General features: G+C 42.0%; 6 protein-coding genes and 1 long non-coding RNA gene across 15 annotated transcripts in view; 5 read left to right on the forward strand and 2 right to left on the reverse strand.

The window, feature by feature from the left end:
• The first annotated feature begins 27946 nt into the window (after nucleotides 1-27946).
• On the forward strand, nucleotides 27947-29592 carry LOC127530578 (uncharacterized). Its single transcript, XR_007937153.1, has 3 exons — nucleotides 27947-28310; nucleotides 28520-28740; nucleotides 28960-29592. It is a non-coding gene; the product is annotated as an uncharacterized LOC127530578 (long non-coding RNA).
• Nucleotides 29593-33676: 4084 nt separating this feature from the next.
• On the forward strand, nucleotides 33677-88370 carry tiprl (TIP41, TOR signaling pathway regulator-like (S. cerevisiae)). 5 transcript variants are annotated; one of them, XM_051937700.1, is made up of 13 exons: nucleotides 33677-33793; nucleotides 35104-35231; nucleotides 38831-39010; nucleotides 42408-42507; nucleotides 42635-42766; nucleotides 43250-43345; nucleotides 52010-52072; nucleotides 65947-66036; nucleotides 68940-69182; nucleotides 73772-73846; nucleotides 75124-75166; nucleotides 85973-86102; nucleotides 87827-88370. In XM_051937700.1, exons 2-13 carry the CDS (start codon nucleotides 35107-35109, stop codon nucleotides 87948-87950), a joined length of 1401 nt encoding a protein of 466 aa, XP_051793660.1. In that variant the 5' UTR covers nucleotides 33677-33793; nucleotides 35104-35106; the 3' UTR covers nucleotides 87951-88370. The 5 variants fall into 5 exon arrangements, 4 of the variants coding, with proteins under 4 accessions (XP_051793660.1, XP_022075111.1, XP_022075113.1 ...); XR_007937140.1 differs by lacking the exons at nucleotides 65947-66036; nucleotides 68940-69182; nucleotides 73772-73846; ... (1 more) ...; nucleotides 85973-86102; nucleotides 87827-88370 and adding exons at nucleotides 58401-58634; nucleotides 59120-59138; XM_022219419.2 differs by lacking the exons at nucleotides 65947-66036; nucleotides 68940-69182; nucleotides 73772-73846; ... (1 more) ...; nucleotides 85973-86102; nucleotides 87827-88370 and adding exons at nucleotides 58537-58634; nucleotides 59120-59266.
• An 8972-nt stretch (nucleotides 88371-97342) lies between these two features.
• Nucleotides 97343-99484, reverse strand: LOC127530564 (uncharacterized). Its single transcript, XM_051937690.1, has 3 exons — nucleotides 98256-99484; nucleotides 97512-97598; nucleotides 97343-97419 (listed from the first exon to the last, which is right to left on the reverse strand). Exon 1 carries the CDS (start codon nucleotides 99334-99336, stop codon nucleotides 98407-98409), a length of 930 nt encoding a protein of 309 aa, XP_051793650.1. The 5' UTR covers nucleotides 99337-99484; the 3' UTR covers nucleotides 97343-97419; nucleotides 97512-97598; nucleotides 98256-98406.
• Nucleotides 99485-101718: 2234 nt separating this feature from the next.
• amot (angiomotin) lies at nucleotides 101719-203159 on the forward strand. Of its 5 annotated transcripts, none has more exons than XM_051937661.1 (11): nucleotides 101719-102050; nucleotides 140111-140301; nucleotides 149319-149379; nucleotides 154768-155794; nucleotides 159185-159764; nucleotides 162085-162229; nucleotides 165948-166040; nucleotides 166511-166656; nucleotides 198589-198738; nucleotides 202089-202285; nucleotides 202905-203159. In XM_051937661.1, the coding sequence occupies exons 3-11, from the start codon at nucleotides 149319-149321 to the stop codon at nucleotides 203035-203037; spliced, it is 2532 nt and encodes an 843-aa protein (XP_051793621.1). In that variant the 5' UTR covers nucleotides 101719-102050; nucleotides 140111-140301; the 3' UTR covers nucleotides 203038-203159. The 5 variants fall into 5 exon arrangements, with proteins under 5 accessions (XP_051793621.1, XP_051793623.1, XP_051793625.1 ...); XM_051937663.1 differs by having other exon boundaries at nucleotides 140111-140212; XM_051937665.1 differs by lacking the exon at nucleotides 149319-149379 and having other exon boundaries at nucleotides 202905-203157.
• A 31323-nt stretch (nucleotides 203160-234482) lies between these two features.
• Nucleotides 234483-242108, forward strand: LOC110967646 (lathosterol oxidase). Its single transcript, XM_022217323.2, has 5 exons — nucleotides 234483-234567; nucleotides 236221-236437; nucleotides 237079-237211; nucleotides 237314-237414; nucleotides 239255-242108. Exons 2-5 carry the CDS (start codon nucleotides 236228-236230, stop codon nucleotides 239705-239707), a joined length of 897 nt encoding a protein of 298 aa, XP_022073015.2. The 5' UTR covers nucleotides 234483-234567; nucleotides 236221-236227; the 3' UTR covers nucleotides 239708-242108.
• A 10-nt stretch (nucleotides 242109-242118) lies between these two features.
• Nucleotides 242119-253899, reverse strand: plekhb1 (pleckstrin homology domain containing B1). The gene is made up of 6 exons (XM_022217324.2): nucleotides 253415-253899; nucleotides 248478-248630; nucleotides 247380-247482; nucleotides 247261-247300; nucleotides 247087-247177; nucleotides 242119-243002 (listed from the first exon to the last, which is right to left on the reverse strand). Exons 1-6 carry the CDS (start codon nucleotides 253458-253460, stop codon nucleotides 242869-242871), a joined length of 567 nt encoding a protein of 188 aa, XP_022073016.2. The 5' UTR covers nucleotides 253461-253899; the 3' UTR covers nucleotides 242119-242868.
• A 25120-nt stretch (nucleotides 253900-279019) lies between these two features.
• The window catches only part of tecta (tectorin alpha), a 117858-nt gene continuing 108519 nt past the window's right edge, over nucleotides 279020-288358 (forward strand). Inside the window, exon 1 of the mRNA XM_051938059.1 lies at nucleotides 279020-280625. Within this exon, the coding sequence (XP_051794019.1) occupies nucleotides 280624-280625 (2 nt within the window). The 5' untranslated portion in view covers nucleotides 279020-280623. The remainder of the gene's footprint in view (nucleotides 280626-288358) is intronic.

A 288358-nucleotide genomic window follows, 5' to 3' on the forward strand; every position in this document is an offset into this window, starting at 1 on the left:
CTCCTTAAGGCTGCAGATGGAGCTTTTAGCTCTTTAAAGACTGCAGGGGGAGCCTGTTGCTCCTGAGACGCTGCAGGGGGAGCCTGTTGCTCCTTAGACGCTGCAGGGGGAGCCTGTTGCTCCTTAGGCGCTGCAGGGGGAGCCTGTTGCTCCTTCAGAGCTGCAGCGGTAGCGTCGAGCTCCTCTAAGACCACGGGGGGAGCGTTGAGCTCCTCTAAGACCACGGGGGGAGCGTTGAGCTCCTCTAAGACCGTGGGGGGGAGCGTTGAGCTCGTCTAAGACCGCGGGGTTCGTAAGGACTGGAGATGGGGCGATGGCCCCCACAAGGACAGAGGATGGGGCGATGGCCCCCACAAGGACAGAAGATGGGGCGATGGCCCCCACAAGGACAGAAGACGGGGCAATGGCCCCCACAAGGACCGAAGACGGGGCAGTGGGCCCCACAGGAACCGAAGACAGCGCAGTGGGCCCCACAGGAACCGAAGACGGGGGTGAGGCGGCTCGGGGCCTCTCCTCAGCTGGAGGGAGTGAGACGGCACGGGGCCTCTCCTCAGCCGGAGGGAGTGAGGCGGCACGGGGCCTCTCCTCAGCTGGAGGGAGTGAGGTGGCGTTGAGCCCCTCTAGGACAGCAGAGGAATTGTTTAGAGCCTCCAGGAAAGAAGCAACCACCCTGGGATCTACACGGGTGGCTAAAGACTCCCCGTGGATCGCATAGGCAGCCTTGAACCTCTCCACTCCCGCGATGGCGATGTTAAACGCCTCATGGGCGGGGAAGACGGCCTCGGACCCCCCCAAGCCAGGGTACAGCGGCCGCTAGCCTCTCTGCTATTGCAGAGGCCGCTCTCAGTGCCACAGGCAGTGGGGAGACGACACTAGGTCCTCTTAACACGGGGGTGGCCTTGGTGTCGCCCTGCTCAGGATCTGAGGAGGCACAGGGCTCCTCCAGAGTGGGAACCGGAGCACCACGGCGCCTCTGGACATTTCGTCTACGGCAGGCTGGTTTCTTTGTAGGTGGTGCTGCAGCTGGTGGGGAAACAGGCTCTTATTGACTGCTGGGTGGTGTGCTAGCACCTGAAGGTTCAGCTAGCCCAGAGACAGGGAGACTGGTGGGTTCAGAACCGGGATGGCGAAATATGTAGCTAGGGACGGTCAGGTAGGGTAAAGGAGTCTCCAGAAACTCCTTAATTTCTACCGGTAGATGGCTCATTAACCAGGGACGCTGGGCTGCTACTCTGCAACCCAAGGTGACCGTAATATTTTTTTGGTCCTTCCTCCATTTCTGCCATAAGTCACTGATGGTCTTAAAGTAAATGCAGTTCTCCAAGCTGGAGGAAAAAATCTCCAGGGGAGAGCTCAGGGTGCTGGACGGGGCGCCTGCTGGGTTCTGGGGCGGCTGCATCATTCTGTCATGAATGCGGGTGGTGTGAACTGATGCAGCAGGCTACAGACAGGTAGGATGATATAATAAGAATTTATTAAACAAAATAACAAACAAAGAAGCACTCCATAAGGGAGGCACAGGGGAATTAAGAGGCAGAGGGAAAACGAAACTAAGTTAAACTAAGGGCGACGGTGCGGGACCGTGATGTGGGCTTAATTAAACTAAAAAAAACGGGGAGAGGCAACTCACAAATGCCCAGGGGGGTCGGGAGACTGGGCAAAGGCAGACCAGATGATCCTGTGGTGGAGATGTGATGTGAATAGCGGGGTAGACAGACTGGGAATAGATGTCGGAGATTACTGAGCAGAGAAGGAGAGGTGAACAGGCGAAGTAGTCCGTAAAACCGGTGAGCAGAGTGCTCGCAGCAGATTGTAGCAGGTGGCGTGCAGGGTGTAGAGCAGTGGTCGGCAACTGGCGGCCCGCGGGCCAAAACTGGCCCGTCAGGAATAATATCTGGCCCTCCAGATGATTTTGAAAATCTGATTTGGCACGGAGCCAAGCCAGTCGACTGCTGTCGGGCATTTCCGCGTTTGCGCTACTGGTAGGACACCGGACACGATTGTACCAGCCAGATGTCACTGAGCAACAGTGTGTGCAAAACATGTGTGTGTCTCGGGAGTCATTTTTAATACATCTGTGATCAGAATTGAGACGTGTCTCCCAAGCAGCGGCGATCAGCTGTATCCCCCCCTCCTACGCTCACGGAATCGGAGCGCACCCCCCCCGCAGGTTGGCCTGCTGTTCGATTGTTTACAAACATTTTGGCCCGAAGCCACATCTACTTGCCGACCCCTGGTGTAGAGTGTCTCTGGCAGGAACATGATGCAGGAGGTGTGTGGCAGGTAGGGCTGCACCTAACGACGCGTCGACAAGTCGTCTGAGCACGATACGTCATCAAAAGCGGAAGTGAGCGCACAATGCAACAAAAATGCCCTTCCGACCGCAGCGCGGAACACGGACGGACGTTGGCGCTGCATCGTGCATGTATTATGTATGCATGATGCAGCGCGGACATCCGCGTTTAGATACAGCTGTATAGTAAGCGCTGACATCCATGTTTACTATAGAACACAGACATCTGCGCTGCAGCGTGCATAAATAATACATGTACGATGCAGCGCCGACGTTCGTCCGTGTTCCGCACTCCGGTCGGAAGGTGATTTCTGTTGCATTGCAAGCTCACTTCCGCTTTTGAAGACGTATCGTGCTCAGACGACTTGTCGACACGTCGTTAGTTGCAGCCCTAGTGGCAGGTATGTGGCAATGATGCAGCGCTGGAGCTGAGGAGCGAGCCAGGCTTTGTACTGCACTGATTGTCTATTGCACTCAGCTGTGCTTCTCCCCAGCTGCTCCTAATCAGCTGAGTCAGCGCACTGGCACAGGAGAGGGTGTGACAGATATAACAGTTGAACATACTTGTGGTATTCTTTCCCCAATGGAAATCAAATACGCTTCAGAAACTTCTTCCCAAATCTGTTGCAGAAGTTCCCATAAATGTGTGGCACTTATAGATTGCTTTGCTTTCACTCTTCTATCCAGTTCATCCCAGACCAGCTCAATGTTTAAGTCTGGAGACTGTTCCACTCCATGTTTTCAAGCTTACCATCTTGTTCTTTTTTCCTAAGTTAGTTCTGGCATAGCTTGGACTTATGTTTCGGGTCATTTTCTTGCTGTAGGATGAACTCCTGACCAACTACATGCAAACCATGGTGCTGTAGAATGCTGTGGTCGCCGTTTTGGTTCAGGGTGGCTCTCAATCTGTGCCCTTACACTGTACAAGTCACCGACCCTCAATCCAGCTGAACATCCCCAGACCATCATGCTTCCTTCTCGTTGTTTGACAGTTGATGTCAATTGAATTGAATAGAACTGAATGGAAATAAACAGGTTTCTTTTTGTATAAATAAAAAAAGTATTTCTTTTTTCAATTATATTATATTTCTTTCTGTAAAGCTGTTGAGCAGAGGCTAATCCATTAGTCTTTGAATGACACTGATGATTAGAAGTCTCTTTTAAATATGATTCCAGGAACCTTCAGAACATGTTCACACAATGGACTTGTGAACTTACTTTTCTAGATGGTACAACTCTCATTTTTGCAATTGCAACTGATGTTTGTTATGACTTGCAGTGCTTACCCTGAATCACTCAGGTATGGATGGCTGAAAGCGCATTTTCGCTGTATGATTATACATCACACCATCTATGCTGCATGTGTCAGTGTATTTCTCTGAATAAACTTCTACTATAGAACACGTGGGATGTCTCATGATACGGTGAGCGTATTGCATCATTTCCTGTGCTTTGCTGTGTTCTCTGTCTTCGCTTATTCACTTTATCTAATTTGATATTCATCAAATCTCTCTATATAACTCTATTATTTTGAATTTTAACATACACTTGTTCTCTTCGAGCACCTAATACTCAAAGTCTTGTACTTAATTTTAACTTAATTGGTTATTGCTGGTCTGCTAGCTTAGCAGTTAGCATGGCTTCTCTCTCTCCCTCTTCCTCTCCTTCTTTCTCCTCGGTGTGTCACATGTTCAGTTATTCCTCTGCTTCCTTTAACGATAATGGTACATGTAATTAATGTAGTCTTTTGTAGCTCTGGTGGCGAGGCTCTCTGAAATTGAAGCACAGCTCCGCACCATGGAAAGTAACCTTGCAGCTAGCCAGGCCCCCACAGCCAACTTGGGCCACAATAGCTTAGCTGCTAGTGTAGCCTCTGCTGTCCCCTGGCAGCTTCAAAGCAGCCAGGAAGCCAGGGTGGCTGAGTTCATGTGAAACACTGTCCTAAACTCAAACCCTCTGTCCTGGTTCACCACCAGCTGCTTCATGATTCTAATCGTTTTTCTCCACTCAGCGACATATCCACTGAAAAACCAACTCTGATCATTGGCAGCTCTATAGTCGGAAACATGAAGTTAGCGGCACCAGTAACCATAGTCAAATGCCTCCCAGGGGCCAGAGAGGGCAACACTGAATCAAATTTAAAACTGCTGGCTAAGGATAATCGTAAATGCAGTAAGACTGTTATTCACATTGGCAGTAATGACACCCAGTTATGCCAACTGGAGGTCACCAAAGTTAGTGTGGCATCAGTGAGCAACTTTGACAAAGCCATGTTGGACTCCATAGTTTTCTTTGGACCCCTGCGTGATCTGACCAGTGACGATGTGTTTAGATGTCGACTCACCACTGGCTGTCGAGGTGGTGTCCGACAAACGATGTGGACTTTATAGACAATTGGAGCTCTTTCTGGGATAAACCTGGTCTGATTAGTAGAGACGGCATCCATCCCATTTTGGCTGGTGCAGCTCTAATTTCTAGAAATATGGCTTATTTCATGAGAACTCCTACAGCATGATGACCCAGTTAAGACCAGGATGCAGAGTTGTAGTCTTACACACCCCTCTGCAATCTCCTTACAGCTGTCACCCGCCAGTAACTCAGTTAACTTCATTGATACTGTCTCTCCCCCGACCACCAAAATTCAATAAATTCAACAAATCAAAAATAAACAAAAGAAAAAGCAACCATAAAAATCTAATAAAAATGTATAACTATGTCAACAGAGTGAAGAAGCAGGACAATTAAATGAAGTCTGTTAAATATTAGCTGTCTCTCGTCTAAATCTCTGTTAGCTCATGATCTGATCAGTGATCACCAGATTGATTTGTTCTGCAACCAGGTTTCACTGAAACCTGGTTGCAACAGAAAAAATATGTCAGTCTGAACGAATCAATTTCTCCCAGTCATACTATCATATTCCTCGAGTCACAGGCCGAGGAGGAGAAGTGGCAGCAATCTACCACTCTATTTTAATAATGAACCAGAGACCTAAACCTGGTTATAGCTCATTTGAAAGTCTTACTTGTAGTCTCTCCACCTAGACTGGAAAACTGAGAAAACAGTTTTGTTTGTTGTTGTATATCGTCCGCTTGCTCAGTTTTTAACTCAATTCTCAGACTTTTTTATCTGACTTAGTGCCCAGTTCAAATAAAGTCATTACAGTGGGTGACTTTAACATTCATGTTGACATTGACAGTGACAGCCTTACAACTGCATTTAAGTCTTTATTGGACCCAGTTGGCTTTTCTCAAGGTGTGAATAAGCTGTGAATAAAGTTTTAATCACGCCTTTGATCTTGTCCTGACAAATCTCATCGAAACTGAACATTTCATAGTATTTCCCCAGAACCCTCTTCTGTCGGACCATTTTCTGAAAACATTTCAAATTACAACAATGGATTGTGGAGTGGTTGGCAATAAATATCATCACAGTAGATATCTGTCTGAAAATGCTGTAACCAAATTTAAGGAAGTAATGCCATCACTATTTACCTCAGCACCCTTTACTGATAAAATTTGACTAGTTTAGAGGAAGTTTCGTAGCTTGGAAAAATAGTCTGATAATTGATAATAAAGCTCTTCATAATGTCAGGATTCCTCCCACAGTCCAAAAAATATGCTGAGGTTAACTGATAACTCTAAATTGCCCGTAGGTGTGAATGTGAGTGTGATTGTCTGTCTGTATATGTAGCCCTGTGACAGACTGGCGACCTATCCAGAGTGTCCCCTGCCTTCGCCCGAGTCAGCTGGGATAGGCTCCAGCACCCCTGTGACCCCAGTGAGGATAAAGCGGTGTACAGAGAATGGATGATGGATTGATATTTTCAGACTGTGAATCAGACTGTGGTCTCTAATTTTATCTCTGGATTCCTCCATCGTTTCCGTTCAACGTTCATTAAAATATGTGTTTTTTATTTCGCCAGCACATTTCTTTTTACTGTCTGGAGGTGATATTTATATGGATATAGATTTTATTAAGAAGTGATACCAACGTTTTCCAGCGAGATCTTCTTTATCTAGTATTTTTATTTCACACACAGCCAGGTCTGGTCTGGACGAATCTGCGACGAAACATCTGGAGACGAAACATCTGAAGACGAAACATCAAGAGTTAACCTGATCACCATTTAAACTGGAACAACGGCACCAATAGATGATCAGTATCCCATCATAAGCTTAAGTCTGTATATCAGACCTGTCTATAAAACACGCAAAAGTGAAACGTAACATTGTACAGTTAATAAAATATGGCACTGAAAATAACATCTGTGGTTAACAGAAGAAATTACAGCTCTCTCCAAATCAGCATCGGACACATGATTGTGTCTTCTTAAACTGTTCTCCATGCAGAACCTCCTGACTCTCATTATAGAGTAATGCGTGGGTTTTCCACTCTCAAAGAGAATGAAAATGGAAAAGCGCTCGAGTACAGCAATTGTTGATGTGTTCACGGTCCAGACCAGCTGTTAGTGTGAAACAAACGGACAGGAGGCAACGTGTGAGTCTGTAACTACATGTATTGAGTACGAGCGGCAGATGATAAAAACAACATCACTTCCTGTTTCCTGCTTTGCTCTACCAAATACATTCAACCACTAGAGGGGGGGCTAACTCTATAGAACAGTCCCGTAACATCTCCCCTTTTTTTGATAGCACCATAGCCTACTTGAACACAATCTGTAGTGCAAATAATTATTAATTCCAACAAGTGCTTACATTCAAGTGAAAACAACTTCTTGCTTGTTACCTCATTACCTTCCCTTTATTTTTTTTGTCTTTTCTTTTTGTGTGTGTGTGTGTGTGTGTGTGTGTGTGTGTGTGTGTGTGTGTGTGTCCCATCGTAACAAAAACAAAACTTGTCTCCCAATATAAGTCCCATTTAAAGGTTCAGTCTGTTTGGCACCCTTACCAGTCTGCCACTGCCTGTCCTGTGCTCCTGTGTGGGTGGCGGGTCAGCCTGGCCTGGTGGCCTGGCTTCCTGGGCACTGATGTCACAGTCCACTACCTTATCCACTGCACTGCGAGGTGGACTTCCGGGTTGCTCCGAAACAGGGTCACTGTGCTGCTCCCTGTGTTGCTCGGGGTGGCACTCAGTTGCTCCCACCTCCGCTGGCCGCAGGTCCACCCTGTTCCGCCGATAGTTTGTCCCTTCGACATCCACCAGGTATGATCTGGGGCCCACCTGCTGCAGGTAGACTCCTCTTTTCCACCTGCCCGTCCTGTCTCCAGGCAATGGCTTCATTCTAATGCCCTGGCCAACGCACAGCTGAGGCAGTTCTCTGGCTGACCTGTCATATCAGAGCTTGGCAGTTTGGTGCTTCACTCGCAGTTTTTCTGGGACCCCGGTGATCACGCTTGGCTCCAGGAGCGTGTCAGTGACTGGAAGTGAGGTCCTCAGTCTACGAGACATCAGTCTCTGTACTACTAAGCATGCCCTCTGTAGGCGTGTTCCTCCACTGCAGAATAGCCAGCCACGGGTCATTGCCAGCATAGGTCGCCTTCTTACACAGGTTCTTCACTATTTTCACAGCCGACTCAGCTTTTCCATTAGCTTGTGGATGCCTGGGTGAGGATTTCACATGCTCAAAATCCCAATTCTATTTCCCAGAAATCTGAGTAATGATCAACGAGGAGTAGAAAGTCTTTGCTCACCTGTCTGAATAGGTCCGTGCTGACGATTTGCCATGGCCGGGTTGGTAGCACATGCGACATCATTGTTTCGCGCTGCTGTTGATGTGAGTATTCATTACATGCTGAGCACTGACTCACAGTCCTTCACTTCGCCACGCATGTTCGGCCAGTAGAGTATGTCTCTAGCCTGCCTATAGCAAGCATCTCCACCTACATGGCTAGCATGAATGCATTTCAACATGTCAGCATGCAGTGATTTTGGCACTATGGCTCGCTGACTTTTGAAAAGCACTCCATCTTGTGCACTGATCTCATCCCTGATTGACCAGTATTCCCTGATGGCCAGCGGTGTCCTCCCGGTGATCTGGCCATCCCTGTAGCACGGCCAGCTTCAGCAGCTGAAGTGCTCCATCTTCCTCAGTGTGTCTCCTGATCTGACTCAGCTGCTGGCTGATGACATTAAGGTAGTCAGTCTGGTTTATCTGTTCAGTGTCCTCCTGCGCCCTCTGCAGGCTACAGATGCTGTGTTTTGTGTATCTGGCGTCAGTCCTCTGTGGCGGGACCGTGGCTCCGCCCAATGCGTCACTGATGTGCATGTCCTGGCCTTGCTTGTATGTTACCTTGAGGTTGTAATTCTGGAGCGTGAGCAGCATGCTCTGAAGACGTTTAGGGGATGTGAGGAGGAGCTTTCCGCAGATCGAGATGAGTGGCTTATGGTCCGTTTCTGCTGTGATTTCCTCCCTCCCATACAGATAATGATGGAACTGTTGGCATGCGAACACAATACTCAAACATTCCTTTTAAATTTGAGCATAGTTTTGTTCGGTCGGGGTAAGGGCTCGTGATGCATAACATATCGGCTGATCCTCCTGTAACAAACAGCAGCCCAGTCCCTTCTGACTTGCATCACTCTGTATAGCGACAGGCTTGGTCACGTCATAATATTTCAGGATCGGAGCCACTATGACCAGACGCTTGATTTCCGCAACTGCAGCATCATGTTTTGGGAGCCAGTGCCATGGAACATCCTTGTCCAGGAGCCTGCGTAGTGGCTCGCATACTTCTGAGAGGTGTGGCATGAACCTCGCAAAGTAAGTCACAAACTCTATCAGTCTTTGCACAGCTTTTGCATCCGTGGGGAGAGGCATGTCCTGGACAGCTCTGACTTTCTCTGGATCTGCTCTGAGCCCCTCTGCTGGCAGAATGTGCCCATGAAATCTGACCTCTTTGACCTTAAACTGCAGTTTCTTTAGACTTAGTCTCAGCTTGACTTCTCTGCACCTGTCCATGAGTGCTGTCAGTTTTCTGTAATGGTCTTTTACGGCTTCTTCGTCAGTATTCCCACACCCCACCACAAGTATATCATCTGCAATGGGTTCCACCCCACTGAGCCCTGCCAGCAGCTCATGTTGCTTTCGCTGGTATATTTCCGGGGCCACAGACACCCCAAAAGGCAGCTTCAACCAGCGCTTCCTACCCCAGGGTGTCCAAAATGTGGTCGTGAAACTGCTTTCCTCATCCAGCTTACACTGCAAAAAGGCATCACGCGCATCTACAAGGGTGCAGCACATCCTCAAGTGTTGGCATTATGTAGTGAGATCTCCTCAGGGCCAGATTTAGTGCCTTGGGGTCCATGCAAATCCTCAGTTTCTCTGACTACTTGACGATAACCATGTTGCTAATCCACTCAGTTGGTTCAGATGCTGAGGCTAAGTGTCCATCTCTTTCATATTTGTCCAGCTGACCCCTGACTGCATCCCTGAGAGCCACTGGAATGTTGCTGTGGCAACGGGCGTGGGAGAGCTCAGCTGCAGGAGAGAGAGGTGTGGAGGGGTGCGTGGAGGCAGCGTCAAGGTAATTGACACAGGTGGTGGTAATCGGCTGACCTGATTATCTCCGCAGTAGCAGCCGGAGCGGAGGATAAAAAGTCGGGCGGACAGAGAAGAGGAGAGATGAGAGGAGCAGCAGAGAGACAGGGGAAGCTGCATGAACTAAGAGACAGCGGAGACTGCGTAAACTGAGAGACAGCGGAGGCAGCGGAGGCTGCGTACCGGACTGTGGCGAACATTAAGTAGTGGAGTAATAAACAATATTCCCTCGACAACCAAGGCGTGTGTGTGTATTGAGTGGACCCACGGACAGCGAACCTGTCACATTGGCGCCCAACCGGCACTTGATACACGGGGATGTCTGCGCCTCCGGCGCAGCCGGTGCAGCCCGTGGCTGCGCTGGCCTAGATGCTCCGGGACTTGGCGGCGATGCACGCCGACCAGGCGGCGGCGAATCGGCAGCACCTGGAGGCGCTGCACCAACAGACGGAGAGGCAGACCCGCGTCTTGGAGCAGCTGTTGTCTCGACCGGGGGGATCGCCGGGCTCCTCCTCCTCCTCCTCCATCTCCGGGCTGTCTCTGCAAAGGATGACGGCGGAGGATGACCCGCAGTCGTTTTTGGACATGTTCCAGGCCACGGCAGTGGCGTGTGCGTGGCCGCAGGCAGAGTGGGCGGTGCGGCTGCTTCCCCTACTGATGGGGGAGGCCCAGACGGCAGCGATCAGCCTGCCGGCGGCGGCCCGGAGGAATTTCGCTGATGTCAGGAAGGCGGTGCTGGACAGGACGGGCCTCTCGCCTGAGGACCACCGGCGCCGTTTCCGGGGCGCTCGGCTGGGGGCGGGCGACCGCCCGTTTGTGTTTGCCCAGCAGGTGAAGGACGCAGCAACCAGGTGGCTGCTGCCGGGGGAGACCGCGGAGGAGAGTCGGCTTCTGGAGAAGATTGTGGTGGAGCAGTTCATCGAGGGGTTGCCAGGGGAGATGAGCAACTGGGTGAGGTATCATCGCCCGGCCGATCTGAGGGCAGCAGTGACGCTGGCTGAGGATCACCTGGCGGTCCAGTCGGGAGGCCAAGGACGGGCACCTCCCGGAATGCGACCGACACCAGCGCCACGCAGGAAAACCCTGGCTGCGCTGACATCGGCGCCACGTTCACCGACGCCTCCGGTTCCGGCGCCCCGTACTAACCTCTCTTTTGCTTCTCCTCCACACCAGGCTCCGGCTGCTGCTGACGCTGTTTCCAACCCACCGGGGGCTCCTCAAACGTCAGGACAGGAGTGCTGGCGGTGTGGGCAGCCTGGCCACTTCCGACGGGAGTGTCCGCTCATGGAGGTCGGCCAGGTGGTTCGGGTTGCCGGCACGCCAGCACCTTCTCCCGGTCCGGGAGGGACATACAGCGTTCCGGTAAGGATCCAGGGGGGTGTACATCGGGCTATGGTGGATTCGGGCTGTGGACAGTTCCTGATTCACCAAAACCTGGTTCAACCCGGGGCATTGGTGGAGGCATCCTGGGTGAGGATAAGGTGTGTACATGGGGATGTTCACAAATATCCTGTTGTGCCAGTGGAAGTTAGATTCAAGGGAAAAAAGCATATCATCAAGGCCGCGGTTAGCTCCCGCCTTATTTTGGGTACGGATTGGCCTGGGTTCCAGGGGGCAGTGGGGAAATGTGTGGGAGTGCGTTCACGAGCGGTAGGGACGTGTGATATGTGTGCTGTGCTCAGTGGTGATGCGAGGTTGTCCGACACTGCAGACGGGGAGGGGGATCCTGAGGGGCCTCGTCAGGAGGCTCCGCGGGTTCCTGTCATACACCCCATGGAAGATTTTCCTCTGGAACAGTCTCGGGATGACACACTGCGCTCAGCTTTCGACCAAGTGATAAAGATTGATGGTCAGTTGGTGCACCCGGGCACAGCACCTGCATATCCACACTTTTCATTAATCAGAGACAGATTATACAGAGTGACTCGTGACACTCAGACGCAGAATATAGCCACCCAATTGTTGGTGCCAAGGGGCCGCCGGGAAACAGTTTTCCAGGCGGCACATTTCAACCCAATGGCTGGTCACATGGGGTATGAAAAAACACTCGACCGGGTCATGGCCCGATTCTATTGGCCTGGCATTCGGGAAGACGTACGCCGGTGGTGTGCGTCTTGTCCTGAATGCCAGTTGGTTAACCAACCGGCCATCCCACGGGCGCCTTTACACCCATTACCATTGATAGAGGTTCCATTTGAAAGAATTGGTATGGACCTCATCGGGCCATTTCACCGGAGCGCACGAGGATATCGGTTTGTGTTAGTCCTAGTGGATTACGCAACACGATATCCCGAAGCAGTGCCGTTGCGCACCATCTCTGCAAAGAGTGTTGCACAAGCACTGTTTCAGGTCATCTCCCGAGTTGGAATCCCCAAAGAGATTCTGACTGACCAGGGCACCTCGTTTATGTCACGAACACTTCGGGAACTTTACGAATTATTGGGCATCAAGTCTATTCGGACAAGTGTGTACCACCCACAGACCGATGGTCTGGTGGAGCGTCTGAATAAGACCTTGAAGAACATGATTCGTAAGTTCATTCACGAGGAGAGCAGCAATTGGGATAAATGGCTGGACCCTCTGTTGTTTGCAGTGCGGGAGGTGCCCCAGGCCTCCACGGGATTTTCTCCCTTTGAACTGCTGTTTGGCAGGAAGCCACGTGGGGTTTTGGACCTGGTTAAAGAAAACTGGGAGGAAGGTCCAAGCCCAAGTAAGAATGAAATACAGTACGTCCTGGACCTTAGAGCAAAACTCCAATCACTGGGACAGCTTTCACGTGAGAATTTGCTCAAGGCCCAGGAACGACAACAACGCCTGTACAACAGAGGGGCAAAGCTCAGACAATTTTCACCGGGAGACAAAGTACTTGTATTACTCCCATCTTCTAGCTCGAAATTACTCGCCAAGTGGCAAGGGCCCTTCGTGGTCACACGACGAGTAGGGGAGGTGGATTATGAGGTGGCACGCTCTGACAGGGGAGAAGCAACACAGGTTTACCACCTCAACCTCCTAAAAGCATGGAGAGAGGCGGAGTCGGCTTCTTTGGTGACTGTAGTTGAAGAGAGAGACGAGTTAGGGCCTGAGGTTCCAAAGTCGGGCAATTCCACCTCACTCCCCGTTGAAAACCACTTCTCGCAGTCCCAAAAAGCCGACATTGCCATGTTGCAGGAGCGGTTTGCTGACGTGTTTTCCCCCCTGCCAGGGCGTACAGACCTCATACAGCACCACATCGAGACCCCCCGAGGCGTGAGGGTTTTTTCACGACCTTACAGACTGCCTGAACATAAGAGAAAATTAGTTCAGAAGGAATTGAAAGCAATGCTAGAGATGGGAGTGATAGAAGAGTCAAACAGTGCCTGGTGTAGCCCCATTGTTCTTGTCGTCACGAAGGATGGGTCTATACGGTTCTGTGTGGACTACCGCAGGGTGAATGACGTGACACGATTTGATGCCTATCCCATGCCCAGGGTCGACGAGCTCCTGGATCGGCTGGGCACTGCGCGTTTCTTCACCACACTGGATTTGACCAAGGGCCACTGGCAGATTCCCCTGTCACTGGAGTCCAAGGAAAAAACGGCCTTCTCCACTCCGTACGGTTTGTACCAATTCGTGACGCTTCCGTTCGGGTTGTTCGGAGCCCCAGCCACGTTCCAGCGTCTCATGGACAAGGTGCTGCGGCCACACGCAGCATATGCGGCCGCCTGCCTGGATGATGTTATCATCCATAGTAACAGCTGGGCGGCGCATGTGCGGCAGGTGGCCACGGTGCTGGAGTCCTTGAGACAGGCGGGGCTGACGGCCAACCCGAAGAAGTGCGCGGTTGGACGGAGGGAGGTACGGTATCTGGGTCACCACTTGGGCGGCGGGCAGGTGCGCCCACAGGTGGATAAGACAGCAGCGATCGCAGCCTGTCCGCAGCCCAAGTCCAAAAAAGAGGTACGGCGGTTCCTGGGGCTGGCGGGCTACTATCAGCGGTTCATACCTAAATTCTCGGACCTGGCCAGCCCCTTGACCGACCTGACCCGGAAGAGTGCCTCAGATCCGGTCCAGTGGACGGAGCAGTGCCAGCGGGCGTTTGAGAGAATAAAGCAGGCCCTCTGTGGGGAGCCACTCCTCTACACACCTAACTTCTCTCTCCCTTTTTTCCTGCAGACTGATGCGTCGAACAGAGGGCTGGGGGCCGTTTTGTCCCAGCAGGTGCAGGGCGTCGACCGCCCTGTAGTTTACATCAGCCGCAAGTTGTCTGAGAGGGAGGCTCGCTACAGCACGGTAGAGAAAGAGTGCCTGGCAATCAGGTGGGCGGTCGGGGCCCTGCGCTACTACCTCCTGGGACGCCCATTCACCCTCTGTTCGGACCACGCCCCTCTCCAATGGCTCCATCGCATGAAGGATACCAACGCCCGAATCACACGGTGGTATCTAGCTCTACAGCCTTTTAAGTTCACAGTGATTCATAGGCCGGGGGCGCAGATGGCCGTGGCTGACTTCCTCTCCCGCTCCTTGGAGCCAGTGGGGGGAGTTGGTTAGGCCGGATGGCTCCCCGGCCTAAGTCGGGCAGTGGGGATATGTGGCGACGGGCGTGGGAGAGCTCAGCTGCAGGAGAGAGAGGTGTGGAGGGGTGCGTGGAGGCAGCGTCAAGGTAATTGACACAGGTGGTGGTAATCGGCTGACCTGATTATCTCCGCAGTAGCAGCCGGAGCGGAGGATAAAAAGTCGGGCGGACAGAGAAGAGGAGAGATGAGAGGAGCAGCGGAGAGACAGGGGAAGCTGCATGAACTAAGAGACAGCGGAGACTGCGTAAACTGAGAGACAGCGGAGGCAGCGGAGGCTGCGTACCGGACTGTGGCGAACATTAAGTAGTGGAGTAATAAACAATATTCCCTCGACAACCAAGGCGTGTGTGTGTATTGAGTGGACCCACGGACAGCGAACCTGTCACAGTTGCGTGGAGAGGCCTGCACTGGGGGAACACCCTTATCCAGTCCAAAGTGAACCTCCCCTGGGAGTGACTCAACTGGGGCATTGAAAACATCCTCATAGGTACGGACAAGGTGCTTTCTGGTTATGGACTCTGAGCTGCTGTGCCCCACCATAAGTAGCTCTTTAGGTATAGTGAAGTGCATCAAACCTAGACGTTCGCTGGTTTGGCCTGACAACAGGGGTCTCTGTCCGCACCTCACTATCTCAAAGCTCAGCTTGTGTGTTTTTTTTCTCACTACACACTCTGTCTTCAATAAGCCAATGGATCCCATTGACTGGTCTGAATACAGTACCAGTCTGGTTTGGCTTGGTAATAACTTTGCCTGGGGTGCAAGTTTCCTCACATCTTTTATGCTCATTACATCACAGGTTGCCCCTGAGTCTAACTGGCACCTCTGGAGACCCCCGTTCATTTTGATATGAGCAAACCACTTCTTCCCGCTTCCCTGCACTGTTCCTATGCTCTCAGCCGTGTATATGTGTGCCTCAGAGTCAGATGTGTCCATATCCTCTGGGGCCTCAGTGTCTGCTGCATTCAGCTGCCTCGTGGCATGGCCCCTCTTCATGCACATTTTTGCAAAGTGGTTTGCAGTCCCACAATAGCGACAGTTCTTACCATATGCTGGGCAAAATTCACGTCCGCGCCTGTGCGTGTTGCCACAAAATTTGCATATGGCGCCTTTTTGTGTGTATGACATCTGATTCTGAGACCCTTCATGGCGACCCTGCCTGGGTGCAGCCCGTGGCCGATGGCTGTCTGTTGCATGCACTGTCTCTGGTGTTCTGTCTTGTATCATTGCTTTTAAGCCCATGTCTGTCATTTCCGCAGCCCGACATATTTCAATGGCCGATGTAAGAGTGAGCTGTTTTTCTCTGAGCAGGTGCCGACGTACGGCCTCCCTCACACACACCTAGCACCAGTCTGTCTCTTATCAGGTCTGCTTTAAGTTCACTGTACTCACAAGATGCAGCCTTCTCCCTCAGCCGTGTTACAAACGCGTCGATGGGCTCCCCCTCGTCTTGCTTGCAGTTGCCGAAGACATACCTCTCAAATATCACATTCCTGGCCGGCTTGAAATGTGCCCCCAAAGTGTCAAGAATTGCCGTGGGGTCCTTCGCCTGTTCGTCCGAGAGGCCCAAATTGTGCTTGTATATGTGATGACATTCACTGCCCATCACTCTCCGCAGGGTGGCTGCCTGTATCGCCTTCCCCTTTTCTGCTAGCCCCAACGCTAGCATGTAATCCTCGAATTCCGACCTGAATTCATCCCAGTTGCGAGCGAGGTCGCCAGTCAGTTTCATCTCACTTGGTGGAGGTACCGCAGAAGCCATTGTGATGCAGACGCCTGTCTTTCCGGTACTTAAACTCAGATACTTGAATAGTTCACTTCTAACACCATTTTAGTGTGAAACAAACGGACAGGAGGCAAAGCGTGAGTCTGTAACTACATGTATTGAGTACGAGCGGCAGATGATAAAAACATCGCTTCCTGTTTCCTGCTTTGCTCTACCAAATACATTCAACCACTAGAGGGGGGGGGCTAACTCTATAGAACAGTCCTGTAACACCAGCTCTAAACTGTTCTTTCTCGTTGACTTCTGGTGTTGCAACAAATTAAAACAACAACTGTATTTTGTATTTCAGGTTAAAAAGCAAGAGCAAAAATCCAACACTGTGGTTTTTTCATTAGTTAAATAATACATTTCTACATTTAAGTTTTAAAACTAAAAAACTAAAAAACAAAAAAACAACGCAGTTTATTGGTTTTTCAGATTTTATTTTGAAATGGAAAAACAAATGAGCAAACCATACAGAGATTTAATCAGCAACCCATTTTCTTGTTTATGCAAATTCTTTATTTCATTTCTCATTCTTTGTGTATTTATTTAAAGGAACTAGTGAACACTGACTTCAGTAACCTCAGTATGATCACCATTACACCATACACTCTCCTCATATCTTGTATCATACTTGTTTATATTTGAAATTAGAAATTTAATATGTCTAATGCCATATACTGTGAGCGTAGTTAGTCTTATTTTGATTATCTCTCCACGAGGAACATCAATATTTCAAAGATGTGTCACAATACTACACTATTTGGATAATATATACAGCAGAAACACATCTGAAAGTGTAACTCTTTAAGGGACATCTGGACACCAGCTGTACCTGATGGCAAATGCATCAGACCCCCTTGTCAGTTAATGATTTGCAAAAGTCTCTTTTAAAGGACCACACCTGAAAGCACCACTTTGAGTCCTCCTTTCTAAGAGTCCTCCTCCCCCAGACTCATCTTTCCTCTGATCTAAATCCTATGTAAATTCTTCAAGACCCACTTGGAGACCTATCTGACACACATCCAGAGGCCAATGGCAGAAGCACCGTGCCAGCATCACTACGTGCATACAAGTAAGTTTCAGTCATTGAAATATGCTGCAACCTTCTAAATTCTCTTTAATCACAAAGACAAATTCTTGTTTCCAAATTACGCTTCCATTAAATTTGCAACTGCTTTCAGGTGTGGTCTATTGATCCTTTCTTCTTAGAGCCCTATATTTCACTGTAATATCAATCCTGTGTTCTTTTCCTTTCCTTTTTATTCACTCGTAATCACTGCATTGTTTGTCTTGTGTAGTTGGTTGTCTTCATATATGTCATTGTTGTGTCATAGTAGTTATTGTGTTGTTAGTTTGATAGAGGTTGTTTGTTTAATAAATGTACATGAATATAAGTTAAGTGCCTCCACTATCCATGAGCAAGATAATAGATGGAGAACAGACAAACAAATACAAACAGAACAATGAGCATTTTGGAGGTCGGCAAGGCAGATCTGCAGATCTGATAGGTGTAGCTCCAGATGCAAAGTCCCCCAGCAACCTCAACCTATAGCAGCATAACAAAGGGACACCTCAAATGATCATGAGCAGCTCTAGCTATAAGCTTTATCAAAGATGAACATTTCAAGCCTAATCTTAAAAGTAGAGAGGGTGTCTGCCCTCCAAACTCAAACTGGGAGCTAATTCCACAGCAGAGGAGCTGATAACTGTAGGCTGTGGTTCCCATTCTACATCTGGAAACTCTAGGAACCACAAGTAAGCCAGCAGTCTGAGAGGGAAGGGCTCTGTTAGGATGATATCGTACAATAACGTCTTTAAGATACAATGGAGCTGGTCATTAAGAATTTTATATGTAAGAGACTGGATTTTAAATTCTATCCAGGATTTTATAGGGAGCCGATGAAAAGATGCTAATATGGGAGAAATATGATCTCTTTTACTGGTTCCTGTCAGAACTGTGGCTGCAACATTTTAATCAGCTGGAAGTCTTTAAGATAATTATTGGTGCATCCTGATATTAAGGAATTATAATTGTGTAGCCTAAAAGTTACAAATGAGGGGGAGAGACATCTGGAAGGACCTGCTTCATCTGCTGCCACCGTGAGCCGACCCCAGACAAGCTGAAGAAGATGGATGGATGGATGGATGGATGGATGGATGGATGGATGGACTCTTTACAATGGGTCTTTATTATCCCTGACAAAGAAAGAAATGCTTTGTCTCCCACTAAGCATTTGATTGTGATAAAGAACTTCCTGAAAATACATGTCTTGCAGACAAAACTGAGCCCCGTTGGAGCCTATCCCAGCTGACTTAGGGCAAAGGCAGGGGACACCCTAGACAGACAGACAATCAAGCACACTCAGAGTCACACCTATGGACAATTTAGAATCACCAAATCGAATATTAGGCAACTTCTGCTGATTGCAATTTGTCACTGGAGTCCATAGTAATTGAAAAATTCTTATAAACATGCACCATATGTGAAAGTTTATACTCTGTCAGCAAAGCCTAACAAGAGACTGCACCCAGACTATAATAACATAAAATATCATATATTTGCACCAGGAAAACAAACAAACAAAAAAATCTTAAGTCTGAAAATGTTTACTTAGGTAAATAATGTACTTATGCTAAACGGATTCATGCATTCAAAAACTTCTGCAGTCAGGAAATGTCAACATTTAGAAATTATCTTGATTACAAAGATTGTGAATGGAAAAGTCCAGTCTTTTGAACAAAGGCTGTTAATCTGAAATGCAACCCCAAGTCCTTTGTTCCTTCTGCTGTCCGGCTGTTGAACATGCCCACAACATCGCAATACCATATTTTTTCGACAACAGTTTTTTTTTGTTTTCACAGCCTTTCTGGTGCAACAGTCTGCATCATGTGTGACACCGTTTTTCTTTAAAACTCTTTATAGCTCTTGCAGTATTACATTTATACCACTTTATTTTGTTTTAGCTCTTCCAGTTCAATTTCTTTTTTAACACTGTTTTTATGCAATAGCTCTTCCAGTGACACTACATTTTAACATTGTTTTTCGTCACATAGCTCCTCCAGTGCCAGTTCATGTCAACAACATCACTTAACACTGTTTTCCCCCACAGCTCTGCATCAAGCTGCTGGAATATGTAAATTTTCCCAGTGAGAAATTAATAAAGTTACATCTTATATTAAAGTATTTTAACTGCAAAAATAACACAAAGCCCAATCCTCATCTAGGTTGCAAACCAAACCAAACTGAGCAGAAAAATATCCTTGGGATAGAAAGTAACAGCAAAGCTATTTTAAAATTAAACAAACCTAATCAGAAATTATGATGCCGAGGGCAATCAAAAACCTCCTCCGTCCAATTTAACAAAAAATAATCTTGATCAGAAATGTCATCTGATGTTTGGGACAAATCATGGAATTATTAACCAAGACTACCCAGCCCCATCCTGCATATCCAGCCCCAGGTGCATGTCAGCATCTGCATGTACTCAATGTTTGATGTCAAATCAAATAAAGTCAGTACAGTTCAAAAACTATTTGACAGCATTTATTAATAAATAACTTGGAAAAAATTGTACATCTTAGTGCAGAACTTGAAAATATAATGACTGAACAACCTGAACCAACTTTTATACACCTTTAACCAGGGCCGGATTGGGAGTGAAATTCGGCCTGGGACTTTTTGGACCAGACAAGCCCACCTGTGCAATTGAGCCCCTCCTTAATGTTTTTTGACGTTCTTCTCCATCTCCAACTGCCTGGCTGGGCTTTACTGCATACACCACGACATCAAGTCTAAACTCTACTCAGCCCAGAGCTCAGCACCACCTGAGGGTGGGGCTGAGCGTGCATGTAGGGTGATGCATGTGGGCCTGCGTGCCTGTACAGGGCTGATGAATGGTTGGACGCTCATCCCATTCGGCCGCATATGGATAAATAAACAAGATTATTTAATAATTACCAGTGCACCGTCCTCGAATGAAATAACGTTCAATCTTCCCCTGCCTTTAGCAATACCTAAATCTAAAAATAAATCAAACAATTGAACACTTTTACATTTTTTTCTTGTCTTATATCACTACCCTAATATCCCATGTTGCATAATGGGGAACTGAGCTGCAGCTTGCCCTGCCAGTATTTTGAATCGTGGCCTGAATGCTGTCAGAGACATTTTCAAACACATTTGGAGCTCATTGGTGAGTACATTGTCAGCATGTGCAGGGTGTCGATTTATTTATTTTCCTTTTCCGTCCCTCCTCCTCTCCTGTCCCTCGCTTCTCAACAGTGATGTGTAGCCCAGGCGTGAACTAACCGTGACGTCACCCGTTGGTTTCAACGCCGAGAAAATGAAGCCCGGGTTTTGCTACTTCCTGGTTGCTGTTTTGGATTTTTTGGAGCCAGTGACGTAAAAAGCATCATCAAACAGGCTGGACCGGAGAGCAACTAGGGGCAGGATTGGCTGAAGACTCTCTTATCCCACCCACATTTTACCGCAGAGGCTTCTGTTGCTGTCTATCAAGTATAGCCATGCCCCCTGGGTCCGCCAACTTTAACGATTTATTTAAAATTCAGTATTGATTTATTTTAAGATCTGCCACCTGATCTCTCATTTTGACCATGAAAACTAACGGGAAAAATCCTGAGCTGTAGAAAATCAGTCTATCAAATTTTATTTTTTCCAAAAATGAATTGGGGTCTATGGAGCAAAAGCTTTTTGGAGCCAACCCTAGTGGACGACGTGATATTGCAAGTTTTTGACACTTCCGGGTGGGCTTCAAATTTGGAGCCAGATGCTACGTCCATCTTTATATACAGTCTATGGTGTAGCCATAGATATATACAAACATTTCATCATGTTTGTATATATCTATGGGTGTAGCCCCATAGTACCCTCTTGCAATGCAGAGACTTCATTGGTTGAGTACCATCACGCGGGATGGCTGACCTCATACGTAATTAGTCTGTGTGTTCCTGAGCTGAAAACCAATGCCGTAAGCAGCGTGTTTTTGTTGCTACTGGGGACTGTTGTGTTGTAAAGGGGGGCGTTCCAAGATTGCCGAGTGAGTAAATGCTTACTGTCGAGCTCTGCATGTGATAGTTTGAAAAACGGTAAACCTACGATATCAACTCAGGTATTTCTAAAGGTTTTTCAGTGCTTGATTGGAAGATAGTCTGGATCTGACGGGTCAAGTGGCGATATGTCGAACCGTGACAATAAGAGACCAGGCAGCTCCAGGATGAAGCTACCGCTAGCAGCTAATGCTAACCACGTGGCTGCATTGGTAAACCCGCTCGTCGACAACTGCCACGATTTTACGGCTGTTTCACTAACTCTCCCGACTATGGAGGATTCGATGGAGGAATTTCCGCTTCTACCCGTCTCACCCAGCCAGTCTCCGGTGCCGAAAAAAGCGATGCACTCCAAGGCGGAAAACGTGGATGTTGTTGATACTCTGTCACAGCTAATAAATAAGAGAATGGATGACCTCACTCTACAGATTGCAGGTATCAAAAAAACTGTGGACTTTGCTTACGAAGAGATAAAACATGTGAAAGGCAGAGTGAGCACTTTGGAACAGAAAATCTCCAAAGCAGAAGAGCGCATGGACACAAACCAGCAAAGGATCGTTGACCTCGAACGATATTCCTGACGGTGGAACCTCAGGCTCTTTGGGGTTAAAGAGGCGGTTAATGAGGATATACGGAAGGTAACAGTTGAGATCTGCCAGGCTGTGCTGCCTGAGTTCAAGAATCGTCTTCGTGATACTATTGACACCGTGCACCGTGTAGGTCCAAAGCGCCCCAACCTCTCCAGACCGAGACCTGTTCTCATCCAGTTCATCTCCCGTATGTCCAGAGACACCCTGTGGAAAGCAGCGAAGATATCTTCTTACCTAAAGGAGAACCGTGACCTGAAGTTTGCAGAGGATCTCTCCAAAGAAGACAAAGAACTCAGGAACAAACTGTGGCCTATCATCGAGAATGGTCGCAACGACAATGAAAAGGTTGGATGCAGACGATTTGTTGAAGGGGTAGAAGTTTTTCCGTGATCTGGACGAAGAGAACTGAAATATACTTGTGTTTTACAGCCGGGTTTGTTTGGCCAATTTTTCACGTTGGATTTCTGTTCTACTATTGTTGGAAAAATAAGGTTTATACTTTACCAAAAAGAAAAAACGCTGTACTTCATACTATGATGGTGTTCTCCTTATGTTTTTCTATCTGCACCTTATTTTTATACTCAAGCACCTGAGTTGTACTCAATTACTGTGTGTGTGTGTATATATATATATATTTATTTATTTTATTTTATTTTTTTTACCGATTTATATTTGAAAACAAATGCTATGCTCAGTCCCTTACTGAGGTTTGTTACTGGTTAAGCAATTAATACAATTTACTTCTAATTGTTCAACTTTGTTTTTTGCTTATACTGTCGTTCTCTATTATTTCCCTTAATGCCAGGGGGTTAAGACAAAATTGTAAATGTAAAGCCTTATTTTTGTTTGCTAAAAAATTTAAAAGTGATTTTTCTTTTTTTCAAGAAAGCCATTCTGTATCTGCTGATGTGAACTTCTAGAAGTCCCAGTGGGGTAACGATGCATGGTATTCGCATGGTTCAGAGAGGTCTGCTGGGGTCACAACCCTCAAAGGTAATTTTGGTGGCACAGTCTTACATTCAGATTGCGACTCTTTAGGACATTATATTTGTCTCGTCATTGAATATAATCACTCCATCCTTGTAATTGTGAATTTATACGGGTATAATACCAAGCCTGAAAATGATAATTTAATTGATTCTTTAGACGCTAGGATTACTTTTTGGCTTTCTAAATACCCCAATTCAATTTTGCTAATAGGAGGAGATTTTAATATTGTGTTAAATGGCACCGTGGATAGATGGCCCCCGACACAAAATCTTAGGTCTAATTTGACAATGGAAGCATTTATGGATAAATTTAATGTGACAGATATTTGGAGAGAGAAGTTCCCTGATGAAATTTCATTTATCTGGAGTAACCGTTCCGGTTCGATAAAATCACGTATTGATCACTGGTTGATTTCAACCTGCCTGTCCAAGTATAGTATTGCGGTCAATATCCGTACGACACCTCTTACTGACCATAAAGCAATATACATTAATTTGCAACTTTTTCCAACTGATAAAATTAATAGATCGTCGTATTGGAAATTAAATAGCTCACTTTTGAAACATACTGCTGTAAAACACGAAATTATGCGACTAATAGAGCATTTTAAAGACAAGGCAAATAATGAGAAGTCCTATAGTGCGAATTGGGAACTTTTTAAATTTGAGACGGGTAAATTTTTGAGACAGTACGGAGCTAAAATAACTAAGTTAAAGGCAGCAGAAGAAGAAAAACTAATGATGCAAATCTCTGCAATATATCAATTACCATCAAATACAATCTCGGAGGAGGATAAATTACAAATTAGATCCTTCCAACTTCAACTTGATGAGATGTACCGCCAAAAGGCTAAAGGAGCCTTTGTTCATTCAAGGAAAAAATGGATAGAGGAAGGAGTGTCATACAACGGGGCGGATGAACCCAAGCAGCAGGCAAGAGACAGGCAGGTAGATAAATGAATAAGGTTTTAATAAAGGAACGAAACACAAAAGCTCTCCATACGGGAGGCACAGGCACTAAACAAAACAGGGGGCTAAACTAAACAAACTACACTAACTAAGGGCGGGCCAGATGGCCGAAACAAGGACTAAATGAAACTAAATTAACAGGGGAGAGGAAACACATGTGTCCATGGGAGGAAGGCGGAAGCGGGCAGAATGGAGGGAGCAGAGGGAGAGACATGACGAGGGCAGGGAAACAGATAAGTCCAACGAGAAGCTTGTGTCCAGGAAGCAGCGTGCAAGAGGTAGTGACCGGAGTGCAGGGGACAGCTGAGTGTGTCATAGCATGGATGGTGGGATACGGAGCAATGAACCGGCAGAGTGTAGTGCAGAGAGGCCAGCTCAAATGCTGCAGTGATTGTACATAGAGTTCAGGTGTGCTTCCTCAGCTGAGCTTCTCCTCAGCTGAGCACAATTAGAGGGCTGGCACCGGAGGAGTCTGACAGTACCCCCCATAAGGTGCACCTCCTGGAGAAGTGGTTGGGGTGTCAGTGGGTGACTGCGGGACTGGCAGGAATCCAACAGGAGGGGCCGCTCTGGGGGCGGCCCGAGGGACGGGCGGGCTGGGATCGGGAGGGTGGGCGGGAAAACATCCGGGGATCGTCCAGGGGCTGAACGAGCAGGAGCTAGATAGGTTGGTTTCTTCAGGAGGCCAGGCTGGGAACCGACAGCAGGCCCTCCGGGGCCCCTCCGGGGGCCGGGCTGGGAACAGGCAGCAGGCCTGACGGGGCCCCTCCGGGGGCCGGGCTGGGAACCGGCAGCAGGCCAGACGGGGCCCCTCCGGGGGCCGGGCTGGGAACCGGCAGCTGGACCGACGGGGCCCTTCCGGGGGCCGACCTGGGAAACCTGCGATGGCGGGGGCCGGGCCAGTGGTTGACCTGAGAACCGGCGACGGTGGGGGCCGTGCAGGTGGCCGACCTGGGAACCGGTGACAGCGGGGGCCGGGCCGGTGGCCGACCTGGGAACCGGCAACGGCGGGACCCCCTCAGGGACTGAACTGGAATCAGAGCAGGAGACCCCTCCGGAGGCAGGGCTGGAACCGAAGGCCCCTCCGGGGGCAGGGCTGGAACCAAAGGCCCCTCTGGGGGCAGAGCGGGGGCCTGGACTGGGCTTGAGCTGGACTGGATAATGGCTGACCTGAACTAGACTGGACTTGAGTTGAATTGAACAACTGTTGGGCAGAATTGGAGCTGGGCGGAACTGGATTGGACCTGAACTGGACTGGTCTAGAACTGGACTGGACAAAAACTGCACTGGACTTGAGTCGGACTGGACGAACAGGAGAGACTGACTGAACTGGAGGGACAGGAGGGACTGACTGAATTGGAGGGACTGACTGAACTGGAGGGACAGAAGGGACTAAAAAGACTGGAGGGACCGGATGGACTGAAAGAACCGGAGGGACTGGAGGGACAGAAGGGACAGGAGGAACTAAAAGGACTGAAGGAACTGAAAGGATAGGAGGGATAAAAAAGGACTGGAGGGACAGGACAGGGGAGACCACTCCTGCAGGGGAACCACAGGGTGTCGAAGTGGCCACAGCAGGAGGACCACTCGATGTTGAAGTGGCACAAAGTCTCAGCAGGTGTTGGGGAGAAGCGCTACGCCTCCTCAAGGCTGCCGGAGAGGAGCTATGCTCCCACACGGCTGCTGAGGAGATGTAGCGCCTCCTCGGCAGCTTCGAGGGGGCATAGCCCCCCTCAGCCACCTTGAGGAGGCGCTACGCCTCTTCAAGGGTTTAGGAGAGGCAGGGCGCCTCACCAAGGCCGCGGGGAAGGCAGGATGCCTCACCAAGGCCGCGGGGAAGCCGGGACGCCTCCTTGAGGCTGCCAGGGAGGCGGGTCGCCTCCTTAGAGCAGCAGAGGGGGCGGAACGCGTCCTTAAGACTGCAGAGGGAGCAGAACGCCTCCTAAAGGCTGCAGGCGGAGCTTTTTGCTCCTGAGGCGTCACGGGGGAAGCTCTTGGCTTCTCCAAGACCGCGGGGGGAGTGTTAAGCTCCTCTAAGGACGCCAGGGAGGCTCGACAAGGACGCGGAGGAGGCGGAGTGCCTCGACAAGGACGCGGAGGAGGCGGAGTGTCTCAACAAGGACGTGGTGGAGGCGGGACGCCTCGACAAGGACACGGGGGAAGACTTAAACCTTCTTCAAGGCTGTCGAGGAGGCTTTACGTCTCATCAAGGATTCGGGAGAGGCGGAGCGCCTCAGAAAGGCTGCAGGAGAAGCTCTTAGCTTCTTTAACACTGCAGGGGGAGTTTCTTGCTCCTTAAGCTCTGCAGGGGGAGCTTCTTGCTCCTTAAGCGCTGCCAGGGGAGCTCTTGGCTCCTTAGACGCCGCTGAGGGAGCCTGTTGCTCCTCCAGAGCCGCGGCGGGAGCCTGTTGCTCCTCCAGAGCCGCGGCGGGAGCCTGTAGCTTCTTTAGCACAGCACCAAGAGCCTTTAGCTTCTCTGGCGCGGCAGTGAGAGAAGCGTTGAGCTCCTCTAAGACCGCAGAGGGGGCTTTGGGCCCCACAGGAACCGAAGACGGGGCAATGGGCCCCACAGGAACCGAAGACGGGGCAATGGGTCCCAAAGGAACAGGAGAGATGGAGGTGGTTCGGAGCCTCTCCACAGCCAGGAGTGAGGCGGCACGGGGCCTCTCCACAGCCAGGAGTGAGGCGGCACGGGACCTCTCCACAGCAGGGAGTGAGGCGGCACGGAGCCTCTCCACAGCAGGGAGTGAGGCGGCACGGGGCCTCTCCACAGCAGGGAGTGAGGCGGCACGGGTCCTCTCCTAGGTGGGAGATGAGACGGCGTCGACCTGCTCGGAAATAGTGGCAGCGTCGACCCGCTCAATCGGTGAGGTTGCATCAGGCCCTTCTAACGCTGCAGGCGAGGTGGCACGAGGCCCCTCCAGCACCGCAAGTGAGGTGGCACAGAGCTCCTCAGGGACAGGAGTAGGGGAGCTTCGTTGTCTTCTATGGCCGTGCCTACGGTAACCAGTCTTCAAGGCGGCAGGCTCTATGGCTAACGGGGAACCAGAAGCAGGTGGACTGTCAGATCGGGAATGAGTGTGGTGAGAGGAGGGAACTGGAAGGGTGACGGCATGGGAGTTTTTAAAAATTCTTTAATGTAATCAGGAAGGTGGCCGATGAGCCCGGGTTTCTGGGCAGCTAATCTTCGGCCCTGGATCATCAGAATTTCTCTAGGGTTCCCCCACCAGTCCCAGTACAGGTAGCTATGGTCACAGAAAAACCTCTCATTTCCCTCACAAGAAAAAAATATCTCCAGGGAGGCACTTGGAGACCTCCCTGGAGATTTTGGCTGGGAACCCCTCCCTAGGGAACCATGTCGCCCCCTGGATGGCAATTTTATGGCCAGCCGGGTCCCCCAAAAGGGAGAGTTCTGGTCGTGGCCAAACATGTTGTCAGAACAGGGAAAAAAGAGAGGAAAGGAACAAAAAAAAAACTCTGGGGTGCCTGCTGGGTTCAAGGTTGGCCGGTTCATTCTGTCATACAACGGGGCGGGTGAACCCAAGCAGCAGGCAATAGACAGGCAGGTAGATAAATGAATAAGGTTTTAATAAAGGAACGAAACACAAAAGCTCTCCATACGGGAGGCACAGGCACTAAACAGAACAGGGGTCTAAACTAAACAAACTACACTAACTAAGGGCAGGCCAGATGGCCAAAACAAGGACTAAATGAAACTAAACTAACAGGGGAGAGGAAACTCACATGTGTCCATGGGAGGAAGGCAGAAGCGGGCAGAATGGAGGGAGCAGAGGGAGAGACGTGACAAGGGCAGGGAAACAGATAAGTCCAACGGGAAGCTTGTGTCTAGGAAGCAGCGTTGCAAGAGGTGGTGACCCAATGACGTATATATAGAGCTAGCCACTGGCCGCTGAGAGACGGCAAATAGGAGCCGACTTCCGGTAGTGGCAAGATGTGGTTTCAGAATGGAACGTCAGCACGGTATGTGACTTTGTGTTTCGTGATTTACCAAGGTACAGTAAACTTTTGTGTTGGAATCAAGTCACAATGCTTGAAATACGTTGAGAACATCAGGCCAGGAGGCCCTAGACCAGCACTGGCAGGGTTTTTCAGTGACTGCAGCTGAGCAGACTCTCCTCAGGAGAGCGCCCAGTTCGCTGCCATGCATTCCCATTCCCCCTGTGCCTGTGGTCTCACTCTGACCTGTGATGGGTGATAAGGCTATTTTTGTCATCAGAAAATATGTGTTAATAAACTAGAAATCTGTTTGAGAAGGTGAACAGCACGGCATGATCATATCTGATACTGACAAGTGCATACGTCACTGCATAGCACTTACCAGTTACCACTTCTGCTAGCTCCTTCAATGCCACCAGTTTTGTGATTCCTTCTCTGGAATGTAAGTGAAAGGAAACGTGCTGACACTCACCTTGCAATCATCATCATCATGAACCTGTTAATTTAAGTGTCTCTGTTGTTATGGTTTCAGGTGGATGTGGCTAATATCTGACCATGGTAAAATCGTGTGCTGCCATCTCCTGCACCAATCGATTTGTGCGTGGCTGTAATATATCCTTTCATAAGTAAGTGGCTCTTTTATTTGGGACATTCTGCCTCAAATTTGCTCGGCTTCTTTGTTTGCAAACAGAAACTCCTTCTGACCTTGGCTTGAGTACCCCAGTTTAGCTGAATCACTAACTGTACAGTGTAAGCTGGTGTGACTATCAGTATTCAATGACAGTCACAGTGCATCATTGTCTATGGATGTATTATAATATGCCACAAATTTCAGGTTTCCCAAGCAGTCCAAGGACAGCACACTGAGATCAATGGATACAGGCCATCAGTAGAGAAGCGGTGGGGACCAAGAGGAGATGGATCCCGGGGGATCATAATTACGTATGCAGCAACCATTTCAGGGAGGAGGACTTCATCCTCTCAAAACATGCAAAACACAAGCTTCACAGGCCAGGGACTGTACCATCCCTCAATTTGGGGAAACCAGAGAAAAAGGTTATGTTCTTTAATTGTTAATGGTTGCTCATTATTTCAATTTAGTACTTTTCTTTTCTTGTCAATTTGTGTGGCTATGAAAATGTTTCAGGATCGGTTTTTGGCTTTTATAGTGATTTGCAGCCATTCATTGTGATAATGTTTTCTTTCAGGTATTGGTGAAACAAAAACAAATCTTTTGGGAATTTGCCATGTTAATTCTTTTATCAAATGTTTTAGATCGCAGTGAGGACAACCCAAACCAGCCAGGAAGCAGTGGCATTCGACCAGCACATCGACATGGAGTCCTTTACTAAAACAGTTCTATTTAGAAATCAGTGACTTCCCAATATCCTTATTATTTCCAGCAATGCCTATAAATTCCTGTATTTTGTGCAAAAACTCCTGTATATTTTGAAGCCTTTTGACGCACTGAAAATTAGTAATTTGTTCACTTTGTGAAAATTTTGTAGAAAAGTACACTTATGGTGAGATTTTTAAAAAGCCATGCATTTCATATCATCAAATTGCTTTTCTCGAAACAATTTTGGCACGCTATTTCTGGGAAAATAGGCTACTTCATAAGTTTCAAACTGAAACATTTTGTTTTTGCCCTAAAGCTGGCGTTTAATAGCAAATTGTTCATGGAATTTTATTGTGAAATATATATTTCCTACAATACTCCTATATTTTCTCAAAGAAGACTTTTATATTGTCGTATTTCTCTCTGTCAAGTGCACTTGATACCCTGTAAATATTTTATTGGAACATGGATATTTGCAACTGAACCTACAAGTGGTGTAGCTATTGTAATGCAATTTAGCAACACAAACCTTTGTCTAGGTGGTGTATTTTATATTTTTTGGTAACAAGTTGGAGGAGTATTCCATTGTAAAAATAAATAAATACTTTCAATGGTTTCCTTCGTTATATAGTGCCTGTTTGTAACGCTTTTTTGCTGTATCTATGGAAGTATTTGGTCTAGAAATTCATGGCTGGGCTAAGACTACTCAAAAATCTCCAGACTGACTGCAACTTCAACCTCTATTTGCAGTACTCAAGGCTGTCAGGCCTGTGAATTTTCCATCCCTCTTTACACTAAAACATAATTTGGAATTTTTGACTACTGCATGTGCTGCTTTTCAAAGTCCAACTGAATAATTTGAATTGGAGAAAAATTGTTTAAAACACTAATTTTCTTATTTGGCATTGGTTCGAATATTTTTTAGAGCCCATGTAAGTGAAACACTAATGCTTCAGAAAGTCTGAAATATTTTTTTATTGACACAATCACTGCATCAGCATTCAGCAATCATTATCATTGTGTGGTGGTCTCTGTCTCTGTCTGTGAGGGCTAAACAACGCTGTGATTGTCGTGAAAACGTGCCAAGGACAGAGATTTTATTGTCTGCTAACAGTAAAAGCCATAACATAACACATATTGTCCCATCAGTGATGACAAGCCTTGAAGTTGGTGTATTCACACAGGATCAAATAGTGTGCCACAGCTTCTTGCCACTACCAGAAGTCAGCGCCGATTTGCCATGGCGCCACTGTTGTCCGCCGAGCAGTGAGCGGTCTAGCTCTATATATACGTCATTGTGGTGACCGGAAATATGATCCATCAGCTGAATGTAAATGGTACCATCACCGATGATGCCAAAATTATTTCTCAATTTTGCTGTAAGTTCTACTCAAAACTATATGAATCAAATTATAATATGAATGTTGCTACACAATTAATTAATTCTGTGGACAATACAAAAATAATAAAAAATTCAGACAAACTTTATTGTGACAGCCCATTTACTGAAGCCGAGGTATTGAAATCTATTGATCTCCTTAAAAACAACAAGTCTCCAGGCTCAGATGGTTTAGTGGCAGAATTCTGTAAATCATTTGCTTCCCAGTTGGCTCCTTTTTTGCTACAGGTTTATAATGAAAGTATTGAAAGGGAAACTCTTCCTTCAAGCCTTACTCAAGGGATTATTACCTTAATTCCCAAGCTTAAAAAGGACTTACTCGCCATAGATAACTGGAGACCGATAAGCCTCTTAAATAATGATTATAAAATAATAGCTTTGTTGCTAGCTAGAAGACTTAAAGATGTTTTGGTAGATATTACTGATGAGACACAGTCAGGATTTATGGCAGACACATCTCCAATAACATTAGGCTGGCCTTAGATATTTTAGACTACTAAGACCTAATAGCTGATGACTCATTTATCCTTTTCCTGGACTTCTACAAAGCCTTTGACTCGATTGAACACAAATTTATATTTCTTTCTCTCAAAAAATTTGGTTTTGGTGACATTTTTTGCAACGCTATCAAGGCTCTGTACTCCAACGCGAATATTTCTATTAGGATGAAAACTGGCACGACATCTAGATTTTATCTTCATCGAGGAGTACGCCAGGGCTGTCCAATAAGCCCATATCTGTTTTTACTTTGCACGCAGATTTTTGCTTCTTATATTTCTGACAGCCCTTTGAAGGAAATTACTGTAGTAGACAGAGAAATTGTCATCAGTCAATTGGCAGATGACACCACTATATTTCTTAAAGATGCCAGTCAGGTGCCAATCGCATTACAAGCTATTGATAAATTTTCTAAAGCTTCTGGGTTAGTTTTAAATTTAAACAAATGTCAATTATTGCCTATCAAAAATTGTAATGAACAAAGTATTTGTAATATAACTGTCCACCGTGAAGTCACTTATTTAGGTGTGGTTATTTGTAAAGATCAGAAACATAGAATTATCTCAAACTTTCCTCCAGTTATCAAAAAAACACAGTCCAAGTTGAATCAGTGGTTGCAAAGGGATTTGAGTCTCAGGGGAAGAGTGCTGCTTTCAAAAGCAGAAGGCTTATCTCAATTAACCTATGCAGCAACTTCTCTTACATGTGGACAACAAAACTTGTAAGGATATTGATCGGATGCTTTTTAACTTTCTGTGGAAAAATAAGACACACTATATTAAGAAAAGTGTAGTGATGAACGATTATGAACATGGAGGACTTAATGTCCTGGATTTCACTACTCTAAATAATACATTCAAAATTAATTGGGCTAAACATTTCCTTAAAACCCTGTCTCCATTTGGAACTTTATTCCTCATTATATTTTTTCCAGGTTTGGTGGGTTGGATTTTATTTTGGGTTGTGACTACGACATAGATAAACTTCCTGAAAAGCTCTCATTATTTCACAAACAGGTTCTTTTAGAATGGTCCCTTATATACAAGCATAACTTCTCACCTCATACATATTTAATCTGGAATAATAAGAATATATTATATAAAAATAAATCTTTATTTTTTTCCCAATTGGGTAGAGAAACAAATATTTTCAGTTATTCAGTTATTTAACAATAAGGGTCAACTTATGTCGTACTCTGAGTTTTTACAAACATATAAATTTCCAGTGACACCCAAAGAATACGCCACACTATTTGATGCAATACCTTCAGGCGTAATAATGCTATTCAAAGGTGTTCAATCAAATGCATCTCTTTCGGATTCTGTTTATCTTCCTGTTCCATTGGATACACATGTAGGGAAAATTTGCTTGACAGATTATAGAAATAGGAATAAGAATATTCGTACATTATTTCAAAAAGAAACTGTGTCTGTTCCTCATGTGGTATCTTACTGGAATTCTTTTATTAACGATATCAGTTGGAAAGAAGTGTGGACAATCCCAAACAAATTTTTTGTAACGAATAAGGTTAAAGAAGTTTCATATAAAATCCTTCACAAATATTATCCTGCAAGCCATTGCATGACAAAATTCAAAAAGGACATTACTGTGGACTGTTGTTTCTGTGGGAGCCATCCCGAGACTGTGCAGCACCTCTTCTGGACCTGCTCACACTCTATGAGGTTCTGGAAGGACTTTTGTAGATTTGTCACTGGGAAACTCTACAAGGATTTCACTTTAAAGTGGGAAAATATTGTATTTCTTTTTTTTAGGCAACAAAGAAAAAGAGATGTATATTTTATTTTGAATTTGTTGCTCATTCTAGCAAAATTTTATTTTCATAAATGCAAGTTTAGTAATTGTAAACCAAATTTTAGTTGTTTTTATACTGATATTCTCCATTACTTTAAGATGATCAGTGGCTCTAGAAACAAAAAGGCTTTAAAAACTGTTTTAGTATGTACAAGGTATACTTTTTGAATGTATGTGACCTGAATTTTGTAGTCCCTGGACGTGTGTTTTTTGAAGTCGATATTGTTTGGATACCCCCTGGCATATTGTAATGCTTGTACTTGAGTCTTTATTTTACTTTATTTTGTTTTTTTTATTTATTTTAATTTATTTTATTATTATTATTTTATTTTATTTATTTATTTTATTTTCTCTGTTATTGTTCAGGTACTTAGGCTTAATTATTGCTATTGATTATACGGTATTTTAAAAATGTACCTTTGTATTATTGATGTTATTGTTCGCTCTGAATAAAGGGAAAAAAATAAACAAACAAAAAAACAATGCCGTAAACACTGGAAAAGCTGCGCCGGTAAAATAGAAGCGACCATCAAATTAAAAATCCCGTTGCAATTTACTGATTACAGGTCCGGGTCCACATAAGATCCATCGGGTCCATCTGGGTCCGGATCCGGACGGTGACCCGTTCATTAAGTGACCCCTGCCATAGGCAGCCACAACTATGTGGCTGGCACATTTCAGAGTTATAACACATTTCATTTTTACTTTGACGGTTTGATACTTTCAGGTTACACATTTACCTTCGTGTTTTTTACTTCATGAGGTAAAATTGTCAAATAGAAATTAGACTCAACGAAAAACGAGCAATTTCTTGACTTTGCTCCGCTTGATTTTTTTAATATTAATGGGCAGTGGAAAATGTCAATTTTTTCATTTTATAATAGTTGGGGGGAAATGATTATGTTTGAATACCGTTTGTACAAGAATTCCCTGTAAACAAAGCTCTTGTAAGAAGAAAAAATAATGAAGCGGAACTACAGCATAACAGTCGAAAACATGACCGGACAGTTTTTACCGACGCTCCGAAATATCCTCCATGACAGGTTGAGCATAACACTAAAGTAAGTGTCTTTTTTTCCTTGTGTTAAGTTGTTACACGCAGTTATAGTGACTCACAGGTTTTCTCATCGTGAATGGCTGTTTATAATGTTCAACCAGTATCCAGAAGACTATGAGACAGAGCAAAGCCAAACACTGTTCACTGAAATGTTAGATGAGAGGAGCGAACCGGGCTACTGCCGCTGTGAGCTATAACACATACGCCTTTTACGAAAACAACGAAATTCATTTTCAGATTACCTTTAAGAGGATGAGTGTATCAACGCAATTAAGCAAAATTATCGGTATTTCAAAAGATATATGTGATAATGGGTGATTCAAAAAATAACTACGAGCTAAATATAAGGCATCGCGGTTTAAAATCCTAATGTTAAAATTTTTAGAGCGCTAAAATAACAGTTTTTTTTTTTTTTTTTTGCATTATTGCGTGTCCAGGTGACACACAAAAATAATGTGTTAATTTTGCATCCAAGGCTACACATATGCACCAGTGGAAAACAGCAGAAATCACAACCGGGCAAGTTAACGAATCATACAGATAACGAGCAGTTTAATCCAGTGTTGAATAGCAAAGGTATTTATGTGCAGTAAAAGATGGCACAGGCGAATCTGAGTTGGTGTTTGAACTTTTGTGACTAAATTTCTCTTCTATTTTTTCTTCCAGTCATTTTATGCCAGTATTGAGAAATGCCTGTGTTTTTGTGGATGCCAGCGATAAACACAAATCCTAAACCACAAAACTTTTTGGTTATTTTCTTTGTGTTCTGAAATTTGCGTACAGCTTATGCAAATTTAACCCCTCTTTGTTCCAGTGTACCAATGCCTTTGTGCACAAAACTAGCTCCTTAGAGAAATAGTTTTTCTAGTTTGGTGTGGAGGAACTTGGCTGGCCTGACCACAAGTGAGTCAGTGTTTCTTTAAAACAGTATAAAAGCAGCTGATAGTAATGGCAGACTCATAACAGACAGCCCCATGTATTCTCAAAGTTAAACATGTCTTTGAGAGGAAAAAACAGAACAACAAGATAATGTTCACCACTGAGAGGTTTTTTCTTCCCTTTTTTTCTTTTCTTTTCTTTTCTTTTTTTTTTCTTACAACACAACGTCAAAAAACATTTATACCTAATTTAGACTTCTATTCAGCTAGACCTAAAATGTCAAATCTGGCTGGGTCCTTTCAAAAGTCATAACTATGTGCGGAGTCACAACAAAGTAGCATCCTGGTGAAATTGATGTCACACAATGTCCATATGCCCTTTTTGTCAGCATCTGTCTGTCTAGTCTGGAAAACATTCTGATAATATGTCTTGTAGTTGATGTTGGCCTCTCTGTCCATGATGATGTCACATGGTTTCAAGAGCAGTAAGCAGGACTTCACTTTTGGACCATGGAAAGTGACTGCTGCCAAAAACCACATCATGAAGTCCAAAGACATTGAACGGTGAGATTTTTTTCTGTCTTTTACCTGTTAAATTCTGCTTTCCTCTTTGGTGGATGAGGTTGTAGTCATACTAAATAAAGTTGATCTAGGAAAGGGTAATATGTATGTACGTATATATGTGTAGATGTGTGTTTGTGTGTGTATGTATCAATTTGTGGAATTTCTTACCTACTTAATGGAGTTGGGACCATCATTTTTGTTGTGCAGATGTCAGGTTGGTACACAGTTGACAGCCCTATTTGACAACTGTTACAATCCATATTATGGCAAGAACCAAGCCGCTAAGTAAAGAGAAACAACAGTCCATCATTACTTAAAGTACTGAAGTCCACAAAATTGCAAAATCTTTGAATGTATCCCCAAGTGCTACAACAAAACTGGCTCACATGAGGACCGCCCCAAGAAAGGAAGTACAAGAGTCACCTGCTGAGAATAAGTCATCGGAGTCACCGGCCTCAGGAATCGCAATTAACAGCACCTCAGATTAGAGCTAAGATAAACAATACACGGAGCAGACACATTTCTACATCAGCTTTTCAGAGGAGACTTCTCAAATCAGGCCTTTATGGTCAAATAGATGCTAAGAAACCACTACTACGGAAAAACAACAAACCGAAGAGATTTGTTTTGGCCAAAAAACACAAGGAATGGACATTGGAATGGACAGTGGAAATCTGTGCTTTGGTCTGATGAGTTCAAATTTGAGATCTTCCACCTGCCATGTCTTTGTGCGACACAGAAAAGGTGAACGGATGGTCTCTACATGCATGATTCCCATCGTGAAGCATGGAGGAGGAGGTGTGATGGTGTGGAGGTGCTTTTGGTGACAGTTGGGGATTTATTCAAATTTGAAGGCACACTGAACCAGCATGGGTACCACAGCATCCTGCAGCGACATCCATTGAGTTTGCATTTAGTTGGGCCATCATTTATTTTTCAACAGGACAGTGACAGCAAACACACTTCCAGGCTGTGTACGGGCTATTTGACCAAGAAGGAGAGTGATGGAGTGCTGCATCTGATGACCTCGCCTCCACAGTCACCTGATCTAAATCCAATGGAGATGGTTTGGGATGAGATGGACCGCACAGTGAAGGCAAAAGAGCCAACAAGTGCTCAGCATCTCTGGTAACTCCTTCAAGACTGTTGGAAAACCATTTCAAGTGACTACCTCATGAAGCACATCCAGAGAATGCCATGAGTGCAAAGTAGTAATCAAAGCTAAATGGTGGCTGTTTTGAAGAATCTGAAATATAGAACTGTTATTGTTTACTACATATTAACTACATATCCAAATGTGTTCATTCATAGCTTTGATGCCTTCAGATATAATCTACAATGTTTATAGTTATTACAATACAGAAAAAAAATTTAAATGAGAAGGTGTGTCCAAACTTTTGACTGATAGTGTACAGTACATACCTATACAGTACTGTGTAAAAATTTCAGGCAATTGTGAAAATAATGCTGTAAACTTGGAATACTTTCAAAATATAAATCATAATTGTTTATTTTTAACGGTTTAAAAAATACTAAGTGAGCGAACAAAAGAAAAATCTAAATCGAATTCATATTTGGTATTACTACCTTTTGCCTTCAAATCAGCATCAATTCTTTTTGGTGCACTTGCACAAAGTCAGGGATTTTGTAAGGATTATAGTCATGTCATAAATTAGTTATACTAAGCAGGTGCTAATGATCATCAACTTGACATGTAGGTTGAAACACAGTCATGAACTGAAGCAGAGCAGCTGTGTTGGAGGCTTGAAACTGGGTGAGTAACAGCCAAACTCTGCTACCAGGTGAAATTGTGGAAAACAGTTTCATGTCACAGGTCATACACCAGGACAAGACTAGGCATAGCAACAAGACACAAGGTAGTTATACTGCATCAGCAAGGTCTCTCTCAGGCAAAGATTTCAAAGCAGTCTGGTGTTCAAGATGTGCTATTAAAGCTTTTGAAAAAGCACAAGGAAACGGACAACGTTGACGTTCCTAGATGCAGTGGTTGGCCAAGAAAACTTAGTGCAGCAGATGAAAAACACATCAAGCTTATTTCCCTTTTGAAATTGAAAGATGTCCTGCAGTGCCATCAGCTCAGAACTGGCAGAAAGCAGCAGGACCCAGGTACACCCATATACTGTCTGGAGAATGGTCTTCATGAAAGAGTTGCAGCCAAAAAGCCATACCTCTGACATGGAAACAAGGCCAAGAGATTCAACCATACCCAAAACATAGGAGTAGGGTTGCAGAAGAATAGCAAGTTTGTTCGCTGAAGGGCTGCAGAGCGGTAAAATAATGAATGTCTGCAGGCAATAGTGAAGCGAGGTGGAGGTTTCTTGCAAGTTTCGAGCTGCATTTCTGCAAATGGAGTTGGAGATTTGGTCAGGATCCATGGTGTCCGCAGTGCTGAGAAATATAGGCAGATACTTACCCATCATGATTTATTTATATATTATCTGTCAGGGAGGCATATGATTGTCCCAAATTGATTTTGCAGTAAGACAATGACCCGAAACATACAGGCAGTGTCATTAAGAACTGTCTTCAGTGTAAAGAACAAGAAGTCGTTGAAGTGATGGGGCTACAAAGTCCTGACCTCAACATCATTGAGTCTGTCTGGGATTACATGAAGAGACAGAAGGATTTGAGGAAGCCTACATCCACAGAAGAGCTGTGGTTAGTTGTCCAAGATGTTTTTAACAACCAGCTAGTTGAATTCCTTCAAAAACAGTGTACATATGTACCTAGAAAAATTGATGCTGTTTTGAAGGCAAAGGGTCGTCACACCAAATATTGATTTGATTTAGATTTTGCATCTGTTCCTTTACTGCATTTTGTCAATTGATAAAAATGAACTATTCACGCTTCGATTTTTGAAAGCATTCTTGGTTTATAGCATTTCTTTGCACCCGACAAAAGCTTTTTCACAATACTACTTCAAAAGAAACAAAAAACTACCCTCACCAACATAACAGCTGCACAGTGCAGTAGTGGTTAGCACTTTCGCCTTGCAGCAAGAAGATCCCCGGTTCAAATCCCGGGGTGGGCCTGGGATCTTTCTTCATGGAGTTTGCATGTTCTCCCTGTGCATGCGTGGGTTTTCTTCGAGCACTCCGGCTTCCTCCCACAGTCCAAAAATATGCTGAGGTTAATTGCTGACTCTAAATTGTCCTTAGGTGTGAATGTGAGTGTGATTGTTTGTCTGTATATGTAGCCCTGCGACAGACTGGCAACCTGTCCAGGGTGCCCCCTGCCTTCGCCCGAGTCAGCTGGGATAGGCTCCAGCCCCCCTGCGACCCTAGTGAGGATAAAGTGGTGTATAGAGAATGGATGGATAGAGAATATTCTATTCTATCTGTTATGCCATCTAAATTATGCGGGCATAATTAATTTATGTTTATTTATGCTATACATATATAATAGTATATGACTGTGGATGCTGAATATTTGAAACTTGAAGTATTGGCTGAGCTTTCTTTGCAAAACTGTAAAGCACAACAACAGTTGTGCTTTACAGTTCTGCAAAGCACAACTGTTGTTTTTATTGTTTTCTAGAAAGATGTGCTGTAAGTGTTACCAGCTGTTTGCCTTTTCAGGTTAGCAGAGGAGATGAACATGCCCTCTCTTCCAGAGATGATGTTTGGGGACAATGTTCTGCGCATCCAGCACACAGATGGCTATGGCATTGAATTCAATGCTATTGATGCCCTTAAGAGAGTCAACAACATGGAGGATGCTGTTAAGGTGGCCTGTGCTCAAGAATGGCAGGAGAGCAGGCAAGATAATCACTATAATGTGTTACCACACTGAAATGTTGTGCTTACTTTTGTCACTACTACAAACAGGTGCAGCAATTTAGACACTGCTTTGTGCTTGGTTTTCATGTTCCAGACAGTAAATATACATATTGGAACAGTGAGGCTAATTCCTTCATTTTTTGCTGTTAACTGAAAATGTTTGGGTTTGACATCAAATGATGAATATGAGAATAGAGATCTACCTTACAGGTTTTATTTCCAGGTATTTACATCTGGATCTGATACACAACTTAGAAGATAACACTTTTTGTTTGAATCCACCCATTTTTTATGTGAACAAAAGTATTGCAAGGCTCTAGCATTAAATATACTACATATGTAACTGGTAGTAACAATGTGTTGATGAGCATATCATGTATAGTAAGGGCGATACAGAGTAGACTGGTGGAAATGGGCAGCTGGGAACAGTGGGCATAAGGAAAGATAGCAGCAGCATCCCACAGTGGACATGATGGAGACTAGACCAGTTGGTGGGACAGCAACCATAGATGAGAAGCATCCATCTCGAGGACCAGGGACACTGCAAAATTGGTATTTATAGTAAATACATAGGTAAAGAAGATAGTGATTAGATAAGGGGACAGTGCAAGGAGACAGGTCCCCCAGCAACCTAGGCTTACAGCAGCATAACTAGGGGCATAACTAAGGGATGTCAAAGAAGAAGTAAATTGTGCCCCCTACATGCGGACTCTAACTGACCGACTCAGGGTCACCCGAATCAGCCCTAACTATAAGCTTTGTCAAAAAGTAACTTTTTAAGCCTGGTCTTAAAAAACAAGGAGGGTGTCCACCTCCCGAACCCAAACTAGGAGCTGGTCCTGCAGTAGAGGCGTCTGATAAGTGAAGGCTCTGCCTCCCATTCTACTTTTAGAAATTGTGGGAACTACAAGTAAGCCTGCAGTCTGAGAGCAAAGAGTTCTGCTCGGATAATATGGTACTGTAAAGTCTTTTAGATATGTGGGAGATTGGTCATTAAGAGCTTTGTATGTCAATAGAAGGATTTTAAATTCTATTCAAGATTTCACAGGAAGCCAGTGAAGTGAAGCCAGTATAGGAGAAATATGATCTCGCTTGCTAAATCCTGCCAGTACTGTCACAACAGTGTTTTGGATCAACTGTAGGTTTTTAAAAGAGCTATTGGGACATCCTGACAGTAAGGAATTGCAATGAAGCCTGGAAGTAACAAGTGCATGGACTAGTTTTTCCGCATCACTGTGAGACAGGATGTTCCTGATTTTTACAATATTTCTCAAGTGAAAGATGGAAATCCTATAGACTTGTTTTATGTCCTGGTCAAAAATAACTCCCAGGTTCCTCACAGTAGTACTGGAGGCCAAAGTAAAGCCATCCACAGTAACTACAGGTAAAAGCCAGAAAATTAGAATATTTTCATAAACTTGATTTATTTCCGTAATTGCGAACAAAAGGTATAACTTTTACATTATATGTAATCATTGCACGCAGACTGATGCACTTCAAATGTTTATTTATTTAATTTTGATGATCATAGGTGGCAACAAATGAAAATCCGACATTCCGTGGGTCAGAAAATTAGAATATTGTGAAATGGGTCAAGTTTGAAGACACCTGGTGCCACCCACTAACCAGCTGATTAACTCAAAACACCTGCAAAGGGCTTTAAATGGTCTCTCAGTCCAGTTCTGAAGCTTACACAAACATGGGGAAGACTTCAGATTTGACAGCTGTCCAAAAGGCAACCATTGACACATTGCACAAGGAGGGCAAGACTCAAAAGGTTATTGCTGAAAAGGTTGGCTGTTCTCAAAGCTCTGTGTCCAAACACATTAATGGAGAGGCAAAGGGTAGGAAAAACTGTGGTAGGAAAAAGTGTACAAGTGACAGGGATCACCGCGCCCTGGTGAAGATTGTGAAAAAAAACCCATTCAAAAATGTGGGGGAGATTCACAAGGACTGGACTGCTGCAGGAGTCAGTGCTTCAAAATCCACCACCAAGAGACGCATGAAAGACATGGGTTTCAACTGCCGCATACCTCGTGTCAAGCCTCTTTTGAACAAGAAACAGCGCGCAAAGCGTCTCACCTGGGCTAAGGAAAAAAAGAGCTGGACTGCAGCTGAGTGGTCCAAAGTTATGTTTTCTGATGAAAGCAAATTTTGCATTGCCTTTGGAAATCGAGGTCCCAGAGTCTGGAGGAGGACAGGAGAGGCACAGGATCCACGTTGCCTGAAGTCTAGTGTGAAGTTTCCACCATCAGTGATGGTTTGGGGTGCCATGTCATCTGCTGGTGTCGGTCCACTCTGTTTCCTGAGATCCAAGGTCAACGCAGCCGTCTACCAGCAAGTTTTAGAGCACTTCATGCTTCCTGCTGCTGACCTGCTTTATGGAGGTGGGGATTTTATGTTCCAACAGGACTTGGCGCCTGCACACAGTGCCAAATCTACCAGTGCCTGGTTTAAGGACCATGATATTTCTGTACTCAATTGGCCAGCCAACTCGCCCGACCTTAGCCCCATCGAAAATCTGTGGGGTATTGTTAAGAGGAAGATGCAGAATGCCAGACCCAAAAATGCAGAAGAGCTGAAGGCCACTATCAAAGCAACCTGGGCTCTCATAACACCTGAGCAGTGCCAGAAACTGATCGACTCCATGCCACGCCGCATTAATGCAGTCATTGAGGCAAAAGGAGCTCCAACCAAGTATTGAGTACTGTACATGCTCATATTTTTCACGTTCATACTTTTCAGTTGGCCAACATTTCTACAAATCCTGTTTTTGTATTGGCCTCAGGTAATATTCTAATTTTCTGACCCACGGAATGTCGGATTTTCATTTGTTGCCACCTATGATCATCAAAATTAAATAAATAAACATTTGAAGTGCATCAGTCTGCGTGCAATGATTACATATAATGTAAAAGTTATACCTTTTGTTCGCAATTACGGAAATAAATCAAGTTTATGAAAATATTCTAATTTTCTGGCTTTTACCTGTATATGCTTTGAAAGCGAGTTTCTGAGATGTTTGGGGCCAAATACAATGACTTCAGTCTGGTCTGAATTTAGTAATAGGAAATTGCAGGTCATCCAGTTCTTTATGGGTAGACAATGAGGGCATCAGCAGAGTGGCCGTCTTGTAACTGGAAGGTTGCCGGTTCGATCCTCGGCCCGTCGAGCTCATGTCGAGGTGTCCCTGAGCAAGACAACTGAACCTCTAATTGCTCCTGGTGGGTCGTGGTTAGCGCCTTGCATGGCAGCTTCCACCATCAGTGTGTGAATGTGTGTGTGAATGTAAAGCGCTTTGGATAAAAGCGGTATATAAATACAACCATTTACCATTTAAATTGTACTTTCCACTAACAATTTAATCTCTTTCTAGAGCGGATACGGAGCACTCCAAAGAGGTGTTGAGACCTTATGACTGGACTTACACCACAGACTATAGAGGCACCTTGATAGGAGACAGTATGCAGATAAAGGTGAGTAATTTCCAGTGATGGAAATGGAGGACGCTATCAACACCTTTTCTAAGTGTGCTGTCATAAATCTAAAAGAAGAGGGATGTTGTATCTTGTGTTTAATTTCTGCCTGTTTGTTCATATGAAGGTTACTGAGACAACAGAACGTATTAATATGGAGAAATTGAAAGCTCGGGAACACATCATGTTTTTTGACGAAGTACTGCTGTTTGAAGATGAACTGCATGACCATGGAGTCTCCATGATCAGTGTCAAAATTGTGAGTGCTGTCTTTCTGGTGAATCGGTTGTATTGTTCCATTGAAGACCAGATTTATAACTGAAGAGACATACTTTTTTTCCCCACATTATATATGTAATTAGTACCTCATTTCTTGAAGCAACAAATCATTTTAGAAATGCCATTTGTCAAGCAAAGTTTCAGCAAAAGCCTAGGTGTCTAGCAGGAAGCATGTTCACATAGTTTAGCATATTGTGAAGCTTTCCATAATGCAGTCATCGTGCAATCTGTACCTCTATTGTGTTGTGGAAGTGGGTGAGAGCTCAGACAAAATTCAGTGGTGGGAGGGTTAATTTAAGTTGACAAGGCTCAGAGAAATATAAATGATAATTTTGTGATCCAAGCTGATTTGAAAACTCACTACTTGCAACATGCACTTTCTATGACAACATAATATTGCATTCAGACTGTCTGTTTCCAAAGGTTCTGAGAGAGTAATGAGCTGTGTTTTTTGATTATACAGAGGGTCATGCCCACCAGTTTCTTCTTGTTGCTTCGTTTCTTCCTGCGAGTGGATGGAGTGCTGATTAGAATCAATGACACTCGACTGTATTATGAGGCAAGTTACTTTGCATCAGTTATAGAATTTAAATATTGTTGAGGTTAATCCCCATGTTTTGAGAGTTACTTTAGTAATGTATTTCACAACTGTTTACAGAATGCATGTCCTCAGATGTAATTTTTAACACATTTTGTTAGATTGCTCAGAGAATTTGGAGTATTTTGATTTACCTTAACATCGTCTCAGTTTTTTTTTTCATGTAATAGTGTGAATGAATGTGATGTTTACAAGGCCTGGACCATAGTTTATTGTGTATTTTTATGATGGTATATGGTACCAGTGATGAAAACTTCATAAATAGCTACAAAAAATATGATAAAATGTTTGATAGTTCAACTTAAATACATTACATTTAAGCCACTTTAAACCTCAACCTTTCTCCACAGCAGCACCTTAGACCTGGTTGTCCATTGCGTGCCTTGCTTTCTTTATTTTATTTGTATGAAAGTGAGATCATTCTTTTATATTTATACACTAATCAGGCATAACATTTTGACCACCTCCCTAATATTGTGTTGGTCCCCCTTTTGCTGCCAAAACAGCCCTGGGGCCTCATGTATAAAGCTTGCGTACAAAACAGGGCTAGAAAGTGGCCACTTTCTACGCAAAGGTTGTGATTTATAAAAAAACAAACTTGGCGTGAGAATATGCGCACCGGTGCGCCAACTTTGATGCTTGCTTACGCACATTTTGGAGACAGAGGGAACGGCAGTGCCGGAGGGTGAAGTGGTGAATTGAAACCAGATTGATCTCAAACCTTTATTGTCATCACATATTAGACTTGTAGAGCCGGATAATCATAAACCCTCATTGTTGTAGATGTTCCTATAGTGCGCCATTCGGCCTACGACTGTATTTGCAGAACTATGTTCATATATCAAACTTCCATCTTCAAATGATATAGAGCGGTGAGTTGCACTGATTGATTACTAATTTGGAAAAGGCATGTGACAATCAGTCCAATCGCTGATCAAGCGGTTAAATAGTGGGTGACAGCCGTGCATAATGTGGCACAATGGATGTGCTGGCATTGCTGGAAGATCACGTTAATGGTAGGCTTTGAATGGAGAGAGTTTTTATGGACCACGGAGATTTCCTGGCCCATGATGATGACTGGCTAATAAGCCGATTCAGATTCCCAAAGCAGTGCCCTTGGATCTATATGCTGAACTGGGCCCTGTCTTAGACCGACCCACCCGCCGAAACTACACCATCCTGGTACAGACACAGGTGCTGACCACTCTGCGGTTTCTGGCGACCGGCTCCTTCCAGCGGGAATTGGCCGACAGGTACACACGTGGACAAAATTGTTGGTACCTCTCAGTTAAAGAAGGAAAAACCCACAATTCTCACTGAAATCACTTGAAACTCACAAAAGTAACAATAAATAAAAATTTATTGAAAATTAAATAATCAAAATCAGCCATCACTTTTGAATTGTTGATTAACATAATTATTTAAAAAAACAAACTAATGAAATGGGGCTGGACAAAAATGATGGTACCCATAACTTAATATTTTGTTGCACAACCTTTTGAGGCAATCACTGCAATTAAACGATTTCTGTATTTGTCAATGAGCGTTCTGCAGCTGTCAACAGGTATTTTGGCCCACTCCTCACGAGCAAACAGCTCCAGTTGTCTCAGGTTTGATGGGTGTCTTCTCCAAATGGCATGTTTCAGCTCCTTCCACATATGTTCAATGGGATTCAGATCTGGGCTCATAGAAGGCCACTTTAGAATAGTCCAACGCTTTTCTCTCAGCCATTCTTGGGTGTTTTTGGCTGTGTGTTTTGGATCGTTGTCCTGTTGGAAGACCCATGACCTGCGACTGAGACCAAGCTTTCTGACACTAGGCAGCACATTTCTCTCCAGAATGCCTTGATAGTCTTCAGATTTCATCGTACCTTGCACACTTTCAAGACACCCTGTGCCAGATGCAGCAAAGCAGCCCCAAAACATTACTGAGCCTCCTCCATGTTTCACCGTAGGGACAGTGTTCTTTTCTTCGTATGCTTGGTTTTTGAGTCTATGAACATAGAGTTGATGTGCCTTACCAAAAAGCTCCAGTTTGGTCTCATCTGTCCAAAGGACATTCTCCCAGAAGCTTTGTGGCTTGTCAACATGCATTTTTGCAAATTCCAGTCTGGCTTTTTTATGAGTTTTTTTCAGCAGTGGTGTCCTCCTTGGTCGTCTCCCATGAAGTCCACTTTGGCTCAAACAACGACGAATGGTGCGATCTGACACTGATGTACCTTGGCCTTGGAGTTCACCTTTAATTTCTTTGGAGGTTGCTCTGGGCTCTTTGGATACAATTCCAACGATCCGTCTCTTCAATTTGTCATCAATTTTCCTGTTGCGGCCACGTCCAGGGAGGTTGGCTACTGTCCCGTGGGTCTTGAACTTCTGAATAATATGAGCCACTGTTGTCACAGGAACTTCAAGCTGTTTAGAGATGGTCTTATAGCCTTTACCTTTAAGATGTTTGTCTATCATTTTTTTTCGGATGTCCTGGGACAATTCTCTCCTTCGCTTTCTGTTGTCCATGTTCAGTGTGGTACACACCTTTTCACCAAACAGCAGGGTGACTACTTGTCTCCCTTTAAATAGGCAGACTGACTGATTATGAGTTTGGAAACACCTGTGATGTCAATTAAATGACACACCTGAGTTAATCATGTCACTCTGGTCAAATAGTTTTCAATCTTTTATAGAGGTACCATCATTTTTGTCCAGGCCTGTTTCATTAGTTTGTTTTTTTAAATAATTATGTTAATCAACAATTCAAAAGTAATGGCTGTTTTTGATTATTTAATTTTCAATAAATTTTTATTTATTGTTACTTTTGTGAGTTTCAAGTGATTTCAGTGAGAATTGTGGGTTTTTCCTTCTTTAACTGAGAGGTACCAACAATTTTGTCCACGTGTGTATGTGTTTTATATGAAGAATATATGAGGTTTTGTTGTCTAAATCCCGTTTGGGTCTGATATACAGTTAAATGATGTCCTTTAAGTCTGGGATATCACAGTCATCCCTCAGCGCAATAACGCCAGCTGTTTTGGATGGCATTATAAACATGACCAGTCAATACATCAGGCTTCCTTACACTGTGGGTTAACAGGCCAACATTAAACGGCAATTCGCAGCAATGTCCAGTTTCCCAAATGTAATCGGCGTAACTGACTGCACTCATGTTGCTGTAAGGGCTCCGAGTAAAAATGAATTTGTCTATGTGAACTGAAAAAATGTACATTCAATCAGTGTACAAATTATTTGTACATCGGACATGATCATAACAAATTTAGGGTCAACACATGACTCATTCATCCTGACACACAGCAGTGAAAAGACTGCAGGCTGGCGCTGCGTAAAATGCCGTGGATCAGCGGATTATTTATATGCAGATACATTCTTGAGTTACTTTGCATTGACCATGGTACAATGTGGGTGTGTTGTGGGTGGGATGTGAGGTGGATCTACCTGCACAATCTTCCAGCTGGTGTGTGAGTTATAAAGAAATTGCGTGCAGCTGTGCGTACGCAGAGTTTTATAAATCAGGAGCGAAGGGCGTACGCCCTTTTTAGATTTTCGGCGTACACAAACTTTTAGTATGAATCCTACGCAATGTTTTATAAATGAGGCCCCTGATTTGTTGAGGCGTGGACTTCACTAAACCCCTGAAGGTGTGCTGTGGTATCTGGCACGAAGATGTTCGCAGCAGATCCTTTAATTCCTGTAAGTTGTGAGGTGGGGCCTCCATGGATCTGACTTGTTTGTCCAGCACATCCCACAGATGCTCAATTGGATTGAGATCGGGGGAATTTGGAGGTCAAGTCAACACCTCAAACTCATTGTTGTGCTCCTCAAACCATTCCTAAAGCACTTTTGCTTTGTGGCATGGCGCATTGTCCTACTGAAAGAGGTCACAGCCTTCAAGTAATAGTGTTTGATGAAAGGGTGTACATGGTCTGTAGCAGTGCTTAGGTAGGTGGTACATGTCAAAGCAACATCCACGTGGATGGCAGGAGCCAAGGTTTCTCAGCAGAACATTGGCCAAAGCATTACACTGCCTCCGCCGGCTTGCCTTCTTCCCGTAGTGCTACCTGATGCCATGTGTTCCCCAGGTCAGCGCACCCCATCCACGTGATGTTAAAGAAAACGTGATTCATCAGACCACACCACCTTCTTCCTTTGCTCAGTGGTTCAGTTCTGATGTTCATGTGCCCATTGTTGGTGCATTCGGCAGTGCACAGGGGTCAACATGTGCACCCTGACTTGTCTGCAGATATGCAGCCCCATACCCAACAAACTGCGATGCACTGTGTATTCTGACATCTTTCTATCAGAACTAGCAGTGCCTTCTTCAGCAATTTGAAAAACAGCAGCTTGTCTGTTGGATCGGACCACACAGGCCACCCTTCGCTCCCTACATGCATCAGTGAGCCTTGGCCACCTGTGACCCTGTTGCCAGTTCACCACTGTTCCTTATTTGGACCCCTTCTTGATAGATACTGACCACAGCAGACTGGGAACACCCCACAAGAGCTGCAGCTTTGGAGATGCTCCAACCCAGTTATCTAGCCAATTTGGCCCTTATCAAACTGGCTCAAATCCTTATCCTTGCCCATTTTTCCTGCTTCTAACACATTTTTAAGGACAGAATGCTCACTTGCTACCAATTATATCCAACCCACTAACAGGTGTTATGATGAAGAGATAATCAATGTTAGTCACTTCACTTGTCAGTGATCGTAATGTTATGCCTGATCTGTCTATATTTTTAATACGCATTTTTTAAATTGTTGTGTTAAAATTTAAATTATTACCAGCTTAATATGTAGCCAAAGTGGATACATTCAATGTAAAACTTTTTCTCCTGGCGTTTATTTAAAATAGATAATTTAAAAAATTGTCTGTGATAGATTTCTCTTATTGCACTGCCTTGTGTCCGCACAGTACTGCTACCGAAAGTATACTGAATCTAAAAATTTGCTCTAAATGTACAAAAATTTACATACACTTGTAATAACCATGTTTGTCATGGCAGTTCTGAGTCATCAGTGAATCTTATGTCTCATAATTTTCTGTTTTGGAATCATTAAAACCCATGTGTGTTTTTAACAAAAAGAAGTTGTGCATTTTAGTTGCTTTATAGATTTAATTTAGGTCTTCTAGAAATATGAAAGAATCTGCTGGTTCAAAAATACACATGCATCACTGTTATGTTAATATTTCTGATTTGTCTTTGACCACTCCTCTTGACAGAATTAGTGTTTGTTTCTTCATTACACTCCACAGATTCTTCTAAAACCTGAATTCAAACCTGATATAACCATTTCTTTCCCTCCTTTGATGTGTGTTGGTGTCATTGCCTTCTGGAACACCCATCCTTGTCCAAGACCCAGTCTTCTGGCTGATGATTTTAGGTTTTCCTGAAGAATGTGGAGGTAATCCTCCTCCTTAATTTTTCCATTTAATTTCTGTAAAACATCAGTTCCACTGTGTATGTGATCAGTAGAAAACTTCAGTCAAGCCTTAAGGTGTCACTTCTAGAGGAAGCGCGTCCTCCTTGCATGGGAGCTTGCCAGCCCATTGTGATGTAAAACACCCTTGAATATGGGTACTGACACCTGTGTTCTACAGCTTGTAATTTATTGCAGACCTGCTTTTTGGTGATTCTTGGTTGACTCTTGACCATCCTAATAAATAGTTTCCCAGCAGCATATGCTATGTTTTTCAAATCTTCACTGAGCTCCTCAGGTTCTCTCTGTCAGGTTTGTGGCTGAATCTGAGTGTATCAAATGGTCCCTATTTATATTTGCTCAGATAAGTATGTAGCTATTAAGAGGCCATGCCACTAAGAAATTTGATTCACAAAACTTCCTACATCACCAAAAGTCATCAAAATTGTTGTATTTATAATTTTGATCCAGCAGATTTTGACATAATTCAGAAGACCTTTTATTAAATCTGACATAACTAAAATGCAAGGTTGTTTTTGTGATTAAGATGTGTTTAATGATTACATCATAGAAAATGAAACATCATAGGGGTCAATGGAAATGGAAGACTGCCATCTCTCAGGTGGTAGAGGTAATTGCAAGGTTGACAGGTTGATTCCCAGTCCCTCCATGTGCACATGGGTTTTAATGATTCCAAAACAGAAAATACGTGGGAAAGACACTGAACCCCAAGTTGCACGGATGCTCCACAGTTGGTGTATGTGTGTGAGTGGGTAAATGACAAATTAATTGTAAAGCGTTTTGAAGAACCTACATAGGGTTACAAGGTGCTGCATAATGACAGACCATTTACCATATACACACGTGGACAAAATTGTTGGTACCCCTCAGTTAAAGAAGGAAAAACCCACAATTCTCACTGAAATCACTTGAAACTCACAAAAGTAACAATAAATAAAAATTTATTGAAAATTAAATAATCAAAATCAGCCATCACTTTTGAATTGTTGATTAACATAATTATTTAAAAAAACAAACTAATGAAATGGGGCTGGACAAAAATGATGGTACCCATAATTTAATATTTTGTTGCACAACCTTTTGAGGCAATCACTGCAATTAAACGATTTCTGTATTTGTCAATGAGCGTTCTGCAGCTGTCAACAGGTATTTTGGCCCACTCCTCACGAGCAAACAGCTCCAGTTGTCTCAGGTTTGATGGGTGTCTTCTCCAAATGGCATGTTTCAGCTCCTTCCACATATGTTCAATGGGATTCAGATCTGGGCTCATAGAAGGCCACTTTAGAATAGTCCAACGCTTTTCTCTCAGCCATTCTTGGGTGTTTTTGGCTGTGTGTTTTGGATCGTTGTCCTGTTGGAAGACCCATGACCTGCGACTGAGACCAAGCTTTCTGACACTAGGCAGCACATTTCTCTCCAGAATGCCTTGATAGTCTTCAGATTTCATCGTACCTTGCACACTTTCAAGACACCCTGTGCCAGATGCAGCAAAGCAGCCCCAAAACATTACTGAGCCTCCTCCATGTTTCACCGTAGGGACAGTGTTCTTTTCTTCGTATGCTTGGTTTTTGAGTCTATGAACATAGAGTTGATGTGCCTTACCAAAAAGCTCCAGTTTGGTCTCATCTGTCCAAAGGACATTCTCCCAGAAGCTTTGTGGCTTGTCAACATGCATTTTTGCAAATTCCAGTCTGGCTTTTTTATGAGTTTTTTTCAGCAGTGGTGTCCTCCTTGGTCGTCTCCCATGAAGTCCACTTTGGCTCAAACAACGACGAATGGTGCGATCTGACACTGATGTACCTTGGCCTTGGAGTTCACCTTTAATTTCTTTGGAGGTTGCTCTGGGCTCTTTGGATACAATTCCAACGATCCGTCTCTTCAATTTGTCATCAATTTTCCTGTTGCGGCCACGTCCAGGGAGGTTGGCTACTGTCCCGTGGGTCTTGAACTTCTGAATAATATGAGCCACTGTTGTCACAGGAACTTCAAGCTGTTTAGAGATGGTCTTATAGCCTTTACCTTTAAGATGTTTGTCTATCATTTTTTTTCGGATGTCCTGGGACAATTCTCTCCTTCGCTTTCTGTTGTCCATGTTCAGTGTGGTACACACCTTTTCACCAAACAGCAGGGTGACTACTTGTCTCCCTTTAAATAGGCAGACTGACTGATTATGAGTTTGGAAACACCTGTGATGTCAATTAAATGACACACCTGAGTTAATCATGTCACTCTGGTCAAATAGTTTTCAATCTTTTATAGAGGTACCATCATTTTTGTCCAGGCCTGTTTCATTAGTTTGTTTTTTTAAATAATTATGTTAATCAACAATTCAAAAGTAATGGCTGTTTTTGATTATTTAATTTTCAATAAATTTTTATTTATTGTTACTTTTGTGAGTTTCAAGTGATTTCAGTGAGAATTGTGGGTTTTTCCTTCTTTAACTGAGGGGTACCAACAATTTTGTCCACGTGTGTACCATATGCATGGTCTTTACAAGAGTATTTTAACTTATGTTCACAACTGCACATTAACACTTGCTGTAGAGATGCAAGGTATGCATATATGTAAACACAAAACAGTGTGATGTTTTTCTTCTGGCAAAAAGGATAAAGAACCATGTTTTCCTCAGTTTCTCCAGCAAGCGTTTCATTTTAGCCCTACAGAAAAATTGCCTCATAGTATTTCCTTGAATTTCCAGGACAAACATGCAGTAAATATGCTGACTGCTCATGTGCCAGCAAAACAATAGTGCTCACAGCTGATGCTTGTTTGGGGATGGTTGCATGAAGAGATTCACCATTATACAGTGGAAAGTTACGAACTCTCCAGAGATCTTGTGTTGTGCCCGTTCATTGTATTTGGAATAGGAAGGCAACAAACTCCAGCAACAGGCTATTCCGTAGTGCTTGGCTTAGGTTGTCTTTCAAAAGCAAATTCTGTGTTTTTCAAGTCCAAGTGTTTTTCTGTGATGGTCGGCAAAACAACCGTCTGCATAGCACCCTATATACCTTATATTTTAGTATGAATTGAACTGTGTCCAGGTCTGCTGTTTTTTTTTGTTTTTTTTTTATAACATCCACAGTGGTTATAAATGGGGATCTGCAGAAACCAGGAATCACCCTTTACTCTGGTAAAGGCCCTAACAAGTAATGAAAGATCATGCTACCTTTTGATTCCAGGCTGGAAAGGATTACATGCTACGAGAATTCAGCACAAGGGAAAGCAAAGTAGCAGAACTGAAGGTGAGCTATGACACATCACATAACAAGCTACTAGTCACAGACACAGAGCAGCAGTCTGCAGAAATATGATGACTCCAAATTTTTTTATTCACTGCTGGACTGCTAACATATTTGCTTTCAAAACTGGAGTGTTATGCTTTTAAAAGTTTACTGGGGAAGAAAATGAAGTGTTTGCTTTTCGAGATTTTTTTGGTCTGGTGTTTTAGAAACAGTCTTGGTTGAGTAATTTATTGTAGTTGAAGGAACACATCGGAAACTGTCTGCATATCAATCACAGCTACTCTTTACTAGTCATGGTACTGTACTTGGTATTGTTTTCACTTTATGAGTCTGTCTGTGTGCATGCACATGTGTCATCATGGGAAAATGTTGTACAGAAAAAGACTATCAACAACATTGATCATCTCGTTACAATGCAATGTTTTGCTAGGAAACCATGGATTTTGACCTTCATATGAATGTTACTTTGATACATATAAGGTACCTATAAACCAGACCAAGCACCAATACTGTAACTCAGCCTCCAAACTCTGGATATCTGGATCTAAATTATTAAGTACCGTTCTGATACATAAATGTTACCTTGAATATTTTTTCAAAATTAATTTCATCTAAGATGACATCACACACTGCAGCACCACACACACATACACACACACACAATGTAGATGACAGCTTAGCAGAGTTAATGTTCAAAGGCATGGTTATCCTTTTACTTGAGTCAGTACTGACAATGCAGCTTGCCACAAATGCAACAAGTCTTTTGCATATAATAGTATGTTCATATACAGCTTTCCATTGTCTAAGTTTTTGTTCATCTTTCCTTGTCCCAGCTCCAGTGGATATAAAAAGTCTACACACTCCTGTTCAAATGCCAGGTTTTTGTGAATAATGATACCAAGATGAATAATTTCAAAAACTTTTTCTACCTTTAATGTGACCTATAACCTGTACAATGCAACTGAAAAGCAAACTGAAACCTTTAAAAGGGGAAAAATCAAAACCTTAAAATAGCCTGATTGCACAAATATGCATACCCTTAAACTAGTACTTTGTTGCAGCACCTTTGGCTTTTATTACAGCATTCAGTCTTTTTGGGTAGGAGTCTATCAGCGTGGCACATCTTGATGTGACAATATTTTCCCACTCTTCTTTGCAAAACCACTCCAAATCTGGCAGACTGCGAGGGCATCTCCTGTGCACAGCCCTCTTCAGCTCACCCCACAGATGTTCGATTGGATTCAGGTCTGGACTCTGGCTGAGCCATTCCAAAATCTCAATCTTATCCTGGTGAAGTCTTTTGTTCATTCTTTTGTTCATTTGGATGTGTGCTTTGCATCATTGTCATGCTGAAAGATGGAAGTTCCTCTTCATCTTCAGCTTTCTAACAGAAGCCCGAAGGTTTCGTGCCAACACTGACTGGTATTTGGAACTTTTCATAATTCCCTCCACCATGACTAAGACCCCAGTTCCAGCTGAAGAAAAACAGCCCCAAAGCATGATGCTGCCACCACCATGCTTCACTGTAGGCATGGTGTTCTTGTGGTGATGAGCAGTGCTGTTTTGCCCCAAATATACCTTTTGGAATCATGGCCATAAATTTCAACCTTGGTGTCATCAGACCATAAAACGTTTTCCCACACGCGTTTGGGAGATTTCAAATGTGTTTTTGTGAAATGAAGCTGGCTTGGATGTTTTTCTTGATAAGATAAGGCTTCCATGTTGCCACCCTGCCCCATAGCCCAGACATATAAAGAAGACCGGAGATTGTTGCCACATGTACTACACTGCCAGTACTTGCCAGAAATTAATGCAGCTCCTTAAATGTTGCTGTCGGCCTCTTAACAGCCTCCCTGACCAGTTTTCTTCTCGTCTTATCATCAATTTTGGACAGACGTTCTGTTCTTGGTAATGTCACTGTGTGCCATACAACAACGAGATCCCTCTGATGCTTTGGAAGCTCTCTGCGGACCATTGCTTGTGCTGGAAGATGTAGCTACAAAAATGTCAGGAAAAGCCTACTAGAACAGCTAAACTTTATTTGAGGTTAATCAGAGGCACTTTAAATGGTGACAGGTGTGTGCTGACACCAATTTAACATTAGTTTGAATGTAATTGGTTAAATCTGAAAACAGTCGCATTCCCTGTTATAAGAGGGTGTGCACACTCGTGCAACCTCATTTTCTCAGTTATTTTTACTTCACCTCCCTGAAAGGTTTCAGTTTGTTTTTCAATTGCGTTGTACAGGTTATAGGTCACATTAAAGGTAAGTAAGAGTATAAAAGTATTTGGTGAAAAGACTACTCAAGTACTGAGTAACTGTTTGATTGTAATGTCCAATTTATTTTTTAGAAATGATGTGATCAGACAGACAAAAATGGAAAATAATGTGCAAATTCTGGTATTTCCAAATAATAAAATAAAAAAATAGCAAAAATAAACAACATCTTTACAAAATTACAAGTTAAGGCACAGAAATGCACAAATTTCCAAATCTCAGTTTTTCACAACATAAAGCTTTTGAAACAAATACCTGTAGTAAGGTAACGTTTATATGTTTGAACAGTCCAAACAACTTCCAGTGACAAGATATACTGCATGGTCATAGAGTCTATGACATAGACTGTATGTGAATGCTCTATTCCCGCTGTATCACATCGACCTATCAAGCCTGACGTCACGCTTCGCTTCGCCCGTGTTAGTAAACAGAAGACAAAAGACAGAGATATCCATGCTAATGCTATGCAAATGTTTTTGGACTCCGAAGCAAGATCAAATTTCTTGAAAATGCCTCTGTTTTTTTATTCCCTGTCTGCTACATGTAAAGAGTTTGTGCTGCTATGCCGCTAATGTGACCGCAGTGCGACGTCTTGTGAAACAGAGTCACGTGATTATTGTTGCTTCATCTGATTGGTGAAACACAGTCATGTGGTAGATCCACTGGGGGCATCTCTTCGGCAAAATGAAGCAGATCTAATGTGGTAAAAAAAGGAACGAGTGGTATGCAGCCCAGTGTAACACAGTAAGAGTAGCGTTTCTTCATCATAAATCTACTCAAGTGAAAATACAAAGTATGGCAGAGAAAAACTACTCTCAGAAGTACTTTTTTTTTCAAAAAGTTACTTAAGTAAATGTAACGCAGTAACGAGCCCATATAAATATATGGGCTGACTGATCTCATAGCAGAGGGTGTTGGAAAATATACAGGTATGAGATCCCAGAATCAGCCACAAGGATGAGACTCTGGCAGAATACCAGCTAAATAAGGGAACATTGTGATATTATAACCTGTGATTTATGATCAAATTATGCTATAACCTAATGAATGTGTTTGAACTAACCAAATGCCTATTTTTTGTATTCTTTAATTTTGAAACAGTGTAATAATCAGAAGAGTACCTCACTCTGAAGAGTGATGAGTTGATTATTTTTTTGAAGGGTTGTCTTGATAATTTTTGTTTAAGAAGTAACCAAGTCAGAACAGCAACTCACTGTGAAAAGTGATGTTTTTGGTTACCATAAGAAACTGATGTTTTTGATAGATTTGGCTAAAAAGGGAACTCTTGCTTTATGAAATGGAAATGCTTTTACAAGTTTTGATTACTATGAAATTGAGATGTTTTGGAAAGAGTTTTGACTACTTTAAAACTAAGAGGTTTTTAACCTGGTAATGAAGTAAGAAGTCAAGAGCTAAGGTGAGCTAGGGTCAAGTGTTACCGGTAAAGGTTATTAATGTCAAAATAGACTGTGGGGATTTTCTTTAAGGCTGTACTTATTGTCCAAAAGATTGCACAATGGGAGGCCAGCAACAGTTAGAGGCTGACATCTGTTTCTCCATTTCCAGATAGTTTTAGTTCCTTAAAAATGGAGGGATCTTAGGATCAGTTGGAGACGGGTTGTTTGGACAGTCCAAAATAGATAGTTTTACTTCCTCAAACATGGGACAAGTGTGCAAGATGAGGACATGGAAAGAATGAAGTCATTGCTCAGGTTAATTTAGTATGAAGTCACTGCTATGTTAATTAAGTGTGCTGTCATTGCATATGCAAAAGGTTATCCACAATAAATTACAGCTGATCGAGACGCAAGCTGGGAGTCGTTGGGTGGTAGTCACTTGATGCAAATCAGGGTAGAAATGCTCTGAGCAAAGGGGATTTTATCACGCAACTCTGGACGGGAGCTCCAACATGATCTGCAACGGAATAACTGTTCTATCTGAATTATGGATGAAAGTACTGCTTTTTCTGCACTGTTTGAGGATTACAGAAGACTGTGATCTAAAAATAACGCTGACTGAATGAACATTACTGAACTCTATTTTCCCCTTGAGGAACAACACTAGAATGGATTAACAAAGTTTTTACTGGCCCAAACAACAAAAATGGATACATGTAGATCTAAATCTCTGGACCGAACCCCCGTTCACTTCCCCCTGAACCGATGAGCCTTTGAGGCTCATCGGTGAGTCGCGCTGTGTGCGACTCACCGATTATCAGAGGAAGCAGGATAGGCGTTTGGATAAAGGCAGTGAGAAGCTAGGCGAATTTTCCTTGAATACCAGCTTGAACGTTCTTCAGAACCCACCTAGGTTAGATCTCACTGGGCTAAAGGACTGGACCTGTTAGATGGAGAGCTGGTCCAGTGCTTCTCTGACAATCAAATAATTTATTTAGTTGGTGTTGGAGGATTTACTGGCCCTAGGGTTTCGTCAACTCATCCATCCTGGCACTGCCAAACTTTTATCTGCTTCCTAAACTAAAATCCCACTTGCATTTTCACCATTTTCGAAGTGATGATGAAGTCATCCATGCTGTTAAGGGAGTATCTGGAGGCTCAACATGTGACCTTCTAAAAGGTATAGTGGAACTTAAACGTTTGGTTGACCAAGTTCATTGGAGGAGACTTATGTTGAAAATAATGCAAGAGCATTATTTCTCCTGTGACGTTTTCTGGTGAGCCCAAGAACTTTTTGAAGTACACTGTTAGTACACTGGCACCCTAGAGCCCGCACGTGGACTTGACTTATACATACTAGCATGAATTCATAATCAAAAGTACTAGTCAGCTCATTGTTTAGTTGTGTGTGCTTATAAATTAAATCTGAAATGGTCAGAGCATCAACTGAATTGTTTGTCAGACCTTCAGTTTCAGTGTCAGCAGGATCAATTTAGGGATTTGGATGCTACAGACAAATTTGTCTGGCTATATTTTCACACTTTCTTGAACTGAAATTTGGTGTTATGAATAGTAGAAATACGAGCATAAGAAATAAAAATAAGAAAAATAAGAATATTGTGCAGTAAAAATACTGTCAAACAAAGTCTTTGTTTTCTTTTACCAGTCAGTCAGTTGTATCCGACAGAAGTCAGTTGTATCCGACAGAATTGGTGACATGAAGAAAGTTCTTCTTATACCTCATTCTGTCCAGCATTGCAGTCAAAAGTTCTTTGTCTTCCAGACCGGTGTCTTCTTCGAGAACCATCCTTAATGTGCTTGGCCTGCCAACCCTTTTGACAGCATCAGGTTTCCATAACAGTACTCGACCAGCTGCTTCATTGTGTCTCACCGCATGTCCAGCCAGGGCTAGCATACGTTGCCTGATGATGGTTGAGTGGTTGGTGGTGTGGAGATGACAACAGGGTTAGCTGTTAATAGCAGTCCCGGACCAAATCGCAGGCTGCCCTTTGGCAAGACATAGCACCTGCCAGCCACCTGTTGCAGGGTTATGCGTAGATCCATTCAGAAAGCATTGGTGGGTGAACAGTGATAGACAGTTGTTTCTGTCACTGATGCCTGTTTGTTAAGCGGAGGAACTGTAAAGACTCAACGGTTAGGAAACTCTGCCCCCTTCAGTGGGGAACTGCTCCTGTGCTAGTTTTTACAAGTTGTCACAGTATTTCTGCTACTAGAAACTCATGATTAATTCTTTTAGCAGTACCAGGTAAAAAAGCAGTATAAATAAGATTAGTGCTGCTGTTGATGTCGTACAAATACCCTTCCCTGCACAGGACAACACCAGAAGTTCTTTGTACATGGCACATTTTATCAGATTTTATCAACACAATATCATCACAATGGCAGCACAAATTGTTTACCCTTTGTCAACCAAAATAGACTCCAGTGTCCCTGCTGCCTGTACAGGATGGATGACATCAAAACCATACAAGATGCAGGCACACAACTTTACAGGTGTAGAGCTGATATAAAAAATTAAGGTGAAGTTTATAGATATATATGCATGCGTCTGCATATACTCATGGCTTTTTTGGTCTTGAAAATCTGAACTCCCATGTCTCAAAGTATTAATTTTTTTATCCGTTCCAAATAGGATTTCCAGATGAAAATGTCCAACTTCAAGTGTGTTAATTTAAACACTCAGTACTTGGTCAGACTGCATGAATTACCCTATCAGTGCTGTGTGCCATGGAGGCAATCAGCACTGCTGAGGTGCTACTGACTCCAAGGTATCTTTTGTATGTTTTGGGCACTCGGGTGGAGAGAAGAGCACAACAATCAACTGATGATTGGATCTGATGGCGAAGAAGGCTACCAAACAGATCTGGTAAATCTAAATATGTAGTGAGGATGAATTGGGAACATCTGGCAGAGGTTCCTGTCTGTGGGCTTTTCAATACCCACATTGGGAAGAGTTTCTCCTGAATTCCAGGGGAGGTTTAGGAGATGGAATCAAACATGTTCAAAGCCTCTATTGTAGAAGTGGCTGTCAGAAACTGCAGCCAGAAGGTCACTGGTGCTTGTGGACACCAGCGTTGAAGGAGGCTATCAGGCAATGAGAGAATACAAATGTACCTATGATGCAGATATTGCACAAAAAATGAATACCACTATATATTTATCTGAAACTGCCATTTTGTTTAGTTATAGAAATGGTATTTTTAAACTAAAGCTATACATACGTATATGTAAAAAAAAAAAAAAGAAGTGTAAAGAATGTGAATTTAAATTACAAACAGATAAGATTATGAAGTATCCTGTGATATGCTGTGTTAATTGTGATTATTATACAGATGTTCCTCTCTTCTTCAGAATGTTCCAGCTGCACTGTACACTGATCCTAACGACATCGCCCAGCACCTGACACTGAGGTTGACTGAATGTGAGAAGCTGGAACTTCCTATAATGCCGCCTCAGGCAGCTGTTAATGAAGGCGTTCAGTGACCAGTGTACTATAAGGTCCACATTTATGTGTTGCATGATGATTAACAGAAATATTCATCTTACACCCCATCCTTAATCTTACAGTAACATTAAAAAATGTTTGCTACACCTTCATATATCTGTACAGGAATAGTTTTTATATGTGACGACTGTGATTATGTGCTTAGAACTCTGCAGCCTGACTTTTGACGAATTCAGTGTTTTCACAGTTCAATTAGAAGCACTATAATATAATTGAAAGTTTAACCTTTGTTATATAAATACTTTTATGTAATTCTGGCTTTTTTTTTCATATTTGACCAGATTTTGTTTTATGAAGCTTGAATGGTATTGATCTGGTTAAAAAAAAAGTTACACAAAGTAGCACTGCATTTTCTAAAGACAGGCTCAAGCTTTCATGTAAATATGCTTGGTGTATCCCTGCGATATGCTGGTGACCTGTCCAGGATGAACCTTAGATGGGTGTTAAGTGTATTTTTTACGGTAACGACAGGCAAAAACGTCTTTTTGCATTTGCAGTTCAATCACTTCTAGAATGTATGTTAAATGCCTGCCATATGGCCAAATCAATTTAGTGTAATTATAACTAGTATGCAACTTGTGTTTATTGTGTTGGATTCTTGTTTTCTTTTGAGGAATGTTAAGGATATTTTTCTAGCTGTACAAAATACTACCATTAAAACAACATAGTGCAGAATACTACCATCAACAATTATTTAAATGAATCCAACATTTAACCCAAATCCACAAATCAAATTTAGTCTTTGTTTTTTTATTTGCTAATCACCCTGTGATCTGTTTGTTTCACAACATCATTAATGAGCTCAAAGAATATATGATGGATTGAAGTAACAACAGGGACTTGCAATCTGCTTAATTTGTTTATAAGAAGGGGGGATTATGCATAAATGCACTGATTTAATCATTCAGCAGGATTCCCCTCAGTGTATGTAAAACCACAAAGAAAGAATAAAAGTTGCTACTATTGCACAGGGTGATTTGTTCCCTTTTCACTATGACCACACACTATTTTTTTTGACCAAGTCTCACAGAAAGTAATTTTGCTGTTTGTATGAAATTTACTCAAAGCTATCATTTTACTGCGGCAAATGACTGAGACACTTAAAAACTTCAACTTGAAAATGCAGTTATTTTGTGAGATGTTATGTAAGACTTTTGTCTTCAGTAAGTGCACTTACTGCTGAGAGTTAGACATGGAAGTCAGGGGATTGAGAGACAGACTAGGCTTATGGTGGTTTAGGTCTTGTCTTTCAATCTTGTGATTGTAAAAACAACTGTTGAAGACTGCTGACTCTAGGCTTGGTTGTTGTGTAGCCAAACCACATTTTGTGATGTATTTTAGTTAAGGATGCGGTCATCCTTGCAAATTAGCCTGAGTCCTTTTAAAGCACGCAATTATAAAGTTGAGTCTTGTGTTTAATTAAGGGAGAAACCATTCAGGTGTATAAAGGGAATGTGAACAATGATACCACCCTCATTTTTGCCTTGTCAGAGACTGCCAGTGGATTCGAAAGGAGACTTAAGGGCAGACACTTCCCCCTTTCCCTTTTTTTCATTTACAACCAGAAAGGTTGTGTTCACAGAAAACAACAATAAAACTATAGTCCTGTTTTTCTTCACCATCACTGATCATGCACAAAACTAGGCTATTATTTATGTGTGATTCATACGTGAGAGCGATTCATCACGAATTCACTGTAATAAAAGACAGCAATATATAATTAATCTCATTCCCTTTAACTCAAAGTTAAGATAAAAAGCTTTCTTTATACCAGTTGTAAAACAAAACAAAAAAAACCCTAACCCTCCATGGTGCTAAAGTTTAATAAATATTCATATACCATTCAACATTATTTATTTAATAATAATATTATTAATAGGAACAGTGATTAAGAAAACTAAAAAACAAGAGCTTATTTTTGACAAGGTGTTTAAAGTGAGCTCTTTCAAAAGTCATAGTAAATTTGTATATTGGAAAGAGTGGTCGAAAAATTCCGGAAATGTCTTCTTTTTTTACCAGCGGAATTTTACATCTCTTGATACTTTGAATAATCCTAATAAAATCTCTTGTTTTTGTCGTGTTAAAGTACATCACCTTTACCTGTACACACTACTCCAAATGTCAAAAAACACTTTCCATTTTTTGCATGACTATGTTTCATCTGTCCTAGGAATACATCAGGTTCATCATGGAGGAGCTGGGATATGGGAGAGGAATATCAGCCAAGACGGAGGGAGACCTACTGTCTTTTGACTCATTTTTATTGCCTTAGTGAACCAGTACATGCATACAAAAGTGTGGGAGGTGGCGACGCTTTGATACTGAAAATGGCGCTGGGGTCCAACAGGGTGCACAAAGGATCTTAGGAGGTGGAAATCAACTCCAATGGACTCCAACTTAACGTAACACATTCTAAACATAATGGTTTACTGAGGCTACCTATCACTGGAACTGGAAAAACTGAAGATGGCAGGATGAAACTGGCACTTGATAAGTAAACACACAATGTAGTATACAATATTTAGAAAGTACTTTAGACATTGTCTAAATTAGATGATATATTAAGCTATATTGTAGCTTATTTACTTTGAAAAGAAACTGGCTGAGATTAGATTGCCAAATCGGCAACATTTGAAAGTCAAACCAAAGAAAAATTTTTTGTTCAAGTCTGGCGGCGCTTCACCTGGGGAAATCCTACGTCTTATGATGTCTGTGGATAATAGGCTTGTATTTTTATGATATTTTTATTGCAGTGTGATCTGGAAATGTAGCTGGAGATAAACTGTATTTGCACGGTCACATTTGGCAATGTGTGCAAGGATATGTAAATACCCTAAACATTAAATATAAGAACTTAAGTTTACTGGAACTGTCGTCCACTAAACCTGCACAAATGAACAATTCTTTAATTTTTGGCTTTATATTTTTAATAGATTATGATTTAGGCTTTTTGTCCATATTTTGCGTGCTCAGCAATCAAAAGTATAGACAACTATCTTAAAATTGTGAAACACTGAAGTTTCATTTATTTGTTTATCGATAGAAAATTGAAGATTAAAATTAGAGGGAGACATTGGCGAACTGTATTAAGTGTTTTCTTTCTATTTTCTTTTTCTTTTTTGGCCATTGACCAAAAATGCTGAGTGTTGAATGCCAGATTAAGATCATTGTTTTTTATTATACAGTGGATACGGAAAGTATTCAGACCCCTTGAAATGTTTCACTCTCTGTGTCATTGCAGCCATTTGCCAAAATCGAAAAAGTTCATTTTATTTCTCATTAATGTACACTCAGCACCCCATCTTGACAGAAAAAAACAGAAATGTAGAAATTTTTGCAAATTTATTAAAAAAGAAAAACTGAAATATCACATGGTCATAAGTATTCAGACCCTGTGCTCAGTATTGAGTAGAAGCACCCTTTTCAGCTAGTACAGCCATGATTCTTCTTTGCAATGACGCAACAAGTTTTTCACACCTGGATTTAGGGATCCTCTGCCATTCTTCCTTGCAGATCCTCTCCAGTTCTGTCAGGTTGGATGGTGAATGTTGGTGGACAGCCATTTTGAGGTCTCTCCAGAGATGCTCAGTTGGGTTTAGGTCAGGGGTCTGGCTGGGCCAGTCAAGAACTTAGGGCTGTGCTTAGGGTCATTGTCCTGTTGAAAGGTGAACCTTCGGCCCAGTCTGAGGTCCTGAGCACTCGCCCTGTGCTGCTGCAATACCTGAATTTCCCCTCTGGGGATCAATAAAATCTTATCTTATCTTATTATGGAGGCCACTGTGCTCTGAGGAACCTTGAGTGCTGCAGAAATTCTTTTGTAACCTTGGCCAGATCTGTACCTTGCCACAATTCTGTCTCTGAGCTCCTTTGGCAGTTCCTTTGACCTCATGATTCTCATTTGCTCTGACATGTACTGTGAGCTGTAAGGTCTTATATAGACAGTTGTGTGCCTTTCCTAATCAAGTCCAATCAGTTTAATTAAACATAGCTGGACACCAGTAAAGAAGCAGAAACATCTCGAGGAGGATCAGAAGAAATGGACAGCATGTGAGTTAAATATGAATGTCGCTGCAAAGGGTCTGAATACTATGACCATGTGATATTTCAGTTTTTCTTTTTTAATAAATTTGCAAAAATTTCTACATTTCAGTTTTTTTCTGTCAAGATGGGGTGCTGAGTGTACATTAATGAGAAATAAAATGAACTTTTTTGATTTTGGCAAATGGCTGCAATGACACAGAGAGTGAAAAATTTCAAGGGGTCAGTAACAGGTTGTTTTTAATCATTTTCAGCTGCTTTGGTGTTTATGAAATTATTCTACAAAGTGAAATTAATCTACAAAAAGAGTCAGAGCCAGCTGTTTTGCCTCAGAAAACTTCAGTCATTAGACATGTGCAGTAAGATGTTGCAGATGTTTTATCAGTCTGTGGTAGCAGGTGTCCTGTTTTATGCTGCAGTCTGCTGGGGAGGCAGTATAAAACACAAGGATGCAAGGCGTCTGAACAAACTGATTAAAAAACTGACTCTGTGGTCGAATCAGATTGAACACATTGGAGGATGAGGTGGAGAGATGGACACTGAGCAAGATGGAACCCATTCTGACAAACATGGATCATCCACTTCACATCTGCTTCAGTGAACAACGAAGCATCGGTGGTGGACGGCTCCTATCCCTGCGCTGCAGGACAGAAAGATTCTGAAAAGCTTTCTTACCATCAGCAATTAGATTATTTAATTCTAAAGTAAACAGATGATACCCCAGACATTTGAATTTCCCTTTGGGGATTAATAAAGTTATTGTATTGTAAATTGTGCACTAGAGCGGTAACAATGACACAACTTCCAAAACAGAAATGAGTTTACAGGTGAAGGACACTGGCAGTTTTTCCCTCCTAATGTTTTCTGACTGTTTTTCACTAGTTTTACATTTGGCTAGGGTCAGTATCACTGCTGCTTGCATGAGGGGATACCTGGACTCTACAAAGGTTGCACAGGCAGTCCAACTTCTCCAGGATGGCACATCAATATGTGTCATTGCCAGAAGGTTTGCTCTGTCTCCCAGCACAGTTTCAAGAGCATAGAGGAGATTCCAGGAGACAGGCAGACAGTCTAGGAGAGCTGGACAGGACCTTAGAAATTCCTCAACCCATCAGAAGAACAAGTATCTGCTCCTTTGTGCAAGGAGGAACAGGATGAGCACTGCCAGACCCCTACAAAATTACATCCAACAAGCCACTGGTGTGAATGTCTCTGACTAAACAATCAGAAACAGTTGTAATAAGGGTGGTCTGAGGTAATGCATCAGTGACACATAAAGTTTTTCAATTCTTTTTTTCTGTATCCTCTCGGATAAAAGACGGGGTGCAATATGTCGCCCACACAACCAATCGGCTTCCTCTATTTCTGACAGCTGCCCAATCACAGAGCGGCATCAGGCTGAAAACTATTCAACATGGAGACAACAGTTGAAAAGCTCGAGGCGATGGTAAGCTCGGCGTTGAACGGTTTTATTTTCTGTAGTATTGTTTATCTGAAACTGATGTCATCTTCACTGAACGATTGCAGATAAAGTCAGCAGCTGATTAATTATCGATGCGTTTCACAAAAGGGCTGCCACTCACGGCAGGCTTATTCTGTTTGTAGAAAAAAAAAAACAATTCAAACACTTTTGCGCCATTTAGCAGGCCTGTGTGGCTCCTGTACAGCACCAAATAATGCAGGCTTGTTGTTACCCCTAACTAGAACTAGAACAAGAACGTGTGCAGCCTCAGGATATTTCGCGCATATTTTTCTTCCTACTGTCCGCTGTTTTTAGGAACATGATCCCGTTAAAACGTGCAGAGCTTTACGGTTCAACAGAGTCGTCCCATAAAGCTAGCCGTCAAGTCTGCATACATCAGGGTACATCCGTCATTGCCATTATTGATTTTATTATTATTACCGTTAATTTAAATGACAGTTTTATTACCGAGACTGTTATGTTATACTATTTTTGTAGTAACGCGGGTACTCTCACAGTAATGAATTTATGGAACATAGAGCGCTTTAGTCTTAGCTCCAAGCTGTCTTTCTGGAGCGTTAAACAGCATCCTTTTCACCATATCCCGAATCCATACATACTAATATTATTACATTTAGTCGTTATTATTTCTGTAAATCTGACTAAATTAAGTGTACTCAAAACAGAGATGGTAATTATGGTCAAGTTTTGGATGTACTTTATTCTTCTACAGTCCAGTCTTCAGTTAAGCTAAAACAGTCTGTCTTGTGCCCATTTTACATTGTACTTGTGGTGACCCTGCTTTAAATCCTAAAAAAAAAAAAAAAAAAACAGCAATTGGCCAGGAAGAGGTGCGAGTATGGGGAAGGTTTCCAACCTTCAAATGTTCGGCTGTTAGCAGATGCTCTGACTTCATTGCACTACTGTATCAGACAGCTAGTAGTGCAATAGTATTGTCAAAGCATCTGAAAGCTGCAAGAAACAGCTACACCAACTACTTTTAGAGTTCTAACCTTTTACATGTGCTTGCACCAACATTCATAGCTTATGAGTACTAGCATCACTTAAGAGATTGTGTTGTAACAGTACGGAAAACCCAGCCCTTCTTTGCAGAATGAAGCATGATACATTTGCCAATTTACTGCTAAAATGTAATGCTGAGTGTCTTTACAGTTCCTGAAGTCGGAGGCAGACCTGGATTACATTGAGAAGTGGCTGAAGTTGGACTTCATGAACGCTGGAGAGAATGGATGTCCAGTTGAGGTGGTAACTAATTTAACACCTGTTCTTTCTGCTAACAGCAAAAGATGTGAGCAATTAAATGCCATCTGCAGCCTATGGAATCTTAAGTAGCCGCTAATCACTGTAAGTGTAAACAGTGTAAACATAAGTCATTGAAGACATGCTGGCAAGTCCCACCATTTCTGTTTTGAAACACATATCAATTTATAACACAGAGTTATTTGGATATTTGTACTGATATTAAAGGGGAGCTTGTCCAATCAGGCGTGGTCCCTCTTTGTTTAAGCTCAGAACATGGAACTTTTAACAGATTCTCTTATCTAAAGGGTCTAGGCACAGAATCAGGGGTTCATATTTTGGAGACGTAAACCAGAGCATTATTAAGATTCTGTTTTTAAGTCTCTACATAATCTTTATCAGATTACAATGGCAAATGAGTTAGGGTTAAGGTAGCTCTAGAGTAATGTGTCATTGTTTCCTGTGTCAAGTGTTCGTTAGGATTCTTGTTGGTGTGTTTTGGACCAACTGTAAATAAGCAACCCCTTTATCATTTAGCAGTTCTGTTCAACAAAGTTATCCCGTAAAGCATCATATCCACGAGGTAGCAGTCAATCTTCACTGCTGGTCACAGACTATACATGTTCACGGTACAACAGTCATTGTTAAGTATTATTGTTCTGTATACTGCCTTTCCAGAAAAAAAAGTTGCCAACTGGATTTCGCTAAACTAATAGGTAAGAACCTTCCATTGGATTATTACCACAGTGATGAATATGTTTCAGCTGGCAACAACATATTTAATCCTAGCTGATGCAGTGAGTAGCTTCTCATTTCCTAAAACAACCATGTTGGAAGACATATCCTGTGGTCATGGAAAGGATGTTAATCTCTCTCAGAAGGGTCAAATTATTGGCCTGCATCAAGCAAAGAAAACCACAAAGTAGATTTCTGAAACTACTACAATCAGGTTAAGAACTGTCCAACGCATTAATAAAACCTGGTAGGATAGCGGTAAACCATCATCTTCCAGGAACAAATGTGGTTTGAACAAACTCTTGGATGGTTGTGATCACTTAAATGTTTGGTGAAATCAACAGTAGAACTCATGGCTATGTTTAATAGTTAAAGTAAGAGCATTTCGACACACAATGCAAAGGGAACTCAAGGGATTGGGACTAAACAGCTGTAAAGCCCTAAGAAAACCACTAATCAGTGAGGCTAATTAGAAAAAATGAATTCAATTTGCTATAGAGCATAAAAATTGGACTCTGGAGCAATGGAAGGTCATGTGATCTAATGAATCCAGATTTATCATATTCCAAAGTGATGGGGTCATCAAGGTAAGAAGAGAGGTGGATGAAGAGATGCATTCATCATGCCTAGTGCCTTCCGTACAAGCTTGTGGTGGCAGTGTTATGATCTGGGGTCACTGCAGTTGGTCAGGTCTAGGTTCAGCAACATCATATGCCCAAATAATGAGGTCAGCTGACTAACTGAATACACTGAATGACCAGGTCTTTCCATCAGTGGAGTTTTTCTTCCCTGATGGCACGGGCATATTCCAAGATGACAATGCCAGGATTAATCGGGCTCACACTTGAGAATGAGCAGCTCAGGGAGCATAAGACATTATTTTCACACATGGATTGACCTCCACAGAATCCAGACCTTATATAATTGAGAATCTTTGGGATGCTCTGGAGAAGAGCGTTCCGACTCTCCCGTCATCAGTACCTGGCAGAAAATTAATCAAACAGAACAGAAATAAATGCTGTGACATTGCAGAAGCTTATCAAAATGATGCCACAGTGAATGTGTACCATACTCAAGGCTAAAGGCAGTCCAACAAAATTTTAGAGCGTGCAACTTTTTTTTTAAGATGGCCAGTGTATGTTATGTATAAGTATTGTTTTTTTTAAACTGGTAATTTTATATTAGTTATGTTATGGAGACTATGATTTTGTTACATGTTTACAGTACTGCTGCTGGTACTCTTTCATAATAATGACTTCACCGGAAACAGTACTACATTAACATGAATTGTGTCTGACTCCACATTGTTTTTCTGGAACTTTCAACATTGCTTAACTTACCTTTTCACAAAGTCATGCATATTGATTCTAGTACTGCACAAATCTTTGTAACTTTATTAAGAATGAGTGCTATTTCAGTAAATTCTATCATCATTATTATTTAAAATCTGACAAAATGAAGCATTCTCAGAAAAGACATAGAAAATGCAGTTAGCTGCTGCATCATTTAAGCAAGGCAGTGGTGAGTGGGAGGAAATGAGAGTATGGATAAGTTGTTCAACTGGCATTGGACTAGCATTAGTTTGACTCTGCATTTTATTCACATAAATGCACTTTTAAAATAAAAGTGCGGAATACACTGCTCTTAAATTCGTTATTTAATTTTATGCATAACAATGTGATTAATTGCAATTTATCACAGAAAATCATGTGAATAATCACGATTAAAGTTTAATCGTTGCCCAGCACAAAAAAAATCACATGTTCGTGACATAAATAATTCTTGGTTTTTAGGAACAATATTAATAATACAGAACACAAGGATATCAAGCTTGATTTTTTTTTTAAACATCTGTACTCCAAAACCTGGAGGTTTCTCCACTGAGATAAGGGCACAGCTCAGATATTTGTTATAGGCAACTTAAGATTTACCTAATCTATCACTAAGCCCAGGTGAGTCGAAGAATGTATATTGGGGATAAATAACGAACCAGATAAACAAACCAGAAAATGGGTTCTGTAAAACATCTTCAGACAATTTAAAGTGTAATTGGCGCTATACAAATGAAATTGAATTGAACTGAATAGAAAATCAGAAACACAAAATTAGCAAGTGAAGCTAGATGCTTGAAAATGAAGTCTATAGGCTGATGATTGACACTGTGCCTACAGGAGAACCCGGTGATGATGCTGGAGAACTTGAAGGTTATCAAGGCCAAACACTCTGCACTGTGCACTCAGGTCAAGGACATTGCAGCTGCACAGAAAGAATCCATGGACTCAATCAGAAACAACCTCAACAGTGCCATGGAGCTGATCCAACACTTCCAACAGACTACTGATGTGAAGGTTCCCACACAAACTGTATACAGGGGGTTCCCGACTTACGTCAAAGTTTCGTTCCTATTGATCTATGTACGTCAATTTTCGCCATAAGTTGAAACTCTGAAGAAAATGTGAACTAAGCCATTACATGCATCGCGTTATGGCAAAAATGTAAACAAAACCATTATATGCATTGCTATATCGAGCAGATCTTAAGAACAGTGAAAAGCAATGGCTTTCATGCATGTATGAGTCATTTTTATAGAAGAAGAAGATAGCACAATATTGTAACGGACTGATGATGTTGATGCTAAGGTTTCAAGGTCTGCAGTTCAGTTTGAGATGTACCCAATGTCAGTGTACATGCCGTGTGTGTGTGTATCAAGCCAGTGAGAGCTGGGAATAGCGGCTAATTTTTAAGCTTAGTTATAGGGTTTTGGTAGTTATTTTGGCATTAGCTACGGCCCACAGTAGCCTGGGTGAAGGTTCAATAAATGAGCAGAGAACGAGATAAAGTCTCACTCATTCATCACAGAGGGTCGCTAAATATGTTGCACTCTTTATACCACTTGGCCGATGTCGGTCAGTGTTTTGCCCTGTTCAGAGCATTGTATTATATCTAATTTCACTTCCATGGAAATGGCTTTCCTTTTTTTAGAAGCACTGCCATCAGAAAAGGTTGACTTACACTCAGGAGCCATAATGAACCGCAAAACATTAATGAATGTAGCGAAATCCAAGGTGGCATATAACTGGCAAATGTAAACAGAGCTGTCTTATAACGCTGCGTGACAAGTTATTCATCCGCTTCACTTGTCAACTAGTTTGACGTAGGAGATCCGACAATGGCGAAACGCTGTAGGTCGATGATGTGGTAAATCGAGGACCCCCTGTACCTACACCTTTAACACCACCTCATGAATACATACAGTATACAAGGAGAGTGTTGCAGGAGGTACATTATATTCCAAAGCTACTGTTGATGTTAGATAATTATTTTATAGTCTTTCATTGTGCTTATGGTGCCATTGTGGATCTTTGTCACACTCCTGTCAGAACTAATAAGTGGACATAAGAAACCACATTTTATTTTAAATCACAAACAATAGGTGGAGCTTGTCAAAATAGGGGCAAGAACGTGACTTGTTGATTAACAATGTCAATTTCTGGCACATGACTGAAAAATCGGATAAGTCACTTTAATGCAATGTTCGCAGTGTCTTACCTGGACTGAGGAGAAAAAGAACTAGACTGTTGCTAAGTAGTCCAAAGTCCTCTTTTTAGATGAAAATAAATTTTCAATTTCTTTTTGTAATCAAGGTCACATTGTCCGGAGGAGAGGTACAGGATCAAAGACCCTTTGAATCCAGTGTGAAATCTATACTGTCAGTGATAATTTAGGCCATTTCGTGTGTTGGTATTGGTCCACCTGCATAATCAAGTCCAAAATCAACACAGCCATTTACCAGATGATTTTGGAGCAGTAGATGCTGCCATTCACAAAGTAACGCTTTTTGGAGATGCAGATTTTGTTTTCCAGCAGGTAGGACTTGGCCTCTCCACACAGCCGAAATCACTCAAAAATGATTCACGGATCGTGGCCAGCCAAATTTGAACCCCATAGAAAATCTGTGGTCTATTGTCAAAAGGAGGATGGGACAAACCGGACCCAACAACAAAGAAGAGCAGAAGGAAGCTATCAAGTCAATCTGTACATCCATTACACCTCAGCAGTGCCACAGTCTGCTGGCCTTCATGCCACACCAGATCGCTGCAGTAATTCAAGCAAAAGGAGCCCTGACCAAGTTTTGACAGAGCAGATGTGAACTTTGAGTATTTCTGAATTATAAATCCTTTTTTCAGTTGGTCTTTGTTGATCTTTTGAAAATAGTTTTGAGATTGATTTTGGGTTCAAACATAGGGTCAAAGTTAAAGTAAAGGCTTTACATATTTCATTTTATATATAATTAGCCCAAAAAAATGTATATTGAACAATGTCTGATGAAAAATATGAAACTTTTTTCACAATGCTGTAATCATATGAGATGCACCTGTAGATCATAGTTTCCAAGCAGCAAAATTCTATAGACTCTCTGCAAAATACTAACAATGATAAATGATGACGTGATGGCTAAATTGTACGAGAAGAAGCATGTGAGAGTCTCTTTCACTTTGTAGTCATTCAAATATTCAGCAGTAAAGTAAATTTAAATTTTCGGGATGTAGCCTGAGACCATTCTTCAAATCCTTCCTGATTTTAATCCCTCCTTCTTGTAGGGCCTGTTTCGCAAAAACCATTTGCATGCACTACTCACATAAAAAAGTGAGTGGAATCATATTCAAGATTTCTCAAAGGATTGTCATAAATATCGGATACTGATCGGACATTGCCCTTGAAGGTTTTTATATGCATTTATGTACATAAGACATAAGTGCGGTGTTTGTTTTCATTTCGGACATGTCTCATTAATGTAGTTGACAGGAAATTACTGTCACTGCAACATGCAAGTTGCCATTTGCATGTTGCAGTGACCTCTAGGTACCAGATATTGCACAGCCATTGCAGATATATAGTGCAGACCTGCCAACCTGTACGCATTTTGCGTAGCAGGTACGCAATTTGACATCAAAATACGCTGGTACGCTCCGCCTCATTCAACTACTCAAAAAGCTGCAGACATCTGTGAGTGCTGTTAGAAATGTGGACGTGCAATACTCATGCTTGACAACACGATGCAGCAGTGTAGTGGTGCAATTTCAACCAATCATCATAGAGTAGCGGAGAATAACGAGTCTCCCGAACCCTTGTTGGCCCGCTCTCTCCCGTCCTCTGACTCCCTCCCATAGACTGTATATATAGTGGACGTAGCATCTGGCTCCAGGATTGAAGCCAACCCGGAAGTGTCAAAAACTTGCAATATCACGCCGTCCGCTAGGGTTGGCTCCAAAAAGCTTTTTCTCCATAGACCCCAATTCATTTTTGGAAAAAATAAAATTTGATAGACTGATTTTCTACAGCTCAGGATTTTTTTCCCATTAGTTTTCATGGTCAAAATGAGAGATCAGGTGGCCGATCTTAAAATAAATGAATACTGAATTTTAAATAAATCGTTAAAGTTGGTGGAGCCAGGGGGCGTGGCTATACTTGATAGACAGCAACAGAAGCCTCTGCGATAAAATGTGGGCGGGATAAGAGAATCCTCAGCCAATCCTGCCCCTAGTTGCTCTCCGGTCCAGTCTGTTTGATGACACTTTTTACGTCACTGGCTCCAAAAAATCCAAAACGGCGACCAGGAACTAGCAAAATCCGGGCTTCATTTTCTCGGCGTTGAAACCAACGGGTGACGTTACGGTTAGTTTACGCCTGCTCCCTCCACCTCTCTCCCTGTTCCCTGTACCCCCACCCGCAGCAGCTGGCGTTTAAAATGGTAAAATGGTGTGTGTGTGTGTGTACGCGTGTGTGTACGTGTGTGTCTTTTGGCAAATATGTACTGTTAATAACGTTACTTTCACGTTGAAAATACGATGTCATATCGGGGAAATAAGCACCGAGAGTTTTTTTTCCTGTCGACATGAGCGCGAGCTGTGTGCGTGCATGCGTGCGTGTTTGCACGTGCGTGTGTGAGATTAAGTGGTACTCAAAATATTTCGCCAAGGTTGGCAGGTCTGATAGTGCTGCATCTCAAACAATTGGAATATGTTCTTTTTTTTCAAAATTTTACTTAAATGGGTACATTTTCGTGTATTCTATATTCATACATGTGAAGTGAAAAACTTTAAATCTTTTTTTTTAAATTTGATGATTATGGCTAAGCAAATGAAAATCAGAAATCTAGAATCTCAGATTATTAGAATATTTCCTAAGATCAAACAAAAAAGGATTTACATTACAGATGTCAATGTCAAAAGTTATAAACATTTATACACTCAGTACTTGGTTGAGGCTCCTTAACCAGAAATAACTGCATCAATTCACAGTGTTTTGGAGGTGATCAGCCTGTGGCCCTTTTGACAGCGGTTAATGCTTTGATAGCAGCCTTCTAGTAGTCTGTATTTTTAGATGGTGTTTCTTATCTTATTGGGTGTTTTTTTTTCTCCTTAGCCCACATGAGTTGCTACTGGCATTGTCTCTGACTCAGTAACAGCTTGATATTAGGAATGCGACAGTTGTAGCCTCTTTATTGAAGACATCTGTACTTGGTGACTCTTGGTACACTGACACCAGCCTCAGTCCAGGGATTGTCTTCTGGACAACTTTGAAGTCCCCCCCCCCCCCCCCCCCCCCCCCCCCCCCACCACCACCACCACACACACACACACACACGATTTTGTTATGTATATTGTGTAAATAGTAGTTTACTCAAACTTGAAGTGAACTATTCTAATATTTTTAGATATGTCTTTACTTTCTTGAGAACTTCTTTAAATAGAAAATGCTTAAAAACGTTTTACTGGGTGCATAATGAGTAGAATATGTTAGATTTTAGGTTTCTTGACCATTGAACTCTCATTTCACATATGAAAATGGCTAAAAAAAAATGTAAATTGTATAAATTGACTATGAGGCTTGAAAAAGAGATACCACAGAAACGAGTTGCTCTGGTATGTCATGACACAGCAGCAGCTTATTGCAGCTCTGGTTTCCATTTTTTAAATATGTCTTTATTTTCCTGCTACAGGTTGAGGCCCTGACCATGTCAGAGACTAATTCAGCAGCACTACTGGATTCAGCTGTCTGTCAGAACACATCAGAGGTAAGACACTGTCTCTTAATCAATGATCATTTAATTAGTAGTCAGTCTTAGCAATGTTTGGTCCCCCACCACTCCACGTTACAGTGTCCTTGGGCAAGACACTGAACCCAAAGTTGCTTCTGATGGCAGGCAAGCAAGCACTTATTCCAGTGTGCATGTTAGTACTTGTGCAGAAGTACATGGGGAGGAGGAGGGGAGATGGGGGACTGGAGTGGGAGCGAGTGAGCCTGCAAATCTGCCACAATGTGACAAATAACACTAATGCATTTTTCATCTTTCTGCTGTGGATGGTCTGCTTACAAATGAATTTCATTTACATGATACATCCTGGCAGGCAAAACAACAGTTTTTGTTTAAAGTGACCACTGTTTGAGGTCATACATCTGTCAGCCCCAGCATTAAAACCATGTGCCTAATATGTGCAAGTCCATTTTGTGTTGTTAAAACAGCCCTGACCTGCCAGGGCATGGACATTGGACCTCTGGGGGAATCCTGTGGGATTTGACACCTGGACTTTGGAAGTGCATTTTTTGGGTTTTGTTGGTTGCACAGCAGGTCCTCTTTGGATCCCACTTGTTCCTGTGCTTCTTTTGGATGCTTGATCTGATTTGGATCTGAACAGTTTAGACACAGAGTTCACGTCTGGAGCTCTTAGTAGTGTCCCTCGAGCCACTACAAAAAAAAACGTTTTTCTTGTAAGTATCATCCACATTAATGCCAGTGCCCAGGGGTTCCCAGTAGAACATTGCATTGCAGTAGACTGCACTTTACCTGTCGGAGGTTATAAAGTTGTGGCTATGTGTTAGTTACTTGTCATAGGCGTGTGTTACACTAATGTTTCCAGTAGGGCTGCACCTAACGACGCGTCGACGCGTCGTCTGAGCACGATACATCATCAAAAGCGGAAGTGAGCGCGCAATGCAACAGAAATTCCCTTCCGACTGGAGCGCGGAACACGGATAAACGTCGGCGCGGCATCGTGCATGTATTATGTATGCACGCTGCAGCGCGGATGTCCGCGTTCTATTGTAAACATGGATTTCAGCGTTTACTATACAGCTGTATCTAAACGCGGACATCCGCGCTGCAGCGTGCATACATAATACATGCACGATGCCGCGCCGACGTTTGTCCGTGTTCCGCGCTCCAGTCGGAAGGGAATTTCTGTTGCATTGCGCGCTCACTTCCGCTTTTGATGACGCATCGTGCTCAGACGACGCGTCGTTGGGTGCAGCCCTAGTTTCCAGACACCTCACTTCCTAAATGTTTTCTTGCAGGAGTCCTCCGGTGTAGCAGCTTCTCATAAACAGCAGTCACACAGTAAGTCTGTTTCATTCAGGACTCCTACTCTCCTCATAATATCCCAGAAATTGCAATGTGTTTTCGTCTGTTAACTGCCTGGTGGTCTGCCTGTTTTGTAGTCATCACTGTCGTCCGGACTGAAATATTTCATCAGTTGCTGAACATATTGCCATGAAACCTTTAGAAGCTGTCCCTTTCAGGATGAACTGCAGTACATTTTCAGGTTTTTCTAACATGTAAGCATTTGACCTAATTTACATCAGCATGATAGCATTATTATGTTGAGCTCTATTGTGTCTGCAATACATCCTCACAGAGTTGCTAGTATGCCTGTCTTAGTCTTTTAAACACATAATTTAAAATCATCTTGGTATATACTTTTTTTCCCCCAGGTGTCTTCTTCATCTAGCATAAACAGACTAGTAGCCAGTAGAGTAGTAGTATAGTAGTACAGGGTGGGGAAGCAAAAACGTCCCGTCAGGTAAAAACAACTATAAATGGGTATGACTTTTTTTATTCTTTGGAATTTTGAACTGATTTCTTGAAGAACACAAATTTAAAGTTTTCAGAACATGTTTATTCAATATGTCCTCCATCAGCCATGATGAAGGCCTCAATACAGCCTCTGAAAGAGGCACAGGCCCTCCTGATATCCTCCTTGGGGTAGGCCTCCCATTCCCTGGAGAATGCAGCCTTAAGTAAATCCATATTGGCATGAGGAGTGGCATTAGTCGTCAACTCAGTGGCGCCCAACCAGAAAAAATCCAGGGGGTTTAGATCAGGTGAGCTCAGGAGCCAAATGCCTTTGGGCCAGAAGTTCGCCATATTCTACTCACAGAACTTTTGGACCTTGTTTGATGTGTGAGCAGGAGCCCCATCTTGCTGCCACACATAGTTGTTGTCAGGGTAGGTGGTCTTCAGCCAGGACAAAACGGTGTATCTCAGAACTTTGTAGTACACGTCAGCCCCAATTTTCTGATCTGGCTTGAAGAAGTAGGGGGGCATCTTATTGCCATCTGAACCCAAGACTCCCAGGACCTCTTGGTGCCCAAACTGGATTATCTGGCATGCTGGATGCGGCGAATGGTCCTCTCACTGATGCCAACAATCTTGGCAATGTCCTCCTGAGGGATTTGGGCATCCAGGAGATCACAAACCCTATTGCGTTTTGCTTGTTGCTTGCTCGTTTCACAATGCACCAAGGTCTGACAAATACTAAAAAGATTGGTTAAAGGTAAGGAAATTTGATTTTAATTATTGTTTTGATTACCCTCACCGTTTGGCAGGACATTCAAATTTGTCAATAGCACATTTTTGCTTCCCCACCCTGTAGTCTGTAAGTTTCAAATTTTGTAGTTTAAAGTGTATAGTCAAATATTTACAGGTCAATAACAATAATTATAATAACAATAATTCCATTTATTAGAATTAAAAGGCATTCCCTCCACTTCCCTCTGGCATGTGCCATACTGGTACTTTGGTTTATTTGTCTGGATTTACAAGTATTTGTCTCGCAAGATGTCTATGTAGGTTCTCGTTCATCCAGGTCATGGTTATCCAATCCAACGTTGTTTAAATCAATCCACTGGACTTTAAGAAAGTTCCTTGAAGACATTTCACCTCTCATCCAAGAGGCTTCTTCAGTTGTGATGGTCGTTGGTGTTGCCTAACGGTGGTCATTAGCATGAATCTGCTGAGTCATCTGCAAACTCATGCTAATGACCACCATTAGCACACGAGGGCTCAGTGACATCTGTGCATTTCAACGACCCCCAACAATACAACAACCATCGTTGAGAAGTCAGATGAATTTTGGTATTGGTCATTGGAATAATAGCCCTGAACACACCTCACAGAGGTTTAAAAGCTGAGGCAACACCAACCACCACCAGAACTGAAGAAGCCTCTTGGATGAGAGGTGAAATGTCTTCAAGAAACTTTCTTAAAGTCCAGTGGATTGATTTAAACAGCTTTGGATAAGTATTTGTCTCTTTAGACTGTTCCGAGTCTGTGACTACTGCGTCTGGAAAATTTGTAACTGTTGAGTTTTTTAAAAAAAAATTGCTTACCTCCATACAGCAAAGAACCAACAAACAAGATACTTCAAAACCTGGACAAATATTAGTAAAACGGAAGGGAATGTGAGGCATGTACAGCAGAAGTGAGTATGTCCCACTGGAATATTACCTAAATCTAAAATGTTTAGGGCTCGAGTGATCCAGAGCCTTCTTCAAATTTGGTCAGTGTTATCTAACAAAGTTTGTGATAGAAAAGTTTTACTTATTTCAGTGTTTCATCATGAAAGCAGACATTGTTGTAATTCAAATACAATTTTCCAGTCTGGCTCAAGCTGGCCTGAACATATCTACATGTCAATATTGAGGTATAATTGTGGTGACACTGACTGGACACAAGAAGTCAAACCTATGTGACAAACATTTTTGATTTAGGCTAAATTTATATGCTGTGTTCTACTCTAAGAAACAGGAACTTTATGCATGTTTGATGTGTTCTTGTTCTGATCGCCATATGGTGGACACTAGAAGTGAAAAATGCGCTGAATTTCTATGTCCACCTCCAAGGGTTTTTTTCTTAAGCGCAGTCCATAGAAGTTAACGTTATGCACTCTTCATGCTGTTAGAAACTCTGATTAACACCAATGGTGTTTCACCATTGGTGGTAATCAGCCATGTCTGAAGCAATTGCCTATCTATTTTTTTTTTATATTTCTATCATTTTTTAAAGAAATATTTACAGAACAAGGAACAGGGGAAGCATATTCCCAACATCAACAAGAAGAATAATGAAAAAAAGAGAATTCAATAAATAAATAATAATACACTTACATACACACATGTACAGTGGGTATGGAAAGTATTCAGACCCCTTGGAATTTGTCACTCTCTGTGTCATTGCAGCCATTTGCCAAAATCAAAAAAGTTCTTTTTATTTCTCATTAATGTACACTCAGCACCCCATCTTGACAGAAAAAAATAGAAATGTAGAAATTTTTGGAAATGTATTAAAGAAAAACTGAAATATCACATGGTCATAAGTATTCAGACCCTGTGCTCAGTACTGAGTAGAAGCACCCTTTTCAGCTAGTACAGCCATGAGTCTTCTTGGGAATGACGCAACAAGTTTTTCACACCTGGATTTAGGGATCCTCTGCCATTCTTCCTTGCAGATCCTCTCCAGTTCTGTCAGGTTGGATGGTGAACGTTGGTGGACAGCCATTTTGAGGTCTCTCCAGAGATGCTCAGTTGGGGTTAGGTCAGGGCTCTGGCTGGGCCAGTCAAGAACACAGAGTTGTTCTGAAGCCACTCCTTTGTTGTTTTAGCTGTGTGCTTAGGGTCATTGTCCTTTTGGAAAGGTGAACCTTCGGCCCAGTCTGAGGTCCTGAGCACTCTGGAAGAGGTTTTCCTCCAGGATATCTCTGTACTTGGCCGCATTCATCCTTGCTTCGATTGCAACCAGTCATCCTGTCCCTGCAGCTGAAAAACACCCCCACAACATGATGCTCCCACCACCATGTTTCACTGTAGGGATTGTATTGAGCAGGTGATGAGCAGTGCCTGGTTTTCTCCACACATACCACTTAGAATTAACACCAGAAAGTTCAATCTTGCTCTCATCAGACCAGAGAATCTTATTTCTCATAGTCTGGGAGTCCTTCATGTGTTTTTTGGCAAACTTTATGCGGGCTTTCATGTGTCTTGCACTGAGGAGAGGCTTCCGTCGGGCCACTCTGCCATAAAGCCCCGACTGGTGGAGGGCTGCAGTGATAGTTGACTTTGTGGAACTTTCTTCTATCTCCTGACTGCATCTCTGGAGCTCAGCCACAGTGGTCTTGGGGTTCTTCTTTACCTCTCTCACCAAGGGTCTTCTCCCACGATTGCTCAGTTTGGCTGGACGGCCAGGTCTAGGAAAAGTTGTAGTCATCCCAAACTTCTTCCATTTGAGGCAGCCTGTTGCAGCAGCTCTGACTCAACTTTCTCCTTTTTGTGTATTTTTCCCCTCTTGTTTTTTTTTGGACTCATCTGACTTTAATCCTGCAACGTTTTAGTTGTGGTACTTCTGGTGGAATTTTGTTGATCATAGCGGAACTTTTCTTTGTTTACAATGCTCACGTACACACGCGAGGAACTTCTCCAGCACCGTAATGGAGCCAGTTGTCCCTCTGCACGCATACCTGAGGAGATCTGGAGGGCTACGCGCAGAGGGAAGAAAGCCGGCTCCAAAGTCAGAGAGAGGATTGAGAGGGACAGGAAGATTTAAACCTTTTCTCCCATCCATCATTATGGGGAACTTGAGGTCACTCGCCAACAGATTGCGCTAGTGAACAGCCAACGAGTCTACAAGGAGAACAGCCTGCTTTTCTTCACAGAGACATGGCTGCAGGGGACAACGCCAGACAGCGTGATCGACCTGGGCGGCTTCACGCTGGTCAGAGCAGACTGGGGGACACAGAGCGGTAAGAGGAGAGGAGGGGGACTTGCTGTCTATGTGAACTGCAAATGGTGTTGTCCCGGACATATGACTGTGAAGGAGAGTGTCTGCACCCCTGATGTGGAACTTTTAGCGGTGGGATTACGTCCGTATTACCTACCACGGGAGTTTTCACACACCATCACTATGGCTGTTTATATTCCGCCGTCAGCTGCAGCGGCCAGCGCCTGTGATGTTATCCACGCTGTGATCGCGGGACTCCAAACCCAACATCCCAGCGCCCTCATACTGATCAGTGGCGACTTCAATCATGTCTCTCTCTCTCTCCTGTCCTGACGACCTTCACACAATACGTGGACTGTGCTACGAGAGGGAATAAAATCCTGGACCTCCTGTTTGCCAGAGCTCTAAAGATAGTAAGAGTTGCGACACTCATGCTCTCGCAGCGGGGCGGTCACGTGGTTCATGTAAGCCTGAATAGTTCCAAACAGGCAGCGTTGTCATTTCCTTCTATGGGACTGAGAGTGGCGATTTCACGGTTAAAAAGGAATAAATTCACACCTCCAAGTACTTGTTTGATTATTAATTCATTGGAGTATGTATGTAAATGTCAGTTTTACATTTTGAGCCGTAAGGTGACATATTAAAGACACTTTTGGGGTTTTGGAGGGAATGTTTCACTTTCGTGTTGGCATGGAAAATCGACTTTTACACAGAAATGTAAGGTGATTGAAGATGTTAATTTTTGCCCAGCTGGATTATTGTATTTCCAGACAATGTCTATATTTCTCTGATTCACTTACCCGTAGTCTGGGAGTTATTGAAAAGCAGAGTAACAACATTCAGCAGACAGTGTCCAGCCACTTCTGATGAGGCAGGAGTTGACTCACTATGACCATTTTAAGACATACACAAAATATATATTCAAGAATAACAACTCATTATGCTTTGATGAATGAAATAGTATGTTTTATTGACAATGGGAGAAACAATGAGGGTCTTCGTGTCTTCAGTGAGGGCTCTCGGGGATACTGGCGGATAGATAGGTACGATAGATATTAATAAATATATTTGTTAAATACTTACAAGTATAAGTTTATGCATTATAAAGGGTCTCATATAAAGGACGTAGTCTTGACAATTAAAAAGAGGTAGCGATGTAGCTAGGCAGCTTTTAAAGAAGAGCTAACAAGCACATGGCAATGCCTGAAAGTCGGTCATCTGCCAATATTCACAAATACAGATAAATGTATGCACCACAAAGGGCTTCTGATATAATATAAAGACGTTAAAATTAAAAAGAGGTAGCGACTTATCAACAATTAATCCGTCAATATATCCCTGGAGATAACTTCACAACTAACAGCAGAGTCGAGCTGAAAAAAAGTAGCAGAAATTCGGTCGTCTACCATGATAAAAAATATATATAATTACGCTGCGCAAATACAAATAAAGCTCAGCATATGCATCATAAAGAGCCTCTGATAAAATATAGGCAGTTGACAATTCAAAAGAGGTAGGCATTTCATCAACTTAACTCCACATATACACAACGACCTGCAGTGCAAATGAACGGTGGCTACACTGTCGAAGCAGTGCTTGGAACTAAACAAGCCTCCACAACCCGGAAGTAGACTGCAAAGCGTACAACGGCACCCTATGGGAGTGTCGCAACTCTTAGGCTGAATCCCAAACCGCCCCCTACACACTATCCCTACACACTACCCCTCCGTTTGCGCGTTCCCGCGGAGGGTCCTCCATATTAAGGGCCGTCCCAAACCGCGTAGTGCGGAGGGAGAGTGGACTGTTCAGCCCTTAAATAGCGAGTCTGCATCGATGCTCACTCTGGACAACTTTTTCAGGAAGTGCAACGTCAAAAAGGAGGATGAAACAAACATATTGATGTGAGCTCCACATGCGTCCTTTATTTCTCCCACGCCTTTCTCACACTGACAGAACATCACAAAAAGAGTGGTGAAAAAAGATAAAACAAAAGAAACAAATCTTCTTCTCTGCTGACGTTTGATTTAATTGTGCACCCCCTGACACCTTAAAATTTGAACACAACTGACAGAATTCATTTATTCATTTGTTGGATTTGAAATGCCAGATAATAGGATTGGAAAACATGTGAGTGAAAAAAAAGTGGGACGCTTTCGTCTTCTGGAAGCAGCAGCGATCCTTGTTAGTTGCAACCTGTGCCACAGCGCTACAGCCATGTACAGTAGGCGTCTTTGTGTTACCATGGCGATGACGTCTTCCGTTTTCCGGTGAGGCGACAGGGCATCCCATTCCTGACGATCGTATTTATACCCTTCACCTTCAATAATAGGTGCCCTCTACAGCTGCGAGTGTGACTTCTTTTGGAGTGACACTCGGTAGTGTAGGGGGTGTGTGTAGGGGGCGGTTTGGGATTCAGCCTTACTATCTCTAGAGCTCTGCTGTTTGCTAACGTGAAGCTCTTCTTCTCTCCCTCCTCTGGGGGAGTCAGTCCTCATGGTGGCCGCTTGCTGTTCTACCAGCGGCCTGTAGGTGGTATCGAGGTGAATCAACCTGAGTCACCTCGATACCATCTACAGGCCGCTGGTGGAACAGCAAGCGGCCACCATGAGGACTGTAAAGGTTTGGACTAAGGACACAGCGGAGGCGCTTTAGGAGTGCTTTAGTGTGCTTTAGTGTGCTTTAGTGTTCTTTAGTGTTCTTTAGCTTCTAATTAATTCATTTTTTTGTAATTAATATAGGACCACAATGGAAAAAAGAAGAAAATCCAACCCTTAATTGAAGTGCATTTATTCAGTGGGGAAAAAAATCATACATTAAAAAATAATTATTTTACATCAAATCATATGTGCCAAAATTATTAGCACCCTTGATGTTCACACTTTGTACAACCCCCTTTTGCCAACAAAACAGCACCTAATCTTCTCCTATAATACACTTTTCAACAACTTTCAGTTTGAGAGTATGCTTCTGCAAAAAAAGTTTAATTTATTTTTGTGTGTGTGTATATATATATATATATATATATATATATATATATATACACACTTAAAAATAAATGAAAATTTAAAAAAGGAATAATAAAGTAAATTAGGAAAATAAAGACAGAGGGGAGGGTCTTGGAATGAATTGCAAGCTTTTGCATCACAATAATAGGGTATCACAATGACAATAGTAGTTAATGTTTATCTATTTCAATGGCTAAATACACACACACCATTTTCTCTACCGTTTTTCTGCTTAATCTTTTTGGAGTCTTATAGAGTAGGTCATTTGCTCTAGAGTATGCAGCTGCTTAACAATGCTGAAAAAAGGGGCTGTGGTAGGGCAAGTTATCTGGAGCCAATGTTTTGTGATAGTTTTTTTACTTGCTACCAGCAACATTTCGAGGAGGTAAGCATCATTTGCATTCATACCATCAGGGATGATCCCAAAATAGAGAATTATAAATGTCATGCTTATACTAAAACCTAGGACCTTTGATATAGTTCTTGACACCTTACTCCAATCGACCTTGATAACGGGGCAAGACTATAATACTAGTGTGATCAGCCATGACCTCTCCACATTCCCTCCAGCAGTTGTGTTGGGTGTCAGTTTGTTTTGATTTCTGTTTAGGGGTGATAAAGAATCGGATTAGGTTCTTCCAACAGAAGTCTTCAAGTCTTTGAATTGGTGGAGGATACCTGTGTTTTCCAGGCACTCAGCCACATGTTCTGTGTTATTTCTATATTCAGCTCTCTCTTTCATCTTTGTTTCACATATTCTGTAGAGTCCATCTTCAGAGAGGTGAGGCCGTGGTATAGCTTGCTTAAAAGTCCTTTATTGTTGCCAAAGTTATAAGCGTCCATGAATATTTGAGTGACTGCAGATGGACTGCATTCTTTTATTGCTTTACAAAAATAATCTTGTAGCTGCAAGTACCTAAAGAGATCCTGTGTCCCCAAGCCATACATCTCACATAAGTTGCTGAAGCAAGGAAATGGGGCATAGATATTAAATAAAGTTACTTCTTTTCCATCTAATTTTCCTTTACAATGAATCTATCCTCCTTGTGACCAATTTCAGTTTCAAACTGAGTTGCATTTGTTAATAATATTGCCACTCCCCTATTTTTCCCATTTGTGTATGAAGAGAAGATGTTTTTGAAACCCATTTTTTTTTAAGTTTTTCATGTTCAGATCCTATAAGGTGTTTTTTTTTCCAGAAAGCAATGTCTGTCTTCTCTCCTTTTATTTTAGTGATCATTTTGCTTCTTTTGATAGGGTTATTTAACCCGTTCACATTCAGGGAGAGTATATGATAGTGTTTATGCTGCATTTAGTTTTTTAATAACTGTACTTGTGATACCCCAGACTCTCGAACTAACTGAAAAGACAGCATAAAACAAATAAATAAAACAAAGTAAATAACTAAAGTACATACAAGAGCTGTACTTCAAACAACAAAGCTGTTATGTCGCTTTGGCCAGTAAGGAGAGTGGCCACTAGGTGGGGCCCCTTGGATGAAAAAAGAGAAGGAAAAAAATTTGTGGGTCTTAGTCTTTAGTCTGCAGGCACCAGCCTTGCCAATTATTAAAGAAAATGAAGGAGGGATTTGACCCAGTTCTGTGAAATTACCTTATTCCAGTCTGCTGAGTGGTGTATTCCGTGTCCATGTTGTGAAAGAAAAACCAAGTCTCCATGTTGTTACTTAGAGAATATAGAATAGGCCCATGCTTCTCATGCTTAGCCCGCCACTGGTCCTGGCTCGCTCTCCGGTACCCCTTCAGCCTGTCTCGAATCTGGTTCTGGAACTGGTGCCGTCTTCCGTGGTGTCTGGTCCTGGTTGTCTCCCATAGCAGCAGCTCCGCCAGCGTCTCTTCAGTTATGCCCTTACTCCTGGTCCTGCGGGCGTCTCACCCACTGTGAATCCCCATTTCCTCAGGTCATCTGCTGCTTGTGCAGCACTGTTAAACATGATGGTGCCAGATTCAAAAAACTCTGTCATCCGCGTTAGTAGTGTCTGGAAGCGTGTGCTGTTCTCCATCAGTACTTTTTTTAATTGGTACACATTCCTTCCTCTTATTCTGCACAACTGTGGCATAATCATGGTCAAGGTACACCCGTCGGTTTTGGATGTGAAGCTCCTTTTTCCAGGCAGCATGGAGAATTTTCTCTTTAACTGAGAACCAGAGAAAATGTACTACCATTGAACATGGTGGGGCATCTGCCGGTGGTTTCGGTGCCAGGTCAGGTCCAGACTCTACCCCCAACTCTGATTTGACAAAGTTCTCAATGAATGCTGCCGCCGAGATGCCCTCTGCACCCTCCGAGACGCCATAAATCCTGATGTTACGTCGCGCCTGGCCCTCCATGTCGGTCACCTTCTCTTGTAGGGCCTGCTGGTTAGTGAGCAGCTGAATGAGGGCCTCCTTCACATTGATATCCCATCTCTCCATGTCGACCATGTGTCCTTCCAGCTCGCCTATATTTTCCACTGCTCCTTCAGTCTGGCTTTGTATCCTGTATTTTACGGTTCATGTCTGTCGTTAACGCGCCAAGTTTTTTTTTTTTTTTTTTATCAATGTCCTCCAGGAAACAAGTACAGAATTCTGAGAGGTCTCTCTTTAATTTGACTTGGAGTGTTGCCATCCCTACAATCAAAACTTCACTCACTGTCTTTCTAATTAAGTCTAAGGTTTCGTTTTCTTTGCGGATGCCATTTTCCTTGGCTGGGTCCTCCCCTGCTGTAGCTTCTTTCTTGGTTTCCCGTTCATTATTGTTTCATCGTCCGTATCCTCCTTTCTTAACCTTGTCCCCACTCGTTGAATTGTTTTTTACTTGTTTCGAGACCTGTTGTCAGCTGAATTAAGGTAAGCTGGTGCCTGGAGCCTCAAGGTTCTAAGCTGCCATGCTGTTCACCGCGCCACCGGAAGTCCCCACTTGCCTATCTGTTTTTGAGAGGAAATAGGACACTGTCCATGGCTTTATTCTTGGCGGGTAGCTCCTGTGGCTTTGAGGACTAGTGCTATAGCTCTTTCTTTGATTGTTGCTGCATAGTATACTCTCTCTTTTTTTTTTTTTTTAACTATTAATAGATTTTCTAACTTGTGTGATCATGGTTGTATTCACTTTTGTTGCTCTGACTTTTTGTTTTGGCACTTCTATTTTCAATAGTCGCTGAAAAATATGTCTTTGTCATCTTAAAATGAATACAATTTATATAAGATGATATAGTTGTGCATCATTTTGTAAGCTCTCACCCTTAAGTACAGCATATTTTGTTGCCTTTCAGATCAGTTCCAGTTTCAGACCACATACTTCTTCAGTTCCTGCATTTTGTCATCAGGGAAATGAATTGAACTGTGACCCTGACATGTCTGTGTGTCCCCAGGCTGTGGCTATGAGGAGCTGAGTGTATCCATGTTAGACACGGTTCCCCTCAGCATACGCTCCAACATTGAGCTGACTGACCTCAATGCATTCTACAAACAGCTTCAGGAGCATCTTAGCAGAAGTGACAGGTTTGGACAGTGTGCCTGCGTCTGTAATCAGAAAGATTACTGAAGAGTGAATCCAGTGAACATGATTACACTAAACTACATAATGTTCAGAAATAATCTTTTTAAGTGAAGAGTCTGAGTAATTATGACAGTGGATTCACAGAGTTACAGTCAGGTCCATAAATATTTGAACATCGATAACATTTTCAGCATTTCATCTCTGTACACCACTACAATGGATTTGAAATGAAACAATGAAGATGTGCTTTAAGTGCAGACTTTCAGCTTTAAGTTGAGCATATTTACATCCAAATCAGGAGAACAGTGTAGGAATTACAACACATTTTATGTGTGCTTCCCACCTTTTTAAGGGACCAAAATAATTAGACAAACTAACATAATGATAAGTCAAATTGTCACTTTTACTCTTTGGTTGGGGGCTGCAGAGTGGCTTGGTGGTTAGCACGATTGCCTTGCTCTTTACTTGCTTTCACAGTATGCTTGGGGTCATTGTCCATCTGCACCATGAAGCGCCGTCCAAAGAGTTCTGAAGTATTTGGCTGAATATGTGTACATAATATTGCACACTTCAGAATTCCATCCTGCTGCTTTTGTCAACAGTCACATGATCAAAAAATATATGAGAACTAGTTCTATTGGCAGCCATACATGCCCACGCCATTACACTATCACCACCATGCTTCACTGATGAGATGATAGGCTTTGGAGCTTAAGCAGTTCCTTCCGTTCTCCATACTCTTGCCTTCCCATCATTTTGGCTGTTTTTGCTATCTCTCTGATGGGTTTGTTTTGATTTTTCAGCCTAATGATGGCTTGCTCCACTGATAGTGACAGCTCTTTGGACTTCATATTGAGAGTTGACCTCAACAGATTCCAAACGTAAATACCACATTTATCTGCTCTGTGTAAATGAAATAAGGAGGTAATTACGTGTACCTGGCCATGAAACAGCTGAGCAGCCACCTGTTCAATTACTTTTGCTCCCTTGAAAAGGTGGATGGCATTTCTAAAATGTGTTGTAATTCCTCCTCTGTTCACATGATTTGGATGTAAATACCCTCAAATTAAAGCCGAAAGTCTTTCATTTCAAATCCATTGTGGTGGTATACAATGCTGAGTGCTAAGAACTGTGTCAATGTCCAAACATTTATAGACCTGACTACGTTGCTCTGAAAGTAGCATATTTATAGAACTTCCTGTTGTATTGAACATTTCTCCCAAAATACTCTGGACTCCTATGTTCATCAAGATCAAAACCCATGTAACCAAATAAAGAGTAACAAGCCTGATCCACTGCCAATGTGCTAATGCCAGGCACCAGAGAACAACCCCGGAGAGCCCATGTGCATACAAGAATGTTTCAAAGCTATCTGGATAAAAGAGTGACCTACACAAAATTAGCCAAGTGGTTTTAATGTTGTGGTTTATTAGTGTATTTGCTTGTATTGTACACCTGTACTCCCAACAGTTTTTTTTTTTTTTGAGAAAGTGTGTCTTTAAAGGAATTACCTTTTACTAAGTGATGTTCCCCAATTTTAGAAACCAGATGATCCACTGAAATTGTTTAAGTTTTTGCCACTTGAGCATAGAAATCAAGACCCGTGCTACAGTATAGTAGTTCTTTCTGAAAAATGCTTATCAACTTGCGTAGACTATTGTCGGCACGTAATGTGATACTGTGTAGCATCACTGACTGCCTCTCTGTTTCTTCTTGTCCCCTGGAGTGGATCGCTCAGTTTGCAGAAGATGAAGCAGTTGAAAATGAAACCAAGTGATGCCAAGCTGAAGATCCTGCAGCACCTCTCTTTAGTCGAGCTGGACAGGAAAGGCCTCCTTCGACTTATTTGAGGAAGAGCAACAGCTGTAAACTGCTTACAGAATGAGTGCTTTTCTGTGGCTATCTGATTTGGCTGCTTCTAGATCTCTTGCAGAAGCCCTGAGGGCACGAACTGATCAGATGCATCCAGATCAGATGTTTCTAAACATATCAGTCAGCAACTGATGTAAATGGGACCACTATTTCTGTCCTCTTCCAGGTCATAGTTCTATTTTAGCTTTGTGTTCTTTGCCTCCTGCCTGTGTTTCCATAGCTCTCCTCATTATTGATCGCTTTCAACTGCAGCTACACTGTGAAAAATATGGCTTTATGGCTGGTCGAAACTGCATGTCAGATGGCCAAATGGCTTAAAAAAGCCCCACCATCTGTCGGGTAGTGGGTAACTGTATTGTACATTGTAACTTCAAACTATTAAACCATTTCTTACTGCAGCCATTCTGAATGGTGTTTGACTGTATGACTGCTTTTCCCTGTAATGACACACATTTAGCAACTCTACTGCAAAGTTAATAAGACTGAGTTATGACACACACATGGCACCTGGTGACTCTCTGCAGAACCTTCCTGTCTGTGGCGAAGCAGGCTGCAAACCAGACAGTTGCACAGTATGTAAGCACCAACATAGTGGCCCAATAGGACACCTTCAGTCTTTCCTCCAGGTGGTTCCTCCTCAGCACTGGAAGGAATTAAAGTCTCTGCTGTGCCTTTTTAACCAGTGCTGCTGTGTTGGCTGTCCAGGGGAGGTCCTCAGATAAGTGAGTCCCCAGGAACTTGAAGAAAGCCACTCTCCACAGAAACCCCTTTGATTCTTTGATGGATAGTGGAGCATGGTCCCCCGTATGCCTCCTGAAATCAATAATAGGATAATAGCTTAGGTTTTACTCGATTACATTAATGTTAAAGTTGATATTTACAAGAAATATGTTAACTGCTACTGTGTAAAGGGAAGACTGCTGTTAAAAAAAATAAATACAAAAACTTTTTGTTTCAAGTGTTTGCAAACCAAATGTTTCTGTTGCTATCAGCCGAAGGCTGAGACTCATGTGCAGGGCAATGGAACACAGCAGGCAGGCATACAAAGCAATAATATTTATTGTATTTGTCGGAATCTTACAAAGGAACTACAAGTATGGCTCTCACACACCTGATATTTCATTCTCCAGAGACCATCTGGTGATGGCGTGGCTGGCGTCAGATGACGCTCCGAGGAAGACCACAGACACAGTCGAAGCATGTCAGCAAGGCAAAAACTCTCTTTTCCTTACATAGTTGTCAGTTTAACAAGTAACGCTATTCTATAGTAAGAAACGACAAAATTAACATAATCCATCAAGTCCAGGGACCTACATGAGGACTCTGTGGACTTCAGATTGGCGTTCAAAATGATCATCCGAGATCTCTTCCTGCCCAAACCCAACTGTCGGTGGCAGCCTCCACCTGTCAGTGGATCTCCAGCTTCCTGACAGACAGCAGCTTGTGAGGTTGTGCATCTTCACATCCAGCACCCGCATCATCAGGGATGTGTGCTCTCCCCACTGCTCTTCTCCCTGTACACAAATGACTGCACCTCTTCACACCCCAATGTAAAGCTCCTATATCTATATCTATATATATCTATATAGATAGATAGATATCACTGTATCTCTGGAGTATAGATATATACTATCTACCTATCTATCTATCTATTAATTACTGCTGTGAAGCGATTCAAATTTTTAATCAGATTAATCACAGAGTTGCTGTGGATTTGTTAATATTATCATCTGTATTAATCACATTTCATTTTGCATGTGCAAACAGACTCAAGAAAGAAGATATATATATATAGATATCTCTTATCTATATATATATATATATATATATATATGTACTGCCAAAAGTATTCACTCACCCATCCAAATAATCACAATAAGGTGTTCCAATCACTTCCATGGCAACAGGTACATGAAATCAAGAACCTGGGCATGCAGACTGCTTTTACAAGCATTAGTGAAAGAATGTGTCGCTCTCAGGAGCTCAGTGAATTCCAGCGTGGAACTGTCAGAGGATGCCACCTGTGCAACAAATCCAGTAGTGACATTTCTTTGCACTCCATATATAGCTAGCAGTAAAATTCAAACAGTATGTAGATTAGCATAACAAGTATACTGAGGGCGATGCAGAGTTGACTGGAGGAAAAGGGGAGTTGGAAGTGGAGGGCTGGAGGGAGGTCAGCAGCAGCATCCCACAGTGGACATGGTGGAGACTGGACCAGTTGGTGGAACATCAACTGCAGATCGGAAGCATCCAGCTCTGGGACCAGGGACACTCTGAGAAATAACACAGGGGCAAACAGAGTGAATGTAATGCAATAACGGTATACATATTAAATGTAAAGGTAGATAGAGAAGGGCTCAGTGCATCCAGAGAAGTCCCCCAGCAGCCTATAGGCCTATAGCAGCATGACTAGGGGCAGAACGAAGGGACGTCCAAGAGGGAGTCAGCTGTGCATTGAAGACACAAGCAGAACCCCTCAATCAATCTTTATTTGTATAGCACTTTTCCTCCGATGAAATCGCACCACAAAGTGCTTCACAACATTAAAACATTGAAAAACATTAAAATAAAAACAAGAAAATCTTTCCCTCCCACCCTGGGTATGTACATATATATCTGCACACACACACACACACACACACACACACACACACACACACGTGTGTGTGTGTGTGTGTGTGTGCCCATGTTTTTGCTATAGTGTGGGGACCAAATGTTCCCACAACTGTAGGAAAACCGAAAACTATGTCACTTGTGGGGACCTCATTTCGGTCCCCACAAGTTTAAACAGTGTTTTCTTGGCCATGTTGTTGTTACTGAAAAAAATAAAAGTGCAAAAACGTTTCTTTAGGGTTAGCCATTGTTTTGGTTAGGATGAGGGTTAGGGTTTGGTTAAGGTTAGGGTAAGGGTTAGGGGTAAGGGTTAGGGGTTAGATATGAATGGGAGTCAATGGTATGTCCCCACAATGATAGCAAGACACACACACACACACACACACACACATTCTCACTACGACTGTATGGAGACATGGCATGGCACCCAGGGTCATGGAAAACGTCACACACTCGTCGTCCACACTGGGAGGAGCTGCAGGCCATGACCGCCGGGGGTACTGGTATGTGGGCCCTCCAAACCCCAACAGACAGGGGGACCCCCACACCGAGGTGGGAAACCCCCCATCCAACCAGAGCGAAGGGACCCGTGGACAGAACCCCCAGCAGCAGACCAGATGCTGCAGCCAGTGAGGAGGATCCCCCAGAGGAAAGACTGGAATTAAAAAAAACAGCAAAACTTTAACATATAAAATAAAGGAGCTGTATGATAAGATGAATAAAATGAACAGTTAAAGTAATAAAAATAAATAAGATAATGGATAAGTAATGATAAGAACATAAGAAGGAATTAAAAGGTCAGTTAAAAGCCTGATTAAAAAGATGTGTTTTTAACCTTCTGTTAAAAACATCAACAGTCTCTGCAGTCCTGAGGTTCTCCGGCAGGCTGTTCCACAGGCGTCACTGTGGGTTTTAGTTCTGGCTTGTGGTATAATTAAAAGGCCCCTGCCAGAGGACCTCAGGGTCCGCGAGGGTCGATATGGTAAAAGAAGATCAGATGAATAAGAAGGCGCAAGATGGGGCCCAATCTTCTTGCCCCCCCCCGCACACGCGAAAATGACGTAAAAAGGAGGCCAGTTTTCACCGAAAAGTGAATGGAGGATGCTCCAGCAACATTTGAGCATACTATGGTTCAGAGATTAAAAACAACGTGTATACAACAGAATAAGGAAATTATGGCGGAGATAACAGCAGAAGAACTGAATAAAGCTATTTCAAGATTGAAAACTAATAAGGCTCCGGGATCAGATGGATACCCGTCTGAATGGTATAAAACATTTAAACTCCAAATAATACCTGTGCTGCTTAATTGTTTTAACCATACATTGAGAACAGGGGAAGCCCCCCAATCATGGAAGGAAGCGGTTATCTCTATCATCCCGAAAGAAGGTAAAGATAAAAAGGAATGCAGCTCATACAGACCAATTTCAGTTTTGAATATAGATTATAAATTATTTGCTTCAATCCTATCTAAGAGATTGGAATCTATTGTACCGGAGCTGATAGATTTAGACCAAACAGGCTTTGTACTAAATAGACAGACACAGGATAATTTAAGGAGAACGCTACAAGTGATGAGTCATATTATATCAGAAAACACCAGTGCAATGCTGGTTAGTCTGGATGCCGAAAAGGCTTTTGACTCAGTGGGTTGGGAATATCTGTACAAGGTACTTACAAGATTTGGCTTCAAAGATGATTTTATTAAATGTATTAGAGCGTTATACTTATCACCAACAGCCAGGATTAAGGTTAATGGACACTTGTCGCAAACCATCTATTTGGAAAGAGGGACTCGCCAAGGCTGTCCCCTTAGCCCGACTTTATTTGCGTTTTTTATTGAACCCCTGGCCCAAGCAATTAGAGAGGACTCTGAGATAAAAGGGATTACGATCAGAGGAGAGGAACATAAGACTTGCATGTTTGCAGACGACGTCCTGCTTTTTATTACAAGGCCTGACTCAAGCATTGCTAAATTGATGTCCCTCCTAAACAAATATAACTCATATTCTGGGTATAAGCTAAACATTCAAAAAACACAAACCCTCACATATAATTATACCCCCCACCCAGAAACAAAAAGGAAATATGATTTCAAATGGGATTCGCCCAAAATAAAATACTTAGGAATAAACCTAACTAAAGACATGTCAAAACTTTTTGAAAGCAACTATGGCCCCATCAATAAAGATATCAAATCTGACATTTCTAGCTGGACCCTCCTCCCACTAGATATGAGCAATAGAATAGAAATAATTAAAATGAATGTGTTGCCAGGGCTTCTTTATCTCTTTCAGTCTCTCTCTTTGGAGGTACCTCAAAAACAATTTGATGAGTGGAACGCCTGGATCTCAAGGTTCATTTGGAACAATAGAAAACCTAGGGTTCAATTTAAGATATTACATTTGAAAAAAGAGAAGGGAGGAAGAGCCTTACCATGCTTACAGGATTACTATTATGCCGCACAATTGAAGCCCGTAATATACTGGTGCGCTCCAAATTATGAATCTAAATGGAAATTTCTAGAAATCTCACAGCTAAAAATTCCAATACAATCTATAATAGGAAATAAAAGCCAAGCCGAAAAACATTATAACAGCTTAAATAAGTGGACTTTGTTCACCCTCAAGCTTTGGTTTAAGGTCTTGAGGAAGTTACAAATAGAGAAGCAGGTTGGGGTCTTGAATTGGGTAGCATATGATCCAGAATTTGAACCTGCTAGATTAGACAGGGGCTTTAAACAGTGGGTTAAGAGAGGTATCACATCATTTTGTTCCCTCACCTCAAACAACAAATTTCAGAGTTATGAGTCAATTTCAGACAAATATGGATTGGAAAAACAGGACTTCTATAGATACCTGCAAGTCAGAGACTATTATAATAAAAAACTACAGACCAAAGAGGAGGGGGAATATAATCTGATTTCCATATTTCATGATGTGTATCAAAAAGAAGACAACAAAAAGTTGGTCTCAAGGATATACGGAAGTATACAAGCTTCTAAAAATCATTCTACGACATACATTAAACAAAAATGGGAGAGGGAGCCAGAAACACAAATATCAGAAGAGACTTGGATGGAAATATGTGAAACACAAGTGACCACTGCAAACTCAAGATCGTTGAGAGAGTTTGACTGGAAGAATGTAGTGAGATTTTTTATAACTCCTAAAATAACAGCACGGCAAACAGGCGTACAGAGCCGAGGTGTTTGTTGGAGGCAATGTGGTAACTCTATGGCTAATCACTTTCATGTGTTTTGGGCCTGGCCGAAAGTCCAACCATACTGGAGGGAGGTGGCAGCTGAGATAAATAAAATAATAGGGGTGGATTTAGATTACTCTTTTGTTACTTTATATCTTGGTAAAATACCAGATACAGTTCTACATAGGGACAAATATTTATTGAAAATACTTCTGGCAAGTAGTAGGAAAGCTATAACCCGGAAATGGTTGCAGTCGGACCCTCCAACATTGGACCAGTGGCATGGGATCATTAAAGAAATTTATTGCATGGAGAGACTTACTTTTGTTTTGAGACTCAAACTGGAGAAAGGTATCAAACGCTGGAAAAGATGGATTGTGTATGCACCTTGAATGATGTGACATTATAATGTGATGTATGTGTAAAAGAATCTTTGATGTAATTGTGACACCCATGATGATCTCATGTTCTGTTTGTATATGTAAATGAATAAAAATTAAAAAAAAGTAAAAAAAAACAAAAAAACAACGTGTATACCAGAGTCTGTTGCGATCTCACGATCCTTGTTTTAAGCAGACACTAGTGCCATTCGTCCATGACATTGTGCCCATTATATAGCCCCACCCAATAGAGCAGATTCTTTCATCCATAACATCAAAGCTATGCCAGATATATTTGCTTCCTGGATTGTTTAACAATGTTACACTGTTTTGACAAACTCTGTTTCCAAACCTTTATTTATTTGTCAATCAATATAATGTTTATTTGGCAATAAAGTCTATATAATGTGTACTAGGCCTACAGAAGTGACTGTGCACAATGCAAATAGTGTAAAATGAGATACAATTACTGTTTAGCCAACTTGAAGCATACATATTTTTATTATAAATTATTTATTTGAGCCTACTATTTGTTATTAAAGCTGCTGTCCGGAGTTTGAATCGCAGTGTCTCCCAAAACACTGGTGGTCCCACCCTCCCTCCCTCTGATTTCGCCCCTTTATTTGTGCACGCGCGCAGTACATGAGAGAAGTGCCCGGAGTGCTGCAGCATCTCGCCTGTTTTGCTGTTTTCCCCTCTTCTACATTTAGTAAATAATAAAGGAATTACGTTAGAATGCTGTATTGAGTCTAACTTGTCCTAATACCAAAATAACATGAATCTGCTAGGACGAACGAGTAAAGTTTCAATATGTGATTACACTCGTGTATCCCTCTCGATGACGTTGTTTATCAAACTTAGTGCATTTACGCGTGTATATGTGTTACATTGTTTATTTATTTCTATCTAGAGTTCAGAATTGCATGACTCCTCTGACGAAGAGTATGTCCCAGACGCCCCAACATCTTCCTCCAGAGGTCGGGCATCTAAACGAAGCCGTCAGGCGGGCTATGGAGACCGTGGTCGGGGAGCGAGGCGAGCACCCTGACCACGGCATCTAAACGAAGGCGTCAGCTGGGCTATGGAGGCCGTGGTCGGGGAGCGACGCGAGCACCCTGAGCCAAAAAACGTCCTGCAGTCTCTTGGCCTGACAAGCCGTGCGATTGGTAACTTTTCTGGAAGTTGCTGAGCCCTGATGCTCTCTCCTCCACAAGCAAAACAAATGTGCGCGCGGTTGCGTAGTGCGTAGCTCGCCCACCTCAACATGGGCTTGCTTGCTGTGCGCGTAACCGTTGATTGACAGCATGACAAAGCTGAAGCTCGAACTTGATTGGTCGGCAGCAACCGGCGCTTTTTGGAATAACATGGGGGTCTATGAGAGGAAGGCGGAGCTCAGGAATAAATTTTCATATCGCGTTATGCTAACTTTATATTATAGTATGGAACTAGACTAACACATTTAAGCTTTGTTAAAAAATGATACATAAATTGAAAACAAACAGAAACTCCGGACAGCAGCTTTAATGTAACAATAGTGTAACTGTATTTGTAATAGCCTCTGAATGAACCTGAGTCAGAGTTCATATGAGGAGCAGGCACCTGCCCTGACCTTCCTCTGACCCCCAGGAGCCTAGTGTTCAAAGACAAGCTGCTGTGATTTACAGTGCCCCTGACCTCAGTTAAGTAAACACTGCACACTCCAGTCTTCAGGCAATTAAAAGCAAAGCGATGAATAGGAATCTTTGAGCAGCATTTATTTACAAAAACAAAGTAAAGACATAACACACTTCCACTGATAAACAACAATAAACAATGTGGAAATATAATACAGTATACTGAGTAATATAAATGAAATAAAGACAACATCATACAAACTATATACAAATAAAAAATATCAACAGTATTTACACATAGATATGGTATTTATAATAGATTTCTTTTGGCATAGATTAGTTACTGTAGCACTGATGTAAGTATAAAGGTGTACTTGCATGTTTATTATTAACACTGATGGCTATACGGGTCTAGGGTAAGTAAAATGGTATTTACATTTCATTGGCATAGATTGGTTAGTGTAGCAGCTGAGGTAAGTATAAAGATGTATTTACATATTTACACAGTCTAATATACAGTATTTACAAGTGTGTGTCCACCTCCAGATTAGGGGGGTGGGTTTCCCGGTTTCTTCTGCTGGCGCTGTTCTGCCAGCCACTTCTCTAAAGATTTGCCACCTGAGAAACTGGGGCAAAAAGTGGCACTCCTGAAGCAACTATGGCCAAACTCTTTTGTTTTGGGCTGCCCACACTTGGTGCACTTGTTGAATGCCACTTTATGCGCATACTTTCTTTTGTGGGCTCCACTGGCCCACAAAATGTCCAGGACCTTGCGCACAGTGCAGTAGAGCCCAGCAGCTGTCAACTTGTGGTTATTGCAGGCTGGCTGGACACAGACAAGTGGGATGGGCCACATCTTCAGGGGCATCCAGAGGAACAGAGGGCGGCAGAAGAAGAGGTCAGGAGAGGCAGGAGGCTGAGTGAAGATGGGGAGGGTAACACCAGAACTTGGGATGTGGTATCAGCTCTCTGTTTTAGTGTTGGCCCTGAACAGAGTCTTCCTGATCCAGTCTTGCTGGAATGATGGGAGGTGCTCATTCCAGTGGACAGGAAGCTCTGCAGGGGGATGGACCACCGGGCCAGGAGTCCACACAGCTGGAGGAGCAGGGGCCGGGGCCAGGGCAGGAACAGGAGCGCGAGCAGGCCCTCTTGAGGCAGCGGTGGCTGCGCAAAAAGAGACAAAACAATTAGTTTATTGTTGTTATGTAAAGATTTTCACTGCATGTCTTTCTCAGCGCTGCTGGACAACCACTACGACTACAACAATTAGTAGAAAGCATGTATGATTAGTAGCAAGGCGACATGATGATGAAATCCTGGAGTTATGGAAGGAAGCTGTGAAAATCATCCTGTTTTTCACCCAAGCACCATTAGGTCAAATACAAAAAGAAAAGTGGGATGGGATCAGCCAAGTATGAAGCAAAGCAGCTCTAACACATACTGTGAGCACCTCTAAACTACAACATTCTGCAACCACACTTAGGGGAGGTGTGAGATGAGGAATGAGCTTTGGTCAGTGATTACGACAAAAATGAAAGAAATACAGTTTACATACACCTTTAAGTTCCCTTTTTGCTTTGATGAAGTGCACTCAAAGAGTAAATGTAGCTTGACACTTGATAAGCGCCATTTCTCTGTATTGTAAAAGAAAAGAACATTTAATGTAATTAAAAAAATATTTTTATTTTATTAAATTGTTTGTAAAACATTGTTTGGGATTAGATACCTCGAGGAAGTTGTTCCTCAGCCTGTGAGGCCACCATCACCATCTCCTGGTCGTCTTCCTCCTCAAAAAAATCCCCAGCAGCAGTGTCTGTAAAATAATATAGAAAACTAAGCACATGTCACCAGCACACCTGTATACATAAACTGATAACTTTGTTAATTGTTAAAACAATAACACTTGTTGGTATACTCTTGTTGGTGTAATACCATGTACAAATCGTCATTTTATGGCAGGTGATCCCATAATTATACTGGGGTGCACACAATAAGAGGTCTTAGGTGGGCATTTATGATATTTCATAAAATTACGATCATAAAACGGCTCTAAAACGTAATATACAGTATTCAGCTGGCCAGAACCTCCACAGAGCACACATTTTTGTAGAAGTATTATTACGTGATTATGATGGCAAGAGTCGCCAGATTACTTTACGATAACAAGCATTATTATGACGAGATCATTATAAACTTACGTTAGCTACTCCCCGAGCGCTATATACTCTGAACCAACTAGTGAAAGGGAGATGTACATCACAGAAAAGTCGGTAATATGTGCTGTCTTTGTTGTGTACCCAATATTTCTAATAAACAAGTTCACTGAAGTATAATAGGGAGCATCAACGTCACACTACGCATTACAAAAGTGCTGTTTTTTGCAATAAACATGTCACACTAACAACAACAGGATACAGTTAATGTCTAAGACACATTTAGCTGTTGAAAAAGAGAATATGTTTAAACTTACCACTTGCTAAAAGATAGTCCTGACAGCTGTGGATGACTGTTTATCATTTTCCCACTGTTGCCAACTCCTCAGTAAGGAAAGTCGCTATTCTTCTTCTTTTCCTTTCAGCTTTTCCCTTCAGGGGTCGCCACAGTGAATCAGTTGCCTCCATCTAAACCTGTCTGCTGCATCTCACACCAACTACCTTCATGTCCTCTTTAACCACATCCATAAACTTCCTCTTTGGTTTTCCTCTAGGCCTCCTGCCTGGCAGTGGGAAACTCAGCATCCTTCTACCAATATATTCACTCTCTCTCCTCTGGACATGTCCGAACCATCTCAGTCTGGCCTCTCTGATTTTATCTCCAAAACCTCTAACATGTGCTGTCCCTCTGATGTACTCATTCCTGATCCTATCCATCCTGGTCACTCCCAAAGAGAACCTCAGCATCTTCAGTTCTGCTACCTCCAGCTCTGCCTCTTGTCTTTTCCTCAGGGACACTGTCTCCAGACCAAACAACATGGCTGGTCTCACCACAGTTTTGTAAACCTTTCCTTTCATTTTAGCTGAAACTCTTCTATCACACATCACACCTGACACTTTTCTCCAGCCGTTCCAGCCTGCCTGTACACGCTTCTTCACCTCTTTTCCACACTCTCCATTGCTCTGGACTGTTGACCCTAAGTACTTAAAATCCTCTACCTTCTTGATCTCTTCTCCCTGTAACCTCACTCTTCCACTTGGGTCCCTCTCATTCACACACAGATACTCTGTCTTGCTGCGGCTAACCTTCATCCCTCTCCTTTCCAGGGCAAACCTCCATGCCTCTAGCTTCTCCTCCACCTGTTCCCTGCTCTCACTACAGATCACAATGTCATCTCCAAACATCATAGTCCATAGAGACTCCTGTCTAACCTCACCTGTCATTCTGTCCATCACCATAGCAAACAAGAAGGGGCTCAGAGCTGATCCCTGATGTAGTCCCACCTCCACCTTGAACTCCTCTGTCACACCTACAGCACACCTCACCACTGTCTTACAGTCCTCATACATGTCCTGTGCTACTCTAACATACTTCTCTGCCACTCCAGAATTCCTCATACAGAACCACAGTTCCTCTCTGGGCACCCTGTCATAAGCTTTCTCCAGATCTACAGACACAATGCAGGTCCTTCTGACCTCTGTAATTTTCTATCAACATCCTCAAAGCAAATATTGCATCTGTTGTACTCTTTCTTGGCATGAAACCATACTGCTGCTCACAGATGTTCACCTCTGCCCTTAGTCTAGCTTCAACTACTCTTTCCCATAGCTTCATCGTGTGGCTCATCAGCCTTATTCCTCTGTACTTGCCACAACTCTGCACATCTCCATTGTTCTTGAAGATGGGCACCAGCACACTTCTCCTCCATTCCTCAGGCATCTTCTCACTATCTAAGATCCTATTGAACAACCCAGTCAGAAACTCTACTGCTACCTCTCCAAGACACTTCCATACCTCCACAGGTATATCATCAGGACCAAGTGCCTTTCCACTCTTCATCCTCTTCAATGCCCTCCTCACTTCATCCTTACTAATCTTTGCTACTTCCTGGTCCACAACAGTCACCTCTTCTACTCTTCGTTCTGTCTCATTTTCCTCATTCATCAACTCTTCAAAGTACTCTTTCCATCTTCCCATCACACTATTGGCACCTGTCAACACACTTCCATCCTTATCCTTTATCACCCTAACCTGCTGCACGTCCTTCCCATTCCGATCCGGTATGGAAGTCATACATTTGATTCGCATGTTTGATTTGGCCAAAATTTTACGTCGGATGCCCTTCCTGCCACAACCCTCTGTTTTTATCCGGGCTTGGGACCGGCACAATAAGACACTGGCTTGTGTCCCCTTGCGGCTACATTAAGGAAAGTCGCTATTGGCTGTCCTAAAAGTCGCTAGAAGTCGCTAAATGACATCATCGCCTTCATCGTGCGCTGATTGGCTGGCTTGGGCTTACTTTCAGGGCTTACTTTGGGCGACTCCAGAGCGGTTCGTCCTGTGTAGCTGTCGACGGAAACATTACGCTCAAAACTCAGCAGCATCTCATCAGACTTAACCGTAAAAACTACTCACGGAACGAACTGTGGACCGCTGTCGGTCGCCGTGAGTGAATACTTTTGGCAATATAGTGTATTTGAATATCTACAGAAGCTATGCTTGAAAAGAAAATGCCTCCACCAAATGCACAGCACAGAAATAAGCCTATACCAAGGTGCAAACAACTATATTTCTAGACATCACTTTTTTGCCGACAGGCTAAGTCAGGATCTAATAGTGAGATCCTGTGGATACCTCTACACTTGAGACAGGTGAACGTTCACACAAATAATTATTGTTTATCAGTTACAGTTAAATTGTTTGTTGCACAGCTGGGTCCTGAGCTTAATGTGATTTCATTGTAAAAGTTTAGTCTATTACAAAACTCTAAATATTTTTCAGTTATGTTTTTTCTTGTATAAAGCAGCTTCTTTTGTTTTGAATTCTCAGTATTGAAATCTTAAGAAAACTGTACATCTGTCTTTCATGATTTGGCTAATTTCCTAGGTTTATGATGTTTATGAGATTAATTTTCCTATAAATTAATTGCAGCATCTTGAGAATGGACAGTAGTCACAGATGTGGTAATAATGTTAACTGCACTAGTATTAGTCTAGGCACATCACAGATAATAGTAACATTATCTGTAAAATATGACACCAAAGTAAGTCAGCATTAGATTTCATAACTCTCATATTGATGAAGTTTGCAAGTAGCCTATACAGGCTACATGAAGAGCTCAACTTCAAGCTCTGATGAAAAACGTTTCTACATTTCTGTGGCGTAATTACTGGTTAGTCACCACTGGCTAACAAAAACTGCAGCTGTCTCATCTCCACATACTTTCGACAATAAAGTGCAATTACCGACCAACAATCAGTTCGCACGTGCATGGTCCCTCGAAATTCCAATATTTCCGACGGCACACAAAGGCAGCAGAAGGGCCGACAGTCACTGCTCAAACTCACAAAGCTTCTTTGTTTTGTTTTCCTTCAGATTCCGTTCTACTTTTTCTTTCTCTCAGTTCATGATTGTGACATGGACGTCAGGACTGACAGAATAGCCCAATAAAGAGGATAAACGGAAAAAAACCTAAAGCTTCATTCTTAGAAGGTGCTGTGTTTCAAAGAGCACCTTCCAAGAACAAAGCTTTAGTTGTCATCTTAAGCATAAAAATTTAATTTGAGAATGTAGCCGACTAAAATTTGACCTCGGAACACATTATTTTATTTATTGATAATTCTGTCTTTTACCCAGTATAGTCTTAGTTATTTGTCTCTTGGCCGCTCCGTGCCTCTTTTAAAGGATGTGAATCATGATTCGATGAGAAAACAAGCTGCAGAAGAAGGAAGGAGGAGGGATTTCCTTACTCCGAAAAAAACTTTTTTGATCCAGTTTCCATGAGCTGGAGGAGGTCTGGGGTGGGGGGCTGGACATTCCTCTCATTCTGCAGGTCAGGCGGACAGACAGGGGGGTTGGAGGGCTTCCTGCCACTTCTTTTGGACGCCACCGCGTCTTTCTGTACAGTTAAAAATGACATTTATGGAGGACGACAAAGACTCTCCCGGAGAAAGGATTAAAACACCGGGCTACACCCACGACTGAGCGGCCAAGTTTTTCATTAGAGGCGAGTTTGTGGTGGAGCTGCTTGAGTCCCGAAGATAAAAGAAGAAAAATATGTTGGACGAAATTCAGGGACCGGAAAAGTAAACGGAAGAAACTGTCTAGAAAGGTAAATCTGTTTCATTTAAATATAGTCAAAAAGCTTGGTCATACGTCTCCAGTTTCCTGTTGTAAAAAAAAAATCCCAAATGTCTCAGTCGTCTTATCTGTATTAGGTACCAGAACTAAACATGGTTTACTAGTCCACAAAATGATTGTCATTTTTTTTAGCTTGTTGTATTCACATCTATTGTTGCTGATTTTCTACTCCATGCAATGGTGGGTGCAGTGAATTATTGAATGACTTAACTATTGTCTACAGATACTGGTAACTGAAGCTTGAACAATATGTGGTGTAGATGGGTGAAAACTTCACTGGATTCTGGCCTAGCTCCTGTTAGCTGCTTCTTTAGCTTCAGATATGCATTGGGAAACACAAGGAGGCACAGGAGGTCCTTGAAATGGTTTCAGGTGGTCTGAAATTGTTCTGTCATTGGCTTTTCGTACACAAAACTTTACTGACAACCTTCACATGCTCACTACTTAATTGACATTTCTACCTCAGTCGATGACTCAGAGTAACCTGATTTTATGTTACTGTCTGATTAACAGATTTTTTGTTTGCAAGCACAAATATCTGCACACAGGTTTGTTCGTGCAACATACAGGTTAATTCTTTGAATTGTATTTGACCAGGAAAAAAATCATCCATATCATTGGTTGGGAGAGTTCCATGTTTTTTCTCTCAATAAGATTTAAATTTGAAAAAGTTTTTGGATCAGGACTGCACAGTGGACTGGTGGTTAGCACTGCTGCCTCACACAAAAACCATGTTCACTTCCTGGCCAGGGCTTGGAATCTTTCTGCATGGAGTTTACATGTTCTCCCTGTACATGCATGATTCTAAACTGTCCAGAGGTGTGACTGTGAATGTCATTGTTTGTCTATTTGTGTAGCCCTGTGACAGATTAGCAACCTGCCCAGGGTTTCCCCTGTCTTCGCCCTAAGTCAGCTGGGATAGATTTGTTGACTCTAGTCCCTTAAAGCTGCTGTCCGGAGTTTCTGTTTGTTTTCAATTTATGTATCATTTTTTAACAAAGCTTAAATGTGTTAGTCTAGTTCGATACTATAATATAAAGTTAGTATAACGCGATATGAAAATTTATTCCTGAGCTCCGCCTTCCTCTCATAGACCCCCATGTTATTCCAAAAAGCGCCGGTTGCTGCCGACCAATCAAGTTCGAGCTTCAGCTTTGTCATGCTGTCAATCAACGGTTACGCGCACAGCAAGCAAGCCCATGCAGAGGTGGGCGAGCTACGCACTACGCAACCGCGCGCACATTTGTTTTGCTTGTGGAGGAGAGAGCATCAGGGCTCAGCAACTTCCAGAAAAGTTACCAATCGCACGGCTTGTCAGGCCAAGAGACTGCAGGACGTTTTTTGGCTCGGGGTGCTCGCGTCGCTCCCCGACCACGGCCTCCATAGCCCGCCTGACGGCTTCGTTTAGATGCCCGACCTCTGGAGGAAGATGTTGGGGCGTCTGGGACATACTCTTCGTCAGAGGAGTCATGCAATTCTGAACTCTAGATAGAAATAAATAAACAATGTAACACATATACACGCGTAAATGCACTAAGTTTGATAAACAACGTCATCGAGAGGGATACACAAGTGTAATCACATATTGAAACTTTACTCGTTCGTCCTAGCAGATTCATGTTATTTTGGTATTAGGACAAGTTAGACTCAATACAGCATTCTAACGTAATTCCTTTATTATTTACTAAATGTAGAAGAGGGGAAAACAGCAAAACAGGCGAGATGCTGCAGCACTCCGGGCACTTCTCTCATGTACTGCGCGCGTGCACAAATAAAGGGGTGAAATCAGAGGGAGGGAGGGTGGGACCACCAGTGTTTTGGGAGACGCTGCGATTCAAACTCTGGACAGCAGCTTTAAAGAGACTCACATTGAATTCATAATAGCAAGTGACAGAATGTGTAAAGCTGCGTTATGCCTTTGATGCTGTTGGTAAATTGCCATCTGATGAAACACTGGCTGGTCTTTGGTATTGTGTTTCTAGCAAATGTTCTAGTGAAACACAAAGTGTTTTATGTGTTGTATACCTGTGTTGTATACCTTATGTGTTGTATATGAGACAGGTTGTGTATGTTAACGACAGGTGTGTATGTAGTATATTATTGAAGTAAACGCGTATATACATTATATTAATCGTTCTGCTTGTAGCTAGTAATGTTGAGTTAACCCTTAAATGGTCAAACACATATACATATTTTGGAAAATTAATTAATTGCTATTTTCTAATGTATCAAGACTATAATAACACACTTTCATGATTTTTTTCAAAATATGATCTTTATTTTCAATTTTACACTATGTATCCCCGGAGATACATTGTCCATTTAGGGTATAAATTTAAAATTTTCCAGCTTTTAAAACACTTCATTTTTTAACTTTTACAACATATTACAGGCAATTATTTAGCTACTTTCTTTCAAATCTTCCACACACTTTTTTTAAAAAACTTGTAAAATCCTGAACAATTGATGATGATTCACATTCACATGTACTGCGTACCGGAAACAAGTCTATAAACAACGAGCTGACTAACATGTATACACAAACAAACTAACGTATGTACAGAAAAATGGTCTTACTCCTGTTCTAACTGTAACATCGGCAATGGAAGCTGAGGAAACAGTTGTGAGCATTTTGACCAGTGACAATGCAAAGCCTCACATTGCACTTCTGACACATGATAGTGGTCTGTCCATCCTGGCACATCCTGCATTGACCTTTCACTAACTGCTAGTTCCCTCATGTGAAGAACCATCAGGTGGCAAAACTACAGATGTCGCCACTCTTTTTCTTGCAGCGTAAAACATGCCCACAAAAATTTCCCGTAAATGAGTAAACCCCTGTTGAATTAACCCGTTTAGCTTCAGTGTACCGCCGGCGGTACACCTACTAATTTGCATAGGAATTTCAAGAATGTCCGACGGCTGCAAACGCGCTTATACAAACACTATACGCCGATGGAAAACTTAGATTCTCATGAATCCGCCGGTATAAACCACTTTCAGATGCGATTACCACATCGGGTGAGAAAAACACATTTGTCCGACAAAAACGAATATTCATCCATCCGTTCTCTATACACGGCTTCAACGCACACAGCGCGACTCACATTTCCGGGTTCATTATTACACACAAAAAAAAGATTCCACAAAAAACGGCCATAATCCAACCTTTTACATCCAGATGACACAAGCCAGTAAACTATTTTGTCCAAAACATGTCCTGAAGTCGGTATAAAATCCCCGAATCGGTCGTTTTCAAGGAAATGCACCTCGCGATGCCCGTCCAATATTCCCCGTATTTTTCGTAATTTTTTAAATTTAAAAATAGAATATTAGCGATTTTTTTGTACTGAAAACGGCTGGAATTGGCTGAAGCTTAAAGGGTTAATCAGTAATACACATTTAATTGTAAAATAAAGAGTAATAAATATTTTACAGCTTTATATGATTGACTATCTATAGAGTATAGTCCTCAAAACACAGGTATATGTGAGAGTGAGTGTTCTTATTTTATACCCCTGTCTGGACAATGTATCCCCCAGGATACAGACATTCAGTGCCTGATTATCAAAGCTGTGTAAGTGCAATTCATTATTTTTAAACAACAACACATAAAAGAACAATATTTTATTAAAGAAAGTCCTACCAAAATATAATAAGCATGAAAAATATCAGAACTGACCTCATGACCTTGGTCTTTGTCCATGTAGGCTGCCATTTTGGAATTTGATCGAAATGTATCAATATAGTTTTGAATGCTGGCATGAAGTCACATGGCCTTGTAGTTGACCTATCCCCTCTTAAGATTGTCCCATAGTATGAAGTGCAGATACTTAATGCCCCTCCCCCCACAGTCTGCCAGATGTCTGTATCTCCCAGGATACAGAAACCATTTAAAGGGGAACTTCGTTTTTTTTCAACCTGGGGTCTGTTTTCATATGTCATTTCATACATGTGAGTGATGGAGAAATGAATTTTCGACATAGCTCCAGTATTTAGTCAGGCAGGCAACTTAGCAGCTCAGCTAGCAGCTCAGTTAGCGAAAAGTATGGGGCAACTGTTCATCTTTACGCAGTTAATACGCGCCACCAACGAGAGGTTTAGCAATGGTCAGCGAGCAAAATCCTCTTTAACCTTTTCCAAAAGTGGGGAGAAGTTGGCCTGAAGCAACTGCCCCAAAAGATGCGTAACACGAACCCCCAGATACATATAACCCACGTTGGCCACTTTAAAAGGGAATCTATGCAAGGGGAAAGCCCTAGCAGCTGAGTCAACCAAAATCCAAAAGTAGGCGCAAGGTGGCAGGTATCGAGGTATCAAGATCACTCCAGAAGAACTTTCCTTTTCAGAAGAGCAGGCTATCCTCATCTCTCTGCTTCTGAAGTTACAATATTAGTGGTTTTGAATGTTTTGGCTCATCAACTGATAATTAGAATACTGATGTGTGTGTGTGTGTGTGTGTGTGTGTATATACACACACACATATAAGACACTTACTAGGCAGTAAATCACTGTGTGGCCAGGGCCAGTGATTGACAGCAGTTGCAGCTGCATATGATGTATCACATGTCAGTTTTTCAATTGGTTCAAAGCATGAGGGAGCTACTTCAGTTTATTTATTTATTGTTTGTTTGTTTTATGGCATAGGATATTCCTAGTGGTGTTTTGAGTAAAGAGATGCAATTTTCTGTCACTGCATTTTTATCATTCAATTAAATCAAGTCAATATAAACTCGTGGTTTTCTAGCAACATGTGGACTTGATGACAATGTGTCACAAACTACTAGGTTTCAGGACTGCACTTTAAACCACTGTTTTATAGTGTGGGTATTTCTTTATTTTAATCATGTGAATGAATGCTTCAGTTGAAGATTTTTACTGATTATCATGTTTGGTTTATTTTAAGGTGTGATAAGGCAAAGCAAGTTTATTTGTGTAGCACATTTAAACACCAAGGTATTTCAACGTGCTTTATATAAAATATTGAAAGCATCAAGACAGTTTGTAATTTTTAGCTACAGGTTATGTGTCTTCTTTGAGCAGAAAACAGGAATTTGTTGATTTCTCATTGAAAACTGAGTATATTTGTTCTGAATCTCTAAGACCTATTCGTCCTCTTATCAAAACAAAAATATGTCTACAACATGAAAGTTTCACAAATATAAATTTGTTCAGTCATTTGACAATTTGTTCAGTTGTTGGTTGAACGAGAAAAGATACTAGTTATTGTGAACTAATCTTTCCAAAGGTTTATTACACTGTTCGGCGACACAAAGACACACGTGAATGCAATAAAATGTCATATAAAATGTTAGAATTATGAATCCATATGCTCTGGGCTGCCAACAGGAAGCTTTTAGGGCATTGTAATGAGGGTAGCTTTAAATGTTCATGTGAAATAAGAAATTATGCTTGCTGCTATAACAAGCATGCAAAAAAAAGTGCCTTGTGGTCCTCCAACATAAGCAGTGTAAGGCCAGTAAAATACTCTACACCAGGGGTCGGCAACCTTTAACACTCAAAGAGCCATTTCGACCTGTTTCTCACAGAAAAGAAAACACCAGGAGCCGCAAAATCCTTTTGGCATTTAAAATGAAGACAACACTGCATATATCGCTTTTTTACCTCTATGCCCTTGTTAATCACTCGTGTTTAATTAATTACAAAGCCTCTAATTAGATAGATTTGTTTTTTAAATTGTGTCCTACCACTAATATTTATCTTACTTGGTTAATGTCATTTTTGCTCCTGGACCTCATATGTTACGTAATGTTAACTGGAAATCAATATTTTGCGAATGTCTATTTAACTTGTAAAATCTATTTATCTTCAGCTAATAACTTTTCTCCGGTAAGTCGCTGCCCTGTTTTCCAAGACAACACTCCTCTGACTCTCTGACCTGCTGCCTTGATGCTGGACGTGTTCTTGCAAGTAACGTGTATTACCCTATCAAAGAGTAGATACTAAGCAAGACAATTATCCGTAGTTTACCTTAGTACTCATGAGTACTTTTGACTCAAAGACAAGACATGTCTTTCTTGGAGTGGAGCTTTAATATACAGGCTTGCCATTCTTGAGTACAAAATGATGTGAAACTACAGGCATTGCTTCTCCATCTTCTCTGCATCAACTTTGCGCTCTCATGTCCCAGGGGAAAACCCAACCCGGTCTCACGGGGATTCGTGAAACTGTCACGTAAGTTTTAGTTTCGGTTTCGTGCGCACCAACACGATTTCGTCATGTTTTTCGTGCCGCTCACCACGAAATGTTTTTCGCTGTGGTAATCACATCTGAAAGTGGTTTATACCGGCGGATTCATGACGATCTAAGCTGTCCATCGGCGTATACTGCTTGTGTGATCGCGTTTGCGGCCGTCGGCCGCCGGACATTCTTGAAATTCCTATGCAAATTGGTAAGTGTACCACCGGCTTATGGTTAGGTTATGGTTAGGTTATGGTTAGGATTATGGTTAGGGTTATGTTTAGGGACGATGTCATGCAAAATATAGCGTTGGATTCGCCGCGGTTTTACATTAAAAATATAATATACACATTCTTTTGAAATACGTTCTGAGTGGCACGAAAAGTCCGCCGTTTAAAATACATTGGTGCGCATTTCGTGGTGAGCGGCACGAAAAACATGACGAAATCGTGTTGGTGCGCACGAAGCCGAAACAAAAATTTACGTGACAGTTTCACGAATCCTCGTGAGATCGGGCTGGAAAACCGCAGCACATCCGGTGGAGTTACACGTCAAAAGAGCGGTAATTTCACAATAAAACTCTCTATATTAAAATGCATTGAAACGCACCTGAAAGACAGAACAATTTAATTTCCAAAGTTACAGGAAGCCACAACAGAGGGCTGAAAGAGCCGCATGTGGCTCCAGAGCCGCGGGTTCCCGACCCCTGCTCTACACAAATGTAGTTGTCTGCAACTGTCCCTATGTGCGTTTGCAAGGAAATATAATGAAGGCTTAAAGCTTCTCCAACAGCTGTTTAGCTCAGTAGCTTATAGTGGTGCAACGGATCATCACTGATCCGTGATCCGTTCGGATCAACGTCATCGGTTTGGTACACACGTGATCCGCGGATCGATTTCTGAAAAAAAAAAAGTTGTGCTCTGTCCGCACACAGCTTGTGGCGAGCAGAGAAGGGAGGAGAGCAGACATGGCGAGCCGAGAAAAGGAGGAGCTTGAACGCCCCGCGACACTTAAATCTGCTGTATGGGAGCATTTTGGTTTCCCTGTCAAATATGACAAGGAAGGAAAGAAGGAAAAACAACTTAGTACTGGACAAAACTGCGACGGTGTGTAGGCACTGTGGCATTAGAAAGCCTTATGCCAGTGGAAACACATCGACCATGTCCACACATTTGCAGCGACAGCACCCAGGTGTTTTGCTGACCAGAGATAAAACAAAGGCTAGCCAACAACTGCTCATCATCGCAGCATTTAAGCAGCCTCTCCCTGCGCAATCGGACCGGGCTAAAGCTATTACAAATGCTATCGGTGTGTTTATAGCTGCAGACATGAGGCCATATTCAGTTGTGCAAAACGAGGGCTTTAAACACATGCTGAAAGTGTTTGAGCCACGTTACGACATCCCATCGCGCACACATTTCAGTGAAAAGATAGTGCCAGATCTCTACGAGTGGGAGAAGAAAAAATTGTGGATGAACTGTCCCGAGCATCGGCTATTGCGCTCACGACAGACGGGTGGATGTCCAGGGGAACTGAGACCTATGTGACGATCACCGCTCACTTTATCTCAGCAGACTGGGAGATGAGAAGTCCAGTGCTGCAGACACGCCCCCTCTACGAGAGTCACACAGGCATTCATCTTGCGCAGGTACTGACCATAGACTGTATATAAAGATGGATGTAGCATCCGGCTCCAAAAACTTGCAATATCACGCCGTCCGCGAGGGTTGGCTCCAAAAAGCTTTTGCTCCAGAGACCCCAATTCATCACCGGAAAAAATAAAATTTGATAGACTGATTTTCTACAGCTCAGGATTTTATTCCTGTTAGTTTTCATGGTCAAAATGAGAGATCAGGTGGCCGATCTTAAAATAAATCAATACTGAATTTTAAATAAATCGTTAAAGTTGGCAGAGCCAGGGGGCGTGGCTATAGTTGATAGACAGTCTTGTCTGGAATGATTGACAGATCCTTTTATTCCGAAAGCAGCAACAGAAGCCTCTGCGGTAAAATGTGGCCGGGATAAGAGAGTCGACAGCTCTCAGTCTGGCACGCCCATAGACTGGTCCTGCCCCTAGTTGCTCTCCGGTCCAGCCTGTTTGATGACGCTTTTTATGTCACTGGCTCCAAAAAATCCAAAATGGCGACCAGGAAGTAGCAAAATCCGGGCTTCATTTTCTCGGCGTTGAAACCAATGGGTGACGTCACGGTTAGTTCACGCCTGGTACTGACACAAGCAGTGGAAGAATGGAAGATGAGGAGGCCCAGCACTAATATCCCAGTAACAACTGACAACCCGGTCTCACGGGGATTCGTGAAACTGTCACGTAAGTTTTAGTTTCGGTTTCGTGCGCACCAACACGATTTCGTCATGTTTTTCGTGCCGCTCACCACGAAATGTTTTTCGCTGTGGTAATCACATCTGAAAGTGGTTTATACCGGCGGATTCATGACGATCTAAGCTGTCCATCGGCGTATACTGCTTGTGTGATCGCGTTTGCGGCCGCCGGCCGCCGGACATTCTTGAAATTCCTATGCAAATTGGTAAGTGTACCACCGGCTTATGGTTAGGTTATGGTTAGGGTTATGGTTAGGGACGATGTCATGCAAAATATAGCGTTGGATTCGCCACGGTTTTACATTAAAAATATAATATACACATTCTTTTGAAATACGTTCTGAGTGGCACGAAAAGTCCGCCGTTTAAAATACATTGGTGCGCATTTCGTGGTGAGCGGCACGAAAAACATGACGAAATCGTGTTGGTGCGCACGAAGCCGAAACTAAAACTTACGTGACAGTTTCACGAATCCCCGTGAGATCGGGCTCCAACTGATAATGCAAAAAATCAAATAAATGCAGTGAATGAGGCAGGACCGGGCCCACAGATAGGGTGCTTTGCAAATGTAGTGAATTTGGCATCACAAAAGGGAATCTCAGTCAATAAGATGGACCGCCTCCTTGGGAGAATCAGAAAGGTGGTTTCCTACTTCCACCGAAGCACAACAGCTGCTCATGTGCTTAAGATAAAGCAAGACATGTTACAGCTGCCCAATCACAAGCTCATACACGATGTCCCAACAAGGTGGAACTCCACCTATGATATGGTGGAGCGTTATCTGGAGCAGCAGGCAGCCATATACTCTGCATTGACCGAGAAAACCCTGAAGAAAGAAAACATTATCACCCTGTCTGATGATGATGTGAGAGTGGCAGAAGAGGTCCTCCAGGTGCTTAAACCCCTCAAAACTGTCACATCTCTGCTGAACACTGAAACTTCACCATCAGTGTCAATGATCCTGCCGCTGAATACAAGGATTCTATAATCCATGACTCCAAGTGTGGAAGACAGCGCCATCACACAAGATGTCAAGGCTGCCATTAGAGAGGACCTGATACACTTCACCCCCTACTCTGCAGGACTACCTGGATCCCAGATTTAAATCCCTGTCTCACATGGACCTTGCCCTATGTCAGAAGACATACAGTGACCTCATCACTGAGATTATGAGTCGTCTGGGTACTGAAAACTGTGATGAGGTAAAGAAAAAGAATATTATTTCAAAAATTATAAATGTAAATCTACATGCATTTTTTATTTTCAGTAATAATGCCAACTATTAAATGTTATTGCTACATGTTTCATGTCTATGAAACATTTAAATAATTAATAGGTTTAATTAATCAACGTATTTTTTTTCAAGCTGCAGAGCCAACAGGAGGAGGCTTGGACACATCTCCTCCACAAAAGAAATCAGCGATGGCCGAGCTCTTTGGAGAGACCTTTGTCAGCAAAGAGATGGACACCAAGGCTCCTGCTGACCTCATCAAAGAGGAGGTGGCATCCTACCAGGCAGCAGGTGCCATTTCAGTGGATGGTGATCCACTGACATGTTGGAAAAAAACAATGAATGCAAATACCCTTATCTTGCAAAGATGGCAAGATGCTGCCTCGCTGTGCCAGGATCTTCAGTACCATCAGAGAGAGTGTTCTCAACAGCAGGGGACATAGTGACTGCAAAGAGGTCCACACTCTCTAGACAATGTTGACATGCTTGTATTTTTGAAAAAAAATCTGAAATTATAAGCTCAGGTTCTTTCACTCTCCTTGTTTCAAGGAAGATGTTCTCTTATGTTTACCTTTGAGTTCTATTTTATTAATGGTCTTTTGAACCAGCCTTTTTATGTTGCTGTTGCACTTTAAATAGATTTTTGGTTCATTGTTATATTTTTAATGAAGGAGATATGACTATATATTGCAGTTTAAGTTGTTTTTCAATAATAATTATTTTAAAAAGAAGCTATTATCCCGTGTGCACTACTTTTATATATTTAAATGTAATAATTTAAGTTTCTAATAAACAGACAAAACTTATGTTTATTTGTCTTGTTTTTTTTTTTTGTTGCTTTTTGCTGATCCGAAAAATGATCCGATCTGTGACTCTTGATCTGAGGACCGATCCGATCAGTGAGTTTAGTGATCCATTGCACCACTAGTAGCTTAGGACCATGGTTAGCAATAACTGGGTTGTGGGTATGTTCTCTACTCTTAGTAAAGAATTAAGACTTTGAAGATGGCAAATCCCTCAAAAATATTCATCTAACTGTGAATCCCAGTCAAAATCTTCAAATAGTCAGTAAAAATTATTGCATTTGAACTGTTATAAATGTCTTTGAACATTGACCGTAGTTATTTTGGAAATGGCTTCTCAATGTAAAAATGCTCAATGAGCTGTTCAGATTGTTACGAACTTTATCACCACAAAATGATCTGATTTTAAAGTTGTTGTTGTTTTTTTTTTTTACAGAACTGTAATCCAGAAATAGGAAAGAAACATATTGATGGAATTTCAAAGAAGTTTTCTAAAACTGATGAAGTATGATCTCTGATTACATATATTTTCAATTCAATTCAATTTTATTTATATAGCGTCAGTTACCATTCCGATTGTCTCAAGATGCTTTACAGAACCCATATTCCTGAACCCCCAGAGCAAGCCCTAAGGCAATAGTGGCAATAAAAACCTCCATTTTAACAAGAAGAAACCTTAACCTTTAATTTTCATTAAAGCATACCTTTAATTTTCATGAAAGGTGGTGCTGGCCACTACCTGTTCTGTGTGGATGGGTGCAATTCCCTGGAGCAACAGCACAGCAACTTGCCCCAAAATGGCAGTTATGTCTCTTGTTTCTGGGTGAGCTGGAGAACTTTTTGAGGTACCCTCATATTTTAGGACATGTTCACTGCAAATCTTCCCCGTGTTTGTAGTAAGTAGGTAATTTTTCATAAATAGTGATGGCTTGGGCTGTTGCCATTTGTGAGGTTGAAGCAGCTCCTCTACAGCCTTCCATTTCTGTGTAGGAAATATTTGAATGTGAGTGAAAACCTTAAGTTTACCAGCCTTTGTCATCCACAACTCCTGCTTGTGTTGTCTCAGCTGGCATAATCAGTACTAAGCTGTTTTTCCCTGCCTGCATCATTGAGCCTAACTGTGGAGCCTGCCATGGAGCATATCATCCACTGCACTGGGTGGGAGTGGAAGCACCCATACTGTGCCAGACTAGTGGTGGTTGCTTGCAGCTTTACTTTCTATTTGTGAACTTGCCGATGCACAAAGGCATTCCCACCATTAAAGGTGCTTTTAGCCTTCCACTTTTTCTTGACATTTCTGAGTAACCACATCACTCCCAGTGTAATGAGGACACTGTAATTGTCACCAAGTTTGACCACTGCTATGCTGACTCTGCTCAGAAAAAAAAACTGTGCTAAATAAAAAAAAAAAACACCTTCCAAGGTCTGTCAGGATGGTGTGAAGTTTGCACTCTCAGGAGGAGGCCATTGGAAGACAGAATTCTTGAGAATTTCACAGCACACACTTCAAACAAGGACACCCAGCATATGTATGAAGGTAGGTGGTGAACCGCCAGAGGTTTAAAAAAATGAAAAAGGTGAGGTTACCCAAAACTGAAAAATAAAGTACACTACTCACAGTAAATTAGGGTACATGACTGCCTTTCCTATTTGGTCTGAATTTTAATGGAAAAAGTAATAGTTCCGTTTGATAATACTATTAATGAATGACAAGAAGCACCATTTTCATTAGCAAAGATAGCCCCAAATAACCAAAATTGACAGTCAGTAGCGGGTGTTTCCACCATTTGCGGCAATGACAGCTTGACAGCGATGTCTCATGCTCCAAACGAGCCTCATGATGTTGTTCTGAGGCAATGCGTTCCACTCCTACACACAGTCTGCCAGGTCATGTGGGGGTGGGGTACAAGCATCCAGTTGCTGCTTCAGCTGGTCCCAGATGTGCTGTATGGGGTTCAGGTCAGGGGACATTGCTGGCCATACCGTATGAGGCACTTCGACTTCCTGAAGTCGAGCTGTGACAATTCTGGCACAATGTGGTGGAGCATTATCATCCATGAACAGAAAGTTGCGGATGTGCTGGCAGAATTGGGAGATGATGATGGGTTCTATGATGTCTCTGAGGTAAGAACGTGCAGTGACTGAATCATCTACAATCACCAAATCTGTTTTATGTTGACTGGTGATGCTTGTCTGCCAGACTGTTACACCTCCTTCACCAAAGTGAACCCTGGGGCCAAGTTGACCTTGGTGTATCTTTCACCTTGCTTTCTCCAGCAATGCTGACGACCATCATTTCTGTGTAAGGTGACCCGACACTCATCAGTGAACAGGAAGGTAGACCACTGCTGCATTGTTCAGGTCACATGGTCTTGTGACCACTGCAAACGGTCACGCAGTGTCTTGATGTCAGTGGAGTCACCTGCAACGGTCATCTGGCATTCAACCCAAAGTGATGGAGTCAGTTGCGAATGGTTTGTCTGGAAACCCTAGTACCCCTCACTTCTCGTTAACAGTCCTGCAGTTGTATAACCGTGTCTGAGTGCATAGGTCCTTAGGTCTGCTCATCATTGCGGTCCATCACTTGTGGGGCTCCACTCCTGGGTCTGTCACCAACACTGCCAGTAGTTCTGTCTTGGCCATGAAACACTGCAAATGGACTACTGAAGACTTGAAGAAGGTATTATGGACTGATTCATCAAAATTCTTTGGTTAATCAAGCAGGATTTTTGTGCCGTCAAGTGGACCAAAGTATGGTTCTTCAGTGTGGGACATCAACTGTCAAACATGGAAGAGAAAGCATCATGATCTGTTGCTGTTATGCTGGATCCAGGGTCGGTGACTAGTATGGAGTCAGAGTTACCCTGAACCAAAACGACAAACACAGCATTCTGCAGCACGATGCAGTATGGTCTAGCATGCACCTAGTTGGTCAGGGGTTCATCCTATAGTAAGATAATGACCCAAAACATAAGTTCAAGCTATGCCGTAACTACCTAAGAACAAGATGGTAAGTGAGTGCCACACATTTATGGGAACTTCTGCAACAGAGTTAGGAATAACTTTCTGAAGAAAATTTAATTTCCGTTGTGGAAAGACTGACACAAGTGTGTTCAGCTGTTATATCTGCTAAAGGTGGCAACTTTGAGTCAAAAGTACTTTTTGGTTTCTCACTTGATTTTTTTTTAACTTTATTTGTTTATTTGTTCTATGCTTTCATTTCAGAGTACAGTGGTCCCTTGTCATATCGCGGTTCACTTTTCGTGATGTCACTGTATCGTGGATTTTTAAATTGCATTTGTTATCGCAGAATTTTCCCTAAATCATGGATTTTGTAATGTGTAGGCATTTTATATATTTATTAGTGGTGGAACATGATTCAAAAAATTTGTCTAATAAATTACAGGCTTTGTAATTAATTAATCACAATATCACTTTTTTTGTCAAATAGCAATATTTGACACAATAAGTAGTTATTTTCAATTCAAATAAATTTTGGTTGACAGTTGAAACAATGAATATACATATACGTGTTTAGAATTTAAAATTTAGAAAATTAATACAATTCTAAAATGGGACATATAGAAAAAAGTGATTTGGATGATTTAGGGCCTGGATTTAGTTTTTTTTCCACTGTTTGGGCATAACAAAAGCATAAGTAGTTCAGAAAGGTGAATATCTACAGAGTCATTCTGTTTACATAGTTTCTGGGTCTGATAAATGGTGTCATTTTGATGGTTATGTTTTTAGGAATATACATTTTTATTTATGAACAAAAATGTTTTTTCATACACTTAAAGTTTATAATTAAGTTATCAAAAGACAGACATTTTTGTGGTTTAACTTACTGCTCTGCCGAGGCTCTGCCTCTTTGGCAGTGTAATAACTTAAAGCACCAAAATGTTTGTTTCATTTCGATTTATTTGCATTTTTCATCCGTCTACTACATTCACAGATTACTGCAAACTGAGAATACAATTATAGTGATTATATTCAACATTGTATGACTTTTTGTAAACTAAAGCACTTTCAGTATCTTCTGAAGTGGTCCGTTATGGGATAAAGAGATGAAGAGACTTTATTGTCATTGTGCAGAAGAACAACGGAATTTTTCTGGAAGAACACAACAATTAGCAGCAGTGCTGATAAGAATAAAAATAGATTTAAAAAATACTCTTAAAGAAAAAAGAATCAATGGGATGGCTACACCTTTAGCCATTAGCAGGACTGTCGTAGCTAACGTTAGCTCTAGTGCTAACTAGGGATGTCCCGATACAGATTTTTTGACTTCCGATCCGATTTTTTTAATGATGTGGTTTGCCGATTCCGATCCGATCCAATACCTACATTCTCAGAGCATTAAAAATAATGCAGCAATATCAAAATTACAGATGCATTTTATTTTGCTTTATAAAGAACAATGCAACAAATCTCATAATAAAAAAATAGTTTCAAACCATGTCTGCAGAATACTTCAACTTCAAAAATCATAACAAAACTAAAACTTTCGTTTTACACCAAAATAGATTGTTAGAAATAGAAAAATAAATAACCCAGTAGTTAGCTGAGCTTAATATTCAAATCAAAAATAAAATAGTTTCTCTTTTTTCCAGTGCTGGTGCTGAATTTCACCCAAAAAGTTCTTCATTCGTAAGAAGAACACAGGGAGTAAAACAAGTGAGAACTCATATGAGCAGTAACTGTAAACTTTTACACTTTAAAATGTAGTTGTACAAATGCACAGATTCATGCATTAAGAAAATGAAAATGAGCCTTTTTTCTCTTCAAAAGTGCTGGTGCTCAACTTGCACACAAATACTGAACAAAAACGTGCAGAATACAGGGAGTAAAACAATACTTTTACTTTAACAAACTGTAAAACCCTGTCTTACATTCTGTTAGGGTGAACAGGGCTTAGTTTAGCTGTCTAACCATCAATAATGAGGTGAAAGTTTTTCTTAATGAAGACAAGCTTCTCTGTCAAGTCTGCAGATAAACAGTTTCGCTTCTCATCCAGTACATTTGAGGTAGCACTGAAAAGTCTCACTGTCCACACTTGTGCAAGGGGCAGAGAGGAACTTGGTGGCAACAGCAGCCAGAGAGGGTTTTTGTGTAGCATGCACCCTCCAGTATTCCAGTGGACTGACTGACCTGGGGATGTTTTGTTCAGAGAAGTAGCTGTGCACTTCAGTGACAACTGAAGATGAGGTGGCACATCTCATTTCAACCTCACTTTCTTCCAAAATTTCATCAAACACGCTTCCCAGTTTGTTGCTTGCCTCCGCTGGTCTTGCACGTGGGGTTGGACTCGCTGGCTCACTGCTGACTCTGCAGACCTTCTCCACAGTCTCAAAGAGTGAGGCTTTGGCACTTTTCAGGTTGGCTGCACTTGTGAAATACCTAGAAATATTACAAATAAGCATTAACTCACACAGATTATACCCTTGGTAATTAAATAATTTTGGCAAAATAAATGTTAAAAGACTTGCCTGTCTTTGTATCTTGGGTCCACCAAAGTGGCTCTGTCTCAACATGGGAGAAGCGCCTGTTTACAGCCTCGAGGAGAGTGCTCTTCATGGTTTTGATTCCTGCATCACTTTCGTCTTCTCGAGACAGAACTCGCTTCAGCACTGTGATGGCAGGTATCACATCAGCACATTTTGCTGTCTCTGCACTCGCTGACTTTGTAACCTCATCAAATGGGGCCAGGACAGTTGCAGTCTTCTCTGCTAACATCCACTGGTTTGCAGTCAGAGTAGAGGGTAGGCTGTGCTCACCTGCATAGACACTGAGGGGATGTTTTTGCTCAAGGAGGCTTTGCAGCATGTACAGAGTGCTGTTCCATCTCACTTGCACATCCTGCTGCAGACGTTTTGTGGGCATTTTAAGGTCAGTCTGAATGTCCTCCAGGCGTGAGTAGGCTAGGGGTGAATGCTTGAAATCACCCACAATTTTCCTGGCAATGACCAAAGTGTCATTCACGCTGCGCTGTGAGAGTAAACCCTCGTGTACGATGAGGTGCAGCGTGTGTGCAACACAGCCCAGGCTCCGCACCCCCATCTCATCCATGGCTTTGCGCATGTTGCTGGCGTTGTCTCTTAAAACCACATGCACTCGTTCTTTCTGTATTTGCCATCCTTTCAACATTTCCTCAATAACTTCTTTCACATGTTCAGCTGTGTGTGTGAGCCACGGAACTCGTTAGCATGCAGCACAACATTAACGAGGTTAAAAGAGGCGTCAATCCAGTGTGCAGTAAGACTTAACAGAGACATCGGGCACACATCAGCTATGAGGGATCGAATGCGTTCACAAACCCTCTCGTGCAGCTCCGGTAATGCCGCATCCGTCAGATAGTGCCGAGATGGGAGTTCGTATCTTGGCTCTACAAAGTCCATCAGGCGATGAAATCCTTTGTTTTCCACCATGGAAAGAGGCTGGTCGTCCAGTGCAATGAATTCAATGATCTTTTTTTGTTAATTTCCTGGACTTTTCACTGTTTCGAGGTAGCTTTTCTCTTCTTTGAAACACCTCCGCCAAAGTTTGTTGCTGTGGCTTCGCTGTCTTTTCCTTATATATCCCAAACTCCGTGGGGTGACTTCTTTGTAAATGTCTGATCATATTTGTTGTATTAAAGTGTGCCCTGCTGGTGCTTCCTCGAGAAATGTTGTTTTTGCAAACATTGCAAGACGCTGTTGGACTGTCGTTGGTTTGAATGGAGAAGTAATCCCAAACAGCGGACATGCTGCATGCGCGTTTTGATTTGCAACTGCCGTAACGTGTGACGCCGCTGAAAAACGACATCGGCTCGATACCGTGACTAAAGCCGATACCACCCGAGTTTCCAAAAATAGGCGTATCGAGGTCTGATACCGATACTGAGTATCGGATCGGGACATCCCTTGCTTCAACTACTCTTTCCCATAGCTTCAACGTGTGGCTCATCAGCCTTATTCCTCTGTTCAGAGTTGCCACAACTCTGCACATCTCCCTTGTTCTTAAAGATGGGAACCAGCACACTTCTCCTCCATTTGGGGCGGCTGTGGCTCAGGTGGTAGAGCGGGTCGTCCAATGATCGAATGGTCGGCGGTTCGATTCCCGCTCTCGCCTCGTCATGTGCTGCATGCCGAAGTTTCCTTGGGCAAGATTCTGAACCCCGAATTGCCTACCAGTGACTGTTCCACTGGTGTGTGAATGTATACTGACTGATGTTGCAGGTTGATTAGCAACCTGCACATTAGTGTGTGAATGTGTGTGTGTCTGGGTGAATGGGAGCAATTGTTGTAAAAAGCGCTTTGAGTACTCTGATGAGTAGAAAAGCGCTATATAAGAGCAAGTCCATTTACCATTTACCATTCCTCGGGCATCATCTCACTATCTAAGATCCTGTTGAACAACCCAGTCAGAAACTCTACTGCTACCTCTCCGAGACACTTCCATACCTCCACAGGTATATCATCAGGACCAAGTGCCTTTCCACTCTTCATCCTCTTCAATGCCCTCCTCACTTCATCCTTACTAATCTTTGCTACTTCCTGGTCCACAACACTCACCTCTTCTACTCTTCGTTCTGTCTCATTTTCCTCATTCATCAACTCTTCAAAGTACTCTTTCCATCTTCCCATCACACTATTGGCACCTGTCAACACACTTCCATCATTATCCTTTATCACCCTAACCTGCTTCACGTCCTTCCCATCTCTGTCTCTCTGCCTTGCCAGCCTATACAGGTCAGTCTCTCTCTCTCTCCTTACTGTTCAACCTAGCATACAAGTCATCGTAAGCCCCTTGTTTGGCCTTTGCCACCTCTACTTTCACCATACGCTGCATCTCCCTGTACTCCTGTCTACTCTCTTCAGTCCTCTCAGTGTCCCACTTCTTCTTAGCTAACCTCTTTCTCTGGATCCACTCCTGCACCTCCTCATTCCACCACCAAGTCTCCTTATCTCCTTTCCTTCCAGATGACACACCAAGTACTCTCCGACCTGTCTCCCTGATCACATTTGCTGTAGTTGTCCAGTCATCTGGAAGCACCTCCTGACCATCCAAAGCCTGGCTCTACTCTTTCCTGAAAGTCATACAACACTCTTCCTTTTTCAGCTTCCACCATTCGGTCCTCTGCTCTGCCTTTGCCCTCTTGGGGGCGGCATAGTTCAGCGGGTAGAGTGGCCGTCTCGCAACCGGAGGGTTACGGTTCGATCCCCCGGCCCGTCGTGCTCACGTCGAGGTGTCCTTGAGCAAGAAACCTAACCCCGAATTGCTTCTGATGGGTCGTGGTTAGCACCTTGCATGGCAGCTCCCGCCATCAGTGTGTTAATGTGTGTGTGAATGGGTGAATGTGATGTATCATGTAAAGCGCTTTGGATAAAAGCGCTATATAAATACAACCATTTACCATTCTTCATCTTCTTCACCACCAGGGTCATCCTACACACCACCATCCTATGCTGTCTGGCTAAACTCTCATCTACCACTACTTTGCAGTCACTGATCTCCTTCAGATTACACCGTCCACACAAGATGTAGTCTACCTTTGTGCTCCTAACTCCACTTTTATAGGTCACCCTATGTTCCTGCCTCTTCTGGAAGAAAGTATTCACTACAGCCATTTCCATCCTTTTTGCAAAGTCAACCACCATCTGTCCTTCTGCGTTCCTCTCCTGGATACCAAACCTGCCCATGACCTCCTCCTCATCTCTGTTTCCTGCACCAACATGTCCATTGAAGTCTGCACCAATGACAACTCTCTCACTTCTAGGGATGCTCTGCATCACTTCATCAAGGTCCAACCAGAATTTCTTCTTCTCCTCCCACTGACATCCTACCTGTGGAGCATACCCACTAACAACATTGAACATCACACCTTTGATTTCTAGCTTCAGGCTCATCACTCGATCTGACACTCTTTACACCTCCAGGACATTCCTAAAAAACTCCTCCTTCAAGATAACTCCTACTCCATTTCTCTTCCTATCTACACCATGATAGAACAACTTGAACCCTGCTCCTAAACTTCTAGCTTTACTACCTTTCCACCTGGTCTCCTGGACACACAGTATGTCCACCTTCCTCCTCTGCATCTTGTCAACCAGCTCTCTACCTTTTCCTGTCATAGTTCCAACATTCAAAGTCCCTACTCTCAGTCCTAGACTCTTGGTTTTCCTCTTCTCTCTCTTCCTACGAACACACCTTCCTCCCCTCCTTCTTTGACCAACAGTAGTCCATTTTCCACCGGCACCCTGAAGGTCGACAGCACCGATGGCGGTCGTTGTTAACCCGGGCCTCGACCGATCCGATATGGAAGTCATACGTTTGATTCGCATGTTTGATTTGGCCAAAGTTTTTCGTCGGATGCCCTTCCTGACACAACCTTCTGTTTTTATCCGGGCTTGGGACCGGCACAATAAGACACTGGCTTATGTCCCCTTGCGGCTACATTATGTATATGGCAGGGTAGAGACTGCGATTTGGCAGAGTTGGAGTTTCTACCAGTAGAGATTGCAATTGGAGTCTCTATCAGTAGAGATTGCGATCGCAACCTCTACCAGTAGAATTGGAGTTTCTACCAGTAGAGATTGCGATTGGAGTCTCTACCAGTAGAGACTGCGATCGCAATCTCTACCAGTAGAAACTCCAATCCCACCAGTAGAGATTTGTCAGGGCGAAGGTTAGACTTTTAAGGTTAGGGTCAGGGGTCAGGGTAGGGGTCAGATTTAAAGGTTAGGGTTAGTTAAGGTTAGGGGCAGGGGTCAGGGCAGGGGTCAGATTTAAAGTTCCATCTCTACTGGTAAGATTGGAGTTTCTACTGGTAGAGATTACAATCGCAAACTCTACTGGTAGAGACTCCAATCGCAATCTCTACTGGTAGAAACTCCAACTCTACCAAATCGCAGTCTCTACCCTGATATATATATATATATATATATATTAGGGCTGGACCCGGATATCCCGAATATCCGAATATTCGTTCACTACAGCACTATCTGGATATTAATTTTGGTATCCGAATATCCCCCCCCCCCCGTCGTCGGATGTCACCGGGCAGAATGAATATGCAGCGTTACTGTCTTCCCTCTGCCTTCGGCCCACATCGGCTCATCTCGTCGTTTTATCACATAAGCATATACACATATGTCTATAACATATACACATATGTCGATCACCCCCTCCTCCCCCCAGATGAAAATATTTGGATCTCGTCTCTTCCCTGCGCCTTCGGCCCTTTTCGACTCATCCTGCCGTGTTCTTCGGCTCATTTCGGCTCCTCCATTCGTGTTTGTAAACTCCACCCGAATGGCCGGGTGGCTGCCGACTCTGAAGTCACGCTTCACTTCGTTGCATAAACACAAGACAAGATGCTGAAGACCGGTGTTTGGGAATTCTTCAGTTTACTAAAGACTAAACGAGGGCAAAATGTGGACCCGGGAGACCAGATGAACGGATCCGACTATTCGGGCCTTCTCCGCCGCCACTGCCGCGCCGCCGCTCGAACCACACGAACGGATCCGAATATTCGGGCCGTCTCCCGTCTCCGCCGCCGCCAATCTTCCTGTCAGCGAGGCCCACCTGACTGGGGAAAAGGAATCAGTTAAATGCAGCACTGATGGCAGGTGTGCTCTGTCAAGTGGCAACCCTCCGCTACTGATCAGGCACACCTGGTGTGAAAATAGAGGGTCGTCACAGTCGTCAACGTAACAGTGGAAATTAATACAGTGCTTTCTAATAATATTGCCCGAAGGCAGCATGTATAATGTGAACAGTATTGGTCCTAAGACAGAACCTGAGGGACTCCATGATTAACCCCAGTATGCTCAGACGAGTCATTGTTGACGTGCATGAACTGGAACCTGTCTGATAAATAGGATTTAAACCAGTCCAATGCTGACCTTTTAATGCCAATACAATGTTCTAGTCGCTGTAATAGAAGTTTGTGGTCAGTTGTATCAAATGCTGCCTAGACGGTGTGTCTCCCTCCTGCCTGAAAGTCTGCGCTGACCAGCTGACGCCCATCTTAACGCAGATTTTCAACAGATCTCTGGAGCTGTGTGAAGTCCCCTCCTGCTTCAAATGCTCCACCATCATCCCAGTCCCCAAGAAATCCTCCATCACAGGACTAAAAAATGACTACAGGCCCGTCGCACTGATGTCTGTGGTCATGAAATCTTTTGAGAGACTGGTGTTGGCCCATCTGAAGGACATCACAGGCCCTCTGATGGACCCCCTGCAGTTTGCCTACCGGGCAAACAGGTCAGTGGATGATGCAGTCAACATGGGACTACACTACATCCTGCATCACCTTGACTCCCCAGGGACTTATGCAAGGATCCTGTTTGTGCACTTCAGTTCGGCGTTTAATACCATCATCCCGGGCATCCTCCACTCCAAACTCCTCCAACTCACTGTACCAGCCTCCACCTGTGAGTGGATCACAGACTTCCTGACAGACAGGAGGCAGCAGGTGAGATTGGGGAGCATCACATCCAGCACCCGGACAATCAGCACTGGCGCCCCCCCAGGGGCGTGTGCTCTCCCCACTGCTCTTCTCCCTCTACACCAATGACTGCACCTCAGATGACCCAAGCGTGAAGCGCTTAAAGTTTGCTGACGACACAACTGTCATCGGCCTCATCCGGGACGGTGATGAGTCTGCGTACAGACGAGAAGTGGAACAGCTGGTCCTCTGATGTGGTCGGAACAACCTGGAGCTGAACACGCTCAAGACTGTGGAGATGACAGTGGACTTCAGAAGGAGCCCCCCTGTGCTGCCCTCCCTCTCCATTCACAACAACACGGTGTCAGCTGTGGAAAGTTTCAGGTTCCTCTGGGTTCCACAATCTCCCAGGACCTGAAGTGGGAGTCCAACATCGACGCCATCAGGAAAAAGGCCCAGCAGAGGATGTACTTCCTGCGCCAACTGAGGAAGTTCAACCTGCCACAGGAGCTGCTGATCCAGTTCTACACCGCCATCATCCAGTCTGTCCTCTGCACTTCCATCACTGTGTGGTTTAGATCAGCCACCAAGCAGGACAGGCACAGACTGCAACGGACAGTCAGGACTGCAGAAAAAATCATCGGTGCCAGCCTGCCCTCCATTCAGGCCTTGTACATGTCCAGAGTCAGGAAAAGGGCAGGCAACATCACTGTAGATCCGTCACACCCTGGACATAACCTGTTTCACCTCCTCCTCTCCGGCAGGCGCTACAGAGCTCTGTACGCCAAAACCACCAGACACATGAACGAACAGTTTCTTACCACAGGCTGTTGCTCTGATGAACATTTGAAACCAATCACAGTCTGAATCATGAACATAAACATCCATAACCTCAACAAACACTTCTATAAACAATAAAATTATAACTAGAAATGCACCATTTCCACTGATCACTTTAAACTAGGGCTGGACCCGAATATCCCGAATATCCGAATATTCGTTCACTACAGCGGTATCCGGATATTAATTTTGGTATCCGAATACTCTTTCCCCCCCCCCCCCCCCCCCAGTCGGACGTTACCGGGCGGAAAGAATATGCGGCGTTGCTGTCTTCCCTCCGCCTTTGGCCCACATTGGCTCATATCGGCTCATCCCGTCCTGTGATCACAAAAACATATACACATATATCTATGTGATCACTCCTTCCTCCCCTCAGACGGAAATATTTGGAGCTCATTACTTCGGCTCATCTCGGCTCCTCCATTCGTTTTTCTTAGCACCACCCGAATGGCCAGGTGGCAGCCGACTCTGACGTCATGCTTCACTTCGTTGCATTAATACAAGACAAGATGCTGAAGACGTCTGCAGTGTTGCCAACTTAGCGACTTTCTCGCTAAATCTAGCGACTTTCCAAAGCGTCCTCGCGACTTTTTTTTTGTCAAAAGCGACTAGCGACAAATCTACTGACTTTTTCTGCCGTTTTGGAGATTCTGACAGGAAAAGTCGGAACATTCTGCAGTTACTGTTTTCAACGAGCAGCAGGTGCTGCTGTGAGAGCTTCTTCCCCTCCCAAAGCACAGGCTGTCAGTCCAGTAACCCCGCAGCAGTCCCAGTGTCTGATTAGAGGACAACTCACTCCGTGGCCAGAAGGCAGGTGAAAGTCACTACAGATCCCATACAGACTTACGGAGTGGGATATAAATGAAAATGTTTCTTCACTGTCGTACTAAAATAAACCACAGCATTTAGCCTCTAGTACAAAAACATATTTGGGGTGTTTTATACTCACTTTTTGGTCTCTTCCACAACATTATTCCTCTCTCCTACAACGTTGATTACAATTACATGCAAACTGGGAAATATGCAAATTAGGCGATGACATCATTTAGCAACTTCTAGCTACTTTGGTGTTCGACAGCCAACAGCTACTTTCCTTACTAAGGAGTTGGCAACACCGCTGTTTGGGAATACTTCAGTTTAACTGAAGACAAAACCAAGGCAAAATTTGGACCCGGGAGACCAGACGAACGGATCCGAATATTCAGGAATATTCCTGAAGTTCAAAGACAACCTTCATTATACTAATTTCTGGTGGAGATCAGTCCACCTACTGATGGGGATTTGACCATCTGGTGACTGGTTGCAGACAGAACAACTTGGAGCTTAACACTGAAGACAGTGGAGATATTTGTAAATTTCCGGATTGATTTCAGTTCTTTTGATGGAGTTGTCAGGAGACTTCTTCTTAAAATCAAAAGTATTTATTACAGCAAAATTGAATGTGCGATACAGAGCTCTGGGCCTGAATCCTCTGTCCCTAACCAACAACAAGTGTTCAGTCAGTTCGGATGGAATCAGACCGCTACCTGTTCCTGACCCAGTCTTCTTATACTCTAACAGTGTGTATAGCTATCTAGGCTGCCCCCCCTCCGGTGCTGCGTTGGTCTGCTCTCCTTTGTCACAGCTGATGTTTTGTCATCATCGCTCTCGTAGGAATGACTTCACCCCTGCAAAGCAAGATTAGAGACTTCACACACAACAAGCTCATGTTCTTTACTGATTATGGCTTACGTCAAAAACTATCTGTACCTTTATTATCAAAAACTGTCTGTACTCTGATTATCAATCACTTTATGTCTTGATCATCCTTGCATTCAATCACGAGTAATAAGTAAAATAAAGCATAAGCTCCTTCTTATTGATTCTGGACTTTTCTACTCTTTGTTTCATTACAGTCACACCGTGGTAATGATGCTCTTGACCTTCCTATTCCTCAGAACCAATACAACTCTTTAATATGCACTCTTAGCAAATTATGAAACACACCATTTCCCACAATCTAGTCCTACTGATCCCAACACTTTATGTGCCTCTCAGTTGACACTGTGAAGCACTTCCATTTCCTAGTCACTATCATCATTCATCACCTATCATTCGAAGGGGACTTGAACATTTCCAGACTGATAAATGTCAATGACTTTGTTTTGCATCTGTTCATGAATCTCTTTAGAAAATGGCATCATGTGCTGCTTTTCGAGACCCTTTAACTTCTTCATAATGCCAGACGGGTTCTATTTAGTGATCAGCAAACCTGGCAGGAATCATATGTGGTGTGGCTGGTGAAGCTGAATCCAATTGACAAATAAATTTGGTCATTAGGTAGATTGGTAGCTAAGGGGGCAATTACTTTTTCACATAGAGCAAAGTGGGGTTGGACAGCATTTTTCTTTCAGTAAATGAACTCTTCATTTAAAAAAACAGCATTTTGTGTTTTCTTGGGTTATCTTTGTATTATACTAAAATTAGTGTGATGAACTCAAACATTTAAGTGTGACAAATATGTAAAAATACAAAATATCTGTAGACAGCTTCACATGATTGGTTCACTTACTGCAGAAGAGTCATGTGACTTGTTCATTGCCTCCTTTTATATGAATGTGCACAGAGTCTGAAGCAGAAACAGAAGCCTGAGTTAACAAAGAAAATTGATAATATTGTTCATTATAGCTGCTAACTCTGAATGGAGCTTAGCTTTTGTTGAGCTGACTTGCACAAAGAAAGCCCAGCTATGTGAAACTTCCTTTGATACAAAGGTCTGTACATTACGGAAACAAACACTCATCATGTTTGGCTGACCACCTCCAGGCATAACATAAAGATCATTAACTTAATAATGGCTGATGACCCTTTTACCGGCAGTCTCTGATGGAGTAGGATGGCAGACACAGGTGCATTAAGTATGGTGGGGCAGCACACTTGTGCAATGAGATGACAGACACATGAACACTTTTGCAGTCACCAGTTGCTGTGATAAATTGAAAGAGATCCATCAATTAATTTCTATGAAGGTTAAGTTGGCAAGTAATCATTCATTTACCTGCAAATTCTCAGAGTGGAAATCTCCTAAATCAGATAGGAGGTTCCACATACATTTTCCAAAATTTTGGGGATTTGAATATATAAAAAGTCTTTTGAAGTATTTTCAGATTAGATGATGAGAAAACAATATCTTGTTGTGTTTATCAGATATGCTTTTTTTAATTTAGATTTTTTAAATCACAACGTCTAACAAAAGATCAGATAGGTGTCAGAATAAGCTGGTAAACACACTGACACACAGACTGACACAGATACTGACACAATTTGAATTAGAAGAGGGCAATACTGTGGAGGAGTGAGAAAGAAATGGAAAAAAAATAAAAACAAAAGGTGAAAAAAGAGCTACTGAAGGATGGGGGGCTGATGAAGGAGAACATACGTCATGCTATTCTTTTTAGGTTGTTGCTAGAGGTACGGACCCGTACCTGTAGCCTGTGGACTACGGATACGGCACTTGCCATTTGCCAATCAGATACGCGAGATCTGGTCACGTGACTCCCGGTAGACGCTAGCTGTACGGACCGTAGCATCGGTACGACAGGTACGGACCCTAAACCTGACCCTAACACTAACCCTAACCTTAACCTTTGCTTACCTTTCAACAGTTTGCAGTGGTTAGCAGCTTCTTGACTCGCGAGACTCGCGTACGGGTCCGTATCTGTCTGGCCAATGGAAAGTGCCGTACCCGTAGCCTGTGGGCTACGGATACGGGTCCGTATCCGTAGACACTACCTTCTTTTTATGTTCTTTTTATATTAACTGTCTTTGACTGTACAAGCATTACGCATGTACACTTGAATCTACACTGTAACTAGTAGCCTCTACTAGAAATACCCTTGTACAAGTAATGGTCTGAAACTGAAAATTTCATTGAAGTACAAAAGTATTAGCATGAAAATATAATTAAAAACACAAAATAAATTATACAGAATGCTCCATTTCTGAATATTAGATTAGAATTATTGATGCTTTGATTAATTCCACATTATTATGTAGCCATGTACAGAATGTACAGAATATATTGCATCAAGTGTTGGTGTGTTTGTCATACACACTAGTGGTACAACATCATGCCTTCAAACCTTAATATCTAAATCAACAATATATTCAGTTTTTATAGATGGGACATTGCAGCCGGTCCATATAACTAATTATCATTTATAAACATGCTGTGAAGAGGAATGTAACCTTGCTAGAATAAACTAGAAGAGAGATTAAACTAAGGCAATTAAACAAAATAACAGTACAACAGGGCAACGTAGTAAGTGCAAGATGCATTCTTAAGCCATGTCAATTAAACAGCCTGGCTTCACGTAGAAATATTGGTAGACGTACACATTAAAGCAATGGAGAGACTACAGATTACAATTCAGATGAAGGCTGTACACATGAGTTATTCTGTGAGTCTCGTGCAGTACTCAGTCCTATAATCTGCTCCAGGTTCAGTCAAACGCCTTATCAAGTCTGAAAACTTGTTCTTTCTCAGTGTGCCATGTCTGCTTATCCTGTCTCTCTCCCACGGTGCAGTATTAGAGCAGAATGACGCTCACAAATTTTCTAAATTAATCAGAAGATCATGAGCATTTTAGGCATAGGTCTGTTTAGAATTATGCCAAAATGTAACAATATAACAATATAACAGTAATGTCAGCCCTAATTTTACTATGTTATTTGTGCATTGTCTTACTGTTAACTCACTCTAATGTTGGGCTCTAGAGCCCTGGTCTTTGTGGCTGTAAACACACTAACAGCTCTGCGGCTGCTGATTCATCTATTCTCCTTCATTCCTTTTTCACCTGATTTATTGAGATTTTTCATGTGATTTTTGTTTTTACTGTCTTAAGGAACTTACTAATTAACAATATCACACAACTTTCACCTTCAGGTATGCTAAAAATTATGTATTCGCAAGAATTATTTCACAGAATGACTGTTGATTTTAGTTTACCTTTTCTAGATGTCTGCAAGTAATCCTCTCAAAAATCTTCTTTTCTTGTGATGTCTTCTCATGATGACTGCCTTGATCCTACTGGTTATGTTCATTGATAGTGTACAATCTAAACTGAATTTGTTTATTTCAGCATGCATAAATGTAATAAATGTTAAGTTGTTCACTATCATGCAAATGCTACTTAATTTATTCATGTACATCTTGTAAATGTTCACTACAAGTCTTGTCAAAACAAATCTTGGCCTCCAGATGCATAAAATTCTGGTCCATTTTCAGCTTATGTTAATGTAGAAATTGAAGTCTATTCATCTTCTTGATGATGATTCGATTCAACTTTACTTGCAGCTACTGTAAATACACATTTATTTCACCAGTTATCAAACTGTAAAGCAATACTAATCTAATTTGCACACAAAATCTGTTTTAACCCTCATCAGTACACTTGGCAAAACCTATTTATCTGTACACTTGGGGTCCAGCTGGACCACAGTAGTATTTCATCTCTTTCACATTTCTCTACCTGTCCATATCATCTCAGTATATATTTTATTAAAACATGCGTCGTCTGTAGATAGAAATATGAAAGGCACAATGAAACTTGGGTGACTTATGATGTTTTTATTCAAGAGTGAGCTTCCAACATTGGAGAAGCGGGTGGATGATCTAGAGCAATACATGCGCATTGACGATTTGATTATTTCTGGTTTGGAGACGCGGCACCAAACTTATGCTAGGGCTGCGTCAGAAGACAACAAGCATGAGGACGCATCGCTTAAAAAACTTCAAACTTTGGAGCAACAAGTAGTGCAGTTCTTTAAGAAGCACAAAATGTGCATTGAGAGTCACCAAATTGCAGCTTGTCATATGTTACCACGAAAGAACAATGTAAAGCCGAACATTATAGTGAGATCTGCAAATCGAAAGCACAAAGTGGACTTGCTCAAAGATGCAAAGAAACTTGCAGGCACTGGAGTTTACATCAATGAGCATCTCACTAAAAATAACGCCGAAATAGCAAGACAGGCATGCATTCTCCGTAAGCAAAATAAACTTTATGCAACTTGGACGAGAAATGGTAAAGTTATGATTCGAACCAATGGACCTCCGGAGTCAACAAAAGTGATATGGATTAGGAATTTGCACGACCTGGATTGCTACAAATGACAAGGATAATGGAAGAACAACACTACAAGTTGACTAGCACCTTTTGGAATAAACACGGCAAAAATAAACTCATATGGTGGAACAGAACAACGACGAGTTCTCCGTTTTATGCACGGAGAGGATGGAGATTCTAATGAGACGCATGGATTACCAAACTGTAAAGGGAATACAAAAAGGGAATTCTGCTAATTATAAATTGTATGACATGGAAAAAGACATAGATCCGGAAGATAACTTTTACATAAACAACAATTGTAACTGTGAGTACTACACACCAGAACATCTAAGAACTGAAGTGGCAATAAATGACATGTTATCCATCATCCATTTTAACAGTCGCAGCCTTCAAGCAAATTTAGATGAAATCATACACTGCCTGTTTGATACATTTAATGTAATAGCAATAACAGAGACGTGGCTTAAAGACGATAAAGAATGCAGTATACAACTAGAGGGTTATGATTTTTTTGCTATTAACAGGAAAAATAAAGAGAGAGGTGGGGTTGCTATATATGTAAGAAAAAACTTTGAATGTTACCTTGTTAAAGAAATGTCTACCGCAGTAGATAATATTTTGGAATGTGTTACAGTTGAAATGCTCCTTAAAAATTCACAAAAAGTGTTAATAAGTTGTGTTTACAGAACCCCCGGTACAGCTACCATTGATTTATTTAATAGCACATTGGTGGAATTATTTGGTAGGGTTGGGGGTAGAGGTCTCAGGTTTGTATGTGGAGATTTCAACATTAATTTAATGGATATGGGTAAATTGGAGAAAAATAGAGATTTTCTGGACTCCATGTACAGCCTGGGTCTTTTTCCCACAATCCTTAAACCTTCAAGGATATCAACTACTAGTGCAACCTTAATTGATAATATTTTCACCAATGTAATGGACAGTAAAATAACCAGTGGGCTCTTAATTAACGATATTAGTGACCATTTACCGGTCTTCATAGTAGTTAGCAAGTTTTTTAATAATACAGGTTAGTGTGGTAGCCCTCAATCACATGATAAAAAACCCATGAGGTGTAAATCACTCAATGCAATAAATGCTTTAAAGAATGACTTCCTCTTGATACTATCACAACATAAATCTATTTCAGCTTGTTCATACCACATTTGTTTATGCCTACTATGAAAATATCATGTATAGGTTTCCCCCTGGAATTACAATGAATCGTCAGCTGGAATCGACTCCAGCCTCCCTGCGACTGTAATTATTAGGATAAAGCGGTGTACAATTATGGATGGATGCACAGTCCGGCTGGGATCCACATAGACCCCGAACAGTTTTTCTATATATACACCACAAACCTGGTTGAATTAAATAAGCTTTGGTTTATATGATGGCAACTATGTGGGTGACAACTATGTAAAGGATCTAAAAAATCCAGCGTGCAAACAAAAAGATATGACAAATTATATACCCATGGGGCCTGCATGGACCCCAGGTGTACTGATGAGGGTTAAAAGAATGCGACAGTTAACCACAACATTAAAACTACTGCTAATTGAAGAGAACTTCACTGAATATTTCATTTCAGTCACACCTGTCAAAGAGTGGGATGTATTAGACAGCAAGTGAACTGTCAGTTGAAACTGATGTGTTGGTAGCAAGAAAATCAGACAAGCGTAAGGATTGTCTCTGACAAGGACCACATTCTGACTGTTGGACAACTGAGTCCGACATTTCCAAAATGGGTTGTGGGTTGTGCTTGGTATGTAGTGGTTAGTACCTGTCAAAAATGGTTCAAGGAAGGACAACCAGTCAAGCAGTGACAATGTCATGGATGTCTAGGGCTGATTGATACACATCAATGAAGCAAAGGCTGAACTGTGTGGTCCAATCTCCCAGAAGAACCACTCCACAGTGTTTATAAAAACAAAATTCAGCCTCTTCAATTCAGTGTTTAGTAGATGTACCTTTTCTGCAATTACACCTTTGAGCCTCTGTAGATAGGTCTTAGTCAGCATTACACGTCAGTACAGTGCAGTTTTACCCTATTCTTATTTACAAAACAGCTCAACCTTGGTTATGTTACAACAGGATTGTCAGTGAACAACCCTTTTGAGTCCAGCAACTATTTTTCAGTTGGATTGAGGTCTGGACTCTGATTTGATCTCAGAACATTCACCTTGTTGTCTTTAAACCATTTCTGTGTAGCTTTGGCTTGACGTTTCAGAACATTGTCTTGTTTGAAACCAAATTTTCTCTCATGTCACATTTCTCATGCACATGCAATGTGTTTTGCTCCAGGATTTCCTAATACTTTACTGAATTCTTTTTAAGCTATACCTTTACAAGCCCTCCAATGCCTGTTTTCGAGAAACATCCTCACAGTCATTTTGTATTTCACCACCTAATTTGAGTCATTTTGGTTTGTTTTAACTTGTTTCTGTCACTTTGTTTATTAATAACAAAGGCCTCACTTGCCTTGATGTTTCATTTGTTATTGTTGTTTAGTTGAATAGAAATTTTGCATAAATCTGCACCTAATCAGCATGTACCCTTTTGCCAGACCCCCATAAAAACATTTAGATACAATATGAAATTGTGTAGCTGATACACCAAAGACATTTAGACTGCTGGAAAAAGCAAAACATCATGCAGGAGTTTCAGAAATTTATGTTTGTTTGTTTGTTTGCTTCTTTTAAATACAGTAGAATGTGAGTAAGGTGAAGTGTTAAAGCAAACACATGGTAAAAACATTAAATGACACTAAGTAAGCAACGTTCTCTTCTGTCCTTGTCTTACTAACGTTCAAAGAGGAACTATGTTTACTGCATGTATAAGACATGATGTGTCTGCCCTGAGGCTATGCCATGATAAAAATTTTAATCAAGTCAAAATTTTTAAAGAGCGGCTTTCTTTTCGTCGCTTCATGACCTTCAAAATGAAAGAGACGATGCCAGTTTCTGGACCTGCAATCTTTAAGAATTGAGCAATTTCTATGTAAGTCATAAAAACAACAGCAGTACATCTTTTGCAACTACAGTGTTGTAGTTGCTGTATCCAGATGACAGCAGACAGTATATACAGGAGCACATCATTAAGACTATCCAATGTTTTCTATTCTTGTGGGAAATAGCTATAACTATTTGCTAACTGTTTCAAGCACATGTCTAAACACCTATGTTGACTCACATTTTAGTCATCTCTTTATGTGTCTTACATGCTAATCTGCTGATTCTGATGCTTACGTCAAACTGCACTAGGTGTCTGCATTTTGAGCTTGGCATATTTTCCATTCTGCTTACATTTTCAGTTTTTTTTTTTTTTTTTTTAGGTAAATGCGATATCTGCTTAGAGACGTCCTCTGCAGTGGGAGAGTTTTATTAATCCAAATTATCTTCTGATATTGACAGAAGAGAAGTAGAAAGATATTATCCAGCAATCTATCCCGTTATTAATAAAGTCAAAGCGGAAAAGAAAGGTAATGATCTTGAGCATTCTTTCAATGACGGTTGACAAAATAAATGCTGGTAAAGCAGTTACAATAGTGTGCACGTCTAAAGGTGTGGCACAAAGCTGAATGGTTGCCAGATCCGCCTGTCTACTACCTTCCAGCCTGACCTGTCAAAGGGAGGGAAGTGTGTGAGTGGGAAATGGAAAGAGGTGTGCTACTTCAGCTCTGCACAATGGAGGCAGATGTCAGTGAGACTCTCAGTAATCCAAATACCAAATTTTTCTACTCTAATTGATTTAAGGAAAAGATGAAGGATTTTCTGAAGAGGTCACACCAGTAGCGGCATTTTTCAAACTGAACAGAATTTCTATTATAGAATGCTTTAATTGTCATTATACACACACAATGTATAGCAAAATTAATGAAAACTGTTGCGGTGTAAATTGCACTGTTGACACTTGAAAATAAATTGATAAACAGCTGTGTGTTCAGTACTCGTATTGCACTTAGGTAAAATATGGTGGTGAATCTGGAGGTGTGGGCCTGATTAGATCTCCCTCCTCCTTCCTACTGAAGTCCAGCAACAATTCCTTTGTTTTCGAGGAGCTGAGTACCAGGTTATTGAAGGAACACTACGTGGTGAGGTTCAGGACCTCCTCTCTGTTGGCCGTCTCATCGTTGTTGTAAATCAGCCCCACCACAGTAGTGTCATCTGCAAATTTGACAAAGATGTTGTTGTTGTGGATTGGTGCACAGTCATTTGTGTACAGGGTGTACAGCTTGGGACTGAGCACACAGCCCTGAGGGACCCCAGTGCTCACTATCACTCCCTATCCGGACTGACTGCAGATGGTTGGTGAGGAAGTCTCTGATCCATCTGCAGGTGTACTCGCCGATACTCAGGCTGTGCAGTTTGGACATTAGTCTGCTTGGGATGAGTGTATATCTGCTGCAAAGCAGAATCGAAGTCCACAAACAACATCCTTGCATAACTGCCAGATTGTTCAAGATGTCACACTGTGTGGAGGGCTGTGTTGATGGCATCACCTGTGAACCTGTTCTGTATGCAAATTGGTGCTGATCAAGGCTGGGAGCCAGTGAGGATTTTATGTGTATCAGCACCACTCTTTCAAAGCACTTCATCACAGTTGAAGTGAGAGCTACAGGTCTGTAATCATTCAGACTGCTGACCGAGTGTTTCTTGGGGATGGGTACAATAGCGGCTGATTTTAGGCAGCTGGGGACTTTGCAGGCAGCCAGTGAGAGGTTACAGATGGTAGTAAAAACCTCTGCCAGCTGGTCTGCACAGCTCCTTAGCACCCTCCCCTGTATACCATCAGGACCAGCAGCCTTTCAGTTCAATTCAGTTTTATTTGTATAGTGCCGATTACAATTCAAATTGCCTCACAGAACCCATATGCTTGAACCCTCAGAGCAAGCCCTAAGATGACAGTGGCAAGAAGAAACTCCTTTGAACGGGAAGAGACTTTGAGCAGAGCGTGGTTAATATGGGGGGGACAGAAGAGGTGGTGGAGGAGAGGGAGGGTGAGGTGGAGGTGGAGGGACGGGAAAAGAGGGGGGTGGGGAACAGGGAACATATAACACACAATTGGATACATGCATGATATAAGACAGATGATGCATACAAAATACAAGCTAACACTGAAACTGATTCATAAGTTTACTGTTATGGTGTAAGGCTCTGGCATTAGATATACAGTATTACATGTATAGCTGGTGAGTAAGATTCAAACAGTGTATACAAGAGCATATCAAGTATGGTAAGGACAATGCCGAGTAGATTGGTGGAAATGGGTAACTGGAAGCAGTGGGCTGGAGGATGGTCAGCAGCAGCATCCCACAGTGGGCATGATGGAGACTAAGCCAGTTGGTGGAACAGCAACCACAGATCAGAAGCATTCAGCTCTGGGATCAGAGACATTCGGAAAAGGACACAGGGGGAAACGGAGTGAATGCAATGCAGTATTGGTTTATATAGTAAATACATACGCATTACGCAATGAGAAAAGGTGCATCAGTGCATCAAGAGAGGTCCCTCAGCAGCCTAGCCCTATAACAGCATAACTAGGGACATAACTAGGGGACATCGAAGAAGTCAGTTGTGCCCCGTACATGTGTACTCCAACTGACCCTCTCAGGGTCACCCGAGTCAGCCCTAACTATAGGCTTTGTCAAAAAGAAAAGTTTTAAGCCTGGTCTTTAAAAAAGAGAGAGTGTCCACTTCCCAAACCCAAATGAGTTCACACTCCGGAGCACCCTCTTGACCTCCTCTGTGCTCACAGTGAGGGCCAGGTTTTCAGCAGGTAGCAGCATAGGGCATCCTCCTCATCACTTACTTCAAACAAAGCAAAGAACTGGTTTAGCTCCTAGGTTTGTGCAGGTGCTGGTGATGGGAGCATTGGAAATGTTTATGTTAACAAGTTCACAGTTGCCCTGCTAAACATGTTGCAGATTCCCCGCCATGAAGTGCCCCTCAGTCTTCTTTGCATATGCTGTTTTCGCCTGGTTAATGCCCTTTTTCAGGTTAGATCTGGCTGAGCTGTATAGTTCCATATGTCCAGACCTGAAAGCAGAGTCCTGATCCCTCAGCAGCTGTTTCACTGCACTGTTTATCGACAGTTTTTTATTTGGATTATGTCTGATCTTCTTCTCCACTGTGACATTATCCATGCACGTTTTAATATAAAACAGAATAGTGGATGTCTACACTACTGATCAAAAGTTTTGAGACACTTTCTCATTCAAATAAATAAGAACCTGTCTCAAAACTTTTGAACAGTAGTGTAGTCCGTTAAATCCTCCTGTGCGAAGATGTACCAGTTTGTTGTGTGGAAGCAGTCCTGGACCTGTGGGATGGCATTTTCAGAACATATCCGTCTGAGTCTCTCCCAGGCATTGTTCTTTATATGAGAGGTCTGTATACTGGGATTTGAAACAGGGATAGATTATCTGATTGTCCGAGATGGAGGGAAGCGGGGAGACTTTATATGCTTCCTTGACGTTGCTATAAACCTTATCCAGCACATTATGACCTCTCGTTGCACATGTAGTATGTTTGTAAAACTTACAGAGCACAAACAACAGACTGTTGTTTGCTAATAGCTGTTAGCAGGGTCTTTAATGCTATATTAGGATTAGCACTCACTGGTGTGTGTACAGCCATTACCATGACAACCGTGTGCCCTCGGGCCAAATAAAATGATTGGCATCTAAGTGTTGTAAACTCTTCATGAGGAGAACAGTGTTTTTCAGTCACTGTGACATTGGTACACCACCTGTGACCAGTCCTCCTTTTTCTTGAGTCACTTGTCCGGTCGGCTCAGTGTGCTGTGCGGCCTGCTAGCATGATAGCTTCATCTACTACCCTCGAGTGAAGCCAGGTTTCCGTCGCGATGGTGATGCAACTATCCTGCACGGCAGGGGCCCCCAACCTTTTTTGTACCAGGGACCAATCTCACGCAGAAACACTTTTTCAAGGACCGGGTAGGGGTGTGAAGGTTCCAATAACAAAAACCTTAATCATTATATTTAGTCTAAATGCAACAATTAAATACAAAATCAATTCTTCCCCAGTAGTAAAGGGCTTCTTAGCTTTAGCAATGCGGTCCGCGACCAGGAATGATGCTTTTAGCACGGACACATTTGTTGAAGTAGTGGCCTTCAATAATTGTTTCTGTCCTTCATGTTCCTGTTTTTTCTTTCAAAATATTCTAAGGGCTTTTCTTTCAATGCTGGGTGTTTTGTCTCCATGTGGTGGTGCAGTTTTGATGATTTCATGGCTTCATTAGCAAGTCTGTCACCGCATATTACACAGAATGGTTGTGGGGCTTGTGAATCACCTGTTGCGATGAACCCGTAACTCGGGTAGGAATCTTGGTATTTTCTTTTAAATGCAGCTTTCTTTTTGCAGGCAGTCTGTCACCCTTCTGCTGTCTCATCATTATCTTGTTTACCCTTTCCAAAGAAATGTTCCAGTGAACTCTGTTTCTGGCTCATTTTGCGAGGGCTGGCTTGCATTGCTGATGCAGGATAAATACGCGCCAAAGAGTCAAGCGCGGAAGTTCGGAGAGGGCGGAAGTGGTTGTCTTTCAAAATATGACACCCGGAAACAAAAACATATTTTTATATATAATCATCACGATTATTCATTCTTTGTGGGCCGGTACAAAATGATTCACGGACTGGTACCGGTCTGGGGCCCGGTGGTTGGGGACCCCTGCTGCATGGTTTTCTGTGCCTCAGTGGTGGCTCATAGCTCATCAAGCATGTTGTTAAGTGACCTGGCGTTTATGAGGAAGATGCTGAGTTACGCAGCATCTTCTGTAGCCGGTTACGCTGAGTTACGCAGGTTCTTCTGTAGCCGGACATGGACACCGGCTTTACATCCACGCTGCCCATAGACAGTCTATGGCTTTGCCCCAGGTATAGTGAACCACGGGCTGCTTGCTGGTTGGGCTATCTCCAGTGGAATGTTATGGTTAAAACTCCGATTGGAGTCCAACTCACCACAACGCACTCCAATCCAGAGCAACTCCTTTCTACTGTACTTTTTAGTACTCATAGTGGGGGGAAAAAATGAGCAAAAACACATATATAAAAAATTAGTTGTCTGAGTGCTGCACTACTGTGCCCTGTCATTCGTCCTCACAGCTAATAAGAGAGCATCTTTAAGTGCGACTATCGCCAGCTATCTGTCGACTGCATTATAAATTATATGTAATCATTTAATATTAATTATATAATAGTATATTGTAGATTAATTTATTATTATGAACCACTTTTTGTTAGTGATTCTAAATGAGTCATTTTGCAGTCGTTTGTACTATGAAGCTGAAATCAGGGTTAAAGGCATCACTGAAGTGTGTGTAAATCAAAGGGGTTCTGTGTCAAAAACAACCTTATTTCAGTACATTGGTCTGCATAGAAGAGATTGAAACACGCAAGGCATTTTTTGCAGATGACCACTCCGTGCACTACTGTTCCTGTTTGGAATTTTTCTGACCTTGAAATATCCCAGTCTATTTGACATTTTAGTTTCTGGACCTAGGTACATAAAATCATGGAAAAAGTTATTAGACCAACCTTGTTTTCTTAAGTTTCTTGTTCATTTTAATGCCTGGTACCACTACAGGTGTATTACCTGTAGAATACATTGAACATGACAAATAATGCAGCTGACTACATAATACTTTATGCCCTATTTGAAATGCTCAAGCTGAATTAAGGGTATATAAGGTTATATAAGAGGCCATTTCATGTCATAAACAGCACTGCACATTCAAAGGCCTAGAGTGATTTCCTGCTTACATTCAAGCCATAGCAAAACTCAGTTGTGAACTCTCACATAATGCTGAAAACAAAAGAATTATGTGAAGCCACAAAGGTAGCCAAATGCTTAAGGACTCAAGGCACTGCTACTAATAAATTGTAAAACTAAAATTGTGGGTCACTTTGGATCACCAACATCCCTAAATTTTGTCATCTATCATTCTGTTTTATGTGGCAATAAAAGTATTATCTGGAATTATTCCCTATCCAGCTTATTTGTTTCTTGTTGCACTGTACACTGCCTTTACATATTGGGCCATTTTACTCACCTACAGGACCTGCAAAAAGGCCAGGACCCATCTGCTGCCACCAGACTTGTAGGAGCCTACACTGACCTTACACCTGCACCGACAACATCATCAGCTCCATTACCCCAGGTAACTCAGTGGATTTGTTGCAGCATCACAACACGAATAGCTGGTCCCACTGAAGCCTTCTGGAGAGCGCAGTGAGAGCAGCCACACAGGTTGGTATGGGTGGAAAAACACTTCAGAGATTTGAAAAAGTAAGCTGTTTGAGGGAATCAGGTAGTGAGGACAGACAGGTCGAAAAGGGGGTGTCAAATATGAGAGATCAGAAGAGAGGAAGAGATCAGGTAGTCAAGACGACAGAGTGACAGCAAAGAGGAGTGGAGATCGGAAAGGCAGAAGAGGATCTAGGACAAGTCATTTGGTCCAAAATGTGCATCGTTGGGAACATAGTTAAGATGAGGCTTAAATAAATAAATTAGGAAATTACCCTTTAATTAAAACATTAAAACTTGTAATGTAAAAAATATCTAACATGGTTGTAGTCATGCCATCTAAATGAAAGCATAGAGTAAGTGGCATCAGACACATATTGAAAGTACAATATCAGTTTCACCTGATGAAAACACCTTGTTAGCCACTGTCTTATTCCATTATAACAGGGGTCGGCAACCTTTAACACTCAAAGAGCCATTTCGACCCGTTTCTCACAGAAAAGAAAACACCGGGAGCCGCAAAATCCTTTTGGTATTTAAAATGAAGACAACACTGCATATATCGCTTTTTTACCTCTATGCCCTTGTTAATCAGGCGTGATTAATTTATTACAAAGCCTCGAATTAGATAGATTCATTTTTTAAATTGTGTTCTACCACTAATATTTATCTTACTTGGTTAATGTCATTTTTGTCCTGGACCTCATATGTTACGCAACGTTAGCTGGAAATCAATAATTTGCGAATGTCTATTTAACTTGTAAAATCTATTTATTTTTTTATCTTAAGCTAATAACTTTTTTCCGGTAAGTCACTGCCCTATTTTCCAAGACGACACTCCTCTGACTCTCTGACCTGCTGCCCGGATGCTGGACGTGACATCGAGCCGTGCTCTTGCGAGTAACGTCGTATTACCCTATCAAAGATTAGATACTGAGCAAGACAATTATCCGTAGTTTACCTTAGTACTCACGAGTACCCGACACAGTGCAGGACTCTGCTGTGAAGGCGGAGACGTGCGGCAGTGGTGTATTTGCGACAAATAAATTTTAATTAAATAGCCTGCTGATTATTTATTTCACAAAGTTACAGAGAGCCACAACAGAGGGCTGAAAGAGTCACATGCGGCTCCGGAGTCGCGGGTTGCCGACCCCTGCATTATAATGAGTAAATCACCAGTTATCAACAGTAAAAACAGTTTTGTTCAACAAGGAATGCAATCAGCAAATGTGGTTGGCCTCAGTCACACAGTCCTGTTGGATGAGTAATGTCTGACGTAAATGTAGTTTTTATCCACCGCCGGCCGTAGGCACGGAGGGAGATATTGGCGTGGGCACGTCCGTCCGTATGTCCGTCCGTCCGTACGTCCGTACGTACGTACGTCCACATTTCGTTTCCAGAGCATAGCTCAGAAACTACTTGAGGGATTTCATTCATATTGCACCCAGGCCATCTCTATATAGTATAGATGTGCCTTTTGGGGTGCATGAACTTGACCTGATTTTCAAGGTCATAGTGAGGCCCTTCAAATATTTTTTGGTTTCCGGAGCATATCTCAGAAACTACTTGAGGGATTTCATTCATATTGCACCCAGGCCATCTCTGTATAGTATAGATGTGCCTTTTGGGGTGCATGACCTTGACCTGATTTTCAAGGTCATAGTGAGGCACTTCAAATATTTTTTGGTTTCCGGAGCATATCTGAGAAAACAGTTGAAGGTTTTCCTTCATATTGCACACACTAAGCCTGTTGGTAATGTAGATGTGCTTTTTCGGGTGCATGACCATGACCTTATTTTCAAGGTCATTGTGAGGCACTTCAAATATTTTTTGATACTGTTTCTGGAGCATATGTCAGAAACTGCCTGAAGGATTTCATGCATATTGCACCAACACCACCTGTGCATCAGGTAGATCTGCCTTTTTTGGTGTATGACCTTGATCTGATTGTTTTTATTGTGAAGATGTATCATTTTGTAGGTGTATCGTCCAGTATATATTATTATTTCTTGCACTTAGAGGCACTATATATAAGGCGGGGGATGTTTTAAGCGGAGCGTGTTTATTGCTTGTAGTCTGATACCAATGTGTTCAAAAAATTTGCTCCACAACCTTAGCTCCACACACGAAGTGTCTGAGGTCCTAACCTGGAATTAAAATAGATTAAAGGAAATTGCTATGAAGTAAGTAATAGTACAGAAAAGCAAAAAATAAGCAGAGGTGGGTAGAGTACCAAAAAACTGTACTCAAGTAACAGTAATGTTACTTTAAAAGAGGGATGGGGAACCTTTTTCATATCAAGGGCCATTTCAATTTTTATAAAGTCCTCCAAAGGCCATTCTATTATGAACAAGGTGATGAAAAAAAGACGAAGAAAGTCTATAACTGCTGTGTTACTAAGCCTCATGATTGCTGCATTTGTAGACTCACCTAATGCGATGGCTGGAACTGTTTTTCTTTAGCGAGGCGTCTGATGTCAGCTGGCAGTGATGATGATACTACTCGAAGCTGGTTTTCCAAGTTTGAGTCAGTCAGTCTTGAGCGGAGGCGGGTCTTTGCAAGAGTCAGTTTTGAAAAGAACTGTTCACAGCGGTACGTTGTCCCAAACAGAGATGCAAACTTCAGGGCATGTCTCCTCAGGATGGGAAAATCCTCAGCATGGCTATACAGTTTGTAAAAGTCCAGCAGAGAGAGGTTGTTGGACTTGGCTTTGAGCTCGTTGTTGTTTTGCAGCTCAGTTATTTCCATTTGGAGGTTGTCTGGCACATTAGATGGTTGCACATTAAATGCCGTCTCAAACATGTCGAGTTCCTTTTGTATATTTTTCACATCATGAAACCTCTCATCAAATGCCTGGATGAGTTTTGCACACTCACCAGCATATTCAGTTGTAACATCAGGCTTTTGTTCTTGTAGGGTGGAAAACTGCACAGTGTTTCCCCCTTCCAGTTGTCCTTGCCACAGCCTTAACTTCACTTCAAATGATTTCACATTTGAAAGCAGAGAGCTGATGAGCTGATTGGGACCTTGCAGCTTCATGTTTAGCTCTGACAGGTGCTTGCTGATGTCCACCATGAAGGCCAGATCACAGAGGAACTTGCCATCACTGAGCTCCATGACAGGTTTCTCCTTCATCTCCATGAAGCGTCTGACTTCTTCCCGCAGTGTATATTTGCACGACTCAGCCATCGCACTTCACAATGATACACCAGATCACCATACTCTGACTCAAGCTCGCTGAGTAGCTCCTTGAACTGGCGGTTGTTCAGCCCTCTGCTTTTAATGAAGTTTACGGTGAACACAACTGTTTTCATCACACAGGTAAGCTTCAGGGAATGTGCACATAAACTCTCTTGATGTATGATACAGTGGCATACAACTAAATCACTTGGATCCAGACTCAGACGGCTCATTTCTTTTTTTGACTAATGCAGTCAATCCTTTTTGCATGCCAACCATTGCGAGAGCTCCGTCAGTGGCGATGCCGCTCAACTTCTCAAATGGCAGTTCAAAATTGTTCATGGCCACAATAACTTGATTAAACAAATCCTCACCTTTAGTAGTGCCATGCATGGCTTGCAAAGACAGCAGCTCCTCCTTTGTTTCAAACTCGGTCGTAATCCCACACACAAAAATGGCAAGCTGCGCTGTGTTTGTGATGTCTGTTGTCTCATCACAAGCCAGAGAAAAATACTCAAAGTCTCTTGCAGTGTTCTTCAATGTTTTTTCAATATCTTGCGCCATATTAGTAATCCTGTCTGAAACAGTTCTTCGAGACAAACTGACGCTTTGAAATAATTTCACTTTGTCGGGCGCGAGAAGCTCCGCGGTGGCTACCAGGCACTCCTTCAGCATGAGGTTTCAGCTTCTTGGCTATTAATTCACTCACCACAAAACTTGCACGCGTAATATTCTCTCTGTCAGTCTGTGGTCGTGTGAAAGCTGCTTGTTATGCATCCAAACTCCGACGAAGAGTGTTAATTTTATCCAAACGCATTTGTCCTCTCAACTCCTGGAGTTTCGAGCTGTAATGGCGCTCGACATTTGCCTTTTTCATCACCGCCAGCGCCTCGCCACACACAAGGCACACTGGCTTGCCTTTCACTTCAACAAAGAAAAAGTCATTTGTCCATTTTCCTGGAATACGCGGCACTCTGCATCCACCTTCCTTTTCTTGACAGTTGCCATGATGCATCACTTGTGTTGTGTCAATCACTCCAGCCCAATACAGTGACACGTACATCGCATGTTGTATTCACTGACCCTGACGTTGACTTGGACACGTCTGTTTTTTCTCAGAAAACTAATGCCTGGCAATTTTTCCACCCCTAATTTTTTATTTATTCATATATGCATAAATGAAGATATAAAATATAAAAATTGTATTGCATTGTGGGCCATTGGAAATGGTCTCGTGGGCCGTATATGGCCCAGAGGCTGGACGTTCCCCGTCCCTGCTTTAAAATATCACTCAAGTAGAAATAAAAAGTAGTCATCCAAAAATTTACTTGAGTAAGAAAGTATTTGGTGAAAAGACTACTCAAGAACTGAGTAAGTGTTTGATTGTAATGTCCAATTTATTTTTTAGAAGTGATGTGATCAGACAGAAAATTTTTTTAAATAATGTGCAAATTCTGGTATTTCCAAATAATAAAATAAAAAATAGCAAAAATAAATAACATCTTTAAAAAATGACAAGTTAAGGCACAAGAAACACAAATTTACAAATCCCAGCTTTTACACAACATCAAGCTTTGAAACAAATATCTGTAGTAAGGTAACATTTTTTGTTTTAACAGTGAAAACTACTTCCAGTGACAAGATATACTGTATGCCCATAGATTGTATGTGCATGCTGTACCCCCCCCCCCCCATATCACACAGACCTACCAAGCATGACATCACGCTTCACTTTGCCTGTATTAGTAAACAGAAGACAAAAGACGGAGATATCCATGCTAATGCTATGCAGCCCGATCTCACGGGGATTCGTGAAACTGTCACGTAAGTTTTAGTTTCGGTTTCGTGCGCACCAACACGATTTCATCATGTTTTTCGTGCCGCTCACCACGAAATGCGCACCAATGTATTTTAAACGGCGGACTTTTCGTGCCACTCAGAACGTATTTCAAAAGAATGTGTATATTATATTTTTAATGTAAAACCGTGGCGAATCCAACGCTATATTTTGCATGACATCGTCCCTAACCATAACCCTAACCATAACCTAACCATAACCTAACCATAAGCCGGTGGTACACTTACCAATTTGCATAGGAATTTCAAGAATGTCCGGCGGCCGGCGGCCGCAAACGCAATCACACAAGCAGTATACGCCGATGGACAGCTTAGATCGTCATGAATCCGCCGGTATAAACCACTTTCAGATGTGATTACCACAGCGAAAAACATTTCGTGGTGAGCGGCACGAAAAACATGACGAAATCGTGTTGGTGCGCACGAAACCGAAACTAAAACTTACGTGACAGTTTCACGAATCCCCGTGAGATCGGGTTGTGCTATGCTAATGTTGTCGGATTCCGAAGCTAGATCAAACGTCTTGAAAATGCCCGTTTTTTTCATTCCCTGTCTGCTACGTGTGTAGAATTTGTGCCGCTATACCACTACAGTTCGTATGTGGTCATGTGACTGCAGGGTGAAACGGAGTCACGTGATTATTGTTGTTTCATCTGATTGGTGAAACACAGTCGTGGTAAATCTACTGGGGGCATCTCTCCAGCAAAATAAAGCGGATCTAATGTGGTAAAGAAAAAAGTAATGAGTCGAATGTGGCCCAGTGTAACGGAGTAAGAGTAGCGTCTCTTCTTAACAAATCTACTCAAGTAAAAGTAAAAAGTATGGCAGAGTAAAACTACTCTCACAAGTACATTTTTTTCCAAAAGTTACTCAAGTAAATGTAACGGAGTAAATGCAACTCGTAACTACCCACCTCTGAAAATAAGTCACTTCCTCCCTTGCCATAATTGAATCTAATGTCATGCCATCTCAATCCGTCTCAGTTCTCTTTATCTGTTTTGTTCTTTTGTCCTTCTCTTGTCCTATTGTTAGCTGGCTGTATGGAGGGCACCTCAGAAAGAGATTTTGGGGGTGAACTGCAGGAAGTGGGAGTTGAAGTATGTTGAAGACCGTATTCATTTACAGTCTACAGGGCTGTGTAGTGGTACAAACTGAAATATCACGGCTGATACAGTAATACAGTTGAACTAATATTTTAAGACTACAAAATACAGTGCACCACATTAAACAAACAATATCAGAAACTACATTACTATGCTGGTCATTTGTTTATGCCTGTAACAAACAATTACAGAAACCGTCAAAGCTTTCACCTTACTGCATACATCTTCCAGCACTGACCAACTTCAAGACCTTGTTTTATTCAGGCATGCATACACCTTCCAAACACTGATATCCTTTTTCCTTCATGTGTATGTCAAGCATTTATCTTAGGGTGTCTGTCTAAAACAGTTTCAGAACATCTCATGGGTGAGGTCAAACTAAAAGACATATTGTTGCAGGAAATGGTAAATTTAAGGTTCTTTATTGTCATACCAGCACACATATTCACCATACATGGCACGAAATTAGTCCTGAAGTCCCGGTTGTAAGCCAAAGAAATAAACAAAAATAAGGGCAAATAAGGGAAATTATAAAGCACTACATACACAAGCTTACCAGTGTTAAACAGATAAATAGGCATATGAAATAAATAGGCATGGAAATGTAATGGTAATGTAACAATAACAAATTTACCAAGCCAACATGAAGTTCCTTTGAGTTTTGTGTCTGTCCCACCACTGTATCTTTCTATCATCATGAGAGCTGTGGTTGCAGAATTGCGTTTTTTTTTGTTTGCTTTTTTTGCTAAAAGAATGCAGATGTATTTGTTATTTGTGTTAGCTGACCCTGAACGTCCTGTGTGCTTATCATTATTGTTGTACCTACTTTCATTTTTCCACCTTTTTAATCACTGAAATTATTATGTATGCATAATTGAAGTAAAAAAACAAAACAAAACTATTCACTGCCAAAGAGCTAACCCAGATTTCTTAACTTACTTTAGACATCTGTTGAATTAAAAACAAATAAAAAGAGTTGCAGCAAGATGTTAGATGGGAGAAACTTTGATTGAAAGGGTTAGCAGTCTTACATATAGTGCCTTGTGAAAGTATTCGGCCCCCTTGAACTTTTCAACCTTTCGCCACATTTCAGGCTTCAAACATAAAGATATAAAATTTTAATTTTTTGTCAAGAATCAACAACAAGTGGGACACAATCGTGAAGTGGAACGAAATTTATTGGACATTTTAAACTTTTTTAACAAATAAAAACCTGAAAAGTGGGGCGTGCAATATTATTCGGCCCCCTTGCGTTAATACTTTGTAGCGCCACCTTTTGCTGCAATTACAGCTGCAAGTCACTTGGGGTATGTCTCTATCAGTTTTGCACATCAAGAGACTGAAATTCTTGCCCATTCTTCCTTGCAAAACAGCTCGAGCTCAGTGAGGTTGGATGGAGAGCATTTGTGAACAGCAGTCTTCAGCTCTGCCCACAGATTCTCGATTGGATTCAGGTCTGGACTTGGCCATTCTAACACCTGGATACGTTTATTTGTGAACCATTCCATTGTAGATTTGGCTTTATGTTTTGGATCATTGTCCTGTTGGAAGATAAATCTCCATCCCAGTCTCAGGTCTTTTGCAGACTCCAACAGGTTTTCTTCCGGAATGGTCCTGTATTTGGCTCCATTCATCTTCCCATCAATTTTAACCATCTTCCCTGTCCCTGCTGAAGAAAAGCAGGCCCAAACCATGAGGCTGCCACCACCATGTTTGACAGTGGGGATGGTGTGTTCAGGGTGATGAGCTGTGTTGCTTTTACGCCAAACATATCGTTTTGCATCGTGGCCAAAAAGTTCCATTTTGGTTTCATCTGACCAGAGCACCTTCTTCCACATGTTTGGTGTGTCTCCCAGGTGGCTTGTGGCAAACTTCAAACGAGACTTTTTATGGATATCTTTGAGAAATGGCTTTCTTCTTGCCACTCTTCCATAAAGGCCAGATTTGTGCAGTGTACGACTGATTGTCGTCTTATGGACAGACTCTCCCACCTCAGCTGTGGATCTCTGCAGTTCATCCAGAGTGATCATGGGCCTCTTGGCTGCATCTCTGATCAGTCTTCTCCTTGTTGGAGGTGAAAGTTTAGAGGGATGGCCGGGTGTTGGTAGATTTGCAGTGGTCTGATACTCCTTCCATTTCAATATGATTGCTCGCACAGTGCTCCTTGAGATGTTTAAAGCTTGGAAAATCTTTTTGTATACAAATCTGGCTTTAAACTTCTCCACAACAGTATCTTGGACCTGCCTGGTGTGTTCCTTGGTCTTCATGATGCTCTCTGCACTTTAAACAGAACCCTGAGACTATCACAGAGCAGGTGCATTTATACGGAGACTTGATTACACACAGGTGGATTCTATTTATCATCATCAGTCATTTAGGACAACATTGGATCATTCAGAGATCCTCACTGAACTTCTGGTGTGAGTTTGCTGCACTGAAAGTAAAGGGGCCGAATAATATTGCACACCCCACTTTTCAGTTTTTTATTTGTTAAAAAAGTATAAAATATCCAATAAATTTCATTCCACTTCACGATTGTGTCCCAATTGTTGTTGATTCTTGACAAAAAATTAAAATTTTATATCTTTTTGTTTGAAGCCTGAAATGTGGCGAAAGGTTGAAAAGTTCAAGGGAGCCGAATACTTTCACAAGGCACTGTATTTTGATTTAGTTTTTTTGTTGTTTTTTGTGTGTATTTTGGTTTAGTAAAAGTTAATATCTTCTGTGCATCTAAATTTCCACTCCCCAGCCCATGATACTCCATAACTACTTATTTCTTTTGTGTGTGTCTGTCTCTTCAGCTTGCAGGGAATTGACCATTTGCAGACATCCGTCAAAGCTAACAGTTTTCCTTTTGTCTCATATTTCATTTGCCTGCAGATGTTTCGGAAAAAAGCATCTTCCTCCTTGAGAATGAGAAGGATAACAGAAACTGCTAGATGTAATGATTTCTTTTTTTTCTCTGTAGAACAAGATGCAAAACGAGTTACTAACATTCAGCGCTGTCAGAAGAAACCACATGAATACAGATGCAGCTCTACAGTGATTTCTCCAGAACATACAATCAGGTCCATAAATAGTGAGACCAAACATAGCTGGAAGTTGCTGGTCCATAATAGACACAATTTTCAGCATTTCGACTCTGTACACCGCCACAATACATTTGAAATTAAACAATCAAGATGTGCTTTATGTCCAGACTTTCAGCTTTAATTTGAGGGTATTTACATCAAAATCAGGTCAACTGTGGAGGAATTAAAGCACATTTTCTGTGTGCCCTCCACTTTTTTAAGGGACCAAACACAATTGAACAAACTAACACAAATAAATCAAATCATCACTTTTTTGTTGCAAATCCTTTGCAGTCAATGACTGCCTGAAGCCTGGAACCAATAGACTTCACCAGACACTGGGTTTGGTCCCTGGTGATGCTCTGCCAGGCCTCTACTGCTGCTGTCTTCAGTTCCTGCTTGTTCTTGGAGCATTTTCTCTTCAAGTTTGTCTTCATGCTGAATTGGATTCATGTTAGGTGATTGACTTGGCCAGTGTAGAACATTCCAGTTCTGTGCCTTAAAAAACTGTTTGGTTGCTTTCACAATATCCTTGGGGTCATTATCCATCTCCAACATGACACGCTGTCCAATGAGTCCTTAAGCATTTGGCTAAATATGAGCAGATAATATTGCCCAAAACACTTCAGAATTCATCCTGCTGCTTTTGTCAGCAGTCAGATCATCAATAGATATAACAGAACCAGTTCCACTGGCAGCCATACATGCCCACACCATCATACTACTGCAACCATGCTTCACTGATGAGATGGTATGCTTTGGATGTTGAGCGGTTCCTCCCCTTTGCCGTATTCTTCTCTACCCATCATTCTGGGACAAGTTGATCTTTGTCTCATCTTTCCATAGGATGCTGTTCCTCAAGTGCACAGGCTTTCTCAGATGTTTTTTTGGCAAACTCTAATCTGGCCTTTCTGTTTTTGAATCTCACCAATGGTTTACACCTTGTGATGAACCCTCTGTATTCATTCTGGTGAAGTATTCTCTTAACTGTTGACTTTAATCTCTTGGAGAGTGTTCTTGATCTGGCCAACTGTTGTGAGGGGGTTTTCTTTACCAGGGAAAGAAGTCATCCACAATACTTGTTTTCCATGATTTTCCGGGTCTTTGGCGTTTGGTGTTGCTGAGCTCACCAGTGCATTCTTGCTTTTTAAGAATGTATCCAACAGTTGATTTGGCCACTGATGTTTTGTGGTCTCCCTGATCGGTTTGCTTAGACTTTTCAGCCTAATGATGGCTTGCTTCACTGATAGTAACAGCTGTCTGCACTGAAAGCACATCTTGATTGTTTAAACTCAAATCTACTGTAGTGATGTACAGAGCCGAAATGGTGAAAATTGTGTCAATGTCCAAATATTTATTGTCCCAACTTCATAATTTTAGGGTATTTAAATTATTTATAAAGTTAAAAAAAATATTTGTTTCTCAAGACTACACACGTGGACAAAATTGTTGGTACCCCTCAGTTAAAGAAGGAAAAACCCACAATTCTCACTGAAATCACTTGAAACTCACAAAAGTAACAATAAGTAAAAATTTATTGAAAATTAAATAATCAAAAACAGCCATTACTTTTGAATTGTTGATTAACATAATTATTTAAAAAAACAAACTAATGAAACAGGCCTGGACAAAAATGATGGTACCTCTATAAAAGATTGAAAACTATTTGACCAGAGTGACATGATTAACTCAGGTGTGTCATTTAATTGACATCACAGGTGTTTCCAAACTCATAATCAGTCAGTCTGCCTATTTAAAGGGAGACAAGTAGTCACCCTGCTGTTTGGTGAAAAGGTGTGTACCACACTGAACATGGACAACAGAAAGCGAAGGAGAGAATTGTCCCAGGACATCCGAAAAAAAATGATAGACAAACATCTTAAAGGTAAAGGCTATAAGACCATCTCTAAACAGCTTGAAGTTCCTGTGACAACAGTGGCTCATATTATTCAGAAGTTCAAGACCCACGGGACAGTAGCCAACCTCCCTGGACGTGGCCGCAAGAGGAAAATTGATGACAAATTGAAGAGACGGATCGTTGGAATTGTATCCAAAGAGCCCAGAGCAACCTCCAAAGAAATTAAAGGTGAACTCCAAGGCCAAGGTACATCAGTGTCAGATCGCACCATTCGTCGTTGTTTGAGCCAAAGTGGACTTCATGGGAGACGACCAAGGAGGACACCACTGCTGAAAAAAACTCATAAAAAAGCCAGACTGGAATTTGCAAAAATGCATGTTGACAAGCCACAAAGCTTCTGGGAGAATGTCCTTTGGACAGATGAGACCAAACTGGAGCTTTTTGGTAAGGCACATCAACTCTATGCTCATAGACTCAAAAACCAAGCATACGAAGAAAAGAACACTGTCCCTACGGTGAAACATGGAGGAGGCTCAGTAATGTTTTGGGGCTGCTTTGCTGCATCTGGCACAGGGTGTCTTGAAAGTGTGCAAGGTACGATGAAATCTGAAGACTATCAAGGCATTCTGGAGAGAAATGTGCTGCCTAGTGTCAGAAAGCTTGGTCTCAGTCGCAGGTCATGGGTCTTCCAACAGGACAACGATCCAAAACACACAGCCAAAAACACCCAAGAATGACTGAGAGAAAAGCGTTGGACTATTCTAAAGTGGCCTTCTATGAGCCCAGATCTGAATCCCATTGAACATATGTGGAAGGAGCTGAAACATGCCATTTGGAGAAGACACCCATCAAACCTGAGACAACTGGAGCTGTTTGCTCATGAGGAGTGGGCCAAAATACCTGTTGACAGCTGCAGAACGCTCATTGACAAATACAGAAATCGTTTAATTGCAGTGATTGCCTCAAAAGGTTGTGCAACAAAATATTAAGTTATGGGTACCATCATTTTTGTCCAGCCCTATTTCATTAGTTTGTTTTTTTAAATAATTATGTTAATCAACAATTCAAAAGTGATGGCTGATTTTGATTATTTAATTTTCAATAAATTTTTATTTATTGTTACTTTTGTGAGTTTCAAGTGATTTCAGTGAGAATTGTGGGTTTTTCCTTCTTTAACTGAGGGGTACCAACAATTTTGTCCACGTGTGTATAACCAAGATGTTATCATATATGGTCTTAAATTTAGACCTCTTAATTGAATAATTGTGGGACTTTTATTGCTTTTAGTAGATGAGGAATTTGACTCAAAGATATCCCAGGTGGTTTCCACTTTGACAGCGTTAGATGTTTGACTGAAATCACATGTTTTAGTCTTAAATGCTGTCTGAACATTTCCACTCAAATTTCTTGGAATCCGATGTGAGAATATCCATCTTTTTTTCATTATTTATAAATTTATATAATGCTTTTTGTGCCACAGCCAATTAACCAAATATGTTAACCATTTATCCAGTGTTTAGTGATTGAAGTCATGTTATGCAGTTGCATTTTGGCTGAATTCCTGTTTCAGTAAAGTGATCACTATTTTTTTGGACTGTCGGTTGAACAGCATGACATATTTTATGTTTCCTTGAACTTCAGTAGTTCTTACCATTGTATTGATCGAATGGTTTACTGATTAACTGAAAAGAGATGATAATGAAGAATAACGTAATGAAAATATACACTGACAGTCAATAGAAACTTTGAGACCATATTTTTCAACATAATTTTTATTTTGAAGCCCGAAACTGCATTTTCTTCATATGAATCATTTGTTTAGCATATTGGCATACAGAAACAAAAATCTAAAGTTTCAAGAATGATTTCAAAATAAAGAATTTCACAAAAGAAAACGGCACCTGCCAAACACAAAGTCACAACAGTCAATACCGAGTATGGCCTCCATTTGCTTCGATGCAGGCAGCAATCCATCGGCGCATGCTTTGGACCAGGCTTCTGATTGTGGGTTGGGAACAGCCCATACGCCCGGCTATATCACTGTAGCTCAAACCGGTCTCCACCATACCCAGTGCCCGGAGACGTTGTTCATGTGATAGACGCGGCATGATGCTGTTCACTGGACTAACAATGGTGGCCTTTTTTTGGGCCTTTATATAGGCCTTCAAAGCCCATTCTCAAATTGTGCAGATACTCACTGAGTATTGCTTGGTGTGTATTTGGTTCACTTTTGCAAAGTGACCAACCCATGTGCAATGAATCATGACAAAATGACAACTCATCATTATCTCAACTACCAGGGCACTAGATCATCAGTAAATCCACAATGTATTAATTACAACCCCCCTACAAGTAGAATTCTGCGTACATTTCTACCTCAAAGTTTCTATTGACTGTCAGTATATATTAGATGGCATCCCAATGTCACAGTTGTGCAGATGTAGTTCACAAGTTTCTCTCTGATATTGTGAGGTGTCTGCATTTTGCATTCACGTTTTGTAAAAAAAAAAAAAAGTTTCTACTTTTGTCCTGAAACAACCAACAGGCATTCCAGTGCACAGGCACCCTTATCATTGTTTGATTATCAAACCACAGTAGTTTTTTTTAGTGCAAACAACTGTTTTCTGCTACTTTGTTTTAGTCTGTTTGTATTTTGACTTTATCTTGTCTGCATCACAGTAAGAATCTTATAAAATCACTTGGTCCCAATGTACAAAGCTAACTGAGACATGCTTACACAGGTTCAATGCTGTAATTGCAGCCAGAGGTCCATCTACTAAATACTAAATTGAAGGGACTGAATACTTGTGCAGTCACTTATTTTATATTTCTAATTAATTGACATTACCTTGTAGAAATCGGTTTTCACTTTGACATAAAAGAGTTTTAATTAATTAATTAATTTATTTATTTATTTTATTTTACTTTATTTTATTTTATTTATTTATTTATTTATTTTTACCAAAAAAGCCAATTCACCATGATTCAGTGTTAAAAAGCAAGAAGCTTCCAAGAAAGGTAACCAGTTTTAATAGGCATTAGACAGTGGCTATTCTGCGGTTGAAATAGTTTGTCTTGATATTTGCAGTGCTAGGGATTTTGGTTTGGGGGTTCAGGGATGGTGGTATGGCTCTCAGTTTTTTTTCAGAAATTGTTCTTCCTTCAGTCTTGTTCCACTGTGTGTGCAGGGATGAGTGGTGGTGGATGTTCCATGTGCCTTTCTAGACTGAATGCTTTTAGCCCGTACTTCAGCACTTTACTCTCTCTGCCCTTGGCTGTCACTGTGTTGGATCTTTTACTTTCTATGACATTCAACCTTCAAAAGCTCCTTCCTTTGATCCCTTCACTGCATTGCTTCTTTTTTCTCATTCATTCTTGCACTTTCCCATATGTCTATCAGGGAAAATAGACCGTGGGCGGAGCTTGTCCTTCCATGAGGTACGTGGCCAGCGCGAGGTGGAGATGAGAGCTGCGGCTGAAGAGTCTTCCAACAGCAGCAATAGTGTAGGAGGTGGCAGCAGCACTGTCCTACAGCGCCTCATACAGGAGCAGATAAGCCGCAATTATGTGCTGCAACACCAGCAACAACAACAACAACAACAAGCAGGAGGAGGTGCAGGAGCTGGAAGTGGAGGAGGTTACTCAGTACAGGGACAGGTAGGCCCCTCTGATGATCACTCCATGACTCCACACATTGCTCGACAAGAGCCCCAGGGACAAGAGTTGCAGACAGACAACGGTTTAGAGAAGCTGGGCTCCACCAGAGTAGGAGGTGGGGGCGGAAACAGTGTTGGGGGAGGAAGTTTAGGGACTGGAGGAGGTGGAAGTAACAGTGGAGGTGGCGGGAGCAACCAAGGACAGTGTCTGACCTCTGAGGACCTTCCTACATATGAAGAGGCCAAAGTGCAGTCACAATACTTTCGTGGTCATGTTCCTCCTCCTCAACCGCAGCAACAGAACAGCCAGCCTCAGCAATCTTCTCTTCCCACCTCAGTGGGCGCTGCCTTCTATGTTACTGGGGTGAGCAGTGCCAAGGTGCGCACTGAGGGCCGCCCGACAGTGCAACGAGTGGGTGGTGCAGGAAAGGTACACCAGGATGATGGACTAAAGGATCTGAAGCAAGGCCATGTTCGGTCTCTCAGTGAACGACTTATGCAGCTGTCTTTAGCGACCAGCGGTGTGAAGGCTCATGCTCCTGTCACCAGCACCCCACTCTCACCCCCACTGCCTCCTCCAGGGCCACCTGGTGACTATTACAAATCGCAGCATCGTGGCCCACCTCCAGACTACCCTTTTAAAGGAATGGGTTCACCCACCAAACAGCAGGAGTCTGGAGGCCATTTTTACCAGGAACAGAGAGGCAGAGAACACTCGAGGGAGGTGCCTCATGTCCGGTACCAGCCCCCACCTGACTATGGCTCATTCAGGTAAGGAACACACCTATCCCATACACTCCTGAAGCTGTTTAGTATTGAATTTTTGAAATCTATACATCAATACTTTAACAGTGAATGAAATGTATGGCCCAACACTGTAATGACTTCCTCGACATTTTTAGCTTGAGTCACATGTGCTCTTCGGTCAGTTTCATTTGTCAGGTGGACACAAAGACAACTCCAGAGGAATGCTAATATAGCTTTGAGTCTCTGAAAAATTCCAGCAACTTCCAGCTATGTGTGATCTTCTATACTTTCCAGGTGCACTTTAAAGTTCAAAGCAATCTAGTGGTGATCTCGGTGTATGTTTGCTAATAATCAAATTGCAATGCATTATTGTTGCACTCCTAAAAAATGAACCGAATAACAAGGGAATATGAATATGAATAGAACAAAACAAAATTAAAAGTAATTTTCTGTGTGCACATGAAATTAAGAATCTACACAGCTGTCTTTAATAATAATAGTAATAATGGATTAGATTTATATAGTGCTTTTCTATTAAGGCATACTCAAAGCACGTACAATGGATCCATTCATACTCCAGTGTGAGTAGCAGCACTATAATACTGTTTGCATCTGATCATTGTTAAATCCTATAATTATTTGTCATAGTGAATGTCTCTCTTTACCAAAAGTTACTGAAGTCTTTCCATTGCAACTGTAGCAATTGCAGGACCACAAAACATATTCTTTAAATTCTGTGGGGGTGGGGATGGGGTGGGGGACTTGAGATTATCCAAAAAGACACATTCAATGATGTCCACCTGAGATGACTGTGTGGCGTCATTTTGACTTTTGTAACTTATAAAAGGAAATCAATAATTATCACAGTAAAACTTCGAAGCATTTATAATTTTAGACTGTATTTGGCTATAAGAAAAACAAAGAAGTGCAACCTTTTCATGGTTTCGCAATAGTATTTTCTGAGACGACAAAGAGATCCTGTTGGGCCTGTTCACCTCAATTTATCTCAGAGCAAACCAGATTTAAACAGCCATGAATACCACAGATTTTTAATCATCAGGACAGGACAAGCAGGGACATGATCTGCTTGGCTTTGATGACGTTTCTCTGAATGCTAAAGGTAGGAATTTTTCTACATATAGTCAGTCAACGGTGTTTTACCATCTTCCTCAAAAACAAATCTTGCTCAGTGAGCACACAAATATCACGTGAATCAGACATGAGCAAAGGATGTGTATGTTAAAAAGTTTTCATACAACCATCTGTTTCAAATTATGCACTGTAGCAATTGTTTATTAACTTCTGCAATGTAACTGCAGAGGAGAGGAGACACAGGACACCTATTACCATTTTTAATGAGTATGCTTTGAATGTAGATTTGGATATGATCTGACCCAATGCAATTCTAAATGTTTTTCCCATCTATTATTTTGCTAATAACACTAAAGCCAACTCTCCGCCCTCTAATTGGCAGAGCACAGCCTCTCAGCTGCAACGCTTTCACACACATTCATATAGAGCACCTGTGGTTGGGACCATACACATTTTTCTATTTTGATGTACATATTGTTTGAAGCAGGGGCTAGTGGTTACAACAGTATAGCAGAACAATTTAAAACTTGTGAATCAAAGCAATTCATAGAATCGAGTAATAACAATATGATAAAATTTGGATCTGTCAAGACTGGGTGTAGTTTTAAATTTTAATGGCTATGTACATACTGTGTTGACTGCCTCTGGACTCCCTTAACTGCCCAATGTTTCCCTAATTTCTGGCTACCCCATGTCATCTGGAAAACCCTGATCTTTGTTCAAATCTGAACTGCCATTTCCTCTCACTGACAATACAATGTGTGTATACATGCATATTGTATGTATGTGTTGTAAAATACACTCCCCTTCAAAAGTACTGGAACAGTGAGGGTAATTCCTTTATTTTTGCTGTTGATTGAAAACATTGGGTTTGACATCAAAATATGAATACAACACAAGAGATCAACATTTCAACTTTTATATCCAGGTATTTACATTTGGATCTGATACACAACTTACAAGATAGCATTATTTGTCATGGAACACTAAATTTTTAGGGGAGCAAAAATATTGGAACAGATAGCCTTAAAATAGATTCAGTTGAATAAGAGTTAATATTTAGTTGCAAATCCTTTGTTTGCAATACTTGCATCAACCCCGTGACCCACTGACATCACCAAACTTTAACATTCTTATTTTGTGATGCTTTTCCAGGCTTTCACCACAGTCTCTTTCAGTTGTTGTTTGTTTTGGGGGTTACTCCTTTCAGTCTCTGCTTTAGAAGGTGAAATGCATCTCTACAGGGTTTTAGTTTGGAGATTGACTTGGCCAGTCTACTGTGTGTTCCAGACAATTATGCAAATGTGATTTTTCATTATTGTGAAGAGGCTTTTTGCTTAATTTTACTAAATCTGCTTTTTTACTGTTGCAAAGGCCTATTGTGAGCATTATTTGGTAGTTTTGGAATATTTGTATTATTTAGAGGTGTAATAATCCAATTTTCTAGAATATGACTGTTCCAGATAATTATGCAAGTCAAATAAAAAAATAAACAAAGTTCAGTTTTAAAAGTAAACAACACTTTTATTTTATACCAACAAGTACATAACATGATAATCTTTATTTTTAAGACAATATTCAACAATGGTATAATAAAAAATAACAATTTTAAACAATATTTAATTGAAAATGTATTTATCACATGTTGATATAACCGCCTTTCTTCTGCAATACTTTAACCAGTCTAGAATCAACTGAGCATGTGAGCTTTTTGATGGTTTTAGAGTCAATGTTCTTGCTTGTGGTCAATATTGCTCTCCAAAGATTGTCCTTAGAAGAAAACTGGCGGCCATTGGCGTACAACTCCTGTTTGAGAATTGCCCAAAGGTTCTCTATTGGGTTTAGATCTGGTGAAGCAGGGGGGCATGTCATCAGGCGTTTGTCCTTGAAATTCTTCTTGGCCAGCCACTCTTTTGTGTACTTGGAGGCATGACTTGGCGCATTGTCCTGCATGAAGATGATGCTCTTCTTGTAACTGGCAGGCTTTGATTTGTACCATGGTATAAAATTTTGTTCCAAGAACTTGGTGTAATTTTCCGAGTTCATTTTTACTCCTTCTAGAGAAGTTCTTTTTAAATGCATTTAAAAATATTTCTGCTATCTTTTTTCTCCTGATTGTTGCTGTAAGAGCAATGATTGTAATTAAAATTATAATATGAGGCAGCTGATAGCAAAAGAAACACGAAATGCATGCACACTTGCCACGTACTCTCTCTGTTGGTAAACAAAAAATCCACTTCAGCCATCTTAACACATGTTCCTTATTCTGTACATCAACGCAAAGCTATAGACCATGTAACTACAGAATTGATCTCTCCTCAGGTCCAGCAAGGAGGGGTTGGTTCATTCCCAGAGGAACATTCACCAGCATAGTCCCACCTCCTCTGTCACCTCCGTGGGTTCCTTGTCTCGAGCCCAGTCCTCCACCATCAGCAGCTTGCTTAGTGCCTCCCACTCATCTCATCCTTCCTTCCCTCACCAGCAATCCCAGAGCCAGGGAGAGCCCTTCCCAAGCATGGGGCCTCGTAGTCCACAGGGTGCTGGCTCCCACCAGGTGGCTGAGCCCTTCACGCCAGTGTCTATTCACCCAACATCACAGAGGGGTCACGGTTTCTCACTTGACCCTTATGGTTCCACCCCAAGGATGCAGCAGCAGCACCACCACCACCACCATCATCCATATCAACAACAGCAACAGCAACAGATCCAAGGACCGCCACCACTCCAGCTGCCAATCCAACCTGGACAGTTCCCCATGCCACATTCCTTTTCCCACCTGCAGGGGGAACACTTTGCAATGATAACCCGTGCCAATCAGATGGTGAATGTATTGACGGAGGAGAACAGGATGCTGAGGCAGGAGATGGAGACTTGTCGTGAGAAAGTCACCAGGCTGCACAAGGTAACATATCCTGTTCAACAGTTTGAGAGGATAGGTACAAGTCTGAGTCTATCTTAACAATATTTTGGCTCATGTGTTGTGTACATCACAAGAGACACTGACTGCTGTAGTTAGTCCTCTTGGTCATGCTGAGCTCAAAGTTACCAAATTTCCCCTTGAAGTAGGAGAGAGAGAGAGACACACCTGTCAGCTGTTTCTAGACATGCCAAGGTCAACTTCTTCTTCAGCCTGGCGGTTACCCTCACCATTCTGTGTACCACCACGTTCTGAAATTACTGCCAAGACAGGCATGACATCCTTCTAGCCATAGCTCCTAACAGGTCTTGAACACGGCCCATGTGGATATCGTGTCTCCAGCCTCCTCTGGGGGGCATGACAAATGCTTCTGGCCATGGCAGTTGAAGACCCTGACAGACAGGGGTCTCCGCCAGACAGTCCCTTTTCACCCTTACTAGATGTTTAGGTTTTCCTGGTCTGTCTGGTAGTATTCCTTACTCTTAGATCCAACTCACCACCAGATGGTGATCAGTTGACAACTCTGCACCTGTCTTCACCTGAGTGTCTAAGACAGATATCTGCAGATCTGAAAATATCACCGCAGAGGCAATCATTGATCTTTGGACTTTTGGACTACTGGTAAACTAGTGTGCTTAAAAAACACCTTATGCAGACAACATTCCAGGAGATTACTCTGAGCTGTTGTTCGATGCAGTAGCACAGCCAGCAGTCAGAATTTTCCCCTTCATGACACACACTCACAGAGAAGTGACTCTCTCATTCTCTGAAGAGAAATCCAGCATAACAGCACTTAGCCAGGGCTTGTGAACACTGTTCCCTCTGCTGACACGGTCTCCGCGCACAGAAAATCTGTGCTGCGCACAAAAAAACAAATTCCAAGCTAGATTTCCTACAGTCAGTTTACCAGAGGATGCTTACAATCATGCTCATGTGGTCGTAGACTCAGTATTTTAGTGACTCAGCAAATTCCTAAGTTTTTAAAAAAAATGCTTTTTAGTTTTTAAGAAACATTTATTTAAATGGCGTGTATGTGATCAATATATGGCCTTTGCCTATCTAAAGAAAAACTCAGAACTCTATGCTAACAGTACTAAATAAATCAATAAATACATGCATACACATATAAATAAGTCAATACATAACTGTATTAAGATAAGATTTAGATGAAAAAAATGTCTGTAGAGAATTTCTTTGTCCAGTATTCTGCATTCAGTTTTTTATGTTTTTGCAGAATCCAGTATTGCACACTGGCTGGTCATTACATTTTGTTAGTATGATTTCACTGTTTAAAATGATGCCACTTTTTTTCAGACAGAATTTGTGACCATAAAACAATACCAAATACTTAGTTCTGTGTTAATAAAGCACTTAAAGCTTTAAGTATGGCTAAATGCTTTTTTCAAAATTAAACATACCACTCCTTGGGTGGTAGTGGCCGCACTCTTATCTGTCAATGGGAAGGCATTCCACGTCCTGGCAACCAGTCTAAAGTGCCCTGGGTCAGCATGTCCAGGGGCCCTCCGAAGCTCGCTGCCAGGCCTACATATTTCAGGCCTTGGTCCTAGAGGGGGCATCGGTCTCCCTCTTCTGGGGAAGGTGCTTATGCTACATTTTGCCAATTCATAGGATTTCTGTTATTTTACCTCTAACCATAGCCATGTTAATATAAACTAAAATATAGACATTTACAGTAGTACTTGTGGCATTAAATTTGCACACTGTTTTGACAATTGTCAAGACTATCAAGTTGCACTTGCCTGTGGAAAGTAGCTGTGTTGATGGAACACAGGCAGCATGCCATTTTAAAGCAATAACCAACCACTGAAGAATCGGTATACGCCAGTAAACCAGGAGCGACATGAGATTTCAATATTTGCAAAGGAACTGGGCATCTGCAAAATTTTGACATTGTACTTGCACAGATAGAACAATTTTGTAGCATAAAGAACAGATAATTTAGCTAAAATTTAAAAAAAAAAAAACTCAAATATGTTAAGTTCCTTTGACCAAAAATGTCTGTTAGATTAATGTAATGTGAAACTAACAAGTACAAATTCTCACTCATTTCATGTTTTTAAAGTTTCAGATTTTATTAAGTAAAACAGATTTAAATGCTTAAAAGGAGCTATGGAAGTGGTGTCCTACAAAGATAAAATATTTCATCAAATATTACATCACAGCAAATTATGCAAACTCACATTCCACATTTTCATGTACAGTTTGTTAATGTTACAGTGGGTAGCGTGCAGGTGTTAGTCACACACATGTTAATGCAGTGTACTCATTCTGTGTCTCTGGGTAGTTGGAAACAGAGATACAGTTGGTATCAGAAGCCTATGAAAACCTTGCTAAGTCCTCCTCCAAGAGGGAGGCCCTGGAGAAAACCATGAGGAACAAGCTGGAGCTGGAGGTGCGTCGACTGCACGACTTCAACAGAGACCTTCGAGGTCAGTGAGCACAGAACTGAAATCACCATGCCATAATAGTGCAAATAGTATTGCTAAAGGTAAAGTGTTATTTTTAATGCTACTGTTTGTATAGCTTAAATGTGCATATATACCACTACTTGCCTAACCATAATCATGATCTTTATCTAAACCTAACCTAACCTTAATCTAACTTCAAAGTTCTTCTCAGATCCGTGATTAAGCATCTAAAAACTCATCTCTGTGTCAAAGTTACATATTTAGAAGTTCACTGATATACTCTATGCCTTAAAATTATTTATGTGTAACTCTACACCATTGCTTCCTCTACAATGTGCCGAACAATGAAATCCTGAAGTCTCTCTCCATCCATTCCTAGCTTTTTTGCTTTAGCTTAAGTACATCTGCTCATCTAAGATTCCCATCAAACACTGTACAACTACGCTGCACAAGGGCACATGTCATTCGAGTAATAATTCATCCATATGTATATTCAATCTGGAAACTGATTTTGAAGAAGAATAATCATATGGAAAGTCTCACTTGTCAAGTTGACAGGATTGGCTCCTTAGATTTGTGACATTTGATACCCTGGAACTCTAAATCTTTATTTCTGAGACTAGCATCATTTTGCTGCATCTTCAAGATGGAAATGCTCAACTGCGGTCTCAACTGCGTATTTCTCTCATCATGTGTACTTCAGCATTTAAAAAACACTATATTTATTTATTTTAGCCTTTATTTTTGCAGGGACAGTGCTCAAGTAAAAGTAATTGCACACATTTACCACATTTTGCATATGTGGTAGCATGATAAAAGAAAAAAAGGATTTTCACTGGAGAGGTCTTTAAATCAAGTCATTATTCTAAAATATAATGATTTTCCTTAATTCATACTTGTGTAAGTCCCCACAATGTGGCTGTTTAAACAAATTTGTCCCCACAACATTTATATCTTCATATCTTTCGTAGATGTGTGCATGTGTAATTAATACTTTACTCCACTTTTTTGATGTTTATGGTCAACATATGCACACTATAGCTGTTGTTTTGAAGGGGTGTGTCAATAAAGTGCAAATGTCCATCACAGGCTACCGTGATTCAAACTTGACAGAAAGAGAGTGAGAACTTGAGAATGAAAATTTGTTAGAAAAAATGTCTGTGCGAGCTAGGTCAGAAATAAGAGCACATTAAGTAAAGAGACACCTCTGTGTCTATAACACAGTGCCGCCACTGAATGTGTAAGGAACTTTTATTCACATTAATAGGCTTGCAGGGTGTGTACATAAGCAATGATTTTCTTGAGTTTTTTTTTTTAAAACTTAAATGCATTCTCCTCTTTCTGTTCTCGTGTGTTGTCACAATGTTTTTAGTTGGTATGTACTGACCTTCATCACACACATACACAATTGATTGAACTGGTATAGAGTATACATTGGAGATCAAAATTAGAGAACAATTTACAAACACTTGATTTTTGCAGAAATAATGTAATCTTCATTGCTCAACAGCTGAATGATTTTTAATTGTGGATATACCATGCTACTAGAGCAGTGTTTTACAAAATAGCCAAAGCACTTAAACAAATAAACTTTATTTTGTGGAAAACATAATGATCAAAATTAGAGAACAACAATGACTGGAGGACAAAAATTACAGCAAAATTTTCTGAAGGTTACAGCAGTCAAAAATTAGTAGGAAGTTGAACAGGCCGTTGTTTTAGTGACTTCAGCATATCGGTGACCACAGGACATCACCAGTCTCGCACACAGCTCTGGTGTGATTTTGGTCCACCCTTCTTCCAGTCTCTTCCATAGTTTGGTGACTTTAGTGGGTTTCTTGGCCATAACTTTGTCGCCAAGGATTTTCCAGAGTCTCTTTCTATTGGGTATAGAAGTCTGGGCTGCCATTTCATTATTTCAATGAATTCCGTTTCAAAGAAGTGTTTTACCCATTTTATTGTGTGACAGGGGGCATTGTCCTGCATGAAAATTGGTGACTGATTGGGTGATGAACACAGGGAAAGAACCACATGTTGTTGAAGAAGGTTCTGATAAGTATTAGCATTCGTTCTGCCATGTAGCTATATAACAGGACCAACTCCTGCTGCAGAAAACACTCCCCGAACCATGACACTTCCTCCTCCACCTTTCACTGACTTCTTTACATTGGGTTCAGTCTTTATCCAATCTGACTACAAACATGTTTCCCAGTTGGACCAAATTAAATTAAACTGTCTTTCATCACTAAAGTGAACTTTGGGCCAGTTCTTCTCAGTCCACACAATGTGCTCCTCAGCAAATGTTAGTCTAATGTTGAACCGATTGCCCACTGAGATCCTCTGTATTATCCTGTCTTCTCTTGCATTTGTCTTTCATGGACGACCACCCTTCCTTTGGGACTTGAATGAGTTTGTGACATTGTATAGATGCAATATTCTAGAAATCACAGATTTGGAATGATCAGCTTCTCTTATAGGATCATCCCTTTGACCCTCATTTGGACAATCTGCTGCCATCGGGCTTTAATCACTTTAGAACAGTTTACCATCTTGCAGAGTCAGTGAAAACTGGAAAGTTGGGCTGATACTTAAAAAGGGCTTGTCAGATAATTAAGGAAATTAGCACCAGGTGCCAGATTAACACAAATAACAGGGAGGTATCTCAAAATGTTCTCTAATTTTGATCAGTATTCTTTTTCTAATATCTCATTTAAGTTTTTAATATTGTGCTTCAGAATATTTGTAACTCATGAAATATGCTTAAAATTTTGCTCTTTTATTTCTGTTTGGATGAAGCACGGTGACCTTAGCATTTAGGAAATTGTAGGTTGTTCTCTAACTTTGATCACCAGTGTATATGTAAATATACATCACAATTTCTTATTAAACCCCTTGAAATAAAACTGAAAATCTACAATTCAATACCATCCTAACCCTAATTCTTTAATTAAAAGTCGTTGTGGCTAAGATCTGAAAGGTTAAGTTCATTCTCTGAAACTCTGATATCCAAGTTTCAGTGAATGCAACTATGGTACTCAGCGAGCATAAAAGCAAAATTGGCTCGAACAGCTGTGTGTAGTGTAGCTACTAAGCTGTGCAGCTCATGAGCATCACAGAGAGTGCAAATAAACCTGTTTGCCAGCCTTTAATTGATGTAGGCATGCATACAGACCTCAAAGTGTTAATAGGAGCTGAAACTTTGTTTGTAGGAATATTTCCTCCAGGTTTATTAAATACCTGCAGCATCAGATGGCAGGATGACCAAAAACGTCTCCCAAGAGAGAGAGGTTTATGCTTTTACGCTTACAACTCAAAACAACACAATGTAGTGGTAACTTCATTAATCACTTTTAATTGTAAATTGTGTACTTCACTACACCTCAAATAGGTGAGCTGTCACACACAGTCACAGTTTATTTGCTGCAGTTGAATAATTTTGTACACAGCTGAGTCTTATTTTACTGTAAAAGTATGACTCATGTAAAAAAAAAAATCTAAGTATTTTCTGCTACATTATTTTTTTCTATTAGGCACACTTTTCCAAGCAGGATATTGTTATCTGTATGCATGCATTACAGAACATAAAATGCGAATGTGTTTTTGTAGTCTGTAAAAGGTGATAAAATATGTTGCCAAAGCCTTAAAGCATTTCCTGGAGCAAACTATGTAAAGTACTACAGTATGTAATATATATTTGTCCATACACTGAGCATTTGTGTTATTTGTTGTTGTTTTAAAGAGCGCATGGAGACAGCAAATAAACAGCTTGCTGCTAAAGAGTGTGATGGCTCAGAGGACAACCGCAAAACCATTTCGCAGCTGCTCACGCAGAGTAAGTACAACACAAACACCTTGGGGCTTTCAGGCTGCCACTGAATTATGTCGATGTCTGAATTATTTATGGTCTAACTGATAGGATGTGCCTCAAAACAAACAAAGCTGGTTGTATATGGTGAGATTCTCAAATCCATTTCTGTGACAAAGCTGTGTCACTACATAGAACCACAAGCAAAACAACTTCATTATATATTTTTATAGAAAATATTAAATCTTCTCAAGAGGCACATTAGAAGAAGCACAATAAGCTGTAGAAGCTCTGAGATGCTCAGAAAACTACAACAGCAGCCGCATAGATTTCTCATGCCATTCAGATTTCATTCGTATGCAACAACAGCTGTAGATGTGAATGGCAGTGTGTTTGGTCGTTTGTCTCTCTGTGTTGGCCTGCTGACAGACTGACCTGTCTAAGTCGTACCCTGCCTGCATTGTTTTGTAGATAAGGTTATATTCTTGTGTCATCAGACAAAGAAACACTGCGCGAAAAGGAGAAGCTGGAGATGGAACTGAATGCACTGCGCTCTACCACAGAGGACCAGAGGAGACACATCGAGATCAGAGATCAGGCATTGAACAACGCCCAGGCTAAAGTGGTCAAGTTGGAGGAAGAGGTAAGACTACTGTACTCCTGGTACTGCTGTACTCCTGATATTTGGAATAGCTTGTACTGCGTGTCATGTCTTGATCAGAAAGTTTTGATTTTGATGAAAACATAAGGAAGTCAGGGTGGAGTTGAATTGGGACATCCCAGCAGCAACCATATTCCCTGAGTGATCACACTGAATCAAGAAAGACACTTCCAAAACAATTCCTGACATAGTGTTTTGTCAAATAAGCAAAGGACTAATTTAACAAGGCACCTCACCCAGTGGGGGCTAGAATTTTAACAGTTTCCAACCAGAAGGATTACCAGATCATATGCTCATAGATATGCAACTACAAATAAGGGGATCATATGGAAACAACAATAACTGTAGTTGGTCAGATGCAGGTTGGTGATGCAGAGCAATGATTGATTTAGAAGCACTTTAGAACTGAGAAGCACTATGATTTCTAAATTCACCCATTTAGCAGAGGGAAAATGATACCTCCACAGCCGTTGATGTAGCAGCAGGATCAGTGAGCTACGTCACTTAAAGGCAGAGGGAGAGGGGCAGCAGGGTCTGCTGGTGTGGAGTGCAGAGACAGGTTGTGTTGCATTGAAAAAGTGTACCAAAGTTAGAATCAGAGTTCAGTGTTACAAAGAAAAGGTTGCACTGTTGCATTGAAAATGGTGACATCAGAAGCCCAATACTAGAAAAGCCCATATTTAGGAAAACAATACTTGATGGTTAAGCACAGAAAAAAGTCCTTCTCAAAGCAGAACTTTTCAAAGTAGGAAAGCAAAGTCTATTAAAGCTGCATATACAAATATAAATATAATAAATAATAAAAAATAAAATATGAAAAGCCTGCTTTTTATTCCAGTGACTGGTTTTCATACAGAAAGAAAATTAGAATCAGAGTTCAGTGTTACAAAGAAAAGGTTTGCACTGTTGCATTGAAAATGGTGACATCAGAAGCCCAATACTAGAAAAGCCCATATTTAGGAAAACAATACTTGATGGTTAAGCACAGAAAAAAGTCCTTCTCAAAGCAGAACTTTTCAAAGTAGGAAAGCAAAGTCTATTAAAGCTGCATATACAAATATAAATATAATAAATAATAAAAAATAAAATATGAAAAGCCTGCATTTTATTCCAGTGACTGGTTTTCATACAGAAAGTTCTGCAGGCAAATTCAAATCAGCATCTGACCAATCACAGATGTGTTCATCCAAACGGGGGGTTTGTGCTCTTTTTTTAAAGCTACTTTCGGTTTTACCTTGGTAATCACTTTCCTTGTATGACTTTGGTTGTTTTGCTTCCTGTGTTTTCCTATTTCTGCCTCATTCAGGCATGTTATTTGGTTGCGGATCCGCGAAAATTCGCGTATCGAGGTATCAATTTTGAGACCCAACGTGAATCGCCCAAATTCGATGAGAAAAAAAAGGGGTGTAAGGGGTATAGGGTTGGATCGCACGTAGTTGTCAACAGTGCGCTGGCAAAAGCACGAGTTGGAAACAACGATTGGAGAGCATTATCGAAAGTTAGATGTAGCTGGGAAAGCGAGGTGCATGGTGTGCGACGATGAGACAAAATACAGCGACAGAGGATGCCAAGCGCTGATAGACCACATGAAAACGAAAAATCACGCCAGGAAATTGTACGAAAAGCGCTCTAACCACCAAATGCCCAGCAATTTTTTCACCCGGCAGAGGGAAGAGACGCGACAACAGGACCAAACATACGGGATCAGTAGTGTGTACCTGCAACCATAGACATAAAGAGTAGACGCCGCTCGGGCTGCTGCACAGCGAGAAATACGGCCGCCCTCTTGGTTCGGTCAGCCGCTCCACTCAGCGCTGTTTGACAGCGCATTTAATCCATCTTAACTCTGAATATTAAACTGATTTTCATGCGTTTTTATTTTTATTTTTTGCTGCAAATGTCATACATGTAGCTATGATACAGGACAAATGGTTCGGCGTATTTTAATATTCATAGCGGGATTAACAGTAATAGAATATTCTCATATTAAGCTCGACTGTAGACAGGTATTTTGCAAACACTGTAAACACACACACACTAATATATGTTAGAGAAGCAGATAATGGCAGTAAAGTCAATTATTTTAATAATTTGAAGAGACAATATATGATTACGCTATATATACATATATAAACAAAATACTGACTAATGAACACATATTTCTATATAAAACAATAGATAGAAGTTATATATCAGAGAAAATGAATATATATATAAATCATAGATGGAGTATTAATATAATCAATATATCGGAGAAAATTATTATATAAATCATATATAGACTATCAATATAATTCATACATATATATTAAAAAAGATATATCAGAAAATGATAATATATATATATATATATATATAGTTTTATGTAGAAATGTGTTCATTAGTCAGTATTTTGTTTATACATGTATATATGGCGTAATCATATATTGTCTCTTCAAATTATTAAAATAATTGACTTTACTGCCATTATCTGCTTCTCTAACATATATTAGTGTGTGTGTGTTTACAGTGTTTGCAAAATACCTGTCTACAGTCAAGCTTAATATCAGAATATTCTATTACCTATTATTATTATTATCTATTATTCCTGCTATGAATATTAAAATACGCCGAGCCATTTGTCCTGTATCATAGCTACACGTATGATGTTTGCATCAAAAAAATCAAAATCAAAACGCGTGAAAATCAGTTTAATATTCAGAGTTAAGATGGATTAAATGCGCTGTCAAACAGCGCTGAGTGGAGTGGCTGACCGGACCAAGATGGCGACCCCACCGCTTGTCAGCCCCAATGGACAGTAGCGGTTGATGCGGTGTCTACCCTTTATTATGTCTATGCTTGCAACAACCCAGTGGCATTGCTCCACAAGTTCCTCAACAGAAGAGGCTCACTCCCATGGTCGATCGGAAAGCACACATAGTGATGACTTCATGTGGCTCATTCAAATTTGAATCCAGTATAAATATTTGGTTTCATCACGTTAGCATGACTTTGTGCTGTTTTTCGGGAGTGCCTAGAAGGTCCCATACAGACATTTTTTTAAGCCTTCATGTTTAAAGAATTCTAGGTGTCAGAGTTCACCAGAATGCACCATTTCAGCCTTTAAATTTCAAAGGTTTCTTGCATGGGAGGGGGGCCCCGCCTCCTCCCAAACCCTCCCCCCGGCTCGGTCGCTCCGCTCCCTCGCTTCCAAGGATTCACTTATTTGGTAATTTCCCAATGACATGCCTGCTCATTAGATTCACCTGTCTCATTACACTCGCCTCTCTGTGTGTTTATAGTCCAGTCCTTCCTTTTGTCAGTTCATCTAATGTGTACCTCAAGCCACCGTAGGGCCAGTTGAAATTAAGCATACATGGTATCTGGCTTCACTAAACCTAACAACTTCAGTCAGGCTAAGCAGTCATACAAAGTCAAACAAGATTTTTTGAACCTCGCTAAGAAAGATTAAAAGAGGTGGTGTTGGCGCCAGATGCTTCTTCTTCTTCTTTTCCTTTCGGCTTTTCCCTTCAGGGGTCGCCACAGCGAATCAATTGCCTCCATCTAACCCTGTCTTCTGCATCCTCTTCTCTCACACCAACTACCTTCATGTCCTCTTTAACCACATCCATAAACCTCCTCTTTGGTCTTCCTCTAGGCCTCCTGCCTGGCAGTGGGAAACTCAGCATCCTTCTACCAATATATTAACTCTCTCTCCTCTGGACATGTCCGAACCATCTCAGTCTGGGCTCTCTGACTTTATCTCCAAAGCCTCTAACATGTGCTGTCCCTCTGATGTACTCACTCCTGATCCTATCCATTCTGGTCACTCCCAAAGAGAACCTCAGCATCTTCAGTTCTGCTACCTCCAGCTCTGCCTCCTGTCTTTTCCTCAGTGACACTGTCTCCAGACCAAACAACATGGCTGGTCTCACCACAGTTTTGTAAACCTTTCCTTTCATTTTAGCTGAAACTCTTCTATCACACATCACACCTGACACTTTTCTCCAGCCGTTCCAGCCTGCCTGTACACGCTTCTTCACCTCTTTTCCACACTCTCCATTGCTCTGGACTGTTGACCCTAAGTACTTAAAATCCTCCACCTTCTTGATCTCTTCTCCCTGTAACCTCACTCTTCCACTTGGGTCCCTCTCATTCACACACAGATACTCCGTCTTGCTGCGGCTAACCTTCATTCCTCTTCTTTCTAGGGCAAACCTCCATGCCTCGAGTTTTTCCTCCACCTGTTCCCTGCTCTCACTACAGATCACAATGTCATCTGCAAACATCATAGTCCATGGAGACTCCTGTCTAACCTCGTCTTTCATCCTGTCCATCACCATAGCAAACAAGAAGGGGCTCAGAGCTGATCCCTGATGTAGTTCCACCTCTAGCTTGAACTCTTCTGTCACACCTACAGCACACCTCACCACTGTCTTACAGTCCTCATACATGTCCTGCACCACTCTAACATACTTCTCTGCCACTCCAGACTCCTTCATACAAAACCACAGTTCCTCTCTGGGCACCCTGTCATAAGCTTTCTCCAGATCTACAAAGACACAATGCAGCTCCTTCTGACCTTCTCTGTACTTCTCTATCAACATCCTCAAAGCAAATATTGCATCTGTTATACTCTTTCTTGGCATGAAACCATACTGCTGCTCACAGATGTTCACCTCTGCCCTTAGTCAAGCTTCAACTACTCTTTCCCATAGCTTCATCGTGTGGCTCATCAGCTTTATTCCTCTGTAGTTGCCACAACTCTGCACATCTCCCTTGTTCTTAAAGATGGGCACCAGCACACTTCTCCTCCATTCCTCGGGCATCTTCTCACTATCTACACACGTGGACAAAATTGTTGGTACCCCTCAGTTAAAGAAGGAAAAACCCACAATTCTCACTGAAATCACTTGAAACTCACAAAAGTAACAATAAATAAAAATTTATTGAAAATTAAATAATCAAAAACAGCCATTACTTTTGAATTGTTGATTAACATAATTATTTTAAAAAACAAACTAATGAAACAGGCCTGGACAAAAATGATGGTACCTCTATAAAAGATTGAAAACTATTTGACCAGAGTGACATGATTAACTCAGGTGTGTCATTTAATTGACATCACAGGTGTTTCCAAACTCATAATCAGTCAGTCTGCCTATTTAAAGGGAGACAAGTAGTCACCCTGCTGTTTGGTGAAAAGGTGTGTACCACACTGAACATGGACAACAGAAAGCGAAGGAGAGAATTGTCCCAGGACATCCGAAAAAAAATGATAGACAAACATCTTAAAGGTAAAGGCTATAAGACCATCTCTAAACAGCTTGAAGTTCCTGTGACAACAGTGGCTCATATTATTCAGAAGTTCAAGACCCACGGGACAGTAGCCAACCTCCCTGGACGTGGCCGCAAGAGGAAAATTGATGACAAATTGAAGAGACGGATCGTTGGAACATCCTATCTACACCATGGTAGAACAACTTGAACCCTGCTCCTAAACTTCTAGCTTTACTACCTTTCCACCTGGTCTCCTGGACACAGTATGTCCACCTTCCTCCTCTGCATCTTGTCAACCAGCTCTCTACTTTTTCTTGTCATGGTTCCAAGATTCAAAATCCCTACTCTCAGTCCTAGACTCTTGGTGTTCCTCTTCTCTCTCTTCCTACGGACACACCTTCCTCCCCTCCTTCTTCGACCAACAGTAGTTGATTTTCCACCGGCACCCTGTAGGTCGACAGTACCGATGGTCGTTGTTAACCCGGACCTCGACCGATCCGGTATGGAAGTCATACATTTGATTCGCATGTTTGTTTTGGCCGAAGTTTTATGTGGGATGCCCTTCCTGCCACAACCCTCTGTATTTATCTGGGCTTGGGACCGGCACAATAAGACACTGGCTTGTGTCCCCTTGCGGCTATGTTGGTGTTGGCGCCAGATGACAAAATGCAAATATGGACATGTTTAGAGCTGCATTCCTCACAAGGACAAAAAACTGTCCTCAACAAATATGAGCAGTTTAACCTCCAACTGACTGTGAGAATGTCCAAGTTAAAAGGCTTACTAGAGACGGATCGTTGGAATTGTATCCAAAGAGCCCAGAGCAACCTCCAAAGAAATTAAAGGTGAACTCCAAGGCCAAGGTACATCAGTGTCAGATCGCACCATTCGTCGTTGTTTGAGCCAAAGTGGACTTCATGGGAGACGACCAAGGAGGACACCACTGCTGAAAAAAACTCATAAAAAAGCCAGACTGGAATTTGCAAAAATGCATGTTGACAAGCCACAAAGCTTCTGGGAGAATGTCCTTTGGACAGATGAGACCAAACTGGAGCTTTTTGGTAAGGCACATCAACTCTATGTTCATAGACTCAAAAACCAAGCATACGAAGAAAAGAACACTGTCCCTACGGTGAAACATGGAGGAGGCTCAGTAATGTTTTGGGGCTGCTTTGCTGCATCTGGCACAGGGTGTCTTGAAAGTGTGCAAGGTACGATGAAATCTGAAGACTATCAAGGCATTCTGGAGAGAAATGTGCTGCCTAGTGTCAGAAAGCTTGGTCTCAGTCGCAGGTCATGGGTCTTCCAACAGGACAACGATCCAAAACACACAGCCAAAAACACCCAAGAATGGCTGAGAGAAAAGCGTTGGACTATTCTAAAGTGGCCTTCTATGAGCGCAGATCTGAATCCCATTGAACATATGTGGAAGGAGCTGAAACATGCCATTTGGAGAAGACACCCATCAAACCTGAGACAACTGGAGCTGTTTGCTCGTGAGGAGTGGGCCAAAATACCTGTTGACAGCTGCAGAACGCTCATTGACAAATACAGAAATCGTTTAATTGCAGTGATTGCCTCAAAAGGTTGTGCAACAAAATATTAAGTTATGGGTACCATCATTTTTGTCCAGCCCTATTTCATTAGTTTGTTTTTTTAAATAATTATGTTAATCAACAATTCAAAAGTGATGGCTGATTTTGATTATTTAATTTTCAATAAATTTTTATTTATTGTTACTTTTGTGAGTTTCAAGTGATTTCAGTGAGAATTGTGGGTTTTTCCTTCTTTAACTGAGGGGTACCAACAATTTTGTCCACGTGTGTAAGCTGACATTCTTTATTAGAATTCCCTGTTAAGAGCCAGCGAGGGCAGTGCTACACGTCAGTGGTGACGTGCAGGGAAACAAAAAGTGGACAAGCCGAAACAGGACGGACAGGGACTAGCAAGCAGTGCTATTACATCTGAAGAATATCAGGTGCTGTGTTATTCCTGACTATTAATTACCCATCAATAAGACAAACAAACAAACACAAAAAAACAGAAAAACCAAACAAAAAAATAAATAAATGAATAAATAACCAAACAGTACTGAACACCATAGTTGTGTGAGTGGAATAAGCCAGAAGAAAATACTAGAGAAAAGATACTAGAGAAAAGGAGAGTGGGTTTAGTGTGAGTTTAGACTCTGGAGAATCTCAGCACATTCTGGTGGGTCCCATCACTGCTCAACAGTGGTACTCGACAGGAGCTGGTGAGACCTGATCAAGCATGCACATGGTAGTGTGAAGGACCCCAAAGCCCAGAACAGCTATCACGGCAATGCAGGGCCAAGCCGACAGGGTGAGAGATTAACATTCATCAGTAACGGAGTTCTGTGAAGGAACATTAATGTAGATTCATTTCTATCTGCTGATAATCAACGAACTGCACCTCCCGACAGCAGTTATCGATTCGTTATGATTGATCAGCTGTGACCTGCAGGACACTTAGCTACAGCTAACAGTTTACTAATTTATGACACTAACAACCCTGGTTTAGCATCAGTGTAAACACAAAGTTTGGAAACGTAACCTGAGATTTACAGAACAACTTTAAAACATGTTAGAACATGTTTATATCAGAGGTTACAGTCTGATGTTAACTTACAGTAACTTCAGCTACAGTTACGCATGTCACTGCTTTATGTGTGATATTGTCCAGGTGTAAAGAAGAGTACAGCTACTTACAAAAATGACTTTAACACTTACCTGTACAGTTTAGCTTGACTTTTGGAGGCTAATGTTGTTAGCCGCAGCTTCGGTAAACAGCATATCCGGTAAATGAAGGCGGGACAGGAAGTCTTTGGCTCTCAGTCAGTCTGACCAGAGCCCTAGAGATAGTAAGAGTTGCGACACTCATGCTCTCGCAGCGGTGTGGTCACGTGGTTCATGTCAGCCTGAGTAGTTCCAAACAGGCAGCGCTGTCATTTCCTTCTATGGGACTGAGAGCGGCAATTATATTTCACGGTAAAAAAGGAATAAAATCACACCTCCAAGTACTTGTTTGATTATTAATTCATTGGAGTATGTATGTAAATGTCAGTTTTACATTTTGAGCCATTAGGTGACATATTAAAGACACTTTTGGGGTTTTGGAGGGAATGTTTCACATTCGTGTTAGCATGGAAAATCGACTTTTACACAGAAATGTAAGATGATTGAAGATGTTAATTTTTGCCCAGCTGGATTATTGTATTTCCAGACAATGTCTATATTTCTCTGATTCACTTACCCGTAGTCTGGGAGTTATTGAAAAGCAGAGTAACAACAGTCCATTCAGCAGATAGTGTCCAGCCACTTCTGATGAGGCAGGAGTTGACTCACTATAACCATTTTAAGACATACACAAAATATATATTCAAGAATAACAACTCATTATGCTTTGATGAATGAAATAGTATGTTTTATTGACAATGGGAGAAACAACAACATGTTATTTTTTACTTAGTACTCTTTGATGAGGGTCTTCGTGTCTTCAGTGAGGGCTCTCGGGATATTGGCGGATAGATAGATACGATAGATATTAATAAATATATTTGTTAAATACTTACAAGTATAAGTTTATGCATTATAAAGGGTCTCATATAAAGGATGTAGTCTTGACAATTAAAAAGAGGTAGCGATGTAGCTAGGCAGCTTTCAAAGAAGAGCTAACAAGCACATGGCAATGCCTGAAAGTCGGTCATCTGCCAATATTCACAAATACAGATTAATGTATGCACCACAAAGGGCTTCTCATATAATATAAAGACGTTAAAATTAAAAAGAGGTAGCGACTCATCAACAATTAATCCATCAATATATCCCTGGAGATAACTTCACAGCTAACAGCAGAGTCGAGCTAAAAAAAAGTAGCAGAAATTCGGTCGTCTACCAAGATAAAAAATATATATAATTACGCTGCGCAAATACAAATAAAGCTCAGCATATGCATCATAAAGAGCCTCTGACAAAATATGGGCAGTTGACAATTCAAAAGAGGTAGGCATTTCATCAACTTATCTCCACATATACTCAACGACCTGCAGTGCAAATGAACGGTGGCTATCACTGTCGAAGCGGTGCTAGGAACTAAACAAGCCTCCACAACCCGGAAGTAGACCGGAAGAAAGTGTACAACGGCACCCTATGGGGGTGTCGCAACTCTTACTATCTCTCGGGCTCTGAGTCTGACCAATCACTGCTCTCTGGCTCCGCCCTTGTTGATGTCACTGGCTCCAAAAATCCAAGATGTCACCCAGGAAGTAGCAAAATCTGGGCTTCATTTTGTCAGTGCAGAAACCAGTGGGTGACGTCACGGTAGCTACGTCCATCTTTATATACAGTCTGTGGTTGTAATAGGCTAGCTCACCGGCTCAGTATCTTCCTGTCTGCACTGTGATCACCAGGTTGAGTCCAAGCCGGACCTCCAACTCTCTGTTGAGAAACGCACATCAGCTCAGTAGCTTGTTTTACGCTTAAGGCAGGAACAGACTGACAGAGCCACGGGAGAAATAAAAGTTATGCTTTGCACCACTATGGCTCACACAATAGCTACTTGTGCTAATTAAAGTGACAAAAAACTTATTGGTTATCGTTCACTCGCATCAAAGCGACCACTTGAAATTTTAACTGGCACACTCAATAAAAGGTTGCATGCGTGACTATTTTGGTTGCAGTCTGGAGCCATGCTAGATCTTGTGCTAGCGCGAATAATGTGCACTATTTTCACAATGATGTAAGGAGAGGTTGAATTTAGCCCATTTATGCCAGTGATAAGAGATGATATCAAAGCTAAAAACAGTGAGCTTCCCCATTTGGATGCGTGTTTCTTCTGGTCAGACTCAACACCTTCAAGCATGCTTACTAAGGTTATCATGCTGACTGCATTATGTTGAGCAAATACTTCGACCATAAAGCCTTACTCTGAATAAATACAGCATAGCGTTGACGTAAGTAGAATACACTACAAGAGAGAAGTAGCTGTTGAAAATAAAACGTATTTAGTTTAGCCAGCCAGTCCATGGGTTCCTCTCATCATTAACAACGGAGCAAACAAGCTGCTGCACAAACTAACATCCAACTTGACGTGGCCTGTTGAAGTTGGTCAAAACTTACAAGCTGTTGTCAATAAGAATGTTTGCTTTCAAAGTCAACATTGTAATTATGAAGGGTTTTGACTTGTTTGTACCTAGAGGAAAAGTCCTGAAGTCTGGAGAGAGTTGCGGACATCTGGGCGCATCAAACCGAAGTCAAAATGTCCACTGCAGCTCCTCTGCAAAAGTCTGTTTCTCAATATGCGTTCTTGTCCGTACTTGCGTTCTCGCTTACTCGTGAAACATCATCAGATGGAGACCAAGTACTGTTCCAATTCAGAGAACGCATCTGACCGAGAACGCATGAAATAGCTGGAAGTGTTCTCATTCCGTCCACATTTGTCTAGACTGCATCGGACCAGACTTGTGCTGACTTGGGGCGGTCCAATAACCCATAATGCATTTCGCGCCGACCATCGGGAAAGGCTGAGGACGAAACTTTCAGAGGAAACACAAGTTTTTTGGGGAATACTACTGTTATTATGATACAAAATCTAGTTTTCAGGTTATTTCAAGCGAGAAAGTAGTTGTGTAAACATCAAATATGGGGCTGCCAACTTTTGACCAGACTTTAGAGTGAGATTTGGTTTGTGCGGCATGCTGATGCAGGGTCTGGGCGTCTTCCCCCAGAAAATTTTGAAAATGACGGATCCTATTTCCTGCATTCTGGTGTATTTTATTACTGGTGCATTTTGCCTGTTAAAATGTTATTATTAAGACAACATTAAGGGATAATTAAAAAACAAACAAACATTGAGCTTAAAAAAAAGCATGAGCAGGCAGTATTTAAAATGATTCTTCATGTAAAATATGGATGAAAGTTCTGTGGCTGGATGTACACAACACATTTCAGTATTTTCCATAAATATATGCATAATTGAAATAACTCCAGCAACCACTTTGTAACATTTGTCTTGGAGGATTCTAATGCACACACTCAACAGCTTCAAGTTGACCACATCAGCCAACTAAACAATAAAAAGTGCTGAAGCAAAAACAAAACATATCTTCATAACTTTAATTATCCATTCACTGAACAGATTTACAATCAGGCACTAAACTCTGTCCCACAGGAGCAGCTCTCACGTACTGCTGAGTGAACGGTTGATAGTAGACAGCCGGGCGGCGGACCGGTGGAACAGCGGCATACCACCACCGGAACTTTTACCAGTACTGCATACCGCCACCAGATTTTTTGCCGGTATGCAGTACCGAACCGTACCGGCTAATTTTCACCCCTGCTGTGAATACTAAGAACAGAGAATAATAAATTGTTGAAACAGTTGGTCTGTCCTTCTGTAATTGAAAGCTAAACAGGAAATGATTCACTGAGGATGTCGTCCATTCAATCTGCTTCTTCACAACCAGATGAGGTTTTCCTTCTTTTGGCTTCACTCAGAAGATCCTCACAGTGAACATGAGACACCTGAGATGAAGACAGACGTCATAGTATCAGCATCAACAGCAGAGGTTCATTTTAAAGTGACCCTGGAAAGATTTCCTATTTCATGTAGTTTTCTAAACACTAAAAGACAGAAAGGCTTTAGTCACTTTAGCTTTAGGGGAGAGGATTTTATTATCCAGCTTATATGTGCTGTAATTTGAATGTAACAACTGTTGTGTTTATCATTATTTGGTCATATTTGGGGAGATTTTTTTTCCAATATGCACAGCAGGAATATGTACTACAACATGTGAATCAGTCATTAAACAACGTTAATCATTAGAGAGTAGATTTAGTGTTTCCTCCAGTTTAACTACAGAGATTCAGCAGATATTCAGGACTACTGACAACACAGAACCTTACTGTTTTAATCACATTTAGGTTTCTCTAAATGTTACATTAATGTGAACCAGCATCTCCACTGACAGTTTTATCAACTAAATGTGCCACATTACACTAACACAACACACTTCAGCTGTTTACATGACACACAACACAAACATCGTTAACTTAATGCTATGTTAGCTTTAGTTAGGCTACGACGGAGCAGCTAGCTCGGTTAGCATCAATAATTCACATTAATGCTAATATTTACGCTTTTCTCTGGTCAACACACACAAATAAACTCCACCAACATCTGGAGTGCATGGCACACATTATATCTAACACTAAAGCTGCATATGGAGTGCATTAAAAGCAGTATCGATAAGAAAATAAACACTTGCCGAACTATCAGAGTCCCTTCAACGTCTGCTGGTAGGATCAGTCGAAGGTAGAAAACTGGTAAAAACAAGCCAATGGCAGAAAAACTGTCTGTGGAGAAGATTCTGCTGCTCCACTGATAAATAAACCAACAGTTATGTTATCAGAATTAAATCCAAATGAGGAGAACAGAGTCTCAGCTGCATTCTCCAGATGACCTGTTAGTCATTCCAGACCGGACTGTCAGTCAAGTAACCCTGCTCCCTGACCTCACAAAACTTTAACGCTTTATTAAAAAGTCAATATTAATTTATTTTAAGATCGGCCACCTGATCTCTCATTTTGATCATGAAAACTGCCGAAAAAAAATCATGAGCTGTCGAAAAGCAGTCTATCAAATTTTAGTGTTTCCCGTGATGAATTGGGGTCTATGGAGTCCGAGCTTTTTGGAGCCAGCCCCTGGCGGACGGTGTGATATTGGAAGTTTTTGGCACTTCTGTGTTGGCTTCATTTTTGGAGTCAGATGCTATGTCCATCTTTGTATACAGTCTATGAGCTGAACACTGTTGTTGACAAGAACTGGAGCATAGAAAAGCTCACTGAAAGCTTGGATCTTATGAGTGGCTTGAATGACAACTTTAGACCCCTTAGGAGCTTTGGCGCAACGTTTTTCGTAAAGATCAGAAAGGTCATGCGAATCAGATAGGGAATCAGACACTTTACCCACACTGCCCCTCTCCCGGTGTGGGTTATCTAGTTTAACTGTTGGTTCTGTCTGACAGCATTGTCACTGTGCTGAAGACAGCGTTGGCTGTTCCACTGTGGACAGTCTTTTTTCCAGTGACCAGGAGATAAGCATTTGAGACATCTGTTTTCACGTCTGCAGTGAGACAAGGTAGAATGATCAAGACTCTCACAAACCCTACACAACTTCTGAGAAGGCCGAGGCAATGTGGTTCACTTACTGAGGTTCGTTGTCACCTGTGTCTGTTGTGTGACTAGTCTGTCCAACAGGTCATTGTCGACAATGGTAACAGTAGATGGAGCCGTATTGGCGGCCCCTTTTCATTGTGGACAGCAACATCATAGACCACAGGCCCATGGCACTGAGAACGAACCTCTTGTGCTGCTGCATTTGGTTTAAGCAACCTCGTTGTGGCAGCCCTCATTCTTTTCTCCAGCATATGCTCATCAAGTCTCTCTTGTATTTCACAAGCTGACCATTTCCCTGCAGCTTCAAATTTGAAAACACTGGAGAGAGACTGATCAGGACAGTGTTTGATGAACATCATGCTGACCTCATGGCCTGGGTCTTCGATGCTGCAGCCCTCTCTCTTTAAGCATTCATCCGTCACATTCACTGTCTTATTCAACCTGATCCAATACTCCATGGCGTCCTCACCTGGCATGGGCAGAGTGTTGTAGAAATCTGCAGATGAACTGAGGCGGTGACATCATCAAATACGCCGGTGTTCCAATTGCACTTTAGCTTCGATGCGTTCTTGCGTTCATGCAAGTCTGGATTTGCTAGAACAAGTTCGTTCTCGCCAAGTACGTGAGTACAGACTGGCGTACTTGGAATTGGGAAATGGCCAAAGTCTTTTACCGGTCAAAATAGCAGGTGGTCAAAGGGCAGTGGGCGGAGTGTCACCACAAAACATAACTATTTCATTAATTTCCATCATGACTGATACATGTGTAACGGGTGTATGTGGGTTCCTCTGCAAGTCCGCCTTCACACCCTTTATTGTTGTCTTGCGTTGTGTTCTTTTCCTTTTCTTGTCGTGCCGTAAATAAACAGACAGGCCTGCAAGATGCTGCTAAACATACTTTTAATTCCCGTCTCTCCAACCTACAGTTAATGCCCACTAATCATATGTCCATACGCCGCTCCATCTCTCTAACGTGCAGATAATGTCCCTTAATCATGTGACCATACCGCCGCTCCATCTTTTCTTAACGTGGAAATAATGTCCATTCATCTCATGACGATCTCCAACGTAAAAAATCCATTCGGCCTGTGTCGATCTTCAATGTAAAACGTCCGATTGGCTGTATGTATCTTCTTGATTCGTCGATCCGACGTTCGGTCCTCACTTCCAGCGCATAGTCATGACCTCATCAAAAAACACGATTCTCTTAGAGACGGTAATAACTCCGACAGCAATGAAAAATAGAATACATTTTAGACACAGAATACAAAACAAAACAATTGTTTACATGAATTTTTTTGAAAGTTGGTGGAATTTCATATATGAAAATACAGCTATTATTTCAACCTGGTTACATTCACCCTTCCTGAAATTCACCAACACCACAAATTTGCATGAAAAACACAAAAGCATAATGTCCATTCAGGCAAGAAAAATCCTGGCACTCATGGTCTGGGTCCACCGATGCTGCGGCCCTCTCTTTTTAAGCATTTATCTGCCACATCCACTGTCTTATTCAACCTGATCCAATACTCCATGGCATCCTCACCTGGCATGGGCAGAGTGTTGTAGAAATCTGCTAGTGGCATGCTCGAATACCTGAGTTCACTGAAGTGCTGCTTTAAGACAAAATAATGTGAGGATCAGCAATATGGTCAATAGAGGTGTTGTACGTACCTTTACCCTCAGCACATCACCAGCCTTGCCCATAAGCCTTGCTAAGATTTCTTATGACTGTTCGTGGACTGGGATAGCACGTTTCTTCAAATACAGAGTCATAAGGTTTTGCCAGTCATGAATTGTAAAGCTATCATCACCTCTGAACATAGGCGGTTCTCTCGTATCCGAGTTCAGAACTACATTAACACTTGGGAGCTGTCATGGTTCCTTCCTCCTCTGTTGCGCCTCTGGCTGCACCGTTGTTCTGGCCTCAATGGCCCCAGCTGCGAAGGGGAACGTAGCTGGATTTGATCAGTCATCAGCTGTGGATAAAGCCGGGTTCGCCCTTCCCCTCTCCGCCAGATCATAGCGTCAGCTACCAGTTCTCATCTGTCTGCCTGCACGTCAGCCTGTTCCGCCGGGCTACCGTTAGCCGCAGCTGCTGGCATCTGGAGTGAGCTGCTAAGAAGTGGAGCAGATACCGCCAGCTCCTTCCCCAGAACTCTGTGTGCACTCCCGTGCTTCACCTCGCCCCCCTCAACAGCCATCCTTTGTCTGCTTGAGCACGTCTCCCCTCAGACGCCAATTCCCCGAGCCTGCCTGCGCCTCCCGCCTTAGTTTATCATGTTGTGAGTTTGGCCGTTTTGTTGATTTTGGTCTAATCTATGGCTATGTGCATCCTTAATTCCTCCTGTTGTGTTGCTTACGAGAAGATTTTGGGTTTTGGTTATTTCTAAGTTTATTTGGCTTGACCCTGGTTTAGTCAATACTCTCCTTCAGGCGTTTTGCTGTCAGCCTTATTGGTTTAAAAAACAGTTTTATTTGATCTGTCTCTTCCTGCTCTTTCGTGTCTGCACTCTGGGGTCAAACCTCCAGCCTCTGTGACAGGAGCGTCGTCTCCACTGACTGTGCAGAAGCTTCAGTGCTCTGTGTGCTCCTGTCTAACTGTAGCTGAGCAGAAATGGACTTACCTAGCTTCTCAGCTAACTGTGTGATAAGAGAGTTCAAGTCTGTGCTCTGATCAACCTGCCTCGGCATGGTGTGACCAACATGTCTTGTGGAAGTTAGTTTTGGAGTGTCAAACACTGAGTCTCGAAATTCTGGTGTTCTGACCTCCAGAGGTAAAGTAAGAACCCCTCCACCAACACCAAACTGGTTATCATAAGTCTCATGATCAACATTCTCACCTTCCTTGTCAAGGAAATACATCCCTCCCTCTGCCATGGTACTATCACTCACCACATGGGAAGGGAAAAAAAGAAAAAAGTGCAAACGATTAAGCTAAATTAAAACATGGTTACACCACCCACAGGCATTGAAAACCACATAAGGTAATAACCAAAATACACCAAGAGCGAAATACACTCACACAAACCTCAAGAAAAAATATTGTCCTTCAGTCCAGCCACATAAAGTTAGAAAAAAAATCGGTGTCTTCTACTTCTTCTTTCTTCTGAACAAAGTCCACTTTTGGTCGATATAATCTCAGTCCACGTAAAATACAAAAATTTGAAATTATTTAAAAACCTATCTTCATGCTGCGAGCTGCGAGATGCTGAGTTTCCCTGAGAAATAAATGCAAGGATGTGATTTGAGGAAAGTGAAATTATCTGAAAAATTCAGCTGGGGGTCTGGGGGTCAGCGGGTCCAGGGCAGCGCCTGGTGGGGGGACAAGGGGGCAAAAAATAAAAATAAAAACGCGTGAAAATCAGTTTAACATTCAGAGTTAAAGAGGGCGGCCGTATTTCTCGCTGTGCAGCAGCCCGAGCGGCGTCTACTCTTTATTATCCAATGGTTGCAAGTACACACTACTGATCCCGTATGTTTGGTCCTGTTGTCGCGTCTCTTCCCTCCGCCGGGTGAAAAAATTGCTGGGCATTTGGTGGTTAGAGCGCTTTTCGTACAATTTCCTGGCATGATTTTTCGTTTTCATGTGGTCTATCAGCGCTTGGCATCCTCTGTCACTGTATTTTGTCTCATCGTCGCACACCATGCACCTCGCTTTCCCAACTACATCTAACTTTCGATAATGCTCTCCAATCTTTGTTTCCAACTCGTGCTTTTGCCAGCGTACTGTTGACAACTACGTGCGATCCAACCCTATACCCCTTACACCTTATATTTTTTTTTCTCATCAAATTTGGGCGATTCACGTTGGGTCTCAAAATTGATACACCAAATAACATGCTTGATACGATCTCGGAATATCTAAAAGTCGTACCTTCGGGGAAACGAAATCGGATTTTTTGGGGTGGAAAAATCAGATTTTTTTTTTTTGAAACGTAAAAAAAGCGGAATTCCGCGAATTCGCGGAAAAATCACATCCCTGTAAATGAGAGGCACAAAGTTTTATACCCCATCATGAAAGAACACAGGCAGAAAGGTAAACGGACTGCACTAGTTGTGGACAAACTATACATAGATGGGCAGCTCTTTCGGGAATCTTCCATTACCCCCTGGCTCTTCTAATAATAATAATAATAAAGACTTAAACACTTAGTATACCACTTATTAATTTAGTTTAGAAAACGTAATAAAAAAATAATAATCAAAATCACACAAATGTAAATGTGTCACTCTATCTACACTCCCCACAGGAGAACCCCTTCCTCCTCCTACTTTTCTGTCTCTCCATCTCTATATGTTTCCCTTTACCCCTCTCCCCCTCTCACACACTCACCCCCCTCACTTTCACTCACACCCTATGTACCCCCCATGTTTATTGTGCTTGTATGTTTTATAACGTGTTGATAGTTTTTCAGGCAATGTTGTGCTATTATGTAATGCATATATAGATCCTGACTTGCTATGTACATCACTCTCCAACACCCACAGCTCACAGACAGCAACAAAAACAACTCACAAGGACACACACAGACGATATTCTATATTGCTACTTATTCAATGACTGGACTTCTCTCTTTATGTTCAAGTTAAATATTGTTGCCTGGAATGTTCATGGCATATGCTCACAAACAAAAAGAGTTAAAATTATGGATTATGTCTCCAAATTAAAAGCAGATATTTTGCTCCTCCAAGAAACGCATCTAGTAGAATCAGAAGAAAAATCTATATTAGATTCGAATTGTAATATCATCTTTTCATCTTGTTATGAAATCTTGTAACAGCAGACAAAGAGGGGTCTCCATTTCAATCCATAAGAGAGTACCATTCTCTTTAAATAGCACAGTAACTGACTCAGAGGGCAGATATATTATTATTCAGACAACAATCTTTAATAAATTATATTCAATTGCAAATCTGTACGCCCCGAATAATGATGATCCAGCCTTCGTTCACGTGGTTTTCTCCCACTTAGCAGACTTATCTGCTAACTCAACAACCATTATCGGTGGTGACTTCAACATAGTATTAAACCCGTCACTAGATCGATCTAATAGTCCAATACATGCAAAACAACCACAATCAGCTAAAGTCATACAGGATTATATGAAAGATTTTGGACTAGAAGATGTATGGAGACTCAAAAACCCAACAAAGAGGGACCATACTTTTTTCTCTCAGGTGCACCAAACATTTTCAAGAATTTACTTTTTCCTCTCAAATAACTCTATCACACACAAAGCTACTACTAAAATTCACCCAATCATTATCAGCGACCATGCACCAATATCTCTCAGCCTGCAAACAGATTCCATCCCTAAACCTCCTCAGACTTGGCGCCTACACATCTCTTTACTCGAAGACCAGTAATTTGATTGAATAATAAGAAGTGAGTGGGCAGACTTTCTAAAAAACAATGACTCTTATGATGTATCTCCATCTTTACTTTGGGAAACTGGAAAAGCCGTAATCAGAGGCAAAATAATATCGTACTCCTCGTACAAGAAAAAAAAAGGATCAACGACTACAGGAAGAAATTGAGGAAAAAATTAAAGAACTTACAGAGAACTATGCAATAAATCCAAGTGATCAATTATGGTCTGAACTACAAAATGTTAAACTAAAACTCGATAATATCTTATCAAAGAAAACAGAGTTCTTACTACAACAGCTGAGATATAATGATTTTCAATTCAATTCAATTTTATTTATATAGCGTCAAATACAGTCAAATCGTGTCAAGACGCTTTACAGAACCCATATGCCTGACCCCCAGAGCAAGCCCAAAGGCGACAGTGGCAAGGAAAAACACCCTTTTAACAGGGAAGAAACCTCGAGCAGAACCTGGCTCTATATAGGGGGAACCCATCTGCCTGCTGGCCGGGCGGGTTGAGAGGGACAGATTAGGGCAAGGGGGAGGGATGGGAGAAGAGGGAGGGGTGGGAAAGCAAGGAAAACCCAACACACATTTGGATACATGCATGACAGGATATGTGAACCAAACAAAGTATAAGCTAACATTGAAAACTGACTCATAGTTTACTCTTATGACGTATGGCTCTGACATTAAACATACTCCATATATAGCTAGCAGTAAAATTCAAACAGTATGTAAGTTAGCATAACAAGTATAGTGAAGGCGATGCAGAGTTGACTGGTGGAAAAGGGGAGTTGGAAGCAGAGGGCTGGAGGAAGGTCAGCAGCAGCATCCCACAGTGGACGTGATGGAGACTGGACCAGCTGGTGGAACATCGACCGCAGATCTGAAGCATCCAGCTCTGGGACCAGGGACACTCGGAGAAATAGCACAGGGGGAAACAGAGTGAATGTACTGCAATAACGGTATACATATTAAATGTACAGGTAGAGAAGAGCTCAGTGCGTCAAGAGAAGTCCCCCAGCAGCCTAGGCCTATAGCAGCATGACTGGGGGCAGAACGAAGGGACGTCCAAGAGAGAGTCAGCTGTGCAATGAAGACACAAGCCGAACCCCTGTGGGTTACCCAGTCAGCCCCAACTATAAGATTTGTCAAAAAGGAACGTCTTAAGCCTGGTCTTAAAAATAGAGAGGGTATCTGCCTCCCGAACCCAAACTGGGAGCAGGTTCCACAGGAGAGGCGCCTGATAACTGAAGGCTCTGCCTCCCATTCTACTTTTAGAAATTCTAGGAACAAGTAAGCCTGCAGTTTGAGAGCGAAGAGTTCTACTAGGATAATATGGTACTATCAGATCTTTAAGATATGATGGAGATTGGTTATTAAGAGCTTTATATGTCAGAAGAAGGATTTTAAATTCTATTCTGGATTGAACAGGAAGCCAGTGAAGAGAAGCAAGTATAGGGGAAATATGAACTCTTTTGCTAACTCCTGTCAGTACTCTCGCAGCAGCATTTTGGATCAACTGTAGATGTTTAAGAGAGCTATTTGGACAACCCGATAATAAGGAATTACAATAGTCAAGCCTGGAAGTAACAAAAGCATTAACTAATTTTTCTGCATCACTCTGAGACAGAATGTTCCTGATTTTTACAATATTACGCAGGTGAAAAAAGGAAGTCCTACAGACTTGCTTTATGTGTGAGTTAAAGGACATGTCCTGGTCAAAAATAACTCCAAGATTCCTCACAGTAGTACTGGAGGCCAATGTGATGCCATCCAGAGTAACTATTTGCTTTGAAAGCAAGTTTCTAAGATGTTTGGGGCCAAATACAATGACTTCAGTTTTGTCTGAATTTAGCAGTAGGAAGTTAAAAGTCATCCAGGTTTTAATGTCCTTAAGACAATCTTGCAGTCTAGCTAGCTGATCAGTTTCATCTGGCTTCATAGATAAATACAATTGTGTGTCATCTGCATAACAATGGAAGTTAATACCATGCTTCCTAATAATATTGCCTAAAGGAAGCATGTATAATGTGAAAAGTATCGGTCCTAAGACAGAACCCTGAGGAACTCCATGATTAACTTTAGTATGCTCAGAAGAGTTATTGTTGACATGCACAAACTGGAACCTATCTGATAAGTAGGATTTAAACCAGTCCAGTGCTGTCCCTTTAATGCCAATTGAATGTTCTCGACGCTGTAATAAAATTTTGTGGTCGATTGTGTCAAACGCTGCACTAAGATCTAACAAAACAAGTATAGAGACTAGTCCATTATCTGATGCTATGAGAAGGTCATTAGTAACTTTCACTAGAGCTGTTTCTGTGCTATGATGCACTCTGAAGCCTGACTGAAACATTTCAAACAAATTATTCCTTTGTAAGTGTTCACATAATTGATTTGCAACTGTTCTTTCCAGAATTTTAGAGAGAAATGGTAGGTTGGATATTGGTCTATAGTTAGCTAACACATCTGGATCTAAAGTGGGCTTTTTAAGCAAAGGTTTGATGACAGCAACCTTAAAAGCCTGTGGTACATAGCCTGTTACTAGAGAGAGATTAATCAGATCTAACATTGAAGAATTAATTAAAGGTAAAATCTCCTTGAAGAGTCTAGTTGGGATAGGATCTAAAAGACATGTTGATGGTTTGGATGTAGAAACTGTTGAAATTAGTTCAGAGAGACATATAGGAGTGAAGAATTCTAAAGATTCATCAGGTCTAACAGCCAATTCAAAAGCATCTGTGACATTTGTAGGAAGGGCCAGATTAATTTTATCTCTAATCAGAACTATTTTATGTGTAAAGAAGCTCATGAAGTCGTTACTGGTTAAAGCTAAAGGAATACAAGGTTCAACAGAGCTCTGACTCTTTGTCAGCCTGGCTACAGTGCTAAAGAGAAACCTAAGGTTATTCTTGTTCTCCTCTATTAAAGATGAATAATAAGTTGTCCTGGCATTACGGAGAGCTTTTTTTATAGATTACTAGACTATTTTTCCAAGCCACATACACTTCCTCTGAATTAGTGGAATACCACTTTCTTTCCAGCTTTCGGGATGCCTGCTTTAAAGTCCGCAGCTGGGAATTATACCAAGGAGCAAGTCTTCTCTGAGATATAACTTTCTTTTTTACAGGTGCAACACTATCAAGAGTTGTACGCAGTGAGGCTGAAGCATTATTAACATAATAATCCACTTCTGTGGGGGTAAAATTATAATATTTGCCTTCTGATTTATCAGTAAATGTTTGAACACAACAATAAATCAGGAAAATTTCTTGCGAACCAACTCCAGCGCAATGAAGAAAAATCCTTCATAATAGCAATTTAGGATTCCTCAGGGAAATATTCTCAGTCACCCCGGGAAATTAATCAGACATTCTATAATTATTAACCAAGTTTAAACTCATCAACAGTTAACCCAAACGAAGAAGATATTCATAACTTTCTTGACAATCTAAACTTGCCCGAATTAACATCAGATTACAGAGACACACTAGATGCTGCATTGTCTATCAAAGAATTACAGTGAGCATTAGACAGTATGCCAGCAGGCAAGGCACCTGGTCCTGATGGCTTCCCTGCTGAATTTCTTAAACATTTCTGGTCAATGTTAGCACCCCTTTTCTTCAGGACAGTGACAGAGATTAAAAATAATGTTTATATAAGTTCGCATATAAATACAACTGCAATTAAATTATTATTGAAACCAGACAAAGATCCTACACTTCCCTCCAGCTATCGACCTCTGTCACTAATCAACACTGACATCAAAATTATCTCAAAAGCACTCTCCTCTAGATTGGAGAAAATTATCCCGTCAATAATCCACTATGATCAAACAGATTTCATAAATGGCCAACACTCCACCAACAATATCAGAAGACTTCTTAATCTAATCTCTTTGACGCAACACCACAACAAAGAAGCTATCGTTATGCCACTGGATGCAGAAAAAGCCTTTGACAACGTTAATTGGTCTTTTCTCTTCGCTGTGCTCCACAAATTTGGCTTCGGAGAGTTGTTTATCCAGTGGATATCGGCTCTGTACAACTCACCCAAAGCTACAGTCACCACTAATGGAATCACTTCACAAAGTTTCAGTTTGCAAAGGGGAACGAGACAAGGATGCCCACTCTCTCCTTTATTGTTTGCGATCTTTATCAAACCATTAGCAACAGCTGTACGTCAGAGCACTGATATCAAAGGTATCTGCGCTTTGGAGTCTGAACACAAAATTAACCTATACGCAGATGACATTTTACTTTACCTACAAGAACCGAAAACCTCAGTGAAAGAAGTATTTAACCTCATTACAACCTTCTCATGTCTTTCAGACTACTCCATCAACTGGTCAAAATCAATCATATTACCTTTAACAGAAAACTCATGGAATCCCACAGTCCAAAACTCGCATTATTCTATTCCTACTGGCAACAACAGATATCTGGGTATAAATATTTCCTCCAAACTCTCAGAGCTAGTTCACCTGAACTACACCCCACTTTTGGATAAAGTCTGTGAAGATCTAAGGCGATGGAATAACCTCCCCATCTCCCTTTTGGGACGAATAGCTACAGTCAACTACCTCTTTTCCATGATTCCGTTTAAACCCACATCAAAGTGGTTTCAAGCATTAGACTCTGCCATTGGTAGATTCTATTCAAAGAACAACAAGAAGGCTAAAATCAGTTTGGCCACCCTCCAGAGGAATAAACCCGAAGGGGGACTGGGAACCCCCAACTTCATGTATGTTTAGCCAACCAACTACAGTATATCACCAAATGGATTCACCCACATGAAGAATATAACTCCTGGCTGGAACTAGAACAGTTAGATTGTAACCAGATCAAAATCTCTGACCTGCCCTTTATCACTTTTGCCCTTAAACATCACTCCTGCTTCAAGAACCCAATGATCGCCTCCACCTTGTCTGCTTGGTGAAAAACGTTGGAGGTCACAGGCTCCCAATTAAAACCCAGCATACTGTCCCCAATCTGGCACAACCCTGATTTTGCAAACAATAAAATAGCTCTTTATTTCAGGACGTGGGCAGAGAGAGGAGTCACCCACCTCCATCACCTTTTTGATAACACATTTAGGACATATCTAAACTTATTCCAAACATTTGAAATAAGAAATGGAAACTTCCTCCACTACCTACAGGTAAAGAAGACGCTTACAAGTAGGATTCCATCGCTTCAGTCTACTTCACAGCCAACTGATTTACAGCCACCTGAATTTGTCGAATACATTGCGAAGAAACAAAAAGAACCTCTCAAAAATTTATAGTTTACTTTCAGAGACGGACTCTATTCACCTACCAACTCACAAATGGGAAAAAGACTTATCCAAATCCTTTGACTCTGATTTTTGGACCCAGATCTGTGAAAACACATTTAAAATGACAAAAAATACCAACTTACAACTGATCCAATTTAAGGTTCTTCATAGAACGCATATAACCCAATATAAATTATATAAAATGGGCTTCTCAAACTCAGACACATGTACTCAATGCACCCAAAACATAGCTGACACATATTTTCACGCTCTTTGGCTATATGCACCCGTCTATCAATTCTGGGCACTGATCACACAGAAACTCTCCGATATTTTGGGCTGTGGGATTCCACATTCCCCAAACATTTGCCTAATTGGTGACCTAACGCTAACAACCCACACTTGCAGCTATCGCCATTGCCAAAAAAACTATTTTAGTTAACTGGATAGATAAGAAAGTCCTCAACATCATCCATTGGCTGAACCTCCTCACAGAACACATTTCACTGGAGAGAATATCTGCTCCATTTATTAATTCATTAAATATTAATCTATAGCTCCTGCTTGTATGTGGGCGTATGCCACTGCCCTCATAAAATAAAAAAATTAAAATAAAATAAAAAAATTGTAATACCTGTTCTGTCTGTGCGTATGGTCTAACTTTCCTCTGCTTTATTTCAGTTTATTAACCCTCCAACTCTGAAAGATTGATAGCACCATGGACTTCAAGGCCGTGTGCATGCACTGGTGGTGTACTTTCCCTATGGTTCGCGGGGTTGCTCTCTGGCTCTGCGGAGTCGGGGTGGCTTGTGTCCCTCTCCCTGGGGGTGGGGGTCTCCGGTGTCTGGGTCTGCTCTCCCGGGGCCTTGGGGATGTCGGCGGCTGATCTCTTCTGGGGCGCCTGGCTGGTCCTGGGGCTTGGGGTGGATCGGTCCCTCCGTTGCTCCCCTGTCCCTTCCCGCTCCGCTTCCCTCCTCCTCCCTCCTCTCCTGCCTGCCCGCTCCTCCTTGCCCCTTTCCCTCTCCTGGGAGGTACCTGTGGCCCTCTGCGGCTGGGGGGTCTGGCGTGGGGGCTGGGTGGTCTGTCTGGAGGGGTGGCTCTGGCTCATCTGGGCACAGGCCTTGATCCTGACCTGCGTGCCGCCACTGGAGTCCAGTTTCTGCTGGCTGGGGGCCTCCGTCTGGGCCTGGTGCTGTCCTGGGGTGTGGTGGGGTGGGTGGGGTCTCGGGGGCACTACGGGGTAGGCGCCCTGCATCCTTGGCATGCTGGCTCCTGGGTGTGCGTGGCGGCTTGTGGCCCTCGCTTCCTTGTGGCGTGGCCTGGTTCCCCCTTTGGGGTGGGGTGATGCGTGCAGCTGGCCCGTGTTGGGGCTATGGTGCCTGCTGGGGCGCTGCTCTGATCTGCGGCTCCCAGGGGTTGTTGTGCTGGCTGGGCCAGTTGGTTCGTGTGGGCCCTCCCTGGTCCCTTGCCTCTTGGCTCTGGGGGCCCTCTGCGTCAGTACCGGTGGTCTTGCTACCTGTGTCCCCCACTGCTCTGTCTTCTTGGGCCGGATCCACACCAGACTGCCTCTTATTGTGCACTTCACATTTTTCACACCTCACTGTAAATAGCAACCTTTAGGCACATATAGGGACACAACAGTTAGGGCCCCGAGGGCAGGTGGGGGTGGAAACAACGGGCACTGTGGTGGGGCGGGTGGCAAGGCTCTATGGCCCTGTCTCCCCCTCATCATCCTCTTGCCTGCCTCCCCTGCTCTCCAATCTTTTTTTTAATGCATCACACACACTCACCTTGGGGGTAGGTCTGGGTTGGCTGATGCCTCCCCACTTTTAATGCACCACATGACACTCAGGGTTACACTATCATGGCGCTGGGATAATGTTTCCCGTTAGGGATCGGCAAACGTATTAATAGAGGAGTAATGGGTGGGTTTCACAGTTATGGCCTCGCTGGTGGGATCTGGCCCCCTTACGGCTATGGGGCGGCAGGGTGTACCATCATCCGTGTCGCTATGGCTCGGGGTCCCCGGGGCCGGGGGGGTCGTGGCCTGTGGGGGTTCTCCTGCGTGCCCGACGGGTCCCGGCTGGTGCGGTGGCTCTTGGTGGGCTGCGGGGTCTGGATTGGCTGTCCTGGTGGGTGCTGTGGCTGTGGCGTGGGCTGGGGGTGTGTGGTGGCTCTGTCCTGGTGGGGGGTCGGTTCGCGTTGTGGGATGTGGGGGCCTTCGGTGTGCTGTGCAACCTTGTCGGCTTGGCCCTGCATTGCTGTGATGGCTGTTCTGGTCTTCGAGGTCTTTCACACTTGCATGTGCATGTTTGTTCAGGTCCCACCAGCTCCTGTCGAGTTCCACTGTTGAGCAGTGATGGGACCCGCCAGAATGTGCTGAGACTCTCACCAGGGTCTAATCTCATGCTAAACCCACTCTCCTTTTCTCTAATATCTTCTTCTGGCCTATTCCACTCTATACTGACATGACATCCACAACTATGGTGTTCAGTACTGTCTGTTTATTTATTCATTTATTTATTCTTTTGTTTGTTTGGTTTTCTGTTTTTTTGTGTATGTGTTTGTTTGTTTGTTTGTCTTATTGATAATAATAGGTAATGGGTAATAGTCGGGAATAACACAGTACCTGATATTCTTCAGATGTAATAGCACCGCTTGCTAGTCCCTGTCCGTCCTGTTTTGTCCTGTCCACCCTTTGTTTTCCCTCACATCACCACTGAGGTGTAGCACTGCCCTCCCTGGCTCTTAACAGGGAATTGTAATAAAGAGTGTCAGCTTAGCTTTCAGGTAGGGCTGGTGATGGTCACACGCATGCACTAAATCATAAAATATTTGGCTGCAAGACTAAAATATGCATTAATCTCATAAAGTGTTGACACCCCTTCCGTGGAGTTAAACAATGAGAATAAATGCAGAAAAAAAAACCTTATCAACAGGCACAGTCCCTCATAATACCTGAGTATCCAGACAATGAGTGACAGCAGCTTCCCTCGGTGAACAATCTGGGGTCACTTCTCAAACCGATCCTGGAACGGTCACGGCACCATTGTAATGGACGTGTGTGGGTTCCTCTGCAAGTCTGCCTTCACACCTGTTATTGTTGTCCTGCATTGTGTTCTTTTCTTTTCCTTTTCTCATCGTGTTGTAAATAGACAGGCCTGCAAGATGCTGCTAAACATATGTTTAATTCCTGTCTCTCTCAATGTGCAGAAAATGTCCATTAATCATGTGTCCATACGCTGCTCCATCTCTCTAATGTGCAGATAATGTCCCTTAATCATGTTTCCATACCGCTGCTCAGTCTTTCCTTAACGTGAAAATACTGTCCATTCATCTCATGATGATCTCCAACGTAAAAAGTCAATTCGACCTGTGTCGATCTCCAACGTAAAAAGTCCATTCGGCCTGTGTCGATCTTCAACGTAAAAAGTCCGATTGGCTGTGTCTAGCTTCCCGCTTCGTCAATCCGACGTTCCATCCTCACTTCCAACGCATAGTCATGATCGCATCAAAACCGTGATCTCTTAAAGAGACAGTAATAACTCCAACAACAATGAAAAATAGAATAGATTTTAAACACTGTCGAAAACCCAAAGGGGGCCAGTAATCCTCCAACCCCCAACCAAATAAATTAATTGATCGTCAGAGAATCACTGGACCCCCAGCTCTCCGTCTAACGGGTCCAGATCTACAGCCCAGTGGGGTCTGACCCAGATGGGTTCTGAAGAACATTTAAGCTGGTATTCAAGGAAAATTCGCCTAGCTTCTAACTGCCTTCATCCAGCCGCCTGCTTCCTCTGATAATTAATTTAACTGAGTAGCCACTATCGAATGGTCAAATTAACTACCAGTCACGTCTGTTAATGGCAGCTTTTCCTCTCATGGGTTTGGCACTTGGTAAGTTGCTAGGTTAAAGTTTAGAGGTTAGGAAAAAAACCCAAGGATATGTTTGTAATAGGCCACCCTCGGCCCCAAAGACCAGTAACCTTTCTGAACCTTTTTTAGATGTAATGCACACATTAACCTGACTTTTTACCACCAGAGAAAATATTCAGAATTAATCATTGTGATAGGGATAAAGTGAATTTCTATTCTGTTAATTCTAATTGCAGAAAAAATGTTTATTATAGTATTTTAGCAAGGGCGTAGCAATAGCTCTTAATCATCAGACAATTAATTAAACATCACTATTCTTTCAATGGCTTGACACGACTCATAAGTGGAACTATGCTTTCATAAAAGAGAAGAAATAATCACTTAGATTATATAATTTGGAGGGGGAGAGCAGCCGGCTTGGCCGTAGTCGACTGCTCACCTGAAATCCAACAAGCCTTTGAGACCCGCCAGGGCCCAGAGGGAAGTGGATGGGGGTTCGGTCCAGATTTAGATCTGCATGTATCCAATTTGGTTGTTTGGGCCAGATAAAAACTTTGTTAGTCCATTCTGGTGTTGATCCTCAAGGAGAAGATAGAGTTCAGTAATGTTCCTTCAGCCAGCATGTCACAAAATGAGGTGGCGAACCCGAGCAGAAAACCACACTCTGCCGAGGCAGAGGCAGGTGAAGAGAGTGAGTTATTGAGGGAAGGTGGGAGATTTGTGGAGGGGTGAAAAGCCAGAGAGGAATACGTGGAGGAGAGGAGTCCGGGGATAGAGCGGTGGAGCCGGGGATCAGAGGGCAGCGAGCGGGCAGTGCGGAACGGAGTGTGGAGGTCGGGAGGGTGGGCGCTCGCGGCGGCAGGCCGGCAGAAGACAGGGAAACCATAGGAGGGAAGCCAGACGTAGAGGGTCCGGGGTGGTGAGGCTGCAGGAGGATCCAGGGGTCCAGGAAGGGGAGCCGAGAGGGAAATCCGGAGGGGAACACGAGGAGAAAGGCAGGACAGGAGGAGATCCGGGCAGCTGGGTGATTCTGGGTAAAAAGGAGAACAGAAGGCATTAGAAATAGAACTGACCATAAATGGGTTTAAGTGGCGAGAGGGAAACTGACTGTGTGGCAGGAGTTTACGATCTGGCGAGTTGTGGGTGCAGGAACCAGTCTTTTATTGTGAGAAGTGTAATCACTGGATGAGCCACAGCTGTCCAGATTCAGGGGAGGTGGCTAATCACCTGAGTGGAGGTAGCCATGTGGCTGCACTCCACTTGGTGCAGCGCTGAGGAGAGAGAGGAGCAACAGAGGGAGAGGAGAGAGGAGAGAGGAGCAAGAGAGGGAGAGAAAGGGGGGAGACAGATGGGAAAAAGGGATTTGGGATGCCAGGTGGGAATGGGGGGAAACGAGGAGGAGGCCCTGACACAGCATTATTTTTAGATCACAGTTCCATAATCCTCAAACAGCTCAGAAAAAGCAGTACTTTCGTCCATAATTCCAATAGAACAGTTATTCCGTAGCAGATCATGTTGAATCCCCCATCTGGAGTTGTGTGATAAAATCCCCTTTGCTCAGAGCATTTCTACCCTGGTTTGCATCAAGTGACTACCACCCAACGACTCCCAACTTGCGTCTCAATCAGGTGTAATTTATAGTGAACTGAACCTTTTGCATATGCAATGAATGCACCATTAAATAACATAGCAGTGCAAGCAACGGGAAACGGGACTCAGGTAGCGTCTCCAGAATAAAATCCCCTCCTCATTCATCTGAGACTGAAAGAAGGGGTCAGACTGTACTTCGCACAGTTCCACCTGCAGCCCTGTGGGTTGCTTACTGACTACAGCAGAGAGGAGGGCCGTGAATAGCGCAGTTCGTGGCTGCAAGGCATGGAAGTCTTGGAAGCGATCACTGAACTGCTGTAGCAGAGTTTCTATATCGGCTCTGTACTTTGGAAATATTTTTTCACATGCAGGGACGTCTCTGCACATCTCTTCACAGGAGAGAAAGTGTGCCAGTGTGCCAAATCCATGAAGACGCGGATGAGAAACCGTCTTGGAACAGTTCCAGTTTGCGCCAAAAGGGGTTCATGTGTGCGTACAGGTCCGGCACAGTTTGGCATCTCCCCTGCAGCTGTATGTTAAAGTGATTTAAATATGAGGTGATATTGGTAGTAAAAGCCATATCGCACAGAAAAGCTGTGTCCCGGAGTTTGCAGCAGTATGCACTCGTATCACAGCAAAGACGCTCCTCCAAAAACACAGGGAGTTCAGTGTGCAGCGCAAAAACCTCTCCAAACACTTTCCGTGGCTCATCCGTCTGATGTGCATCTGTAAATCTCCATTGGCGGCATTCACCGCTTCCAAAAAGGCAATAAACTTTCTATGATTGAAAGCCCTGTTTCACCCTTGAATAAGATTAGTAACTTTGGTCACTAAATCCATGACGTGGCCGAAGTTCATTGTCTTTGCACAGAGGACCTCCTGGACATTAAAAATAAATAATACTAAGACTATGGAAATTGTTTGCACACAGATTATAATAAATTCCTTAAACAGAATCAAATCAATAGTCACCCACCTGATGTATGATGCAGTGCAGTACGGGACAGTCTCCGCCATTCTGATGGAGGAGCCCAGCAAATTCAGTGCGTCTTCCCTGCATGGACGGCGCGCCATTGGTCATGATGGCTGAAAGTTTGCTAAAGCCCCCATGCTCATTTACTACTGTTTTTACAGCGCTGAATATGTCCGTGCCCTTTGTGGTCTCATGCAAAGACACCAGTTCTAGTTTCACCTCTTGCACTTGAACTGTCAATGGTTCTTGTGAAAATGAGGAGCTGGCTCACATCTGTCACATCTGTACTCTCATCAAGCGTCAGGGAGAAATATTTGCTGTCATTCATTACTTGTTTTAGCTTTTCCCCAACATGATTTTGAATATCGAAAATTCTTCGTGTCACCGTGCGACGAGACAGAGATACCGTTTCAAAGTATTTAGCCATGTTGTCATCTTCTAAAGATTTAGCCATCTCTATTGCACACTGCTTTACCATCTGGCTGTCGGACAGGGGCTTCTTTACTTTATCTAGTTCAAGGGTAACAACATAAGAGGCCTTGAGAGCTGACTCCTGTGCAGTGGTGGTTTTGGGGAAAAGGCTCTGCTGTCAGTGAATTTTCCCTTTGAGGTCAGCGACGATAGCGGCTCTAGCAGCTCCGGTGTATTTTTCAAATTTGTCTTTGCACATGGTGTTGTAGTTAAATTAAAATCTTTCATGGCTGATTTTGTTTCAAGACACACTAAATACATTGGTTTGCCTTTGAATTCTGTGAAGAAGTAATCAGCTTTCCTGTCTCGCCTGAAAGATGCAGTTTTGGCGCGGACATCTTTGCTTCTCAAAGATTAGCTGCCTCCTGTGTTCAATGAAGAAGAGAGCAGCTACTTGCCGAGCTAAAGGGCTTTTGCGTCTCTAGCGGTTGGAGGCAAAATTACACCTGTGGTCGAGACAGTCTGCTGCTTCAAAAGCAGTGAAGCCAACAATTAAAAATTTTAATTAGAAATGAATTCGCAGGCTGCACCAGATGACGCTGCGGGCCGCCAGTTGCCCATCCCTGTTTTAAAGTGTATTTCAATTAAGTCATCTGTATCTCTACAAAATGTGTTTTTCTTCCATCAAAAAGACATAATATAATCCAGTCACAGCAAACATTCCTGTACATGACACACAGAGAACAGATATGTGCAGCAGACCATGTATGGGCTGAGGATTACTGAAGTTGGGAGATTTTGGTTGTTTTATATACTGCCTCAATGTATATAAAACAACCAAAATCTCCCAACTGAAGCAGAATGTTTCATACTTGAAAAAATTCTAACACTATTATTGTTAAATGTAACTGTGTGCCTGTGCCTGTGCGTGTGCGTGTGTGTGTGTAGCTGAAAAAAAAGCAGGTTTATGTGGAGAAGGTGGAGCGGATGCAGCAGGCTTTGGCTCAACTCCAGGCAGCCTGTGAGAAGAGAGAACAACTTGAACATAGACTTCGTACAAGACTGGAGAGAGAGCTGGAGTCACTACGCATGCAGCAGGTAACAAAAAAAAAAATCTTAAGAGAAAAAGAAACATCTACAGATAACTCACATAAATACAGGGGGCTGTTGCTCAGGTGGTTGAGTGGGCTCTCCATTTGGTGTAATGTTGAATGTTTGATCCCCAGGTCCCTTCGTGTGGCAGTGTTCCTTTGCATGATCTTAAACCCTAAGTTATTTCCAATACTACTGCATGTCAGTGGTGGCAGATTGAGAAACATGTTGTAAAATGATTTGTAAATTTTAACTCAGGTTTAAAAGGTGCTGTATAAATATGGACTATTTACAATTCAGTTGAATGCATCATAGTGAACCCAGACAAAGAATAGTCATAACACATGCTGAAACTCTGTAGATTTTCCAATAACCCATACTTGGCGCATTCACTGCTGTGGCATCAGCCTGCAGAAGCTTTCTTTTTATGCAGTTTTAAGAGATCCTTAGGTCCTTAATATCGTTGTTTGGCCTACAATGTGACCTCTATGAAGGAGTTCAGTCATCAGATCTGGTTCATAAGTAAACTGAGTAATAATGGATTGCTGCAACGGTTGCTTTGAGGTTGGTAGCTAGGGTACCCGCTTACTTTTTACTATTTAGTGTATTCTTAATCAGCTGTTTACAACGGACTTTTGCTTTAGTGTTTTTTTGTAAGCTGACAAACAATTCCAGTCACTGGACATGCAATTTATGTTTTCTGAAACATTCATTAAGAACATCATCTGCCTGCTCCTTTGTTGCTGGACTTCCAGAGGCAGCCCTTAATCAGGCTGAATTCCTGGAGCTCACCAAAAAATTTGCCACACTTCGCATGCATGCATGCATGCAGGTATGTATGAATAGAAAACAAAAATTGTTAAGTGACACCTGTGACATCAGTACGCTAATATTTTAATAATGTATATTTAAATACAGAGCTTTGGGACTTACATTTAGCATCTGGGCCATAAGTGGAGACAAATAAACATTGGTTTTTAGCTCTTGAAAGCTCAACATTCTTAGAGAGTATTCACAAGTAAAACAATTAGTTCTATTGAACAATATCGCACCTTATATGACACCAAGCATGATAAAGAAAATGTTGCTGACATCTGACTCAAAAATACGGTGCATTTTGAGGACCTTTTAATAAGACGTGTTAGGACATGTTCTAATAGTGTGAATTTTATTATTAAACAAATATAAATTGCCATCTTTATCGCCTTACTATTTAAATACATTACCTATAATACATAATACATTTTCTTTAAAAAAAAAAGCTTTCGGTCTAACTGCTCCAGACATTGACCTCTATGTGACTTACTACGTACAGACTTCTCAATTTTCAGTCCAGTGTCTTACCTGAGTCATCATTGTCGAACATAAAGAACAAACCAATAGCCAATTGTTCAAAAACAGAATAGAGAGTCAATCACAACTATGGTAGCATGAAATAATGTTAAGAATACAGTACAGTAAGTCACAGTATAGGTCAAACAAAAGGAGAGTAGAGTTCCTAAGGTATTGTATGTCAGCTTACCGGCATTCCACCTTTCTCACTTTATATTGAAGAACATTACATTCAATGCTGATGCTCGATCTTCTAGTGACACTTCTCCTGAGGCTAACTAAGTACCTTGTTCTAAGAGAACTATTTTTACTCCACAGCATTACACCTTTACTTAAGGTAGCTTATAGTTGACATTAGCTCACTTGAAACTGTTTTATTTGTAGAAAACATATGCCTACAACAACTTTAGTCAACCACTTATCTAAGACAAGACTGTGTTGTTGAGAAATCAGTTTGTCCATCCTGGAACCAAAGGCATTTTTTGCATGTATTGGCCATCTATTTGTATATGGGATTAATTTCAGCATCATATCTAATTGGTTGGCAACTTTAATATGGTGTGAATATAATTTAGAGTATTTAAGTATCATATCGTGAATTACATGATTTATTGTTTCTTCTAAAAGCATTTACTTTCCTTTTACAGTTAGTCAGTCTCATTTGCCATGAGTGGCATCAGTGAGACTGACGCTACAATAGCATAGGACATAGGAAGATATGTCTGCCATCTCTTCCATCTTTTTATTTATTTCCTCGCACATTGTCCTGCATGGAAACACTGTTTCTTAGGACTGTCTGTATATGTTTTGTGGTCTTTTAGACATGAGGAAATGTTGATTGTTAATGATGATTAACCACAAGATTTCTATAGTGCAATAGATGTATACTTTTGTACTTTTGTATGTGAAGAAATGAACCCAGCCTTTATGAAGCGACGTGATTGTGGGGAGATGAGCCGAACCCTGCAGCTGTCTCCACTCCCCGCAGGCTAATGCCTCCACTCCCCGAGGCACTCCCAGGCAGGAATGACATAGAGGGAGACGTATATCTATGGAGGGAGAGTGAGGACAAGTCGAGTGAGAGGGGCAGAGAGAGGGAGAAAGAGAGGGAACCAAGTAGCTGCTGAAACGGGGATTTTGCACCTGGTCTGTCTCCACCTTTCATGGGGGATGAAATAATCCTCTGGACTCTGCCTTCTTTGGTTTTGTTTTGTTTGTACCTAGGATGATTTTCAGTTCTGTAAAATAAACTTTGCTAAATGTATTTTCTGATCTCCGCTCCTTTGTCCAGCCTTGAACAGAGTTGTGACAATGTCATTAATAGATTTCAGGCAATTTTAAGGTTTAATTGTTGCTTTTCTTGATTGTAAAGTGTCATTCCTTTTATTTTTTCATTGTTGTTGTTGTTTATTAGTATGTACTAAATTAATTCCTACCCTTTATAGCATAGTTAGTTTTTTTTAACTGACGTAGTGTTTTTCTTTGATACTGATTTGATTTTGAGTGTGTTTGCTTTACTGTATGTGCCTTGGCAGTGTAGAACAATTAGGGTTCTCCCTAAATGTGCTCGCCAAGGTTTTAAAAAATATGAAATAACTTGAATTTGTTTTATGACACTAATCCAGGTTGTTTTCTTCTAACTAGAGCCCTGCTTGTGTTGTATCTACTCTCAGATGTACGTTGCTTCCATAAAGGTGTCTGCTAAATTAAACTGTAGAATTGTAGACTAAACAAATGAATAATAATTGTTTAGAATAGTCAGTAAAAAGCAACATAAAAAACCCCATTTTAAACACATTATTTTTTTAAAGTCTTTAATATTTTCAGAGGCTTCTGGAATTATGTTTTATCATTAAATGTTGCTGTAATGTGAAATTGGTACATTTGGAAAGTCTTACAGTGTAGATGCTATAATATAAGTAATATATTAAATTTAAATCCACAAATGACCGGATCCTCTTTTTGTATTCTGTCTCGGTTTTTCTTTGTGTCTCCCCTCCTCCTGTGTCCTTCATTTTTTCCAGCGCCAGGGAGGCTCACAAAACAGTGGTGTGGTCCCATCAGAGTACAATGCAGCAGCCCTTATGGAGCATCTGAGAGAGAAGGAGGAGCGGATCCTGGCTCTAGAGGCTGATATGACCAAATGGGAGCAGAAATACCTGGAAGAAAGTGTGATGAGGCAGTTTGCTCTCGATGCTGCCGCATCTGTTGCCACTCAGAGGTATATTTCGTATTGTTAGCCTTAGTTTAATTTTAAGGCTTTGACATCTTAGCAGTAGCAAATTGTTAATAGTTTTTTAGTCATTCACCTAAATTCACCAAATTTGGAAAGAAGTTTAAGCCTGACCATCTCATATTTGTCTGATTTTTTCTGTATATATGTATATTACTAAGTAACACATGGAAAATCTGGAGTCAGAGGGTAACAAATGTTTTTGGGTAAACTTTTGAAAGAGGGGTGGGTTCTCTGCAATTTTCTTGATGCCAATCTGTAGTGCAATGCTGGAAGTGCCATAACTTGAAAAATTATTTGTGAGAATGTGTGCAGTGCAGGGCCAACTTGCCACTGTTGGCTCCTTCAGCATAGCCCGTAATCCTATCTGCTCCACGGGTGCCTGTGACCGGGATAAGCAAAGGACAAGCCGGGATATGCAGAGCAGTGCATTTTGTTGTACTCTGTGTAGTGACAATAAAGTTGAACCTTATCTTAATTCATGTTGGAAATAAGTGGAAGTCTATGCGGTGTGTTGTGAGTAGCCACACCACTCCCAGGTTGAGGAAGCAACTACCTCTGAAGTGTTCTGGATGACCTACGTTTAAAACATGTTCTGGTTTTCAAGGGATACCTCTGCAGCAGTAATAAGCCACTCTCCCAGCAACAGCTACGATACATCGGTTGAGGCTCGAATCCAGAAGGAAGAGGAAGAGATTCTCATGGCCAATCGCCGTTGTCTGGACATGGAGAGCAGGTAAAACACTCAACATATACATGCCCCTGCCTGAGAATTGGACATGGAAGTACAGAAGCATTGTATTCAATGCCACCTTATAATGTTTTTTTTTAGCTTGAGAAGATTATTTCATTAAGTTTCCCAGTGATGAGTTTTGATTTCAGGCTTAAGGCTTTGGGTTCTTCAGTATGTCTTGAACAGTTTCTTGATTTTCTCCAATGCAAATCAAAACACATACAACTGAAGCGGCACATGGTGCAAAGAAAAATTGTCAAACTACCATTATAGTTGTCATCCATACTTCACTGTAGAGCTGGTTATATTACTAACAAATGGATGTAGTGGCTCTTCAGATGTGCTGCAGCACACAGGTGTTATATTGCCTACTGGTTCAGTTAATTAAATGAAAGTTGTTGACCTTGTGTGGTTCCTTGCAAACTGTGAAGAGCAAAGCAGATCAGGAACATACAGTAACTGTGTGACAAACCCACAGAGCCACAGAACTGTACTGTCTCTATTTGTCAGAGACATTATAAGACCTGTTAAGGTGTTATGTCTTTAGCACTAATGATGCAAGATGCTTGTCAGTTCCTATGATTTATGTTTTTGTTTTGGGTTTTTTGCTTCTTTTGTCTGATTATCAAAATAATAATACTGACATGAACATGAAGTGGAGCAGAATCTAAAGCTAGTGTTTCTTCAGTAAAAGATCAAGTGTGAACACTCCTGGGATTCCCAATCCACTTTCCTGCAGTACTGTCCTGCAGTAACTATGGTTCCATTCTAAACTCTCTAATCTGAATAAGAATCTTCATGCGCAGATCATTGAGAAGGATGCCATGATCAAGGTGCTCCACCAGCGCTCTAGGAAGGAGCCCATTAAATCAGATGTACCATCTGCCATGAGGCCCTCTAAGTCCTTGATGTCCAATCTCCCAACACTGGCTCTGGTGGTTCAGGTAGACTTCTCTCTCACCAGCCTGGGACTCAGTAGCTCACCCAATCACAGAGGAACGCCAAGGACCACTAGCTGGAAAGGCAGTCTTGGGTAAGAAACAAACTGCCTTTATAGTTTAATGGCAGAGAATAACAGTGACACTTTGAAAGAGGAGTAGCGTGAAATGGTTCTGTGGATGAGAAATCATGTGTAGAAAATCTTCTGCTGTTAGTGTGTTTTACAGGACAGTTATTCTATATGTCTCTCCAGGGGTTTTACTGGGTCCCGAGTTTCGCACTTGAGTCTCTCCGGACAGAGTCAATTTCATCGTCCCCCTCCCCAGTACTGCCAATCAACACGCGATGACTGCAGGCCATGTACGAAGACAGGCAGCAGGGACAGCTGCACACAAACTGAACAAAGGACAAGGTCAGGACACCAGCAAGCCCAGCACTCCAGCTCTCCAGAGCATGACATTGCCAGCCCGTCTGTCCAGCCCCAGCCCTGTCTACATCCCTGACCGCATAGCAGGTCCAGCTCACACTATCTATCAGAGATATTATTCCAGTCTTATACTTTCTGTTTTCATAAGTACCAAGGGTCTGCTATAAAGTCTGTGTGACGTGAATTTAGCATCTGCCAAAATTCTTGTAACGTGATGTATTTCAAGAAATGGAGCGTCACGTTGCCTGTACCTCATTTGCATAAAGTTGAGGTCTTGCTGTACCCTGTTTCGTTAGTTTACATATTTTCTGGAACTGTAGTGAAATGTTTCTGTAATAGCAACTGTTTTCAATGCTGGTTTGCTTATATATATATAATTATTAGCTTGACAATATAGAGCCTCAGTTTGGGAAATGGCTGTGAAGTTACTTGGTAGGCACTATTTCTGGGTCAGTCACTATTTCATATTTTTTTGTAATTCAAGTTTTTATTTAATTTTCCAACTTTCAATTGAACAAACAGTAGTACAAATAGTCTCAACTTTGTATTTTTATAGGGCCCACATTCGAGAAAAAAGGGAAAAAGAGGTGAAGAAAAAAAATAGTTACAAAATGCCTACTGCCATAGTAAAATCAAACAAAAACAGCTCCAGGTGCACCTTAATAATGTTATGTTTTCTGACAGCCCCGCTAAATAGGTTACGACTCAAAAATTTGTCCCCAGGATTCATTAAAGTTATCCATATATCATTAATTCTGGCCAATAACTTTTCGTATGAAACAATTTTTAGCATATTTTCTTTCCATTTTTTTTAATATTGGGGGAGACGAGTCCTTCCATAGGCTTAAAATTACTCTTGTGGCTGTAATTACTCCTACCTTTACTACTACATACTTAGATTTTGTTAATCCTTCCATAACTGACTTATCCCCCAACAGACATAACCTTGGAGATATTGGTATGGTCCTGCCAATCTTTTCCAATTTCCCTAATTGTTCTAATACTCTCTCCCAGAAAGGGTATATCTTATTGCAATCCCAGATAGCATGCATACACACGTGGACAAAATTGTTGGTACCCCTCAGTTAAAGAAGGAAAAACCCACAATTCTCACTGAAATCACTTGAAACTCACAAAAGTAACAATAAATAAAAATTTATTGAAAATTAAATAATCAAAATCAGCCATCACTTTTGAATTGTTGATTAACATAATTATTTAAAAAAACAAACTAATGAAATAGGGCTGGACAAAAATGATGGTACCCATAGCTTAATATTTTGTTGCACAACCTTTTGAGGCAATCACTGCAATTAAACGATTTCTGTATTTGTCAATGAGCATTCTGCAGCTGTCAACAGGTATTTTGGCCCACTCCTCACGAGCAAACAGCTCCAGTTGTCTCAGGTTTGATGGGTGTCTTCTCCAAATGGCATGTTTCAGCTCCTTCCACATATGTTCAATGGGATTCAGATCTGGGCTCATAGAAGGCCACTTTAGAATAGTCCAACGCTTTTCTCTCAGCCATTCTTGGGTGTTTTTGGCTGTGTGTTTTGGATCGTTGTCCTGTTGGAAGACCCATGACCTGCGACTGAGACCAAGCTTTCTGACACTAGGCAGCACATTTCTCTCCAGAATGCCTTGATAGTCTTCAGATTTCATCGTACCTTGCACACTTTCAAGACACCCTGTGCCAGATGCAGCAAAGCAGCCCCAAAACATTACTGAGCCTCCTCCATGTTTCACCGTAGGGACAGTGTTCTTTTCTTCGTATGCTTGGTTTTTGAGTCTATGAACATAGAGTTGATGTGCCTTACCAAAAAGCTCCAGTTTGGTCTCATCTGTCCAAAGGACATTCTCCCAGAAGCTTTGTGGCTTGTCAACATGCATTTTTGCAAATTCCAGTCTGGCTTTTTTATGAGTTTTTTCAGCAGTGGTGTCCTCCTTGGTCGTCTCCCATGAAGTCCACTTTGGCTCAAACAACGACGAATGGTGCGATCTGACACTGATGTACCTTGGCCTTGGAGTTCACCTTTAATTTCTTTGGAGGTTGCTCTGGGCTCTTTGGATACAATTCCAACGATCCGTCTCTTCAATTTGTCATCAATTTTCCTGTTGCGGCCACGTCCAGGGAGGTTGGCTACTGTCCCGTGGGTCTTGAACTTCTGAATAATATGAGCCACTGTTGTCACAGGAACTTCAAGCTGTTTAGAGATGGTCTTATAGCCTTTACCTTTAAGATGTTTGTCTATCATTTTTTTTCGGATGTCCTGGGACAATTCTCTCCTTCGCTTTCTGTTGTCCATGTTCAGTGTGGTACACACCTTTTCACCAAACAGCAGGGTGACTACTTGTCTCCCTTTAAATAGGCAGACTGACTGATTATGAGTTTGGAAACACCTGTGATGTCAATTAAATGACACACCTGAGTTAATCATGTCACTCTGGTCAAATAGTTTTCAATCTTTTATAGAGGTACCATCATTTTTGTCCGGGCCTGTTTCATTAGTTTGTTTTTTTAAATAATTATGTTAATCAACAATTCAAAAGTAATGGCTGTTTTTGATTATTTAATTTTCAATAAATTTTTATTTATTGTTACTTTTGTGAGTTTCAAGTGATTTCAGTGAGAATTGTGGGTTTTTCCTTCTTTAACTGAGGGGTACCAACAATTTTGTCCACGTGTGTAAATGTTCCTGTGACTGCATGACATTTCCAACAGGTGTCAGTCATCATAATTCCCATTCTTTGGAGTTTGGAAGGAGTCACATACCATCTGTGTATCAATTTATATTGTATAAATTTCCTTCTAGCTTCCTTTACAAATTTACCAGAGTGCAGCAAAATTTGATTCCACTCATTCTTACTTATGGTACATCCCAAATCCCTTTGCCAGATACTCCTTAGGTTCTCGCATATGTACTTTCTTAAATTTTTAAACAGCTTATAAAATACAGATGCCCTCCGTACTCCCTCTGGCAATTCACAGAAGCTCACCACTGGATTTGGCTCCTGTATAAAGTTACCTTTGATAATACAGTCCCTTAATTGCAAATACTTCCAAAAATGACCTTTCTTTTCCAGTGTATATTTTGAAACTACCTCATCAAATGACATGAATGTTCCATCTTTATACAAATCACTGATTCGGTGTATTCCTTTGTCAATCCACTCCTTCCTATAAACTGCTTCTATCCAAATTTTTACCACAGAGTTATGCTACAGCGAGGCATAAATCTGTCTTAAATGTGATACCCCGCACCATTTATGCACGTCTCTCCATGTGTGTTTTGAAAATATGAGTACAGGATTGTCCCGAAGTTGTTTGTTGTACCCTCCTGGGATAAAAAGCCTACTGGTGTAAGGGGGTTGACCAATTCTTGTTCAGTCTTTTTCCAGCTTAAATCAGGCGAAGTCTCTTTCCAATGTTTAGCAAGTCTCGTCATTTCAAACGCTAAATTGTACAGTTTCACATTAGGAAGAGCCATACCCCCAATGTCTCTTGAAGCCCACATTTTTTTCAGATTAACCCTAGGTCTCTTCTTATCCCACAGAAAGTCCTTGGCCATCTTTTCAAATTGAGCAAATATATCAAAAGATATCTTTACAGGTAACATCATGGAAACATAATTGAACTGGTTAGTAACCACCATTTTAATTACATTGATTTCCCCCCACACTGACAATTTCAATTTTTCCCATTTATCCAAGTGTGTTTTTATTTTTTGAAGGAGAGGGTTCATATTTGACTGCATTATTTCTTCCAAGTTTGGATTTAAAAAAATTCCTAAATATTTCATACCTGATGGCAACCATTTAAAATTGAAGGCTGTGACATATTTAGAATAGCATGATACCGATAAAGGCATACTCTCAGAGTTATTCCAATTTATCTTATAGCCCGAAATCCTAGAGAATGATTCACAACATGTGAGTAATGCGGATAAGGAGCGTTCAGGGTCAGTTAACACTGCTAAGATGTCATCGGCATAAAGGAATAATTTATGCTCATTTCCACCAGCTTCTACCCCTTTGATATTTTTGTTTGCACGTATCTTTAGAGCCAATGGCTCCAAGAATATTGTAAAAAGCAATGGAGACAAGCTACATCCTTGTCTCATTCCTTTAGAGAGGTCAAAGAAGTTAGACAACAGACCGTTTGTCAATACTGCAGCCCTTGGGCTGGAATAGATGGTCCTCACCCAGTCACAGAATCCCGGCCCAAAACCGAACTTTGAAAGAACTATCAACAAGAAGGTCCATTCCACCCGGTCGAAGGCCTTCTCCGCATCCAGGGAGAAGGCCGCGACCGGGTCCAAGCGAGACTTACTGTTATGCATAATGTGAATAAGTCTCCTCATGTTATCTCCCGAGCATCTATTCTTAATAAAACCGACCTGATCACCGTTAATAATAGTGGGCATCACATTTTCCAAACGTGAAGCCAGTATTTTTGTTAAAATTTTGCAGTCTACTCCTAAGAGGCTTACTGGTCTATGGTTCGCTGGATCTGAAATGTCTCTGTCTTTTTTTTAGGTATTAACGATATCAGTGCATCATTAAATGAATTTGGCAGAGAGCCCACTTGAAATGCTTCCATATACACTTTGTGCAAAACTGGAGTTACAATATCGATATAAGTCTTGTAATACTCGATAGGGAAGCCATCCAAGCCTGGTGACTTCCCACTTTTTCATAGAAGAGATTGCAGCTCTAATCTCTCCCTCTGTTATAGGGGCATCCAATTTCTCTTTTTGCTCATCTGTGATTGTTGGAAAGTCCAAATTTGAGAAAAAAGCAGCTGCTTCTTTCTCATCAACACTGCCCGCCGATGTATATAAATCCTCAGGATTTGAAAATTGAGTTTATTTCTTTTGATGAGGTTATAGTTTGATTACTTTTTTTAACCATTGCTATATCGTTCATATTATGTTGTTGTTTCAATTGTCGTGCTAATATTCTACCATTTTTTTCACCTCCCTCATAAAATTTTGTTTTAAGTCGGAATTATGCATATTCAGCTTTTTTTTATTATAAATGTCATGCAGCTGATATTTCATTCTACAGATAGCATTGTATTTTTCAGTTGAAAACTTGTTAGCCAAATCTCTCTCTAATTTATGTATTTCTTTATCTAATGTTTTCACTTTTCCTAACTGATCTTTCTAAAATTTTGTAGCATGTGCAATTAACTTACCCCTTATGAATGCTTTAGATGCTTCCCACACAGTTGCAACTTTTTCAGTGGAGCCCATATTGATCTCAAAGAATATTTTAAGATCCTCTGACAGTTCGTCACTAATTTTTTTTTTTTTTGTAAAAGCATCGTATTGAGCCTCCAGCGTCCTTTCTTTGACTGATCTGTATTTAAATTAATATGTAACTCCACTGTAGCATGATCACTAATAGCTATAGTTCCTACACTGTGTTCCAAATTATTATGCAAATTGGATGTAAGAGGCAAAAAAAAATTTATTTGTTTTTTTAATTAAACTCATGGGTGGCATTGTGTCTCAAGGCTCTGTAGATCATTGACATCAATCTCAGACACCTGTGATAAATAGTCGCCCAGGTGAGCCCAATTAAAGGAAAACTACTTAAAAGTGATGTTCCACATTATTAAGCAGGCCACAGGTTTCAAGCGATATGGGGAAGAAAAACGATCTCTCTGCTGCTGAAAAGCGTAAGATAGTACACTACCTTGCTCAGGGTATGAAAACATTGGATATTTCCAAAAAACTTAGGCGTGATCGTCGAACTGTAAAGAAATTTGTTGCTAATTCAGAGCACAGGCGAGTTCGTGCAGATAAAGGCAAAATAAGAAAAGTTTCTGTCAGACAACTTCATCGGATCGAGAGAGAAGCTGCTAAAAGGCCATTGCAAAGCAGCAAAGAGGTATTTGAAGCCGCTGGTGCCTCTGGAGTCCCACAAACCTCGAGGTGTAGGATCCTCAAGAAGTTTGCAAGTGTGCTTAAAGCTAATGTTCGGCCACCCCTAAACAATGCTCACAAGCAGAAACGGTTCCAGTGGGCTCAGGAATACATGAAGACTAATTTTCAAACAGTTTTGTTCACCGATGAGTGCCGTGCAACCCTTGATGGCCCAGATGGCTGGAGCAGCGGATGGTTGGTGAATGGCCACAATGTCCCAACAAGGCTGAGACGGCAGCAAGGGGGTGGGGGTGTCATGTTTTGGGCTGGAATCATGGGGAGAGAGCTGGTAGGTCCCTTTAGGGTCCCTGAGGGTGTGAAAATGACCTCTGCAAAGTATGTAGGGTTTCTGACTGACCACTTTCTTCCATGGTACAAAAAGAAGAACCGTACCTTCCGACTAAAAAACATTTTCATACATGACAATGCCCCATCTCATGCTGCAAAGAACACCACTGAGTCACTGGCTGCTATGGGCATAAGAGGAGAGAAACTGATGGTGTGGCCACCATCTTCTCCTGACCTCAACGCTATTGAGAACCTCTGGAGCATCATCAAGCAAAAGATCTATGAGGGTGGGAGGCAGTTCATATCCAAGCAGCAGCTCTGGGACGCTATTCTAACATCCTGCAAAGAAATTAAAGCTGAAACTGTCCAAGAACTCACAAGTTCAATGGATGCAAGGCTTATGAAAGTGATATCAAGCAAGGGGTCCTATATTAACATGTAACTCGACCTGTTTATTCAAAAGTTATTTCAATCAAAAATATTTTATTTTATATGGTCTTATAATGCTACAAATTCAACATGTGACCATTTTGAGTTCTTTACAGCCTATAAAATGTCTTGAAACGCTGTTGTGCTTAATAATTTGGAACAGTGGACTTTGAGTTATTTATTGTATTATTTATTGTAAAAATACTGTTATTACGAGATTTGTTCAATGAAATTTCATTGAAAACTCTAACGGCTGATGACTTGAAAATTAAACTGACTGACATTTGCATCAATTATTAATGAAAATTTGAGTAAAATGTACTTTGCATAATAATTTGGAACACAGTGTATTTCCCAATCCACCACCGAATCAACTAAGGTTTTGGAGATCAAGAAGAAATCTATTCTCGAGTATGTTTTGTGACAATGAGAATCAGTCTCCATATGTCAACTAAACCAAAATCTTCTACCAACATGTGTATTGCCTCCCTGTCCCTGGGTGAGGACCAACCTCTTGAGACACTTTTGTCAATCATTCCATCCATCACCTGGTTAAAATCTCCTGCCAAAATAACCTGACCTTCTCTGTTCCCTATAACACGGTTGATCACATGAAAAAAAATTGTATTCTCTATATTAGGTGTGTATAAATTACATCACTATTTCATATTTGTTCCATTGGCTGACAACAGAAACAAAAAAATATGTAGATGAAAATTTTCTATCATGATTTCAGCTGCAATATACAGTGCATCCGGAAAGTATTCACAGCGCTTCACTTTTTCGACATTTTTTTATGTTACAGATTTATTCTAAAATGGATTAAATCCGTTTTTTTCCCCCTCAAACTTCTACACACAACACCCCATAATGACAATGTGAAAAAAGTTTTTTTGAAATTGTTGCAAGTTTATTAAAAATAGAAAACCTGAGAAATTACATGTACATAAGTATTCACAGCCTTTGCCATGAAGCTCAAAATTGAACTCAGGTACATTCTGTTTCCACTGATCACCCTTGAGATGTTTCAGCAGCTTAATTGGAGTCCACCTGTGGTAAATTCAGTTGATTAGACATGATTTGGAAAGGCACACACCTGTCTATATAAGGTCCCACAGGTGACAGTGCATGTCAAAGCACAAACCAAGTATGAAGACAAAGGAATTGTTTTTAGAACTCCAAGACAGGACTGTCTCGAGGCACAAGGCTAGGGAAGGTTGCAGAAAAATTTCTGCTGCTTTGAAGGTTCCAATGAGCACAGTGGCCTCCATCATCCATAAATGGATGAAGTTTGGAACCACCAGGACGCTTCCTAGAGTTGGCTGGCCATCAAAGCTGAATGATCGGGGGGAAAGGGCCTTAGTCAGGGAGTTGACCAATAGCCCAATGGTCACTCTGTCAGAGCTCCAGCGTTCCTCTGTGGAGAGAGAAGAACCTTCCAGAAGGACAACCATCTCTGGTGCAATCCACCAATCAGGCCTGTATAGTAGAGTGGCCAGATGGAAGCCACTCATTAGTAAAAGGCACATGGCAGCCTGCCTGGAGTTTGCCAAAAGGCACCTGAAGGACTCTCAGACCATGAGAAACAAAATTCTCTGGTCTGATGAGACAAAAATTGAACTCGTTGGAGTGAATGCCAGGTGTTACGTTTTGGAAAACCAGGCACCGCTCATCACCAGGCCAATACCATCCCTACAGTGAAGCATGGTGGTGACAGCATCATGATGTGGGGATGTTTTTCAGCTGCAGGAACTGGAAGTAAGAACTAGTCAGCAGAGAGGGAAAGATGAATGCAGCAATGTACAGAGACATCCTGGATGAAAACCTGCTCCAGAGTGCTCTTGACCTCAGACTGGGGCGACGGTTCATCTTTCAGCAGGACAATGACCCTAAGCACACAGCCAAGATATCGAAGGAGTGGCTTCAGAGCAACTCGATGAATGTTCTTTAGTGGCCCAGCCAGAGTCCAGATCTGAATCCAATTGAACATCTCTGGAGAGATCTGAAAATGGCTGTGCACCAACACTTCCCATCCAACCTGATGGAGCTTTAAAGGTATTGCAAAGAGGAATGGGTGAAACTGGCCAAAGATAGGTGTGCCAGCTTGTGGCATCATATTCAAAATGACTTGAAGCTGTAATTGCTGCCAAAGGTGCATCAATAAAATATTGAGCAAAGGCTGTGAATACTTATATACATGTGATTTTTCAGTTTTTCATTGTCAATAAATTTCAAACAATTAAAAACAATTTAAAAAATCACATTGTCATTATGGTTTGTGTGTAGAATTTTTGAGGGGAAAAATGAATTTAATCCATTTTGGAATATGGCTGTAATATGAATTTTTTTTAAAAAGAAGTGCTGTGAATACTTTCCAGATGCACTGAATGTGCACACCGAGGGCAGAAGAGAAGCAAACACATTTAAACAGTGGTTGAAATTGAAGCACATCAAAAACATGAAAACAAAGTAATCCACACCTAGTCCTTGTTTATTGGTATTAAATGAAGGCTTCCACCAGCTCTGAATATCCCTCAGCATTACGATTTCCACAGAGCTAATGTTAGCATTAGCTACATTAGCCCTTAGAATGTGCTAACACTAAAGGTACGTGTCCACGAGATGTGATTTTCCCGCACGGCAACGCACTGCATCTGAAAATCGCACGGATGGCAGGCAGGCAGTAGTGGAATCTCTGCACACCACATTGAATTTGCATAAAGTAGAAATCCAGTCTACTTTATCTAAGTAGCAAAGTAGACTGGACTTCTACTTTATGCAAATTCGATGTGGGGTGCGGAGCAACTTGGGATTCTGTATTTTGCCCAAGAGTTTGGGCTGGGGATTGGACTGCCAGTCTTGCTATTAGTGGGCAGCCTGCTTTAAGTGAACCACAGCTGCCCACACAGCTGAGTTCTTAAAATTTAAACAAAGTTTATGTGAGTCCAAAAAAGTTTTGAATAGGTAGTCCTGTCTTCCGTGTTACCTTTTAAGCTGACTGACTCATTTACCCTGTCATTCAAATCTGATGATTTAACTATTTTCCAGTGTGTCAAGATAATTCTGGAAGCTGTGATCAAACTATCTGCAATAACAGCTAATGCATCTTTTGATATATCTGGTATTTGAAGTGTGTCCTCTAGTATACTTTCAACAGGAGTCATACAGATTGCTTGCCAGACAGTGATTCAAGACAATTGCAGCTGTAACACAAAATGATGTCATGAATGTGCATTCCCATTTACAGTGTAAGAAAGTTCCTACCTCCTTTATACACTTCCAACTTTTTACATTTCTGCTGGAGGGTGGCATTACGTGAACTTCCTTCTTGCCTTCTGTATTTTTCACAGTTTCCCTCAATATTCAGCCATTTTCTCTGTTCTCAGGCCTTTGCTAAAACAATCTCAAATTAGACTACTTGAAGAATGGTTTCTTAGTTTATAGAACTGTGAACCTGTGTGCCATCCCTCTTGCATGTTCGGGTAATCCAAGATGTCATTCCCTGTAATCCAACTGAATCTGAACATTACACAGTTGTAAATTTGTGGATAGTTCTAAAAGTTTTATGTTGAGTTGGAGGTTGCTTGTTCTCCCTGTGCTTGCATGGGTTCTCACCGGGTTCTCTGGCTTCCTCCCACAGTCCAAAGATGTGCTGAGGTTAAATGTTTATTCAAAATTGTCTGTAGATGTGAGTGGGCTCGATTGTTTGTCTCTCTGTGTAGCGCTGATGGACTGGTTACCAGTCCAGGTGAACCCTGCCTTCACCCTAAGTCAGCGAGGGATAGGCTCCAGCCCCTGCGACCCTAGAGAGGATAAAGAAATGTTTAGATAATGGATGGGTGGATCTTTATTCAAGGATTCAAGGTCCTTCATTGTTATGCCAGCACACATATTCATATGAGGTGGCGTGAAAGTAGTACTGGTTATTTCAAAGAAATAAAGAAAAACAAGAGAAATTAAAGCTGCAAGCAGTGTTGGACGGGTCCTCGCTTCCTTGCTGGTCAGCGAATCCACGCATGTCCACGAGGTGGCGCTGCGACCGAGTGTGTATGTCGGCCTATGGATGTCATGAGGACTGGACTGTGATCACCCATGTAACATTTCACGCAGATTGGGGCATGTTTAGGCTAGCTATAGAGCTTTTCCTGTCCATCGACCAGGTGGCGCTGCGACTGAGAGTGTATTTTAAACAGTGGATGTGATGAGGGTTGGACTCTGGTCGGTCATGTAAAGTTTCAGGCTGATTTGAAAATGTACAGGCTAGTTAAACAGCATTTCTTGTCCATCCAACAGGTGGTGCTGTGACTGAGAGTGTATTTTGGCCTATGGATGTCATCAGGATTGGACTGTTATTAAACATGTAAAGTTTGAGGCAGGTTGATGCATGCAGAGGATAGTTATACAGCAGTTGATGATTCATGGCGAAGCATCAAAACTCTGATGGCCGTCATGGCCACACCATTTGGCTTCTGCTTAACATTTTTGATAACTTTACATCACTCAGTCCTGCTGTGTGGACTGACAAAATTTCAAGTCTCCTGGAGTTACCCCCTAGGAAGAGTTCGCTCTCAAAAATGACAAAAATCATCAAAAATCTCACAACTAATCCATGATGGTGGACTTCCTGTTGGGTTTAGGGCATGGCTCCAAGAGCCTTTTTTGTGCGTCCTGATGTGCTCTATAGGCCTCCCAAATTTTGTGGACATAGATTAAACACACTTCGGGGGCTGTGTGTTAAAAATGCTGTAGGGGGTGCTATAGCACATGAAATGCTGAGATGCAGACAGTGTCCTTCCTCGGGTCGATTTTGATGTGTGTGGTAAATTTAGTGAGCGTTGGAGTATTCCTATCCTGTCAAAAAAGTACTTTGTTTTTCATGGCGATATTTGGTTGCTGTGGCAACAGCGTTGCATGAAATGTCACAGCCTTCAAAGTGTGGGATTGTCAAGAGGTGAAAACTTGGCTGACCAATTTCCAGCATTGTATCACCAAGTTTGGGGCCATAGTACCTGAAAATATAATGCCTTAAATGTACTGTTACCAACGGGTGGCACTATGACTTTTTCAGAATTTATGAGTGTGGATGTCTTCAGACTGGACCTGGTGTCTAGCATGTGAAGTTTGGGGCAGATAGGATCTTGTTCAGCTGAGATATAAATAATTCAGTTTTCATGGCGAAACATCAAAATTCGCCACACCGCCACAGACACACCCTTTGATGACAAGTCACCATTTTCACTGGGACGCATCATCAATCTGTTCAGGCTGTTGTCACCACAGATGAGGTGAATATGATCAACTTGGTAAGAATAGGGCATGAAAGTGTAAAAAATGTCTATTTCCTGAAACATCAAGGTGGCGCTATGACTGTGAATGAATATCCCTATGTGGATGACATCAGGACAGGACTGTCATCATACATGTAAAGTTTCAGGCAGATTGGAGCATGTTCAGAAGAATTAGACACCACTTCCTCTTTCATGGCGAAAGATCAATATTTTGAGGGGCACACCCTTTGGATTCTGCGCAACATTTTGATAACAGGTCTGGTGCATGTACTGGCCAAATTTCAGGTCTCTGGGACTTACCCCCTATGACAGGGGTCGGCAACCTTTAACACTCAAAGAGCCATTTTGACCCGTTTCTCACAGAAAAGAAAGCACAGGGAGCCGCAAAATCCTTTTGGCATTTAAAATGAAAACAAAACTGCATATATCGCTTTTTTACCTCTATGCCCTTGTTAATCAGTCGTGATTAATTAATTACAAAGCCTCTAATTAGATAGATTCATTTTTTTAATCGTGTCCTAACACTAATATTTATCTTACTTGGTTAATATCATTTTTGCTCCTGGACCTCATATGTTACGTAATGTTATCTGGAAATCAATATTTTGCGAATGTCTATTTAACTTGTAAAATCTATTTATTTTAAGCTAATAACTTTTCTCCGGTAAGTCGCTGCCCTATTTTCCAAGACGACACTCCTCTGACTCTCTGAGCTGCTGCCTGGATGCCACATCGAGCCGTGTTCTTGCGAGGAACGTGTACTACCCTATCAAAGAGTAGATACTGAGCAAGACAATTATCCGTAGTTTACCTTAGTACTCATGAGTACTTTTGACTCAAAGACAAGACGTGTCTTTCTTGGAGTGGAGCTTTAATATACAGGCTTGCCATTCTTGAGTACAAAACGATGTGATACTACAGGCGTTGCTTCTCCATCTTCTCTGCATCAAGTTTGCGCTCATGTCCGAGGGGAAAACCGCAGCACATCTGGTGGAGTGACACGTCAAAATAAGAGCGGCAATTTCACAATAGAACTCTCTATATTAAAATGCATTGAAACGCGCCTGAAAGGCAGAACAATATATTTTCTAAAGTTACACGGAGCCACAACAGAGGGTTGAAAGAGCCGCATGCGGCTCCGGAGCCGTGGGTTGCCGATCCCTGCCCTAGAATGAGTTCATCACACATTTTTCACAGTTAACACATGATGGCTGACTTCCTGTTGGGTTTAGAGCATGCCTGTGATTGACTTTTTTGTGTGGGAGGGGTGCAGAAAGGCTGTGGAGAGGCCGGATTTCATTCCATGCCTTCCCTGCAGCCTTCTAGAGTTCCTGAACGCCCCCCTGACTAACCTGTCCGGTCTACCTCGACACTCCCCTAACAGTCCACCGAATCCTGGTTTCCTGCTAGCCAAGGAGTTGGCCACCAGAAAATCTGGTCGCCGACGGCACGGCTCCAGAAGACACCATAACCCCCTAACTACTGCCCTAGAGCAGCCCTGTGTCATCTCACCTGCAGTGCTGGAGGGGCCCCGTGCCACCTCACCTGTAGTGTTGGAGAGGCCGAGTGCTGTCTCAGTTTCCAAGCGGGTCGACGCCGCTGCAGCTCCCGAGCTGGTCGACTTCGCCTCATTTCCTGCCGAGGAGAGGCCCCGTGCTGCCTTACTCCCTGCCACGGAGAGGCCCTGTGCCGCTTTACACCCGGCAGAGGAGAGGCCCCGTGCCGCCTCCCTCTCTCCTGTCCCGGTGAGGGCCAAAGCCCCGTCCTCTGTCCGAATGGGGGCCATCGTCCTGTCTTCAGTCCGTCTGGGGGCCATCGCCCCGTCTTCAGGCCTAGTGGGGACCACCGCCTCGTCTCCTGCTCCTGTGGGGCCCATCGCCCCATCTCCTGCTCCTGTGGGGGCCATCGCGGCACTGAGAATGGCCAGAAACTGATGGCCACTATAACACGGCTTAGGGGGCCCGAGGCCGTCGCCTCTGCCCATGTGGCGCTTAACGCCACCATCTCAGGATTGGAGGGGCTCAGGGCTGCCTTTTTGATCTACGGGGAGTCTATGGCTACCTCTAAGGACCCCGGGGTACTCGGAGCCGTCACCTCACTCCTGGAGGCAGTAAATACTGCCACAGCTGTCCTGGAGGGGCTTGATGCCGACTCACCCCCAGCCAAGAAGCAGCCCTATGCCGCCTCACTCCCTTCTGTGTTCGTGGGGCCCATCGCCCCATCTTCAGTTCCTGTGGGGGCCATCGCCCTGTCTTTAGTTCCTGTGGGGGCCCATCGCCCCGTCTTCGGTTCCTGTGGGGCCCATCGCCCCATCTTCGGTTCCTGTGGGGCCCATCGCTCCGTCTTCAGTTCCTGTGGGGCCTGCAGTGTTGAAGAGGCTTCCAGCCACCCCTGCAGTCTTTAAGGAGCAGAAAGCTCCCCCTGCAGCTTTAGAGGAGCAAGAGGCTCCCCCTACAGCTTTAGAGGAGCAAGAGGCTCCCCCTGCAGCTTTAGAGGAGCTAAAGGCTCCAAAGTTGGCGCACCGGTGCGCATATTCTCACGCCAAGTTTGTTTTTAGAAATCACAATGTACATAGCGTACGCCACTTTCTACGCAAAGGTTGTGATTTATGCCACTTTATAGCCCTGTTTTGTGCATAAGCAAGCATCAAGATTGGCGCACCGGTGTGCACATTCTCACGCCAAGTTTGTTTTTATAAATCACAACCTTTGCGTAGAAAGTGGCGTATGCCACTTTCTAGCCCTGTTTTGTGCATACGCAAGCTTTATAAATGAGGCCCCTGGCCTCTAGTACTATGTATCTGAAGTGAAAAGAGTACGCAAATTGGAATGCAGACACTCTCTCATTTGGATTAAATGAAACTATGCTTAATTTTTAGATTCATCCTGTAATCTAAGATTTACAATGGCAGAAGTAATTAAAAATGTATTTGATAAACACACACATATTTTTTACAGATCTAGTTGATAGTTCTCCCTTCAAATACTGTATCTTTTCATTCTGAGATCAGTTAAGAATAAATATGTGATATTGTAAACATAATTTAAATATCATCTAAGCTTTCCTCATGCATGTTTCAGTGTACTAAAGAACAAAAAGGAATTTTGAATACAAGATTGATAATCCCACCTGAGTGTGTATGATGCTGTGATGACTGATGTGATGCAGCTATCACATGCCACATTTGGAGGCTCCCTAACGGCTGAGGTACTTTTTGGAGAAGGGCATAGTGGGCAGATACGATTGTAGTCCTTGACGTCCCTAGTCACTCCGTACTTCATGTATAACAGACACATTGTAGTTTATGCAAATGTTGTTTAGTCTGTTGTTAATTTGGCATGTTGCACTGTGGGATTAACAGAAAATAACACATACCTGCTGCAGATTTCATTTCATATTTTTTTCTGTTCTATATTCTATTGTGTCTATCAATCTGAATAGCTTTTTTTTTACTAAGAATGTGTTGACTAAAGTTAGACTTCAGGTGCACTTTCTAGACGTTTATGAGTCTAAAGGTCCAGGGTGCTGTACTTATCAGGGCACGCAGGAACACATCTGAATTGTGTCCACATGTTCAAAAAGGTTAATTTAACCATGCATTATGAAAAATATCTGATGGGTGACATGACCAGCAGAACACTTGATGTCCAATATGCTGTATAAGAGAAACTGACTAACCTATAAAGTTGGAAGTTTACAGAATAGATGAATTGAATCATCCAAGAAACACTGACTTATCATTTTTTGAACTTATAACTTCTTCTCCATGTTTTTGTCATCTCTGTGTAGATGTACCAGTGTTCCACAGCAGCACCTTGGAGCGGAGGCTCCCTGTGCAGGCTCACCCATCACATCAGGCTCTTCCTCCAGTCCCACTCTCACAACAGGAGGTAGACACAGACATGGTGGAAATCCTTATCTGATCCCGTTGCTCTGGAAGTAAACATTATCCAAGTGAGTGACAAGATGGTAGCTTCATCAGAAGAAACATCACAAGACAAATAAACCACCATCTCTTCCTTCTAATGTGCAGCTCTGTTTGTGTTGACAGATCTGCAGTGAGATATTTTTAAACCTGTGTTTACATGTAAATTCACTCAAACCCTCACTGGAGGTTTTATACATGGCCTCCATCCATTCGCTGAATCATTGTTTGTCTTTATACTAGATGATGGACAATGAAGAAAGGAATCAGAAAGCAAAAAGTGCAACACCCCTACCTGTCTCATCTCAGTTATTCTAAAACCGTGTGTGAATGAAATGGTGACTGGAACTAAAAATGCCACAGTTCAGAGCCTCGTATTTATTTTTCTAATGCAACTTTATAAGATGCCTTTGACACTGTCTTGTTCACAGTGATGGGGAAGGTTAACTTTGTGAATGGTCATGATGGAGCAACAGAGGTTGGTCAGACCATTTTCATTAGTGTGTATGCCTCAAAAAATTCAACACAATGGCGAAAACGATACGAAAAGGACAAACCGGAGGGCCATAGTCCTTGTCACAGTGAGAATGCACATCAACACAACACACACATACACAGGTGTATTTTTAGCTTTAACATTAAGGTGAAGGATTTATTTTGTCACTCTTGGTGTTTCTTGGTGTGACTCTACTTTTTTGACCTATTAAATGTACACACTGTTACATAGTGTACAGCTTACTGTGGCATCAGTAGTTCTGCACATTTGGAAACATTAGCAACAGTACCATGTAAACATTTTTTCATTTACAACATGCAAGCAAGAAATCATGAAAGAAGAAGCAACTTGTTCCTGCTTGATCTCTAAACTCTCCTGTGTAGTGTTGATGGAGGTTAGCTTAGGTGGACCAGATACACTGGCTACCTTTTGCTGTACTACTTATGTTTTAAGAGTGTTTCTTTTTTGCTATATTACTTTAAGAAGTCTGAATCATTAGGTATTGTATGTATGTGTGAAGCTTATTTTTATTTTTGCTGTAGTTAGACGTAGCACTTGGGTAATTAGAAAGTATGTAAACTAGTAATATGCTGAAAAAAACATTAACTATGTAAATAAGGTATTCACGGTGTTTATGTGCTGGTTGTGTATGTGTAGGGTGTGTTAGATTTTCAGAGTTCCTGAATTAGTACGTTTAGATGTAGCCCTTCAAACAGCAGACTCCATGTTTGTTACAAACTAAGTGGCATCTCATTTGCCCTGTTTGATACTGGCACAACCATCACATGGGTACTGGTAATAAGAAAAAGCTTCCTGAGGAAAACTGCTTGATTTATTGAGCTTTGCTATTTTGCTATCTAATTTTACAAATTTGTCACAAAATCTGCTCTACGCCTTCTCCCTGTGCACAAGTAGGAAACCCTGATCGGTGTAGGTGCTGTTATTGTTGCATCTGTTTTCAGTGACAACAAATGCTCATTTGCTGTCAGGGATGAATTAAGAAATATACCTGGATGGATTTAGCTATTTTGAAAACAAAAAAGTCATTTTCACTTGGGCAAACAGAGAATGGTTCTTTAACTTTAAAAAGATGATAGCCTAGCAACCTTTCCTTCTGAAACCTAAGCCACCTGAGGTCAAAAGGCTGCATGGGTCAGTACTAGGGGTGTACGAAATTTCGCAAAATAAAAAATGACTAAATAAAATTCAAAGACGCACGAAATAAAAGCACAAAATAAAAAAAAAATGCAAAGGGGCGCCGTGCACCACTGAGACTGATGATTTTTGACCTTCCTCGCCTACCGTAGCACAACACTCACTTCAAAATGGAGGAAGATTGAGGAATTTGTTTTTTTCAAAGAGCATTTATTTTGTACTGATGCAGCATTATTTTTTGTATGTCTGCATAAGGAAGAAAATAAAGAAAATGAGATTTTTTGCATAACTTCCTACTGTTGGGGATTTTCTTTAATCCTTATTTCATATCGTGAGTATTTCGTATCGTGAGTCCTGTTTCGTATTTCGTATTGTTTCGTGAGTTGACCATTTCGTTACACCCCTAGTCAGTACACATACACACCCATTGCAAGGTCTTTTTTAAACATCCCAAGATGGAATGTGAATTCAACGGCAGCAACGAGGGACTGAGAGTCTGATGTTGAGCTTTGTTGGCTGCATGCATGACTGGCTGTAGTCACTCTCATTCAGGATCTTCTTCATTATTGTATATATTCATTCAACAGCTCATTTCATATGTTTGAAAAGCAAGTTTGAGATATATCTTTTAGCATGATGCGCATCATATCATATCAAAGGTGACGTAAGAATGTTCACTTACTGTAAATATTCAGATATTTTGGTACTTGTACTACCGTGCCTACAATCTATTGAACCAGTGAATAGATCAAAACAAACCATGAGACATGAGACATGGGTCAGTACTAGGCACCATTTCATTGAGTTCGGGTTTCATTCATAGGTTGTTGATATTCACATGAAATGAATGCAACGATGAACAAAGTTCCTGTATTGTCTCTCAAAGTATCGTTTGCATTACCTTATACTATGCACAGTAGTGTTGGCTTCCACTGAATTACAGAGGTAGCCTCTAAACCTAGCATCTTATGCTCTTGACCAGGGTTAACAAAAATTGATTTATGTTCTCTTTGTAGACAAAATCCTTAAAATAAACTTAAAATACTACCTCCACCTTAAAAAAATCAGCACATATTCAGTCTTACCATAGATGAAATAATCTTCAAATAGGGTAATGTCATTGCCCAAGAATTTTGTTGAAGTGATTATATCATGTGACAAATGTTTTCAGTTATTTCAATATGTTGACATACAAGTATAGTGTATAAAATTTGGCATAGTACCTTTTGTGTGCAGTACCTGAGCTACTTCACCGAGTTCCTGCCTGTAGCAGCAGTACAAAAAAATCTCCCACTTTAAAATAAAGACTGAAAATGTCAATTGAAAACCAAAAATGTTGGACCAAAGAAGGTAAGAATGGTCAGCACACTGATGGAATTTCAAAGACAGTAGGAGGATTCTACTGAAGAAAAATTCTTCACAGAACTCAATTAGAAATGCACTGATGTTTTGTAACTGAATATGTATTACATTTACTTGAGACCAAAACAAATGATGTTATTTTTCCCCACTGCAGAGATCTACAATCCTTGTGTGTGAAATCTTTAGAAAATCAAGTTGCTTTGTTTCCTGAGGCAGAGCATGCAACAGTATATTTTGACTGGAACCTTTATATATAGCGGCAGCACATTGCAGTGGTCCATACATGTTATTCATAGAGATTATAGCCATTATGAAACTGAATGGAAAAAGCATAATGCTAATGTTAATGTATATTTGTGTTCATAATTTTACCAACTGTTTATTAGAGTCCTTTATCCTGATACTGTAAAATATCTGTGTGTTTTCATGTGGGCTTAGTTGAAATCGATGAAAATGGACCCTGTGGAAACTGTAACACCTCAGGTGGAACTATTGCAGGGTGATGATAGACTGGAACCTTCAGGAAGCCAACAGCTTTATTTTCAGATTGATGATAGTTAAGTTACTGAAAGTGTTTCAAAAGTTTAAAACCATATGAACCACTTCCTTAAAGTATAAACAAGTACTTAGCCTTGAGACAAACACATTCCACAAAATGTTGTGACCTTTGGAGCCTCTTTCACTTAGACCAGAGTATTTCAAAAATCTTCTTTACATAATTGGCTGCAGAAGTTCAAATGGCAAATAGTGAAAGGATATGTCATTGGGTTGTGTATTATTTTATTAAAACACAGCACTGTTCAAATTGAAATCTTGTCTTACTGTTGTAGAGCTCCAACAAACATCACAGTGTGAGCTGATAAAATATATAAGGCTTTAATCAGACCTACATGAAAAAAGAAGAAATTGATTTGCTAAAATTCTTAGAAAGTAACTGCTTTATGACAAATAGTAATTTATTATTGTAAGGTGCATGCACTGTCAATGCAGAGGTATGCCTACTTGTTAATCATTCCTTCATGGTGTGTCTCTTGTACAATGTTTTTTGTCATTTAGTCCTGCCTGATGCAGCCAGCTTTGTTTTTGAACCACATTTTAAACGGCCCTGCCCCACTTGTACTATCTAACATTTTCCCATATGCAGACAAACCAGGGTGACTGCATTTAAAAAAAAAAATACTGACCTCTAAAAAAAATTCTTAACTTCTACAACCTATGCAGTTACTACTTAAACTCAAAAAACATTTGACATGCCTTTGAACATATCATGATATGGACAAGTGGTGTTCTTTGTACACATGCAGAAGATCTGAGTTTAAATCTTTGTCAGGTACTTGTCATAAAACATTTCTGAACTGCCATATCAGTCATTAAAAGCACCTGCTATTACAGATGCAGGGTTAATCATCAACTGTTTGCCAATAATGGAACAAATGCCTGGTAAAGAAAAGCTCAGTTCAATCATTGTGAAGTACCAACCGCAAACAAATAATAGAAATGTCCATGTCTGTATTATAGAGACTCCTATTTAGGGTAACACATTTCTAGTCTGTTTGTATACATGCTGCTTAACGTTGTTATTGCTGTACAATCACACTTATGAAAACATAAAAGCAATTTTTGATTAATCATCTGTTTGTTTGTTTTTAACACAACATTCCTTTGAAATGGTTTATAATAGCTGAATGATGTGAGACAGTATCTACAGTATCACAAGGAAGACAGCATAAATTTATAAAACTACTGACAACTGTTTTAACCCGATATCAGACATGTTATAAAATGTACAAGGTGTGGCTGTTGAATGAGACTAGGTTTATGCCAGTTGTTTATGCACAGATTATTGGGAAATCATTTACAGTCCTGAAAGGTTCTGCTGAAACTGAATAAAAATGAATTACAGCATTAATGTCATTATTTAATGTTTCATGTTCTAAATTGCAGGCATTTGAATTTGCTAATTGCATCATTTTGAATGTGCAGTTTCGATTTGAAAACAATTAATTGTCCGGCCCCAGTAAAATGAAATTAAATAATTTGTTTTTCTTTCTGTGTAGTTGTTCGGACACACTCCCAAAAAAACATGAAAGTGTCTTACATGAGTTTGTTTTATTAACTCCTACTCTCTTTCCAAAGAAAACCCAAACTCTGCTTTTGTATCACTGCACACTGAACTTATGTAAACATATTACTGAACATGGTAGAACTCTGTTCCACTATGTACAAGTAGACAGACTCAGTCAGTGACAGACAGATGATAATAAAGGGTAAGCAAACACTCGCACCAGGAAGATGTCCTGAAACGTTGACTGTGTAGCAGGGGTGACGTCGGGTGCGAACACAGGAATAGACGCTGGGCTGTGAGACAGAACCTTCATGGTCATGCTCCGCTACGAAGACCCACAATGTTGGCAGATACCTGGGTGGTTCGGTACTAGCTAATTGGCTAGCAGAGTGGGTTTGTCCAGTAATAGAGGTTGATCCAGCAGACAGGGAGATAGATGATGGGAGCCTCTATTTGGTTGGGTCCTTGCCGTCCTCTGTCTTAAGGGCTAATGTTTCCTTACAAAGAAGACTCACTGGCAACATCAGAGAGAGAATCTGGCTCAACACCACCAGACCAAGACTAGACAACACAGGCAGGCACTAGACAGCTGGTTAAGGCATGATGGCTAGCCAAAGCAGGAACTACAGCTTGCAGGAGGCCATCAAAGTATGGGGAGCTGGAAAAGAGACGTAAATCCAAAAAGGCAACAAGCATGGTGAAAAACGGAAGCAAGAAACAAAGAAACACACATAGGTGAATAAACCAAATGCTCAACCTGATGATAAACACAAGGAAGAACTCAAGCAGGTGAATAGGAGGCCACACAGAGTAGCATACAACACTTATACTTTTCCTTTTAAACCACTTTTCCTTTCAGCATTTCTCTTCAGTGGTTGCCATAGTAAACTAGATGAGCCCTCAGTAGAGGGCAGAACCACGCCCTCCACTGGCGAAAACCCTGTCCTCCCTATACACATGACTTCAGCACTTGTAGAGCTATCAGAACGGACATAGCCACATACATACATACATACAATGCCTTGTGAAAGTATTCGGCCCCCTTGAACTTTTCAACCTTTAGCCACATTTCAGGCTTCAAACATAAAGATATAAAATTTTAATTTTTTGTCAAGAATCAACAACAAGTGGGACACAATCTTGAAGTGGAACGAATTTTATTGGACATTTTTAACTTTTTTAACAAATAAAAACCTGAAAAGTGGAGTGTGCAATATTATTCGGCCCCCTTGCATTAATACTTTGTAGCGCCACCTTTTGTTGCAATTACAGCTGCAAGTCGCTTGGGGTATGTCTCTATCAGTTTTTCACATTGAGAGACTGAAATTCTTGCCCATTCTTCCTTGCAAAACAGCTCGAGCTCAGTGAGGTTGGATGGAGAGCGTTTGTGAACACCAGTCTTCAGCTCTGCCCACAGATTCTCGATTGGATTCAGGTCTGGACTTTGACTTGGCCATTCTAACACCTGGATACGTTTATTTGTGAACCATTCCATTGTAGATTTGGCTTTATGTTTTGGATCATTGTCCTGTTGGAAGATAAATCTCCATCCCAGTCTCAGGTCTTTTGCAGACTCCAACAGGCTTTCTTCCAGAATGGTCCTGTATTTGGCTCCATTCATCTTCCCATCAATTTTAACCATCTTCCCTGTCCCTGCTGAAGAAAAGCAGGCCCAAACCATGAGGCTGCCACCACCATGTTTGACAGTGGGGATGGTGTGTTCAGGGTGATGAGCTGTGTTGCTTTTACGCCAAACATATCGTTTTGCATTGTGGCCAAAAAGTTCCATTTTGGTTTCATCTGACCAGAGCACCTTCTTCCACATGTTTGGTGTGTCTCCCAGGTGGCTTGTGGCAAACTTCAAACGAGACTTTTTATGGATATCTTTGAGAAATGGCTTTCTTCTTGCCACTCTTCCATAAAGGCCAGATTTGTGCAGTGTACAACTGATTGTTGTCCTATGGACAGACTCTCCCACCTCAGCTGTAGATCTCTGCAGTTCATCCAGAGTGATCATGGGCCTCTTGGCTGCATCTCTGATCAGTCTTCTCCTTGTTCGAGGTGAAAGTTTAGAGGGACGGCCGGGTCTTGGCAGATTTGCAGTGGTCTGATACTCCTTCCATTTCAATATGATTACTTGCACGGTGCTCCTTGAGATGTTTAAAGCTTGGGAAATCTTTTTGTATCCAAATCCGGCTTTAAACTTCTCCACAACAGTATCTTGGACCTGCCTGGTGTGTTCCTTGGTCTTCATGATGCTCTCTGCACTTTAAACAGAACCCTGAGACCAAGGGCGTCAGTTTGTTTTTAAAAGTGGGGGGGGACGGAGACCACAGCACTTTGAGAAAATGTCAAAGAACAGCGGCAAAATGCCAAAAGCTGGACCCGAACTCACAACCACCATAACAAAGGCGGAAGCTTATGCTGTTGAGCTATCCGTACATGCATGTAGAGAGGTCTGTGGGCCGCTATAGTACTAATTCTCCTGGGCCGAAATTTTGCCCCTGCACGCCTTTGGTCGGAGCTTCCACTTGGCACAGGCGCAAATTTAGCATCTGTGCGGGTTTTTTTTTTGTTTGTTTTTTTAACCTCACGAAGGTGTGCTGCGTATCTGTGCAACTCTCGGCCGAGTGCGGATGGTGCGTTCAGGAGCGTCGGAATTTTCTATACTACTGAAAATAACTGGGTTTACAACGGCTTACATGTGAAGAATTTGAATGTGTTGGAGACAAAAATGACCCCTGACAAAAAGTGGGGGGGACATGTCCCCACCATCCCCCCCTAAACTGAGACTATCACAGAGCAGGTGCATTTATACGGAGACTTGATTACACACAGGTGGATTCTATTTATCATCAGTCATTTAGGACAACATTGGATCATTCAGAGATCCTCACTGAACTTCTGGAGTGAGTTTGCTGCACTGAAAGTAAAGGGGCCGAATAATATTGCACACCCCACTTTTCAGTTTTTTATTTGTTAAAAAAGTATAAAATATCCAATAAATTTCATTCCACTTCACGATTGTGTCCCAATTGTTGTTGATTCTTGACAAAAAATTAAAATTTTATATCTTTATGTTTGAAGCCTGAAATGTGGCGAAAGGTTGAAAAGTTCAAGGGGGCCGAATACTTTCACAAGGCACTGTACATACTTACCCAGCCAGATACCGCACCGAATGCAGTAACCCCTTGACGTTCGTCAGGCGTGGTTAATCATATGCTTCCAACTTCATGTCCTCTTTCACTACATCCATCAACTTCCTCTTTGGTCTTCGTCTAGGTCCCCTGTCTGGCAGTTCAAAACTCAGCATCCTTCTACTGATATAGTCACTGTCCCTCCTCTGTACTTGGATGACAGAAGATAATACTGTAATACTGAAAACCAAGAGTCAAACTTGAAGTTGCATCGATAGCTTCAAAACCAGCTTTACAATACAGGCCTCAGGGGCCTGTTCCTCTGTTGTTGAGTTCAAGGGACGATGCTGAAATGTATTATTATTTTCTTATGCTTCTATTTAACTTTCAACATGGCATGAGTTTGAATTGAGGCATCACATTAATGGACAGACGTGCACGAACAGTGGGACTTTTTTAATGATGCAGGGATTTAATTATGTATTTTCCACATTTCATCCAAAAACGACACAGAAATGCGTAATACACAGTTGTGTGCCAAAATGACACACCTTTTTTATGCATATTGCTCTACAATTTCAAATGCATTGGGCAACTAGATGAGCCCTCAGTAGAGGGCAGAACCACGCCCTCTGCTGGCGAAAACCCTGTCCTCCCTATACAACTGATGCAATATGTATCAATTTTGATCATCGTACGTATCTCCCTCCCTACTTGATCTGCTGACCTGTAACTCCACAACTGAGCAGGGGACCTTAGACTGATCTTCAGTGCCAAGTTTGATTATCCTGACTTCAGCAGTTGCAGAGATATCACATGTCATGTGACCAGACATGTCATACATACATACATACATACTTACCCAGCCAGATACCGCACCGAATGCAATAACCCCGCCGACGTACCCGTCGGGCGTGGTTAACAAAATGAAATATCCATGATAACAAAACCTTGCTGCAATGAAACAGACACCAGCAGCTTAAAGATTAATGAAACCAGTAATGAATGTAATCGGAGTATTTTTCCACACAACATACTCAGAAGAGCTGAAGTGTGTTTCATCCAGCTGTTTGGAACTATTGACTCAGAGTTTCTTTAATACTTTCAGCATGAAATGTCAGCAGAATCCATATGAGCACTTCCAAAGAGTGTACATTTGCACACCGAAAAACAACAGTGACTAAGAGCTGATTAGTCCACAGCAGGATCCGATGGCGGGTCACACTCTTGTTGGTCTGCATATCCATCAGGTGAACTGTCACACTGAGAACAGTTTAATTTCCAGCTGTTTAGGACTATTTCTTCATAGTGTATTATAAACTATCAGCCTCAGACAACAGTAGCATCCACGAGTGTCTCTGAGAGACAGAGAGCTGCACACATTTATAAATGGAGTAACAGTCATAATTTTATTAATTAGGTTTAACTATAAGTTATCCAGACAGGGACAAAGAGCTGATGAGGATGTAACAGCAGCTGTGAACATTTCATCTCAGACAGGTAAACTGTCACGCAGTTATCAGCTGCAGTTTGATATTTTGTCCCATGAGCTGAGTTCTTGACTTTCAGCTTTACTGTTTAAGAAATTAAATACACTAGGCTGTTTGTTAATTGGACACTTTAATCAGCTGCTTTTAGTTTAGTTTTACTCCGTTGTTTCATTTTTATGTATTATATGTCACTTACTGCATTGTCTAGTCTCATGTTAATGACAAATATAGCATGTGTACCACTGCATTGTCCGGCAAAGTATGTTTGAAGGCTGCCATAAGGAACATTAAAGGACAAGTGACCTGTTGTGGAATTTCAGCGAGGTCGAGAGAATGAGGAAGCAGACACAGAGACACACTGGAGACTCAGATGACTTAAGTTGTGAGTATTGTTTACTGATGTCAGAAGAAATGACAACAACAGACCAGTAGTTCATGCAAGCAATGCCAGCATCAGTTTTGAGGATTCTCTCTATGACCTTAGAAAGGGGAAAGAGTATTTTTTCTTTCGCATAACTAACGTGAAGGAGACTGAATGATACAATGCCGTCACTTTAATGGATTTAAAACCCAGCAATTTTCCATGTTGCATATCTGAAAGGGGCTTAAGAGAAAAGTTGGGGGAAATTTATCGAACGAAGGACAAAGCATATTCTGAATTCAAAACTAAACTCAAATTTTGATGTTTTGAAAATATACCAAGCTGCTGAATGCTTCAGTGTCATAAGAAGGCATTATAGCACAAACTGATGAACTGACATAAGCTGAACAGCTAAAAATTCATCACTAACACACAAGTGACACATCACTTAGACAAGGATTCACTGTTGTTTCACTTATAGCTGAGTGAGTTGAACACAACATGAGTCTGAAAATTGTAATAGGCACTTTTCACTATTGTCTTGCTTATAGAGTAAATCATCAGTGGATTTATCACAAAAGACATGTATAATACTGATGATAGCTGTAATTGTAAACAAGCCAGAGAATCAACTCTCGTGATTTTATAGCTCTCAATAGTGGATGCTTCAGACTATGCCTTAAAAGTGCTGAGGTCAGGATCCAAACCTGCTACTCCTTTCTGCCTGGGTGGCACTTCAGCAATACTATGGACTGACATTCAAGCTCTGTCAGCCTCAGAACGTTTTTCATCATTCTCTTTTTAACCTATCTCTTGTAAGACACTGAGTTCCATGATGGTGTGCAATTAAATTGCTGGAGTGCTCCTTTAATTCTCAGAAATTGTGGAAAAGTTCAATTTTGCTATTCATGTTAATGCAGCTGTTCTACAGGTTTGTTTGTTTTTTAATGATTCACACTAACAGAGATACAGGAATGTTTGTGCACACACACACTCCTACCTTAGAGTTTCCCATTAATAATAGCTTTGAAGCTACCAGATGCCATACAGGTCCTTCTCAAACAATTAGCATATTGTGATAAAGTTCAGTATTTTCTGTAATGTACTGATAAACATTAGACTTTCATATATGTCAGATTCATTACACACAACTGAAGTAGTTCAAGCCTTTTATTGTTTTAATATTGATGATACTGGCCAAAAAGTAAAGAAAAACCAAAAATCCCTATCTCAAAAAATTAGCATATTCCATCCGACCAATAAAAGAAAAGTGTTTTTAATACAAAAAAGTCAACCTTAAAATAATTATGTTCACTTATGCACTCAATACTTGGTCGGGAATCCTTTTGCAGAAATGACTGCTTCAATGCGGCGTGGCATGGAGGCAATCAGCCTGTGGCACTGCTTGAGGTGTTATGGAGGCTTCGATAGCGGCCTTAAGCTCATCCACAGTGGTGGGTCTGGTGACTCTCAACTTCCTCTTTACAATATCCCACAGATTCTCTATGGGGTTCAGGTCAGGAGAGTTGGCAGGCCAATTGAGCACAGCAATACCATGGTCAGTAAACCATTTACCAGTGGTTTTGGCACTGTGAGCAGGTGCCAGGTCGTGCTGAAAAATGAAATCTTCATCTCCATAAAGCTTTTCAGCAGATGCAAGCATGAAGTGCTCCAAAATCTCCTGATAGCCAGCTGCATTGACCCTGCCCTTGATAAAACACAGTGGACCACCACCAGCAGCTGACATGGCACCCCAGACCATCACTGATTGTGGGTACTTGACACTGGATGTCAGGCATTTTGGCATTTCCTTCTCCCCAGTCTTCCTCCAGACTCTGGCACCTTGATTTCTGAATGACATGCAAAATTTGCTTTCATCTGAAAAAAGTACTTTGGACCACTGAGCAACAGTCCAGTGCTGCTTCTCTGTAGCCCAGGTCAGGCGCTTCTGCTGCTGTTTCTGGTTCAAAAGTGGCTTGACCTGGGGAATGCGGCGCCTGTAGCCCATTTCCTGCACACGCCTGTGCACGGTGGCTCTGGATGTTTCTACTCCAGACTCAGTCCACTGCTTCCGCAGGTCCCCCAAGGTATGGAATCGGCCCTTCTCCACAATCTTCCTCAGGGTCCGGTCACCTCTTGTAGTTGTGCAGCGTTTTCTGCCACACTTTTTCCTTCCCACAGACTTCCCACTGAGGTGCCTTGATACAGCACTCTGGGAACAGCCTATTCGCTCAGAAATTTCTTTCTGTGTCTTACCCTCTTGCTTGAGGGTGTCAATGATGGCCTTCTGGACAGCAGTCAGGTCGGCAGTCTTACCCATGATTGCGGTTTTGAGTAATGAACCAGGCTGGGAGTTTTTAAAGGCCTCAGGAATCTTTTGCAGGTGTTTAGAGTTAACTCGTTGATTCAGATGATTAGGTTAATAGCTCGTTTAGAGTATCTTTTCATAATATGCTAATTTTTTGAGATAGGGATTTTTGGTTTTTCTTTACTTTTTGGCTAATATCATCAATATTAAAATAATAAAAGGCTTGAACTACTTTAGTTGTGTGTAATGAATCTGACATATATGAAAGTCTAATGTTTATTAGTACATTACAGAAAATACTGAAATTTATCACAATATGCTAATTTTTTGAGAAGGACCTGTATATAGCTCCAGTGAAGCTCACATGCCTATGGCTGCCTGACTAACATCACGCAAAGATCCTTAGAAGGAGAGCAGCACTCCAGTTCTCTCTGCAGGTAACATCGAAAACTGCAGGAGGAGACAGAAGACATCTGGAGTTCCTGGCAAATGAAACCAGTCATGGTCAATCATGGCTCAATCTGCTCTCAATTTAGCATAGAGCACTGGAGACATATTGTGGCTGTACTGATGTCAGTTTCATGGCAGAGTTTATACAAACTGTCACCTCTGCCATTCACACCAAACTTTTTTTCATTTTGGATTTTAATTGAAAGCTAAATCTGATATATAAAAACATATAAATATTTATCCAAGATTGTTGATTGTAAGGGCTGCACAGTGGAGTAGTGGTTAGCACTTTCACCTTGCAGTAAGAAGATCCCCGGTACAAATCCCGGCCTGGGCCTGGGATCTCTCTGCATGGAGTTTGCATGTTCTCCCTGTGCATGCGTGGGTTTTCTCCAGGCACTCCGGCTTCCTCCCACAGTCCAAAAATATGCTGAGGTTTACTGATCACTCTAAATCGCCCATAGGTGTGAGTGTGATTGTTTGTCTGTATATGTAGCCCTGTGACAGACTGGCAACCTGTCCAGGGTCTTCCCTGCCTTCGCCCGAGTCAGCTGAGACAGGCTCCAGCACCCCCTGTGACCCTCGTGAGGATAAAGCGGTGTATAGAGAATGGATGGATGTTAATTGTAAGTGACTGGCACAAATTATATAGGAGGCCTATAATGTCAAGCAATGGGTCTATGAAGTTTGCAAATGTGTAAAGTATTTTATTACAGCCAGATTAAGCTGCAGACTTACAACTTTAAATTCAGTGTGTGTCAAAATTTTATCCAGTATTCCAGCAAAATAATGATTTTTAAATTAAAAAAAATACACAATAGAGATTATTTAATTTGAACTTCTTTGGTTTATATTTTTGTTTTGAAAATGTTTGGCGTATGATGATGTAAGTTTTGCATTTAGCCTTGATAAATCAGGACAAAAAAAACAGCTGTAACAGAAAATGAATCATAGAAAAACTACTACAATTGTAAAAACAATTGCTAATGCGGGGGCTGAAGCTTGCCGAATTGCAGCGTGGCTCCCAATGTTTAGCTAAATCTGTGAATTAATTTCCAGCAAAGGGTATACTCTTGGTAAAAACGATGTCAGTTCTAAATTCGTAAATTTATAAAGGGGGTTTAGTATTATGTGTTCTGTACAAGTGACAGTAGAGCACATCGAGTCGATTTTTAAGCTAGTTGTGATACAAAATGAACACGTTAAAAAACGTACCTTTATAGTTGTTAAAGAAAAATAAGTAAAATAAAAAATTTCCAGCTGTTGCAGCACCTTTAAGCGTTATAGTGCTGTAATGGTAACGCCATGATCAGTTCCTCCAATTGGCCAATCGGAAATCATAGCCAACCTGCCGTGATCGGAAACTCGTCTCTCATTGGTTTATATTTGCGTGACGTATAGAGAAATCGGTACTGATTGGTCGTTCGGCTGCCTTTAGTCAGTAAAGATTTCTCCGCTGCTGTTCCGGGATACCAGCAGCAGAAAAGGTACGGTACTATTTAAAAAAATAAATATATGTTTATATCAACACTACGTTAGTGCATCTACCTTATTTTTTCATATTATACTGTGTGTAAATGTAGGGAAATATTTAGCTTTCGGGAGAGTAGTACAATTCACTGTTAATTTGACCTAAATAAAATAACTTGTGTTATTTAGTCATACTGCCACGACCTATTTTGAACAAAGCAGATAACAAGTGGTATTTCAGGAAGAGAAATATTGATAAAGAATGGATAAATGAACAAATTTGTTTTCATTCACTGACCTGCAGCCCAGTATAGATAGTTTTTACCTGATTAGTGAAAGTTTCCTCCACCTACCAGAATATCCAACTGGTCTGTTAGATGCATTAATGAGAAACACCTGACATTCAGCAGCATTATATAACTGTCATGCTATTTTCATATTAGAACTTATTCTACAGTCTTTGTCGGGTCTAGAACTTGGTTTATCTGGTGAATTTGTTTGAATCTCTAATTTCATAATAAGTAATATTGTCTGGTCTCAACTTCAGTATTTATTTTAGATACAGGTACATTGCTAGTGTTTGTTGTAATCGCTAAGGTAAGTTTGCACAAAAAATGTTATTTTAGTAATAATAACAGTTATTTTGGGAAAAATAATAAAAATGTTATTTTAGTAATAACATTTTAGGGTCTTAATTGTAATATTTAATTTAGTTATTTTAGTAATAACATTTTAGGGTCTTAATTGTAATATTTGACTTAGTCAGTTAATTTTCTATAATAAACTTTACTGTAGAGTTTTCATCTTGTTTTTTTTTTTTTTTTTACTATATCAGACCGTTAAATATGTATAATAAGTAATATTGTAAGGTGTTAACCTCAACATTTAATTTTGTCAGAAAAATTTGTATGTTGAAAAATCTAACCTTAATATTTAGGTTTGTCAGATAATATTTTTATAATAAATAATTTTGTAGGGTCATAACCTTAATATTTACTAAACAGGTACATTTATAAAATAAACAATATTGTATTGATTAATATTGTATTAAGTCCCAACCTTAATATTTAAGTTAATTAGATACATTTTATGTAGGTTCTAACTACAGCTAAACAATATGCAATAATAATAATAATCATGCTGCTATTATGTTGTGATATTACGATAGAAGTCACAACTTTAGCGGGAATGGTAATTTTTGCTTTCATTTTGTACTGAAACATATATAAAAATGATAATGTGACTTTTGTTGGTAGACTGGGACAACTCTGTAGCACCACAGTACTTTATTTATTGCGATATATATTGGTATATTATGACACATTTTACCTTTATCAAAAACTTGCAGCTCCTACAATTTAGATATTGCACTTTGCCTTATTGTGACTCCAGTAATATTTTGATTAATTTTGCTGGCCTTGTGTCAACATTAATAATGAAATTAGTCTTGTGAATTTATATTATAAATGCAGCTGTAAGGCTTTAATCTCAATATTTGAAGTTTAATACTATTTCTGTATTGTCTGGCTCAATGTCTGTTGATTTAAAAGTGCTATGTTATTAAGTTGACTTCACCAGAGACACAAAGCTAACAAAAACTCAAATACAACGAGTACGGTTGTTGTGTGTCCTTGCTCAAGATTTGTTTCTCTTTATTCTGCTCTTCACAGATTCAACATGGACCTTGTCCTGAATGTTGCTGACTACTACGTCCTCACTCCGTATGTGTACCCGTCATCGTGGCCAGAGGATGGAGCCCTGCGGCAGATCATCAGCCTGCTGTTGCTGACCAACCTTGGCGCTGCCATCCTGTACCTGGGCCTGGGAGCCATGAGCTACTTCTTTATCTTTGACCACAATCTGATGAAACACCCACACTTCTTGGAGGTATAAAAGCCTGTGTCTCTCTTTATGAGTTATAAACTGAATGTTGGCACTGCTAAATGTTATGCAGTCACTTGAACTTTGTGTCAATCTGTTTGTGGATTTCAACACATTATGCTTGAGTGACTGGTGGTCAAAAATATTTTGCTGAGTGCAAATATTTTATATTATTTGTATCTTGACATAAAATATTGCAATATTTTCAAAATATGTGTGTTTTTAAGTTTTTAAATGATGATAGACGTCTACGGCGCAGAAAATACAACAGGCTTAATGAACACGTGTTAGTAGGAGCAATTCCTTGTTGGTGTTGGTCTTTTCATGGAGTTTATTGACAATAACAATATTAAATTATATCCTCAGGCAAGTATTCAAATGTTCAAAGAGCCTTTCTCAGCAAGTGTTGATTAAGGGTTTTAGATTCTGTGTTCATAGCAATCCACAGATGAATTAAATCCATTATATCACAACGTACAATCAAAATGCAAGTACAAAGTCTGGAGAATTACCTGTTATCACGTCTGATTCATTTATTGTGGTTACATTTTCTTTCTTTCTTTCTTTCTTTCTTTCTTTCTTTCTTTCTTTCTTTCTTTCTTTCTTTGTCTATTGTAATTGCAAATATGTACATTTGTCCTTCTTAGAATCAGGTTCGGAGGGAAATCAAATATGCGATGACCTCTCTGCCCTGGATCAGTATTCCCACTGTGGCCCTGTTTTTCGCTGAAGTCCGAGGTTACAGCAAACTGTACAACAGCGTCAGTGACTCTCCGCTCGGTAAGTTGAGCTGCTTTCACTTGTTTTGTGATTAATTTGTCGTCAGGCTGGGACCCTGAATGGAAAGAGTTGTTGGTGTTGACCTGAGCTCTGTGCTTTCAGGATGGCCTGGGCTTTTCCTCAGTATGATCTTCTTCCTGTTCTTCACCGACATGTGCATCTACTGGATTCACCGCTTCCTGCACCACAAGCTTATTTATAAGGTGTGTGTGTGTTTTTTTTAGTTTAGACTCATAAGTGTGGTTTTCTACTGACCCAGTTCATATACTGTGAAGTACAGATGGACACAAACCACTTTAAAATGACACCGAAATGTAGATTATCTGACAATGTGATGGTGTCAATCTGAATTTTTCTCCTCTTCACATCTATAATTTACATGTGCTGAAGGTTAAAATGCTGAAATGCCGTAAAACATTTTCTCAGTTGCTTTCATCAGCTTACATCATATTTGTGTTTTGATGTTTAGTTCCATTCTGAGTGTTTGCTCATGACCTCATGTCTGTTCTTAGAGCCTTGTATTCTGGATGTTTATAAGTGTTTCAATTAAAGCAAAAAGTTTACATATTTTCAAGTGCTATTTATTCCTACCTCATGGAATCATTGAACTACAGTAAAATATTAACATGTTTTTATTGGTTTGTGTTTTAACTTTGCAATTTTAAAATGCATGAAGTTAGAGCGAGACGAGGGTTTTGGTAATAGTACCGGCAAGAATATAAAACTACTTTCACCCCTGCCTGTTACACAAAATGTTCTGCAAACTAAGTTTTTCTGGGAACCAGAGGATTGTAGTATGAAGCAAGATTAGTGGGTTAGCAAGGTGACTATGAGCTTGAAGTCAGAGTTTTCACTATCACAAAGGTGGCACTCTTATTACCAGGCTAGATCTCCATTGTAACTGATGGTGTGGAGCCAACCTGGTCCAGAGCAGGTTCTGTACAGAGGCTTGTGTTTTCAGTTTTTTTTTTCTTCAAGAGTGATACAGATTCTCAACTGAAAGAACATGTATTTGCAAACCTGTTGATCTCTACATTACTAAAACCACTGAAAGTAACTGTGCAGTTACAGTATCGCACGCTGTATGCTTCGCATCGCCATGGAACCTGACATGGATTTAGTTGATGATGCAGAAATCACATAAATGTGTTTTTTTGTTTGGTTCTGATTTGCTTTCAGGTCCGTTTACACAGATCAGAAAATTGATTAAATTATTAGTATTTATTACAGAGAATTTTTAATCAGTAACATTAATTCCACTTAAATTTGGCCAAAGTAATATCCTGCATTATGGGACAGTGGCAGACCTAAATACACTTCAATACAACAGTGTTTAAATATTTAAGTTCATAATTTAACAGCTTCATTGTGCAGCTGTCAGTTAGAAATAATCAGCTGCACTGATTGATAAAATAAATACATCAGCGCATGTTTAACAGTTTTCTACCAGCATTCCTGTTTTGCATCATTTCCAGTGGTAGCACTTTTTTCCGTCATACATTTTATATTCCTCATTGTTCTACATTAAAGCAACCTGTTGACTGAAGCAGCTGCAGATGATCGTTTATTTTTGTGCAGCAGAAGAGTCACCTCACGCGTTAAACACCTCCTTTTATGTGTACAGCATTTGAAGGAGAAAGTCTGAGTTATCGAAGAAAGTCGAAAACCACCTTCGTGATACCTGATATGTCTGCCTGGGGTTTTAGTTTTTGGTGACCCGACTTACACAATTCTTTGTCTGGATGTGTCAAACTTGCTTTGAAGTTCAGCTCTCTGGAGTCTCCAGGACCCTAATCATGACAACAGGTTTACATCAGTATAAATTAGTGACATTTAATGTTTAACGTTTGGAAGTCACAAGTTCTCTAGAGTTTACCATCATCACCATTTGACACTAAGCGTAATGCTTTCATGAACAAATATGCAGCTTGCAAATGTGAACGTTTTTGTTGCAGTCTGAAATCTGAACTATAAATAATTTATCATTATAATTAAAATCAGCAATAATATTAATTGGCATGTTTAATCTCTTATTACCAACAGCTGTTCCACAAACCGCACCACCTGTGGAAGGTCCCGACTCCCTTCGCCAGCCACGCCTTCCACCCAGTAGATGGCTTCATGCAGGGGCTCCCATACCACATCTACCCCTTCCTCTTCCCTCTCCACAAGGTGCTCTACTTGGCACTATACATTTTTGTCAACATCTGGACCATCTCCATCCATGACGGCGACTACCGCGTCCCCGGAGGTCTGATCAGCATCATCAATGGCTCAGCCCACCACACCGACCACCACCTCTTCTTCGACTACAACTATGGCCAGTACTTCACTCTGTGGGACAGGCTGGGAGGCTCCTATCGGCACCCGTCAGCTCTGATGGGGAAGGGTCCTCATGATATGATCCGCAAACTTCAAGCTGAGGGAAAGTTACACAGTGACAGGGCAAAGGGGCAAGTGAACGGACAGCGAGAACTCACATATAAGGATGAATAATTATAACCGCTGAAAGTGATCACTATTTTTGTAAAGACAATTTGCTACACCCGAACAGATTGGAGAATAGTTCATGTATGTGCCAAATGAGCCATGGTGAGATTTTGAATTCGAGGGGAGAAGGGGCATCATATTGGGATTACTACATTCCACCAGTCAAATCCACAGGTAGTAGCCAGACTGACATCTGGAACTGGGGTTATTATTTAGCATTACTTGATACAATACAATCAACAAAATAGTATACAGAATATATAATGGTATATAGAATAGTATAATACTTGAGATGCAACAAAAAGTTGGAGCTCCTGGAGCTGCTACACAATCAGTAACAGATATAAGCCATAACTGGGAGTTTTAACATAAAGACTTTGAGCTGGAATCACGAAATGCAAAAGTTTCTGTAATTAACACATCAGTGACACTTCGGACTGAATCTGAAAAATGTGCATAAAAGAAACGCTGCTATATTTTTTAAACTCTTCTTATAATTGTCCATTCTCGCTACTCCACTAGGCAGACTTTGTTCCTCCTTTGTTATATACTTAAACATGAGAAATGTGACTCTGTAAAAATAAACATATTGAGGCGCCTCTTAAAGGTTGAAATTAGGTTAAATTATACAAAAAATCATTTCACATGTACATATCCAATACTGTTCAAAAGTTTGGGGTCACCCAGACAATTTCATGTTTTCTATGAAAGCATTTTTTTTAAATCATCCATTAGCCTTTCAACACAATTGCACAATGCACTATTAGAACACAGGAGTGATGATTGCTGGAAATGTTCCTCTCAATCCCTGTGTAGATATTCCATGAAAATCAGCCTTTTCCAGCTAGAATAGTCATTTACCACATTAACAAAGACTAGACTGTATTTCTGATTAATTCGATGTTATCTTCATTGCAGAAAACTGCTTTTATTAAAAAAATTAGGACATTTCTAAGTGACCCCAAGCTTTTGAACAGGAGTGTAATAATTGTGTCTGTTACAGTTTAGCTGTTAGAAGGACATTTTCCCAAAAATCACTGTGGCAAAAGCTGAAAAAGCAAATGAAAATAAATAATCAATGACTGGAAACTTTTTAAATGCCAAGAAAGCATGGCAAAAATTGTGCTTGCAAGACACATGGTTGGTCACCTTCACCTTGGAAAATAAGGAACGTGGGTTTTTTGGGATATATATTGGTACCACAGATCTTCTGAGGTAACACTACAGTGAAGGCGTTAAGAGTTTTCATTTTAAATTAAAATTTTCAGTTGTCAATCCATTGAACTCAAATCAGATCCAACTTCACAAACGCTTCAGCAAACTTCTCATGATGATATGAACATACAAGGCGCCACTGAAAAGTTACAAGACAAATCAAGAGGAAAATTAAAACAGTACCTGGTTTGAATCTGGTCACCATGTGCTTCAAAGTAGTCTTTGCGCCTCAGTCAGGTTTCAAAGTCCAAATCCTTATCTGAAAAAACTGGGTCCATTCGGTGAATTTGAATTTGATTTTAATTTTGGCACTATACATCAGTTGCACAACATGCTTCTTCCACCAGTTTGGTTTCAGTTCGTTTGACCAACCTGTGCATCATCAAGTGCCTCGGTGCCGTTCAGTAACTTTTAATTTCAGATAAGTGGCAGGTCTCTGTCCCGAGTGACATCTTGAAGTAACAAAACAAAGACGAGAAAAGAGAAGGGATGTTTGGCAGCACTGACAGGAGGTTGAACTCATGATGGAGATGCTCTGGATGGATGTAGAAGCTGAAAAAGTCACAGGGAGCTAAGTGGCATGACTAGGGGGCTTTGAAACCAACAATTGTGTGGTTGTGGCTGAAAAACCTCCACAAAACCCCAGCAACCACATACCATCAGGTAATTTACACCAAGTGTTCTCCCTCAAAGGTGTCACAATGTTACAGTAGGACCTTGAGGATGATTTGACAGTGCACAACAATGTAAATGTCAAGAAACTGACTAATTCAGTGTTGGAGACTGTGGTTCTTCCACCCTTAAAACAATTGTTTGTTCTGTGGCTGGTAGCTGCAGACCCACCTGATCTGACTGACAGAATATGAGGTTTGTCAAAAGTGAAGTTACAAATGCATCACAAAAACAAATGTAGCACAGGTCTTGATGTTGATAGCATGTAGTGAAGCAGCATCCTGAGTCTTTACAGTTTCTGCTTGCACATGTTGCACACTTAACTTTTTCACTGCACCTCGCATAAATCTGTTCTTGGTTCTGTGGCTCTGACTTTATGTTTATATTATTCATGTGCACTTATACTGATTATAAGGACCAGATATATATTTTGAGTTCTTAATGTGCTAGGGCAGGCTTCAGTTAACTACACGAGCTGTATTCAGGAGATGAACATATTAAAAACACAATTCATGTCGTCTCTCTGTGTGTTGAGTTTGTTTACAGTTTTTATACTCCTCCCGGTGTTACTTGTACACGTCATCAGTGAAGAACTGACTTACTATCAGTATGAGAATGAAACATGTTTTCTTTTAGTGTTATTACATTGATATAGACAGAACAGAAATACAGAAATAAAAAATGCTAAATTAATTTAACTTTAAAATTAATTTCACCGTGAATCTGAAGAAACAGAAATTGTACTTTGAAAGATATTCTGAACTTGTTGCCCATGACTAGCTTTTTCTGGAACTTTCAGCCCCACCTCTTGGTCTTCATTAGCATGTTGGGTTTGTTCAGATGACATGGATTCATTGACAGTTTGATCCAAAGTCTAACAAACTGAATATTGGCATTGAAAGTTGTAGTTTGACAAAACAATCCCAAATCAAGGTTCAATTTAAAATGGAAAAATCAGCAGGTAGAAGAGCATTCAGATACAAAATAAAATGTCCATTCATGTCCAGATGTCCATTCAGTGTGATGTATGTACAAGCATAAACAATATATCAATACAAAGCATCGTTTTCAGTTTCTTTGGTTTTACACGCGAACTGCACATAAAACAAAAAACAAACCCTGGAACCAAATAAGCTGCTGTTTATCAGAGCAAATATGGACAGAGATGATATTAGTGATGATGAAAAACACATTATTGCAGGTTCTTGTTGGATATTCGGCTCCGTTCTATGGGGACAGATGGCCTATGTGAAGTGTTTGTCGTGTTAATGCCATTTGTCTCAGCAGAAGAAGAACGGCATCCAGAGGAAGGATCTCATGGCTGCTCCTGCCGCCATCCCTGTCAGTATTCCCAGTGCTATATTCTCCAGCATACCATCGAATGGGTCCCTTTGAACAACTACCTGGTGGGTTCCTTGAAGAAAGGCACAGAGAAGAGCCATTTAAAGTTTTTGCGTCTAACAATGCAATGAAGGAGGGACTCCGGTTGCCAAAAGTAAATTAGCGAGAGAAGGAAGTCACCAGAAGCAGTCTAAACCTTGGAGATCGATCAAATTTGCCGGATTGTGCACAGACTACAAACTGTAAGAAGTTCGCTGTTGCCTTTTGTTGGTGATGGTTTCTGCCAGGGGCTGTACAGTGGAGTAGTGGTTAGCACTTTTGCCTTGCAGCAAGAAGATCCCCGGTGGGCCTGCATGTTCTCCCTGTGCATGGGTTTTCTTCGAGCACTCCGGCTTCCTCCCACAGTCCAAAAATATGCTGAGGTTAATTGATTACTCTAAATTGCCCGTAGGTGTGAATGTGAGTGTAATTGTTTGTCTGTATATGTAGCCCTGCGACAGACTGGCGACCTGTCCAGGGTGTCCCCTGCCTTCGCTCAAGTAGGCTGAGATAGGCTCCAGCAACCCCGGATGAGGATGAAGCAGTCTATAGAGAATGGATGGATGGATGGGTTTCTGCCAGTTGAATTTAATATCACACAAATGAGGGGCTAAATATTTGTATCATCAACCAAGTTTAGATACACCTTAAATCCCTCCCACTTTGACTTAGAATATATCAGCAACCCAGATAACCATGGTTTACAAAATAATATTTAGAATATTCAAAGCAGTGATGAAGTTCTGTTTGCAGACAAAACTTCACACATCAAAAGAAGGGCAAAGCCAATTCAAAACCAAATTAGGAAATCATTTTCAGTCCTTTTTTGTCCTCATGTCTGGTGATTTTGTTGTAAATAGTGAAATCGTACATGATTTCAACCATTATTGCAGATTTTCTACATTATTTACATTCACTAAAGCGATATAGTGGTCATACTGTGCATCAATCACCTGTAAGTTTACTGGCTTGCTGCTCAGGTGTTTGAAGCCATCCTGCATCTGCTAAATTATACAGAAGTTAGTTTCTCATTCTCAGCAGGTAAGAGAGAAGTTATGGTAAAATGAACTTACAGTGCTGAGTGACCAGTTCTAACACCAAGAAGAATCATCCATCCATCCTCTATACACCGCTTTATCCTCACGAGGGTCGCTGGAGCCTATCCCAGCTGACTCGGGCGAAGGCAGGGGACACCCTGGACAGGTCGCCAGTCTGTCACAGGGCTACATACACAGACAAACAATCACACTCACATTCACACCTACGGGCAATTTAGAGTTATCAATTAACCTCAGCATGTTTTTGGACTGTGGGAGGAAGCCGGAGTACCCGGAGAAAACCCACGCATGCACAGGGAGAACATGCAAACTCCATGCAGAAAGATCCCAGGCTCACCCCGGGATTTGAACCAGGGATCTTCTTGCTGCAAGGCGAAAGTGCTAACCACTACGCCGCTGAGCAGCCCCCAAGAAGAATCAGTCACAAATATTTCTTTTTTAATATTTCCATTTTATAGCGTGGATTTTTTTTATTCTGCTTGAACTTCTCCTTCTTCTAGTTCTTTGTCTACCACTTGCTCTTCTTGTTTTTCTTCTACTTCTTCGACTTCTACTGCCTCTTGTACTTCTTCTTCTGCTCCTTCTTGTATTTCTACTACTCCTACCTCTTCTTCTTCTTTTACTTCTACTTCTTCTTATTATTATACTTGTTTGTTTTTTTTAACAATGTTTTTATTGAGTTTCTCGGATTTCCAAAAATTAAATTACAAAGTGAAATTGAACAATTTAAATCTTAAATCTTAGATAATTGTTACAAGGTTATTGAACAGAGCAAAGAAAACAAAACAAAAAATAAAATTAATATAAAAACAGATAAATAAAAATAAAATAAAAAACACATAATAATATTAAAACAAACAAACAAATAAATAAGTAATTAAAATACCACTCCAAAATTTCAAATATTTCTTATGGCTCTTTCCTTTCCTTTAATGTATTCGAAAGATCAGTTCTCTCCAAGTCGGTGATAAAAGGTCTCCAGATCTGATCAAATTGCTCTTCTTTACCTTTAAGAAAGTATGTTATTTTTTCCATCGCCAAAAATGATGACATTTCTCTTATCCAGTGACCCAGTGTTGGACAGTCCATCTTTTTCCAAAATAGTGCAATTAATCTTCGAGCGTGAAGCAAAAACATTTGCTAAAACCTTAGAATAGCTATTTATAGAACACCTTTTTGGGTATATTCCCAATATAAATAACTTGGGGTTTCTCTGAATATTTACAATATTTATCCTGATGTAGCATGTTAGCATCGGCTAGCTCCGACAAATCTTTTGAGCCCCCTTTTGGTTTCTTAGGCATTTCTTCTTTTCTCTTCCCTCCTCTTCAGAACAGATTTCAGTCGAACCTTGTATGAAAGTGGAGTCTAAATTGCCAGAATTACAAAAACAGCAGAGCTTGTGATTAAGCATGACTTTTCCCTATGCCGCCATAACCGGAAGTCATTATTATACTTGTTATACTTCTTGTCATTCTACTTGTCGTCTTTTACCTATTGCTGATTTAAAGCTCCACCAGGCTGGATCGCTGTGTGCCCAAATCAAGCACTCCATAGTTCAATTTGCCCATGTGCTCTCCAGGTGTGTGCAGGTAAACCATATATGAAGAAAGACTTCTGACACATTGAACAACATGCACTTCTTAGATTATCCATATTGTGTATCCACAGGACAGGAAGTCAGAGGAAGGTACAGTGGATGACTTTTTGATTGCTGGATGCTGTGTTTGTTCACAGGCCTACTGGCTGCTGCTGTTTCTGTTTGACTAACGTGGACATGCAGGTTGTTGGTCACTGCCCAGACTGTTTGTTGAATGGATCCTCTGGTAAAATCTAAAACAAGTGAGGTGGACAGCTGTTGTGTTTCAAGTTGTGTGTTGTTTACTACCTAAAACCACCCCCATGAGCCAGTGTTTGAGTATCTGAGATTAAAAAGCAAATACAGTTGCACCAAAATAACATTTTATACAGCACTGGTGAAAACCTGTTTGCATTGTTCCCTCATAAATGCTGCTTCACCATGATTTCTGCTGGGCGTATACCTGCTGGCTTTTTTATTTACTTCAAAAGTCGTTAAAATTAATTGATCAGGATGCAAGAATCAGTACAAAATACTGAATAAACAACAAATCATATGCAGTACCTGAAAAAGATGTCATGAACCTAAACAAATCTGCATTATTATATCTGCAAGTAGATCAATTAATCTCTGATTCTGCTTAAAAAAATAAACTGAAGTTGTCATTTCTGTGATTTTTCATATTAAAATTATTTTATGTTTTGTTTTATATTATTGTGACACGCAGCCACATATAATTTTTTTGTAATTATGTGCCTAAAGTTGGGATTTTCCATGATGGCTTCAGTGTTTTCTTTCTCCATATTTTAAGTCCTCACAATCAGAGACTTGTCCAGTATTGCAGATTCTGACTCAAAGTCGATTTGAGAAAAAACTGTGGAAATTTCAGGTTTTTATATTTATTAGCTTCTAGATATTGTCATTCAAACACAGCCTCAAATTTAAAAAATCATGGTGAAAGTGGGTTGATGGGGAAATTTAATTGCTTTAAAAATAGTTATCTCAGAACACATATGATATAAAATTTCACAAATATTTTTTATAAATATGCAGATTTTATGCTATAAAAATGTTAAATAAGAAATGGTTGAGCAGAAATATTTTTTTTAAAGATTATGATTTAAGATGGATTGATTCATCTGTGAAATTTTATCATGTACTTTCTAAGAAACTGATGATGCCCATCAACTCAATTTCAGCATTTTTTTGTATGTTAGAATTTGAGGGTTTGCTTAAATGACATTATCTCAGAAATTGTTAAAGAAAAACAGTATTTCATATATGTAGCTAAAATTTCACTGATATCTTTATAAATATACACATTTTATGCTATAAAAATATCAGACATGGTTGAGCAGAAATAGTTTCTAAGAATGTAATAATTTCAGATGGAATGACCCCTAAATTCCTTTTGTTGCAATATTGATCACAAGTCATAAATAAATCAGTCCAGTTTTCCGTTTTTCTCTACAATAACATACCTGGTCCTGCTCCAGGTGTGATGTAGACGGTGTGGTAGTTGTTAAGAGGGACAGCCTGATACGAGTCATCATATGGATCATACGTGAACATCTACAGAAAAGAAAACACAGCTCAGTGACGGAAACTTTGCTGAGTTCACTGGTCAGCTCGGACAGGAAACACTGTGGACTCACTGGGTTCCTCCTGGTGTCGAGCAGCATCAGTTTCCAGGCTCTAAGGAAGAAATGAGCAGGAATGAGGCACTGACTGATGGTTGCAAAGGAAGAAAGAGCAGACAAATGAAGCCACTTACATCGATTCATCTTCACTGTTAGCACACAGGTTGAGCGTTGAGCCGTCTCTGAGGTGAACCATGATGAGATTCTCCCTGGGATTAGTCTCTGGTGGAGTCACACCTGCAGCCAAGTTAAAGAAGGAATTCAGCCGCAAATCTACATCTTGAACAATATAGTGCTTTTGACCCCAAAAAGGCAGTAAAAATAAGAAAGTGATTAATGAGGCATACTTTTAGAGCATTCTCAAAGGCAAAGTAGTGGTATTGTGAGTATACAGTCATAAACTAAAATTTACCTACCCTTGCAAAGACCATATCACTGCAGTCTTAGGTGGAAACTTTGAAACCCTTGCATCTTTGTCACAAAAAACATTCACGCATTTTGGTTCTACCATAGATTTATTATAGGTTTTCTAGAAATATGATAAAATCTTCTGGGTCAAAAATATACATGCAGCAGTTTTAATATTTGGTTGAATTCCTTTGGCCACTTTCAGCTCAACTAGGCACTTTTGATAGCCGTCCACAAGCTTCTTCTTGTAACTTTGACCACTGTTTTTGACAGAATTGGTGCAGTTCAATAATTTTATTGGCTTTGTGACACAGACTTGTTTTTTGACCATAGTACACAGGATCTTAATGAGTCAGGACTTTGAGGAGACCAGTACGAAACCTGAATTTCAGCCGATCTAGCCATTTCTTTACCATTTTTAAACTGTGTTTGGGGTCACTGCCTTGTTGAAACACCCAACTGTCTCCAAGATCCAACCCTCTGACTGACGATTTTAGGTTTTCCTGAAGAATGTAGAAGTAATTTTCCTTCTTCATTATTCCATTTACTTTGTGTAAAGCACCTGTTTCCCTCTATATGAAAACAGCCCCAGATCATAATACTGCCACCACCAGGCGTGACAGTAAGTTTGGTGTTCTTAGAATTAAAGACCTCAACTTCTCTCCCACAAACTGTTTTCTGGTCATATGTTTCAAGGAAGTTCATGTAAAGTTTTGTTTATGTCTGTACATGTGTTTTTATCATGAAGACATAAGGTATCCCAAACACCTTTTAACATAACTACACTTGGTTTTGTCAAATGGCCTCATATTCCCGTGTCCTACCTCCACACTCCAGGCCAGACCGTACATCTATACATGATACTTTGAGGCCAATACGGTGTTCCAGGTCTCGTCTGCTGTCAGTCTTGTAGAAGCAAAGACTCCCGTCTATCCAAAGGTCACACCAGTTTAACTTCCAGCGTTTTAAGACAGAAGCTAAAGAGGAGACACAGTGTAACATTAGCAAGGCCAATATTTTCAGCCGACGTTTTCCTTGTCACAGATATATTGCTGTCAGCATATATATTATCCCATATGAAAACTTTATTTTGCAGAACCTGATGCATAAAAAGATGCTTGGGGTAATTCAGAAACAGTGTTACCACATAGTTTGTCCAACCGAGTAGCTCCATTTTTTTACAACAGCACTGTCTGCAGCACATGTAGACTGTGCTACATGTGCACATCACATATGATGCGGAGTCCAGTCTTAGTTTTTAGAAAAATGCTAAAAATGATAGCCCCATCATTTTCCCTTTTCCCCATTTTATGAATCTCAAATAGTTTTTCCAGGTTTTCCAAAAAGAGACAATAAATAAAACTAGCATAATTGCACAAGGGTTTTCTCATCATCAATTAGCCTTTCAACATCATTAGCTAAGACAATGTGCCATTAGAATACAAGAATGAGAGTTGCTGGAAATGGGCATCTGTACCCCGTATAGATACAAAATCATCCGTTTCCAGCTAGAATAACCATTGACTGCATTAACAATGTCTAGACCGTATTTCTGATTCATGTAAAGTTATCTCAGTCCCTACACCACTTGATGGAGAAAGCAGGATTTTGGCCGTGAGAGAGGTCTGGTCAAATAACTGTGATGGACTGAATGCAAGTGAGCAGGATCTCCTGTGGCAGCTGCTGCTGGAGTTTAAAGACTCCTTCTCATTATCTGAAGATGATGTGGGCAACCTCATTCAACATGAGATAGACACTGGGGATGCGCAGCCAATTAGGATCAGACCCTGACGCCTGCCAATGGCTAGACAAGCTGCTGCTGACAAAGTCCTGCGGGAGATGCAGCAGGCTGGACTGACTGAGCCCTCCACCAGCCCATGGGCCTCTCCAGTTGTCATGGTCCTCAAAAAGGTGAAAGATGATTTCTGGTTCTGTGTGGACTACAGACCCCTGAACAGTGTGACTAAGAAAGAATCTTATCCTCTCCCACGCATCGATGTGACCCTCGACTCGGTGGCAGGGTCCTCTTGGTTTTCTTCACTGGACCTGCGCAGTGGATACTGGCAGATGCCCATTGCCCCTGATGCCAGACCCAAAACTGCCTTTACTACTAGTGGGGGTTTGTGGCAGTTTAAGGTCCTCCCATTTGGTCTCTGCAACACCCCTTCTTATAGTAGTGTGTGTTGCAGTAGCCTCATTATGAGATTCGAATTTGAAAACTGTCTGGTTCCTCCCTGCCTTGCTCCACCACATTTTGTGAATATGCCTGCTCAAACGTCCGATTTTGATTTGGGTCCGCTTATGATGAAATAAGCAGATTTAACTCCTCCCCCCGTGCCCCCCACCCCCACCCCCCCCCCCCCCCCCCCGTACTGTCCTACCAGCGTGCATTGTCCTGGGTGAGGGAGGGTGTTCTGGAGTGGCGGTTCCCTCACAGCACCACTCTTCTCTCGTTTCCCGGAGCTCGGCTTCTCGGTGCGGGCGCCGGGCAGTCTCGTGCGAAGTGACCAGGCTCATGGCACCGGAAGCAGCTGTCGTAGGCGTAGGCGGCTCGGTTATATATATATATATATATATATATATATATATATATATATGAGAAGGTTATTCGGAAGTGGAAGAAGTACAACATGACTGTCTCAATAGATCTAGGCTGGGGGCTCCATGCAAGATATCATCTTGTAGGGTCTCACTGATCATGAAAAAGGTTAGAGATCAGCCTAGAACTACGTGGGAGGAGCTGGTTAATGATCTCAAAGCAGCTGGGACCACAGTCACCAACAAAACCATTAGTAATACACTGAGACGCAATGGTTTAAAATCCTGCAGTGCGTGCAAGGTCCCTCTGCTCAAGAAGGCTTAAATCCAGGCCCGCCTCAAGTTTGCCAATGAACATATTAATGACTCCGAGAGAGAGTGGGAGAAGGTGCTGTGGTCAGATAAGACCAAAATCGAGCTCTTTGGCCTCAACTCAACTTGATGTGTTTGGAGGAAGAGAAATGCTGAATATGACCCCAAGAACACCATCCCCACCGTCAAGCATAGTGATGGAAGCATTATGTTTTGGGGATGTTTCTCTTCTAAGAGGACAGGTCGACTTCACCGCATCGACGGGAAGATGAACGGGGCCATGTATCGCAAAATTTTGAGTGACAACCTCCTTGCCTCCCCCAGGACACTGAAAAGCACATCAAGGTCATGGAATGGACTAGCCAGTCTCCTGACCTTAATCCTATAGAAAATCTGTGGAGAGACCTGAAGCTTCGAGTTTCCAAACGCCACCCTCAAAACTTCCAGGATTTGGAGATGATCTGCAGAGAGGAGTGGACTAACCTAGTAAGCAACGACAAGAAACGTCTGATTGCTGCGTTTGCCAACAAAGGTTAATTTTTTTTTTTAGATTCTTTGTATCACTGTTCAAATAAAGCTGCCATAAAAATCAGAGACTGGTCATTTATTTCTTAGTATGAAAACTTTCAAAATCAGCGGGGGATCAAATACTTATTTCCTCCACTGTATGTATATATATATATATATATATATATATATATATATATATACACACATATACACACACAGAATGACACAAAAAAAAAACGGGAACTTAACAATCCATAAAAACAAGAGTGATGAAAGAAAAATATTTTATTTATAGTAATTGAAACCTTATAACATGCCATTTAAGAAACGATGGAATTTTGATTTTTTTAAAATTACTTCCTGTAGATGGCGTCCTCCTGTACGAATGCATTCTTGAAATCTAACTGGGGCTATCTCAAGAGTAAAGTGTACACGACTCGACCAAGAACTCTGGATGAGTTATAACAGAGAATTCAGGATGAAACTCACAGTATCCCAGCTGAGATGTTGCAGCGGTCAATGAGGAATCTCAACAGCAGATTTCAAGAATGCATTCGTACAGGAGGACGCCATCTACAGGAAGTATTTTTAAAAAAATGAAAATTCCATCATTGTTTCTTAAATGGCATGTTATAAGGTTTCAATTACTATGAATAAAATATTTTTCTTCCATCACTCTTGGTTTTATTGGATTGTTAAAAAGTTCCCATTTATTTGTGTCACCCTCTGTGTGTGTGTGTGTGTATATATATATATATATATATATATATATATATTCAGTATCATGTGCAATATATATGTATATAATATTAATAATGTCAATAGTTTGTGCAATATCGGCTTCAATGTCTAGATAGATAGGTAGATAGAGAGGCTAAGCTACAACCTAGCTCAGCCTTTATGGTGTAACATCTTCATATTATAAGTCTGCATCCTTTAATTAGGTCAAACAATGTCGTGTGTTTCCGTCATACTTGTGCTTCAGGATGTAGTCTTTTTCCCAACAGATACATCCCCGTTACATGTCCTTGGTAAGCCTACTTAAGGACACAGTCAGGGACAACTAATGGGATTATAAGTTACAAGGGTTGGAGTTTCATAACAGGTCCAGTTTTTTTCCCAGAAAACTCTCAGTATGCCTATAGAAGCCCTGTCATTACAACAAATCATGGTTGGATGTAATGAATTTGGAATGATAAATGTGAGATAAGCATTTTGTGTTGTAAAAATAAGTTGTGAAAAATGTGGAAAAATCCTGAAACCATACAAATATCACAGATTACAAATATGCTGATAAACAAGCCTGTCACAGATAAAGTACTATCCCTATATTTTGATGCATGAATAGCAATATTTCTCTTACATAGTTTGTCTGCTAGTTTTTTTAATTGTAAATTGCCCTAATTAGCACATATTCAGTCACAATTCTTAAAAATTTTTGGGAAAAAATTTTGATTTTTTCATTGACTATGTTAATAGATTGAATATCATCTGTTATTTTTATAGTTAGTTTTCGAAACCTCCCAAATATCTACTGGGCTCAAGAACATTCAGTACTACACTAAAGAGTGGTGAGCAGTTTGAAACAGGTAGTTGTTTTTAGTATTTCAAAGGAACGATGTGCTTTTCAGACATATTTCAAGCAATTGAGTTTTAAATTTATGTTTCTTAATCTTATGGTGCAAATGGAAAGCATGGTAAGCTTCTGTTATTTTAAATGTGTTAAATGAGTAAGGATGACTTGACTTAAAACTCCAAACCATTCATCCATATGGCTTCTCAGAAGTATGATCTGTAAATATAGAAATTTTAACTTAAACAGGTCCCAATTTGTTTGAAAACTGTTTCAAATGTAAAAAAAAAAGAAAAAAAAGAGCATATTCTGTGTGAAATATTCACTTTTGTGCATGAACATTTTTGTAATATAGAGGGGGATTTTCACTCTACATGAATTTACTATTTTCTTCTTTACTTTATACATTCTGAAAGTGCTATACACACTGGAGTGAGCCAATGCACTGATCATGAACCACAAAGTCCCTGGTTTAAGTCTGTTTGTTGCAGGTCATTAACTATTTCTCTCATAGACAGACATTATTAGTTTTGTAGTCACGATTAAAATACCCAAGGATGTTTAAAAAAAGTCAAAACTCGGATAAGGACAAATATCCTTCAATATAGCCCAAGATCTTGCATTGTATTTGCATATTTTGTTATAAAAAAAAGTTTGCTTTCACATGAATCAGACAGAAGTGCTAGAAATCCTCAAATACAAGAAACTGGAACATGTATGTATGTTAAATTAAATTGTCACCTGCACTAGTTATACACATAATCCTGAGTTTGTGCTTCATCAAAACAGTCAAAGAGACCTTCATATCAGCAAAAAGATTCTACTCACTCTGTCTCCACAACCAGCCCGACCTCAAGAGTGCCATGTCTCTCATCTGTTGTCCTTATTGTTGCTACTTTAAATTAATAATATTCCAGTCGATGCAAAATGAGTAATTTTAATTGTTATAAGACAATATGATCAGGCATATGGCTGTGCTCTCCTCTGTTTATGTTCCCTGTAGACGGTGAGGTGCTGGAGGATTAATCTGGTTCTCACTAGGATTGACTCTCAGGATATTTCTGGATTAGCAGACCACACCCTTCACCTCATCCTAGACAGATTCTCTGACCTTCTTTGATACCTTTTCTCATGTTAACACCTTTAACACACCCTCATAAACTTAACTCAAGTGACTTCCCCCTCTTGTTTTATTTACATACTGTATATAACCTGCTTTCACAAATGAATCCTTGCACTGAAAGAACAACAAGAGATTAGCCTACGTCTGCAGGTCAGTTATGAGAGTTGTCAGAGAGCAAGTGGCACACAATGACATAATTTCCCGTTAAAGAAAGTACCAATGTCACGCCCTCCAGCTCCGGTGCTCTGGCTCATTAGCCTAATTACAAGCACAGCCGACTCAGATGAGCAATCACCACAGCTTAAAAGCCTGGCTCACTCAACAGCTCTCTGCCGGGCCATTGCATGTGGACACTGTCATCGCACACCTCGCTGTCTACGGCTCCCCTCGGAACCCACGTCTGCTCGTCCACCCGACTCCGCTCCACAGACCCCTTAATCAACTCCGGATTCCGCCTGCTCCGCCGCCCCAGTCACGTCCCTGCATTCAGTCTTTCCAATTTCGTTTCTGCCCTGGACTTTATGCGAGTTTCTCCTTTCCCGTTTTGAATTTAGTTCTTGTTCAGCTCCCCACCGCGGCCGGGCGCCGTCGTTTAGTTTCGGTTTCGATTCCTGTTTAGTTCATTCCTTATGTTTCCTGTTCTGTTTTATTTTGGTTCTTTATTTATTAAATCACCCACCTGCCTGTCGCTTGCTGCTTGGGTTCAAACCACCTGTTTCGTAACACTAATTTCTTTTGGAGTCACTTGATCATGGTCTTTTAAGGTTGAGATTTAGTGGGGGTTTTTTTATGTGTTTAATCCATAATTCTTCCCTGAAAGCCCAGATTTTCTACAGCTGCTCTGGACTTCGAACTGGAGGCAGCCACCAACTCTCCTGCCTGAGATTCAGTTGTAAATAGTTTTGAATCACCGCATATTAACAGAACTTCAGAAAATAAGGACTTGTATATCATCTCATTAAGAACACACTGGAGTTAAAAACCACTACGCAGGACATTGCTAACAATCAGCAAACTTCTTGTTTTGGGAAGATAAACAGACTCCTCTATGGCACAAGTGAAATGTTACATGAGTAGAAGCAGAAGCATGTGTTATCTAAAGCTGATTTTGCTTCATCTGATATGTGGACAAAAAAAAAACAACAGAGGCTGGGGGTTTTGTTTGGAAGCATCTTGGTGGTGTTGATCGGAATTAATCTGAAAGTGTAGCAGCACACAAGGGGAACAGGAACATCACTTGTTATAAGTGAATTCCATTTCAGTACAAGGAATTGATATGAAAATAGAGGGGGGGAAAAGTGCATTGCAGAAACACGAGCATTCAAGATAAAAAGATTTCGGCAGAGTATTTCATGTGCTAGTGTTGCTCTTGCTAATGTCATACTTTTGTCACCCGTGTTGTTACTACTGAAACACTGTAAAAGAATCCAGCATCCCAATAGCCATGGCCAGCTTTGTGTTGTTTTGGGGAGCAAAGCGTGTCACCCTAAAGGAGGACGACATGACTACCGAAAAAATAGCCAGGCTTTTCCAGGTAAATATTTTTTGTGAAATTGCACTCTACTTTTAACCACAAAACGTAACCTAGCTGTTCATTTCTGATGTCTACAATGAGATCAGAATCAGAATAACTTTATTCATCCCTGAAGATTTCAGATAACGTAGTTTCAGATATCTGCATTTCACATTTTGACTAGCTACATTCACTCATTCACGCCGATCATATTTACTGAATAAAACACTACTGAAAAACAGAGGCAACATGAAAAAGACAAGGAGGAAAAGTCTGATTTGTTACCTAGCAACCACAAGATTCTTTGTAGCAACTTAAAGTCTAAACAATACACGAAGGGAAGACAACACAACACATTTCTATTTCAAAATAAAAACATTTGTCATTGTGACCTGTCACTATTATTATTAACCTATTGTCAGAGAAAAATATTTACACTAGCCCACATTTTTCATAAACCTCTTGCTCTGTTGTTTCAAAGGTTCATATAGTCTCTACATTACCGATGATAACAATATGGCCATATTCCCTGGAAATGAGGGTCAATTCAGAACTATTGACCTTATTGTAAGGGGACATTATGAAGTGCGTGGAGAGAGTGATGATATGGTGGAGCCAGTCAGTGTGCCTGGACCATTCCCGACCCGCTTCTCCTTCCGCTGACCAGCGAGTGTCGCTGCGGGCTCAGCTCATGGCTCAGCTTCAACTGCAAGGCCCTCTCCGAGAGCACCCATGGCTAAGACATTCCAAAGGTGACCAAATGCTTGAGCACATCAGATAGGCGCATCAGGCTTATATGAGAATCTATCTATCTATCTATCAACCATAATTGGTGTGAATTTGATATGTTCTGTCTGTATTACAAGGATGTACAATGAATTTCCAAATTATTTTCATCTTCAGGACCGTCTTCATTGCTGATCTTGTGGATGGCAGATTGGAAACAAGCAAAACCCTGACAGTCCGATTCTCGGAATTTGAGGCTTCTGTCGTGGGCATCACAAGTAAAGTAAATGATGCCCTTGAACAAGAGGACTCGATCATCCTTACTGATTCTCAGGCAAACCAGATCTTGGACACAGAGGGCACCATCGGTAAATTAATAAATCAGGGGAGGCATGGCTCAGCGGGTAGAGTGGCCGTCTTGTAACTGGAAGGTTGCCGGTTCGATCCTCGGCCCGTTGGGCTCATGTCGAGGTGTCCCTGAGCAAGACACCTAACCCCTAATTGCTCCTGATGGGTCGTGGTTAGCGCCTTGCATGGCAGCTCCCGCCATCTGTGTGTGAATGTGACGTATCATGTAAAGCGCTATATAAATACAGCCATTTACCAAATAAAAACGAATATTTATAACCCTCTGGTCTTAACAAACTCTCCCTTTTTCTGTAAATTGTATACTTCACGTACTACTAAATAAGCTATTTTATTTTCAGGATCAGTGTTTTGGAAAGTTTGTGCTGTGAAGGAAGGAAATTTACAGCAGTTACAAGGAAGCAAAAAGAGGAGACTGAGGTGAAATATGACACAGGCACCAAGACTGAAAAACTGGTGACAATGATTGCATTTTTACTGATTAGGATTTTGTTGAGCCCAAGTATATTTTGCCTGTTTTTTAGTCGGCGAGATGATAACCCAACACTAGCCACACACCATTTAACATCACAAAAAGATTTTGTCATGGTACCACTTTACAAGTGAAACCCCCTCAGTGCTCTGCTTTCCAAAACAGAACTGCTCTAAACAGCAAGAGACAATCTGATACTCCAGCTAATATTCTACTAATCATCTAGCAATCAACTAACAATTCTTTAAAATGAATTTAAAGAGTAAAGTCCAAAGGCTGTCATTCACTCATTCATCCTGCTACATTTAATTGATTTTAGATACAGTAAAGCGGTTCAGTTTTATAGTCACACATTGTACAGGGGCTGTCAGACTAGCAGCTGACAGCTCTGGCTAGTGCCTCCTCCCCTCCTTTTTCCCTCTTAGGTGTCCTCACCTGGTGACCGCAGCAACAGGTGTTTCTCGTTCCAATCAATTGCCAGATTGGGAGCACGTGGAAACACAGCCAATCAGCCTCACTCCTTTTGCCATAAGAACAGATGCCACTCTCCTCAGTGCTGGATCATGAAACCTCTTTCCCCGTTCCACCTGCTCCTACCATTCACCTCCTGATTCAGTCGGCTACCACCTGGAAAGCCACCTACCTTTGCCGTAGTCTGTCCATGTTATGGTTAGGGTGTGGTAGAACCCAGGCGCAGACACAACAGAAGGGCAACCAGGTTTTACGGGGAAAAAAGGGGTTTATTGCAAAAATCCAAAACCACTATAAACCAAGAAATTATACTGAGGAGGCACAACAAAAACCAAGCAGTTGAACATAAAAGAGCTATGGGGTCGTACTCACACCCCGCAGAACTAATATTAACAGAAACCAAGCTGATGTCCATTCAAAATTACTGAGTCCAAGGGAAAAAAGCAGAAGGGTCCAAAAAACTGAGGTGGTCCAGAAGGAGTTGGGTTTGGGGAAGGCATGTGGGTCTGTCCGAACAATGCTCCAGCAACAACTGAGGGAAGCAGGGGCTTTTATGGCAGAGGAGGGGAGCAGGTGAGTGGGGTTGGCTGATTAACTGCAGCTGAAGCCTATGCAGAAATCAGCCGGCAGCCAGAGGGCGAGTGATTGGGAGAGGGAGAGGAGGGAACAGAGGAGAAACAAGGGGCAGGAGCTGGAGTGGAACCATGACAGTAGTGATGGCGAGATGAAGTTTCATGAAGCACTGAGGCTTTCCATCCAGTTGGTTCACTCATGGGTCGAAGCTTCATGGTGCTTCATTTGCTCTACTGTGCCATCAAGTGGACAAATAAAAGTAAAACAGGCAGAGTGCCTATAATGACTTGCCTGGGGACCAGACAGCCTTTATATTGTGTATTACAAATACACATAAAGTCAGTCTGGAACTGCTCCATTGAACCAAATCTAGCCCAGAGGCGGGACTACCGATCACAGCTTGAATTGGAGAGAGCCAATCAGCGTAACACATGTGTGACGCAATCACTAAGCGACCTAACAATTGCCTTTCCGCCATGATGTTTTGTAGTTTTAACAGCTTCCTTCGCCGTACGGGGGTCCTGAGGAAAATCTAAGCTCTCCCTTTCAACAGTGGAGGGCAGCATTACGCATTCTATCGTACAGCCTGCCGGAATTAAAAATACATCCTTTTTAAAAAGAAAAGCTTTAAGAGCTGCTTCTTGTTGAGGTTTTAAGGACAAATTCAGGCCGTGCAAAACAGAGGAAGGCGCACGAGAGAAACCTCGCTCTGTTGCGGTCGCATCGTTAACTCCCGCCTCTGGTGCTCTGATTGGTTCGGTCTGATCTGCTCGGAGCTTGAAAACCTGTCAAAATGTGTCAGTGGAGGAGGGCTAGACCGTATTCCCGTATATCCCTTATAACGGGAATACAGTCTAGCTAAGCTAGGCTATATAATGACACACTAGCTTTGCTATGTGAAGCTTTGAATTGTGTTTAAATGATAATGCCAATAAACATATAATATACTTAATATAGTGTCTGTTTTTCCTGACAGCAGAGATAGAGAGGAAAGTGGAAACAAATGGGGAGAGATTTGAGATCTGTAGTTTGACTGCTTGATTGAGGTCAGGTTCTGGTTTTCTGTAAAGTGTTTAAATACTTTTAATTGTAATAAGGGCAACATAAATAAAATGTGCTTGTGCTTCTTTTTGTTTTGTGACTGTGCTTGTGGTACCATTGCAAAACTAAAGTAGGGACAGCATTTTATTTGATATTATTCAAAAATATGAGAATTATTCCACAGAGCTGGGATTTAGGTGGTTTCTTTTTTTGGACAATATTTCTCCAGCTCCTTGGAACACCTCACCTTTAATAAAATCATACATATTAGGACTGATAGTTCAATATATGGCAGGTATCCAATATATTATGAGTTTTCCCACATATAAACTTTATTATGAGTAGTCAACTCAAAATACTCCCACACGGGTGAGGACTTCCTCTTTCTTCCTTGCTCCATCTGTGAGAGAGTATTTGTGATACAACCAACAAACATGGAACTGGCAGGAATTTGAATGTTCTTACAGTGTTCTTGTAAAATCACTGTCACCACAATATATATATATATATATATATATATATATATATATATATATATACACACGTGGACAAAATTGTTGGTACCCCTCAGTTAAAGAAGGAAAAACCCACAATTCTCACTGAAATCACTTGAAACTCACAAAAGTAACAATAAATAAAAATTTATTGAAAATTAAATAATCAAAATCAGCCATCACTTTTGAATTGTTGATTAACATAATTATTAAAAAAAACAAACTAATGAAATAGGGCTGGACAAAAATGATGGTACCCATAACTTAATATTTTGTTGCACAACCTTTTGAGGCAATCACTGCAATTAAACGATTTCTGTATTTGTCAATGAGCGTTCTGCAGCTGTCAACAGGTATTTTGGCCCACTCCTCATGAGCAAACAGCTCCAGTTCTCTCAGGTTTGATGGGTGTCTTCTCCAAATGGCATGTTTCAGCTCCTTCCACATATGTTCAATGGGATTCAGATCTGGGCTCATAGAAGGCCACTTTAGAATAGTCCAACGCTTTTCTCTCAGCCATTCTTGGGTGTTTTTGGCTGTGTGTTTTGGATCGTTGTCCTGTTGGAAGACCCATGATCTGCGACTGAGACCAAGCTTTCTGACACTAGGCAGCACATTTCTCTCCAGAATGCCTTGATAGTCTTCAGATTTCATCGTACCTTGCACACTTTCAAGACACCCTGTGCCAGATGCAGCAAAGCAGCCCCAAAACATTACTGAGCCTCCTCCATGTTTCACCGAAGGGACAGTGTTCTTTTCTTCGTATGCTTGGTTTTTGAGTCTATGAACATAGAGTTGATGTGCCTTACCAAAAAGCTCCAGTTTGGTCTCATCTGTCCAAAGGACATTCTCCCAGAAGCTTTGTGGCTTGTCAACATGCATTTTTGCAAATTCCAGTCTCGCTTTTTTATGAGGTTTTTTTCAGCAGTGGTGTCCTCCTTGGTCGTCTCCCATGAAGTCCACTTTGGCTCAAACAACGACGAATGGTGCGATCTGACACTGATGTACCTTGGCCTTGGAGTTCACCTTTAATTTCTTTGGAGGTTGCTATGGGCTCTTTGGATACAATTCCAACGATCCGTCTCTTCAATTTGTCATCAATTTTCCTCTTGCGGCCACGTCCAGGGAGGTTGGCTACTGTCCCGTGGGTCTTGAACTTCTGAATAATATGAGCCACTGTTGTCACAGGAACTTCAAGCTGTTTAGAGATGGTCTTATAGCCTTTACCTTTAAGATGTTTGTCTATCATTTTTTTTCGGATGTCCTGGGACAATTCTCTCCTTCGCTTTCTGTTGTCCATGTTCAGTGTGGTACACACCTTTTCACCAAACAGCAGGGTGACTACTTGTCTCCCTTTAAATAGGCAGACTGACTGATTATGAGTTTGGAAACACCTGTGATGTCAATTAAATGACACACCTGAGTTAATCATGTCACTCTGGTCAAATAGTTTTCAATCTTTTATAGAGGTACCATCATTTTTGTCCAGGCCTGTTTCATTAGTTTGTTTTTTTAAATAATTATGTTAATCAACAATTCAAAAGTAATGGCTGTTTTTGATTATTTAATTTTCAATAAATTTTTATTTATTGTTACTTTTGTGAGTTTCAAGTGATTTCAGTGAGAATTGTGGGTTTTTCCTTCTTTAACTGAGGGGTACCAACAATTTTGTCCACGTGTGTATATGCAACAGTCAAACTAAAACTGTCTATATTACAGTATGTTAGTGATTTAAGATATATTTATGCAAAATACCATAATAATAATGATTATTGATAACACTTGTCAAAGAAAGGATGGTCTCATGTTGAGGGGCATAAAGATGTAAATTTAGGACAGGTCCAGGACATATACCCATGTGCTGAAGAAAGTATTTTACTGATACCGCTTAACAACTGGAGGGAATCTCTCGTGGCTATGAAAAAGCTATTTATGCTGCTGGAAAATACAGAACAATCCTAAAAAAACACCATAAAAAAACATAAAAGGGTAACCTCACATGTTGTGCCAGAGACCCGTGCCAGAGACCTGTCTCTTGACCAAACTGCACGTGTTAGCTGTATACAGAGTAACCCATTTTGTTGAATATCATATGTGTGTGTGTTTAATCATTTCCACACACTTTTTCATGCCTATTTTACCACTCATGAGGCTTGTGATTTTATTTTTATTATATTACTAGATGTGTTACTATTGATTTACACATTGCATTATTGTGCTCATTTGAGTTGTGCTAATCTGAAGAAGTAAGAGGGTCTTGAGCATCGTTCCCACGGTGTGACTGGAATGAATAAAAGGTGCATAGACCAGATTAGATAAAAGGATGTACAGGCTTACACACACTAGCACAAAAAAAAAAAAAATCATTCAACAGCGACGTGAGTGGTGGCTTGGGAGGATGCTCATGATCCTACATGATAACGTGGGTGTGCTTTTGGGTCATTATTTGTGTTGCATAATCATTTTACTACCAGTCTGTTTGAATATTTTTTGACTTATTACTTGTATTGCATGCTCATTTAATCATCACACAGTTTATTATTGATATTGTGTCACTTTTGTTGAAGTAAGATGTCACAGAGACTGTCTCTATCACCTGGTGGGGGTTGTACCCTCCCTGAAAGGTCAGATTATGTGGGGAGGGAGGTTTCCCCTGCCATGTCGTGGGGACAGTTAGGAGCCAGACAAGGACGAACACTGAGTCTTCTGGATGGGGTAGTCCCGGGGAGACTCTGACAGTGTCAGCTGGCTGCCTTTGCAGCCAGGGCATTTGTCAACAAGTGATCCTCATTGTCAGGGGGTAGGTATTAATGGATGGACATGATGTGAGTTCTTTCGGTGTATTCTATATTTTTGCTTATCATATCCAGTAATCAAGTGTACTGATGGTAAAATATTTTAATCAAGACCAGGTATTTTGAAGGTTTGTATTCCTTTCCAGGACCAAAGGGGGGAATGTTGTATCAAATAAAGCCTACAGGTATAAGGTTAGAAGTGACAAGACCAAGCATAAGGCCATGCACACATGAGAGAGCAGAGCAGAGAGCAGACTGCGTTGTGTGTGTGTGCATGGGCAGTCAGGTGGCCATAAATAAGATGAATGTCTAAAGCTTAAGTGTTTTGTTTTTGATGTTTGTAAACTTCCTTGTTGTGGAATGTCCGCTGATAAGAGGTAAGTAATGAGATGCCCTGGTGTTGTCTTTGATGTGACTAATGAGATGCCCTGGCGTTGTCTTTGATGTACCTTTAATGAGGTAATTAAAGGGTGATGATTGGTTGGGCATTAAGCCAGGATGAGAGGGTTATCTCGTCCTGGTGGCAATGCCCGGCAATCATTAATTTTTTTGGAAAACACCCAGCATTTAGACAAAATTAGTGGAGGAATAAATAATATAATGGTGTAGGTGTCAGGGCTCCCTCCTCACCCCCCACCCCACCTGGCTCCCATTACCTTTTTCCCTTCTGTCTCTTCCTCTTTCTCCTCCCTCCCTCACTCTCTTGCTCCTCTCTCCTCTTCTCTCTCCCCTCTCTCCTTCCTCCTCTCTCCTTCTCTCTACTGCACCCTCTCTCTCTCCTCTCCGCTGAGTCAGATGGAGCTCAGCCTCACGGCTGGCTCCATCAGTGTTGTCTCCCCAGATTCCAGGCAGCTGGAACTCATTCCAGTGATTACACCCAAGGCAATAAGGAGACCGGTTTCTACACCCACAACTCGTCAGATCGTAAACTCCTGCCACGCAGTTAGTTTCCCTTTCGCCGCTTCAGTTTATTCAATACCAGTCCTGTTTCTAACCCTGCCTGTCCTCCTTTCCTCGCAGATCGACCCAGCTGCCTAGAACCTCTCCTGTCTTGTCCTCCCCTCTGGACTCCCTCCTCGTCTTCTCCTCCTGGACCTCTGGACCCCCTCCGCAGCCTCACCACCCAAGACCTTCTGTGTCTGGCTCTCCCCTGGCTCCCCTGCTCCCCGCCTAGCCCTAATCCGGTCCTGCCCTCATCCAGTTTAGTTCTTCCCAGTCCAACCCCAGTTCAGTCCTAGTCCAGTCTAGCTATTGTCCGGTCCAGACCAAATCCAGTCCAGATTTTTTCCAGTCCAGTTCATTCCAGCTCCAGTCCAGTTCGATCTTTAGGCTAGTTTCAGCTCAAGTCCTGTTCCGGCCCAGACCAGTCTTAGTCCCGTCCTAGTCCAGTCCAGTTCAAGTCTTAGTCCAGTCCTGCCATTGTTCTGTCCAGCTATAGTCCAGTCTTGCTCGAGTCCTTTCCAGCTCCAATCCAGTTCTATCTTTAGTGTAGTTTCAGCTCAAGTCCTGTTCCGGCCCCAGTCCAGTCCAGCTATAGTCTAGTCCAGTTCCAATCCAATCCCGTTCAAGTTCAGTCCTGCTCCAGTTCAGTCCAGTCCGGTCCCGCCATAGTCCAGTCCAGCTCTGTCCTAATTCAGTCTCGTTAGTCCAGTTCCAGACGAGTCCAGGTTCCCCTCTCCTTAATTCCCCTACTCCTCCTTCGTCCCTCCAAGTCTTTCCAAATCCCTTTAGCCCCTCTGAGTCCCTCCAGTCTTTCGAGTCCCCCAGTCCTTCTAAGTCTCCCAGTCCCTCCTATCCTTCTGTCCCTCTCGGACCTGCTCTGTCCTACTCTGTCCCTCTCTGTCCCGCTCCGTCCTTCTCTGTCCCGCTCTGTCCCTCTTTGTCCCTCTTTGTCCCTCTCTAGTCCCTCTGAGTCCCCTTTAATTCCTCTGGTCCCTCTAGTCCCTCTGGTCCTTCTAAGTCCTCCCGAGTTCCTCTAATCCTTCCGAGTCCCTCCAGTCCCTTTGTGTCCCTCCAGTCCTTTGAGTCCTGCCAGTTCCCCTGAGTCCCTCTGCGTGTCCCTGTCAGCTCCTTGGTCGCCCCTTCAGTTCCCACCCTGACTGGGTCCATGGGGCGCCAGGAGGCCCCCGTTGAGGGGGTGGGGGTGGGGTGGGGGGGTACTGTCAGGGCTCCCTCCTCACCCCCCACCCCACCTGGCTCCCATTACCTTTTCCCTTCTGTCTCTTCCTCTTTCTCCTCCCTCCCTCACTCTCTTGCTCCTCTCTCCTCTTCTCTCTCCCCTCTCTCCTTCCTCCTTTCTCCTCTCTGTTGCTCTCTCTCTCTCTCCTCTCCACTGTGTCAGGTAGAGCTCATCCTCATAGCTGGCTCCACTTGACAATCAGTGTTGTCTCCCCAGATTCCAGGCAGCTGGAACTCATTCCAGTGATTACACCCATGGCAATAAGAAGACCGGTTTCTGCACCCACAACTCGCCAGATCGTAAACTCCAGCCACGCAGTTAGTTTCCCTCTCGCCGCTTCAGTTTATTCAATACCAGTCCTGTTTCTAACCCTGCCTGTCCTCTTTCCTCGCAGATCGACCCAGCTGCACGGATCCTCTCCTGTCCTGTCCTCCCTCTCGTGCTCCTCTCTGGACTCCCTCCTCATCTTCCCCGCAGCCTCACCACCCAGGACCTTCTGTGTCTGGCTCTCCCCTGGCTCCGCCTGCCTGTCGCCGTGAGCTCTCACGCTCTCCTGGTCACCTCGCTCCGCTACGTCCAGACCAGTCACGGTCCACAGATCCCTGGCTCCCCGCTCCGTCCCTGGGCTCTTCCCCTCCACCTCACCCTGAACTTCTCTCTGACTCCACACCCCTCCACATCCTCCCCATCTTCCCTCAATAAACCGGCGTTCCATCCTGCCTCAGCCTCAGTGGTGTGTTCTTTGCTCGGGTTCGTCAGTGAGAAACCGTGACAGTAGGTATATGAGACCTGTCATAAAAGAAGGATGACCCTGGGGCGGGGGGAACTCCAAACTCTAGGGCGTCTACAGTATAAAAGCAGCACACCACAGGGGATCGTCAGACATGCCCCATGGGTATCTCTCAGAGTGTTTGGACCTGTGCTGCATGGAATAAACACTTTATTTTTTGAATCTGAAGATTGCTCCAAGACTCTTCTCTGTTTTTCATTGGTGAGACTGCTGCAACTATTATTTTTAACTGTGTATATTTTTCACTGATTTGGAACCTAAAACTGAGACAGAAGACTTAATCTGTGAAGACAATGTATACACTACATAGCGTTGTGGTGACACTCCCTGTTTTGGTCTGGAAGACCGTTGCATTACTTCTTCTTGGGCACCTGCAGGCATATCAGGGGCAGAAACACAATAAACTAGGGGCAATTCAACAAGTCTCTCCATGTTACCCAAAAAGAAGCGCCATCTCAACATGGCCGATGTCTTTTCTGCTCTGGCATGTGCTGCAGCCTTGTAATGTTACCTCCACACCTCTTGCTACTTGGGACCTCTTCATGGCCTGAATATCAGGATAAGCCTGTTCAACCGCCCAGTTGTCACTCTGTACTGGGAAGTCTTCCTCCTGCTCCACTGCGGCTGGCATAACCATGCCTGCAGTGCTGGTTGACGGCTGTTCTGTTGAGGAACAAGTTACAGGGAATCAAACAAGGGCATCTGCATTGGTGTTCTCACCCGGCATGGAACCTGCCTCAAAGTTGAATGGTGCTACTGGGCTACCCAGCATCTCTCTCTGCACCCAACTTGGCAGACTCCGGCCATTCGTGCCGCCATCCATCCCCTTCCAGGGGCAGAGCCTCCTTAGTCAATGAGCCAGATAAGTTGGTCGGTACCACTCAGGTGGGCAAATTGCCAGCTATACCATTTTATTGTCCTACCCATGCATATATCAATTTGGTATGATAGACCTCTCAAAGTGGCAGCTTAATGTGTTTTTTGCAAGTCGCAAGTTTTCGCAGACTGTGTCCCATTAGAACTAAAGGGCTTGCCATTTACCAGCCTTTCCCTTGCTTTAGTTTGAATATCTCCAGAAATGCTCCAGAGTACATTTTGGAATTGCCCTTTGTGTTCAAAATAGAACTTGATGCTATCTAAATTTTAGAAAATTACATAATTCTAATATTTTTATTGTTTTCATACGCTTGTAATACGCTGTTTTCCCTAATGTATGAACTGGCTGAGTATATACTGCCACAGACTGGTGACCTGTCCAAGATGTCCCCTGTCTTCACCCGAGTCAGCTGGGATAGGCTCTAGCACCCCCCGCAACCCTAGTGAGGATAAAGCGGTGTATAGAGAATGGATGGATGGATGGATGGCTGAGTATATACTGTTGCTATGACAATGGGAACACTGTGTGCTTTCCTAGGTGTGAACATTACAAATAGACCAGACAGATATTGGTACCATATCAGGTGACCAAATCTAAGTGGTACTAAAATGTACATTGAGATAATATAAGTAAATTAAGATAGGACAGCATTTCCACACTGGCAGCTTTATCACTTATTTGTGATTTTTCACCATAACCGTTGTTTTTGCACAATTCCTTTAACCCTCTGGGGCCAACATTTTTAAGGCTGTCTAGCTGTACCTATTTCTTCCTGAATGTAGACAAACACTACATTTCCCAGCACCCCACACTCTGAACTGTAAAAATGCAACATTTTTGGCAGGAAAAATATTAATACTGTAAGACATACCACATTCCAAGTTCAAACAACATGTCTTCCACTGACCCCCCAGCTCTCTCTTTAGGAACAATTTCAACAATTTTCCAAGTAAGTATTTGGACTTGTGATATTTTTTTTCTTCATCCTAAAGATGTTTAGTGATAGACAACTCAAATATTTTTTTTAAAAGTATAATTTTATGATCTAGGTGGTTTGAACCCAAGCAGCAGGCAACAGACAGGCAGGTGAATTTATAAATTCATTATGAATTCACCTGCCTGTCTGTTGCCTGCTGCTTGGGTTCAAACCACCTAGATCATAACAGAATAGCCCAGCCACCCAAGAACCCAGCAGGCTACCCAGATTATCTGGACCTGCCCTTGTCCTCCATCGGCCCCTGGGACATTTTTTTTTTGAAACCCCCGAGTCCAATGATTTTTTGATGGCCCTGTATGCCCTGTTGCAGGCATGGAAAAAGCCAGCTGGGCAGGCTTATAAGGATGCAGTGGTGTCTATGGGACGCAGGATGGCGTTTGAGAAGCCAGAGTTGGTTCTCTACCTTCCCAGCGACCTCCTGCGTTCGCTGCACATGCCAATTAGCCTGCCCAGCTTGCTGCTCCATTCCTCGTTCCTGGTTCCTGCCCCGGAGGAGGTCTGCGCCACCTCACCTGCAGTGCCGGAGGGGCCTTGTGCCACCTTGCCTGCAGTGTTGGAGGGGTCTTGTGCTGCCTCCGCTCCCGAGTGGGTCGACGCCGTCTCAGTTCCCGAGCGGATCGGCGCCGTTTCAACCCCAGCTGACGAGAGGCCCCGTGCTGCGTCCCTCCCGGATGAGGAGAGGCCCCGAGCCGTTCCACTCCCTCCGGCTGAGGAGATGCCCCGTGCCACCTCACTCCCTCCGGTAGAGGAGAGGCCCCGTGCTGCCTCACTCTCTTCGGCTGAGGAGAGGCCCCGTGCCGCCTCACTCCCTTCTGTCCTTGTGGGGGCCGCTGCCCTGTCTCCAGTTCTTGTGGGGCCTGCTGCCCCGTCACCAGTCCTTATGTGGGCCATCACCCCTTCTTCAGTTCCTGAAGGGCCCAGTGCCCTGTCTTCTGTTCCTGTGGGGCCCATTGCCCCGTCTTTGGTTCCTGTGGGGCCCATTGCCCCGTCTTTGGTTCCTGTGGGGCCCATTGCCCCGTCTTCAGTTCCTGTGGGGACCATTGCCCAGTCTTCTGTTCCTGTGGGGCCCATCGCCCCGTCTTCGGTCCATGTGGGCCCTGTAGCTTTAAGGAAGCTTAAGGCTTTCCCTGCAGCTTTGAGGAAGCCAAAAGCTTCCCCTGTAGCTTTAAAGGAGCAAAAAGCTCCCCCTGCAGCCTTGAAGGAGCAAAAAGCTCCCCCTGCGGCCTTGAAGGAGCAAAAAGCTCCCCCTGCGGCCTTGAAGGAGCAGAAAGCTCACCCTGCAGCCTTGAAGGAGCTACAAGCTTCTCCTGCAGCCTTGAAGAGGTTTCCCACCTCTCCTGCAGTCTTGAAGAGGTTTTTCACCTCTCCTGCAGCCTTGATGAGGCAAAACGCCTCCCCGGAGTCCTTGATGAGGCAAAACGCCTCCCCCGAGTCCTTGATGAGGCAAAACGCTTCCCCGGAGTCCTTGATGAGGCAAAACACTTCCCCGGAGTCCTTGATGAGGCAAAGAGCCTCTTCAGCAGCCTTGAGATGGTGAGACGCCTTCCCCAAGTCCTTGTTGAGGCATAATGCCTCCCCTGAATCCTTGAAAAGGTGTAACGCCTCCTCGGCGGCCTTGAAGAGACGTATCGCTTCCAATGAGTCCTTGAAGGGGCTTAGCACCTCCCTGCAAGCCCTGATGGGGCTTTGCGCCTCCCTGCAAGCCCTGAAGGGGCTTTGCGCCTCCCTGTGAGCCCTGAAGGGGCTTTGCACCTCCCTGCGAGCCCTGAAGAATCTTAGCGCTTCCCCGTGGGTCCTGAAGAGGCTTAGTGTCTCCCTTCAAGCCCTGAAGAGGCTTGGCGCCTCCCTTCGAGCCATGAAAAGGCTTGGCGCCTCCCTTCGAGCTCTAAGGAAGCTTTATGCCTCCTCCCGAGCCCAGAGGTTGCTCAGCACCTTCCCGCCAGTCCCGAAAAGGACTAACGCCACCCCAACACCAAGTGGCACCCCTGCAGTGGCCTCCCCAATTAGTTCCCCTGCAGTTGTGGTCTCCTTGCCCCCCATTTTTAGTCCCATGTCCAGTCCAGCTCCCCGAAAGAGCCCCAGTTCTTAGTTTTGTTCAGTCCCCAGTCCCAAATCTAGTCCAGTTCCCCAAGGGGTCTCATGTCCCATATTCAGTACAGCCCCCAGTCCTACTCCCTGAGGGGTCCCCAATCCTGAGTCTAGACCTGTCCCCAGTCCTGCTCTCTGAGAGGTCCCCAATTCTGAAGGAGTCCCCAGTCCTGGCTCCAGCTCTGCCCCCCGAGGGATCCCCAGTTCCAGGTCCGCCCCCTGAAGAGTCCCCAGTCCAGTCCCCAATTTCGTTCCCTGAGGAGTCCCCAGTCCCAGATCCAGCTCTTCCCCCCGAGGGGTTCCCAGTTAAAAGTCCAACCCTGTCCCCAGTCCAGCCCCCCAAGGGGTCCTCTGTCCTGGCTTCAGTCTCACCCCCGGAGGTGTCCCCAGTCCTGGCTCCAGCTCTGCCCCCCGAGGGATCCCCAGTTCCAGGTCCGCCCCCTGAAGAGTCCCCAGTCCAGTCCCCAATTTCGTTCCCCGAGGAGTCCCCAGTCCCAGATCCAGCTCTGCCCCCCGAGGGGTTCCCAGTTAAAAGTCCAGCCCTGTCCCCAGTCCAGCCCCCCAAGGGGTCCTCTGTCCTGGCTTCAGTCTCACTCCCGGAGGTGTCCCCAGTCCTGCCTCTCGCTCTGCCCCTGGAGGGTTCCCCAGTCCTGGCTCCAGCTCTGCCCCCGGAGGGTTCCCCAGTCCTGGCTCCAGCTCTGCCCCCGGAGGGGTCCCCAGTCCTGGCTCCAGCTCTGCCCCCGGAGGGGTCCCCAGTCCTGGCTCCAGTTTCGGTCCAGCTACCGGTTCCCAGTCCAGCCCCCGGAGGATTCTCTTCGGATTAACTGCCGGTTCCCAGTCTGGCCCCCGGAGGGTCCCCATCAGGCCAGCTGCCGGTTCCCAGCCCGGCCGCCAGAGGGTCCCCGTCGGCTCAGCTGCCAGTTCCCAGTCCGGCCTTCTGATGACCTCCGTCAGCCCGGTCAACAGTTCCCTGTCCAGACCCGGCCTGTCCATTCCCCGGGCCATCCTCTGGAGCAGTCCCCCCAGCCTGTCCAGCCCTGGACTGTCCAGTTCCCGGGCTGTCCTCCGGAGCGGATCCTTCAGCCTGTCCGGCTCCAGCCTGTCCTGCCCCGGCCTGCCCAGCCCCTGGGCCATCCTCCAGAGTTGTCCCTCCCAGCTGCCTGGACCCAACCCGCCTGCCCCTCGGGCCGCCCCCTGGAGCGGTCCCTCCTGCCGGATCCCTGCCGGTCCCCAGGACGCCCCGCCGGCACCCCGACCGGCCCAGTGTGCGCCAGGAGGGCAACCTCGAGGGGGGGTGCTGTCACGCCCTCTCCCTCTCCGGTGCTCTGGCTCCGCTGATTACGAGCAGCTGTGGACGAGCCCAGCTGCTCGTAATCAGTAATCAGCGGCTGATAAAAACCTGGCTCTGCCACAGCTCGGACACTGGGCCATTACATGCCGCACCCTGCTTCACGCACATCGTTCCCTGGACTCTGTCTCCCCTTGGATTACCTCATCTGTTTCTCACTCATTGAATAGCCTGACTGGTGATGGTATGAAAGATTCCCTAAATCTTTCAGTCCTGCAGTGCAGGGATCGGAGTCGTCCACTGATGTTACGTTGTTCATTGAGGCAGATGTGAAGTGGAGGATCCATGTTTGTAAGAATGGCCTCCATCTTGCTCAGTGCCCATCTCTCCACCTCATTCTCCAATGTGTTCATTGTGATTCCAACCACAGAGCCAGCTTTTTAAATCAGTTTGTTCAGACGCCTTGCATCCTTGTGTTTTATACTACCTCCCCAGCAGACTGCAGCATAAAACATCTGCAGCATCTCCTGCAGATGTCTAGTGATTGAAGTCTTCTGAGGCAATAAAGTCGGCTCTGGCCCTTTTCGTAGATGAAGTCTACATTTGTAGACCAGTCCAACTTATTATCAAGGTGGACACCTAAATATTTATATGATGTCACCATCTCGATGTCCACGCCACAAGTGTTCACTGGCTGAAGAGGGGGTTTGGATCTGCGGAAATCGATGATCATTTCCTTTGTCTTTGAGGCATTGAGTAGCAGGCAGTTTTTGTGACTCCAGTCACTGAAGGCACTTATCAGATCTCTGTATTCAGCTTCATGTCCATTTCTGATACATGCCACAATAGCAGTGTCATCAGAGTATTTCTGAATGTGGCAGGACTCAGTGCTGTATTTGAAGTCAGATGTATACAGAGTGAACAGGAATGGAGCTAGGACTGTTCCTTGTGGAGCCCCGGTACTACTCATTAATGTCCCAGAAACACAGTTCCCCAGCCTGACAAACTGTGTTCTTCCTGTCAGGTAATCTGTGATCCATGAAACACAGGAAGGATCCATTCCCATCTCTGTGAGCTTGTCTTTGAGGATGGTGGGTTGGATGGAGTTGAATGCATTTGAAAAATCAAAGAACATGATTCTCACATAAACTCCAGGTTCCTCCAGATGTGACAGGGCACGGTGAAGCATGAAGAGGATGGCATCATCCACTCCAATATGTTCTTTGTATGCAAACTGCAGAGAATCTAGTTTGTCTTTGACCTCAAGCCTCAGTAGACGTAAAACCAGCCGCTCCAGAGTTTTCATGATGTGTGAGGTCAGAGCAATAGGTCTGTAGTTTAGTTCAGCCGGGCATTTGATTTTTGGTACCGGTACAATACAGGATGTTTTCCATAGAGCAGGCACCCGCCCCAGCTGTAGACTCAGGTTGAAGATCCTGTGGAGAGGTTGACACAGTTGTGCAGCACAGTCTTTAAGCAGTCTTGGACATACATCATCTGGGCCAGCTGCCTTCCCAGAGCAAAGTCTCTGAAGCTCCAACATCACCCCTGTCTCTGTGACAGAGACGGACACAGGTGCTGGAATGGAAGTGGCTGCAGCTGTGGAGACGTGTAGCAGACGGAGGAGAAGAAGGAGGAGCTATAGTGGGGATTTCCATATGTTGAGGAGAAGAAGGAGGAGTAGCAGTGGAAATAGGTGTGTCCACAGTGTCAAATCTGTTGAAGAACAAGTTGAGTTGTCGCTTGTGATCCATGGTTTGTTATTGGGTAAACAGCGAACAGTCTTTGCAGGTATGACTGTGTCTCTACAGAAGCTGATGTATTCAGTAAAACAATCAACCTGTTTGTCAATGTTCATACTGTCCTCATCTGTTTCCAGAAGCACATTCCAGTTTGTTGACTCAAAGCAGTCCCTTAGAGCTTCACTAGCTTGAGGAGTCCATTTTCTGATTTTGACTTTAGTTGCAGGCTGTCTCAGCACACAAGGTTTGTAACAGGTCTGCAGATAAACCAGGTTATGATCTGACCTGCCCAGTGGTGGTAAGGCAGTAGCTCTGTAAACTTCTTTGACATTGGCATACAGCAGGTCTAGGGTTTTGTTCTCTCTGGTAGGGCAGTTAACAAACTGTGTAAATCCAGTCAGATGAGAGGAGAGGCTGATATGATTGAAATCTCCTGATATTACAAGTGCCTCAGGATGTTGAGTCTGTATCCTAGCAACAGTATCATGCAAAACATCAGATGGAACCAAGCCAGTTGCTTTGGGTAGAATGTACACAAGCATTGTTATGATGTGACTGAACTCCCTTGGGACATAATATGGCCGGAGTCCAACTGCCAACAGTTCAATATCTGGACAACACAACTTCTCCTTAACCATTATGTGTGAGGAGTTACACCATCTCTGGTTAACAAATAAAGCAAGACCTCCTCCTTTCTTCTTGCCACTAGCTTTAGCATCTCTGTCTGACCTTATAAGGGTGAAGCCAGGTAGATCCACAGTGGAGTCTGAGATGTTTTGATTCAGCCAGCTTTCAGTAAAACACAGGAGACTGCATTCACGGTATGTTTTGTCCGTCTTCACCAATGTCTCCAGCTCGTCACTTTTGTTTGGCAAAGAGTTGACGTTTCCCATGATGATTGATGGAAGAAAGGGCTCGTATCTCCATTTCCTAGCCTTCACCTTTGCACCAGCACGACAACCATGAATACACCTCAAGATGTCCACCGGAACTGGATGTCACTGTCCAGATCCGCCCCGTCTCAATGATTAAAGCTTCTCTCTTGAATAAATTGTTCTCCCAGCAAAAACCTTCCATCAGCAGTCGATAAAATACAACAAAATATTTCAAAAACATAGCAAAATACAGCAAAAACTGAAAACAGTTAAGAGACACCAAACTTTGCAGCCACTTTCACAGGCGCAGGTTCCAGAGGAACTGCCTGTGAAATTGGCTGCAAAAAAAAATTCATGTGAAATTTCCGCCTGCGGAGGAGATTCATCAATTGTGCCATCTATACATTGTCTATACTATACCACCCTTGTTTTCCTCAGTTTCTTGTTCATTTTAATGACTGGTACCAATAAAGGTATATTACTTGAAGAATACAATGAACACGACAAGAAAATGCAGCTGATTCCATAATACTTTATGTCCTATCTGGCATGCTTCAGCTTCATTGTATTCCAGGGTTTAAAAGAGGACATTTCATGTCATAAGCAGCACTGCACATGCAAAGGCCTCGAGTTGCTTCCTTCTGACATTCACCACAACTCAGAAGTTGTCAGCTCTCATATAACACCTAAAACAGAAGAATTATGTGAAGCCACAACGGCAGCCATCTTGGCACTGCTGAAAATTGGCATGGGTGAGAGACAAGTTGCGAAAAAACTGAAGATCTCCAAGAGAGTCATTCATAACACCAAGAAAAAACATTCCAGCCAACTTATTGGTTAAGAGGAAGCCTGGAGAAGCTACAAACCAGACTGTCTGCCCCTACAGTAAAACATGGGGGTGGATCAGTGACCATCTGAGGTTGTTTCAGTCTGAGTTGAACAGGGTGGATGAACCAGGTCATGTTTGGGGCTACTCTTGAAAACAGTCTTCTTCCATCAGCTGGAAAACTCTTTCCCGTCTCCAATGACTGGATTTTCCAACAAGACAAGGTCAGTTAAAGCCTGGATGGAGAACCAGAACATTGGAACCATGCCTCGGCCTGCTCAATCACCGGATCTAAATCCAACTGAAAACCTGTGGAAAATCATCAAATGCTAAATGGAGAACCACAATCCCTAAAACAAAGCAGATTCATTAGAATTAGTGCAACAGGAATGGGCTGAATGGGCTGTAAGCAATCATCAATGCCATAGCTACTGATGGAAGACTGAAGTGATTTTGTTTATTATCAAGAAAATCATGGAAAATGTCTGATATCAGCTCTGAAATTAAACTCTTATGAGCTAGTTTTGTTGCTATCATATTTGTCCAAACAAATGTAACTTTACTGGTACCAGGCATTAAAATGTACAAGAAGTTGAAGAAAACAAGGGTGGTCTAATAATTTTTTCATGACTGTATGTAGGTTATGGGGTTAAGGTTAAAGGTTAACCCTGTTACATGGGCGGTCAGAGGAATTGATACTGCCTTGTGTTTGCAAATACTGACTGAACACTTCAGCTAAAAGTGTTCCATTGCCACTGAACATCCAGCTTCATGTTCCAACAACAGTGGCATGGGACACCATTGATCGCAATGAAGAGACACTATCTGGGGCTGGAACATCACACAGGGTAAATGGGATAATTGTGCAACCAAAGGTGTATGGCTCAATGCCTGAGCCCAAACCCAAAATTTGTCATCTAAAAAAAACATGAGATGACTATTGAACCAGGAGAGGTGTTTACTCCAGTTTACAGTAGAGGAGAACACACTGGCCCTGTTCCAAGGCCACATGTTGCCTTAGAGTGTGAGAAAGTACTGAGAGATGAAAAACCACAATGGAAAGTTGCCATCTTATTGGCTGTCTTACATGGATAACCCTTATAGCAGTGGTCGGCAATTGGCGGCCCGCGGGGCAAAACTGGCCTGTCAGGAATAATATCTGTCCCGCCAGATGATTTTGAAAATTAGATTTATTTTTTCAATGTTTGAGATTATTAAAAATGAAGAATCGATCGCACCCATATACCGTGTTTCCACCCGCTGGCTCCAGGAGCTAGTGCTAGTTCAGAGCTTAGTTGTTTCATTCTAAAAACCAGTATGCGTTTCCACTGGCACGGAGCCAAGCCAGTCCGTCACCGCAACACGAAACTGGCGTGGTCGGCTGCTGCCGGGCATTTCTGCGTTTGCGCTCCTGGTCGGACACGGTTGTCCCAGCCAGATTTTACTGAGCAACAGTGTGTGCAAAACATGTGTGTGTCTCGGGAGTCATTTTTAATACATCTGTGATCAGTATTGAGACATGTGTCCCAAGCAGCGGCGATCAGCTGCTCGCGGTATCGCCACCCTCACCCCCGCTCGCGGCATCGGAGCGTTGGCCCACTGTTCGATTGTTTACACAGATTTTGGCCCGAAGCCACATCTAATTGCCGACCCCTACCTTATAGTAACCCTTAATATTTCCATGTAAAGGTCAAAGCCCAACCACAGAGGTGGTAAGGATGTTAAACGTTGTAAGGACACATGTTCCCCTGCTCTATGTCATACTAAAGATATATTACATAAAAGATGAATGTGTTACAATCTACAGGAAGGATAATGACAAAAAATAGTGTTAAACGCTCTGCTTTAATTTAAAATTCTCAGTTAAAATGTGTCGATAAAAATATTCCTTTAAGTTCTTTGTATCACAGCATATCAATAAGAAACTCATTATAGTTTTCACTGATTTTAAATGTCTTTTATGAGTGTAGTTAGTATTTAAATCAATGTATATGTTTGCATTTACCATATCAGAGGCTAGAAAATTGTATTGACGTACCTATTAAAAACTCATGGATATCTCACATACAGCTTTCACTTGTGCATGTCTATCATGCAGGAATAGTTACTAGGGATATTGTCCTTAACAAAAATGCATATGAGAATTTGCCCCCCAAAGTGGTACCGATGACCCCAATGTTACCCACTTGGCTCATGGACTAAAAGTGTAAAAAAATTACAGAGATGACACTAACTGTAATTTTTTCAGATAAAGTAATTGCTATTTTAACTGTCCACTGTACTCCCACAACTTTTATGCATTTCTATGTATACATTTTTTACATTTCTACAAGGCAGGGGGATAACTTAACCTTCTGCCTTAATAGCCACCCATCTTCTGCCTTAATAGACACCCATGTCTTATTAAAACAAGTTGGTGCGCTTACTTTGAAAGAACATCAACTTTGTACAGTGTGTGATTTAGGAGGAACTGAAATGAGTACTATGTTATTTTTTTCTGTCATACTGGAAATTTTCTCTTTGATAATCTAAAGGGTTAAAGTGAGAAGATCTATGTGAATAAATTCTGATGATTAGAAAAACTGAAAAAGAAACATTTGAGGTGAAATCTAATTTTAAGACAGCCTTTGTAGCTCAGGAAGAGAACTTTATTGGTGGATGATGATAATGCTGTTGGCTATAATGGCTTTAAATACAGTAAAGCTGTTCTATGGTTGCACATTGTAAATGCAAAAATACCTATAAAAATAAAGGTTTTTGATGTGGACATTACATGTTTGTACTTTAATATTTTTTTCGTTTATTGTCCTTGATATTATCTAGAGTTTCAGCAAAACAGAAAATATTCAAAATAGCAATTTGAAAAATAGTTAACACTTTTAAGTCACTAACATGCTTTGTTTTAAGGTCCTTACACACCGGGAGCGATGCGAATAAACGATGCGAAATTGCGAAATATTCGGATGCGAGTTTTGACGCACCTGTCCATACATATCAAGCACGATGCGTTTTTGCGACTTTCCGAAGGGGAGGAAGACGTTGCCGTAATGTATTTCCACCTCTTCTTCTGTTTTCCACCTGCCTGGCCACTCCTCGTCATTTCTCCCTCCTCTCTCTTCTTTCTCACGTACGTGTCCCTCAAATTCCTCCACATCTTCTTCACTTCTTCAACTATAAAGTATGAATAATAATAATATCTACCATATGCAACAGATACTAAAAGCAGAAAACACAACACCGGACGGATTATTTTCAGTTCTGATTAGATGCGTTGCGATGTCTTGCGAGACCTAATTGATGACCGTGACATCAACGCAATTGACAGTGAAAAGTATGTTGTATGCCGGTGAATGGGACGTCGCAACAACACGCAATCTGATTGGTCAGAAGTGGTCACAAAGAATGCAAAACTTTAGAAAAATCGACCATGATCCGAAAAAATAAATGCCGCAAAATCGCTGAGCGCGAAAACGTTGCCGATGTGAAAGCGTGTATTGACAGGATACAGGTTCGAAAAAAAATATTGACGTCCGAAAAAAACGCACGTAAAAAACGCACCCGGTGTGTAAGGACCTTTAATGTAAATAAAAATGCACATTTTTGATGAGGAAAATATTCACAGTTTTTGGTGTGTTTTTAGTTTTGTTGTTTGTTTTTTGTTTGTTTTTCATTGTCAAAATGTAAATTAATAATTTTTCTGGGATTTTTATAATATGAAGAGTTAATTTGCAAAAACAGATAATTCCCTTTTGATAAATTTTCAGAAAACTTTTTTTATTGTTTACTTGAGATAACATCAATCAAACTGAAGTTGAGTGGATTTGACTCAGTAGAAAAATACATGACAAAATAGAGAAAAAAATTATTATTAGTGTTATTATTATTATTATTATTATTATTATCTCAAGTAAACAATAACAAAATGAGTTTTATGAAAATTTATAAAACGGAGTTACCTGTTTTTGCAAATTAACTCTTCATATATTATTTGTAGTTTACCAAAACAGGTTGGGATGTACAACCAACCCTGGAGGCCATATTTAAAATTACAACTTTTTTTAGTGCAGTTTAAAAACAATATTATTCAGCATACATTTAATTTGTACATTTTGCCTATCAATACTTGATATTTTTTCTGTATTCATTTTTAAAAACAATAATGTTGTGTACGAAAACAAAAAAAAAAGTTGACTTTTTAAACTACGTCACTTCCGTTAAAGTAGGCGGGTCTTCATCTGTCACCAACCGAAGAGCAATAACAACAAACTGAAGGTTTCGAGGAGTACTGGGGACGGTGAGTGCTGCAGTCTCTAAATAAACCCTGTCAACGACTAAATACAATACGAATACTTACATTTATTACAGACTTTGACGCTTCAGACAGTATTTTTTTAAAGCGACCACAGAAACCACTTTATCTCTTCGGAGCTCAGTGTAAAGTGGCTCCTCTGCTACACTGCCTCTCTGCGTTGCTGCTTTTTCGAGAGTGACGCTGCTGTCGTCGGCTTGTGTGCTACTAAAAATATCCAGATTCGCCCAATGACACCGTTGAAATATCGACTTTGAGTTTGTTGTCTTGTCGTTTTTGTACGAATGACATTACGCAACCAGGCCTCGATCAGAAGCAGCCCCCCAAACGACGCTTGCGATATCTCGGAAGACTGCTGAGCCGAACCCCGTTGAAGAAACTGCTGTTTTAATTTTGGCTTAGCTTATCAGGACGTTTTTACAGCAGCTACAGTAAGACTTTGGACCTTTTTAGAGTCTGTATGTGTTAAATATTAGTTCGGAGTCATAAATCTATTTAAGATATTTGTTTTTTCTGAAAAAGCAACTTTTGAAGTCAGTTTGATAGAACTGAACTGCACCGGTGAGGGTAGCAGCGAGCAGCTTTTAAAGTTTTATAGTGAGAACTACCTGACTGTGGTGTGAGTTGAATGAAGGTTCATTGTCTATAAAAAGCACAATAGAAGTCGACTGAACTTTTTTTTTATTTCAGGGCTGGTGTTCAAGATTAACTGGTGATCCGATCAACTGGTGATTTCAGCGTTTCTGAGACAGATGTTTCGTAGGCGTGGCTTTTCAGGACCCCTTACCGACTAACCAGGAAATAAACAATGGAACAACTTCGCTTCTAAAAATGAGATTTCTGCTGTTTCATTCATTTTGGTCCTGACAAAAAAATCTGGAAGTAAGTCGCGTTCTCATCGTAAGAGTCATGCGCTGTCAGGCAACAAGAAAGAAAACTACGAAACCGTGGTTGGAACTAGTGGAGCTGTGATAACTGTCAAAACCTGTTAAAGCAGCCGACAGGAGACCAGGACACGGTGTATACGTTATGTAACAAGAAGTTCACCAAGCTGTGTGATAACAGTATGCCGAAGTGTTGCAGTATAACATTAATATATTGATAAAGTATTGGCAGGTTTAGATCACATTATAGCTACACTGTCTTATTTAAATAACACAAACGTCAAAATTTTACTTAAAAAGCCCAGCAGTATTTAACATATTGGATTTGAAATGCAGCAGTTTAGCAAAATTCACAGGACATTCATGTTCAAACCAGCAGCAGAACTTTCTTGTGTCATACTACTCTAAACTGACATGTCACTGAGAAAAGACACTAATTCCTTTCACTATATCACATACACTGGGACGTTAGCTCAGGTGACGCAACAGGAGATCTATAAACCCGATGCAGTGGCTCGGGTTCAACTCCAGCTCACGGCTTTCAGCTGTAGGTTTTCTCCCTACTTTTCCATCCGTCTCTCTACTTACTTGTCAAATAAAACTAATAAAAGGGGGGGCATTTATTCACAGCTATTGGAATGTAAGTGTAAAGGTGTTCATTGAAGAGGCAGTTTTTAGTCTGAGAGGGAATCTGCAGATGGAACTTATGGTAGAACAATTCAGCAAGATGATCTTATTTGGTCTGTTTTTATTCATTCTTATTTTGTTGTTTCACGTCTTGAGTTGTGAGATCTTGTTTGAAACAGCAGCTAGCTATATAGTTCAAGGGTGGGCTCGTTAAGGTTTTGTAGAATAAATATCCTCGTCTATATTATTGTTCTAGGTCTTTAGAAATAAAAATACCTTTAATTTTGTGTTCTATAAAGTCAGTCCATTTAATTTACAATGCATTGATTCTATAGAATACAATGTTGATTATAACTTGCAATGCCCCAGTAAAATAAATAAATCCTGAATAACGGGGGGAAAATAGATGAAGGATATCGATGTTCTGAAGGTTGGAATGTGAAACCTCTGGTTAGAATGCGGTCAGATGGTTTATATGATGTGATTGTTTTACTTAAAATCTGTTTAAAAGTAGAACAAGTCAGGTCCGACTGGTTTATCGCAGTAAGCTTTGAAAACGGTATTAGAACTTCTCTTGCTGTTTCTGTCTGACCGTCGGACTGAGGCCACAGACTGTCACCAGTTAATCTGGTGGAGATCGTCACACTCTACCGCAGCGAAGCGATATTTCCACTCCGTGAGGTGGAAGTCCTCATTAAACCGAGTATTTTACTGGTAGACTGAACACCCGGGAGTCCAAACGGAGCAATAACAACAATGTTAAAGCTGCAACAAGAACATTTCGGAACAGTTTATTGACATCTGTGTGTTTTGAACAGGCATCAACACAATCACCTATGCTATGTATTGCTGTTGTAACAGCTGTCTTGCTCACTGAATATCACCAGTTGATCAGATCACCAGTTAATCTTGAACACCGGTGACAGTACTGATTGTTACTAATGAAGGACCCAGAATTCCAGGTCATACATTTCAAGTTAAATGTAAGTCCTGGTGTGTTACTTGACTTTATTGAAATGCTTTTGTGTGTTTGTGTTTGATTTAGGTTTCATTTAAATACACGTTTTCACCATTTATGTCTTAGTGTTGATAAGCTGTTTCTCGATGTGCCAAATCCTCTTTGAAAACACTGCTGGTTTAGTTTGGTATTGCTTATCAGAAAACGTTTGAAGCAGCTACATAAAAAGTTTTTACCTTTTGTGAGTCTTAATAGTTAGGCACTGAAAATCAATTGAATATATTTGTTATTTTCTGAAAAAACTAACACTGTACTGTTACAGCAGAACTGTACCATCAAGAGCAGCAGCATTGAAATGATATTTTATGGTGTTGTTTTCTATAAAAAGCACAACAGAAGTCTTTTTTTCAGGGCCGGTACTGTTTTCAGTTAATTGACACATTTTTTTAAGTAAAAAATGAAAATTCTAGAGTAAAGGTTCAGAATAACCGTAAAACAAAACTCTATAGAAATGCCCATTTCCCCATTTATCCCCTACTGTTGATAAGCTGTTACTCTGCGACTGTTTTGCCAAAGCCTGTTTGAAAACACTGCTGGTTTCATTTGGTATTTATTATCAGCAAGTGTTTGCAGCAGCTGCAGTTAGACTTTTGTCCTTTATGAGTCTTTGTAGTTTTAATGTAGCCGCAAGGGGACACAAGCCAGTGTCTTATTGTGCCGGTCCCAAGCCCGGATAAATACAGAGGGTTGTGTCAGGAAGGGCATCCGACGTAAAACTTTGGCCAAATCAAACATGCGAATCAAATGTATGACTTCCATACCGGATCGGTCGAGGCCCGGGTTAACAAAGACCGCCATCGGTGCTGTCGACCTACAGGGTGCCGGTGGAAAATGGACTACTGTTGGTCGAAGAAGGAGGGGAGGAAGGTGTGTTTCGTAGGAAGAGAGAGAAGAGGAACATCAAGAGTTTAGGACTGAGAGTAGGGACTTTGAATGTTGGAACTATGACAAGAAAAGGTAGAGAGCTGATTGACATAATGCAGAGGAGGAAGGTGGACATACTGTGTGTCCAGGAGACCAGGTGGAAAGGTAGTAAAGCTAGAAGTTTAGGAGCAGGGTTCAAGTTGTTCTATCATGGTGTAGATAGGAAGAGAAATGGAGTAGGAGTTATCTTGAAGGAGGAGTTTGGTAGGAATGTCCTGGAGGTAAAAAGAGTGTCAGATCGAGTGATGAGCCTGAAGCTAGAAATCGAAGGTGTGATGTTCAATGTTGTTAGTGGGTATGCGCCACAGGCAGGATGTGAGCGGGAGGAGAAGGAGAAATTCTGGTTGGACCTTGATGAAGTGATGCAGAGCATCCCTAGAAGTGAGAGAGTTGTCATTGGTGCAGACTTCAATGGACATGTTGGTGCAGGAAACAGAGATGAGGAGGAGGTCATGGGCAGGTTTGGTATCCAGGAGAGGAACGCAGAAGGACAGATGGTGGTTGACTTTGCAAAAAGGATGGAAATGGCTGTAGTGAATACTTTCTTTCAGAAGAGGCAGGAACATAGGGTAACCTATAAGAGTGGAGGTAGGAGCACACAGGTAGACTACATCTTGTGTAGACGGTGTAATCTGAAGGAGATCAGTGACTGCAAAGTAGTGGTAGATGAGAGTGTAGCCAGACAGCATAGGATGGTGGTGTGTAGGATGACCCTGGTGGTGAAGAAGATGAAGAGGGCAAAGGCAGAGCGGAGGACCAAATGGTGGAAGCTGAAAAAGGAAGAGTGTTGTATGACTTTCAGGAAAGAGTTGAGACAGGCTTTGGATGGTCAGGAGGTGCTTCCAGATGACTGGACAACTACAGCAAATGTAATCAGGGAGACAGGTCGGAGAGCACTTGGTGTGTCATCTGGAAGGAAAGGAGATAAGGAGACTTGGTGGTGGAATGAGGAGGTGCAGGAGTGGATCCAGAGAAAGAGGTTAGCTAAGAAGAAGTGGGACACTGAGAGGACTGAAGAGAGTAGACAGGAGTACAGGGAGATGCAGCGTAAGGTGAAAGAAGTGGCAAAGACCAAACAAGGGGCTTACGATGACTTGTATGCTAGGTTGGACAGTAAGGAGGGAGAGACTGACCTGTATAGGTTGGCAAGGCAGAGAGACAGAGATGGGAAGGATGTGCAGCAGGTTAGGGTGATAAAGGATAAGGATGGAAGTGTGTTGACAGGTGCCAATAGTGTGATGGGAAGATGGAAAGAGTACTTTGAAGAGTTGATGAATGAGGAAAATGAGAGAACGAAGAGTAGAAGAGGTGACTGTTGTGGACCAGGAAATAGCAAAGATTAGTAAGGATGAAGTGAGGAGGGCATTGAAGAGGATGAAGAGTGGAAAGGCACTTGGTCCTGATGATATACCTGTGGAGGTATGGAAGTGTCTCGGAGAGGTAACAGTAGAGTTTCTGACTGGGTTGTTTAACAGGATCTTAGATAGTGAGAAGATGCCTGAGGAATGGAGAAGTGTGCTGGTGCCCATCTTTAAGAACAAGGGAGATGTGCAGAGTTGTGGCAACTACAGAGGAATAAAGCTGATGAGCCACACGATGAAGCTATGGGAAAGAGTAGTTGAAGCTAGGCTAAGGGCAGAGGTGAACATCTGTGAGCAGCAGTATGGTTTCATGCCAAGAAAGAGTACAACAGATGCAATATTTGCTTTGAGGATGTTGATAGAGAAGTACAGAGAAGGTCAGAAGGAGCTGCATTGTGTCTTTGTAGATCTGGAGAAAGCTTATGACACGGTGCCCAGAGAGGAACTGTGGTTTTGTATGAGGAAGTCTGGAGTGGCAGAGAAGTATGTTAGAGTGGTGCAGGACATGTATGAGGACTGTAAGACAGTGGTGAGGTGTGCTGTAGGACAGAGGAGTTCAAGTTGGTGGTGGGACTGCATCAGGGATCAGCTCTGAGCCCCTTCTTGTTTGCTATGGTGATGGACAGGATGACAGACAAGGTTAGACAGGAGTCTCCATGGACTATGATGTTTGCAGATGACATTGTGATCTGTGGTGAGAGCAGGGAACAGGTGGAGGAGAAGCTAGAGGCGTGGAGGTTTGCCCTGGAAAGGAGAGGAATGAAGGTTAGCCGCAGCAAGACGGAGTATCTGTGTGTGAATGAGAGGGACCCAAGTGGAAGAGTGAGGTTACAGGGAGAAGAGATCAAGAAAGTGGAGGATTTTAAAGAGGACATATTATGCAAATCTCACTTTGTGAAAGTTTTCTTATAGTAGTGTGTGTTGCAGTAGCTCATTATGAGGTTCGAATTTGAGAACTGTCTGTTTCTTCCCTGCCTTGCTACACCACATTTTGTGAATATGCCTGCTGAAACGGCTGAGTTTGAGTTGGGTCCGCGTAGGACGAAATAAGCGGATTTAACTCCTCCCCCTGACTGTGCCGCCCCCCCACCCCCCCCACCCCCCGCATGGGCGTACTGTCCTACCAGCGTCCATTGTCCTGGGTGAGGGAGGGGGTTCTGGAGTGGCGGTTCCCTCACAGCACTCTTTCTTGTTTGCCGGAGCTCGGCTTCTCGGTGCGGGCGCTGGGCAATCTCGTGCGAAGTGACCAGGCTCATGGCACCGGTAGCAACCGTCTGGAGAGCGGTGGCAGCGGTGCCAGGCGGCTCTCGGCTGGTGGCGGCTCCCCGCTCTGGGCTGGTGGTGGCCGGCGGCTGGCTGCCTAAGCATCTCTGCTGCTAGCGACAGCAGCGCCGGGCGGCTCCCCGCTCTCGGCTGGTGACGGCTCTCCGCTCTGGGCTGGTGGTGGCCGGCGGCTGGCTGCCGGAGCATCTCTCCTGCTAGCAGCAGCAGGGCCGGGCGGCTCCCCGCTCTGGGCTGGCGGTGGCCGGCGGCTGGCTGCCGGAGCATCTCTCCTGCTAGCGGCTGCTGTGGTGTCGGCTTCGCCGCCTGTGGCGGTCCACCGTTTCGTCAAGGGGCGGCGGGTTCTTGGTGTGGTGGAGCTTTCGGGGATTACGGGAGCGAACTCTCCGCTGGCCTTCTCTTTTCCTCTCGGGTTTGCTCCCAAGAGGCGGCTCAGTCCCTCGGTGACAGCTTGTAAGCCGCGTCCTCTCCCAGAGAGGGGAGGGGGAGTGGGCGCGGATAGATGCGTTCATTTGCATACCTGGAAGCAGGCCCAGAAACAGCCTGTTCTCAGCAGGGCTGGTGAGAGTGACTTTTTCGACCGCTGAAACTCCGAACAAAGGATGATTTTGAGGCGAATAAACTTAAATACTATGTTTTTGGGCTTCTGAGACCTATATGACGTGACTGAAAAATAGAATAATATGTTACCTTTAAGTACTTAGGGTCAACAGTCCAGAGCAATGGAGAGTGTGGAAAAGAGGTGAAGAAGCGTGTACAGGCAGGCTGGAACGGCTGGAGAAAAGTGTCAGGTGTGATGTGTGATAGAAGAGTTTCAGCTAAAATTAAAGGAAACGTTTACAAAACTGTGGTGAACCAGCCATGTTGTTTGGTCTGGAGACTGTGTCCCTGAGGAAAAGACAGGAGACAGAGCTGGAGGTAGCAGAACTGAAGATGCTGAGGTTCTTTTTGGGAGTGACCAGGATGGATAGGATCAGGAATGAGTACATCAGAGGGACAGCACATGTTAGAGGTTTTGGAGATAAAGTCAGAGAGGCCAGACTGAGATGGTTCGGACATGTCCAGAGGAGAGAGAGTGAATATATTGGTAGAAGGATGCTGAGTTTCCCACTGCCAGGCAGGAGGCCTAGAGGAAGACCAAAGAGGAGGTTTATGGATGTGGTCAAAGAGGACATGAAGGTAGTTGGTGTGAGAGAAGAGGATGCAGCAGACAGGGTTTCACTCTTTCTGGTTTCAACTCTTACATTGATTTCTGTCTGACTTGATCCTGACTTGCCCGGACATCATGAGGATGTAGGCAACAATAAGATTGTGAAATCAAATCGGCTGCAGTGTTGGGAGCCAGATGCCCCAGCTATTATAGCATGATGGGAAATTGCTTATTTAATTGCTGATTGGTTTAGAAGTTGACTCAACAGTATAGTGTCTGATCTGAACTTCACATTTTAGTTGAAATGGAGATATTTTAGTTTTAATTGTCTGATTTTAAAGGTTTACTCTGCTAACAGAGTAAATATTGTGTGGTTGATGATTATGACTCGGACACTGAATATATTCAGATTATTACAGATCATAAACTGTATACAATACTTTTTTCTGGTCTACTTATTAATAGTGTACGAAATTTTATCCTGTAGCATTTTCTTCTGGTAATTGTGGATTCTTCAAATTTCTTTGGTACATATGTGAATCCCAAATAGTCTGAATATCTAATATTGTCTTGTATTTCTACTGTATTTGACTATTAATCTATGTTTTTGATTTATTTATGTGATTTCAGAGTAGTTTTTAGAGTTACTGGCGTGCTTAGTTTATTTATATACAACTGTGTATTACTGATTTACACACGAATTCCTCTAAATTGGAGGTTGCATCGTGAAAGCAGTCTACAGATAAAAGTGACTATGTCAGAACAGTGCATTTTTAAAATTTGTTTATTTTATTGGGAATCTGCCAAAAAATGTAACGATACAAATAATTGGAAAAATTCTAAGCATTGGATCCCTGAAGTGCAACTGATAGGCCACAAAGGGTAACGTAATATGACAGGGTTTTTATAGTTTTCACAACAAAAAGCAGTGAAAAACATATATGTTCATCACATCTTTTTAAAAGGTGCTACTACATCATATTGTTTTCTCTGACAGGAGCCCAGCTGACACCCCACCTTTCTTTTGTATGCTGTGCAGTACAAGTTTCACTACGTTTGATGTGGTTGAACGCTATCTTCCTATGTAGGTTTTCTAGTGTTCAGAGTTATTGTACAGATTTTTGATTCTCATGCTTAAAAGATACATTGTCTCTGGTTTATGTTTTGTCCATCAGAGATCTCATCAGCGTTTTCTCACAGCGGGGACAGGGCATGTGATCTGATGTGTTGTTGAAAACAGTCTTTCCTTTGGTCTCTGCTACATCAGAGGTAAGAATCAGGAGATCGGTGTAACAAGAAGCTACCTATGACAGAAGCTTCAGACAGAGTCCGGACACAACGCTCAGTCATTTGGCAAATGCAGCACCTCAGGTGGGCTGAGTTTAAGATGATCAGACCCAGTTTGTCTGAAAGTGATATTACTGATCGGGGTCGAAGAGACACTGAGAGCACCGGAGATGGTTTGTGTTGACAGATGAGGTCGAGGTTATATCTCCCGATGTATCTGTTAATTTGCATTTAATCATTTTTGTGAAAAAAAATCTAAATTTCTCACTTTTCTAGTTTCCTGTAGTTTATAGTGATGACTTTAGATATTAGCTTTTGTCCAAAATCTAAACACTGGTAAATATTCTCTGTTAAAACTTACCATGAATATTTATTTGGCATTCATAAGCAGTATTAATGCTTTAAAACACTCTTTAATGTAGTTGTAGTATATTGCGTATATGTTTTACATGCTAGGCTTGCGCTAGCCGATCGCCACAGCACCATTGGCGCATCGTTTTGCTGGATGGGGCAGTCATTCTGAACCGTGTTAGCCACAGTGGTGCTCTATTTTTCTTGTGAAAAGCAACAAAAAAGGGTTCGACTTACTTTTGCTTCGAAACGCCCAAGTGATAATATAAGAAAAAGAAACTTTTTCTCTCGGCAGGCATCGGAAATGGTCGGAGTCGCCCGAATCTTCATCACGCGCCCGGGTCATGACTAGGATTGCCACCCCTCCCTTAAAATACGGAATAGTCATTTATTTGACAATTAATTGTAGTGTCCCCTATTGATTCAATACGGGACGCAAATTGTTCCCGACATTTTCATAAATGTCCCATACACGTCTGTCACACACGCATCAAAACTGCATAATAAACAAAATAAAACACAGAAAATATTAAGGGCAGCCAGTTTCATCTTCCTTAGACCTATGTAGCGAGGACCTGATGCGAGGTCCAGCGGATACACTTCTCTGTTTGCCGGTCCTGCCACGGGTTTCCTGGTTACAGACACTGCTGCTCCCGCATGTTTAAAAATGTCTATACCCGAAACTCCACCACGTCCAAAGAAGCAAAAACGTTTTCAAAAGCACAGAATGGAAGACTGGAACCCCTGGCAATAGGTACAGGGCAAACTGTGTTTTCTGTTGCTCATAGACTAGCTGAAGTAAGGCAGCATCAGGAGACCAACATGTAAGAAACATGAGAACAGAGAGAACCCAACCAGCAGGTCACAGTTTATCATCTTCTAATTAGGGATGTGCGCGACTAGTCGTTTAATCGTTTAACCGCCTACTCATTTATTAAACGTTTAGTATTTTACTAGTCGGTTAAACGCTGCATTAAGCATCATGCACCTTGTTCTTCGCGCCTCTGCCTCGGCTTCTTTGTAAACAGGCTGAGCAGCCAGGAAGAGAATTGCTCCTCCTCACCTCCCCTCACACGCACACGTAGCAGGGGGCAGGGCCACACAGTTTGGGGAAAAAAAGTTTGGAAAGGTAAAGTGGGAAGATGGCGACGCTCCCCACGTAAGAAAATCAGCACCGTTTGGCAGTATTTTGGCGCAGCAGATGACAACAAGGTCGCCTGTCGGCTGTGTAAGCAGAAACTCACTGAAAATATGCATGGTGGTTGCCTTACGCTCTGCTGCCCTGTACCTGCCCTGCCCCTGTGGCTCTCAGCGGCGAGATCGAGACACCTCGTCTGCCCCAGT

The sequence above is a fragment of the Acanthochromis polyacanthus genome, chromosome 17, assembly GCF_021347895.1.
Source record: "Acanthochromis polyacanthus isolate Apoly-LR-REF ecotype Palm Island chromosome 17, KAUST_Apoly_ChrSc, whole genome shotgun sequence".
Taxonomy (NCBI): Eukaryota; Metazoa; Chordata; class Actinopteri; family Pomacentridae; genus Acanthochromis; species Acanthochromis polyacanthus.

What these genes read in the sequence shown, in the direction of transcription:
- LOC110967646 (XM_022217323.2), top strand. Translation starts at nt 236,228, where the DNA reads ATGGACCTTGTCCTGAATGTTGCTGACTACTACGTCCTCACTCCGTAT. An exon ending in AACACCCACACTTCTTGGAG is followed by an intron (nt 236,438 to 237,078) that starts GTATAAAAGCCT and finishes TGTCCTTCTTAG; the next exon opens with AATCAGGTTCGGAGGGAAAT. An exon ending in ACCACAAGCTTATTTATAAG is followed by an intron (nt 237,415 to 239,254) that starts GTGTGTGTGTGT and finishes TATTACCAACAG; the next exon opens with CTGTTCCACAAACCGCACCA.
- amot (XM_051937661.1), top strand. Translation starts at nt 149,319, where the DNA reads ATGTTTCGGAAAAAAGCATCTTCCTCCTTGAGAATGAGAAGGATAACA. An exon ending in TGGTCAAGTTGGAGGAAGAG is followed by an intron (nt 166,657 to 198,588) that starts GTAAGACTACTG and finishes GTGTGTGTGTAG; the next exon opens with CTGAAAAAAAAGCAGGTTTA. An exon ending in AGTCACTACGCATGCAGCAG is followed by an intron (nt 198,739 to 202,088) that starts GTAACAAAAAAA and finishes CATTTTTTCCAG; the next exon opens with CGCCAGGGAGGCTCACAAAA.
- plekhb1 (XM_022217324.2), bottom strand. Translation starts at nt 253,460, where the DNA reads ATGAGAGACATGGCACTCTTGAGGTCGGGCTGGTTGTGGAGACAGA. An exon ending in GGGCTGGTTGTGGAGACAGA is followed by an intron (nt 248,631 to 253,414) that starts GTGAGTAGAATC and finishes TCTCCTCTTTAG; the next exon opens with CTTCTGTCTTAAAACGCTGG. An exon ending in AACAGTGAAGATGAATCGAT is followed by an intron (nt 247,301 to 247,379) that starts GTAAGTGGCTTC and finishes TTTCTTCCTTAG; the next exon opens with AGCCTGGAAACTGATGCTGC.
- LOC127530564 (XM_051937690.1), bottom strand. Translation starts at nt 99,336, where the DNA reads ATGAGGAATTCTGGAGTGGCAGAGAAGTATGTTAGAGTAGCACAGGAC.
- tiprl (XM_051937700.1), top strand. Translation starts at nt 35,107, where the DNA reads ATGTTGGCCTCTCTGTCCATGATGATGTCACATGGTTTCAAGAGCAGT. An exon ending in CCATGATCAGTGTCAAAATT is followed by an intron (nt 42,767 to 43,249) that starts GTGAGTGCTGTC and finishes TTGATTATACAG; the next exon opens with AGGGTCATGCCCACCAGTTT. An exon ending in ACACTCGACTGTATTATGAG is followed by an intron (nt 43,346 to 52,009) that starts GCAAGTTACTTT and finishes TTTTGATTCCAG; the next exon opens with GCTGGAAAGGATTACATGCT.